The sequence below is a fragment of the Leptodactylus fuscus genome, chromosome 9, assembly GCF_031893055.1.
Source record: "Leptodactylus fuscus isolate aLepFus1 chromosome 9, aLepFus1.hap2, whole genome shotgun sequence".
Lineage (NCBI taxonomy): Eukaryota > Metazoa > Chordata > Amphibia > Anura > Leptodactylidae > Leptodactylus > Leptodactylus fuscus.
The window spans coordinates 33,846,371-34,134,728 of NC_134273.1; the positions used below are offsets into that span (position 1 = coordinate 33,846,371).

Sequence of the window (288,358 nt, forward strand, 5' to 3'; positions counted from 1 at the left end):
TTCTGATCTCCCATCGTTGGTGATCTTCCTGTTCTGGATCTTTATTGCAAGCAATAACCTCCTGAAAGCTGCAGTCCAATCTCTGTCTTTGTGTTTTAGGTTTGGTCTTGTTCCAAATCCAGCAATTATGGAATTTCTAACTTCCTGATTGCTGCTAGAAGTCTCAAGTATGACTCTATCCTTTGGGGGAGTCATTCCATACAATCCAGGAGATTGAATCCATTCCTGAACTTGCATCGATACATTTCATCTCACGTCTTCAAATAAAACATAGCTACTTGGCAGCACTGAAGTTGAGCAGGACTGAACATTTGGTGATGTGGCTGGACCTCATATCATTCTAAACTTATCTCAGTTCTTTATTCTTACTTCATTTAACATCCATGGACTACCAATATGACCTATTTTCAGTTCTTGCACAAATACCTTCTGTACCTTCTGCACAAAATCTCCCCTGCAACATCCCCACTTTGTTCTTGGGGTATACCTCCACTTCTGGTGGGAATGTAATAAAATACATTTTCACTGGTCACAAGTATAATTGAATTGAATTCAACCAACCAGAATGCTAACCAGAGCTTATTTTCTTAAAAATGTGGTCCTCCTTCCCCAAGAACTTTCCCATGGCTCTATGTCACCTGCTGACAATGGCCAAATCTTTAATATTCCTATACTCAACTATAATCTAGCCATTACATTAACGATAACAAGCTAGCAGAAAACCAGTGGTGGCTTTCTGCTACCATGTCATTGACAATGTATTGAATTTGCATGATAAGAAAATGGAGCCCTCTGTACGTATGCCCATAAAAAGTGCAACACTCAGCATTATCATCTCTAAATCAAGTCTACATTTGGGTTGTGTCTTAATTATGGCCATCACTTCCATTCTTTGTCATTCATTAGAATGATTGATTTTTGAGGCTAGGTCTACACAGCAACTATAGCCACGATTCCTGCCATGTGATCAAAGACTGCTGTAACCCCTTCAATAATGTTCGTGAATGGAGTCACACTGAGATCCCTAGACTGCTATGATCACGACTTTTAGTCGTATAAAGATCAACTACTGTCCAATATTTTTTGCCGTGTAGCCCTGGCCTTACGGGTGCCGCCATAGAGTACTCCCAGCCGCCATAGAGTACTCCCAGCCGCATACATTTACTTCTAATCAGGAGCTGTGCCTGTACTTGCCAGGGCTTCAAAGAGGAAATGTACATCCCAGCAATTTGTGATAAATGCATGTGGCCGGGAGCACCATGTGGCAGAACCCTTATTCTAGTACAAAATTTAAAGTTTTTAATCTGTGCCCCAGTCATGGTCTAGTCTACTGACCAAAAGCTTACAAATTCGACCTTCCATTATTCTAATCTGTTACAGCACTTTCTCTAAGACAAATAAACAGATGTAAATACAATATGTCATCCTGCTAATATGATAAATGTGAAAGTTTGAGTGTTTTTATGTTTGGATGTTTGTGTATTTGTTCCTCAATCACGCAAAAATGGCTGAATGGATTTGGATGAAATTTGGCACATAGATAGTTTGTAACCTGGATTAACACATATGCTACTTTTTATCCTGGTAAATGACATGGCTTCATGACTGTTATGAATTTATGTTCACATACTATATTACACTGCTCTTGCAGCAGTTTATTTCACTAGTTGCACTTTGCTGATAACAGACCTGCCTTTATCTCTCTATGTAAACACACAGCTAATTATGATTCCATTGTAAACAATCCTCTGCATATTATCTGATCTGCTTTAGGCAGTGTTTTCACAAACCTCTTTAATCTAAATTGGCAGTTAGCTAATTTTAAACATGAGGTGAGGAAAAGAAAATCTAATTTGTAGAAACATTCTAAAACAACGAGAGCTATGAAGGTAGCCAGAAGTCAACAGAGTTCTCCAGCGGAGCTCAGGGGGGATCATCAACGCCAACAACACACTCATTATATGGCGTCGCAGTGAGCTGCTGAGATGCCAGAACAATCACGGGCACAGTGCAAGGAACAAGTTCAGCAGCAGGACAACTTCACAGCTGCTGAAACAATGGAGTAGACAGTTCATCGCCATCAACAACACGCTCATTATATGGCATCACAGCAAGCTGCTGAGATGCTGGAACAATCACAGGCACGGCATGAGGAACGAGTTCAGCGGCAGGACAGCTTGAGCGCTGCTGAAACGCTGGAGCAGGCGAACCATCGATGGTAGTAATTTGCTGAATATAGGCGGATAATCTACGCCAACAAGACACAGACAAAGTCGTGGGCAGACACTAGCCATGTAATAAGGGTATTACAGCAGTGTGATTTGTTAATAGCATAGTGGTTGTAAAGATAACAATTGCGCAACCTTGAATACCTCAAAAAGTAAAATAAGAAGACCATAAAAATGGTTAATAAAACACTGCTAAACATAGAGAAATATTTCATGTACCATATATCCGAATATAACTTATTCACCCAAAAAGTGAATGAAAAACCCCCCACTGAGTTTATTGTAAGTATAGATTGTAGATGGTAGAACATATACACTAAAAATATAGGGGGGATTTTATCAAGTTTGGCATAGGGAGATGATATTGTGGCACACATTTGGTTCAAGTCTATTATTATATTGATCAGTTTTCGATAGGATAGGTTATCAATATCAGATAGGTAGGATCCAACACCCAGGACACCCACTGAGCAGCTATTTGAAGAGATCCAAGTGTTCGAATGAGTGATGTGTCCTCTTAAAGTGACATTACTGGTCTGTGGAGTAGACGTAGAACTGCTGCTGCTTTATGGTAATACTTGACTTCCTCTTTAGTGATCGCATCCCCCATTAAAATCAACCATTTGGATCACCATAGTGACTCCCATATTATAGGTATTTGTCCCCCAAAATAACAATCCAGGGATTCATAATGCCATGAAATCTCTTTGTACATTCAATGATATAAAAATTCATTATCTACAGCCACACAAAGAAAATCCCTTCAAAGGGTTTGCTCCTTCGTAAATCAGATACACTTGCATGTGCCGGAACGGTGTAGATTTTCGTTACAACTTAAGCCAGATTACTTGTATGAGTTATAATATGTATGGTCATGGCAATGTGGCAGGTGAGGTGCAAAATAGGATATGTGGTGTACGTTTGGTGCAATAAATGACTTGCACCATTTGTGCACCACAATACCATTGCTAAACTGGCGTAGAGGGATTGAAAATTGATCTCCAAATTGTCTAATGAAGATAAAAACATTTATAGCTCCAGACTGACTATTGTAAAACCATTTTAGCTCTGTTTACGAAAACCTGAATGGCGAATAGAAAAAAAAAAAAGTCAAAATGATGACTGTATCAACTATACACATATGTGGTTAACCCTTGAATACCTAGTATGTCGAGAACATGGATCCCCAAGAAGAACATGCTTGAAATGTAGGACAGGACTGTAATTGAAAGTAAGAAAAAGCTTTAAACCCTTGAAGGACGGCGAATGCAGTTTCTATGACAACGGGCATGCTTGGCTTATAGGATTATCAAATCCAAAAAAAAAAAAAAAAATGTTCCATTCATATTGATTCAAGCAATGGATAAACCGGTTACAAAAGAGTATAAGAGTCTTCATTGAGACCCAGATCTGTCAGTAAGCTAAGCTTGTATTAAAGGTACGCTGTTTCCTACAGTAGCTAAGGAGGTATGTTGGGAAAATTGACAACATTTATTATTTCCTGCCACATGCAGATATGAGAAAATCAACACAGATCTGTTCTTATCCTGGATCTGAATCTTATCTTTGGATATTACCTTATCTTATCTTGGATCTGAATCTTATTTTTGCAGAAGTAAAATGCCATTGATCTAGTTCATAAAAGTTCTGTGAAAGTCCAACCCATAGCATTAGTCATACGAGTCATATTGATACTTCATGTCATTATTTAATTGACAAAACTAGGCCAAAATACAGAAGCAATGTGAAAAATTAAGTACACCCCTACAGCTTCCATAGGAATTAAGAGGAGAAGTAGGAGTCAGGTAATGCTAATTAAATGCGTCAATTAATTGATCATCAGAAAGTGTGACCACTTCTAGTAAAGCAGAAATTTTGGCAGTTTGCTGGTCTAGAGCATACAGGTGAGTGGTAAAGCCAAGGAGGGTAGACATTAAGAATGAATACTGCCCATTAATCTCGGTATGGTTGTTAGGCCATTTGAAGTCAATCATTGTACAGTAAGGGGCCATTCACATCATGTTTCTGTTGTTTGATGGATCTGATTTTTTAATAGTAAAAACGGATAAAATATGCATCCGTTTTTACATTAAATAAAACAGATTCATTTGGTTGAACAAGGCAATGAATACTTTGGTGATGCTAGGGTGTAGATATGGGCGAACCTCACAAGATTCGTTAAGACAAATATTCAAGACATTGCGCCCCTGGTGTATTTCCGAAAGTGGTACAAACGTGCTATTATTATACTTTGCAATCTCCTCAGATGCCAGGGTAAGGTAAGCATAGGCCCAGGGAGTGAAAATAGTAAACAGTTTTATACTCACCTTGACTCACTTCTTCTGAGCATCTCCTTCTGGCCTGTTCTGATCCCTGGATCACTGTGACCCTTGTGACCGCTGAGGCCCAATCACAGGCCTCAGCAGTGACTTGGGGGCATGTGATGTCATCCAAGGGCAGGAAAAGCTACAGTGGTTCCTCAAATCAGCGCTGGTTCTGCAGCAGGCTCATCCTTGCTAGTCAGGAGAGCAGGCAGCTTGCTGTTATGAGGGAGCTGACCCTCTTTCTCATAGGAATGAATTGACCAGCGTTGATTGGCCAGTGTACAGCATTCAGCTAATCGATGCTGGTCCTGCCTGAGGCTCGTCTGTGAGGAGGCGGAGTCCAAGATCGGACCACAATGGAGACTACTGTGGTCCAATCTTAGACTCCGTCTCCTCACAGACAAGCCTCCGGCAGAACCAGCGTTGATTTGCTGAATGCTGTACACTGGCCAATCAACGCTGGTCAATTCATTCCTATGAGAAAAGTAAGCTCCCTCGTAACAGCAAGCTGCCATCTCTCCCGACTAGCAAGGATGAGCCTGCTGCAGAACCAGCGTTGATTGTCCGAATGCTATACACTGTATAGCATTCAGCCAATCAATGCTGGCTCTGAATCTAATATTTACTGCAAATAGCTAGTAGTATTCGATCGAGTACGAATATTTCTAATACCGTCATCTCTAATTATGACTTATTTGCCAGGCAAAAGCCTATTCTTTTCAAAAGGGACATTACACCGCAGCTTAAATTTAGAAAATTTGCATCGGAACAACCCACAAAACTTCTAGAACAATATCCTTTGGGCAGATGAAACCAAAATGGAGATGTTTGGTCTTAATGAAATTACTTAATTTAGACAATGGTTGATAAAAAACAAAACAAAACAAAACTGAATATCAGCACAACACTAGAATAGCATAAATACAGCATAAACACAATCCCGCCAATTGTCAATCATGGTAGAGAGATGATGACTTGGGCTTGGGATCTTGGTATTTTGCAATCATTGAGTTGACCATGAACTCCTTTAAATACCAAAGCAATCTAGGGTCAAATGTAAGGGCATCTAACAAACAGCTAAAGCTTGGCCAATACTGGGTCATACAGACATTGAGGATGCCCAAGAAATAGCAGTAGACACTGCAAGGGAGCTCATGAGAGGTGACGGAAGGTTAGTAACAGTGTTTATTATTTTGCTGCACCTTCCTAGGTCTTCGACTTATTATACCTTGGGATATAAGAGTCCCAAGAGTATAATAATGATTTGTGGGTGGATGAACCTGAGATTTAAAAAAAAAAAAAAATGTAATGACCTCGGCTTTATTATAAAGTGGTTCACTCATGTCTAATTACAATGGGCAAAGGCCAGACCTCATGGGAAACCACGGAATTCAGAGAGGGTGAAATTCTCACGACTGTATTTTAGACACATGTACATTTATGTCTATTTAATAAACTATTAAAGTGTGGGAAGGGTTGTAGCTAAAGTACACAAATTAATATATGGATGAGGGTAAGGTAGGATGGGGTCTTCGGGGGTCCATTCTAGTGATAAGTATGAGCCCAGAGGTAGAACGTGCATCTAATAGACATTCATGGCATAGCCTGTAGGGAAAAAAAAGTAATGTCTGCGATCCAGTTTTCCAAAGAGTGGGATTAAGCATTACATGGGATTATAGACGTAATATATAACTGTAATAAGCTTTTAGCCATTAATATATGTGAAGTTCTTCAGATATAAATCTATTGTATGTGAAGCCAGGAAATGTGATAATACTGCCCTCTAGTTTGGACCATTGGGAGGAGAGGTCAGAGGATCATTATGGAGGGATGTATTGTTGTGTACTTATAACTAGAGACGAGCGAGTAGTATTCGAAACGGCAGTTTCGAATAGCACGCACCCATAGCAATGAATGGAGCCGGCCGGCTGCGTCCTTTCATTCCTATGGGTGCGTGCTATTCTGCTGTTTCTAATAGTACCCCATTTGCAAGGAGTTTGCGTGTTCTCCCAATTTTTGCAAGGGTTTCATCCCACACTCCAAAGACATACTGATAGGGGAAAAAAAATAATACTTATGTGAATTCTTTATACTCTACATGCTGTCTGATTACTTATGACATCACAATGTTTGTGTTTAGTTCTGTGACATCACTGTGCATTATTACTACACTGTAACGATCACTATAGCTCTTGTATTTGACTTGACAGTGGTCTATTCTGTGTGTCCTGTGACATCACTGTTTGTTATTCTTGTGACATAACCTTCATTATTCCTCTTTTGTAATAGAATATAGCTGTGTTATGTGTACTATGACATCACTGTTTTCATTATGCCTGCATTGTGACACCACAGAAACCCTTACTATGACATCATTAGGATAGGATACTACTATGTATTAGCCATACTCTGTGATGTAAGTATAACAGGTAGCATGGTGACTCAGTGGTTAGTAATGTGAGGTGTACATCTACAAGGAATTTATATGTTCTTCCCACGTTTGCGTCCCGTTTTTGGTTTTCCTCCAATATTCTATACACATACTGATAGGGAATTTAGATTGTGAGCTCTATATGGGACAGTGACTGGCAAAGTCTGTGATGCACTCGGGAATATCTTGGGGCTATATAAGTAAGGGAAATAAATAAGTGACATCACTGAGTGCATGTTCAAGGCTGTACAGTAAGCATATTGGTGAAGAGAGTACCAATACCATTCTACCTTATCTCTTGGCTCAAGATTCCTGGTACATGATGAACAGCTTATTAAAGAAAACATGATTTTGCAATACTCTTATAGCAGATGTCTATTCTATATGTGTCTATAGGTCGCCACTAAGTAGTTTAATTGTGAGTTTCCACCTATCACAGATTTTGCTAACATGTTGCAAGATTGTATTGAATTGAGATATTGGATTCCATAACCAATTTTCAGCTGATTATTGATGGATTCCATATAAGGCTTTTTCCACACCAATTTATAGGTACCTCCAATAGGTAGCGCTAGAGACACAGTGTTCCTTTCTCCAACTAAGGATACTCATTTCTATATCTTTTCCCAGAATTCCTAGGGAAGCATACCCTATGCTGATTTGGCAATTCATGTAAATATATTTACTGACTACAATATTCAATATATTCTTTACCTATCTGTTTGTGTAACAACAGATCTACCGCTGTGGACCAACAAACATCTTTTTTGACACGAACGCCATGAAACAGAAATAAAATTCCAGTCATCTAGTTTTGCTCCATGAGTTATTTTTATTGCAAGGCCCCCAAATGAGTTTAAAATAAGCAGCACAAATGTGCTAAAATGCACGGCTGAATTATACGAGATGGCTTGTACAGTGAAGGCTGTGATCCAAGGACACAGATGTTAAAATTAGTTTTAGATCACTACCATTAAAGTGACAGCGTAGCTATGTAGCAGGAGAGGAAGAACTGGGCTTTTAATACAGATACAGGGAAATATCCGCTCCATCTGAGTGTAATAACAGAGCGTAATACACTTAAACATGATCTTCCTTGTACCCGCAAGTCAGAAATTCATTGTATTCTTGTCTTTAATTAAAAGATACTCTTCATAGGGGAAAAAGGAACTCAAGGAAGAAGAATATTTTAATGATATCAGACCCGTTGTTCAAGAATACAGTAAGATGGAGCATGTCCCTAATGTAGTATATTGTGTACCGAATATGTAACATAACCCATGTGTGCACCCAAGTGTGGGTCCTGTCGAGCCTACGAGGGTCCTGAGGTTTAGGCGTGCTTTACTAGACAGCGATTCCAGATACACAATTTTATTAACTGTAAAACAGAGGGGGGTCGTGTATGTGGTCTCCTGCTCTTGCCCACTTAATTATGTGGGCAAGACCAGGGACAGTTTAGGAGAAGCATACTGGACCACGTTGGTGACGTGGCAAGGAGAGCTGATACATCTATTGCTAACCACATGTGGGAGGCACACGATGGTGACGTCTACTCCCTAAAGTTTCAGGGAATGGAGTATGTCCCCAGATCAATTAGAGGTGGCGACTGGGACAATGTCATCTTACGAAGAGAGCCTAGTGGATCTTTAGATTCCAATCTGTTCAGCCACTGGGCATAAACGACTCCATATCATTTACCCCATTTATCTAGGCTACAATGATGGGGTTTATAGGGACAGCTGTTGGAATGATGCACCACTTATATTGCAGGATAGTAGGGCAGTAGGGCTCTAATTGGAATCTATAGCTTTCTGAATTTTGTGTGTATGGATATCTAGTGGTGTTGGCATTTTGATCATTAGCTGCCCTGAGTATATGTAATTGTCCCCTCTTGTTTGGACTACAATTATCAGGAGTGTGGAATTGCAGTATTTTCTCCCTTATTATACCCCTATTTCAAATAGTATTTTACTACACGTTCCCGAGGGATGGTTAGAAGTGATGCGTTTATTGTCTTCTGTTTGAACACTATTAGTAGTATGCAGCGAGGTGGATGATGACCGCCCTGTGTGTGGATATTATCGTATACAGTAGCATATATATATATATGGCCCCTGCTTCAGTGATGACTTTTAGTAAGCTGCTATGTGTTTAACTGTCCCTTTATACTTAGATGACAGTTTATGAGGAATCTAGAAATATGGTATTAATCCTCTCTTATGTCACTATTCCACATAGCGCTTTTATTGTACATCCCCTACGTAGGCATAGGAGTGATGCGCGTCTTATTTTCTGTTTGAGTACGTGGGGTGTTTGGGGACAGTTTTGTAATTCAATGTTGTCATCCTATACAGTGGCAGAGTCGGCAATAGAAATCCGGGTTCCAGACATGATCTATACAGGTGCCTTACATTGATGGTCAGTGGTCCGCAGTAGAGTGTTTTATCCTGGTTGATGTGCTTGATTGCCATGTGATACTTACCTTCCGAGATTGCTATGAAGGCCATGGTATTTTGGCCAGTATACAATGCTCCACGATCCTGGCACGTCCACTCTATGATGTGGGGGGGTGCAATTGTACTGATTGGTGCTCTGGAAGGGGGGTATGTGCCTGGGGGCAGAGCTAATACCGGACCCGGATCTATATAAGACCGGGAGCGGCAGACAATGGCATCGGCTTCTCTGAGTACCAGAACCTACCATCAAGGTCCCAGGAACTGCGGTTCTTACCGCAAAAGCATCTGTGGGTGTAAATATCACTAGTTTTACCTAGTAGGTCTCCTAATGAGCTTAGACACAGAGCGAAACACGTAGAGACGTATAAGACAAGCATTGGGGATGGGGTGACTCTATCTTCTGAACTCATATTTTATTTATGTTATTTTCTGCTATGGGCAGAGGGCGATAGGTTTCTTTATACTGGTATCTTCAATTTGCATTTGTCATTCTGGGGAATGCTCTTAGTGTCTTTCACCCATACATTATATTGGTGTTATCAGTGTGACAAGGAGGGGCGTTTTAGGGACCCCACCCCATTATTTGAACGATATTCCCCTACTGTTGCAGGACTTTATACGGTTAGGAGTTGTGGTGGTAGAAAAAGGATTATAACTCTCTACCCCTTCACACACATGAGTTTGTAATTGGGACTTGTAGGTTATGGGATATTCCCTTACAACACAGTCCCTTTTTTTATGCTATAGGGGTTGACGGTTTGGGTCTAGTTACAATAAAAGTTATGTTTTAGCTTATGTTTTCAAAGGTACCCCTTTTATTACTTTTTAATAAAGTACCCTAAAGCTCAGGGGCAAAACTACCAAAGACTAAGCCCCATAGCAAACTTTTGACTTCAGCCCCCTCCCATCCCATGGCATAACACCACCTTTCCTGGCCCCCACACAGTATACCACCCCAATTACACACAATATAATGTCCCTAGCGGTCCCTCCTCACAGTATAAAGCGCCATAGCAGGCCCTCTACATAGTATAATATCCCATAGGCAATGTGGATGGATAGGGAATAAATGTATGATTGGGGGGGGTCTGACCACTGCAATCCCTAAAACATGGTCCTGATCCTGTCTGGATGAATGGAATACATTGCACTCCATTAATCTTTATGGAATGGTTGTAGATAGCTGAGCTCTGTAAGTACCATTAAGATGAATGGAGCAAATCAGACAGTAGTGTTAGTTTCTCTATTATTATTAACATCACTTCACACAGAGAACTAAATGATCCTGCAGTGTGTCTGTGTTTCTTTCTTTTTAGTTGCTATGATTCCTAGTATTTCTCTATCTGCCGTGAGCTTGTATGTGTTTCTCTCTTGTTATATACTACTGTACCATCCATGAAACTGTATCACTGAAATTTCCCCATTGTGGGACTATTAAAGGATTATCTTATCTTATCTTATTCATATAATAGGAAGGTCAGAACTGATACACTATGATCTATGCAAAACGGTATGAGACCACCCACATACTAAAGATGCTAATTAACACATTATGCAACAAATGCACCAAACCGATTGCTCAGGAACGGCGGGGGCTAGAGAAAAAGTTCACCACTTGAATGATTCAATGATAAGGATTGAGTGCAGGTAGTGAACGATCCATTTTAACATAATTTTTGTTTGCTTAAAGGAGTTGTCCAGTTTCTCATGAAACTATATCATGATAAATTCAAAAACGTTTGTTGGTCGCAGATAGGCACATATGGGATATTACTTTGTGATATAATGTAAAACAATATTGTTTGGAAAAGCTAATCATCTCATGAAAGATCTATGTAATTTCCCAGAAAGCACTCCCCCTCATTTGGATATGAATGAAAAATCAATTTACTGTGTATCAAGGTTTTGGTATTTTTACAAAGAGCATAACAATTAAAAGCATTTTACAAACATATTACTAATTGTATGTCACAAGCTTGTCTTCCTTATATGATGAAAACGGCAAATGGGAGTTTGAGTTATTAGGAATGGAGGGGCATTAAGCACTGTGTTCTGGGCTTATATAAGTAATTCCAGCTACTTTTCCTTTTCATTTTTCATTCTATACTCAGTAAAACTCACCGTAGCGAATCTGTAGCTCACTACACTGCTGTGAAGCCTCACTGTCTGTGATACCATGCAGAGGAGTATGATTCCTTGGACTGCATTTTAATGGGATCCTGTTGAGTAATCTTGTTAAGGAACATATCTTGAAAGAGATGAATAGTAAACATTACAGCAATTACCTAGTGATATTAGACTGATATACTCGTGATATACTTGGACAGTAAGCAGATCTTGCTGCCCACTGAAGATGACCAGACATCATTAAGCAGTGTGGCTCCTACAGGGTTCCTCTTCCCTTTCAGTTTAAACTTAAACTTTTGGAAAATTCAGGTCAAATCCTGTTCATTCCAAAATAGTTTATTCATCTGCAATAATGGAGTCTAACTGCGAATAATTTACCCGAGCAAGGATAAAGGGGTCTGTGCTCTGTTTTTCTGATATACGTGGGGCACTTAATGGTGAGCTATTGAAAAGTCCATAAATTGGCCTCTCCTCTCTCAGTGATGACTGATGTTAAAAGGGTTTTCTGGGGGGGAAAAAAAAAATTTTTTTTAAAAGGTCAGTTAGTGCCATTAATAGGTTAATAAGTGCACCCAAATACCTTTAGAAATGTTTTGAGTGATTTCTGGGCATCCTGGCATTTTCTGCATTTGTTCATTTGCATCCTGTTCTGCTTTTCAAAAACTACCATGATGCATTGCGTTTCACTCAGAGCTGACTCACACTCCCTCTCACCCCTGCTCTGTTTCCCTAGCCAGCCCACCCACTATTAGCCTTTCTCAACTAACTAACTCAACCCCCCCCCCCCACATCATACTTACCTGTCTTCCTGTCAAGATCTACTGATCACAAAACATCACTTCCAACTCCTTCTCTTATAGATGTCTGCCGGCGCCTGCACAATAGATGCAGAACACCAGCATGTGCTGTAGCTGGCACTCCAGCTGTATTGTGCAGGCGTGAGCGGCTGGCAGATGGCAAGAAAAGGAGGAGCCAGCCCCCCACCCCCACCCCAGAAGTAATTGATTTTCCGTGCCCAGAAGATTTGGACAAGAAGACAGGTAAGAATGATGGGGTGGGGGGTAAGTATTGAAAATGTTCTGTTTCCGGAAACAGGAAAACGGAACTTCCCTGGAAAATCTGAAGATGTGCTTGGGGCGGTCACATGACTGCCCGGGTGATCTAGGTAAATATAGATTTTTCATAAACTAAGTAAGTTAAGGTAGGTGGGGGGTGGGGGTTTAGCTTACAGTATAACCCCTTTAATGTCTACTTTCTCCGCCCCCTGCTCTAATGAAATACCTGTACAGTAGGTAATTGTGTCAACAAGTATAATAATGATTTGATTCAATGGGAGCATTTCCCACACCAGTCTTAATCTTTCCTCAGCTTATTTATTAAGTCTCATGCCTCCATATAAGTTAGGCCTTCTTTCCTTGCCCCACAATCTCAAATCTTTACTCGTGGTGTGCAAAGCACAAATGTGCCAAAAGTTGCAAATTTTGGCACAAAGAAGCCCAAATTTGCAACTTTTACCATGCTTTTCATTCCATAAACTGGTGTCAACTGTACAATAAATTCTTCCCAATGTTTTGTCCTTTGTCACTCCAGGCAGGAGTGTTCTTGCACTTTCCTCTCCAAAATTTGTCTATTAAGTATTATTTCTAAAAATACTATAATGTGGTGATGTCGTTCCTCTACCGTTTAATTTCCATGTGAACGGGAGCACAAATAGGGTAAAGAATTAGGGGAATCAGCCACTTATAGGTTGACTGGAGATAACCTTTTAACCTGTATTTTTTTTCAAAAATTACAAATTATGATTCAAAAAGTTATTGTTACCATGTAAACAGAGCCAAAGACTACAAAAAAAATCTTGACCGAGTCTTCTCCAACGTAAGCGACAGTAATTACAAGTCACAGTTTTTTTCTTACTGCACAGTATGTCATAGGCAAAATATAAAATCCTTCAACCTTCCGCAATGGGATTTGATGCAAAATTATAGATTAAAAAATAAGAGATTATTAATTCTTTCCATGTGAGCAGCGTCTTTTCTGGCATATTTGTAAAGATCCAATTTAAATGTTAATCATGTGAAGGATGTTTTATTGTGGTAGGAGAAGTGGAAAGAACAGGACGAAAGGTTTTATATATTCTGTCTCACAAACCGACTCCCTTCAAGGCATTTGGACAAAAATGGTGAATATTAACTTTCTTGTCATTCATTTGAAGTACGGTATTACTCATGCCTTATATGTAGTATTGTTTAGGGCACACTATAGATTATGTTTTGGCATCGGAATGTTGCAGGATTCATCAAATCCCCTGAACCAAGACTTGAAACAACATGAAAACACTTTGGTGTACCTAGGGGAGTAGCCCACCAAAGTGTCTATAGCCGTCCACTGTCAGAAAGGAGAAAATTAACTTTCATGACAAAAAACAACTGCATATAGTCAAGGAGGGTTTATGAGGGGGAGGCCGTGGCACAAAAGTGGGCAGGACTATTTTGTGCAGCAGGGGCGTAACTACTGTGGTAGCAGTAGTAGAAGCCGCCATAGGGACCGGGACATCAGGGGGCCTGGCAGTAGCCGCTACTACTGTAAATTTATTTATTTTTTTAATAGGCCATTACCTGCTGCAGCAACTATTTACTTATCGATCCTTACTCCTGCTCACGGCAGCTGGTGCTTCCTCTTCTGCGAAGTCAGCTGTGATCAGGAGCGGGGATCGGTAAGTGAAGCCACGGGCCCACAAACCCCACAAACAGACCCCGAGTATAATGATCTGAGGCCCAGGGTTGGTGAGGGAGCATAAAAAACACTGTTACCTCTCCTGGCTCGGGAAGGCTTCAGGCCTACTTGGGTGACATCCCAGAAGTCATGTGGGCCAGGGCTTGCGTCCTTTTGCATCACAATGCAAGCCCCAGGTCAAGTGATGTCGCGTACATCCTTGAAGATGGCTGACATCACTGGGGAGTGCGCTGGACCCAGGGGGATGACGTAACAGTGTTGTTTTATGTTTGTATCTTTCCCTGGGGCTCAAATATACTCTGGGATCTGAAAAGAACCCAGAGTATAATAATTGTTCATGGGTGGTCCACAATGGGGCATAATAGTGTGTGCAGGGGCCACTATGGGGCATAATAGTGTCTGCAGGAATGCGGAGGCATGAGTTCAGTCGGTCGAGGGGGGGGTGGAGCCATGTCAAAAGTTCACCACGGGGCCTGGTCATTACTAATTACGCTACTGGTGGAGGGGTACCAACAGGAACATGTTGTAAGTCTGAGCTCAGAAAGAAAAGAAATGCAAATATTTCCAAAATGAGATGCACCTTAGAAGGAGAAGATGCACTGGGGGCCAAAGCTGAGCTTTTCCACCAAGACTAGTGAATCTTTAATTATGCCCCTGCTGCCCCCTATCATAAAGGTTGACAGGGCGGCTACCCCAGGTGACTACAGCTGCTCTGGCAGACTTGACCACATACTCAGTGCTCTTATATACAAATTAAAAGTTGATTTTTTGGGTGGCAATATTATACACTAAAACGTTACATTCACAATGCCACTCATTGCCTGTACAGCAACATAAAGTAGTTTAGAAGGAATTTTGGTGTTGCTAAGCTCTCTTTAATTTCCTTACTTGCACCCTTTCAAGTTTGGCATCAACCTTCTTATACAAATGTGCTTCAAAATGTACACAGTATTCCACAATATAAACCGCCTCGTAACACTATCATGGGTGGTGAAGACAGAAGCTATGGTAGCACTAGTACTGTTGGAATAGAGGGGAGGAGGAGACTCCATTACCCTATGGGGCACCTTGTTCCTGCTGTTTCTTAATAGGCGCCATTTGCACACAATACTATCTTTTCACTCTTGAATGATTCTGTAATTGTCTGCAACAGAATTGTTCACTCAGCAAGGAATTTCCATGTCCAGAATGTACATTTTACTATATTAATCGAGGCATTTCAATACACAGTTGATATTATAAACTCATTGTGTCAATCTTAGAGATTATGCGTATTTCCAGATCAGCAAAGCTCAACGTTCCTGGGTGCACAGTCAGCTATATTAGCATTGCAAGATGTAGCAGTGTTAGCATGCATCAGCTCTGCCTTGTGATAGACTTCCAGAGATGTGTGTTAGCAGTGTGGCTATGTCATGCCTCACATTAATCAGGCCTACAGCCCAATTGCAATGAGCACCCTGCAAGGATATATAATTACTACCTTATGGGGTCCTAGAGGTTCAGTCTCCAGCAAAGCATTCAAGTGTGCGGCAGTCCAATTGTCAGGCGGCACTTCATTACATTACAGCCAGAATGAAATATGTCTGACACGTTTTGTAAAATCATACTCAGACCCCAGAAGACCATTTGACTGTAAAGTCAATCCAGATGGGATTTTAAATGCTAAATTTAATGTCATATTATTTAGCAGGTTAGTTTACCCCTCATTTGCTCGCCATCTGTCACTGTTTTAATGCAGCAGTGGAAAACACCATTACTATTCACTCAGCTCTGAGACGCCATGGGAATTTGTTATTTTGAGATAGAAAATGTTGGATTTTTCAGTTAATAATTCTGAAAGATATGTATAATATGATGTGAAACCTTAATATGTGTATGGTATGTGTATGATAGAAATGAGCCGACCAAGTTATGTTGGGTGCATTGATGTTATGGCGACTTTAATGCAATCACTATGATGTTGACTCTCCCCACGGTGATCTAGTTGGGCTATTGACATCATCTTGGAGCACATCTTGGAGCCTGGATAAGGCCCGGGAAAGGACACCAGAGAGCGGAGAGAAGGTAAGAATGAGTACTTATTATTATTATTATTATTATATACTTTAAAACTGACTGCCGGGTTTACATCCCCTATCCAGTTTCTTGGGGCAGAAGATGGAAACCCAGCTGATTGGCTAAAGCGAGCATGGGTGCAGATGTGAACCCGCCCTATGTATGTTTTTATGTATGTATGTGTGTAGATAAAGTAATTTTTTTTCTTGGAGAGGCCTCACCACCTGGTAATATTGATATTATTGTTCTTTGGGTAGTACTTTTGTTCAATAACATCATGGAGGTAATATTTAATGGGGTGTGATATATGCTTTGGGATTACATCAGTATGTTCAGCACCAGCCAAGTCGACAACATTTTACAAAATGGCATCGACTAAGACCAGCCATGTAAACTGGCCATTAGCATTACCATGTGGGGCCATGTGAGGTATTCCAGTTTTCATGACTTTATTTTTTGTCAGTGGAGAAACCTAATCTTACATTTTTCTTCCTGTGTCTTCTCAATTTGGTTGTTTCGTAGAGACAGGCAGCCATGGTATATATCACCTGGAGAGAGACAGTCATGTCAATATACACAAAGTGAGGTGGTTATAGTAAAGATCTGTTTCCACCATTAGTCCTTTTTAGTTCTCTGATGGATTTGTACTGAGTGGCATATGTACCATATTTATAAGATGCACTTTTTTCTATCTAAAATGGGAGGAAAAGTCAGTGCGTCTTACAAGGCGAATATGCTGGAAAATCAAGCTGGCAGTATAATGATCGGATTCCCAGGGGATGTGATTGAATATAACTAACAGTATTACGCACCTCTCCTGCGGTGCTCCAATACCAGTCTCCTGGCCTCTTCTGGACTGAAGTTTAAAAGAGACTATGTGGAGGGGCCTCTATGGGACATTATACTGTGTGGAGATCACTATGGGACATTATTCTGTATCGAGGCCACTATGGGACATTATACTTAATGGAGGCAAATATGGGACATTATACTGTGGGGGGCCAATATGGGACATTATACTGTGTGGGGGCCAATATGGGACATTATACTGTGTGGGGGGCCAATATGGGACATTATACTGTGTGGAGGCCACTATGGGACATTATACTTTATGGAGGCAACTATGGACATTATACTGTGTGGGGGCCTCTATGGGACATTATACTGTGTGGAGGCCACTATGGGACATTATACTGTGTGGAGGCCACTATGGGACATTATAGTGTGTGGAGGCCACTATGGGATGTTATACTGTGTGGAGGACACTATGGGACATTATACTGTGTGGAGGCCACTATGGGACATTATACTGTAAACGGACCACTATGGGACATTATACTGTGTGGAGGCCACTATGGCACATTATTCTGTATGGAGGAACTGTGGGACGTTATAAAGTATGGGAGCCAATGTGTAACATTATGCTATCTGCACTATGGGACATTATACCGTATGGAGACCACTATGGGACACTATAATGTGTGAAGGCCACTATGGGATTTATACTTTGTGGAGGCCACTATGGGATATTACACTGTATGGGGGCCACTGTGGAACATTATACTGTCTGCACTATGGGACAATATTCTTAAAGAGATTGTCCAGGAATTGGTTCAAAACATTTTTTCCCATTTCCTTCAGTAAAACCTAGGTGCCTGTTATCATCAGGTATGTATTGTAAGGCAAACATATGGTAACAAAATTGCTTATTGAATGCCAGGGGTCACATGATGTGTCACATGAATGACACCATATATATTTCTATTCTGTTACCTCCTAGATGTATTACACAAGATTGATCCATGGGTTATACCATTCTACTGTGCAGAAAGGGGTCAGTACTGGTAAAATATATTACATATGTGAGCAGGGGGTTTGGGGTTATAGCGTCAAATGAATAAAAGAAAATTCAAAACTGGGATAGCACTTTAACCTTTTGCAGTCCGAGTTGCGGCTATCTACACATTGCGCTCTGAATTGACGGAAAGTGACTGTGTTGTAGCTACTCTTTTTTAGCATTTGCCTAAGCCAGACCTGGGAGTACTATTGTAATGAATACATCAGAATTATACGATTGTAAGCTACAGGCGATAGCTTATTTTATCAACACAGAATTACTAAGTGTTTGGTTTTCTCTTTGGCATTGCCACGCTAATACAAAATAGCATTTCAATTTATCTCAGTTGAAGGATCACTAATATCCACTTGGGCATTACCAATTAAATGCCTTTAGCGTGTATGTTCTTCTCCAATAGACTTGTTCATTAGGAGTCATTCCCAACGATGTATCACTAGTACACAGCTGGCAGTGAGGGAATCAATGTTCCATGCATTGTAATAATCTTAATTTTCCGCGGCAGCATAAGAGAGTTGCCGGCAAATTGCATTCCCAAGAAGAGTAGAAATGTTCCTACTGCCTCCCTGTCTTTTTTGAGCACAATACTTCAGCCAGCTGTAGATATATTTCCTACGCCAATACTTTGCTCTTCTATCTTATCTTAATTGTCTTATTTTGGGAGATAGGCACCAAATGATTGCAAGATTGATGCAGCACCTGCCATAAGCCAAGACTCTCACGCAACCTCACCAGCCAAAGTGAGATTGATGTTGCAGTTAGAGTAGTAAAAAATAATACTTGCCTTAAAATCTGAGGAAAGCAGGTAGGCGTAGAGTACAAGAGATCAGCGCCTCGTACTCTTTGACTACATTCACTGGTGTGCAGAGTTCACCGATCGCTGTACAGCACAGAAAGAACATTAAATACATCTGACAACGATATGTAATAAGATCAGATATGAACAGTACCAGGCTGCAGAGAGTGATGGGCTGAAAGTAAACTAAAATTGATAAAAGATACTGTACTGTACGAAAGGTTTAGACAGATGTGGAAAAATGCTGTAATGTAAGAATATCTTCAAAAATAGAAGTGTTAATAGTTATTTTCTGTAAATTAACAAAATAAAGTGAATGAAGATAAATGAAATCAATATTTGGTGTGGCCTTTGCCCTTTGGAGGAGGAGTCTTGGAAGTGATGATACGGCCCCCGCAGAGCCCTGGTCTCAACATCATCCAGTCTATCTGGGATGACATGAAGAGACAGAAGGATTGGAGAAGATCTGGGCTTAATTCTCCAAGATGGCAGGAACAACCTTCTTGATGAGTTCCTTCCAAAAATGTCTGCAGGTGTACCTAGAAGAATTGATGGAGGTAAAGGACAAAGGTCACATATAACACTAGTGTAGTTCATGCTTTCACTGTGGTCCCTCATATCTAGAGATAGGTGAATTGCTTTGTCACAAACCAGGTTTAACCTGAATATCCCAAATTGTTTGGTTTTTAATGTGTGTGTGTGTGTGCTTTACTTTATACATTTCCTATGTGTTCTAGAGAAAAGGGTGATATGAAGTTTTAATTTTTTTAATTTATTTATTTTTTTTACTTTTTTTAACTTTTATTTTTAGACACCCTAGGGCTCTTGAATCCCAGGAGGTCTGATCACTAATGCAATACACTGTACAGCTAATGCATTGCAATCTATTGTAAAATACATAGTATTTTAGAGTTCTCTAGCAAGCTGCCTAGAACAGCTTATGTGAACACTGCAGCCTCCTCTAAACAGCTGATCGCCTTAGAGCCCAGATATTGGACCCCTTCTGATGTTTTATTGTTGACTTTTCCTAAGGATCGATCGTACTTATAAAACTTAGGTATAAAGGGTTTTATACCTGAGTGGTGTAAAATTACACTCGGAAGTAAAATCCCATAATAGCTGCCATATACAGGAACCCAGTTTTCCACATCTGTAATATGGCCATATTAGCATTTGTATAAATATGGCACTCTTAAAAGCCTTGTTGGTGGTCATTGTGTTAAATGAGGAACGCAAGAGATACAACAGAAGTTACACATCTGCGCCCGGTCTCCGTTCTGCAGGTTTCCGTTTCCTGCACAAAACAGAGGCAGGGGACGGAAACCTGCAGGACTCTTTCAAACCCATTCATTTGTATGGGTTTGAAAGATGTCCGGTCGTGAGCGCCAGTGAGCGTTTTATGCTCTCCACCACGAAACCGTTTTTTAAAAATCGGACACTGTGTCGGACATGCAGTACTCTGTGTCCGATTTAAAAAAAAACTGTTTCGTGGCGGAGAGAATAAAACTCTCACCACCGCTCACGGCCGGACCCGCTCTGACAGGTTTCTGTCTTCTGCACCTACCCTACCACGAGCCGCTAGGCAGCTTCTTGCTTGCCGTAATTTCTAGAGTTTCCCAATAAACAATCTGCTAATCCCATTTGGTTGATCTGATCGCTCCATAGGACAGGCCACTTTGGTGCGTATATAACTGGCATGCTATAAAAGTTGGTTCTTTGGCCGAGCTCTTACAACTCAATCAAAAAGATCTCATGGCACCAAAAGCACAAAACAATCCCAAAACGATACCATTGATCACAAACCTCAATGTGCGCTTGAAGGTTCATCCATAGAAGTAATTAAATGTGTTTCTCATAATCATCCACAGAAAGGTCAACAATAGTAAAAAAGTGAAAAGAAGAAAATAGACAATAAAAGCGGCTAAGGAAGAAAATGTTATTTTAATTACTATTGATGACTGTCTAGTCTTTCCTTCTTTCCAAATCAATTTCTATTATAGGAACTTAATACATTGACATTTTGTGCTTAACCTTCAAATTTTCATTATTGCAACATGACCTTGGTTGAAAAATGCAGGCCCTATGTTGCGGAAATTAAGCTTTTTTTTTTTCTTTTACAGATTTTGCTGCGTTTTTTTTTTTTGAGCCAAAACCAGGAGTGGATTGAGCAGAAGATAGAAGTACAGTCCTATGAAAAAGTTTGGGCACCCCTATTAATCTTAATCATTTTTAGTTCTAAATATTTTGGTGTTTGCAACAGCCATTTCAGTTTGATATAGCTAATAACTGATGGACACAGTAATATTTCAGGATTGAAATGAGGTTTATTGTACTAACAGAAAATGTGCAATATGCATTAAACCAAAATTTGACCGGTGCAAAAGTATGGGCACCTCAACAGAAAAGTGACATTAATGTTTAGTAGATCCTCCTTTTGCAAAGATAACAGCCTCTAGTCGCTTCCTGTAGCTTTTAATCAGTTCCTGGATCCTGGATGAAGGGATTTTGGACCATTCCTCTGTACAAAACAATTCAAGTTCAGTTAAGTTTGATGGTCGCCGAGCATGGACAGCTCGCTCTCAAATGATCTGAAAACAAAGATTGTTCAACATAGTTGTTCAGGGGAAGGATACAAAAAGTTGTCTCAGAGATTTAACCTGTCAGTTTCCACTGTGAGGAACATAGTAAGGAAATGGAAGACCACAAGGACAGTTCTTGTTAAGCCCAGAAGTGGCAGGCCAAGAAAAATATCAGAAAGGCAGAGAAGAAGAATGGTGAGAACAGTCAAGGACAATCCACAGACCACCTCCAAAGAGCTGCAGCATCATCTTGCTGCAGATGGTGTCACTGTGCATCGGTCAACAATACAGCGCACTTTGCACAAGGAAAAGCTGTATGGGAGAGTGATGAGAAAGAAGCTGTTTCTGCAAGCACGCCACAAACAGAGTCGCCTGAGGTATCCAAAAGCACATTTGGACAAGCCAGCTTCATTTTGGAAGAAGGTCCTGTGGACTGATGAAACAAAGATTGAGTTGTTTGGTCATACAAAAAGGCATTATGCATGGCATCCAAAAAAACAGCATTCCAAGAAAAACACTTGCTACCCACTGTAAAATGTGGTGGAGGTTCCATCATGCTTTGGGACTGTGTGACCAATGCTGGCACCGGGAATCTTGTTAAAGTTGAGGGTCGCATGGATTCCACTCAGTATCAGCAGATTCTTGAGAATAATGTTCAAGAATCAGTGACGAAGTTGAAGTTACGCCGGGGATGGATAATTCAGTAAGACAATGATCCAAAACACCGCTCCAAATCGACTCAGGCATTCATGCAGAGGAACAATTACAATGTTCTGGAATGGCCATCCCAGTCCCCAGACCTGAATATCATTGAACATCTGTGGGATGATTTGAAGCGGGCTGTCCATGCTCGGCGACCATCAAACTTAACTGAACTTGAATTGTTTTGTAAAGAGGAATGGTCCAAAATACCTTAATCCAGGATCCAGGAACTGATTAAGAGCTACAGGAAGCGACTAGAGGCTGTTATCTTTGCAAAAGGAGGATCTACTAAATATTAATGTCACTTTTCTGTTGAGGTGCCCATACTTTTGCAGCAGTCAAATTTTGGTTTAATGCATATTGCACATTTTCTGTTAGTACAATAAACCTCATTTCAATCCTGAAATATTACTGTGTCCATCAGTTATTAGATATATCAAACTGCAATGGCTGTTGCAAACACCAAAATATTTAGAACTAAAAATGATTAAGATTAATAGGGGTGCCCAAACTTTTTCATAGGACTGTATAAGAACTTTCTAACATATCCCATTTCCTTTGAGGCTTTGACTCAAAAAAATAAAATAAAAATCTGCTACAAAAAAATCTGTTTCCACAACATGGAACACGTTATTTGCAGGAAGATTTTGAGACAGAATCCATCTCAAAATCTGCCTCTAAAAATGTCTCCCATTCATTTTTATGGGAGCCAGTAGCAGATTTTTTACTCTAAAAAATGCGTCACAACCTATCTTCAGATGGATTCCACCTTGCAAACCTCATAGAAATAAAAGGTCCAGTTTTTGACCATGTTTTTAATGTGTTTTTTACCATAAACTTCATAAAAACTAACATTTTTGAAGTACATTTTCCAGGAAAAAAAAACCTGCATTAAATTATGTGTTGTGCTAAAAACAGCATCAAAAAATGCTTTTTAATTCGTAAAGCAGAATTTTTAAAAAATTTTATTTGTAGTAAGGCTAGGTTCACACTTGTGCAATTCTCTCCTTCGTTCGTATCTGCTGTGGGAGCCGAATAATGGAGAGCATGCCAGGTAAAGCAGCAGAATCTGTGATGGAGACTTACGACACAGATGTGAATGAAGCCTAATGCTGCCCTTCCTCAGGCTGGATTGCAGGAGTAGATGGGAAAGCAGCAACCCATTGTGGGGAAGGTAGCTAGGTAAAGCAGTGGTGCGGACCCAAACAGTCAAGACAGGGACACAAAATGTGCAGCAAACTGGTTAATTTAGAAAAAAACAAACAGGGAAATAAACGTTGACTTCAGGCACAAAATGAGCAAAATAAAATACAGCCTTAACTTCAGCAAAAACAAAATATAAACCTGCTCGTCTGAACGACTAACTAAAAAGAACTGATAACCTAAACTTATGTGTGGCTTACTGCCAGCCACAAAAACAAAACAAGTGCAACTTTGTCTCACTAGAATCAGGGTTACAAGACCGATCCAGTCACCTACCTCCTTTCTCTCTATGGATCTGAATTGGAGTGCAGTATATGCAGCCATTTTCTGGCCCACTAGTGAGCCAAGGACTCACACCTGAAGCCGAGGCCTACTCAAAATCCACACTGGACCACACATAAGTTAAAAACCTGGGGGATATACTGTATAGTGATATTCCAGCCCCCTGCCTGTCACCTTCTCACATAACCTCCCCCTTCCTTTGTTCGGACCTGTAGTGTTGGACACTTTTGAGCCATATACAATGGGTCCTGGATAGGACATTCGCATTCACCTACAGCTTGCCTGCCCTCTGAAAATTTTGAAACCACCTGGTGGCGTTTCTCTTCTTGGTGCGGCATATCCATGATCTATGATAAGCTTAAAGTGTCGGCCCAGTAGGTAGTACCTTAGGAACTCTAGGGCCCACTTAATGGCTAAGCATTCCCGATCCACAACGCTAAATAATGGATTGAAAATACCACAATTCAGATTAGAAAATATTCCATGCTTACCAGAGATCGTCCTGTAAACAATCCTTTATTCAAACCACTACAGAACGCATTTTGGGATTGCACATATCCTTTCCTCAGGTGAACATTGGTCAAAAATTGGTCAGTTGGTAAGCATGGAGAATTTTCTAATCTGAATTGTGGTATTTTCAGTCCATTATCTTTTTGGCTTTAGTGCTGACTAGTGGTGATGCACTAGGTCCCGGCGTGGTGCTGTCTCTTTTTGTATTTTCTCAGCACTTTCCACAATGCTGTCATTTTTCTCTGGTGGTGTAAGTTTCCTACTCAGGTAGGTGACTGAGTGCTCTGCATGTTCACACCAAGATATGCCAGGATCTCACCTCTCAGTCTGGATTAGTCCTTAGCCTCCTTTTAGTACCGGTCATAGTAGGCCTTCTGAGGTTCCCCAGTGAGAAAAGATACCAGTACATCAGCCCACTGATCCTTAGGCAGTTTCACTCGCTTGGCAACACCCTCAAAACCCCGAAGATTTGCCTCCACGTTGTCTGTGGACGTCATCTTTTGTAGAGCACTCTGTATGGAAGCTCGAGCAGCGGTCTGTACCTATAGGGTCTATCTTTCACCAGTATACTTTCCTGCTATCTTAGTTTTGCCACTAAGACCGCTACCATCATCTGTCTGTGTTACCCCGTGTAATGGGAGATGATCTTCTCATTACTATGACATCACCTGTGCTACGTGAGCAACAAAAGCAGTGCTCCCATGGCTGAAGGCCTGAGAAGGCCTGCCCCAGTGCCCTTTACTATAGAGGTCTGTCCAGGCTTGGACTGCCTATCTGGAGCCCCGTGAATCCTCCATTTTTCCTCTATGCTGGCCAATTACTACAACATGACTGGACCATCAAGGAATTGGTGAATCAATTACTGGAACATATATATTAATAGACAGCAAAAGGCAAGATGTTTGACATCTCGGCCCACACGGAGGGCACTCCCGATCTCCATGATGGGTCCACCTTCTACTGGGATACAGATGACAGCTGGCCCTATAAATCAATGAAATAGCAGCTTGGTGCTGCAAGAATGCTCTAATGGCTGAGACCATTAGCCGTTTAATCCCTCAGATGCTACAGACAATATAGACTGCAACCCCCCTAAGGAATATAGAAAATATAGGGACTAATTTATCAAGAACAATGTTCTCCACCTGCCAGATTATATAACTGTCTCAGACTCTACCTGTCTAATCTCTTCTCACAAAAAGGACACCTCCTGGGCTTTACATACTGTCTATGAGTCGTCTGCCTGGTCTCTAATGTAATGGTCTGGTCTCAAGGTAATGAGATCATCATGTGATTCACATGAAAGCTGCCAGTTTAGTCATTAAATGATCAGAGTTGAATGAATCTGAGCATTTTCAAAAATATCTAAGGAACCTCCACTATATAAACTGATTCATACATCTATCTATATATGTCCCATCCAGATATGTGGAATTATCATCTTAGCGTACCAACAATACATAACAGTCAGCATGATGAAGCACGGTCATTGGCGAGTACTCTTACATTGCAGTGCTGGAGTCAACAATGACAATATCTGCAAGGAGTTTGTATGGGTTTCCTCCAGGTACTCTGGTTTCATCCCACACGCCAAAGATATACTGATCGGGAACTTATCCTTATATGGACCACTGGACCCAGTACAGGTGGTTGGTGACAGAAGGATACTGGTGAGCTCCATGCTGGAGAATAAATCCCTTCCCATGTATAAGACCTTGACAGCATTTGGCAGCACTGTCAGTGACTGACTGCTTCACCCCAAGTGTGAGAAGGAGCGCTATTGGAGATCCTTCCTCCCAACCGCAGTCAGGCTACATTATCTACATCAAGCCAAGTGAAGATCACTCTGCACAGAGAACTAAATGATCCTGAAGTCTTCTTATTCTTTGGCTTCTATGCCTCCTAGTATTTTTCTCCTATCTGCTATTCTGAGCTGATGTCTCCTTCTGTAATATATTACTGTTATCTTGTATCCGCATTATCATGCTGCTGTAACACACTGAAATTTCCCAATGGTGGGACTATTAAAGGATTATCTTATCTTATCTTATCTTATCTTATATGACTATATCTGTAAATATATATATATGTGGAATGGGATGGCCCCACATAAATAAGAGTCACGTTTCCTGAAGCCCACTATACAGAAGAGCAGAGTCTGTGCTCTTCACAATATTGCCCTCCAGAGGCAAAAAAAATTCACAATGAGAATCAATTTTTTTGCTTGGTTATGCCAATGTACCAATCCATCCTGGCAGAAGGAGGATGGCAGAATATGTGCTTTACTTTCATCTTCACTTTCCTATCTCTGCTGGGAGTCCTACACAGGTTCATAATGGACGAAGAGGGATGAATTACTTTCCAGGTCTAAGTGCAGCTCTATTGTCTTCCTTTCCTACAAAACATATTAATTGCAATTACACAGTCCATGCTAATTTATATTGGGGCCAATTTCATTTTTTTTTTCTTTGTTAAAATGTTACATCACCACAATTGTTCTCTTTCAATTTAGTTTGTACTGTAAGTATTCTCAGGGAAGCGCCGCAGCTATCGTCTTCAAATAACCATTTCATGGCTTGGTTGGACACCAATAGAATTACCCATAGGAACCAATGAAGTCCCAGCTATCATTGTGTTTGCTCAAGTTTGAAAATGAAAACTGACATTTGATTTCTTTCCAATAAGTAAATTCAATTGTATAGAAGGAAAGAATAATGCAGCTCACCAGGAAAATTCTCGAGGAAATAGACTGTAGTCGATGAAATGCTTAATAAGGGCTTAATGACATTGCTTTATGTATATAAGTAGTTATTTTATATCTGGTTTTCTAAAATCCATTTCTTCCTTTGCCATGTTGTTAGAAAGAATCCTAATTATATTTATCCATATTAAAAGGGACTACCAGTGTTATGGGTAACATCATGTGTTTTCTGCAACATTGGGTGGTCATTGGCTGCCACAGATTGATGGACACTTGTATCTGTTTCATTGGCGTATGCTAAGTGTTTTAATGAGGTCATGTTTATTTGGATAATTTTGCAGTCTCAGAGTGACCATATTCTCTCAATAGTTGTGCAATGGCCATTGTCTGACTTTAATTATTAATGAACTAGTCATAGACATGCACACTTGAACAGCTTTAGCCAAGCATGCATGTGTTTCAGTGGCTAGAGGGTAAGACACTGCTGAGGGTGGCTTATCTCCCCTGAGAAGTGAAAGGATCAGTTTATGGAGAATTTCTTTCTTATACCAGTTCCTGTGGTGATAATTTGAGCCCCAAATTCAGCACAGACCCTTCTGACTTTGCAGCTGACACTAGTGAAGATGTTAAGGTGCTTAGGATCTATCTCTCAGTATTGTGTAAGTTTTAACACTTAGGCTCACCAGGACGTATAGTAACTAGAGATGAGCGAACAGTAAAATATTCGATATTCGTTTTGAATAGCCGCTCAATATTCGACTATTCAAACGAATATCCAACTCCATTATAGTCTATGGGGAAAAATGCTTCGTTTCAGGGGATCCGACCATTCGACTCAGGAGGGTCACCAAGAGTCCCTATGGGAAAAAGTCAGCTCGCGCATATCGCAAGCTGACAGGGATCCCGACCAGATAGATCCCCAAAGAGCTGGGTGAGTAACATTCCTCCCTAAATAAAGGTAATCCCTAGCTAACCCTGCCTGTAGATCTGTCCCTGTCTCACAGTCACATAGTTCACAGTCCCAAATTAATCGAATGTTAAATCCACCATTCGTCTAAATGGGAGGTCTCCTGATTTAGCCAGTTATTCCTTTTTCTGATTTTTTTTCGATGCCTCCATTGTCGTAGTTACTGTCCCACCTCCCTTGCGCAGTTATTGATGCAAAAAGGTGGGAGGGGATAAGAATTTTTGCTGCGTTTGCCTCGTGGTATTCGATTGTAATCGAATACATCGAATGGCCTGATATTCGATCGAATATTTATTTGATCGAACGGTGTTCGCTCATCTCTAATAATCTTGGTGTGCATGAAAAACATGGCAGCCGCTCTGAAACAGCTGCCAGGTCTGCTGAGCGTCATACAGCAGGGACCCGGCAGCATTGCCTGTGATCAGAGATGAAAGTGATCACAGGCATTTAACCATTCAGATGCCGTGGTAAAATGCGAGCATAGCATCTGAATGATTACTTTTGTCTTCTGTTTGCTTGTAGGTAACGTGACCCCCCTGAAGTGCGTGGAAGACGTCCCATCACTATGGCAGCCTGGAGCCTTCTGAAGGCCCTCAGCGCTGCCATAATATTGTAACTACTGAAGCCTGCATGCAGCAGGTTTCAATAATTACATAGGAAATTTGCCATAGATTGCAATATAGTAGTACTGAAGTCTATGGCATAGGTGATCTAAAGATCACATGTTCAAGCCTCCAGAGTGGGGGGGGGGGGGTTAAAAAAAAAAGAAAGTATAAAAAATATTGAAAATCCTAAAAGTTTAAATCACCCCCCTTTCCCTAGATCACATATAGTTATGAAGAAATAAAAGGAAGCATTAACACAATAGGCGTCCCCAAGTCCAAAAACACCCAAACTATTAAAATATAAAAACTTTTGTCCCGTATGGTAAACGGTGTAGCAGGAAAAAATATCTAAATGTCTGATTTGGCATTTTTTTCACCAAATTACCTCCCTAAAACAATGAATAAAAAGTGATCAAAACAACTTACATTCCCCATCATGGTACCAGTAAAACCTACATATTGTCCTGCAAAAAAAGACGCCTTACACAGCTCTATACACTGAAATATACAAAAGTTACAGGGGTCAGAACATGGTGATTCAAAGAATTTTATTTTTCTTCAAAATTAAGAATTTTTGTAAAGTTATTAAAACATGAAAAAAAAACTATAAATTTGGTATCACTGAGATAGTACTGATCTTCAGAATAAAGCTAACATAGCAATTTTACAGCAGAGTAGAAGCTGTAAAAGCAAAACCCATAAGAAAACAGCAGTATTGCATTTTTTTCTCAATTCCACCTCATTCTGAATTTTTTTCCCCACTTCTTGATACATTGTACAAAATAATAAAAGGTAGCATTTTGAAGTACAACTTGTCACGCAAAAATGTCTGTGTCTCCTAAGGGTTAAACAGCTAGTTCTAGTGCTTTCTGTTGCCAGCCAGCTCCCGCAATTTCTGATATTTGCTCCAGAGACAATATCATAACAATAAGCATATGACAGTACATAAGTAGACACATACTTAGTACATTGCAGTATTTTTAAAATAAAGTATGATGAGGACCATATACCTTTCCATCTGGACCAGCATGTTGCTGATCTTCTCAGTAGCGGACTGTGTCAGAGCTCTGAACTGCGCCCCCTGCTTGCTGCTTCCTGACACCACCCACTTGACAGTAAAAAGTGTAATTAGTAGAGATGAGCGAACACTGTTCGGATCAGCCGATCCGAACAGCACGCACCCATAGAAATGAATAGAAGCACCTGTGACGCCGGCCGGCCACCGGCAAAGTCAGCGTCACAGGTGCTTCCATTCATTTCTATGGGTGCGTGCTGTTCGGATCGGCTGATCCGAACAGTGTTCGCTCATCTCTAGTAATTAGCATACCAGGCACCAAACCTAATTATACTGATTGCACCTATTAAAGAGGATCTTTCACCTCCTGGGGCACATGTGGTGTAATACACCACTAGAAAGACGACAGTGTGCTGAATCGGCTTTCCCGTTCTGTGCCCCCAGTGAAGAGCTATTGGTAGATCTTCACCATCAGAAGGGCGTTCCTGACAGTCAGTCAGGAATGCCCTTCCTCACAGTAGCGTCTATTGCACTGTACTGTGAGAGGGGGCGTTCCTTAACACCCAGCCATGACGCCTCCCCTACCCTGATAGTACTTGAGTACTGTGGGGGGAAGGGGGCATTCCTCATCGCTCAGCCTCTTTGCTGGGCAGTAAGGAATGCCTCCAATCACAGTACTGGCACCAGTACTGACACCGATAGCTCTTCACCGGGGGCACAGAACGGGAAAACCGATATATATGCTTGTATCTCCTCTGAATGTCTCCTGATTCCTTCCTGTAACATAGCACAGAAATGAATAGTACAGTAGCACAAGAATCAGAGATTTCCTGCCACAGAAACTTCTAATACTGGTTGAAGAGACTCAGGTGCTCTCCATAAACTCTTCAATCAGGGAATCAGTGGGGGGTCCACAAGTACAGACAATTGTGACAAGTCAGAAGATGATTTGTAAGGTAGATTTAGATTTTTGCTAAGTCTTTAGTCAAAGTCGCTGAGATTCGACATCCAGAGCCCTGGAGTGCCAAGCTGCCATTATAGACCGATTCAAAAATGAATAAAAAAAAGTATCAGAGATTTCTCATACAGTGAAAGGCTAAACGTGATGCTCTCCTAAGTCCCATCATTACTGTTTATAGAAAAGATTTCAAGCACCCTTCATTCAACAGGCTGAAATAACTGGTCTGCATCTCCGCCATCATATCTGACATGTATTTAGATAACCTTGCAGCGCTGGAGTCCTCGGTTTGAATCCTGCCAAGGGCAAAAAAAACATCTACAAGGAGTTTGTTTGTCCTCCCCGTGTTTGCGTGGATTTCCATCCCATACTCAAAAAAACCATACTGATAGGGAAAATGTACATTGTGAGTAGGATTGAGCGATCGGGATCGGAAAAGATCGGATTCCGATCGGCGATCGAGTAAATTTCATGATCGGAATTCCAATTCCGATTAGGCGGGATCGAGGTCGGAAGTTATTTCCCACAATGCTTTGCTACTGGCCAAGCATTGTGGGAAAAGCTAACAATTTTAGCTAGGTCCCATAGGAATGAATGTATGCAGCCGGCACACAGCCAGTGCCGGCGTCCGTCCGCTTAACCCCCTGCGCGCCGGCTGCATCCATTCATTCTAATGGGAGACTAGCTAACATCTCTAGTAGCTTAAGGCTTGGTTCACATATGCTGATGTGTTACATCCGTAAGAGTCCGTATGAGGACCCCTACGGATGGAACACAAGCGCAACTGCAAGCGCTGTGCAGTTCAAGCGCACAGGCCCCATAGACTATAATGGGGTCTGTGTGCTTGAATTGCACAGCGCTTGCAGTTGCGCTTGTGTTCCGTCCGTAGGGGTCCTCATGTGGACTCTTACGTATGGAACACATCAGCATATGTGAACCGGGCATAACACTTACCTGCACAGAAGCGCTGCCGCTGGTCCGGTCCCCCTGTTCTCGCTCCTGTTCTCGCCTCACTGCTCCCGCCTCCCAGGTTAGTGTTAAAGACCTAGGAAGAAGGCGGGGCTTGTAGCTTAGGAGAGTGTGGGTGGGTGGTTCAAGGGGAACTAGAATACAAAGTAGAAAAAAAATCTAGATTCCTGCCAAGTGCAGAATTCAGTCCAATACCTTGTACACTGGAAAGGGTATGGTCCAGAGGAGCGGACGTGGGTTTCTGGTGTGGATCTTCATGCTCCACGTTTGATCAAACTCTTTCATCGTTAAACCTGGTCCATCTGGCGAGGGTCCGGGGGCCCCTTGTAAAAGGGGAGGTACTGTAACATCTTTGCCTAGCCGGGCCTTGGCGTCATCCTCCGGCCACATGCTGTGGCCCAGGAGACGTGTCTGGCTGTGTCTATCTTCTCTTGGATTCTTCTTGCATTGTCTGAACACTGTCCTATTTCCTCACCTCGGAAATTGACTTTCCACCACACCTATTTCCTCCACCTTGGTTTCCCTCTACTCCTCTAACAGTTGCCCTGTGATTGACAGCCTATCCACCTATCAACTCCAGGTCGGGTTCATCCTCCCTATTTATTCTTGGCTCACAATCACATTGGTGCTTGCTATTGCCTTGTGCGTGCTGGCTTTTCTTTCACTGTTTATTCTTGTATTCTTATCCTTGACCTCTGGCTTTCCCTATTGACTACTCTCTTGGATATCGATTTTGACACTGCATCGCTCAACTATTACTGACACCTGGCTAGGAAGAGCCTGTCGTCTAGTTGTTGCCTATTACATAGGATACAACCAGGAAGCAGGAAGGGACAGTGGGGGGTTTCAGACCAGGGCTCACAGTCTCTTGTGCCCCTTCCTCCAGGGTTCATCTACAGCACTGGGGAACTGCTGTCTGGCAAGAACATCTTGATTTATTTAGTATTGAGTATGAACGCCATGGACAGAAAAACACACATTTAGCATTTTATCAATGAGGTTAGTAACAGTTGTCTGAGGAATGTTATGCCATGATGAATGCACCTGGGAAAGCAAATCATCTAGATTGGTGCCTACAGCTCTCTTTGCAATTTCAGACCAATGACGTTCCGAATGTGCTTGTTTGAAAACATGCTGCAGGTCATGGTTGTATGTTTAGGCCGTGTAAGTTGCTCTCAGAAGCCCAACCAACATGTGGCTTAGGGATGCTCTGTTGAAAAATGGTTCCTGGGACATTTTATAGAATTGGCCAAGCCAATGGATTCCAGTTACTATACATTATGCCACCCCACACCATAATTCCAGGAGTAGGTCCCTTGCTGAAGACGGAAACCTGTCAGACCAGGTCTGGCCGTGAGCGGCGGTGAGCGTTTTATGCTCTCCGCTGCAAAACCTTTTCTTTTAAACCGGACAGAGTACTGCATGTCCTGCATGTACTGCAAGGCTGAGGCTCCTGGAACCCAGTGCAGAATATGTAACAGGGTCTCCACTTGCCATGGGTCATTTATCATACTGGTGTCTTCTTATGTTGTAGAGAGGTTTTTTTGAGCCCCTGTGACTCCAGGGCCAATATTGCATTCTCTGCATTCCCTATAGCTAAGCCCCTGCTTCCCTTTTAGTGAATTGATACAAAAAAATATATTGTGTCATTTTTCTACCAGAAGTAAAGAATACAATGGACTCATGTGGTACACATTTAAGAAAGTGATTGACAGGTTACTGTGTGCATTATGTAGAAATAGCCACTAATGCTTTTCAATACATTGCTCTCAGTCTATGTGTCCGGTGTATTCTTTGCGGGCTCTTGAATATTTTATATTGCTCTTTTTTGGCTTACAGAAGAGTGGACCTGTCCCCACCATAGGCTGCCCTTAGCATAGGCAAAGTCAAAACCTTTCATTCTTATCCTTTAATCAGATTTGATAAACTTGCGATATTATAGCTCATTCCATAACCGTTCTGAGAATTACAACACAGCCAAATAAAACAGATTTCTTTTCCTCAAGGAAACTTTTTTATTAGCTGAGTAAAATCAAAGCTCACAATTTTTTTTTCTGAATTTCTATGAATTCTTGTTTATCAAATTCCAAGAATCCGAACTATTCTATCTCAGTATGTATTATAGTTTTTCAATACATCTAGTTCCAGAGATGACCAGAATAGGTTTTCTCCTATCTCCTTCCTCTCAGATACTATAATTGTATGTGTCGCTTATCTCGAGGAAGCAGGAAGTGTCCCCGTATTGGCAGATGCTTCATTATGCACCATTCTCCATTATTGACTAAAGAGGAAGCATTCAGCCTGGACTCACAACTCTAAAAATCAGATTGTGTTCTTGAGATGCTAGATTTATGCCTATGCAGCAAATTGGCATCTATCAATAACACATATAGCCATTCCTTGGCCTCAATGAATTGGCTTTGTGTTGTAGGTTTAAGTAACAAACTCTAATAACTGAATAGTTTCAATCATTACAATAAGCATACTGGTTTCCAATGGGTTAAATAGAAAAACTAAAAATGGAATACGTATTTTTGTAACTTTTCATAGCAACTACTGTATATCACATAAGCATCCCCCACCCCCCAAAAAAGGGACTGTTAAAAAAATGTGTGTGCTTGATTCTTCCTCTTTTATTAGGAATCCTTTATCTTTACTCCTAATAGTTCACATAGACATCATAGAGGGGGTGTGAACACAAGGTCTAAGGAGAGGAGACTTTGAGAAATTCACTCGCCCCATCTAAAAGACATGGTCTTGTTGTGACAGATGGGCTTTTACAGTTTGATCAAAATGTTACCAAGAACCTCATTTTTTTATGTATTTCTGTATACAATAGGAACTGGAAGTAACACTCTTGCTGCTAGCAGTGTGCAGTTGCAATTTTTGTGCTCACGTGTCTATTATAGCCATAGCAATGTGCACCTGAATTTCTCATTCACATTGTTTGGCAGTGCTGACCACTTCTGTGTACTTGTACAATAGAGGGAGCGCCCCACTTTAGGACCTCATACCCCATTAGCTACTGGAGAAGACACTCACTCTGCATCACCTACCGCCACTGGAATAGGCACTGTGCAATTCTCCTACACACATCCAAGAAAAGGGGCAGTGTTTGTGACCATGGAAGGGGGAAACCTGTTATGACCCGGTCTCAGCAGTCTCGGCCTGTTAGGTTCAGGTGCAGAGTGTCCGGACGGCATTCAGCGCGTGAATCACCTGATGCACGGCAGGGGAATGTTCACACCAGACATGCAGTTTCTGCTCTGGCACTCGGGCGTGGTTCACGTGGTGAGTGGCCTGCTGGATCAGTGCCTGGTGTGTCTTGGCCTCTGAAGGGGTTAAGTTCTCTGCAGTGCTGATACTTTACAGGCCATGGGCGAGGCCTTCTCTTCAGTATATAAGGCTGTTGTACATGCTACCTGATGCCGGTCTTAAACGTCTGTTCCTGTTCTCAGTGAATGTTGTTGTCTGAAGCTGCTCCATCTGCATCCTGGCCCATCCAGTTTCTTGCTCCTGTTCACACAGGACTGGTTCGCTAAGTATTGAGCTTGTATCCAGACATAGTGTTCCGGGCGCAGCGAGCCCTAGGTTTTTTTCGGTTTGGAAGTTTGGAATTTTGGTAGGGGTTTTTTGTGTGTGATCCTAAGTTCTGTTTTTCCCTATCCCTTGCTTAGTTCAGTTATTCTGTGTTTCACGTTTATTCTCTTCCTATGCTTTTGTGTTCTCATGTTCACCGTTAGTCCAAGTCTGGACATCCGTGGGGGGCTTGTTCTGTATCTGCCTCTCCTTCATAAACGTGAAGCTAGACAGGGGCTCTATTTCCCTTTGCAGGTTAGCTACTTCTCCGGCTGTGCTCGTGCCCCTTCAGGCAAGTTAGTCGGGCCCACGGCTACTTCTAGTTGTGCGAGGCAGGGTGTAGGAGGATCCACACTAGAAGTCCAAACTGCTCATACTTATTATTGTTTGTTTTTATATATGTTTTTCCTGTATCGTACTGAGAAGTTATCAGTCCGGGGCCAGTCCGTGGTCAGGGATCCCCAAACCATAACAAAACCAGAGTAGAACTACAAAGCCCACCAAGATATTTTCTCTGTGGTCTAAAGTGCTGTACCTGGTCATAAGTGACAACTAAAAGCTGTTAGAGTAGAGTCACATTGAAACAAATAGTGTGCTTCTGGAGTATGGTTGGCGATCGTAGTTTTGTATGGACATTGATCCTGGGTGGAGGGGACGGTGGTTGTCAGTCTCAGGGTTCTCCACTTTAGACCACTATGAATGCTGGGATTATTATTATTATTCTATACCACCAGGGTTGTTGTCCTAGACTATTTAAGGATTACTGGCAAGTGTTGGAATTGCAAGATTTTTAGGATCAAGAAAATTCTTTAAATATGTGACTTATACAATGGGTTCTTTTCTCAAAACACATTAATTTTGAGCAGACAACACAACATGGTTTTCTAACAGTTGTCACAAAGCGATATGCTAATCTCTGTCTATGTGTGACACTCCACAACCTTTCAAGGTTTTTTCTAGCATGTCATTGCATTGTGTTGAAATCCTTCAACAAATTGGAGATTGGTTAAATAGGACACATCCATAATAACAAAATTAAGGGAAAGTCAGGACCTTCTCCATACTTTATTATAGATCTCAACTAACCTTGACCTGTGTCAATTGTTTACAAGCAAAAATGTAAACTGGGCTGTTTTATAGGTTTCAGGATAAGACAATATACATAATGCAATGTATTTACAAAGGTTACTGCTAGCTATATACTTTCCATTCCTCCTGACCTCTCTATACATATCCTTGCCTGGTCAGTGTCCATGGGATTTCATTGAAGTAAAGGAAACCAACCACTTCCAGATACCTACAGAAGTGGATTATCTCCCATTAGAAAAAAATTGGGCACTTGGAAATTGAACATGTGCCAATCCTTTATTCCCCCCCCCCTTCCCCCAAACTGTGTGCTTATAAAAGACTCTGTGATGGTATTCACCTCACACAGAGAACCCTACAGAGAAGGGAGGGGACATGAGAAGGCTGCTTATTGATTTATTGCCTCATTCTGTGTAGTGATATACTGTTATACTGAAACACACCTGTGTTAAATCTACCTGAACCAAGGAATAGTTGAGTAAAGCAGTCTTAGTTAATTTTGTGTACTTTCCAGCAACCACTTCCACCCCTCCCCTCTCCATAGACTAATATGTAAAATATAACTCAGCTGGATAAATTGAAGATTAAACATATTTCTCAAATTAAGATATATTACAAAGTTTCTTGTATTCAGCTATACTAGTTCCAGACCGATGATAAATAAAAATAAAATTCGGCTCCAACCAGGGTGGTTGGAGCCAAATTTTATTTTTATTTATCATCGTTCTGAAGTCGGAGGTCCAATCCGTGTTTCTGGTCTCCCAGGTGAAAGCACAAGAAAAAAACTTTTTGTGGTGAGCTGAAAAACAACTTTTTTTGTATCTAGTTCCAGACCACCTGTTCACTACATACGTCCGGGTGGTCCACTCCTAACCCTGAAAGGACGTACACAAACATCCTTGCAAAGTTAGGCTGCTGCACAAAATGGTGTAGCTATAACATGGTGATGCTGGCTGTTGCTACAGCTGGACCTCCCATAGGGAAGGCATGGACAATTTATTTCTGTCCTTGCCTTCCCAATCACTGTCTACACAGAGCTCAGTGAACTCTGTGTGCCTAGTGATGATAGCCGCCATGATGTGGCTTGCCTCTGACCCCGAGACATGACACTTGAGGCTGAGAACTGTGTGAGTATACTGCAGGAGGATGCATTCCTTGTGTAATGGGGTTAATGTTACAGAAGTCAGAAAAAAAAAAGTTAAAACGAAAAAAGATAAAAATTAATAAAAAAGAAAAAAAAGAATTTGGTGTAAACAATCATAAGATAATCCAATAATAATAATAATAATAATAATAATAATAATCATTAAAGGACACCAGATAAAATCCTATTGAAATCAAAGAACTTATTAATGGATTTGTGACGGTTCTGTTAGCGTCCATTGCTAAAATCTTTTAACAGACAATAGTAACGGACACCACTGACGGTCATCAATGGTAGTGTGAATGACTCCTAACTGTGTACTATGTTTTTAAAGGTATACAGACATCCTGTTTTAACTCTTTATGTTTTTGTAAGCTAATTGTTAGGGAAGTGCCAGACAACAGTTCCCCAGTGCTGTAGTCGAACCCTGGAGGAAGGGGCACAAGAGACGCCTGGTCTGAAACTCCCCACTGTCCCTTCCTGCTTGCCGGTCCCATCCTATGTAATAGGCGACAACTGGACGACAAAACCCTTCCTAAATACATGACACAGAAAACGCGGACAAAACAAACAACAATAAGGGAGGTCAGCTAGTCAGGGGTCAGTAACAGTCGAGCAATGCAGTGTCAAAATCGATATCCAATGAGTAGTCTATAGGGAAAGCCAGAGGTCAAGAATCAGAATACAAGAACAAACAGCAAGAGAAAAGCCAGCACGCACAAGGCAATAGCAAGCACCAATGTGAATGTGAGCCAAGAATAAATAGGGAGGAAGAACCCGCACTGGACTTGATAGGAAGGCATGCTGTCAATCACAGGGCAAGGCTAAAATTAACTATTAGAGGAGCAGAGGGAAATGAAGGTGAAGAAGATGGGTGTGGTGGGGAATCAATTACCAAGGTGAAAGAATAGGACAGTGTTCAGACAATGCGAGAAGAACCCAAAAGAAGAAATCACAGCCGAACATGACTCCTGCGCCACAGCATGCGACCGGATGATGACGCCAAAGCCTGGACGGGCAAATATGTTACACTAATAGTGAGTTACTATATTGGTGATGACTCTAGAGATGCAATATCTGCTGTTCAGTGCTTTATAATAGGGGTTGAAGCATCCAAGATAGAGAACCAAATTTCTCCAAAATATTGAGGTTACCCCCATATGTATTTATTGTTTAAATATGTAAATATTATTTGCATTTTGCCTCTTGACAAGTCCTTTGAATGTGATACTTTATATATATATATATATATATATATATATATATATATTTATATATATATATATATATATTTAAATTGGGTTTTATTGAACATTTTTGGTTATACAAAGTGAAAGATTGCAGTACAAATAGCCGCGAGATAAACTCCATACAAAAATAGATGGTTAAATACAGACAGGAGCATACAAACACCAGCTGAAGAAAAATGTTGAGATTAAAAGGGTGGGGTACAAAATAAAAAGGTGGGTTAGGAGAGGGAAATCTTCACTTAAGTCTAGAGATGGGTGGAGGGGTATACACTTGAGAAAGGGGTTATCCCCGAACTGTTTTTATGTAGTGTGTTGTGAAATAAAGTAGTATTTTGTCCACTGGATCAAGCGCGAACCTCCCTTTTTTTGGAGAAGTTTGGTTGCTTGGATACTTCTGCTACTGTCATTTGGACCCTACATCCAAAGGCGGATTGAGATTCTGCTGCTACTGGTAATACCAAATATTATATATATGTCTTCAAAGGGGTTGTGACTATTCACAACCCTGAAAGGTGAGGTCCATCTTGACCACTTTTTTCCACCATGCGAATATAATCTCACCCCTTCTTTTTTCACGTCATCATGTCTTCCTGAGTACTCCTTGCATTCAGTTTTGCAGGATCACGCTACTGTATGTGCTGCTCGGCGTTTTTTTCTGTTTATTTGTAGCATCATAATAGGGGTTGACATGAATTCTGTTTGCCAAAATGCAAACTGAATGTGATTATGAGTCGGGCTCGGATCTCAGCTCTGCGTAGTTCTTCTATCCTGCGTGTCCATCTGGCTTGTAAGGTTTTTTCAAACAAATGTAAATCTTTTAATCATACCTGCCTGTTATATGGAGTGCTGACTTCTCAGTTTCCGCCTCTAATTGCCCTATGATACAAATTTTGCCGAAACCCTCATATTTAAACCAACATGTTGTATATAGAAATTCTAGATACATAACCTCCAGTGAATACACTTACTGTATATATGTAATATTTCAGGCTGCGGTGAGCCTGTCAAGGGCTGATCATCTGTGCTGAAATCACTTGTCATTTTGTTTCATTCAAGAAGAAAGCGCGGCCTCGGATATCTTGTCGTACTCTACTCAGCATCATGGGAACATTGTTTGTTTGATGAAGAGACTAGATAATGTCTGTGTTAATGGCTTCCCTCAAGATCAAGCAGCTGGAAAGAGGAGAAATGACAAATCTGTAACCAGAGGGAATGTTGCATTATGTAAGGTTTCCAATGTAAGATCTGGAGCTGTGTGAGACTGAAGAGGAGACTGGTATTTCACAATTCTAATAATAAATCATTAACCACATTGTTATACAACACAATCCCATGCATTCTACTTTATTGTGTATTTTACATTATATACATGTTATAGATGTATTCATAGACGGAGAAGAGTTATCCTGATCATGTGTTAGCAACACTGATTTTTCAACCGTCACATAACCAAAGATCGCCATATACCCCTGCCACTCCTTCACTATTGTAAGTGAATGGAGTCACACTGTGACCCCCAAAATGCTGCAACTGTGAATTCAAATTGCAAAAAGATCAAGCACTGCTGGATTTTTTTACAAGTAGAAGTAGCAGGGGCAGTACCCCCAGGGTCACGTTCTTTGGTCGCACAACAGGAGTTGGAGACTTATCCACCATAGGAATAATAATTGATAAAACTTCACTTTTATTAGGTACTCATAAAAAACATGAAAAAAAGTGAAACAAACATGTCCCACACCATACACCAACCTTACAAAAAAGATTGTTGTGAGGAAGGGAGGCCCTACCACAGGTATATTGCCCTAAGGTGTATTCCTTACTGCCTCCCTATTACAACAAAAGATGTGCACCAAGGACTCCACAGATTCAAATAGGAACAGAACCTCAATGTATGGGGCTCAGTGGACAACTCCCCCATGCCTCTGAGGTTACTGGCCTAACTCCACGCCAACAGAGAGGGGAGGTACCACTGGCTAGGTAGCTGTTCAAATTATCCATGTGTGGGTACACTGATAACTCATATGCAGTATAAAACCCAGGCAGGTAGAGAAGATGTCCATTTTGTTGGGAGAGATTAGTGAGATAGGGTCTAAGTCAAATTTGCGATAGGCACGATAATACACTGTTGTTGTCGCCACCTACCACCATGTAGCCAGACAATTCCTGTGGCCTGATCAGTCCCATTCTATAATGGGTTAATTGTAATAAAAAAAAGTTTAAATAAATTGCTTTCTTTACTTTGCAAATACCAAATTTGTTGCTTGCTAAATTGGTATTAGTACTCCAAGCCCCAAAAATGAATTATTTTGGACAGCTTTTGTTAAAAACAAAATTTAAAAAAAGGGATTGGATTTGCTACAACTCACCAAAAGGGATAATCTTTGGAATGATTTAAGAGGAGTTTCTTTCTTCTTTCAATAACAATATATGTGTACAAACACCCACAGACATATATCCCAAACATGAATAACTTTCTGACTTTTTCTTAATTTGAGGCTACGGCCCTACGGCCTTATCCACAGCACTAAAGCGCTGCGGGAAGAACCGCTGTGTGAACGCATTGCAGTTCTTTCCGCAGTGCTTTTAAGAGAAAGTTCACAGAGTTTTCCTCTGCGGACTTTCTCTTAACATTATATCTATGGGAAAGCCACCGTTTCCGTAGATATGATTGACATACTGCAGCCACAATGGCTTTGCAAATCGCAGCGTGTCCACATTGCGATCTTTTCGGCAAAGTGGGGATGGGATTTGCATGAATCCCATCCACTTTGCCTGCACTGTACAACACCGCGATTTTTCCCACAGCTTCTCTGCTGCCAGCAAATCGCGGCGTTTCCGGCCCGTGGGGCCCCGGCCTTAGAAAGTATAAAAAGGGTTTTTTTGTTATCATCACCACCAATGTTTACCCATAGTCTTTACATCACATGGCTTAATTTGGCACTGAATTTGAGGTGGATTCCACCTCAAAATCAGCTCCAAATGCTGCCTGAAAATAGCCTCTATTCACCTCAATCAGAGGCAGATGCAGATTTTTTTTTCAGCTAGTGAAAAAAAATAATCATCGTACTTGACCTTCCGATGGATTCCACCTGAAGTAAATGTGAGGCTTAGAAGGATGGAATATAATGTGGAATTTGATCAAGTGGAAAAATTCAGCTTCAAATTTATAAGCTGAATTTTTCAGCCTGTAAAATTAAATAATGAAACGGAATTCTCAACAAGGAAAAAATCTGTTAATGTGAATATGCCCTTATAATCTTAGATGCTCTCAGAGGGATATACATGACTTTGAAGGCAAATTGCACTTCCAGCTTATAATGAACTGGTTCAGATTGAGTCGAAATTTTGTCTTGGACCATCTGAACAAGACTTGAAAGGTTTGTTATATATATATATATATATATATATATATATATCCTCTGGCATGTGGAACTGTGTGCAGACACACGTATTTAATGCTTTGGCATGTGGAACTGTGTGTAGATGTGTGTATCCAATCCTACAGCGTGTGGTACTGTGTGCAGTGGTGTGTATCTAATCCCTCCGGCTTGTGGTTCTGTGTGCAGACGTGCGTATCTAATGTTCTGGCATGTGCTGACCTGTGTATTTAATTCTCTGATGTGTGGTACTGTGTGCAGATGTGCGTATCTAATCCTTTGGGTTGTGGAACTGTGTGCAGACACGCATATTTAATCCTCTGGCGTGTGGAACTGTGTGAAGACATGCGTATCTAATCCGTTGGCTTGTGGAACTGTGTTCAGACACGCATATGTATGCGTCGGCTTGTGGAACTGTGTGCAGACGCGCGTATGTAATCCGTCAGCGTGTGGAACTGTGTGAAGACGCGCGTATGTAATCTTTCGGCACGTGGTACTTTGTGCAGATACGTGTATCTAACTTGTGGCCCCTGGCCCGCGTGGCTCCGACCCACCCAAACCTCTGTAGGGTGGCCCCCTCCTCCCATACGCACCTCCAAACCCTACCCCTGCGGCATACCTGGTAAGGGGGCCCTGGGCACCCCTCAGGCTCCCCAAACCACTGTTGCGTGGCACCCTCCCCTCCTGCACGACCCCCTGGGCCCACAAAGTCCTATACCGTGGCCCCCGGCACCGAACACTACAGTCCGCCGTGGTTACTCACACAGCCGATCCACTCGCCCTGCCACAGCGAGTGAGGCCACGTGTCCACTACACTCTGCAGCTGTGGTTATGCACCGTTGCATGTCAGTGTTGTGCCGGAGCAGCGAGCCGCCGCCATCTTTTCCGGCTCGCACTTCGTCCATGGGGCTGCCCACAGGATGCAGCAGACCTATCGGAGCCCTGCTGAAGCCAGGGATGACGTCATCTTAGGTCCTGCAGCGTAGCAGGACCATACGTTCTCCGTTAGAGGTTGTGATGTCAGGGGAAGGAGCGACCTATAAAGTAGCCTATGTTTCCTTCCCAGTCACCATACAGTTAAGTGTGCAATCTCAGCCAAATCTGTTCAGCGGTTGGGCCGTGATTGAGGAACAAACACCCAAACTCACAAACATCCAAACATCCATATACACAAATTTCCATATACACAAATTTTCACATTTATAATATTACTAGGATATATACTATATATATATATATATATATATATATATATATATATATATATATATATATATATTGGGTCAGAAACTTAATCATTCAGAACACAATGGATCAGTACTGACATTTAATGGGTTTTAAATGTGACTGCCCACATTTGACAGTTCAACTTGACTATGTGGAGTATCTTTAGAACAGTTCTTATTGTGGCACAAAGACTGTACGACCTCCCCTTCCTACTGCAATTATAGAGCTCTTTTTCTCATACATCTCTCCACTTTCTTTCACTTTCCACTAGATTTACTCCATGCTCCAACAAGCAAGGCTAAAATCTAACATTCTGTTATCATCTATTGTATTATGTATTCTTCTTGCACGCTGAGGAAACAATCAAATTCCAATCAATTCTTATCTGTGACTTGTCTGAAATCTCCCAGTAGTCCATTGTGAGCGAGCCCAAAGGGCAAAACATGTACCTAATAATATCTACTCATCATAAACAAGCTGTGGTTTTATATAGCTGAAAGCTGCCTGCGTATTCAGTTTGGAGGAGTGAAAAATGTCATAAGGCAATACTATATTTACTCTAAATACATATATATATATATGTAACAGGTGGGGGAAAATAAAAAATAACAATACATTAAACATCTAAGTGTTAATAATTTATTTTTGTGAATTAACAAAATTCAAACAGAGCCCTGATCTCAACATGATCCAGTCTGTCTGGGATTACATTAAGAGACAGAAGGATTGGTGCAAGCCTACATCCACAGAAGATCTGGGCTTAGTTCTCCAAGATGGTGGGAACAACCTCCCTGCCGATTTCCTTCAAAAACGGTGTACAAGCGCAGGCTCCTGAGCCTGAATCCCCCAGTGAGCTCCTGAGCCGGTATCCCCCAGTGAGCTCCTGAGCCGGAATCCCCCAGTGAACTCCTGAGCCTGAATCCCCCAGTGAACTCCTGAGGCTGAATCCCCCCAGTGACCTCCTGAGCCTGAATCCCCCAGTGACCTCCTGAGCCTGAATCCCCCAGTGAACTCCTGAGCCTGAATCCCCCAAGTGAGCTCCTGATTCAGGAAGACACCCAACTCACCCTGGCATGGCACAGTACACTCACTGTACTACATACAGATACTCATTGTACAGCATCTCCACCAGGCTATACATCAGTATAATATATGGGGTAGATTATTTAAGAAATGATCCAGTTTATTTTTATATACTATAAATATCCTGAGCGTCTGACATGACGTCTAGGTGCAGAGTCAGATCAACCAGTGTCCTTCCTCCCTGGGCCCCATCTTCTTAATCACACTACAGATTGGTACCCAAATACCAATCATCTTGAAGATTCTTGCTGCTATGTTGGTACATATACCTGTGTCACACAGCTGAAAGGACCCTAGATCAACACAAGAGCAAGGGAGCTAGTTACTGACAGGACCCCAAGCCGGAAACAATCATAAGCAAGACCATGGCAGAAACTTACTTCTAAAAGAAAATATGCTGGTGACATTTTAGGAACCTCAGGTGAGTGTCAGGTAATATTTTCTTGTAGCTGTATACTGGGCCCCCAGAATGAATCTTACAGATGGGCCTTAGAGTCCATTCACACGGAGTAACGTGCCGTATGATGTGACATGTATACGGCGTGTGAGACTTTGCGCACCGTAAAAGCAAAATCACGGCCGCAAAATAACGCCGCGTATACGATCCAGGCTCCCATTGAAATCAATGGGAGCTTTTACGGCGCGCAAAGTCTCACATGCCGTATACGTGCCACATCACGTGGCACATTACTCCGTGTGAACGCACCCTCAGATATACCAGTCCGACACTGTGCAAGTGTGCCTAGAAGAATTGATGCATTTGTAAAGGTCACCTTAAATATTGACGTTGATTTAGATTGATTGATTTAGATTTCTCTTTTGTTCATTACCTAAATTTGTTAATTGACAAAAATAACTAATTAACTAATTCATAATTAACACTTCTATGTCTGAAAGCATTCTCAGTGTATGTTCACACAGAGTTTTTTACAGGTGGATTTTGACGCGGATTCCGCCTGCAGAAATGGCTCCCATTGATTTCAATGGGAGCCGCTTGCTTTTTTTTTCCGATAGCTAGTAGTGGAAAAAAGAAGCAACATGGCCTATCTTACCGCGGATGGTTGTCTGTCAGCTTTGGTGGTCCCGGGATTCCGTGGGTGGGACTTTAATGTCCCTATTTTAAGTATGTCATACAGGACAGGGATAGAAAAGTCTTTGGTCACATAGTGGGCCATAAAATTATGTAGAGCCTAGGTGTGAAACAACCTAGCTGAGCTCATTATGAATTTTCATTTTGGGTTTGACCACCCAGACCCCAGAATATAATAAGTGGAAATGAAAAAAAGATTCATGCTATGAGCAACGAACGACACGTCAGCTGTAGATCCTTCTCTGGAAGCCATGTAATCACATGATTGATATGCCTTTTTGATTTTGTCCACATGGGACTAATAAAAGTCACATTTTAACTTAATTTGGATGCTCCTGGATTGCTGGATCTTGTTTTCGTTTTTTCTTACAAAATATTGCCTATAACTGAAAGGTGAAGATCCGTGCATCGGTGGTCCTTTGTTGCATCATCAATAACATCATGGTTTTGTGAGTTTGGGCTGTACCTACATTTTAGGAGATGAGTAATAATAATAATATGACAGTCTTGTTTACCGTTCATGGGCTCTGTCATGGTGTCCAGCAGTCTCTTGACTCCTCTTCAGGCCCCTTCAAACCTCCTGAATGATGTCAGTGAGGCTCGCCAATGTTATGACACTTATTATACTCTGGGAACCAAAAAGACCACAGACTATGAAAATAACATTTCTGGTTCGAACCAAATAAGTTTGAGCCCAAACGAAAATGAATATTCAGGGAACCATATCTCACAAGTTCTGCTCATCTAGTAGAGAAACGCTATAGAGAATCTAACGCTGCCAGGTTCTCTTGACTTCTGGGCACCCTGACACAATACCAGTCAATAGTCCAGAATGTGCTGCCTCACTTGTATACAGTAATAGAAATATTACCGGAAATGGTGTAACTCTGTATGGATTCAGAAGTGGTGAGTCAAATTTTGCACCAATTTTATATAAAAGAATGAATATGGAAAAGCGTTCCCTCCATCCCAGAAATTGTAGACAAGCTTAAAATCACTGCAAACCTCAAACCTGGCAAATCAATTCTTCTAACTCTAGATTAATAAAATGGCGGGGGGAGGGGAAGGAAAATGGAGGTTATTCATCGTGAATCTGACATAGTGTGAAAATGAGAAAAATGATGTGTGCAGAACAAGGGGGAAGACTCGTGATCATGAAGGAATTAGACAAATGGTGCAATGCATGTGTGTAATGTTTGTTCAGCTTGTGCCATTAGGTAGTGCAAAGTCTGGTGGCCAAATCTTATTCACAGAATGAATGAATATCAGAAGATGTGATCATGATAAGGACGGAGATTAGAAAAGTATATGGAGAAAATAGGCCTAAGGTGGTTCCCATAAAATAAAATGTATTATTTTTCTCTGCTTTTTGTCTTTATATCTAGCTGCATATTTTATATGATATATAGGGTTGAGCCGATCTTGAGATTTCAAGATCGTTTGTAAAATCCGATTTTCGATAATTTTTCAGCCAATCCTGATTCCAACCGCGATTGTGAAATTTGCTCGATCGTCGATCGGGATCCGATCGCTCAACCCTAGTTACTTTATGTTTATGGAGTAGGGTTGAGCCAATCTTGAGATTTCAGGATCGTTTTTAAAATCTGATTTTCGATCATTTTCCAGCCAATCACGATTGCGATTGTGAAATTTGCTCGATCGCCAATCGGGATCCGATCTTTCCTAATCCCGATCGTTCAACCCTAGATATATAATATAAATATGAAATGTATATGCATTTATCAAATAAAATATGTATGTGCAAAATATGAAAAATAGATAGTGTAATTCATTGTAGATCAAACCAACTGATCAGCTGGAATTGAGTTAGATGATAGATAGATAGATAGATAGATAGATAGATAGATAGATAGATAGATAGATAGATAGCCATATAAAAATAAACAGAATACAAACAGCATATCACATATTAAGCATATCATATATTTCGATTAAGCATATCCTCATGGCAAACTCAGACCTACTCTATCTATCTATCTAATTCCAGACAAACCAATCTTATTGGGATGTCATAGGAGCTGTATAGTCAAACATTATGGATTATTGAATGACAATGCATTACAAAATAATAACATACATAGTCACAAAGTAAAATGGGGAGGTAGGCGTCCTGGGCCCATAGACTTTGTGGGGTCAACCCTGGGGCAAACACGCAAACACAAACGATTCTTTTAACTGTGTCAGAGTCTGAAAGACACCAGATACAATTGAAATACGTGGTAGAGGAGGAAGCCATTGGCTTTCTGCTCTACCATCCTGTAACTTCCAGGTCGCAGGCCACTTCAAGATACCATAACCACAGCTAAGACATATGTGTTTTCTCTGCTGGGATTCAGACACCTTGTCTATGGCAATTGTGCTAGGTTTGTGGCCTACAAGTTAGAGGAAGCAGCTCTGAGCCTGACAGGATTGTGGTAGGTGAATATAATTTTATTGATGTTTTCTTTGCTCACTTTGGGGACATTATTTCTATCATTATAATTATTTCTATTATTACAGGAGTTGATATTGATTAAGCAGGCCTTATGATAACATTTAGGGACATTATTAATTAGGGGGCACATAGGGGACATTATTAGCTGAAGGGTACTATTGTTTAAAGAGACACACAATGACTTTTTTAGCTTATGGGGCACATAGGAGATATTATTTATTTAAAGATGCACTCGGGGTATTATTCACTTTCTGGGGGGGGGTTATATTTTATAAATGGGATGACAACAGGATGGGGACTTTGTGAAAGTGAGTTAAATGTGAATCGGTGCCTAGAAACATGAGGAGCCAAAGATGTCTGTGTTGTGGACTTTTCAGAGACAAGTCACGACGGGAAGAAATGGTCATGGCAGTCCAGATGGTAAAGACGAAAAATGTGAATGACTGCAACAACATTTTTATTGTACTGTATTCATACACATGATCTGCTGAACCCTGTGTATAACTAGTATATAAATTAGAATATTGATAATATTGGTATACCTGATTTGGGGGCTCCACCCGATATGTTTGTCCACCCATGAGCTGAACACCAAGCTATGACTTGATGAAGGAAGAGAACATCTAGGAAAGAACCTAAAATCACATTTCAGTCAGCGACTATCGTAAATGGTCATGTCTGCTCAGTGCTCTTTAGATCTTGTGAAATGCTTTGCCACTAAGTAGTATTGCATTGGTAAGGTGTCATGCAAGGCACAATGCGTTTATGGTGTCACACACACTTCCTACATCTCCAGGAAGACTATGGAACCTCCTTACTACATCATATTATGAAGAATTGATATCCATGTTTATTTTATGTTAGATACTTTATGAATCTGACTAAAGAAGCTTATCTATGAAATCCAAAGCAAATGGAGATGCAACATGGCTGCATAGACTTCTATGGTCATTGTGTTGAGGCTCCATGTAACTTGGAGGCCACACAAAGCTGTAATACATCTGTGACTTGGGGTTATGTTCAACCTTAAACTATCCTTTACTTGCTATATTCATTCACTTGCATGCTCATGCCACCTGCAGAATTTGCCATTTTACCCCAGGAAACAGGAAAGAGCTTGTACTGTTGTTCTGATTCATTGTCTTCATTTCTGAAAGTCATTACTCATTGCTCTTCTCTCACTAAACTGTCCCTTGTCCTATTTATCCTGAGCCAAGCTCTTTCTTCTGCCCAACCGCTAGCCCAATGCCTCCACTCTGTGCCAGTCACTGTACTGGTTGCCCATTCCCCTAGAATGCAATTTACATATATCATATCATTTTCACCCACAAACTCTCCACTGTTCTGCCCCCCTCTATATCTCCTCCCTCATCTGTCTACCACCCCACCTGTGCTCTTAGTTCTTCCATTATTCAGAGACAAAAATCCCCTTTAAAATCTCCCACTATTTTTACCTAGACTTATTTTGAGCTGCGCCAGTTCTCTGGAATGTGCCACCAAAATAACATATTTTACAAATTAACTTTTAAGTTAAAGAGGACCTTTCATGGTCCGGGGCACAGGCAGTTGTATATACTGCTGGAAAGCCGACAGTGCGCTGAATTAAGCGCACTGTCAGCTTTCCCGATCTGTGCCCCGGGTAAAGAGCTTTTGGTCCCGGTACCGTAGCTCTTTACAGTCAGAAGTGCGTCCTTCTCCACAGCAGCGCCTATTATACTGTACTGTGTGAGTGGGGAGGAACGCCCCCTCCCCTCCTGATAATACTCATCTATGGATGAGCACTGTAAGCAGACGGAGGGGGCGTTCCTCCCCGCTCACACTGTACAGCACGATAGTTGCTGCTGTGGAGAAGGACGTTCCTGACAGACTGTCAGGAACGCCCTTCTGACTGTAAAGAGCTACGGTACCGGGACCGATAGCTCTTTACCCGGGGCACAGATCGGGAAAGCCGACAGTGCGCTGAATTCAGCGCACTGTCAGCTTTCCAGCAGTATATAAAATTGCATGTGCCCTGGACCATGAAAGGTCCTCTTTAAACATTTTTTTAATGAAATGTTGAGTTTTCCATGTCAGCACCTATTTAACAAAACAAAAAAAACCTAAAATACTGCAGTTCTGACAATGGCCACTAAGCTGAATAATGTGCTGACATTTCCTGTTTTCTATAGGTTATTTGCAGCAGCCACATCACTTATCAGAACACTGATGGTCACAGCTATCATGTAAATGTAGATAAGTCACAGAATTTAACAGTAACAGTGGAAGATTTCACAGCTTATCTATTCCCCTCTCTGTACCATGACCTCTGCAAAGGTCACAGAGCATGCCTAGAAAATTCTCCCATAGAAGTCAATAGGGTCTGCTTCAGAACATTGAGTGTGTGGCCCATGGTCCATCCGCAAGAGACAGGAAAAGACAGATTATGTTGGGTTTAGAGTTGGATTTGCCAGATTTTTAAGATTTTTTTCTTTACACATGGATTATAACATGGAACATTAAAAGCATCACCTAAAATTCTTTAAAAATATGGGAAAATAGGCGCAGCGGACATGCTGTGATTTTTAAAACCAGTGCGGTTTCGCTGCGGAAGACGCTCACGGGCGAACACTTTTCAATCCCATTCAAGTGAATGGGTTTGAAAAGTGACTACCGGTTTCCGTCTCCTGTCCAGTTTCTCGGGCAGAAGACGGAAACCCACAAAGCGGAGACCAGGTGCAGGTGTAAACCCATCCTAAACTGTATTTTGTTACTCTATAAATCAAGATAAGCTATATGAATAATGTCTATCTGCTGTATCTATGATCTTAATCTTATACCTAGACCAGAGTAATGCTACTATATATTTCCCCCTCTGTATAACATCGTCCTAGCATTTAAATCAATTCGTGCATGGAAAGTGTCCGAAAATCATGGAATTTTCCTGTCGCTAGAAATTTGGCTGTGCACACGGAGCTTTTTTCTTTTACAAAAAAAAAAAAAATGAAAGGGAATATTATTGGGCTGATGTGTGACAATGTAACAGAACATATCCATATTTTATTCAGCTCAGGTCCTTCTCATTTATTCCTGGGAGCTGGAGAGTAGCAGATGACATCGGGAGAGGTGTGTCTAAGTCTTGATGTGGAGGTTGAGTCGACTGAATTAGAGCTGTGCTGTGCTGATTTGGTGCTGAGAACAACTGAATTTCTACTGTGTGGAGCTGAAATGATCAAAAAATGAACCCCAGCCAGAGAGGCACATCTATATCAGGTAGGATTTCCATGAATAGACGGAAACAAAGTTTGCATCAAAAAATGATCTTTCTATAGAGAATTTTTAAAAAAGAACATTCGCTCTGATGCTGAACTATGATACTGTATATTATCAGAGAGTATATGTCTGCAATTACAGTGCCAGGATCCAGATTCAGCATGAATAGTCTAGTCCTGGGGATTTGCCTTCCAGGAAAATCTGATTTACTTATCTCGGTTGGACATTGCATGTAAAATGCCATAGCTGATAGAATGTAAAATGCATGAGGTTAAAACACAAGCCGTGTCGGTCCGATGTAGTGTCTGGGCTCCGGTTTACAGGTGTTACTGATGCTTCTTTCTCCCTGTCAGAGGCAGCCTGGCTTGAAATGTTACAAAGGTGATGTTTGGTTATATTGTAACTGTACCTACAATAAATGTAGGCATGTATATGGGAAGTTAATAAGTATATACTGATTAATGCTACCTATATTTAGGTACCATAACTGTGCGGTCACCAAAATTAGTTACCATAAAAAAGTATAGATACACTCATTGTGTGTCTGTGCGTGTGTGTGTATATATATGAATATATATATATATATATATATATATATATATATATATATATATGTATATATATATATATATATATATATATATATATTATATATAGCTATATATAATATATATATATATATATATTATATATAGCTATATATAATATATATATATATATATATACTATATATATATATATATATATATATATATATATATATATATATATATTCTCACAAACCGGTTGACAATTTTTTATTTATCTATTACCCGTTAATTCAGATTTTACTATAAATATTGATATATTTTGTATATATTTCTATTGGTTTGTCATCATCAATCAATCGTCCCTAGCAAAATATATAGCTAATATATAACCTATATTTCACTCCCCTTTTATATTTTTGATTTCCCTTTCTTAACATTCTTCTTTTAGTTTTCACTATATGAATCAATATAAAAATATAGCTACACCTTTTAATATAGAAATGCCCATGCTAATATTTGCTGTCACAACAACAACAAAAAATCAGATTTGATGTCATGAAAAGTCGTTTCGCCCATTAATATACCCTTCTATAATACAATCTATAAGCAAAATATTGAGTGCAGAGGAAAAGATAATGTAAGGCTCATCCATTTGCTTTGATTTCTCTGTTTGTCTTGCTCATTTGAAGCTCCTATTGCTGTGGGTATTGCCATGCATCTTAAATACACCCTGAATTTATCTTCTACCAAAGCAAAGACAAATGTCTTTTCCAGCCCTTTCAATCACCATTACATTTATAGGACTAGAATCACATTTCCTAGAAAAAGCTTTTATTGTAGGGGATTAACATCTGAATTGAGGCAAATGAACAGCTCCAATTAATTTGTGTAAAGTGATGTGACAGCTTGCGCTTGTACCGTCTCACTTTTAGTTGCATATTTTTACAAGTCATATATACATTTCCTTAGTGCACAGCAGTCTTTGGTCATGTATTAAAAGAAATGGGGTCAGTTATAGTTTTTGACATGTATCCCTTTCTATACAAAATGCCCAAGGTCATCAGAGCTGTTCTTTTCATCTCCAAGGACAAGGGTCTGTCGTCTTTGTTCATACACATTATGAAAATCACTGAGAATTTCCCCTTGTAAACTTTATATGGGATCATGTTTAGTGTTTGACTCATTGTGAGCGGAAAATCTATTGAGCTTGATGAATAAATGCTAATGTTTGCTAATTAATAGAGATGTCTGTCAACTAGAATTTAGCAGGACAAACAAGTCTTTCTAGTCTACCATCTTATAGCCAAGTCTGCGATCATTGTTGTACGGTCTACTCGGAATATGATCTGTTGGATGCCAACACTGTCCTCGCACCTTTACATCTTCCTTCAGGCTCTAAACCTTGGCCACCATATTGTTTTCCTTCCCAATGAGTTGGTTCTAGACATATTTTTTGGTCATCACAATGTGAGAATTTTTTTTTTTTTTTATTTTTTTAGTTTTAATCAAATATTTGCCTATACAGAAGATAAATCTTTGTCAGAAAAAAAATTTACATTTTGAATTTTTTTTCTTATCCAAGATGAAATTTTTTTAGTTTTTAACAGAATAATTTATGAAAATGATTACCTATGAAATATATTAAAATAAAAAAAATAAAATAAAAAATATAAGGAAAAAATATATTTTTATAGATTATTTTATACCTTATGTCTTAATGTTTGGGTGCGATTTTAATGTCATTTCTTATTTAAAAACATATAGTCTAAAAATTTCCATTTGTGCTTTGTGTAACCATGAAACGCGTTGTTGATGAACGTAGCTCGTTCTGTAGTGGTGGATATTACATGCTGCAAATAATAATCGTAGAACCGGCAGAAAATATAGACTACAGCATAAATCCACAAGAAGCAAATTACGCTGTTTGCAATTAAATATAAATGCGTGAAGTGAATTTATTTTATTTGGGAAAAAATGCAAATGACTGAAGATGTGCGTTGTTTCCTTATGTTTATTAATGCCTGCAAGCCTTATTATAGAATTTCATAATATTTATTCACGACGATAATAATATGCATATTTATAGTAAGCAAATCTGTTCTGTTAGAAACTGTACAACGCAATGTTATCTGTAGCATGAGGTCTTCTTTGATTTTTATTCTGCTTTATCAATATAAAAGAAATTTTAATGAAATCAAAAAGTGTTTAATAAATGGATTTTAATACAGATAAAATCAATAGGGTTGACAATTGTAAAGTGAGTGACATACACTCTGCCAATCATGGCACTGGAAGTAAAATCCTATAAATATAGGATCTGACTCTTGTAGTTCTGGCTTTCCTGCCATGTTCTCATGGCCATGAGCAAGCTATTTCTTTGACAAAATTAGTTGTGCCATCCATGCGATACAGCCGGGGTACGCGTAGTTCATTACCATCTTCGGCCACTCCCAGGTCATCCATGTGACGCAGCAACCCAATGAGCAGTACATTACTATCTTCTACCACTGCCATGTCATCCATGTGATGCAGCAACCCAATGAGCAGTACATAACTATCTTCTACCACTGCCATGTCATCCATGTGACGCAACAACCCAATGAGCAGTACATTACTATCTTCTACCACTGCCATGTCATCCATGTGATGCAGCAACCCAATGAGCAGTACATTACTATCTTCTGCCACTCCCAAGTCAACCATGTGACGCAGTAACAACATGCACAGTACATAACTATCTTCTGCCACTGCCATGTCTTCCAATCTTTTTACCCAAAAGTTGGCCAAATACATTTCATACCAGTCAGTCAAACACTCATTCATGACAATTATTTCTCCCCACCCCTCATACATATGCCCACTCAGTTTGGCTGAGCATGCGTATCTTCTAAATAAGAGATGGGAGTAAACCAATTCCAGACACCTCTCCCCTATCTCTCTTGAAAACATAGGACAGGCCATGTTGAAACTTTTTTAGCCAAACAATGACTGAACATCAAATACACATTAAATGATCATCCAGTTGCATCAGAATTGGGTGAACTTAATCCAATGTATATGGCCATTTTAATTCCTTATTGAGAAAAAAAAATATGATTACAAGCTACAAGTATACCCTTTTGATCTTTCTAGTTGACAGTCTTTAAGTTAGACCTGTATTAGCAATAAATACGTTGAATGATGCCACCCCATCCAGCTCACCATGGGCAGCAACTTAAAAGAGCTTGCCTGACCCAAATGGTGCACAAAGGTACCGAGGACACTGTATCCTGCACTCTTGGGATCTTCATAAAATGGAACTCCTGTACATGGTTGTCCTGACATATTTCAGACAGACACTGTCACTCTTCTCCATAGTAAAAAAAATACATGGAATACATGGAATTCAAATGAATCTGGCCACCCGGTAGGTGAACTAAGAGTCTAGTATGTAGAGGATGGGGTGATAGGAACTGGTTGCACCAGTCTTTAATTAATTTAGCCTTTTACTAACACAAAAGGGAAAACAAAATGGAGAGCAAGCGAAACTAAGCTAGCAGATGTATATTCACATATATGTCCTTTTGGTGATGCAATGTGAACCTGGGGTATAATTTGAAGCTTCTGCAACTGGGGTCCACCACCTATAATGAGCCCTTTATAATACTAATTTGTCTATACATAGCAAAGGGTCTTTGCCCCACTAGGCACCATAACAAATGTGTGATTGGACCCCATGACTCTTGTAGCTACTCTTCTAGTAAATCCTGGGGAAAAGCATGAAGGAAGAAAGTGACACACACCCATAAGTAGATTTTGTGGAAAAATAAAAAAAATATAAAAAAATAAAGAATATTAGTGATTAATTTCTATGCTATACAAAAGTAAAAAACAAACATAGACAATACACAAATGATACTTAACCATGATTGGTTAATATGTCAGTCTAAGTATAGCAGAACAAGATAAATCCAACAGCTTCTACATTATGGAGGTACAGATCCTACACAGCATCCACTGTGGCTGGGTTGAACTGGTCAATGGTACTTCCAGATGGCAGTCTGTGTCTCCCTTGCGGGACAGTCTTCCAGTTTAACAGTTTGATACACTCTTTCAAATCCACAACTTTTTACAATTCCCAGGGAGCATGATGTTGATTCTCTACAGTTGCCCTGTTGGACTGGAGGCTACGCTAAGGGTCGTAACTCTGAGGTCCACAAAACTCTAACCTTACAAAACACATCTTGTACACTATATCTTCTACAATACGAGCAGAGATAAATCCCATCTCCTGACCATAGAACAACACACAACCATCTGGTGTCTTCCAGCCTAACTTGGGGCACTGGCTAAGATTAAGGGTTGTACTCCACTGGTTTGCCGCTTTAAAGGGGTTGTGCGGGATATTCTGAAATCCCTAAACTAATCTAAACACCCTTCCCCCTCCTACTTTCTAAATAACATTATTAATTAAAAAAGTATATTTACCCATAACAGTCATGTGACCACCCCAGGGACATTTTACATTCAGTGACGATCCATTTACATTGCATTGTAAATGGAAACAGATCATCACTACTACTCCCCCATCCACTTCACTCATACTTACCCATCCACGGCTTCTTTTGGCGAGATGGGTCATCTTCCTGTACTGGCAGGGTGTGCGCTCTTCTCTTCTCCTAGCAGTGTGTGCCCACTGCTGCTGGTAAATCACCTCTACTACATGTCTACGCATGCGCAGTAGAGGTGACGATGGAGAAGGAGCACACACACAGTACAGGAGGAGAAGAGACCGTCTCACAGGAAGCCATGGAGGGTAAGTATGTAATATGGGTCGGGGTTGGGCTGAGTAGGTAGGGTAGGACATGTAGGATAGCTAGGATAGGAAGGATAGATAGACAGGTAGGGGTGTATGGTGGGGGAGACTGAGGAAAGAGACAAGAGAGAGGTGAGAGGGGTTAGGAAATACGTAGCAGGAAGCATATCAGTTTAAAGTATAGTCATTGGTATTGGATGAGCATGAGTCATGGCTAGATGTAGATTTCCTTCTTTGTTAAATAAAGTCCATTTACTATTTAGGTTCCAAAACCTGAAATTGTTCCTTTATAGCCCATAGAAAACAAAAGCAATAGACAATGACACTTCACTCGGATTTATCTCAACTGGGGAAAGCAAATTCATTAAACAGCAAAATGACAATGAAGATAGCCTGTCTGTAATTTATCTTTCAAGGGTAAGTCATGGTATGTCCGCTTGTTATCTTTGGCACCAGCTTTACTGATACATTTCTAACATTGATCACTCAATTCAACAAACAATGGGTTCATTGAATGATGTTATATCATCCCATTATCTCATTCCAGTGAACTATGGCATTTTATCCGCTTTTGCTACCACACATGTTGTGGTTAGGGTCTTCTATACTGATAAGGGTTAGGGTCCTCCCAAATACTGATTGTCTCTTGCTATGTTCATGCATAAGGAAGGGGCCATTACTGTATTTCCTGGACACACCGGGAGGTGCTGAGAAGTCACTAAAAACTCACAGCATCTTCTCAATGCAACTTCCCTCTAATGGAACAGCTGGGATCAGAGTTAACTCAAATCTCATCTATTTAAGCACTTAGATGTCCCACTCAATGCTGACCATAGCACTTAAAAAGTTTTACATAGGGAGGACAGAGCTTCTTCTGTAAGCTCAACAGTCACCATTTCCATGGCAGCTGGGCGCCTTTAAATTGGTCTGCCATCTACTAAAGCCTAATAGGCCCTTCCTAATGCAGAACCTATTAGGTTTCCTGACAGTGCAACAGTGATATAGAAATATTGCAGTTAGTTATTGAAGAGATAAAAGGTGAAACCTCTAAATGGGAATGGAAAAGAAAATCTAAATTGTTTAGAAAAAAAAATGTGCAAAACCTAAGTGTTAGGATAACAGATGCGGTTCTGAGCCAATAGTGATAACCAGTACTAGATATACTGATCAAAATGGTAAATACAGAGCAGTGTGTCCTACACCCCCTGGCTGCACCAACCCCACAGTGGTATTCACCAGAGTTCCAGATGGTGGGGATGGACTTGGTGGCACTACAAGGCAGAGCGGTACGGGTCAGAAAATGTCAAACACACAGCACACCACAAATCACAGTAGAACCAGACACTGGTAACTCTTACCAGCAGATCTTCAGAGTGCGGTGCAGGTCCAAGGAACCAGAGGGCAGCTTCAGGTAGTCAGCAGGTGGCAGCAGAGAGTTAAGGGTAGTCGTCTGGGTTGTCAACAAGAGGGCAGTGCAGTACAGAGGGTAATCCAAAGGGAAGGTCAGACAGGCCAGGTCAATAACAGGAGCAGTAGAGCAGTACAAAAACAGATTCAGGAAGCAGAGGTCTAGAGACAAGATGGGGTCATAAACAGGAGCAGGCACAGTATATAAATCAGCAGGCAAAAGGAAGATTCAGAGGCCAAGACAAGGGATCAAAAGCGCAGGCAATCATATATAGGAGGAACTCTCACTATCAGGAACCAGAGGAAACACTGAATAACCACCGGCAGTCTGGAGCCAGAGTCATCCTTAAATATTTTCTGGCTTGCCGCTAGCCCAAAAAGTGGAAGTCCCCCATCAGGAAGAGACCAACAACCCCTGCACATCGCTGCGGAGGTCCCGGCCTGCCTCCCGAGACCCGGAACTCAGGGAACTCAGGAGCACAGGGCCGGCAACCTCAACATAGCCTTGTGGAGGCTCCAGCCCTACTCCTAACGCTAAGTAAAATAAATGCCCTTATGCATTGTTGTTTTTTTTTTGTTTTTTTGTTTTTCATTTAAAAACCAAATTAGTATCAAGGCATCCGTAACTACAAGTAATATGTCCTATAAGTAAAACTGGTTATTATTATTCCCATAAACAGAAATTTGGCTGCTTTGATACTGCAATTAATCATGTAGTTTAGTGTATACACTGTGATAGCTCTCAACAGATATGGTAACTATAACAAAATTATATAAATTAGGAAGAACCATAATGATTAGAGATGAGCGAACACTAAAATGTTCGAGGTTCGAAATTCGATTCGAACAGCCGCTCAATGTTCGTGTGTTCGAACGGGTTTCGAACCCCATTATAGTCTATGGGGAACAGATACTCGTTAAGGGGGAAACCCAAATCCGTGTCTGGAGGGTCACCAAGTCCACTATGACACCCCAGGAAATGATGCCAACACCTCTGGAATGACACTGGGACAGCAGGGGAAGCATGTCTGGGGGCATCTAACACACCAAAGACCCTCTATTACCCCAACATCACAGCCTAACAACTACACACTTTACACACTCAATACCACCTCTCTGACAGTAGGAAAACACCTTGAAACATGTGTATTTGGCACTTGCAGTGAGGAGAGCTTGTCACCAGCAGTGAATTTGGCCCTTGTAGTAAGTTGAGGTTGGCACCAACATTTGTTTTGAAAATCAGGGTGGATTGAGCCTCTAACCAGCAGAGTTTGGGCAAATTCATGGTGGAGGGAGCCTCTAAAAACCCCAGTTTGGACCAATTCATGGTGGAGGGAGACTCTAAAAACCCCAGTTTGGACCAATTCATGGTGGAGGGAGCCTCTAAAAACCCCAGTTTGGACCAATTCATGGTGGAGGGAGCCTCTAACCAGCCCAGTTTGGGCAAATTCATGGTGGAGGGAGCCTCTAACCAGCCCAGTTTGGACCAATTAATGGTGGAGGGAGCCTCTAACCAGCCCAGTTTGGACCAATTAATGGTGGAGGGAGCCTCTAACCACCCCAGTTTGGACCAATTCATGGTGGAGGGAGCCTCTAACCAGCCCAGTTTGGACCAATTCATGGTGGAGGGAGCCTCTAAAAAACCCAGTTTGGACCAATTCATGGTGGAGGGAGCCTCTAAACAGCCCAGTTTGGGCAAATTCATGGTGGAGGGAGCCTCTAACCACCCCAGTTTGGACCAATTCATGGTGGAGGGAGCCTCTAAACAGCCAAGTTTGGACCAATTCATGGTGAAGGGAGCCTCTAAAAACCCGTTTGGACCAATTCATGGTGGAGGGAGCCTCTAACCAGCCCAGTTTGGGCAAATTCATGGTGGAGGGAGCCTCTAAACAGCCCAGTTTGGGCAAATTCATGGTGGAGGGAGCCTCTAACCAGCCCAGTTTGGACCAATTCATGGTGGAGGGAGCCTCTAACCAGCCCAGTTTGGGCAAATTCATGGTGGAGGGAGCCTCTAAACAGCCCAGTTTGGGCAAATTCATGGTGGAGGGAGCCTCTAACCAGCCCAGTTTGGACCAATTCATGGTGGAGGGAGCCTCTAACCAGCCCAGTTTGGGCAAATTCATGGTGGAGGGAGCCTCTAAACAGCCCAGTTTGGGCAAATTCATGGTGGAGGGAGCCTCTAACCAGCCCAGTTTGGACCAATTAATGGTGGAGGGAGCCTCTAAACAGCCAAGTTTTGGGAAATTCATGGTGGAGGGAGCCTCTAACCAGCCCAGTTTGGACCAATTCATGGTGGAGGGAGCCTCTAACCAGCCCAGTTTGGACCAATTCATGGTGGAGGGAGCCTCTAAACAGCCCAGTTTGGGCAAATTCATGGTGGAGGGAGCCTCTAAAAAACCCAGTTTGGACCAATTCATGGTGGAGGGAGCCTCTAATTAGCCCAGTTTGGACCAATTAATTGTGGAGGGAGCCTCTAACCAGCCCAGTTTGGACCAATTAATGGTGGAGGGAGCCTCTAACCACCCCAGTTTGGGCAAATTCATGGTGGAGGGAGCCTCTAACCAGCCCAGTTTGGACCAATTAATGGTGGAGGGAGCCTCTAAACAGCCAAGTTTTGGGAAATTCATGGTGGAGGGAGCCTCTAACCAGCCCAGTTTGGACCAATTCATGGTGGAGGGAGCCTCTAAACAGCCCAGTTTGGGCAAATTCATGGTGGAGGGAGCCTCTAACCAGCCAAGTTTGGACCAATTCATGGTGAAGGGAGCCTCTAAAAACCCGTTTGGACCAATTCATGGTGGAGGGAGCCTCTAACCAGCCCAGTTTGGGCAAATTCATGGTGGAGGGAGCCTCTAAACAGCCCAGTTTGGGCAAATTCATGGTGGAGGGAGCCTCTAAACAGCCCAGTTTGGGCAAATTCATGGTGGAGGGAGCCTCTAACCAGCCCAGTTTGGACCAATTCATGGTGGAGGGAGCCTCTAACCAGCCCAGTTTGGGCAAATTCATGGTGGAGGGAGCCTCTAAACAGCACAGTTTGGGCAAATTCATGGTGGAGGGAGCCTCTAACCAGCCCAGTTTGGACCAATTAATGGTGGAGGGAGCCTCTAACCAGCCCAGTTTGGGCAAATTCATGGTGGAGGGAGCCTCTAAACAGCCCAGTTTGGGCAAATTCATGGTGGAGGGAGCCTCTAACCAGCCCAGTTTGGACCAATTCATGGTGGAGGGAGCCTCTAACCAGCCCAGTTTGGGCAAATTCATGGTGGAGGGAGCCTCTAAACAGCCCAGTTTGGGCAAATTCATGGTGGAGGGAGCCTCTAACCAGCCCAGTTTGGACCAATTAATGGTGGAGGGAGCCTCTAAACAGCCAAGTTTTGGGAAATTCATGGTGGAGGGAGCCTCTAACCAGCCCAGTTTGGACCAATTCATGGTGGAGGGAGCCTCTAAACAGCCCAGTTTGGGCAAATTCATGGTGGAGGGAGCCTCTAAACAGCCAAGTTTGGACCAATTCATGGTGAAGGGAGCCTCTAAAAACCCGTTTGGACCAATTCATGGTGGAGGGAGCCTCTAACCAGCCCAGTTTGGGCAAATTCATGGTGGAGGGAGCCTCTAAACAGCCCAGTTTGGGCAAATTCATGGTGGAGGGAGCCTCTAACCAGCCCAGTTTGGACCAATTCATGGTGGAGGGAGCCTCTAACCAGCCCAGTTTGGGCAAATTCATGGTGGAGGGAGCCTCTAAACAGCCCAGTTTGGGCAAATTCATGGTGGAGGGAGCCTCTAACCAGCCCAGTTTGGACCAATTAATGGTGGAGGGAGCCTCTAAACAGCCAAGTTTTGGGAAATTCATGGTGGAGGGAGCCTCTAACCAGCCCAGTTTGGACCAATTCATGGTGGAGGGAGCCTCTAACCAGCCCAGTTTGGACCAATTCATGGTGGAGGGAGCCTCTAAACAGCCCAGTTTGGGCAAATTCATGGTGGAGGGAGCCTCTAAAAAACCCAGTTTGGACCAATTCATGGTGGAGGGAGCCTCTAATTAGCCCAGTTTGGACCAATTAATTGTGGAGGGAGCCTCTAACCAGCCCAGTTTGGACCAATTAATGGTGGAGGGAGCCTCTAACCACCCCAGTTTGGGCAAATTCATGGTGGAGGGAGCCTCTAACCAGCCCAGTTTGGACCAATTAATGGTGGAGGGAGCCTCTAAACAGCCAAGTTTTGGGAAATTCATGGTGGAGGGAGCCTCTAACCAGCCCAGTTTGGACCAATTCATGGTGGAGGGAGCCTCTAAACAGCCCAGTTTGGGCAAATTCATGGTGGAGGGAGCCTCTAAAAAACCCAGTTTGGACCAATTCATGGTGGAGGGAGCCTCTAATTAGCCCAGTTTGGACCAATTAATTGTGGAGGGAGCCTCTAACCAGCCCAGTTTGGACCAATTCATGGTGGAGGGAGCCTCTAACCAGCCCAGTTTGGGCAAATTCATGGTGGAGGGAGCCTCTAAACAGCCCAGTTTGGGCAAATTCATGGTGGAGGGAGCCTCTAACCAGCCCAGTTTGGACCAATTAATGGTGGAGGGAGCCTCTAAACAGCCAAGTTTTGGGAAATTCATGGTGGAGGGAGCCTCTAACCAGCCCAGTTTGGACCAATTCATGGTGGAGGGAGCCTCTAAACAGCCCAGTTTGGGCAAATTCATGGTGGAGGGAGCCTCTAAACAGCCAAGTTTGGACCAATTCATGGTGAAGGGAGCCTCTAAAAACCCGTTTGGACCAATTCATGGTGGAGGGAGCCTCTAACCAGCCCAGTTTGGGCAAATTCATGGTGGAGGGAGCCTCTAAACAGCCCAGTTTGGGCAAATTCATGGTGGAGGGAGCCTCTAACCAGCCCAGTTTGGACCAATTCATGGTGGAGGGAGCCTCTAACCAGCCCAGTTTGGGCAAATTCATGGTGGAGGGAGCCTCTAAACAGCCCAGTTTGGGCAAATTCATGGTGGAGGGAGCCTCTAACCAGCCCAGTTTGGACCAATTAATGGTGGAGGGAGCCTCTAAACAGCCAAGTTTTGGGAAATTCATGGTGGAGGGAGCCTCTAACCAGCCCAGTTTGGACCAATTCATGGTGGAGGGAGCCTCTAACCAGCCCAGTTTGGACCAATTCATGGTGGAGGGAGCCTCTAAACAGCCCAGTTTGGGCAAATTCATGGTGGAGGGAGCCTCTAAAAAACCCAGTTTGGACCAATTCATGGTGGAGGGAGCCTCTAATTAGCCCAGTTTGGACCAATTAATTGTGGAGGGAGCCTCTAACCAGCCCAGTTTGGACCAATTAATGGTGGAGGGAGCCTCTAACCACCCCAGTTTGGGCAAATTCATGGTGGAGGGAGCCTCTAACCAGCCCAGTTTGGACCAATTAATGGTGGAGGGAGCCTCTAAACAGCCAAGTTTTGGGAAATTCATGGTGGAGGGAGCCTCTAACCAGCCCAGTTTGGACCAATTCATGGTGGAGGGAGCCTCTAAACAGCCCAGTTTGGGCAAATTCATGGTGGAGGGAGCCTCTAAAAAACCCAGTTTGGACCAATTCATGGTGGAGGGAGCCTCTAATTAGCCCAGTTTGGACCAATTAATTGTGGAGGGAGCCTCTAACCAGCCCAGTTTGGGCAAATTCATGGTGGAGGGAGCCTCTAACCAGCCCAGTTTGGACCAATTCATGGTGGAGGGAGCCTCTAACCAGCCCAGTTTGGACCAATTCATGGTGGAGGGAGCCTCTAAAAAACCCAGTTTGGACCAATTCATGGTGGAGGGAGCCTCTAAACAGCCCAGTTTGGGCAAATTCATGGTGGAAGGAGCCTCTAACCAGCAGAGTTGTGGGAAAGCAGGGTGGAGGGAGCCTCTAACCAGCAGAGTTGGTGGAAATCAGGGTGGAGGGAGCCTCTAACCAGCAGAGTTGGGGGAAATCATGTTGGAGGGAGCCTAGTATTAGCAGAATTGTGCAACGCTTATGGTGGATGAGTATGAGGATGCGGAGGAATTGGAGAGGTTGAGTACAGACATGGAGTTTCATGTTGGGGTGCTTTACACAGGTGGGCACAAAAATGAAGGCTCTATCCAGTGGTGGTTCATTTTTATCAAAGTGAGCCGGTCGGCACTCTCAGCTGACAGACGGGTGCGCTTGTCAGTGATGATGCCACCGGCTGCACTGAACACCCTCTCAGATAGGACGCTGGCGGCAGGACAGGACAGCACCTCCAAGGCATATAGGGCAAGTTCAAGCCACAGGTCCAACTTCGACACCCAATACGTGTAGGGCGCAGAGGGGTCGGAGAGGACAGGGCTGTGGTCGGAAAGGTATTCCCGCAACATGCGCCTATACTTCTCACGCCTGGTGACACTAGGACCCTCCGTGGCGGCACTTTGGCGAGGGGGTGCCATCAAGGTGTCCCAGACCTTAGACAGTGTGCCCCTCGTTTGTGTGGACCGGTGAGAACTTGGTTGCCTACTGGAGGAACTGCCCTCCCTGCCGCCAACGTCACATGCTGGAAACATCTCCATCATATTCTGCACCAATTGCCTGTGGCAAGCATTGATGCGATTGGCCCTCCCCTCTACCGGAATAAAAGACGAGATGTTGTTTTTATACCGGGGGTCAAGGATAGCAAAGATCCAGTACTGGTTGTCCTCCATGATTTTGACAATACGCTTGTCGGTTGTAAAGCACCCCAACATGAACTCAGCCATGTCTGCCACAGTGTTAGTTGGCATGACTCCTCTGGCCCCACCGGAAAGTTCAATCTCCATTTCCTCCTCATCCTCCATGTCTACCCATCCGCGCTGCAACAATGGGACGATTCGAAGTTGCCCGGAAGCCTCCTGTATCACCATCACATCATCGGACAACTCTTCTTCCTCCTCCTCCTCCTCCTCCTCCTCCATTAAACGCAGTGAAGCGGACAGATGTGTGGACCTACTCTCCAGCTGTGACGGATCGGATGCTATCCCTAACTCCTCTGTGTGATCTGAGTTATCCCTGATGTCAATCAGGGATTCTCTCAGAACACACAAGAGCGGGATTGTAAGGCTCACCATCGCATCCTCAGAGCTCACCCTCCTTGTGGACTCCTCAAAGACCCGTAGGATGTCACAAAGGTCTCTCATCCATGGCCACTCATGGATGTGAAACTGAGGCAGCTGACTTTGTGGCACCCTAGGGTTTTGTAGCTGGTATTCCATCAAAGGTCTCTGCTGCTCAACCACTCTATTCAACATCTGAAACGTTGAGTTCCAGCGTGTGGGGACGTCGCACAAAAGCCGGTGTTGTGGCACATGCAGGCGTTGCTGGAGAGATTTTAAGCTAGCAGCGGCTACTGTCGACTTGCGAAAGTGGGCGCACATGCGCCGCACTTTCACCAGTAGCTCTGGAACATTGGGGTAGCTCTTTAGGAAACGTTGCACCACTAGGTTGAAGACGTGGGCCAGGCATGGAACATGTTGGAGTCCGGCAAGCTCCAGAGCTGCTACCAGGTTCCGGCCGTTATCACAAACGACCATGCCTGGGCCCAGGTGCAGCGGCTCAAACCATATTGCCGTCTCATCGAGGAGGGCATCCCTCACCTCGGAGGCAGTGTGCTGTCTGTCCCCCAAGCTGATCAGCTTCAGCACAGCCTGCTGACGTCTACCAACGCCAGTGCTGCAACGTTTCCAACTCGTAGCTGGGGTCAATCTAACAGCGGAGGAGGAGGCGGTGGCGGAGGAGGAGGCGGTGGCGGAGGAGGAGGCGGTAGAGGAGGAGGAGGAGGGGGGTGTTCTTCTCGTGTCCCTGCCAGGAATGTTAGGCGGGGAGACGAGGTACACCGGGCCAGTTTGGGAAGCAGTCCCAGCCTCAACTACATTCACCCAGTGTGCCGTCAGTGAAATGTAGCGTCCCTGTCCGCATGCACTTGTCCACGCGTCGGTGGTCAAGTGGACCTTTGTGCAAAGCGCGGAACTAAGGGCCCGCCTGATGTTGAGTGACACGTGCTGGTGCAAGGCGGGGACGGCACACCGGGAGAAGTAGTGACGGCTAGGGACGGCATAGCGAGGTGCCGCAGTTGCCATCAGGTCCAGGAAGGCGGGAGTTTCAACAAGCCGGAACGCCAACATCTCCTGGGCCAGCAGTTTAGCGATGTTGGCGTTCAAGGCTTGCGCGTGTGGGTGGTTAGCAGTGTATTTCTGCCGCCGCTCCAATGTCTGAGAGATGGTGGGTTGTTGTAAAGAAACGCCTGATGGTGCCTTTGATGGTGCAGGAGAAGGAGATAAGACAGGACCAGGGGAGGATGAGGTAGAAGTCAACAAAGTGGCGGAGGCAGATGAAGTGGTGTCCTGGCTCGTCCTCTGGAGTGCATCGCCAGCACAGTCAGCAGTGGCAGTGGCAGAGGCAGAGGCAGTGGCAGTGGCGTGAACGGCAGGCGGCCTTTGTCCTGCCGTTGCTGCCTGCCACTGATTCCAGTGCTTGGATTCCAAATGACGGCGCATTGAAGTGGTGGACAGGTTGCTCTTCTCAGAGCCCCTAATCAATTTCGAGAGGCAAATTGTGCAGACAACACTATATCTGTCCTCGGCGCATTCCTTGAAAAAACTCCACACCTTCGAGAAACGTGCCCTCGAGGTGGGAGTTTTTCGGGGCTGGGTACGAACTGGAACATCTTGGGAGATTCCGGGTGTGGCCTGGCTTCGCCTAAGCTGCTGACCTCTGCCTCTGCCTCTAGCTACCCTTTTTGGTGCTGCACCTGCCTCAACATCCACACTACTTTCCCCGCTTGACATCCCCCCTGTCCAGGTCGGGTCAGTGTCCTCATCATCCACCACTTCCTCTTCCAACTCCTGTCTCATCTCCTCCTCCCGCACAATGCGCCGGTCAACTGGATGCCCTGACGGCAACTGCGTCACATCATCGTCGATGAGGGTGGGTTGCTGGTCATCCACCACCAAATCGAACGGAGATGGAGGAGACTCTAGTGTTTGAGCATCTGGACACAGATGCTCCTCTGTTAGGTTCGTGGAATCGTGACGTGGAGAGGCAGGTTGAGGGACAATGAAAGGAGCGGAGAACAGCTCTGGGGAGCAGGGACAGTTTGGGTTATTGTTCTGTAAAGCTTCGGAATTTTGGGAGGAAGGAAGACAAGACTGTTGGGTAATAGGAGGAGAGGAGGCAGAGTCTGACTGGCTGCTGGACAATGTGCTGTAAGCGTTCTCTGACAGCCATTGCAAGACCTGTTCCTGGTTCTCGGGCCTACTAAGGTTTGTACCCTGCAGTTTAGTTAATGTGGCAAGCAACCCTGGCACTGTGGAGTGGCGCAATGCTTGCTGCCCCACAGGAGTAGGCACGGGACGCCCTGTGGCTTCACTGCTACCTTGCTCCCCAGAACCATTCCCCCGACCTCGCCCACGGCCTCGTCCACGTCCCTTTCCGGGAGCCTTGCGCATTTTGAATTCCTAGTTAGAAATTGGCACTGTATACCAGTAGTAAAAATTGTGGGTGCACGTAACCCCAATATATTCTTTGAATTCCCAGTCAGAAACTGGCACTATATGGCAGTAGCAAGAAATGAGGGTATTTGTATTCCCAATATACTCTTTGAATTCCCAGTCAGACAATGGCACTGTATACCAGTAGTAAAAATTGTGGGTGCACGTAACCCCAATATATTCTTTGAATTCCCAGTCAGAAACTGGCACTATATGGCAGTAGCAAGAAATGAGGGTATTTGTATTCCCAATATACTCTTTGAATTCCCAGTCAGACAATGGCACTGTATACCAGTAGTAAAAATTGTGGGTGCACGTAACCCCAATATATTCTTTGAATTCCCAGTCAGAAACTGGCACTATATGGCAGTAGCAAGAAATGAGGGTATTTGTATTCCCAATATACTCTTTGAATTCCCAGTCAGACAATGGCACTGTATACCAGTAGTAAAAATTGTGGGTGCACGTAACCCCAATATATTCTTTGAATTCCCAGTCAGAAACTGGCACTATATGGCAGTAGCAAGAAATGAGGGTATTTGTATTCCCAATATACTCTTTGAATTCCCAGTCAGACAATGGCACTGTATACCAGTAGTAAAAATTGTGGGTGCACGTAACCCCAATATATTCTTTGAATTCCCAGTCAGAAACTGGCACTATATGGCAGTAGCAAGAAATGAGGGTATTTGTATTCCCAATATACTCTTTGAATTCCCAGTCAGACAATGGCACTGTATACCAGTAGTAAAAATTGTGGGTGCACGTAACCCCAATATATTCTTTGAATTCCCAGTCAGAAACTGGCACTATATGGCAGTAGCAAGAAATGAGGGTATTTGTATTCCCAATATACTCTTTGAATTCCCAGTCAGACAATGGCACTGTATACCAGTAGTAAAAATTGTGGGTGCACGTAACCCCAATATATTCTTTGAATTCCCAGTCAGAAACTGGCACTATATGGCAGTAGCAAGAAATGAGGGTATTTGTATTCCCAATATACTCTTTGAATTCCCAGTCAGACAATGGCACTGTATACCAGTAGTAAAAATTGTGGGTGCACGTAACCCCAATATATTCTTTGAATTACCAGTCAGAAACTGGCACTATATGGCAGTAGCAAGAAATGAGGGTATTTGTATTCCCAATATACTCTTTGAATTCCCAGTCAGACAATGGCACTGTATACCAGTAGTAAAAATTGTGGGTGCACGTAACCCCAATATATTCTTTGAATTCCCAGTCAGAAACTGGCACTATATGGCAGTAGCAAGAAATGAGGGTATTTGTATTCCCAATATACTCTTTGAATTCCCAGTCAGACAATGGCACTGTATACCAGTAGTAAAAATTGTGGGTGCACGTAACCCCAATATATTCTTTGAATTCCCAGTCAGAAACTGGCACTATATGGCAGTAGCAAGAAATGAGGGTATTTGTATTCCCAATATACTCTTTGAATTCCCAGTCAGACAATGGCACTGTATACCAGTAGTAAAAATTGTGGGTGCACGTAACCCCAATATATTCTTTGAATTCCCAGTCAGAAACTGGCACTATATGGCAGTAGCAAGAAATGAGGGTATTTGTATTCCCAATATACTCTTTGAATTCCCAGTCAGACAATGGCACTGTATACCAGTAGTAAAAATTGTGGGTGCACGTAACCCCAATATATTCTTTGAATTCCCAGTCAGAAACTGGCACTATATGGCAGTAGCAAGAAATGAGGGTATTTGTATTCCCAATATACTCTTTGAATTCCCAGTCAGACAATGGCACTGTATACCAGTAGTAAAAATTGTGGGTGCACGTAACCCCAATATATTCTTTGAATTCCCAGTCAGAAACTGGCACTATATGGCAGTAGCAAGAAATGAGGGTATTTGTATTCCCAATATACTCTTTGAATTCCCAGTCAGACAATGGCACTGTATACCAGTAGTAAAAATTGTGGGTGCACGTAACCCCAATATATTCTTTGAATTACCAGTCAGAAACTGGCACTATATGGCAGTAGCAAGAAATGAGGGTATTTATAACCCCAATATATTCTTTGAATTCCCAGTCAGACAATGGCACTGTATACCAGTAGTAAAAATTGTGGGTGCACGTAACCCCAATATATTCTTTGAATTCCCAGTCAGAAACTGGCACTATATGGCAGTAGCAAGAAATGAGGGTATTTGTATTCCCAATATACTCTTTGAATTCCCAGTCAGACAATGGCACTGTATACCAGTAGTAAAAATTGTGGGTGCACGTAACCCCAATATATTCTTTGAATTCCCAGTCAGAAACTGGCACTATATGGCAGTAGCAAGAAATGAGGGTATTTGTATTCCCAATATACTCTTTGAATTCCCAGTCAGACAATGGCACTGTATACCAGTAGTAAAAATTGTGGGTGCACGTAACCCCAATATATTCTTTGAATTCCCAGTCAGAAACTGGCACTATATGGCAGTAGCAAGAAATGAGGGTATTTGTATTCCCAATATACTCTTTGAATTCCCAGTCAGACAATGGCACTGTATACCAGTAGTAAAAATTGTGGGTGCACGTAACCCCAATATATTCTTTGAATTCCCAGTCAGAAACTGGCACTATATGGCAGTAGCAAGAAATGAGGGTATTTGTATTCCCAATATACTCTTTGAATTCCCAGTCAGACAATGGCACTGTATACCAGTAGTAAAAATTGTGGGTGCACGTAACCCCAATATATTCTTTGAATTCCCAGTCAGAAACTGGCACTATATGGCAGTAGCAAGAAATGAGGGTATTTGTATTCCCAATATACTCTTTGAATTCCCAGTCAGACAATGGCTCTGTATACCAGTAGTAAAAATTGTGGGTGCACGTAACCCCAATATATTCTTTGAATTACCAGTCAGAAACTGGCACTATATGGCAGTAGCAAGAAATGAGGGTATTTATAACCCCAATATATTCTTTGAATTCCCAGTCAGACAATGGCACTGTATACCAGTAGTAAAAATTGTGGGTGCACGTAACCCCAATATATTCTTTGAATTCCCAGTCAGAAACTGGCACTATATGGCAGTAGCAAGAAATGAGGGTATTTGTATTCCCAATATACTCTTTGAATTCCCAGTCAGACAATGGCACTGTATACCAGTAGTAAAAATTGTGGGTGCACGTAACCCCAATATATTCTTTGAATTCCCAGTCAGAAACTGGCACTATATGGCAGTAGCAAGAAATGAGGGTATTTGTATTCCCAATATACTCTTTGAATTCCCAGTCAGACAATGGCACTGTATACCAGTAGTAAAAATTGTGGGTGCACGTAACCCCAATATATTCTTTGAATTACCAGTCAGAAACTGGCACTATATGGCAGTAGCAAGAAATGAGGGTATTTGTATTCCCAATATACTCTTTGAATTCCCAGTCAGACAATGGCACTGTATACCAGTAGTAAAAATTGTGGGTGCACGTAACCCCAATATATTCTTTGAATTCCCAGTCAGAAACTGGCACTATATGGCAGTAGCAAGAAATGAGGGTATTTGTATTCCCAATATACTCTTTGAATTCCCAGTCAGACAATGGCACTGTATACCAGTAGTAAAAATTGTGGGTGCACGTAACCCCAATATATTCTTTGAATTCCCAGTCAGAAACTGGCACTATATGGCAGTAGCAAGAAATGAGGGTATTTGTATTCCCAATATACTCTTTGAATTCCCAGTCAGACAATGGCACTGTATACCAGTAGTAAAAATTGTGGGTGCACGTAACCCCAATATATTCTTTGAATTCCCAGTCAGAAACTGGCACTATATGGCAGTAGCAAGAAATGAGGGTATTTGTATTCCCAATATACTCTTTGAATTCCCAGTCAGACAATGGCACTGTATACCAGTAGTAAAAATTGTGGGTGCACGTAACCCCAATATATTCTTTGAATTACCAGTCAGAAACTGGCACTATATGGCAGTAGCAAGAAATGAGGGTATTTATAACCCCAATATATTCTTTGAATTCCCAGTCAGACAATGGCACTGTATACCAGTAGTAAAAATTGTGGGTGCACGTAACCCCAATATATTCTTTGAATTCCCAGTCAGAAACTGGCACTATATGGCAGTAGCAAGAAATGAGGGTATTTGTATTCCCAATATACTCTTTGAATTCCCAGTCAGACAATGGCACTGTATACCAGTAGTAAAAATTGTGGGTGCACGTAACCCCAATATATTCTTTGAATTCCCAGTCAGACACTGGCACTATATGGCAGTAGCAAGAAATGAGGGTATTTGTATTCCCAATATATTCTTTGAATTCCCAGTCAGACAATGGCACTGTATACCAGTAGTAAAAATTGTGGGTGCACGTAACCCCAATATATTCTTTGAATTACCAGTCAGAAACTGGCACTATATGGCAGTAGCAAGAAATGAGGGTATTTGTATTCCCAATATATTCTTTGAATTCCCAGTCAGACAATGGCACTGTATACCAGTAGTAAAAATTGTGGGTGTATATAGCCCCAATTCTATTGCTAGGGGACTTGCAGGGTATTTCTGGGGTGAAGGTGGGGGGGCACACCGTTGGAACGGGTATCGGGGTATATATCGGGTATACGGGAATACACTGACAGTGTATTCCATTCAGGATCCTGGGAAAGCTGGGTTGCGGCGATTGAGCCCGTCAGTGCCACGTTACACTGACAAGCTTCTCCCTGGAATTTAGCTCTTACAAGAGCTGTTGGTTGTCTTCTCCTTCCTATCCTAGCCTGTCCCTGCCTACCCAGAATCTAAGCCCTAGCTAGCTGGACGGAAACCTCCGTCCTCGGTGAATTGCAAGCTCAGAATGACGCGAAGCTGGGCGTCGCTGTTCTTTTAAATTAGAGGTCACATGTTTTCGGCAGCCAATGGGTTTTGCCTACTTTTTTCAACGTCACCGGTGTCGTAGTTCCTGTCCCACCTACCCTGCGCTGTTATTGGAGCAAAAAAGGCGCCAGGGAAGGTGGGAGGGGAATCGAGTAATGGCGCACTTTACCACGCGGTGTTCGATTCGATTCGAACATGCCGAACAGCCTAATATCCGATCGAACATGAGTTCGATAGAACACTGTTCGCTCATCTCTAATAATGATCACAGTCTTGTAGAGTTGCTTCACTCAAATATATCTCTGTAGACCAGACATTACCTCTCTGTTGTCCTGAGTTCCAGAGTGTCTAGCAGCCGTAGCCTCCTTTCTCTCCTCCCGCTTTCTCAAGCTCGTGGAGAAAAAGGAATTCATCATCTTCACCCCAACTCACGTGGCTCTGCTACCTGACTAATCTATCAAAGTTAATGGAACCACACTTTCCCACAGGTCCACTGCCTTGGGATAACCTTGAATTCTGACCTATCCTTCAAGCCGCACATCCAAGCCCTCAACACCTCCTGCCGCCTCCAACTCAAGAACATTCATCGAGTCTGCTTCCTCCTTACCCCTTAAAGTACAAAGATGCTAGTCCATTCCGTCATAATCTCCTGTAACACCCTTCTTCATGCCTCCCAATGAAAACTCTCAACTCTCTCCAGTCCACCCTAAATTTTTCTGCTCACTTTATACACCTATCCCTCGGTCCTTCATCGTCCACTCCCCTCTGCCAATCCCTTCACTGGCTATCCATTGCCCAATGAATAGTATTCAAAATGCTAAAGCTGACATAAAAAGCCATCCACAATCTGTCCCCTCCATATACAGTATCTCTGACCTCATCTCCCGCTACCTCCCATGCATAACCTCTGATCCTGCAAAGACCTCGCACTCCGCTCTGCTCTTATCCGCTCTTCACACAACTGTCTCCAAAATTTCTCTCATGCATCCCCCATACTGTGGAACTCACAACCACGATACATAATACTATCCCCCACTATTATAAGCCTCAAGAAGGCGCTGAAGACTCACACTACTGCCACCACACCGCTATCTGAACAGTCTCTACCCTCACCTTCTGTCTCTATTCCTCTTTCCTCATAGTCTGTAAGCCTTTGTGGGTCAGGCACTCAATCCCGCTGTACCAGTTGGTTACTGTTAGTATTGGATTTTCTTCATGTATTGTATGTAAACCCTCTAATGTACAGAGCCATGGAATTAATGGCGCTCTATAAATAATAATAATAATAATAATAATAATAATAATAATAATACAAACGCCTTATTAATATGGCATGACAAGTCTCATAGAAGTGAATAGAACAGTGGCCTAGAATGCAAACTAACTCTCCTTGTTTTGCCCAGCAGTCAGACCTCCAGTGATCAGACATTATACAAGAAAAATGTTGCCAATTTTAGTATTCGTAATTGTTGAATTCGGGGTTGAAACAAATGGTTAAATAAAATAAGGAAATGTGACCCTTAACCTGATATACAGATAAAGTATCAAATTAAACAGTATGTAGCCAATTGGACAAAAACAGAATGCACATGCTGTCCAAATTATGCTATGTTCACACTAGCGTTTGGGTTTCTGTTCGAGCCCACTGGAGGACCCAAAAAACGGAAACCCAATTTGCTTAAAAAGCAGATACCTGCGGAAACCCGTGGACCTCAGGACTTTTCTCTCTGCATTCTTCAAGCTGAATGGGGGATGGAATCCTCAAACAAAGACTGAGTGCTAGTGTGAATCTAGCCTAAGGGTCCATTCACATGGCGTAATGTGCCGCGTGATGTGGCACATATACGGCGTGTGAGACTTTGCTCGCTGTAAAAGCTCCCATTGATTTCAATGGGAGCCTGGATCGTATACGCCGCGTTAAGAGTCGCGGTCAAAGTTGTCACGTAGCGCAAACCTAATTTATTGGGTATTAGATTGCAAAAATAGAGACAGAAGAGAGATCTGGGAAAATTGGAGAGCAAGAATTCCGTATACCAACATTGTACAGGTGCCTTTGACAGTCTAGCTTTGGTCCTGGTATATTAGAATTATAGAAGAAGCATTCTTTTTTAGCATCTAAGAGAATCTTATGTTTTTTTAAGTGTACATGTCCAAATATCCTGCAATTTCTAAGTCAATAGCAAGCAACTAGGCTGAATCAATAGGATCATTAAAGAGCGTGATTAGAAAATGCCGTTGAAAGATGGCCACCATCATACATTTCTAGGATGCGTAGCAATCATGCTCTGAATCAGACAATAAGCTGCAGACAAGACAACTCAGCAGTTTGATTCGGTCATTCAAGCGCTAGATTTAATGGAGATTTTTGTAGTGGCAAAAAAGGGCCCTTAAAAAAGTCAAGTTATCTATCTCATTGGAAAAAAGGCAAAAATCAATATCTAATAAATAACAGATAATAGGACACTGTCTGTCTATTAAAACTCAGGGTGAAAATGTCAAAGGCTGTTGGAAAAGCTATCAAGTTTGGCCTCTTTAGTGAATCAATCCCATCACATTCTACATTTAGCCTACACTGGTATCTGACCAGCCATATCTACAGGTTTCCACACTCTTTAATCTCAGACCAATGACCCGGAGGCAATGATGTAGCTGTCATATAACAGGTGGAAAACTGAAACAGACTCGTGTACAAGGATAAGATGAAATAATGGATCATACCATATATTGCGTACTATACAGTACTGGTATCAGGCCATTGTTTTCATTATTTTAGTGTTAGTTACATTTTTATGCATTTTGCTAGCCTTTTCAAAATATTCGACATACAGTATAGGTCATCTGTATCTGATCTGTGGGGGGGGGTCATACACCCAGACCTCACACAGATCAGATGTTCCTGCAGCCTATAAGGAGTCTGTTCCTATTCAGCCAGCAAGGAGTCTGCTCCTATTGAAGTAATAGGAGCGGAGCTGTGGTACTTCGATGACAACTCTATACAGGGTCGCAGCTCCCCTCCTATTACTTGAATAGGGGAAACCTGCATTCACTCCCCCATTCCTACAGAAGCTTCCAATACCTTGAGATTACCATAACAGCTGATTTGTGAGACGTCTCAGATTCGGACCCTCACAGATTATATACTGATGATATGTGCTGGGGATAGGTCATGAGCACGAAAAATGCATTAGGAGTTGGGAAACCCCTTCAAGTCCTGTAAGTTGCAAGCTGGGCCTCTATGGATCAGAGATGTTATACAGGGACATCCCAAAGATGATTGTCTGGATGGAAATCTGAACAATTGAGAGTCCAAGTCAACACCTTCAAGTCCTGTCCATCAAACTAATTGTGAACAATTTTTGCACCACCACAACATCCTACTGAAAGTGACCTCTGCCATGAAGGGGTGTACCTAGTCTGCAACAATACTTAGATAAGAAGGTCAGAGTAACATCCACATGAATGTCAGAACAAGGCTTCATATCACAACATTACACAAAGCATTGTTCTGCCTCCACCATCTTGCCTTCTTCCAATAGTGCATTCTGGTGAAATTTGTTCCCCATTTAAGCAACACATAAACCCAACCTTCCGCATGACTTAGAGGAAAACATAATCCATCAGGTCAAGTCACTGCATCATTGAGTCTTTTGCACCCTTGTTTTCTCATCTGTCTTTCCTTGGTCCACATTTGGTATGTACACCCCACTGACTTGCCTTTTTAGAAATGTTCTAGCCCTATCATCATGCCATGTTTCTAGTGAGCACTTACACTGCTCTCATGCTGTGTTCTTGAAGTATAGCACAGCTTATTATAGCTTTGGGGATACTTTGATTTCATTCATTTAAGTAGGGACTATATAGCTTATATACAGTGAAAAACACATAAGGACCTGCACATAACAGATAAGAACAGAATAAATTGCATTCCTTCAGGGTACAATGCTCCCACCTCTGTAGGAACAATCATAGATCCCTTCTGTAGGGGATTAGTCTCACCAAGGCCAAGCAGCACTGGATGGCAACTCTGTGGTTTTCATTAGATGCCCTGTGGATGACAGTGGGAATATTGCGGCTGGCAAAGGGAGTGATATGAGTAGCAAAAATGGGCACCTTTGTTGGAAATTAGGTAAATATAGCTGACAATGGCGGGTTTCTAGACTACAATAAGAATACAGTGTTATAGAAATCTTCACATTTCCTAATCCACAGCAGGTAATTGACTAGACCAGGAGACAGAAAAGGCATAGCATCAAATAAGAAACTAGAAAACTAATGAAACAACCCAGCCAAAGTTTTACTCTTAGGCTTAGCAACCATAAAGCCACACCAATGTGGTAAATGCAGATGCTTTACAGAAATCCCACCAGCAGCACGGCACAGAAGACACAGAACAGCAGGTTGGAGAAGTGGGGATATGGATATTAAGGTTCCTGACATAAACACTAAAAGACAGAAGGTTGTTAGTATTGTATCCTGTATTGTAGTAGTAAGTTTCCTTTTCCTACTATATCTTGTGGTTGCACCTATGGTCTGTTATGAGTATACTTAACAATAACTGGAAACTTATGGATTGCAGAATGTACTGGAAAGTGCACACTTGTTTGTGTATATGTATGCATGTCCATAAATGGATTTACTTTCATTATGTTCGAAGTGATATGTGTGCATCTATGATGAAAATATGATGAAGATTTTGACTGTCTATCCAAATTTAGTACCAAAAATATGTGCCAATTCACTTTATAATATATAAGTCTAACAGAATTGTTTATCTGATATGGCAAATATATAATTCTGCTGCTATATGTAGAACCCCCTTCTCAACAGGAGATACAATACTGTAACTGCATACAGGTAGTCTGGGCAGCTATGCAGCCATTGTACCATTGGTAGTAAGCTAAGCATTATAATAGCATCAAAATTTAGGACCTGAGAATGACATGTAGTTAATAGGTTGACATCTAATTTAAAGGCATTTTCCAGGTATTTTTATTTACGACCTCTGACTCCACCCAAATTTTATCTCAAACCTGTCTCTGACTCCACAGACCTGTGTACTATGCACTGCATGAGGCAGAAGCATAGGGCTCAGTGACTTGTATAGTGGCAGGCACCGTAACTGCAGCTCCCACTGAAACTGAACTGCAGCCATAATACAGGGACCGGAGCCATCTGCTTCTAGCTCTTTGCTGTATATAGTATGGGCATCTGAGAAGGCTCCAAACAGCTGATCCATGTTGGGGCCACCTGTTGGCCCCCCAAGCATCAGATATATATGGCCTATCCTAAGTATAGACCATAAATTTAAAAAAAAAATTCTAGTGAACCCCTTAAAGTTATGAAGTGCAAATGCTCTATAAAATTGTAGAATCCTAATTTGCATTTTGCACATATGCAACAGTCTGGCCAGAGTTTAACCCACATATTGCTTTGGATGTTGTGTCTTGATACCATATTTGGGTAATGCATGACAGAATTGCCATGAAATTAAGATTGAATAATTGAATAACCATCTTCATGATTGACTAATTAAGTGACTGCAATAACCAGATGAGAATCTAGGAGGCTGACAAGCTGAAAGGGGTTTCCCTGGAAAAATTATTAATGACGTTAATCAAGATAGACCACAGGAGTTCCTTCAGACTGGACCCTGCCACTTACAAGAAGAAAGTCCTGGTCCTGGGGGTCTGATTGCAAAGGATAGAAGGTTATGGTATCAATCAAGTAATCCATAGGAAACATTGGCTTTACTTTACCATTACCACTAATAGCAGCACATTCAGAAAACAACAAACTTCTGTTCATTTTGTTCTTACTAATGTGCAGGGATAATATCATCAAGAGTTGTGCCAACAACAGATGGATAATGCATACAACTACAGTATGTCACAGTACAGGGATAGGAAATACTGTGATGTCACAGTACAGAGACAATAAACACACTGAGACAAGGATAAAAAGCAGTGATGTCACAGTATGTCCATAACGAATAGAGTGATGTCACAGTACGTCTATAACGAATAGAGTGACGTCACAGTACAGAGACAATAAACACACTGAAACAAGGATAAAAAGCACAGTGATGTCACAGTATGTCCATAATGAATAGAGTGATGTCACAGTACAGCTATAATAAATACAATGATATCACAGTACAGAGATAATAAACACAGTGATGTCATAGTACAGTGATAATAAACACAGTGATATCATAATACATGGATAATAAGTACTGTGATGTCACAGTACAGGGATAGTATACACACTAATTCAGGGATAACAAGCACAGTGATGTCAGAGTACATCCAAATAAATACAGCGATATCACAGTCCAGAGACAATAAACACACCGATACAGGGATAATAAGCACAGTAATACCACACTACAGTCATAATAAATACAGTAATGTCACAGTAAAGCCATAATAAATACAATGAAGTCACAGAACAGAGTGATGTCACAGTACAGTGATAATAAACAAAGCAATATCACAGTACAGGGATAATAAATGCAGTGATGTCACAGTAAAAGGATAATACACACAGTGATGTCACAGTACAGGGATAATACACAACAATCATATCACAGCACAGCCTTAATAAAAACATTACTGCCACAGTACAGAGACATTAAATACACTGATGTCACAGTATAGTCATTATAAACACAGTGATGTCACAGTAAAGCTATAATAAACACAGTGATGTCACAGTACTGGCATACCTCTCAACCATCCCAGATTCTGTGGGACATTCCCGGATTTGGTGTCCTGTTCAGCAGTCCCGGTCAGCGGGAGGTATGTCCTGGTTTCATCTGCGCCTGGAGGTTGAATACATAGGCAAGTAAAGCAGGAGCTGTCACAGCTCAGCATCTGCTTTACCGCTGCACTCTGGCTCCTGGAGGTGTAGGCGCAATGTGATGACATCACTCACATTGCGCCTACAACTCTGTGAGTGAGACTGCGGAGAGAGCTGTGGGGGAGCGAGGGAAAGGTGAGTATCAGTGTCTTTTTGTGTTAAACATTGAGGGGGAACATAATAAAGGGGACCCATGAAACTAGGGGCAGATGAAGGGGGGGAGAACAATATGAAACTGGGGCAGAAATGGAGGGGTGACATGAAACTGGGGGCAGAGATGGAGGAGGGGGACATGAAACTGGGGAAGAGTTGGAGGGGGGACATGAAACTAGGGGCAGAGATGGAGGGGGGGATATGAAAATGGGGCAGAGATGGAGGAGGGGGAACATGAAACTGGGGAAGAGATGGAGGGAGGACATGAAACTGGAGGCAGTGATGGAGGGGGGCATGAAACTGGGGGCAGAGATGGAGGGGAGGACATGAAACTGGGGGCAGAGATGGAGGGGGAACATGAAACTGGGGCAGAAATTGAGGGGGGGGCATGAAACTGGGGGCAGAGATGGAGGGGAGACATGAAACTGTGGGTAGAGATGGAGGGGGGACATGAAATGGGGGCAGAGATGGAGTGGGGCATGAAACTGGGAGCAGAGATGGGGACATGAAACTGGGCAGATGTAGGGGGGACATCAAACTGTGGGCAGAGATGGGGGGACATGAAACTGGGGGCAGAGATGGAGGGGGGAGATGAAACTGAGGACAGAGATGGAGGGTGGACATGAAACTGGGGCAGATGGAGGGGGACATCAAACGGGGGAAAGATGAAGGGAGTATATGAAACTGGGGGAGAGATGGAGCGGGAAATATAATTTATGGGTGAAAGTAGGAGGATTATACTGTGTGGGGGTACAAGAAAAGTGAATGATAATGGGCAGAGTCAACATAAAAGTGGGAGGAGCTAAAATTTTGACCCTCTTTCTGTTCTTTCAAAGTTGGGCGGTATGGTTCACACATAATAAACAATGATTTCACAGTATAGGGCAATACACTTTGTGATGTCACATTACAAGGACAATGAACAGAGAAATGTCACATCACAAGGGCAATAAACATAAAGATGTCACAGTATGACAATAAACGCAGAGATGTGACACTACAGAGACAATGTCTATAGTTATACCACATTACAGAGATGATAATCACTGTGTTGTCACTCATAGTACAGGAACAAATTGATGTCTCAGGTATATTAAACACAGTGATGTCACAGTACAGGAATACTAAACGGAATGAAACCATAGCACCCCTGTGATTGGGTCTTAGGGCGGGTTCACATTTGTGCCCGGTCTCTGGTTTAGCCAATCCGGTTGGTTTCCGTCTTCTGCCCAGCGAAACTGGTCAGGATACGGAAACCCGGCGGTCAGCTTTCAAGGCCATTTACTTGAATGGGTTTGTAAAGGTGACCATCCGCGTGCGTCTCCTGCCTATCCACAGGGAAACATTTTTTTTTTTAGTCGGACACAAAGTCAGACATGCAGGACTTTGTGTCCGGTTAAAAAAAATGGGCAGGCAGAAGACGCACATGGGCAATCACCTTTACAAACCCATTCAAGTGAATGGGCTTGAAAGCTGACCGCCAGGTTTCCGTCTCCTGTCCAGTTTTGTGGGGCAGAAGATGGAAACCAGCTGGATTGGCTAAACCAGAGACCGGGCGCAGATATGAACCCGCCCTTAGCAGTGACCCCCAAGGCATGTGACATCATCCAGGGGCCAAGAAGTGGCCAGAAAAAGAACACCTACTAAACAGATGGTCATCACTTTTCATCAGTTTTTAGACTCCATTTTTTATATCCATAAACTGATCAACTAAACTGCAAGCAGGACTTTTCTCTCCACATTTATCCACATTTTTTGGGCAGATACCCGGCAGACTCCATTGCAATCTATGGGGTCTGTGGGGTTTCTACAGGTAACTGCTTTTTAAGGGGATAAGGTTTCCATTCTTCTGGTCCCCAAGCAAACCTCAAGAATGGAAAGACAAATACTAGTATGAACCTAGCATAAGGGGAAAATAATGTGTCAAGGCTTGAGTTACCCTTTATTTCTTCAGACAACCACCTATTCCATTGACAGAAATGGGCTGGCCATCCATTTTCGTCTGTTTTTCTGCACCTGTTAAACGGATGTAAAAAGCGTGATCTGAATAGAGCCTGAGGATGGCCATCCATTTGCATCCATTTGAGTCTGTTAAACGAATGTAAAAATCTTGATTTTCATAGATCCATGCTTAGATACATTGGCATTTTCAGTTTTAGCTGCAAATTCACAATTAAAACACGATGCTATTCCGAGAATATTTTACATTCTGAGTTAGTAACTTTGACATGCAGTGAACTTTCCTGAGCAGACGAGTTTGTGAGAATATGATAATTCTGTAATCTTCAGAGTATCAACTCGACTGAAATGTTTCACTGTAGAAATGTCAGTATTATTGCCAACTTTGGACCGGGAACTTAGCAGTAAGATACGTCCTTAATACTGAGGTGGATTTACTTTGCATCAAACGAGTCTATTAATTCTAAATCTTCTTTAATATCAGAATTTATTTCCTTTGTAGTTGGCAGAGCTAAGAACTAGAATTTTGTGTATAAAGTGCATTAACTCTGTATCAGACAGCACTAAAGGAACATTCTAACTTACTTCTTAATAAAACTTCTTTCTCTTTATACCCGTAACATTTGTGGGTGATCTCCAGTAGGTAAGAGTAGTAGAGGTTCTTATTATATGTATTTCATATTCAAAGTGAACATTCCCATTTGATGGATTACATAGCAGATACTGAATTAGAAATCTAGTAGTGGGGTATAAGGAAGTATATTATGCTGGACACCGAAAACTAGGACTTTTTATTACATATTGAGCACTGTTTACTATGTTAAAGGGATTCTGTCACTAGAATCCCACTTTAAGCTAAACCCTTGTTGGAATAGCTTTAAGAAAGGCTATTCTTCTCCTACTTTTAGATGTCTTCTCCATGCAGCTGTTCCTTAGATATCCCAGTTTTCCTCCATATTCTAATTCGTTTTCTCACCGCACTGGGGATGGTCCTTAGTGCTCAAACAGCACTGTGGGTGTCCCCAGTGCTGCGAGAAAACTCTCCAGTGCCGCCTTTTTCTTGTTCGCCTCCTCCGCCTCTTCTTCCTTGTCCTGTTATGTCTTCTTTAAAAAGCGCCGACTGCGCATAGCTGTTGCCATTTTCCTGTGGCCAAACGGGAGAGGCCACAGGAAAATGGCCTATGGACATGCGCAGTGGACTCAGCTGGCCATTTTCCTGTGGCTGAACAGGAAAGAAGAGGAGGTGAACAAGAAGAAGGTGGTGCTGAATAGTGTTCTTGCAGCACTGGGGACCGCCCCCAGTTCTGCGAGACAATGAATTAGCATATGGACAAAATCCAGGATATCTAAGGAACAGCGGTGCAGGGAAGACCTCTAAAGGTAGGGGAAGAATAGTCTTTCTTAAGGCTATTCCTACGTGGGTTTAGCTTAAAACGGGATTCTAATGATTCTTTAAAGTTCTATTCACAACCAGTTGGTTTCTTATCAAAGTATCTTATGTTAGATAGAAAGCTAGAGATACATATAATAGATAGATAGATAGATAGATAGATAGATAGATAGATACTGTAAATAGATATATAAATACTGTAGATAGATAGCTATAGAGTTATTGTACATAGATAGATAGATAGATAGATAGATAGATAGATAGATAGATAGATAGATAGATAGATAGATAGATACTATAGACAGATATTCACCTCTCCTGGACCCTCCCCGCATCACTCTCGGTGCCAAAATCTCCCCCACCGCCCCCCGTGTGAACAAGCCCATATGCCCCAGGGGGGCTACTGAGGTCTGTGGCCTGTCTCAGCAGGTACATAGGGCATGCCACCATGATGGCACTTGTGTTAAAGCCCAATCACAGGTCTCCATTGTCTCCCTGAGATGGGTGACATCACCCAGGAGGCCTGAAGAGGACCCAAAGAGAATGCTGGGAAGGTATAACTGGTTATTATGTTTCTGCACCTCCGCTTATTATACTGTGGGGTCTGAAAAGAAAAACTGAATTTGCTATAGGAAATGAACTTAAGGGAAAAATAAAGTAACAGACATTTGAGTGTGTTTTATGTGGATTTATTGTGGTTTTATTATCGGAATGATGGCTGTATAGAAACAAAATGATTTGTCTTTGTCAGTGTGTTTTGCAGAACCATTTGTCATGTTATGTATGAAAGATGACAAGAGGAGGTGACAAATGTATTTAGTATGAAGGCTGCTTTTGTTACTATGAATTGTACGATAGCAGAGATGCAAAGTGCTTTTCGCTCTATCAAGAGCCTAACAGCTGACATATACAGTAGTATTTACAAGATCTCGTATAAAGCGCTGTATTCAGAAAAAAATAATATTGTCAGCGGATAAGACTTAACCCATTAGTGACCGACGTCTAAAATTTCTATGTCGGTCCCTAGTTGGAGCACCTGCTCCTAAAGCCCAGGTTGGCAACCCACTGATCCTGGGCATTTAACCACTTAGATGCTGTACTCAATAGTAACTGCGGCATCTAAGGGGTTTGCCGCAGTTACATCGGGACCCCTGCCAACAAGACCACTACTGATCCAATACCTTTTTTTTATAATAAATGTACACAATAAAATTAGTAAAGAGATGCAAATCAAAATGTGACTAAGGTATGACATTTACAGAAGAAAATAAGACATAAGCAAAAAGTGCCAGTGTCAAAAAGTGTCATAACGAAGACATATTAAAGACAAAGAAAAAAGTGGGTGTAAATAGGAAATGAGACAAAGAAGGGGAGAAAGATTGGGAAAGGGGTTGGCAGGGTAATCCGTACTAGTAAACTACTAGTAAACTGGTAAAATAACAACTGGGAAAGGTCAGATTATAGGGTTTATAAATTAAAGAGGGTCCAAAATGTGTCACAAGACAGCAGGCTGAGGTGAGGATATACAGCACCAATTGGAAGGTATGTTTGCAGGAAGGTCAGCAACTGAGAGGAGGGAGCACATTTTATAGTCCACCATATGTTAAAAAAAAAAAAACTGAACAAAATGGTCTAATACCTCGTGGTGCTCAGGGCTGCCTATTAGCTGTACCAAATGCATGGCCTAATAGGAAACCTGTCAGAAAATTACAGCTCTTATAATTAGAGATGAGCGAACAGTGAAATATTTGTTATTCGTTTCAAATAGCCCCTCAATATTCAACTATTCGAACAAATATCGAACACATTATAGTCTATGGGGAAAAAATGTTCATTTCAAGGGAAACCCAAATTTGACTCAGAAGGGTCACCAAGGTCACTATGACACCTCAGCAAATGATGACAACACCTCTGCAATGCAACTAGGACAGCAGGGGAAGCATGTCTGGGGGCATCTAACAAGCCCAAGTCACAGTTTTACCCGACCATCACAGCCTATCAGCTACACACTTCCCACACTTAAAAGAAAACCACTATGAAAGTGGAAAAATACCTGGAAACCTTCTTTCCTCCCCAATTGGATGGACATAAACCCAAATTTTAAGCTAAAACAACATTACCAAGCACCCCTTTAAATCACATTTCCCATGACAACCACAGATGGAATAGGCAATGGAAAATCCAACAGTACCCACCCTTAACTGTCATTGTGTTTGTGTGTGTGTGTGTGTGTGTGTGTGTGTGTGTGTGTGTGTGTGTGTGTGTGTGAGTGATGTGGTAAGACCTTCAAAAATTCACTTTTCTGGCCCTGAACGTGAGCCCTTCCAAATTAAGTTAAAGGCCCTTAAGCTGAGCTACCAGCAGAGATTGAGGCCCTTGAGGTGACTTCAGCCTTCCATCAGCAGAGTTTTTTGCCCTTTGGGTGAGTTGAGCCTTGCACCAGCAGAGTGTTAGCCCCTTTAAATTGTTAGCCCCTAAAATGGTGGTTCCAGAACCATCACTATCATTGTGTGGGATTGATGGAATGGATTGGACTGAAGACCCAGACATTGACCTTGATTGTGATTGAGAAATTGATAACATTTTGGCATCAAGTCCTGGGGGTAACTTTTATTTAGAGGACCGCAAAGGTGGAGAATTGGCTGCAACCACTACTACCGGTAATGGTCCTCTAATATGAGACTCTACATTACCTCTACAGGGTTCTGATCAGGTGTTAATAGTCCAAACAACATGCTCTAGTACTTTAGATGTAGATCAGAAACCACTTTCCCTTCCGACACCAGATTTAACCAAGCTTTATCATCATCATCCTGCTGAGATGGAGCCACTAAAGGAAACCTTGCCTTCCAAGGCATGTTCTGGAGCTGTGACTGAGCCACATCTAAACACAGAGTCCTTTGGAACTGAACAAAATTCACCAGCAGTGTTTTTAGCCCTCAGAGTGAGTAGAGCAGTGTTTTTGGCCCTTGAGGTTAGTTGAGCCTTGCACCAGCAGTGTTTTTGGCCCTTGAGGTTAGTTGAGCCTTGTATCAGCAATGTTTTTGGCCCTTGGAGTGAGTAGACCCTTACACCAGCAGTGTTTTTGGCCCTTGGGGTTAGTTGAGCCTTTTACCAGCAGTGTTTTTGGCCCTTGAGGTGAGTTGAGCCTTTAAACAGCAGTATTTTTTTACCTTGAGGTTAGTTGAGCCTTGCACCAGCAGTGTTTTTGGCCCATGAGGTTAGTTGAGCCTTGTATCAGCAGTGTTTTTGGCCCTTGGAGTGAGTAGACCCTTACACCAGCAGTGTTTTTGGCCCTTGGGGTGACTAGAGCCTTGTAGCAGCAGTGTTTTATGTTTTGGCCCTTGGGGTGACTAAAGCTATGCAGCAGCAGTGCTTTATTTTTTGGCCCTTGGGGTGACCTCTAAAAAATTAGATTTCAGTCCCTTGGGGGGAGCCCTAAAAAATTGCTTTGCAAGCCCTTGGGGGGTATCCATGGTTGGAGGAGGAGGAGGAGAAGGAGGAGGATGATGAGTGAATTGGGTGCTGGCAGCCCCTCCCAGCTGGATATCCACGTCCTCGCCCACATACCCTGCTGCTACTGACCAGGGGCACTGCTGGCAGCCCCTCTCCAGTACCTGGATTGTGAACTGGATACCCAGCTGGATATCCACGTCCAAGTACTCGCCCACGTCCACTGCTGTTACTGACGAGGGGCACTGCTAGCAGCCCCTCTCCAGTACCTAGATTGTGGACTGGATACCCAGCTGGATATCCACGTCCTCACCCACGTCCCCTGCTGCTATGGATGAGGGGTACTGCTGGCAGCCCCTCTCCAGTACCTGGACTGTGGACTGGATACCCAGCTGAATATCCACGTCCTCGCCCAAGTCCCCTGCTGCTACGAACGAGGGGCACTGCTGGCAGCCCCTCTCCAGTACCTGGACTGTGGACTGGATGCCCAGCTGGATATCCATGTCCACGTCCTCGCCCACGTCCCCTGCTGCTACCCTGCTGTATAAATGGCAAGTTCCCTGTATGTTTCTTACATTGAGAACAAGCTCTCCCTACCACTTCAAAACGAAAATGAGACGAAGATGGCCGACACTTTTCTTATCAGAGGTCACATGTTTTCGGCAGCCAGTGGGTTTTTCCAATTTTTTTTCAATGTCTACGTTGTCGTAGTTCTTGTCCCACCTCCCCTGCACAGTTATTGGTGCAGAAAACGCGCCAGGGAAGGTGGGAGGGGATACAAATTTTTACTACATTTGCCGCGTTATTCAATTGGAATCGAATATATCGAACAGCCTGATAGTCGATCGAATACGAATTCGATCGAACGCCTTTCTCTCATTTCTAATTATAATGCTTTGAACTACATCAGAAAATTGCAATTTAAAGTTAAAAATATGTTAAAAAAGTGAAATAAAGTTTATTTCATCATCCCTCCCAAAATTAATAAATAATAAAACATCTAAAAAATCCAATAAAAATTATGCCACAATTAGCATTTTTTGTCTGCCAGACACAAAAAAAATTATACAATTTAAAAAATTAAATAAAAAAAGACCAAAAATCATTAACCAAAAAGTAATTAAGTTATGGGTCCTGTAAAGTGGCAAAGGAAAAAAAATAATTGTTATTAGAAAAAGCGTTCTTACTTTGCAAAATCAGTAAAACTTAAAAAAGTTATACAAATTTGATGTTGCTTTAATCATATCGACACAATGAATAACTTTATCAGGTCATAGAAGCTGCACAGTAAATGGCGCAAATTTTACAGCATAAAAAGGCAGTGACAAAATTGCAGTTTTATGCGCCTTGAAAGAAAGAATTAATAAAAGTTATATCTGTATCTACCCCACAATAACTCCATTACACACTACCACTCGTATCACAAAAACAAACACCCTCATACAGTTACATTAACGGAAACATAAAAAAACTATAGGGTTGCTAAGTGACAACATAAAAACCTCAAAAATTAGCTGTTCATAGCTGACAATCCCTCTAACAGATTCTCCATCATATATCAAAGGTTATTGTTTGTAAAGGTAGAGATGAGATTAAGGAAACACCACTTTAACTTCTCCTAGAATCCTTTGTAGCATCCAGTGTACATTCCCTGGTGTCTTCAGTCCTCTTTGGACTTCTTCCAGCCTCTTCTGTGATTTCATGGACCCTGGGGCACCACAGAAGCCAGTGATTGGGCTCAGTAGTCATGTACGTCTTTGACACCAGTGTCATGATGTTGAAGCACCTCACTTCTGAGACCAAGTCTAACACCACAGAAGAGGCTAAAAAAGGCCTGAAGAAAACCATACACACTGGGGAATGAGCACCACATGCTGAGAGGAAGCCCAGAAGAGGTGAGCTAAGGTGGGTATCAGTTTTTAGTATTTTTATTATTATGCCCTGGACCTGTGCTTATTATACTCCAGGGTTTTAAGAGACCCCAGAATATAACAAAAACATTTTTAGTTCAGACTAAATAAGTCTTAGCTTGTGAATATTCACAAAACAAATCTTATGAAGTTTGCCCTTCTCTAGTACCTAATCTTTTGGGTAACTTTTGAGATGTACACAAGGCTAGCGTCAGCACATGGCATAATCGGGCAAGTGCTAGGGCCCACAAAGCTGATGCGTACCTCCCAACTGTCCCGATTTCCACAGTCCCGGTCGGCGGGAGGTATGTCCCGATTTCAACTCAGATCTGCGTCCGCCGGACATACGCGACTAAAGCAAGGAGCTGTCACAGCTCAGCTCCTTGCTTTGCCGCGGCGCTCTGACTAGTGGCTGTGTAAGTGCGATGTGATGATGTCACATCGCGCCTACAACTCTGTTAGTGACACTGCGGAGAGAGCGGCAGGGAACTTTGAAAGGTGAGTATACGTGTTTTTTTGTGTTAAACATTGAGGGGAACATAATGAAGGGGGCCCATGAAACTGGGTGCAGATGAGGGAGGGGGGAGAGAATGGTATGAAATTGGCGGCAGAGATGTGCCCATTTAAGGCTTGGGCATGTGGGTGGGTTGCACTATAGTTTTTCATGCGCTTAAACGCCTGGGAGATGGTGGGTTGCTGGAGGCAGGAAAAGGGGCAGATGAAGGTGAAGTCCCCAAAGTGACAGAGGCAGAGGCAGATGTGGAGGTCTGAGCCCTGGACACAGTGGAAGAGGCAGTGGTGGCAACGCCGAACGACGCTTGTCCTGCATTTGCTCTCTCCCACTGAGCCCATTACTTTCCTTCCAAATGACGATCCATGCCTGAGGTGGTAAGGTTGCTCTTTTCAGAGCCCCACAGTGTGCAAACCAAACAAAATTTGGCCTCCGCGCATACATTGAAAAATCTCCACTCCATCGAGGAATGTGGCCTGGATGGGGTAGTTTTCTCAAGTGGCTAGGACAGGGAACATCTTGGGCCTTGCTGGGTCTGGCCTGGCTTCTGTGAAGCAGCTGTCCTCTGCCTCTGGACATGCCTCTGCCTGTAGCTACCTTTTTGGTGCTGCGCTTGCCTCCAGATCTACGCTGCTTTCCCCGCTAGACATCACCCCTGCCCAGGTCGGGTCGGTCGCCTTGTCGTCCACCACCTCCTCTTACAATTCCTCAATCTGCTCCTCCTCCTGCACACCGAACATGACAACATCCTGCCCTGATGGCAACTGTATATCGTCATCATCACTGATGACGGGTTGCGGGTCCACAACCACAAAATCGCCAGGAGATGGTGCATGCTCCACTGTTAGGGCATCAGGACACACAAAGTCGTCTGTTAGCTCCTGGGATTCGGGAAGTGGTTGAACAGAGTGCAAGATGGTAAAAGGACCCTAAAACAGCTCCTGGGAGGGGGCAAAGGTGGGATGACTCTGCTGGAAAGATTGGGCAGGTTGGGAGGAAGGAGGGGTAGACTCTTGGCTAGGAAGACGACTGGAGGTAGTGGCTGACTGGCTGGTGGAAAAGCTGCTGAAAGCGTTATCCGCTAGCCACTGCAACACCTGTTCCTGGCGCTCAGGCCTGGTCAGTGTTGTACCCTGCACCCTGCTTAATGTAGCCATCAAGCCGGGGATTGTGGAGAAGTGCAATGCTGGCTGCCCCTTGCGCTGTAGCTTGACCGCAACCTGGCTCCCCAGCTGCATTTCCATGCCTCTGGCCTCGTCCCCGTCCCTTTGCGCTAGCCTTACACATTTACAATTGTTATTTTTTTTTGTATACACAGAGAGTAGATACAGTATGTTGAGCATATATATACTGCCGTATATACCAGATGACAGTATACAGGAATGAGTGAGTGAGTTCAGGGCCGCCGATAGGCCAGTACTACTGCTACTGGCGTCAGGGGCCCGGCCAAATTTAAAAATGGGGGGGGGCCCGGTTTTGGCCCGCCACCGTGTGCCGGCCCCCTGGCGCCCGCAGCAGTCATTCTATGTCTGCTGTTTCAACTCAGATCTGCGTCCAGAGGACGCAGATCTGAGTTGCAGACATACGCAGCTGAAGCAAGGAGCTGACCAAGTTGACAGCTGATTCTGACTGGTTACCAACGTATCCCGGCAAGAGAGGCCAAAAACGCAATGTGAAAAAGCCCTGAGGATTTATTAGGAGGGCTCTTATAGATGGTGTTGGCTCTCTACACATAGTAGATTTTACCTGCAAATAGAATCTGATTAAGCCTTGTAATGCTGCTAAATAAAGGGAAATGTGATACAGAATTGGTGTGTCGCAAAATAAGGTAGTTTTAAAATGGCGGGGGGGGGGGGGGCCCAGACACTTAGGCTGTATGGGGCCCCAAAATTCCTGATGGCGGCCCTGAGTGAGTTCACAAACTGATGGATTGTATACTAATTTTTTTTGTATACACAATTTTCCTGCCTAGCAGAAGCTAAAATCTCTCTCTGACCCTGATCACGATGTCTCTCCAAATCTCACCAAACCGCATCTGACACAAACATGGCTGCCACTATTCTTATAAATTGGAGGTCACCTGATTTAGCCAGCCAATGACTTTTTCCTATTTTTTTTTTTTTTTTTTTTGATGCCTACGTTTTCCTGCTTCCTGTCCCACCTTTCGTGCACAGTTACTGGTGAAAAAAAAGCGCCAGGGAAGGTGGGAGGGGATTCAAATTTTTACTGTGTTTATTGCGTGGTATTCGATTGGAATCGAATATCTCGAATACTGTAATATTTGATCGAATACCTACTCGATCGAACGGTATTCGCTCATCTCTAATTATTTTAAAAAAATTGCATTTTTAGTATTTTTATTTCTTTATAGGCTCTTTTACTAATACTTAGCTGTCGATGAGCCACTCTTTTCTGATGCTAAAAAGCAGCAATATCATATAGGACAGAGAAGAACCGAAAATTATTGATGTGACCAATAACTATGAGCTGCTGCATGTGCCTAATCCCTAACTCTGCTTCACTTTATTTCAGTCCCACCTCTCCTCTATTCAGAAACTTTAAATGGTAATTTGATAACTTTATGAGTTTACAGTCCGTCATGAGAGACCAAGACAGACACAACATAGAATTCAGAGTGGATGTCTGTTTGGTAGGGAGGTGGGAAGAGGAAAAGGGTGGCACATGGAGAAAGAGGCATTTTTCTTTGAAGAGATGTATTGCAAAGTTTTTTCTTAACTGACTATTGATTTATGTAAAGTTAGATAAAAAGTTATAATAGTGACCGTTTAACAAATGTTCAATTATTATTAATAGATGACCTTAAAACAATTGTGTAGCCATCAATCGAACTAGTAATTTTTATTTTTTCATAAATGGAGTTGGTTGAGGGTTTGTTTTATGCAATGCAAGCAGTATATTTTCTGCTACCATCCAGGGGTTCATACAACTTTTTTCACAGTTTAGAAAAGTTTGGGAAAATGACCAAAAAACAGTAATTCTCACATTGTCTTTTAGCCAATATGCTGTAAATCCTTGGTTACGCTAGGTTCACACTAGCGTTCGGGTCTCCGTTCTGTGGTTTCCGTCTTCTGCATGCAGAAGACGGAAACCTGTCCGATCGGGTCCGGCCGTGAGCGGTGGTGAGCGTTTTACGCTCTCCGCCGCGAAACCGTTTTTTTTAAAATCAGATACAGAGTACTGCATGTCCAACTATGTGTCCAGTTTAAAAAAAAACGGTTTTGCGGCGGAGAGCATAAAACGCTCACTGCCGCTCACGGCCAGACATCTTTCAAACCCATTCAAATGAATTGGTATGAAAGAGTCCTGCAGGTTTCCGTCTCCTGCCTCTGTTTTGTGCAGGAAACGGAAACCTGCAGAACGGAGACCGGGCACAGATGTGAACGAGCCCTTAGCTGAATGTTAGGATTGTTCTAACCTATTATTGTGCATTTTACAACCTCGGATGTAATTTAAAGGGATTCTATCATTGAAATTCAATTTTTTTTCTCCCTAACACGTAGGAATAGCCTTAAGAAAGGCTATTTTTTTTCTACCTTTAGATGTCTTCTCCGTACCGCCATTCGGTAGAAATCCTGGTTTTCTTCTGTATGCAAATGAGTTCTCTTGTAGCACTGGGGGCCAGTGCCTCCTCTATCCTCGCCTGGAACGCCCTCTCCCTGCGTCTTCTTCCGGCGCTGGCTTCAAACTTCTAGGCATGCGCCGTCGGCTCTACCATCTGGCATCGGGCAGAGCCAACTGCGCATGCCCGTGGCCATTTTCCTGTGGCTGCTTACCCCAGCTTTCTGTGTAAGCAGCCACAAGAAAATGGCCGATTACACCAGTTTACTGTGTAAACGGCCACAGGAAAATTGCTGCGGACATGCGCAGTCGGCTCTGCCCGAGGCCCGATGGCAGAGCCGACGACGCATACCTAAAAGTTTGAAGCCAACGCTGGAAGAAGACACAGGGAGAGGGCGTTCCAGGCAAAAATAGAGGCAGCACTGGATTTTTTAACAAAAGTGACCTCTATATAAATGGATTTTTAGGGAGAATTTCTCCATTCAGATCCTTTCTTACCTTTTCTTTTGGCTGGACATGTCCAGATATGTATAACAAGGGGCATTTACTATTTATTTTTCTGGCATAAATGAGGATAGTTGTGGATGGGTTTGGAAGATGACCGCCAAGTTTCCGTCTCCTGTCCAGTTTCTCAGGGTAGAAGATGGAAACCGGACACATTACACAAACTAGACGACAAGCGCAAGTGTGAATCCGCCCTGAGTTATATAGTTCTGATTGGCATAGATTTCTATTCTGGTGCATAGGAGTATATCTGAATTATGAAGAGGCAGGAATCTTTTAATAATTTAAGCAAAGACTGGAGTATAGAACATCATAAGTTCTGGTGCCGGCCTTAATAAATCGTCCCCAAAGTTTTGTAATAATGTGTAACAAATATCCTATTTGTGTGGCAACCCAGTTGCTGTATAGTTAATTGCAAACTTGTAAGGTTTTTGTGATGATGTCATTATACTATATTGAATGAGAAATCGTCATTCTTACCTACATTTCAGATAAGTTCAGGGTGGACACAACAGTAGACAGGTGCACCTCATCTGAACTAAGCGTTCCCATAGATATAATGTTAAGAGAAAGTCCGCAGAGGAAAACTCTGTGAACTTTCTCTTAAAAGCGCTGCAGAAAGAACCGCAATGCGTTCACACAGCGGTTCTTCCCATAGCGCTTTAGTGCTGCAGATACAGCCCGTGGAGCCTTAGCCTTAGGGTATGTTCACACGGCGAAATTTGCATTTTGCCTGTGAACATTTCCCATGGTTAGCACATCCTGTTGCAGTATTCTGCTCTGGATTAGGCCCAAATGAATGGGCCTAATCGGGAGGGAGCCTCGCACCGTGGACGCTGTGGCTGAGTCAGCCGCGGTATCCGCAGCAAGATAGGGCAGTTCGCTTATTTTTTCCACTACTAGTTAGCAGAAAAAAAGTGAGGAGCTCCCATTGAAGTCATTGGGAGTCATTTGGTGTGAAAAAAGGCTTCAAAGTAAGAATGCTTTAAAAAACAGAAGTGGTGATAGATTATTTTTCTCAGTTAACATAATGAAGTGAATGAAGAAAACAGAAATGTAAATCCCATGAATATTTGGTGTGACCTTTGCCCTTTGCCTTCCATTTATTCTTTTGAGTACACTTGCAGACAGTCTTTGAGGGAACTCGGCAGGTAGGTTGTACCCACCATCTTGGAGAACTAAGCCCAAATCTTCTGTGGATGTAGGCTTGCGCCAATCCTGTCTCTTCATGTCATCCCAGACAGACTGGATGATGTTGAGATCAGGGCTCTATGCTGGCCATATCATCCCTTTAACATTAACAAAAATCAACCATTGACACTTCTATTTTTTAAAAGCATTGCATGGAAGAAAATAATCTTTTATGTTGATGCAGGCGCACTTATTATTGCTATGTTGTTAATGATTCATCCTTTTCTTACATATGACTGATATGCTGTAGATACACATGCCTAAAACTTTTGCACATCATTGTATAACATTTTTGAGAGCCTTAACTGCTTTGATCAGGACAGAATCCCTCTGAAATGAATCCATCACCCGTGTGTGAGTCAGTGTTCTCCGATGCTCTGGGATGATATCTTGCTGTGTGACATGACTCTTAATGACTATAAGAGTTGTTCATCTTAAGTCCTTCCATACTTCCTATTCATGATTTATTACCCAGTCCTTACAATGCATATTACAGTATATGAGATTCTCAGCAGCACAATTAAACTCAGGGATGTGTTCATAATGATAATTTATAGACCATTGTCTTCTAGTCCATGTTAAATTCATGGTTTAATAAGAACCTAACTGTGCACGATAAGGATGTGCAAGGAGCTTGATAAATATTGTCTGCATTTAAAGGCTTATTATCATAAACCCTTTAGCAGACCATAGCGCAGGACTGATGATTTACACAACTGGGGGAAAATCCTCATCTTTTATAGTGATACAGCTGCACTTACAGTATTATTGCTATGCTATTAATGATTCATCCTATTCTTACATATGACTGATATACTATTGCACTAACTGTGTAATATTGGTGGCATAATACATGAAAATGTCTAGATGGAGTCATCTCCATCAGAGGTGGACTGGGATTGTAACGCAACCTTTGCACACGTACCCAGCCATTATATATATACAGTCCTATGAAAAAGTTTGGGCACCCCTATTAATCTTAATCATTTTTAGTTCTAAATATTTTGGTGTTTGCAACAGCCATTTCAGTTTGATATATCTAATAACTGATGGACACAGTAATATTTCAGGATTGAAATGAGGTTTATTGTACTAACAGAAAATGTGCAATATGCATTAAACCAAAATTTGACCGGTGCAAAAGTATGGGCACCCCAACAGAAAAGTGACATTAATATTTAGTAGATCCTCCTTTTGCAAAGATAACAGCCTCTAGTCGCTTCCTGTAGCTTTTAATCAGTTCCTGGATCCTGGATAAAGGTATTTTGGACAAACAATTCAAGTTCAGTTAAGTTAGATGGTCGCCGAGCATGGACAGCCCGCTTCAAATCATCCCACAGATGTTCAATGATATTCAGGTCTGGGGACTGGGATGGCCATTCCAGAACATTGTAATTGTTCCTCTGCATGAATGCCTGAGGATTTGGAGCGGTGTTTTGGATCATTGTCTTGCTGAAATATCCATCCCCGGCGTAACTTCAACTTCGTCACTGATTCTTGAACATTATTCTCAAGAATCTGCTGATACTGAGTGGAATCCATGCGACTCTCAACTTTAACAAGATTCCCGATGCCGGCATTGGCTACACAGCCCCAAAGCATGATGGAACCTCCACCAAATTTTACAGTGGGTAGCATGTGTTTTTCTTGGAATGCTGTTTCTTTTTGGACGCCATGCATAACGCCTTTTTTTATAACCAAACAACTCAATTTTTGTTTCCAAAATGAAGCTGCCTTGTCCAAATGTGCTTTTTCATACCTCAGGCAACTCTATTTGTGGCGTACGTGCAGAAACGGCTTCTTTCTCATCACTCTCCCATACAGCTTCTATTTGTGCAAAGTGCGCTGTATAGTTGACCGATGCACAGTGACACCATCTGCAGCAAGATGATGCTGCAGCTCTTTGGAGGTGGTCTGTGGATTGTCCTTGACTGTTCTCACCATTCTTCTTCTCTGCCTTTCTGATATTTTTCTTGGCCTGCCACTTCTGGGCTTAACAAGAACTGTCCCTGTGGTCTTCCATTTCCTTACTATGTTCCTCACAGTGGAAACTGACAGGTTAAATCTCTGAGACAACGTTTTGTATCCTTCCCCTGAACAACTATGTTGAACAATCTTTGTTTTCAGATCATTTGAGAGCGGGCTGTCCATGTTCGGCGACCATCAAACTTAACTGAACTTGAATTGTTTTGTAGAAAGAAATGGTCCAAAATACCTTCATCCAGGATCCAGGAACTGATTAAAAGCTACAGGAAGCGACTAGAGGCTGTTATCTTTGCAAAAGGAGGATGTACTAAATATTAATGTCACTTTTCTGTTGAGGTGCCCATATTTTTGCACCGGTCAAATTTTGGTTTAATGCATATTGCGCATTTTCTGTTAGTACAATAAACCTCATTTCAATCCTGAAATATTACTGTGTCCATCAGTTATTAGATATATCAAACTGAAATGGCTGTTGCAAACACCAAAATATTTAGAACTAAAAATGATTAAGATTAATAGGGGTGCCCAAACTTTTTCATAGGACTGTATATATATATATATATATATATATATATATATATATATATATATTCCCTGTACCTCCACGCTAAAGCGTTTTATAGATTTGTCTGGCTATTTTATATCTGGCCAATGTGAATGATGAACACATACTCACCTTCCCTTACCTTTCTTTGGCTCCCTCATCTTGGCTGATATCACGCTCCTAGGGGGGGCTGTAATTGGGCTTCAGTAGTCAAATGGGTGAGTATGAAGAGAACAGAATACAACAGTGATTAGCTAAGCAACTAACTACAAATGTTTTGGGTTCAAGGTCCTGCCTGAAACTTTTGGAAAATTCAGCTTGAATCTGGTTCTATCTGCTCATTATATACCCTAGGAATATACAAGCAGGAATAAAACCATAATGCCATAAAGCAGACATATAGTGGTCTGATTCCTAGTCTACATCAGATGTCTGCAGAGTAGTATTGTACAGTACTGCAGGCTATACAAGAGAATACAATACTAATCAGGCACGAGCAGTATAGATAACAAGTGACATGTCTGTTGTATGGACCATGACATAACCATTCTGGAAGACCCTCTAACTCTGCATTGTGTTGTTATTAGAGATGAGCGAACACTAAAATGTTCGAGGTTCGAAATTCGATTCGAACAGCCGCTCACTGTTCGAGTGTTCGAATGGGTTTCGAACCCCATTATAGTCTATGGGGAACATAAACTCGTTAAGGGGGAAACCCAAATTCGTGTCTGGAGGGTCACCAAGTCCACTATGACACCCCAGGAAATGATACCAACACCCTGGAATGACACTGGGACAGCAGGGGAAGCATGTCTGGGGGCATAAAAGTCACTTTATTTCATGGAAATCCCTGTCAGTTTGCGATTTTCGCAAGCTAACTTTTCCCCATAGAAATGCATTGGCCAGTGCTGATTGGCCAGAGTACGGAACTCGACCAATCAGCGCTGGCTCTGCTGGAGGAGGCGGAGTCTAAGATCGCTCCACACCAGTCTCCATTCAGGTCCGACCTTAGACTCCGCCTCCTCCAGCAGAGCCAGCGCTGATTGGCCGAATTCCGTACTCTGGCCAATCAGCGCTGGCCAATGCATTCTATTAGCCCGATGAAGTAGAGCTGAATGTGTGTGCTAAGCACACACATTCAGCACTGCTTCATCACGCCAATACAATGCATTAGCCAGTGCTGATTGGCCAGAGTACGGAATTCGGCCAATCAGCGCTGGCTCTGCTGGAGGAGGCGGAGTCTAAGGTCGGACCTGAATGGAGACTGGTGTGGAGCGATCTTAGACTCCGCCTCCTCCAGCAGAGCCAGCGCTGATTGGCCGAATTCCGTACTCTGGCCAATCAGCGCTGGCCAATGCATTCTATTAGCCCGATGAAGTAGAGCTGAATGTGTGTGCTAAGCACACACATTCAGCACTGCTTCATCACGCCAATACAATGCATTAGCCAGTGCTGATTGGCCAGAGTACGGAATTCGGCCAATCAGCGCTGGCCAATGCATTCTATTAGCCCGATGAAGTAGAGCTGAATGTGTGTGCTAAGCACACACATTCAGCACTGCTTCATCACGCCAATACAATGCATTAGCCAGTGCTGATTGGCCAGAGTACGGAATTCGGCCAATCAGCGCTGGCCAATGCATTCTATTAGCCCGATGAAGTAGAGCTGAATGTGTGTGCTAAGCACACACATTCAGCACTACTTCATCACGCCAATACAATGCATTAGCCAGTGCTGATTGGCCAGAGTACGGAATTCGGCCAATCAGCGCTGGCCAATGCATTCTATTAGCCCGATGAAGTAGAGCTGAATGTGTGTGCTAAGCACACACATTCAGCACTGCTTCATCACGCCAATACAATGCATTAGCCAGTGCTGATTGGCCAGAGTACGGAATTCGGCCAATCAGCGCTGGCTCTGCTGGAGGAGGCGGAGTCTAAGGTCGGACCTGAATGGAGACTGGTGTGGAGCGATCTTAGATTCCGCCTCCTCCAGCAGAGCCAGCGCTGATTGGCCGAATTCCGTACTCTGGCCAATCAGCGCTGGCCAATGCATTCTATTAGCCCGATGAAGTAGAGCTGAATGTGTGTGCTAAGCACACACATTCAGCACTGCTTCATCACGCCAATACAATGCATTAGCCAGTGCTGATTGGCCAGAGTACGGAATTCGGCCAATCAGCGCTGGCTCTGCTGGAGGAGGCGGAGTCTAAGGTCGGACCTGAATGGAGACTGGTGTGGAGCGATCTTAGACTCCGCCTCCTCCAGCAGAGCCAGCGCTGATTGGCCGAATTCCGTACTCTGGCCAATCAGCACTGGCTAATGCATTGTATTGGCGTGATGAAGCAGTGCTGAATGTGTGTGCTTAGCACACACATTCAGCTCTACTTCATCGGGCTAATAGAATGCATTGGCCAGCGCTGATTGGCCGAATTCCGTACTCTGGCCAATCAGCACTGGCTAATGCATTGTATTGGCGTGATGAAGCAGTGCTGAATGTGTGTGCTTAGCACACACATTCTGCTCTACTTCATCGGGCTAATAGAATGCATTGGCCAATCAGCGCTGGCCAATGCATTCTATTAGCGTGAACTGAGTTTGCACAGGGGTTCTAGTGCACCCTCGGCTCTGCTACATCAGATTGCTACATCTGATGTAGCAGTGCCGAGTGTGCATCAGATGTGTAGTTGAGCAAAACTGACTCAGCACTGCTAAGTCTCTGCATTCGCATAGGAATGCATTGGCCAGCCTTCGGCCAATCAGCGCTGGCTCTGCCGGAGGAGGCGGAGTCTAAGGTCGGACCTGAATGGAGACTGGTGTGGAGCGATCTTAGACTCCGCCTCCTCCAGCAGAGCCAGCGCTGATTGGTCGAGTTCCGTACTCTGGCCAATCAGCGCTGGCCAATGCATTCTATTAGCCCGATGAAGTAGAGCTGAATGTGTGTGCTTAGCACACACATTCAGCTCTACTTCATCAGGCTAATAGAATACATTGGCCAATCAGCGCTGGCCAATGCATTCTATTAGCTTGATGAAGCAGAGTGTGCACAAGGGTTCAAGCGCACCCTCGGCTCTGATGTAGCAGAGCTGAGGGTGCACAAGGGTTCAAGTGCACCCTCGGCTCTCCTACATCAGAGCCGAGGGTGCGCTTGAACCCTTGTGCACACTCTGCTTCATCAAGCTAATAGAATGCATTGGCCAGCACTGATTGGCCAGAGTACGGAATTCGGTCAATCAGCGCTGGCCAATGCATCCCTATGGGAAAAAGTTTATCTCACAAAAATCACAATTACACACCCGATAGAGCCCCAAAAAGTTATTTTTAATAACATTCCCCCCTAAATAAAGGTTATCCCTAGCTATCCCTGCCTGTACAGCTATCCCTGTCTCATAGTCACAAAGTTCACATTCTCATATGACCCGGATTTGAAATCCACTATTCGTCACCTGATTTCGGCAGCCAATGACTTTTTCCAATTTTTTTCAATGCCCCCGGTGTCGTAGTTCCTGTCCCACCTCCCCTGCGCTGTTATTGGTGCAAAAAAGGCGCCAGGGAAGGTGGGAGGGGAATCGAATTTTGGCGCACTTTACCACGCGGTGTTCGATTCGATTCGAACATGGCGAACACCCTGATATCCGATCGAACATGTGTTCGATAGAACACTGTTCGCTCATCTCTACATACTGCTACTACATGTTTAGTGTGACAGCTTCCCTTTGAAATGGTATGGCCCTTTTGGTCTGGAATTGTCCTAAACTGGTTAACTATTGCGAATCAGCAGCCATGACTACAACTAATATGTTCGGTATTACAATTTTACCCACTGCGGCATTGTTCTTATTAGGATCTTTAAGTGAACTTTCTCCAGTTAAGACATTGGTTTACTATTTGTTGCACGAAAGCTTGAAATCACTTTAGAGAAGGCAATGTTCTTATTATCAAAGGATTATTGGCCTTAAACATTGGTCTGGAAGTTGAAGAGGAGCTATCTGTATCAGTGAGAGGACATGGGCAGTGGTTTTGTATATAGCTCTATGGAAGGTGTGGAAACAGAAAGGTATACTCACATTGCTTTTGTATCTCCTTGGGAGTTGTTTAGAGTAAAAATCTATCAGGTCAATGGGCAACTCCCCAGAGTCCATGGGTAATGTAATGCAGATGGGTCACAAATATAAATGGAGTTGACACAGTTCAAATTCAGCAAACATTGACTTTACTGTTGGACACAGCAGAACATTACAGTGGGCTCACTCAGGGATTTGGTCACCAAAATGGGGGTTTCAGTAGTCTTCTCTAGCAGAGAGGCACAGTACTTAATACTACAGCGTCCAGAATCTGAGGCCCTAAAGAAGAGAATCTAACTACCATGTCAAAAGTGTTAGGGAATTTAAGTAAGGTTGTGCAGTAGGAAACCTAGAAATAGGATAGACACTAATGACCACCAAGGACTTGTATGTCATGTATAGTTATGAAAGCTTGTCAGCCATTGTTAAGGAGCTGAAGAATCTTGAAGTATAGCATCAAGTTGTTTAAGACAAAAAACTGATCTAGTCTGTTAATTGTGTAGTTGGGGAGTAAATCCCTTCCACTTGCACACCCTATGTGGAATATTACAAAGCTTTCTTAAGACATGTTGTTTCCGCCAGGGTCTAGCATGAGGCGTCCTGAAGTACTTTCCCAGTTCTCAGCACCCTCGCAATTTTAGCTATAACAGCACTAAATCAAAGGACCAGGCTCCTTCCCAATGTAGCCATCATGGCGAAATGAGATGAGGGACTAGGGCCCAATTTCTATGGATGGATAGAGCCTCCTTAAGATATACTGTTTCTGCCTGGGTCTACCTTGAGACTTTCCAAAGTAACACCAAGGAAATACCAGTCTCAGCATCCTTACAAATTCAGTTTTGACAGCACAAAAACAAAGAACTGGGGGGCCACACGGTGGCTCAGTGGTTAGCACTGCAGCCTTGCAGCGCTGGGTCCTGGTGTTCAAATCCCGCCATGGGCAAAAAACCATCTGCAAGGAGTTTGTATGTTCTCCCCGTGTTTGCATGGATTTCCATCCCATATTCCAAAAAAAGACATACTGATAGGGAAAAATGTACATTGTAAGCTCTATGTGGGGCTCACAATCTACAAAAAAAAACAAAACAAAAAAAAAACAAAGAACTAGGCTTCTTCCCATTGAAGTCATTGTGGTGAAAAGAGATGAGACACTAGGGCACTAGGGTGTTACCATTGTTCCAAAGAGGTAAGTGGCAATACCCTCGCCACTCCAAAGAACTCAATGTATATTGACAAAAATGGCAGATTCATTGTAAGAGAGGCGCCAACTCACAAGGGGAAAACACTAGGTGACCCTAAGCTATCCATTTTTTGTGCTGGGTTCTGGTCTCAGACTCCCTTTAACAACTAGAAACTTGATGGCTTCAATACCCCTTTAAGTCAACATAGTACTCATTTTGATCTTTTATAGTAGAGTTTTGTTCGATTCTTTTAAAGTACTCTGCTACATTGAAATCAACTCCAATCATTCTGTAGGATGTGAAAATAAGACTTTGCGTTCTGCTCATTGAGCCCATCAAGTTAAGACGAAATATTGTATTTCATGTCATTGTAAGGTGGTGGTTATTTATCTGGAATCTGCTCTGATCTTGGCACCGATGCGACGTGTTGTGCCATACAGTAAGTTCTTACTTAACTGATTCCATTTAATTACCCGTGTCAGAATATGCACCCAGCTCAGTTTATCTACTGGGACAGTATAATTTCCCTTATTTCATGCCTCAGTCCTTGCATCCGTAATGTGTTTAAAACTGTTAACTTAAAAGAGCTCAGAATGATAGCCGTGGCACAAGAGAATACAAAAGCCTGTAATAGCCATAATAATAGACTTGCTTGAAGGATACTGGTTGCCTTGACAACAATGTATGTGCACTACAAGATAATGTAACTGCTGGAGTGGAGGCTTCTGAGCTGCATATTAATAGGCCCAGCTTCTTGTGCCGATTTGCTGATGTGTGGCTGCGCTTTTCTCTGTTGAGCATGACGATTCATTAGACCAAAATCTTATTGTTTCGGCGAGTCTAAAAGCCCAGACAGAAAAAATGATTATATATGTGCTCAATGCATAGCTATGGTAGCAATTGCTAGTTTGCAAGACTAAGATGTATGAAGCGACTTGTTCTTTTTGTGTAATTTAGACTTCAATTATTTGTTCAGGTTTTTTTTTTCAATTTTTTTTCTTTCACTTCTTTTTTTTTTCTTGACATTAAGACTTTACCTTTGTGACTTATGTCTTCTTATTATATCGTATTTCCATTTTTCTGTGAGCCCCATATACGGTTCACAATCTACATTTTTTCTGCAAACACGGGGAGAACATACAAACTTGCAGATGTTGTCCTTGGCAGGATTCAAACCCAGGACTCAAGGACTGCAAGGCTAACACTGAACCACCATGTTGCCCATATCATGCATTGTTGCTGCTCATTCTTGCCAGTTATTACCAGACCTGCACAAATCCTCCATAGGTTTAATATTTAAAGGGTTTGTCCAGTTAGAGCTCTTTTCACATTAGTGCCTTGACTTCTGCTTTTAAATAGGTTTTCCAGGACTATCCTTAGGATTGGACATCAATTGAAGATCCTTGGGGGTCCAACCCCTGGGACCCTGTGGATCAGTTATTTGAAGTGGCGTTCCGTGTGCACTGCTTCAGCTTTACAGGTCATGTTCATCAGTCCAATGGTCTAAGTCAGGGGTGCCCAATACGTCGATCGTGATCTACCAGTCGATCGCAAAGGACGTAAGGGTCAATCGCGGGATGCAGCCAGGGATCCCCGGTGTCTTTTTGTTCACAGTGCAGGCTGAGAGTCGACTCTCAGCCTGCGCTGTGAACAAGCACTCTGGACACTTGCAGGCCGGGCAGCAGCAGCTCCAGGGGATGACGCGCTTCCCGCTCTTAGGGATGGAGGGAGCCGGAGTGCTGCTTGTTCACAGCGCAGGCTGAGAGTCATCTCCGGACACTGGAAGGCGGGGCTGCCACAGCCCCAGCCTGATTTTATACAGTATGTGATTTTATATAGTATATATTCAAATGCGAGAGAGGTTAATATTAGTATTACAGAAGGCAGACTGAGGCCATATGCACACGGGCCACCCAGACAGGAAAATGTGGTCCATACATTATTCAGATTTTGCAGTTTGAACCTAGTTAGTAGACGGGACTCCTTGTATCATAGTGATCTATAATGCTGGGAGTCCCTGCTGCCCTCATTGCTCTACTATCCCATATAGTATACTAGTATGGACAGTAGAATTGCAAGGTGCAGGGACTCCCTCATAGTTCACCTTGTATCATGGTGAACTACGAGGGAGTCCCTGCCACCTTGCAGTTCTATTGTCTATACTATACTATATGGGATAGCATAGCCCTGAGGGCAGCAGGGACTCCCAGCATTATAGATCACTATCATACAAGGAGTTTCGTGTCCTGGCTAGATTCGGACAAGGAAATCCATCTGATGATCTTTTTGTTTGGATTGGCCCCTGTATGGGGCATAAGAAGGTGTACTTACAGTCTTTGCAGATGACACATACACAATATGATGTTTTGCCTAGGTTGAGGATATACTTGGGATTGGTTTCTCAGAAAAGCTTCAGGTGGTGATTTCCATAAATTCGGTGATCAACTCTAACAGACAATTATGTACTTAGGACATTTTGCTTGGTTATTTCTGGATCGTACATTGTAGTGCAGGTGTTTCTAGCTATTTTTGTAACATTTATCGGAACAAACTAATTGATATCTATGTAAAGTTTACTTTAGCACCTGAAGGAATTTTGCGATTCATTAACACAGACATGGTTATGTTGGTTTAGAAGTCCTACAAGATTTCATCAAGAAAATATTAAATCTCTAAAACAACATCAAAGAGTAAAGAAATTCTCATCATACTGTAATAAAAAATGGAAACTACAGACATAGCAAACTTTAACCTGAGGTATCTAACTAGCCATTTGTGAAAGTACAGTGTTCTGCAAGGGTTTAATGCGTTATGTGTCAAGTTAAAATTGACTACATCTGTATTTATAGTCGCTACAGTGAAAAATGTTATATTTTGACTTTTTTATGATATTTATGCTTTTTATAACTAAATGGTCAAGGAGGCTCCAAGGATGTAAGGGAAGGTGAATATAAATCTTTTTTTATTTTTTACACCTCCCCTGGGCCCCAGAACCTGAACCTAAACCTATCTTGGGAGGTTCGTCCATCACTAGTTGTAATAAAGGGTGGGCTTCAAATACTAAAATATTTTCTGTTCTGAAAACTTGCATTGATGGGAATTTACTAACTCTAAGCTACTTTTCTGGTGTAAATGTAGCACATATTTGGTAGACTGCCATTTTTTGTAACAAAGAGGCGCCACATTGTTGGGTCTGCTCCTTGCTTGCCATCAGAAATATATATCAGAAATCTACATCAGTCCCTGACTGTCTTAGATTTTGCTTCTTAATACTTAAGGTGCATCTTCTGACTGTGGGGCAATGATTCAGACTAGCATGATAAACAATTTCCCCATTGACCCCCTGCCCCATTGACACAGCGGTGCTGTTCTCAATAAGAAGTGACGAGGCCGAACCTCCAAGTGAGTAAAGAGGGTTAAGGGGCAGGTTAGTTAACGAGTGGAAAGAAAGGATGATTGGAACAAGTCAGAGTAGTAAAAGGTATTCCACAAGAGCTAGACCCACTGATGGACTTCGTCGCCAGGGTTAAGTTCATACACTAGGTTCTCCATATTCCATTATAATGTTTAATCTAAAGTTTAGAATGGCCTAAAACAACAAATCGAGTGATACCTTATAGATCCCCAGCCACTCCACCATATCTCTCCAATGATAATGATTTTGGAATGGACACGTGACTACTGCAGCCAATCAATGGACAGATTGGTGATCACAGTGGTGTCCACTGCAGCCAGCGATTGGTCACATGTAGAGATGAGCGAACAGTAAAATGTTCGAGGATTGATATTCGTTTCGAGTAGCCCCTCAATATTCGACTACTCAAATCGAATATTGAACCCTATTATAGTCTATGGGGGGAAAATGCTCGTTTCAGGGGTAGGCAATGTTCAATCAAATTATACTTACCAAGTCCACGAGTGAGGGTCGGGCTGGATCCTCCGAGAAGTCTTCTCCTTGCAGCGTCCCCGCGGCATCTTCCGGCTCTGAATTCACTCTGCCAGGCATCGGGCCTGGGCAGAGCCGACTGTGCATGCCTGCACTACAAGCGGATATGCGCAGTCGGCTCTGTCCAGGCCCGATGCCTGGCAGAGTGAATTCAGAGCCGGAAGACGCCACGGGGAAGCTGCACGGAGAAGACTTCTAAAGGTAGGAGAAGAACCAGCGTTGATTGGCCGACTGTATAGCATTGGGCCAAACAATGCTGGTTCTGCATAAAACTTTTACATTCGAATAGCGAGTGGTACTCGATCGAGTACGAGTATTTCGAATACCGTAGTATTCGATCGAATACCTACTCGATCAAGTACTACTCGCTCATCTCTAGTCACATGTCCATGTCTAAATGTCATCATTGGAGGCCAGTATACAGAGACTGTTGAGGAACCAGGTAAGCAGTGGGTAAGGTATTACTCAATTTCTTATTTCTAAAATTTTTAATGGGTTGCACAAAAGGTGCAGTAGCCATAGCTAAATATATTGCTATTTTTATTTAGATGTCCCCTGGATATTAGTACTTTCTATTGTAAGGTTATGTTCTGGTTAATAAGCAGTGCAGATTTTTATACATTATTATGGCCATGGTTAATGATCACAAATTAATATTAAACATGATGGATTTTCCTGATTAAGAATAAAATGTCACGTCATTATTTAGTAATTGAGAAATGTTCTTAAAAATACAGAAACAATTATGACAAATGAACCTTCATGTTAAACATTATTTTTGGACAATAGCAGTTAATTTAAGTCTTATAACTCTCCATTAAAGATGGTTTAGATGGATAAATATTTCATTTACTCATTTGAAGTCATAAACACAGCACATTTATCCTTGTTTATGAAATTTTTCTGAAACCTACATTTCTTATTATCTATCATACAGTACCTTGATATTTTTGTATCTAGTGTCCTTCATAGCTGTTCTGCTGCTCTATGTTATACCAGATATGTAATGTCTATATAAGCAATGATACAATATTTTAATGTTTGGAAATTATTTGCAAAATAAGTAGTTTACACCCTTAATAATTGGTCACTTACACACTGTATATAGGTACATACAAATATAATTTATTAAATGTTCAGCAATTGAAGAAGTAACGTATCCCACTGACCATTATGCACGACTGTTGGTACAATGCCTTGAAGGATATCGAGAGATGAGTGAATAAGTTTGGTCTGAACTGTCCTCGGAGCCCTCAGACTTCAAACACAACTTTTTAAAATAAGTGTTTCCACATCTAGTTCTGAGTTAACCCAAACTTGTGGTCAAACAAACTAACTCCAACCTGAACTGAATATTAAAAGGTTTGCCTATTCATAAACTTATTTGGCATAGCTACTAGAGATGAGCGAACACTATTCGAAACAGCCGTTTCGAATCGCACGCTCCCATAGAAATGAATGGAAGCGGCCAGACTTTGCCGGCGGCCGGCTGCTTAACCCCCCGCGTGCTGGCTACATCCATTCATTTCTATGGGAGTGTGCAATTCAAAATGGCTGTTTCGAATAGTGTTCGCTCATCTCTAATAGCTACATGTTTTATGTCTTACTATATCTCTGGGACCTTAACAAAATTGGGAGATCATTGGGAGACCCTGTTAACTGATTCAAAATGGTTACTCAAGCCAAAGGAGACAATTATGCAAAATTTCAAGTTGGATTGGATTCGAATGTCAGATTTGATTCAGTCCAAATAAATTTGGTCCAAGTCCAAAAAGGCTCAATAGCTCTGTAAAGTCATTTATTGCATTATACCACTTGTCCAGAAAAGTTCAACTACTAACTGTTGGTCATTGACCTTATTTTAGTGACCAAGAGTATTCTAGACTACATGATCTAAACCAGCCAATGATGCTTTAAGATGAGACTCTTAGTGTAGTGAATCAATGAAATCATCTCTAGAACCAATGGAATATGAGATGGCCATCTTGGGGTAGACATCTAGGGGGTATATCCTATCGATATGTCTGGAAGGGGTTTCATAGATTGTAAGCCCTTGCGGACAGGGCCCTCTAACCCGCTGTACCAAGCAGGCATTGTTATCATTACATTTTTTTTTTTTTTTTTTTTTTTTATATATGATGTAGAGTGTCAGCCCATAGAGCTCACAATGTAAATTTTTTTCCCTATCAGTATGTCTTTGGAATATGGGATGGAAATCCATGCAAACACGGGGAGAACATACAAACTCCTTGCAGGTGGTTTTCTGCCCTTGGCGGGATTTGAACACCAGGACTCCAGCGCTGCAAGGCTGCAGTGCTAACCACTGAGCCACCGTGTGGCCCCCTTGTTATCATTATATTTGTCTGTATATTTTGTGTACTCTATGTAACCCCCCAAATGTAAAGCACCATGGAATTAATGGGGCTAAACTGCAACAGGGAAATTCAGAATTTTTCTCTGAGGGTCATTTCGGTATGAAAAAATTTTATCATCAGTTGTTGAGAAGATAATTCCAATTTTGTAAATTTTTTACAAATGTCCGCCACAGAAACTGAATAGAAACATCTTAATACTTCAGATTGATTAATAATGGATATATCTAAGATTTGGAGAGAAACGCTTCTTACATTTGATATCTTTTTCTTCTACTTATTAAGCTACAAATTATTTATATGGAATCAGAAATTATCGTCTAAAAGATTCAGTAGAGTCACATCAGTTGTAAATATAGGCTTACTTTTTCAGTAGCATAATGGAAATTGTCGTCTTAATATGAGGCTTATGCAATTTATTGTTAATGAACAAAAATTTTATTAGACCAAAATAATGTTCGTTATTAAATGAGAAAAACACAAAACTATGAGGGGAGAACCTTTTTTGGAATATACCATAACTAATACGAATTATAATGTAACAGTTTACATACAGTGATATGTATAAGGCGTTAAATGTTAGATATTGAATCATGCTTAATAGAGATGAGCGAGTACTATTCGAAACTCCTGTTTCAAATAGCACGCACCCATAGAAATCAATGGATGCAGCCGGAACGCAGGGGGTTAAGCGGCCGGCCACTGGCAAAGTCTGCATGCCGGCCGCTTCCATTCATTCCTATGGGTGCGTGCTATTCGAAACAGCCGTTTCGAATAGCACACGCTCATCTCTAATGCTTAATTTGGTAGCAATACTGAATGACGTTGGACTTAAGTTGAACTTAAGAGTGTTCCTCTGGCCACACAACAACATCTTCACCTCTATGGCTAAGGCTCCACATTGCGGGAACAGAGCAATTTTTTTTGTTGCAGATTATGTTGTGCTTTTTTGAGCCAAAGCCAAGAATGGCTACAAAAAGATATGGGAGATCCTTAGGAAGTTCTTATACTTCTACCTTTTTCCCAATCCCTTCCTGGCTTTGGCTCAAAAAAACGCAACAAAAAAAGCACTATTTCCACAGCATAGGGCCTTAGCGTATGACAGTTTTCTTTCCCTCTGTAAGACTAAGGCCCCACTTTGTGGAAACGCAGATTTTTTTCTGGCAGATTTTGTTGCGTTTTTTACTTCTACCTTCTACTCAATCCACACTTGGCTTTGGCTAAAAAAAAACAAACAATGAAATATGCAACAAAAAAGCTGCATTTCCACAACATGGGGCTTTAGCCTTATAGCTAGCTCACACAAAGTTAACGCGCGCGTATTCTGGCATGTATACATGTGTGAGAGTGTGAGCGCTCAAAACAGATCACATTCATTTCAATGTGTCGTTAGGGGCATATAACGTGCGTAATTTTGCGCGTGTAATTATGCGGCCGCAAAATTATGCGCATTATATGCCCGTAATGACACATTGAAATGAATGGGATCTGTTTTGAGCGCTCACACTCTGACACGTGTATACGTGCCAGAATGCGCGCGTTAACTCAAATAACTTTTTAGGTTGAGGCTCCACATTATGGTAACACAGCTTTTTTTGTTGCAGATTTTGATGCAGTTTTTTGATTCATCCTTCCATAATATTTTATTTCTAGTTTTCTCTCCTGGTTTTGGAAAAACATTGGCAAGAGGATTGTACTCTTTTAGGTTATATGTACATAAACATGTACTTTACTTCGACATCTCATGGGCCGTATACCTGTACATAACAATACTTGAGCTTAAAATTGCCTATATATTTCAGCGCTGTCATATAACTGTTCCTCTTATGTCAAACAATAGGGGAGCCGTTGTAATGGTGCACAGTTCTGCTGCCAGGACATGGGGGTGGGTGTTTGTCTTCTTTACCATTTTCCCATGACCATGGTACTAGTATGTCCTTTTTCTTCCTACAATACAGTCTTTCTAGAAGAGAGTCTTGCATAGGTTCTTGCGACCTAAACGCAAAGATGACAGGACCAACAACCTCCAATTTCCAAGGACCTCATATCGGTTACATAATCTTTCTCTATGGCCTATACAGTGTGTTCTTGCAAAAAAAGATAAAATAATACTATGGGTTTAGCAAAAATGAACATACTATAATACCGCGAGCTGTTCCAAATACCGTATTCAGCTCTGCTGTATTAACATAGTCTATTATACACGAAAAGAGTCAAATGAATCACAATCTCGAACAGAAATTTTGTAACCAACCTAAAATCTCATCTCAGAAGATTAAAATTATTTATTAATATTAGAATAAATTATTTAATAGAAAAGGCCGATGGCAAAAATCAGACAGTTTTCTGGAAAATTTGTTGTGTTCATCAAATGCAATTTGCTAATGACAAAATTTTTCACACACAATAGACTGCACTATATGACTCCGTCCTCGGGCTTTTTAATTATCTGCAAATGACATAAAATAAAATTGACCTATAAACATTGCATGTCTAGATGGCTTTCTGTGCGGGAAAGCAGAAGCAGGAACATTATCGAAAGCAATGGCTACAGAGTTTTATTAAGTTTTTTGGTAATTACAACTGACGACAGCACTTAAGTCTGATATTCAGGCCTCATTATGAAACCTCATAAACTAAGGTGACATACTTTATGGCACTGAAGTATCTACATGTGTTTCCTTATATTATGACATGTAAATTAACAGAGCCCAGACAATGGGCTCTAAAACTCCCCTCTATATTGAGCCTACATATAGTAAAATTCAGCAATTTACAAGCATCTACTTTGTATCTTCACTGGCACGAAAATGTGCAGTGCATTGCTTCAGGAGGAGATAGTAACCCCTTGTTCACATCTGCCTTTGGTAATCCATTCGGGGAATCCGCATGGGGACCCCCCGAACAGAATGCCAAACGCATTTGCAAGCGCTGTGCAGTAAAAGCACAAGGACCCCATAGACGATAATGGGGTCCGTGTGCTTGCTGCGAGATCTCCGCAGGGCACATGCGGACAGGAAAGTACTTCAAAATCTACCTTCCTCTCCGCATGAGTCATGCAGAGATCTCGCGGCAAGCACACAGACCCCATTATAGTCTATGGGGTCCTTCTGCTTTTACTGCACAGTGCTAGCAAATGCGTTTGGTATTCCATTTGAGGGATCCCCATGTGGAATTCCCAAATGGATTTCCAAATGCAGATGTGAACAAGGGGTAAGATTGTACTCATTTATTGATGTGATAGCATGCTACAGCATTCAACTAGTAGCTAAATGGTCATATGGAACTTTCTACTGGCAGCAGATTGTGGACCCACTGTGTAAAAGATGCATACATGGCAAAAAAAAAACACAGGCCAATCATATAGATTTGCATCCAAACAGGCAGGCAGATACTATGACAAAGTTCAGACATAGCAGATGGAAGGACTGTCATCCACAGTCTTATAGATATGACTCCAGCATCAGACAGAGACCTATCTTAACTATGCAGAGGATGGAGAGATGGAAAGATAACATGCATGCACCCAAATAGATCAGGAACAGGTAACTGAGACATTACAAAGTCAGAGTGTCGCTACAGAAGCAGACTTTTATACACATAAGCAGACAGGGATTGGCAGGAGGAGGTTTAGCAGGTGAACACACTAATGCTTAAAGACAAAGGAGTGGTCTCACAGTGGTATCCAGGCAGCTATGATGTCTCCTTAGGGAAATTGCCCTTTCAGGCCACCGAAAGGTACGGTAGATTGTGATAGAGATTTTCATGAATGGGTACAGTTTTTATTTCTTATACAATAATTTTGTCTTGTTTGATCATTTTTGTAACTTAATGCATAAGATATACTAATTTTCCAATTTATAAAAATAAAAAAGCAAACAAGCCCTTTGGAACTACAAGGACATATTGTCATTGCTCCAAAGAAGTAAGCAGCATATTTGCAAAAATGGCAATCTCCCAGCAACAGAGAGGAAAATACAGTTTTATTTAGGGGATCTTAAACTATCTATTTGCATGCTCCCTTTCAATCCATGTTTTTGCTATGACTAGGAGCCTAGTAGGTGTTCCTATATAGTGACTGACAACTATCTGTGATACAACTGTCAATCTGAATAAGACATGCATGGACTCCTACTGAATCTTTACTGAAGTGGCTATATCAGTCTGACACCATGCTCAACATGGCAAGCTTCATTTAAGGGGTAGTGGGTTAAGTATTCAAGAAGTACTCAGTCAACATCGGACCCTTATCCTGCAATGTCCTGAGAGCCCATACACTAGGGGTCAACATCTGGCTGATCTGGAATACCAAAGAACATTTATACAGCTGCAATAACAACATGAAGATTCTAAGAAGGCCGATGCCATTTGACATAACCAAGGAGTAAAAGTCAAGTTATTCAGCTGTGTTACCATCCCGTCAACTTTTCCACTAATAGGATCGAGTCATGTTCTGTTACAAACTATAACTTATATACACATTCCCAAACCAAAGCCTCTAGAACTGAACATTATAGTGGTAAAATGGTGGTTCTTAAATGCATTTCAAAAAAATATTGAAATATATTGAGTAAATAGAGTGGAACAAATAGACGGTCTCTTATTTTTCCACAAGACTATATAACGCAATGCATAGTAGGAAATATAAACCCCAGTGGATAAAAGCAGCGTAAATTGCATGTAGACATAATTAAGGTTATTAATCAAGTGGCAGAGACTCAATCTGTGCTCATGAATATCACAATTAGCACTGAAACATCAGATGCAGCATATAGAAATGCTTGCAGAAATTTTCAAAGAAATTCACATTTGTTTCTTTAAAGACTTTCGAGACCTTCACCATCCTCCAAGGGATTTCCTTACAAACCGACATATCATTACCTCTCCACAAATATCTGTCAAGTAAGACATGAAATCGTAGAATCTCCCGCTTAAAGATTTACATCTTGGACGAGAAATATTCTGCAGAAATGACTCATCTATCTGCAGACCTAAGGAAACTAAAACTTAAGAACAGTCTAGTAAAAAAATATGCTTGTTTCTAATAAATATCAAGATTTCTGCTTGCTCAAAGGAAATTAAAATTCACTGTTGTATCTAAATAACCAGGTATTGTTCAATCCATCATCAGCATTGTACCAGAATATGAATTTAGCGAAATGCAGTACACATGGCTATGCATTTAACTCCCAGAAGAGCCTCTGACTTGTCTGGTTTGCACATTGCTTCGGCAGTATTTTAGAGGACACCACCTGGTTATGTATTTATATATTTACCAATAAGAATGGGTTCACGTCTTCGTTAGTTAGTCTTAGTTAGTGTCCCTGCACGGAATCAGTTTTTGTGATCCATCTAAAAATCATAAAAACTAATTAGAAGGGGTTATTTAAAAAATTGGGATTTCAAAACCATCCGATGGCATGCGTTGGGAGCATTTAAGTTCTTTTGAATGGAGACAAAAGCTGGACTGGCGGCACTTATGCTCCATTCAAAAAGTAAGTATACACAATAGACAGCAAAGAATCCATTTTTTGAACATTGAGGTCTATTGCAGGTGACACAACCAGATCACCAACATATAGTAATCGCTTTTAGTTTGTTTTTCACTCAGTTTTTTCTTCTTTGTGCATGCCCAGAATGAGAAAGTAAGAAAAAAAAGAATCCCCAAAAAAGCAGACACAAATGGCCAATTGTTTTGACAGATACCCATTGATTTATCCATCAGAAAAAGACGGATTATACTGCAGTATGAGCTGTTAAACTGTTTATGATCATATTTTTGATGAATCAGGTTTTTTTTTAGCTGAATTTGGAATGGGTAGAACATGGGGTAAGGAAGAATAATGCAAGAAAAAAACTTTACTTATATTCTACATATGTACAATTTAATGTTACCAATATTAGCTTGTGTGTTGGCTAATTCTTTATATGCATTAGTCTGGTCATTTGTACCACCTAATCTTAGTGGGGCAGATTTATTAAGACTGTTGTTTCATATGCCAGTCTTATGTCCAGGTATAGGGCATCTGTGCGCTAGGATGGAGGTCTGAGCTAGTTATGAACTGATGTAGATTTCACTTATAGTCACATCTAAAAACTGGTTTTAAAAAACTATATTAAACATGTTGGGTCGAGGCACTCCCATCTGTAATGAAGGGAGTCCACTTGTGGCTTTATAAGAGACTTTAAATACATTGGAAACTTGTTCACACTGAGGAAGCCAGCAAATAAGTGGGGTGCCATACTTTTCCTTTAAGCTTCCGGAGAACAAAAGAACTCTAAGTATAAGGTTATTCTGTCTTTTCTCCTTTTAGTTATAAAACTGTTATGCTTGCTTGTCATCATGTTATATCTTGCTATATCACTGAATCCTTAGGGCATTTGTTAAATTGTTAAATGTAATGGTACTTCTTCTATGAACCCATTACCTTTTTGGAGTGTGTTTGTGTCTGATTGCTTGAAATAGTAGTGTGTGTCTGGGATTCCTATTGATTCTGATGCTGAGTACAATAGGTGGTGACGGAGTGTATTTGGGATGTGTGAACTGTGTTGGGGTGTGGAGTGGTTAAGTGAGTGGATTGAATTGACCCCGACAGCCACACCCATGTGACATGCTAGGACGGTCCATATGTGACACCGCACCAGCCCTATCCTCTTCCCACATTCGTAAAATTGGCCAAATGTGCTACACTGTATCATCCCTCTATGCCAGAAATCTGCCATATAGAGATTAATAAATTTCCCCCAATGTTGGTAGTTTAAAGGGATTGTGCAAGTGTTGCAACTTATCATCTTATCATCAGTGATCAGACCTAGATCGACTTATACTCCCATCTGCATAGAGCAGTAGTTACAATGGGGTGCTGCAGCTCTGTTTTAGGACAGTTAGGGGGAGTTCACACGGAGTAACGTGCTGCGTGATGTGGCACGTATACGCCGTGTGAGATTTTGCGGGCCGCATACGCTCCCATTGATTTCAATGGGAGCTGGTATCGCATACGCGGCGCTATTTTGCGGCCGTGATTTTGCGGCCGCAAAATAACGCGGCGTTTATGATCCACGCTCCCATTGAAATCAATGGGAGTGTATACGGCCCGCAAAATCTCACATGGCGTATACGTGCCACATCACGCGGCACGTTACTCCATGTGAACTCCCCCTTAATGTGCTGTACTTGGCTTCTTTTTGGTAGTGTCTTATAAATCAAAGAAGTTAACCTAGATCAGAACAGAGTTATGTTGTGCTAAGAGTGGCAAATGACTGCAGTAGTAGTGTTAACATAACATCACCGTTGTAGCCGCACCACATGCAAACAGCTAATGGAGGGAAGAACACAGGTAATAAGTATCATTACATATTTATTTTTTAACCAATCATATATTTATGGCCTATCCCCTTTAAATATTTCATCAACTAAGAATTTTGTGAGTCTAATAACCAGGATAATAATCAACACAGTGCACCAATAGCTAATGGGGTGGCTTTATTATAAGGGATTTCGTAATATATTTTTTTCGGCTTAAAATCTGAGTTTGATTGACTTCGACAGTGAACAACATGCATGAATGGAGCCGGAGACAAGGATAGTAATAAAAGTGCCCTTTTAAGTCAAAACAGTTTAAACATAGCAAGAAAGTCATAGAATTTTACAAGACAGAAGTTTCATTGTTAATGTCGGTAAGCGCAGTTTGTTCTTCAAGCAATATTACCCAACACAAGATAAAATAGACCTTAAGAAACACAAACAAACTAGGTAATCTCAGTAAAGACCATATAAAGAGCAGTCGTACATTCCATGATACATACCTTTTTGATACATTTATTTTACTTTTTAGTCAATGTAGACTTTGTGGACAAAAGTATTGGAAAACCTACAGTTGTATAAATTTTGTGTTAATCCGATTGTCCAGGGAAAGTGCATTCAAGAGGACTTGTGTGACTTGGGAGAAGTCTTGTAAATGAGAGAAGGAGCTTCTGATTGTAGAGGATATTATTAGCCTTGGGTTATTGGCTTAACGGACCTCCAGGGTATGATGGTAGACAGAGATGCTGGGGGAGATGTAAGGATGTGCAGCCCTATGGTGAGCTTTGTAGATGACTGTGATGACTTTAATTTCTATACCATAGTGGACAGGCAACCACTGTTTCCCCTGGCATAGACTGAAGTCATCAGTGTAGTATTTAGATTGATAGATGAGCCTGGTTGCTGTATTCAGAATAAATTGTAGATGGGAGAGTTTAGTGAGGCGAAGACAGATCTGTACTATTGTCGAGAATCGACAAATCGACAAAATGGAGAGAGGGGGAAAATAAGAATATCACAGATATGTGCTTCCTTACCCGTTTTCTTGGCTGGAGGTGTCCAGATATGTGAATCACAAGTTAAAAAGCTTTTCTTAAGACAACATGATTTCTTTCCAAGTTATATGGCTAGCTATCCAATATGTGTCCATGCTGTGTGTGTGAACTGCAGCCTGTCAAAGCAATTGATAACATGTTCTGACATTGTGTTGAATTATTTTTATGAGAAGTTGGAAACCAAATTAGAGATCAGTTGAGTTAAGAGCACAAATGTGTGTAATGTGATTATGGCAGCAATGGCAATGGTATTTAATTCTACTTTGCATTGCGCTTTGCATAGAATATTCTTTTTCTGAATAACATATTTTTATTAAGCTTGTATAAAGAACATAAAATCAAAGAATATTCCATAAAATTCCAAAGACAAAGTAAAACAGCAATGCTTATATAAGGTGGTTCTTTTCAGTGACTTCTAAATGGAAAGTTATTTCACTTTAACATTTTACTTTATATAATAGTTTTTTAGTTATTTCTATTTCTCTTCTTTTTTTTCTTAAAATTATGTCGATCTCTCTATGATTTATTTTATGAATCAACATTAAAGAGACTGTCATTTTTTTAATAGTGCTTCAGAAGGGGCTGTGAATTTAAAACTAATTTTCACCTCTCTCCAGGCCTCCATTTCCAACTCCAAATCCTTAGTGTACATGTTCCCTGGCTGACATCACCAGTGATGTCCCATTTATGCTTGGTGACTTCACCAACCAATCACAGGCCTCAGCCATGACCTCTTCATAAATGGCCTATGACTGCTGTGACATGTCATTTGTGAAAAGGTAAAGGAACACAGAACAAAAGCACCGTGCGGCACCTAAGGTATATCAATAATCACCTTCTGGTGCTGTGATATAGTCACAGCACCAACAAAGTCACACAAACAGATCAGAGTGGCTAGCAGCAGCAGGTCATAACCGCAATAGTGCGTAGAGAAATCACCAAAAAGGACCAATCCAAGCTAAACAATATAAGTGTAGGGAGGACAAAAAGATCTGCGCTTACTTACCGTAGTCTTGTCACAATCCTTTATTAAAGCCTTTCACACACAACGCGTTTCGAAACCTTTGGTTGGTTTCTTCATCAGGTGTACTGATGTGTGCTGTCCTTATGTAAACCTGATGAAGAAACCAACCAAAGGTTTCGAAACACGTTGTGTGTGAAAGGCTTTAATAAAGGATTGTGACAAGACTACGGTTGGTAAGCGCGGATCTTTTTGTCCTCCCTACACTTATATTGTTTGGCTTGGATTGATCCTTTTTGGTGATTTGAGAAAAGGTGACAGCAGAGCGACCATGAATCTACTGCTAACTGGAAGAGAGGCCCGGGAGATAGGGGACAATGGTTTTTATGTTTATGGCCCCGTAGGCAGCTCTATTAAACATTAAAAAACAGGAGTCATTATATTGGCATTCTTGGGTTCACATAACTAAAACTATTTTTTCTGTTTCCTGATACATTTCTTCCTCTGCTGAGATATTAGGTTTTTTTCCTGATATGCTAATGAGCTGTTGGGTGCACCGAGGATATCACTATGTCAACATTGGTCTCATCATCGCACCAAAAAACTACTGACCTCAGTAGTAGGTCCCCTACGTACCTTGTGCCATTTACCCCAAAGGGGACAGTGTCTGGTAGAGAATGCTACCTCTGTAAGGTAGGTCTGTGGAGTGATGAGAACAATGGTGACATACTCGTTGTACCAAACAGTTCATTAACATAACAGAAAAAAGGTAACATCTCTGCAACAGAGACACTGATCGGGAAGCAGAAAAAAGTGTTTTATTTCCATGCTCCCCATTTATCCCGATTTCAGACAATTATAACACATTTGTAGGTGCTCATTTGCTATTAATGTCTTATAGATTTCGGTTCCACTTGTGTTACCTGTACCCATGTCTAAGATTGGAAACCACTGATTCCCCCCCCCCCCCCCCAATCTTACCAGATAAGTGATTGCAGTGAATGGGAGCTGATAGACAACTGTTCTGTCTTTCTAGGCACCCTGTTTTCACCTGTGGGTCCTTGCAGGCTTTTGTGGCCTCTTCTGTCCTCTTTCAGCTTCTTCTACTACATCATGTTCCCCAGGATCATCACTGATGCCTGTGATTGGACCTCAGTAGTCACATGGGGTGCAACAACCATGAAAGTGCCATGACATTGGCACATTACAAGTAACCAGGGAGGCTCAATAGCAGGTAGTGACCACAGAGTGTGTAATATTGGAGAAGACAAGAGAAGAGACCTGAAGAGGCTGAAAGAGTTCATACGTATGCCAGAAAAAAAGACCAGAGATCCAGTAGAAATCAGGAGTAGAAGTGTTTTTGGGACCTTTGCTTATTATATTATAACATTTTCTATAGTTATGACACCTGCTTTTACCATTGTCACAATGTCTTTATTTAAACATTTTTCAATGTTTTTCAGCTCAACTCCTCATCATATAATCTGGCGTGGATCTGCAACCATATACAGAGGATTTTTTAATCATCTTTGTAACCCTAGTGAAGTAAAAGGCAGCCGCGAAACTGCTGTCCACGTGGACTGGTGCTGAAATTTCTCGTCTGGGTACCAGGCACTGCCATTCTAAGCCACGAGACATGGCAACAAATGGAACTAAAGTCGCAGATGGACAAATTTCTACTGAGGTCAGCGAAGCACCAATCACAAATGATAAGCCCAAGACCTTAGTTGTAAAGGTGCAGAAGAAGAGAACAGAAGATCCCGAGAGAGATACATGGAAAGGAAAATTTGATTTCCTTATGTCCTGTGTGGGTTATGCAATTGGCTTAGGAAATGTATGGAGATTTCCATATCTTTGTGGAAAGAATGGAGGAGGTAAGATGTTCTTATGTGTTTATTAACAACATAGCATTTTGTGGATTCTGGGAACAAAATTGATACTTCATTCCACTCTTGGGTTTTAAAGGGTTTTCCATAGAGTTCAATTCTGTTGACCTTTTCTTAGGATAGGTCATTAATATCAGGGGTCCAACATATGGCACCCCCACTGATTAGCTGTTTAAAGGGGGATGAGGGCCTCTTTCTTGAATACAAAGCATAGAACTGTATATTATGTAGCTTCTGTACTTGGTATAGCAGCTCAGTCTCATTGACCTGAAATAAACTGAACTGCAAATGTGTCACGTGAAGGCCTATGAAGAAGTGGTGACAACCCAAGGACAGCAGCACCTTCAAAGGGTTGTCAGGTGTCAAACCTCCATCAATCTTTAGGGTTAATATGGATTTCTTAAGCTAATTTAGTTTGATTTTTGTGTTAGAATTAATGTATTATTGCATTTAAGAGTTTCCTTTGCATGTCCACATACAATGCTGTATTAAACATTGCTGTTTTTTGCCAATATGTATGTAATGTATATCACCTGCAGTCATGTCACCTGCACCTACTGACATCCTTGCTGACCCTTGCTGGTATCTCTCTCCTGAATGATGATACAGTAGAGCTGGGGCCGGCTAACTAATGAGCATTAGTTGTGATGGAAGTGGTCATTGGCAGTGGCGGGGTGTGGCAGTGAGTGTTTAAGAAAATTCTCCAAGCTTGCTAACTACTCCAAGCTCCTATGACTCCCTGGCCCTTCTGTGCACCAGTGTCGCTCTGACTTAGGTGTTCGCACCTGAGAAGGTGTCCAAGGAGAGGTATGGTAAGGACTTAGAAACTGTGCTTACTGCTATAGTGTGAGCACCATATTGTGTGGGACCTCAGGGACTATACTATGGGGGGTACTATACAAATTTTAGACCTCAGGACATTACACTATGTGAAGGCACTTAGGAGGCACTATAGCGTGTGGGCAACTCCCAATGTGCTCCTTACCACCATGATTGATTCACATTCCCTACAACAATATACTCCCCATATACCCTCACGATATGACCTTCCTACTCCCCTGAAACATACCTGTCTGGAAAATCCTGCATATGACTCACAGTACCTCAGAGAAAATCTTTCATCTACAAAGCAATAGTGATGCAGAGAGTTTTATGGTGATGGTGAGGAGACCCTCTCTAAAGATGGAGCCATGAAGGCCATAGATCATGCATTATGAATTACCATGGGTTTAGGAGAAAAATACTAGTGACCTGAATGTTGTTACTGGTAGTTTGCTGCAAATAATGCTTATCGCCATCCTAATACTGATCCCTTGGGGTCTAACCAATGATCTACCACAAACTGCATGGAAAGAATTCCTAAATCCCACATAGGACACACTGTAATAGGAAATATTGGGCTGTACTGATGTCAATAAAGCACTAGAAGTGAGACAGCTCCAGAAACCTCTGCCTTGGTCTCTCCTCTTTATGACACCTCTGTGAGCTGCTGTGACCTCTATAGTGACATCATTGCTTTTGATTATTTTCCATTATGGTAGTTTTGGCTAATTGTGAGAATTTCTTTCTGTCTTCTAAAATCTTTAGCATTCACCTGGTCAACTGTAAGTGTCACTTAATTTTTTGAGTAAAGAAATGAAATGATATAATAGGTCTTGGCATACAGCGTAAAATGCAAAAAAATATGATGGCACATAATATAGCGTAGGTAATAGAAAATTGTGAGATTGCTATGTGTGATGGTTTTTAACAAAAAGGATAACATAGAAGATTGTGTTCAGTTATTATGAAGGATCTACCAGGGGTGAACCATGGGTTTCTGCTAACTGAGGCAGACGTCAGAAAGCTGCCCCCTCCCCGGAGGAGGGGGCCAAGCGGAAGGGGGCGGGGCCAAGCGGAAGGGGGCGGGGCCGAGCGGAGACGAGCGTCTTTAGCAGGCATGGAGAGGACCTACTCTCTGCCTGAGCGTGAGGGGCGGCCGCTGGAGCAGCGCTGCTCCAGCGGCCTCCCCAATCCACCGCACAGTAACGTTGACCCTAAGCCAGCCCAGGACAGCTTGTCCTGGACTGGCTTAGGTCAACAAAAATGCCGCCCTCCCTGGGGCCCTGGCATAGCGCCGCCTGAAGCAGTCGCTTCAGGTCGCCTCATGGGAGGTGCAGCGCTGGGTTCTACAGGCAGATTCACCGGAAAGAGGTCCTGACGGATGTCGGAATATTGTGATCCAAATAAAAACGTAACTTAAAATTTTAGACTTTTCTGTACAGTATTAAAACATAACAATGATTAGAATAATTTAGAATCATATTAGGCCACAGAATAAAATTAGCATTAGAGATGAGCGAGTAGTATTCGATCGAATACATCCCATGCATAGTTATTGGTGTACTTGGTCAAATAACACGCAGTAAATGCGGGAAATATTTGATCCCCCTCCAACCTTCCCTGGCACCTTTCTTTTAACACCAATATCTATGGAGGGGAGGTATTAGATCGAATATACTCGCTCATCTCTAATTAGCATGTCATTTTAATGCACAGGGAACACTAGAAAGGCAATACCTTACCTCCAAAAATGGCACATATATGGTATGAAATATTAAATGGTGTCATTATTAGAAACTACAACTTGCTCCAGAAAAATGATGTCCTAATACAGCTATGTCAATAGAAAGATTAAACAATGTGTGGCTTTTGGAAGGCAGGAAAGTAAAAAATGTCTGTAAATGGAAAATGGCTGCTGTGGGAAAAGGTAAAAGGGGTTGTCCAGGAATGTTTAAGTGCAGGGAGTGTGATGACATAAAAAAAAATAGCAAATAAGCTGAGTTCACATGGGGTACCCGCCTCAGAATCCAGCTCCAAAAAAATGCCTCCCGTTGACTTCAATGGGAGCTGTTCACTTCTTTTTTCCAGTAGCAGTTTATTGCTTGTGGAAAAAAGAAGCAAGTTGCCCTATCTTGTTGGTCGTATTTGCTGCGGTGTCCGTGGCGTGACACTCCCACCTGACTAGGCCTAGTTTGGGCCTAATCCGGAGTGGAATGCCACGACTGGATGCTAGTGCACTGCACCGGTATCCACTCGTGGCTAGCCATGTTTTGGACTGGATTCTGAGGCGGCCTCTGCGTCAAAATCCGAACCAAAAAACCCAATGTGAACTCAGCCTTACTCATCTAAAAATCCCCCATCTCTCCAGTTCCACCACAGTATTGGTCCCCAGTTGACTGTGTTCTTTGCTGCAGTGATCACGTTATATACATTCACATGACTGTACCAGCCAATCACTGAGCAGTCTTGTGACATACTATACTGTACATGCAGGTAACCGGGTTGAAATCATTGATTGACTATAGTGGTCATGTGGACGTACAGCACATCATCACTGCAACAAATGAAAGAAAGACTGTCTGGAACAACTCAAATGGTGACAGAGGGACTTAGGGGATTTGACTGGTGAGTGATATAAATATTTATATATTTTTTTATTTAACCATTTGCCCTACTTTTATACATTTTATTGTTAAAATAATGGCCAACCGCTTTAACAGGAACCCACCAAGAGATTGACCTCATGTAATCTCGCTCAGTCAATCAATCAAGTCAACCACTTAACATAAAAGAAAAAAACATTCTTGCAGAAAATCCTATTGACATTTTTTAGATGTCCTAAATTAAGGTGGCCTTTCCTGGTGATAGACCGACTCTAATATAGTGTAATAAATTTTAGTCGGAAATGTTAGGTTCAAGCTGTCACTTGCCAGCATTATCAGATATTCAATCAGAATAAGAACATCGCCCGGTGCTAATTACACAACAGCTCTTAAGTACAGTGCTTAATCTTCAAGCTGAGAGGATTAGCAGAAAAACTCACTTCTCCGCAAAATGTCACCTTTATTTTACCAAAATATCAAGCATTATCAAATAGAGGAAATTTAGTATTTTAACTATTACTAGCCAAGTGTTAGAGAATTGCTAGATGACAATTCCCCAGTAGCTGCTGGAGAACCCTGGAGGAAGGGGCACGAGAGACAGTGAGCCCTAAGCTGAAGCCCCCCACTGTCCCTTTCTCTTACCAATCCCTATCCTATATAATAGGCGACAACTTGGAGACGATCCCTTCCTATATATGTGACACACAAAACGCAGACAAGACAAAAAACAACAAAGGGAGGTCAGCTAGCCAGGGTTCGGTAACAGTCGAGCAATGCAGTGCCAAATCGAAGTCCAAAAGAATAGTCAATAGGAAAAGCCAAGGTCAGGATTAAGAATACATGAAAAATAACAGCAAGAAAAAGCCAGCAAGCACGAGGCAATAACAGGTACCAGTGTGAATGTGTGCCAAGACAAAATAGAGGAGGATGAACCTGCTCTGGACCTGACAGGAAAGCAGGCTGTCAATCACAGGGTGTTATGGTCAGCAGGGTTTATTAAAAAAACAACTAAAATGAAAACCCTACGGAGCCCTCTGGGCTATGACTGCTAAAAATCTGGTGTGAACAGTGACTGACAGTTGATGTCACTGCCAGCTAAATTAAATGACCAGGTGTGCTCTGTTGCAATTCACAGAGCCCTTTGCAGTCAGAGCAGCCGCACAAATAAACAAACTGGCTAGCCTGAACTCCAGGACTAGCCAGAGACCAAGTAAACCCTGTGTGTAGTAGTTCCACCCAACCACCCAGGCAACTACTGCCAAGCCCACTCCCAGTCACCCTGTCTGAGAAGTTACGCTAGCTGACCCTACTGAGTTACACCACATGCATACAAGGCAGCATGCTGCCTGACTACCAGTGGCATTGCTATCTCAGGGGCAATTTACTAACTAGGGCAATGTTTACAGGCTGGAACCCATACATACAAACACACACATCAATTCAGGTTTCAGAATGCGATCATAGAGCGCCGGGCATCCAGACCAGCCCCCTTATATAGGCAAGGGGTGGTCACCAGCAAATAGCCCAGCTGCCCAATCCGAGCGTCTATTGGTCGACTCCTATGTCGATCACCCAGTCGACCACGCCCAGCTGCTGCAAGGCAGATTAACCCTTGCAACCCTGGACTGTGCAGAGGAACTGACAGAGACGCCCAGATCATGGCCGCAGTTACTGCACAATCCTAACACAGGGCAAAACCAAATTTAACTACTTCATGGACAGAGGCAGAAAAGGGCAGAAGACGGGTGTGGTGCAAATTCAATTAAAGAACTAGAGCCGTGTTCACACAGTGCAACCAAAAACTCTAAGCAAGGAACTAAACTGCACACTCCTCCTGCACCGCCTCATGCAAGCAGAGGGTGGCGCAGTGACCTGAACAGGCAGAGATGTTACACCAAGGCATTTGATTCAGTTGAATGGCCTTATTTGCTGGAGGTACTACAACACTTTGGCTTTGAGGACAACTTTATAAAATGGGTCTCCATTATTTGTAATGTTCCTTGTGCCAAGGTACTAGTGTAGTACTTTAGCTGCCATTTTCATTCCGATCACTGAAAGAGAACAGATTGAGATCAGTTGCTATGAAAGCCAAAGACTAAAGGGCTGATAATTTGCAATGCATTAGAATTGCAACGCATTGTATTAATTATCAAACCCCTTGCAGTTCAAGACCCCTAGGGGTCTAATAAATAAAGTAAAAACATATTTTAAACAAATAGGATATTTAAAAATTCAAATCACTCCCCCTTCTCTAAAACACATAGAAAAGTTCTAAAATAATGTGAAATACATATAAATTATGTGTCCCTTTGTCCAAAGACAGCCACTCAACAAACTTATAATAGTTTTTTTCATATGGCAAAAAGAAATATATGTGGCTGTTTACGTGAAAAGGGCCCAGATCGTCGATTTAATTTGTCACTTTAATTCTAACGAAATCTGCACCAAAAGTGTACAAATTCTTAAAAGTCTCAACAAATTTGTAAACTTGACATATTTTTAAATAAAATTTTTGCATAAAACAAAATTGTGATTTTTTTTTACCCAAATGTTTTGGACTATTTTCTCTATAATTAGTATCGACGATCTGGGCCCTTTTCACGTAAACAGCCACATATAAAAAAGTTGCCAGTATATGATGACTCCAAGCAACTTTTTTCAGGGTTAATAAGTAAAACTATATAAACTTAGTATCCCCTCAATCGTACTGATCCATAGAATACAGGTGACATATGATTTTGGCTGCACAGTAAATGCTGTAAAAACAAAACTCATAAGAAAGTCGCACAAACACAGTTTTTCTCCAAATCCACCCCAATCTGAATTTTATCTCCAGTTTCCCAATGCATAGTATGGAATAATAAAGAATAGAATTATAAAGTACAATTTGTCCCGCATTTGGCTGAATGGAAAAATAAAAAAGTTTGGGGATTTTAAAGGTGGGGAGTCAAAATGAAAAATCGCAACATCTCTGCAGCAGAAAGGTGGTAAAGATTAGTAACCAAGAAGATTCATACACATAAACACTATCTGGTAAAAAAAAAAAAAAAAAGTATTAAGGCTAAGACCCCACATGGCAAAGTGCAGCAAAAAAATGCTGTAGAAAAAAAACGTGGCAGAAATGCATTGTGTTTTTTTCATTGCGATTTTGTAGTTTTCATCTTTCTAACTCTGTTAACCTATACTAGCGTTTCCACAGGTATTATTGACAGCATTAAATTTTTTTCTTCTTAGATATTCCACCATCAACTGGGAGTGGTATTATTGAAATGTGTAAGTTTGTGTGCAGGTCTATGGCCATGACTGAACAGCATGGCTGGTGCATGGGCGGCACACGGATGTTATCCATGTGTCGCCTTTTCACCTGCTGTGCTTCCGTTGCCCTATTTATTCAATAAATCGTGGTCACAGAAGCACGGCTACAAAAGCGGACAGGAAGGGGACCCATCCTAAGTTTTGCTTCCCGGACTGTCACACCGCACACTGATCATTGTAATGCAAGGTTATGTGCAAGGGACCTCAGGAATGAATAGGTTAGTGTGCTATCTGTGGAAAACCTGGAAAGCACATTGGCCTAGCACACAATGAGTAGAAACCAGCGTAATTCAGCCATGAAGTACAGACAGACCAAGTAAAGTTACAAAGCATGGGAGCACAGTGCTGAGGCTCATAGTGCACAAAAACTCCAACAGTTACGCTGGTTCTCCATTGATAAACATTGTATGGCAGGAACTTCATGGCCTGTACTTCCATGGCCAAACAGCTGCATGCAAGCCTTACATCACCAAGCACAACATTAACTGTTGTTTGGAATTATGTAAAGGATGCCCCCACTGGGCTCAGTAGAAATGTGTTTTATTAAGTGACAAATCTTTATCTGGTAGTAGAGATGGACAAACCTCTCAAGCTTTGTTTTGCTTCAGGTTTAGGTGGTTTGGGCCCAAGATTAGTTTCAGGTTGAAGCATTTTGGTACAAAGCACAGCTTAAATAGGCTTAAAAGGGTGTAACACTGCTCCTATGAACCTTTCTATAAAGCATAGTGTAGAACACTGTCAGGACTCCAAGGAACCTATCTATAAAACATAGTGTAGAACACTGTCAAGACTCCAAGGAACCTATCTATAAAACATAGTGTAGAACACTGTCAGGGCTCCTAGGAACCTATCTATAAAATATAGTGTGTACCTATCTATAAAACAGTGTATAACATGGTCAGGGTTCCTAGGAACCTATCTATAAAACATAGTGTAGAACACTGTCAGGGCTCCTAGGAACCTATCTATTAAACATAGTGTAGAACACTGTCAGGGTTCCTAGGAACCTATCTATTAAACATAGTGTATAACACTGTCAGGGCTCCTAGGAACCTATCTATTAAACATAGTGTAGAACACTGTCAGGACTCCAAGGAACCTATCTATAAAACATAGTGTAGAACACTGTCAAGACTCCAAGGAACCTATCTATAAAACATAGTGTAGAACACTGTCAGGGCTCCTAGGAACCTATCTATAAAATATAGTGTGTACCTATCTATAAAACAGTGTATAACATGGTCAGGGTTCCTAGGAACCTATCTATAAAACATAGTGTAGAACACTGTCAGGGCTCCTAGGAACCTATCTATTAAACATAGTGTAGAACACTGTCAGGGTTCCTAGGAACCTATCTATTAAACATAGTGTATAACACTGTCAGGGCTCCTAGGAACCTATCTATTAAACATAGTGTATAACACTGTCAGGGCTCCTAGGAACCTATCTATTAAACATAGTGTATAACATGGTCAGGGCTCCTACGAACCTATCTATTAAACATAGTGTATAACATGGTCAGGGTTCCTAGGAACCTATCTATTAAACATAGTGTATAACACTGTCAGGGCTCCTAGGAACCTATCTATAAAACATAGTGTAGAACACTGTCAGGGTTCCTAGGATCTTATCTATAAAGCATAGTGTATAACACTGTCAGGGCTCCTAGGAACCTATCTATAAAACATAGTGTATAACACTGTCAGGGCTCCTAGTAACCTATCTATTAAACATAGTGTATAACACTGTCAGGGCTCCTAGGAACCTATCTATAAAACATAGTGTATAACACTGTCAGGGCTCCTAGGAACCTATCTATAAAACATAGTGTAGAATACTGTCAGGGCTCCTACGAACCTATCTATTAAACATAGTGTATAACATGGTCAGGGCTCCTACGAACCTATCTATTAAACATAGTGTATAACATGGTCAGGGTTCCTAGGAACCTATCTATTAAACATAGTGTATAACACTGTCAGGGCTCCTAGGAACCTATCTATAAAACATAGTGTAGAACACTGTCAGGGTTCCTAGGAACTTATCTATAAAGCATAGTGTATAACACTGTCAGGGCTCCTAGGAACTTATCTATAAAGCATAGTGTATAACACTGTCAGGGCTCCTAGGAACCTATCTATAAAACATAGTGTATAACACTGTCAGGGCTCCTAGGAACCTGTCTATAAAATATAGTGTAGAACACTGTCAGGGCTCCTAGGAACCTATCTATAAAACATAGTGTAGAATACTGTCAGGGTTCCTAGGAACTTATCTATAAAGCATAGTGTATAACACTGTCAGGGCTCCTAGGAACCTATCTATAAAACATAGTGTATAACACTGTCAGGGCTCCTAGGAACCTGTCTATAAAATATAGTGTAGAACACTGTCAGGGCTCCTAGGAACCAATCTATAAAACATAGTGTATAACACTGTCAGGGCTCCTAGTAACCTATCTATTAAACATAGTGTATAACACTGTCAGGGCTCCTAGTAACCTATCTATAAAACATAGTGTATAACACTGTCAGGGCTCCTAGGAACCTGTCTATAAAATATAGTGTAGAACACTGTCAGGGCTCCTAGGAACCTATCTATAAAACATAGTGTAGAATACTGTCAGGGCTCCTAGGAACCTATGTATAAAACATAATGTAGAACACTATCAGGGCTCCTAGTAACCTATCTATAAAAAATAGTGTATAACACTGTCAGGGCTCCTACGAACCTATCTATTAAACATAGTGTAGAACACTGTCAGGACTCCAAGGAACCTATCTATAAAACATAGTGTAGAACACTGTCAAGACTCCAAGGAACCTATCTATAAAACATAGTGTAGAACACTGTCAGGGCTCCTAGGAACCTATCTATAAAATATAGTGTGTACCTATCTATAAAACAGTGTATAACATGGTCAGGGTTCCTAGGAACCTATCTATAAAACATAGTGTAGAACACTGTCAGGGCTCCTAGGAACCTATCTATTAAACATAGTGTAGAACACTGTCAGGGTTCCTAGGAACCTATCTATTAAACATAGTGTATAACACTGTCAGGGCTCCTAGGAACCTATCTATTAAACATAGTGTATAACACTGTCAGGGCTCCTAGGAACCTGTCTATAAAATATAGTGTAGAACACTGTCAGGGCTCCTAGGAACCTATCTATAAAACATAGTGTAGAACACTGTCAGGGTTCCTAGGAACTTATCTATAAAGCATAGTGTATAACACTGTCAGGGCTCCTAGGAACCTATCTATAAAACATAGTGTATAACACTGTCAGGGCTCCTAGGAACCTGTCTATAAAATATAGTGTAGAACACTGTCAGGGCTCCTAGGAACCAATCTATAAAACATAGTGTATAACACTGTCAGGGCTCCTAGTAACCTATCTATTAAACATAGTGTATAACACTGTCAGGGCTCCTAGTAACCTATCTATAAAACATAGTGTATAACACTGTCAGGGCTCCTAGGAACCTGTCTATAAAATATAGTGTAGAACACTGTCAGGGCTCCTAGGAACCTATCTATAAAACATAGTGTAGAATACTGTCAGGGCTCCTAGGAACCTATGTATAAAACATAATGTAGAACACTATCAGGGCTCCTAGTAACCTATCTGTAAAAAATAGTGTATAACACTGTCAGGGCTCCTACGAACCTATCTATTAAACATAGTGTATAACATGGTCAGGGTTCCTAGGAACCTATCTATTAAACATAGTGTATAACACTGTCAGGGCTCCTAGGAACCTATCTATAAAACATAGTGTAGAACACTGTCAGGGTTCCTAGGAACTTATCTATAAAACATAGTGTAGAACACTGTCAGGGCTCCTAGGAACCTATCTATAAAACATAGTGTATAACACTGTCAGGGCTGCTAGGAACCTATCTATAAAACATAGTGTAGAATACTGTCAGGGTTCCTAGGAACTTATCTATAAAGCATAGTGTATAACACTGTCAGGGCTCCTAGGAACCTATCTATAAAACATAGTGTAGAACACTGTCAGGGCTCCTAGGAACCTGTCTATAAAATATAGTGTAGAACACTGTCAGGGCTCCTAGGAACCTGTCTATAAAACATAGTGTATAACACTGTCAGGGCTCCTAGTAACCCATCTATTAAACATAGTGTAGAACACTGTTAGGGCTCCTAGGAACCTATCTATTAAACATAGTGTAGAACACTGTCTTTGCTCCTAGGAACTTATCTATCCACAGCCTTTGTTATGTCAAAGTGAAGTATACTGTATGTCTATGTCTATGTCTATGTCTTATCTATCCACAGCCTTTGTTATGTCAAAGTGAAGTATACTGTATGTCTATGTCTAAAAATGAATGCAAACTCAGAGTCTAACCATACAATGCGCTTACATTCACTTTTGCTCATTTAACATTTGAAATGCTCCAATTATTACCTTTTTCCAGGAAAGTTGTTAGCCATTGGTTTTTTAGACACTCATAGCAGTCATATTGAAATAAGCAATGGTTTTAGTGAAAAATCAGCCCGTTTTGATTACTTGCTAGTGCTATAGGCTCGTATTTATGTGGGAGACAAGTGTGACTGGTTACAAAGTGATGTAGAAATGGCTTTTCAAAAAAGAAAAAAATGATCCTGTGATGGGAGAAGAAATGGATTCAAAATATATATTTTATCTTTTTTTTTGGGGGGGGGGGGTTGTAGCACCAACAGTATGGTGTAGTGGTATAGTGTTAACTGTGACGGTATGGGTGACAACATGGCACGGAATAATGTGATGAACCAGACCACAGGACATGTCTGAGTGAGTGGTGGCAGTGGTGGTCGCTGTGGCACCATAAGCAGCAGTACAGCATGAAATGATATGATAGACAAGACCACAGGACATGTCTGGCTGAGCGCTGACAGTGGTGGTAGCGATGAAAACACGAGTGGCAGTACAGCAAGGAATAATATGAAGAACCAGGCCACAGGATATGTCTGGCTGAGTGGTGGCAGTGAAGGTCGCTGTGGCAACATGAGTGGCAGTATGGCATGGCATAATACCAGGTCACAGGATATGTCTGGCTGAGTGACGGCAACTGTGGAGACATGAGTGGCAGTATAGTATGGAATGATATGATGGACAAGGCTACAGCACATGTATGGAGTGGTGACAGTACCGTCTGGCACACAGAGCACAGAGATTCTCCTTCACTCCTCTCTATGATTTCTGACTACATTTGGCTAAATTTTGTTCTAGCTCTGCTACTCCGAAGACTCTCCAGCTCTAGTTTAATCTTTGCTGCACTAAGTGCTGAAGAAAGTGGATTAATTGCTTTGTAAATGCGTTGTGTTCCAGCCCACGTCACCTTATATACTGTAAATGATAGCAGTACTGTAAGGATATGTTTACACGGTGGAAAATGGATTCAGTGCACCAGAGCATTCCGCTCCGGAATAAGCCCAAATGAATGGTCCTAACCAGGAGGGAGTCTCACGCCGTGGATGCTGCGACTGACTCAGCAACAGAATCCACAGCAAGAAAGGGCATCTCGCTTCTTTTTTCCACTATTAGCTAGCAGAAAAAAGAAGCGACCGGCTCCCTTTGAAGTCAATGGTAGCCATTTTTGAAGGTGGATTTTGAGGCAGAATCTGTGTCAAAATCCGCTACTAAAAATCTTTGTGTGAACTAGCCCTAAGCTGTCAACCTACCAATAACTATTGGCTGAGAGACTGTGAGGTGATGTCAGGTGATACCAGAACATCCCAGTGACTCCCAGATACATGTGTCTTCTATGTATTTTCACTGCCTTCTACATGTTATGGCAGCCATATTAGTTCATCTCAAAACAAATCGCCATTTCATCAGATTAGTTAAAACCGAACAATTTGAATATTTGGGTCGAACCTGACTCAGAACAAATCAGTTCCTGCATCTCTACCTGGCAGTCTGATAAATGAGTTTGGACTTGACAAATACCAGGAGGAGGTCACCTGCCTGACTACATTGTGCTAACTGTACAGTTTGGTAGAGATCAGATAATGTTATAGGGTTGTTTTCAGGGGATGCCCAAAGCCCCTTAGTTCCAGTGAAGGCACATTTTGTACAATTGTATGTTTCTAGCTTTGTGGAAACAGTTTGGCGAAGGACCTTTTCTGTTCCAGCATGAATGTGCTTCAGTGAACAAAGTAAAGACTTGATACGGAGAGTCTGGTGTGGAAGAAGGTGACCAACACACACAGAGGCTTCACCTCAACCCCACTGAAAGCCTTTGGGATGAACTTTTGATCATATAGTGTGGGTGAAGACCTGAGACCATTTTCTATTATACAAGCCATTGAAATTCATTAGTGACAATTTAATAAACTATTGTACACAGGGATGTAGCCATAGGTGGTGCAGACGCTACTGGGTCGTGAACCCTAAGGGGCCACAAACGTTCCGCTGCCACATAAGATATATTTCTATTCTAAATGCCAGAATTCTAAATTACAGATTTGCATTGGAGCCCAGGAGCCATAAGTTACATCTCTGATTGTTCATTATTCTTTTATCATTGTTTTATATAACCAACTTCAACCCTGGACAGAAAGTGGAGTCTCTCAAAAATGTATTTGTATGGACTTTGAACACAGTAACAATAGCCATTTTGAAAAATCTAGTAAAAAACAACCCAAGTCCATTCCGTGCTCCTACTGAATCCACGGATGGATGAAGGAAATAAAGACACCAATCTACAGTAATCATCTACGTCTATGCCGAAAATGACTTTGGTTTGTGATAATAGTAGTTATGTGAATACTACATTGAGTTAAGATAATAAAGCCCATCATAATAAGGCCATATATATAGCTATATATATATATATATATATATATATATATATATATATATATATGAAAAGGGAGCAAAAAGACATGTCAAAATTATGTGTTATTTTAGAGAAAGTGACTTCAAGTCCATCATTTAATACATAAAATGATTATCTTTATCGTAATACTAACAATGGTCTCAAAGGGTCTTTTGCCTCCTAATCTTCCTGACATACAGTATTTTAATGGGAAAAATGGCACAAAATCACAAATGAATGTGCTGTAGCCACTTCCCCCCATAGATACATTTTACATTACTATAGTCTTTGTACACTCAGTGAAAAATAAATTACGGCTCCAATAAGATGTTGGAGTTGAATGAAACTTGCTATGGTGAACGGGATGATGGCAAATGTAAATGGTTACATTAGTAGAATGAAAGGAGAAGTTTATTGGAGAAGACTGTACAACTGAAGGGAGGCTTTAGTGCCCTGTCGGTCCACCTCTATTCTGGATACAAAAGTATATACAGTATGTTTGTGCATGGAGACATATAGGTTCTGTAGGGTATCTTGTGACACATTTGCCCACAGATGTTGCAGCTGGGCCTTTAGATCTTGTACCCTTGTAGGTTGGCAAAGTTGGTTGTCCCAGCTGGTGCTATAAATGCTCAATTGGCAATAAATCTAGTGACTGGGCAAGCCAAGGAAATGTTGCAGTCTGGCAGTCAGTCCTGAGAAACCCTTGCTCTGTGTGAAAAATCCTAATGAAAAAGGCCAGTTGGAAGCCCTGCCTAGAGAGGCAACATATGTGACTGTATGATTTTGTGCACACATCACTGAGCTGTTAGTGTTACTGTGTATTACCTCTGTACTGTGACATCACTGCCTTTATTATCCCTGTACTGTAACATAACTGTTTATTATGCCATTTGCTGTGACATCACTGTGTGTATGATAACTACAGTATACTATGACATCACTGTGATTATTGTCTCTGTACTGTGACATCCCTATGTGCAATTTCTTTGTACTGTGACATGACTGTACCTGTTTGCATTATCCATCTGTTTTCTGGTAATTACCCTTTTTTTCTGAAGTGGTCATGCATTGTGACATCACTATGTGTATTATGCTTATTCTGTAACTTCACTGTACATATTATTCCAGTACCATGACATCACTGTGTGCATTCTCCATGCCCTTGACAGACAAAAATATTCACAAGCATTTTAATCCTTATGTTCTGAATTTGCTGAAAAAAGTTGTTAAGTGTGGTGTTACTATTGTTGGTTACATATTATGGTGCTTAGCACTACCTTGGCTACTTGTTATGCCACTGAGTCGGTATTTATAATGCAGATTATACAATAGCTTGCCTTGCACAGAATACTAATAAAGTACTGAAGTCAATATAAAGTTCCATGTCACAGTTACTTAAAAGGGTATTCTCAAGTCACCTGTTCACCATCTTGCAGTCTTTAGGTCTGTGTTACATACAGAAGTAACATACTCCCTGTATCAGCCCTTATCAGCAAAATTCACTTAGCTGACTGATAACCGGAAGAGGGAGATAAACAGCTCAGATAAACACTCAGCTCCCCCTCCCTCCTGAGAGCAGGGAGCTACTTCAGTTGTCCTGGGTGGAGAGATAAGACCATCCCCAGGTCCTTGGTTATGGAAACGCAGTGTACAATGAAGTGAAGAATCTCAGATAGCAGCCAAACAAAGCAGTTTTGCTGAAGCAATGTATTTAGGAAAAGTCTTAACTCCACATAAGCTAGCAGCATAGATAGGATCCTTGAGATGGGACAACCCCTTTAATATTCTAAGCTTCAGCTCTGCCATCTTAATTGGACCTTCCAGATACCTGTTGGTATTGAAAGATAATCTGAGTGTAAATCTTGTGAATTCTTTCCAGCATATACATATCTTCTTAAGAGGTAAAGGTAAAGCATGGAATATTCCTCAATATTCCTTAACCCCAAGTCAAATCCAGTAGGAATTCAATGAATCTATTACACGAACGGTGACACAAACAGGGACATGTGTGGTGATCTTAAGGCAAGATATTTAATTTAATGTCTAAGTCATATGGAATTCCCTTAAACCCAAGGGAATTGTGAAATATAAGAGAAATGTAGAGAAGTATCTGGATATTCTTAGATATTTGGTGCTTTAGTTGAAACAATGTAGCTCTGTAAATTTGGGTCTCTGGGTCTGATCATCAAAGCACAAATATATTATGTGCGAAATGTGATGAACAATTTATATACATTCAATCTTTAATTTTGTGTAATTATAATTTGCTACACGACTGGTTGTTATAAATCCAAAAAGACTTAGATGTATTATACATTATTATTTGTCAATACAATGCCATAAACTTTCAGTAACCACTCTTATAAGTGGTGCGCCACTGTTATGGGCCTAGCTTATAGATACTGTAGAAGTGTAGAACTTTTTAACCCCTTACCACTGGAACGATTTTTTTTTTTTAGTTTTTTACTTCTGCCTGCCAAAAGCCATACATTTTTACATTTTCCATACATAGCCATATGAGGGATTGTTTTTTGCATTAAAAAATTGTGCTTTATAATAGTCCATATTGCGTGAAAAAAAAAATCAGGTGGGGTGGAATCAGAAAAAAATATATAATTGCACCATTTTCTTATCTGGTTTTTTTTCAAGATATTTTACCATAGGTAATTGGTTATGGTGAATATACAGGGTTACAGATATCATCGTTGTAGAATGTTAATTCAGTGGTTGCAAAAAACAAATGGTCAAATTGGTCAATGTCAATTTTTTCTAAGCTTCCTTTGGCTTGCCTTGGGTTTACAAATACAATGGTTCAATCTATCTCTCTCCACCATCTATGTAGTTGTAGTTATAGGAATTAAACTTCCCATCAGAAAACTTCATTTACTTTACAAAATGCTCCCATTGTTAGAATTCATCTTCCTGTGGGCCAAAAATGTGTATATCCTGGACAACCCCTTTTAATTTCACTTACCTTTTAACAAATTCAGCATAAATCAATAGTACAAGCAAATATAAGAAATTTTGTAACGTACGATATCAGAGAAATATGCTGTTTTCTCCAGTTATCAGGCTTGTTTCTTTCTCCCCTCTCATTCTGCTTAATCCATGTTACTAAAGCAAGATGAACTGCAGCTCACATGTGTGTCATAACACTGCTTTATATAGAAGTCTATGGGGAAAGGGGTGACAAGGAACTCAATTAGAAAGAGAAGAAACACAGGTACACAAAAAGCTGGAGCTAAATAGTAAATATCTCTTTTACCAAAAATCTCCTTAAGACTAAGGACCCACGGGCAGTATCCGCAGCACTAAAGCGCTGCAGGAAGAACCGCTGTGTGAACGCATCGCGGTTCTTTCTGCAGCGCTTTTAAGAGAAAGTTCACAGAGTTTTCCTCTGCGGACTTTCTCTTAGCATTATATATACGGGAAAGCTGCCAGCGTTTCTGTAGATATAATTGACATGCTGCGATTTGCAAAGCCGCAACGGCTTTGCAAATCGCAGCATGTCCGCGCTGCGATCTTTTCCGCAAAGTGGGGATGGGAATTGCATGAATCCCATCCACTTTGCCTGCACTGTTCAATGCTGCGATTTTTCCCGCAGTGTCAGCGCTGCAGGAAAATTGCGGCGTTTACATCCCGTGGGGCCCCGGCCTAAAGCCTCATTGTGAATGTGGCACCAGTGCAATGCATTACTGCTTCATTCACTTCCATGGGGCTGCAGGTGCTGCCGGAGATTACAGTCCCAGCAACCCCATGGTCATGCAAGAGCACTGGTAGTCCATTCATAAGGAGGAATTAGGGGGACTCTCAGTCCCTTGTCCTCCTGATCATTGAGGGATCGGCAATTGGCCCCCCAGCAATCAAATACTTATTCCCTATCCTTTGGCTAGGGGATAAGTGTCCATAACGGCACAACCCCTTTAAGGTCAGAATGACTTGTAATAACTGTAATAACCTTACTGTATATACCTGTATGTAGATTAATGACTCATTATTCTTCTTGTCTATCATGGATGTGCCATGTTGTAGACCTCTGTGGATTATTAGATGTTTTATTGTATTATTTAATACATTTTAGGAGATCCTATGGTTTGTGAATTTTGTAAAATATGTAATATTCCATTGCGCAAAATTTGTATTTTGCACAATGTACAAGAGTAATGTTCCAATAAAAACTGCTTCTTCTAGGCAATTGTACAGTAACAGTAGATGAGTATTTGATGTACAGATGTGTTCACACTTACCTTTGTGGCTGTTTTGAGATATGCCAATTTAAGTGCAATAAGGTAACAAGATTAGAAAAAAATTTACTTCTGTAAGTGAAGCAAGTGGTGTTTTTTAATGATTTTTTTTGCTATTGCTTTAAGGATGTACACATCTTTAACACAAGAGAAAATGTTGTGTCTAACCTATGTATTTGAAATCTGTTTGCCGACCTCTACTGACTTCTGTATATATTTGTCTCTTGTGAATGGATGGAGTCTGTCTTGTGTAATGAGCCAACCTCCCTTCTAACAGTAGGCAGTCTTCCACAGACTGAGTCAGTAAGGCCCTTCCACCTCCTCCTCCCCTCCCACAGCAAATCTTACACAACAAAGGGAAATATGCCGCCGTCGCTTTCACCTCCTGCAGAGGTCCTCAATCTTTTATTCCTTATGAGCCACATTCACACTCATAGATTGTAAGCTCTTGCGAGCAGGGCCCTCAGTCCCATTGTGTGAAATGACTTTCTTTGTAATGTATTTTCCTGTCTGTATTTGAACCCCACAAATTGTACAGCGCTGCGGAATATGTTGGCGCTATATAAATAAAAATTTTTATTATTATTATTATTTATTATTATTACTCAAGTATGACTGATGGTTAGAAACACATTCAAGTAAATGTGAACCTATTACACTTTCAGAAACCCCAAATCACAAAATATCATAATGCAACGAAATATTTCAGTTAGAAACTTGACGCAATGGTATTACATCAGAAAGCTGACATTTTTGGGGGGATAAAATATTTCGTTAAAGGGGAAGTGTCACCAGAACTCAGTATATACACCCAGCCTTGCAGATACATAAGTCATTAAGGGGCAACATTGTGGCTCAGTGGTTTGCACTGCAGTCTTGTAGTGCTGGAGTCCTGGATTTGAATCTCGCCGTGAGCAACACCTGTACAGAGTTTGTATGTTCTCCCCATGTTTGCGTGGATTTTCTCCCATACTACAAAGACATACTGATAGGGAAAAATGTACATTGTGATCTCTATATGGGGCTCACAATCTACATAAAAAAAGATACATAAGTCATGGACACCTAATTGAAACAGTGTTTCCCCTTGTGAAGCAGTGCCTTGGTTGCTGACATATCACTGTTTTTGCCAATATGCAAATGAGCTCTTTGAAGCAATGAGAGCATTGCTACTCACCTCTTTGGGGCAATGCTGTCCAAAGAACTAATTTGCATATTGACAAAAACAGCGATATCTCAGCAACCAAGGCACTGATTCACTGCAGGCAGGGTTCATAAGCTTGGTTCTGGTGACAGGCTCCAATATTAGTTATGTGGATAACAATCTGTTTAGGATGTATACGGTGATATCAGAAGGCGATTCTAGAGGGGCTGACAAATCACACGTGGCTTCCAAGCCATTGGCTAAGGACCACTGTCCTAAGGATGTTGGAAAGTGAGGTAGATAAGGTATATAGCACTGCTTCATACATATTCACCAGTATGACTTGTGCAGATATATCTCTAATTTCTTACTTTGGTACATGGTACCAGTACACCACTGTTTTAACATAGATTGTAAGCCCTTGCCAGCAGGGCCCCCTACCTCACTGTACCAGTCGGTCATTGTTAGTATTATATCTACCTGTATATTTTGTGTATTGTGTATAAACCCCCCAAATATAAAGCATCATTGTGGCTCAGTTAATGGGTCGGGCTGGCTCATTAATGGTGCAATATAAATAAATAATAATAATAATAACATGGTTGCAAATCTATTAGTGACATTTTGTGAAGTCTGTTTTGTACTTTGAAAACCAAGCTGTACTGCGCTACTACAGGGGTGTTCATGAGCTGATGTTAGGTGTATACATTATCTGGTATTCAAGGTTCAGCAACTAGTGATAAGATAAAACATAGGTCTGCATTACTAAGCCATTAATACACTGATCATACTGTATACACTTACACCGCCAAAGGTTGCACATAGCATTTACTAACAGTATTGTAAGTTGATCAGAATTTCATTTTACAGAAGAAAAACTCGAACTGTATTGTGCAGGCATGGAAAAATTCTTTCAGAAATAGAAGTTTTAATAGATTATTTTTTTTCAATTAACAAAATACAAAGTCAATGAACAAAAGAGAAATCTAAATCCCATCAATATTTGGTGTGTCCTTCACCCTTTGGAGGAGGATTCCTGGAGTGAATATGGCCGCCTAAGAGCCTGGATTTCAACATTATCCAATCTGCCTGGGATTACATGAAGAGACAGAAGAATTGGAGCAAGCCTACATCCACAGAAGATCTGTGCTTAGTTCTCCAAGATGGAAGGAACAACCACCCCAGTTCTGCCAAAAACTGTCTGTAAGTATAGAGAAGAATTGATGGAATCACAGGACGGTCACCAAATTCAGATGAGGCTTAGATTTCTCTTTTGTTGAAAAAGTAAACTATTAATAGTTCTATGTCATAAAGCGTTTTTACTTTCCAACATTTTTCCACCAGAAACATTTTCACAGCATTTTATCTATGTCTGTCTAAACATGTGCAACACAGTACATCTGATCATTGTGGAATATAATTTAATTAAAGAGGGGCTCTAACCGTTTCAGGCGGCGCTATGCCGGGGCCCCGGGGGAGGGCGGCATTTTTGCTGACCTAAGCCAGTCCAGGACAAGCTGTCCTAGACTGACTTAGTGTCACCGTCTCGGCAGCCCGACACGGGAAGCGAGCAGTGGATTGGGGCAGCCCTGTGGACGCAGCGCTGCTCCAGCAGCCGCCCCTCATGCTTAGCAGAGAGCAGGTCCTCTCCCTGCCTGCTCTCTGCCTGCTAACGACGCTCGGCGGTGCCCCCTCTACTTGGCCCCATCCCTCCGTTCGGCCCCGCCTCCTCTGCTCTGCCACCTCCAGGGGGCGGCTTTCTGACATCCGCCTCAGGCGGCACAAACCCTAGGTTCACCCCTGGCTCTAACCCATTATATTGGTGGTCAAAGCTCGATCTAGATTTAAAAAACTGTAATATTCTGTTTTAATGTCACACTTTTCTTGAGCCCTTCCCCTCTTCCCCAATAAACATGCACTCTTGGCCTGACCAGTCATGCATGGGTTCCCATTGGGGAGAGTATAAGCCTCTGGTGACATATTATCTTTCTAGAGACCAAAATGATTGGGCATGTTTAAATTCAACTGCCTGATCCTTCTTTCCCCCAACATCTTCTGTGTGGGGAGATTTAGAATACCCTGACACATATTACATCAAGAGACAGCAACCTTTGAAATCTGTGAAACTACAACTCCCAGCGTGTTCCATTTTCTCCTATGAGAGTTACAAAAAAAGAAAAGTATGACTGGAAGTTGTAGTTTCCCAACAGCTGAAGTGACACAGTTTGCTTGTCCCTGCATTAGATGGTCAGTGGATCCCACCAAAGATGATGTTTGGCCAACATTCATTTGATATGTCACCAGAACTCACCATGTCAAACCAAACCTACAGATTGATAGATTAGGGGGACCTAAATTAAATGGTATTTTCCAATTATGAATTGGTGCTTCCATTGCCGAGCGATTGCTGTTTTCGGTAATATGTAATAGCACATTAAAGCAACGAGTACGTTGCCTCTTACTTCATTGGATTTGCATATTGATTAAATAAAAGTCAATATCTTGACAACAGAGGTAGTGATTTACAAGGGGAAAACACTGTTTGATTCAGATGACCCTAACCTATCTACCCTGTTTCCCCTGAAAATAAGACATCCCCCAAAAGTAAGGCATGGGGGGGAGGTTTTGTTAAATTGCCTAATATAAGGCACCCCCGAAAATAAGACATCCCCAAAACACTGCAGCCAGCAGAACACTGTGCACGATATTCCGTGTGCACAGGTATGCCGGCTGCTGCCTCTGCTGTGATACCACTGTTCCTGCTGCTGTAAGATGAGCTGGGAAAGCATCGTATGCTGCGGGGAGTCCACTCTCCCAGCTCATCCCACAGCAGCCGGAACAGTGGTATCACAGCAGAGGAGGCAGCCAGCTTTCCTGTGCACACGGAGCACAGCGTTCAGCCGGCTGCAATGTCCACTAAGTGAGGCTCTCCGGCACAACCGCCGGAAGCCTCGCTAATCTCTGCTAAGCCCCGCCAACCACTTCCACCACCGTGACCAACAGCAGCACCAGCGCTGCTATGAAGATGGGGAAGGTAACTAGCATACCTCCACACCACCACCTCTTGCACCACCTACAACCGGCAGTCACTCCGTTAAGTGCCGGCATGACTGCCGATTGTCCCCCGCTCCATAAGACATCCCCCGAAAATAAGACAGGTCATATATTTTGGAAGATAATTTAATATAAGACACTGTCTTATTTTCGGGGAAACAGGGTATGTGCAGGGCTGGGTTATGGTGACAGATTCCCTTTAAGTGTGATATTAGACAAATCTAATACATTGCTCATAGCCGTTCATATATTAACAATGGAATACTTCTTTTCTTCCAGGGGCATTTCTTATTCCATATTTCTTAACCCTGATTTTTGCGGGGGTCCCACTTTTCCTTTTGGAATGTTCCTTGGGGCAATACACATCTATCGGAGGTCTTGGAGTTTGGAGGCTTGCTCCAATGTTTAAAGGTATTTATTGCACATTTATCAATATATAAATATTGTCAACCAAATGATTTGTGGTTATTGTTCTGCTCATTTCTTGTACCACTGACTATAAATATATAAAATATCCTTGTCTTGACTTACAGTATACATACTTTCTTAACACCTATAGTAAACATTATTGGTATATAGTATTATATCCATAATCTGGTTGTGAAATGTGAGATTAGAAAAACATGGCTGCTTTCTTCCAAAATCATTGCCACTCATGTGCACAGGTTGCGAGCCCCATTGACTTCAACTCTACTGTCAGACATGTTTTTCTAACCGCTTTCAACTTTTAGGAGATTTTTGGTGATTATACCCATTCTATTTAAACCTGACTATAATAATCCAAGAATATTGTTATTAATAATTTGATAAATTCATAAATTAATTTACCGTTTTGCCTGCAGGTGTCGGACTTGCTGCCGCTGTTCTGTCTTTCTGGTTAAATATTTACTACATTGTTATCATAGCCTGGGCTATATATTATCTATATAACTCATTCACAACTGTAAGTATTTCTCTATACATTTACATGCTAGCTCACGTAACAGATATTGTTTTCTCTGTGTATCCAATCGCCCGGTTAGTTATGTCTTTAGACCCTTCCACTTTTTTTTAGATCGTGTTACTGTATAGTGTGACTATGTTGTAACCGGCTTCATCACCAACTCTTGATAACTTTTGGGTACGCCCAAACACAAAACTTTTGGGGTTTGTCACTCACAAAACACTATTATGCTCTGGGGTCTTGTCAAGTCCAGAGTAGAGGCCCAGGGTAGGTAAGGGAAATGAGAACACTTGGGTGTCTGGCATCTTTTCAGGCTTTTTATGGCCTCCGGCTGATGTTACGTATCCCAGGGCCATTGCTAAGGCCGTAGTCGTCACATGGGGTGCGCTAAGCATCACAACATTTAGATGCTCACCCAATACAACCACCGAGACCCAGTCACAGGTCTCAGTGGAGAACCATAAGCGCATTACATTAGATGGAGACTGGAAGAGGCCTGAAGAGGATGTCGGACATTGCAAGATAAGATAAGATAATCCTTTAATAGTCCCACCATGGGTAAATTTCAGATGCAGCATAGATGCCCAGGAATGATGAGGCAAGTTGACTATAAGTGTTTGTTATTTTGCCTTCCCTCCCCTGGGACTCCATTTATTATACTATGAGATTTGATGAGGCCCTAGAGTATAACAAATACACCTCTGGCTCCATTCAAACAAGTTTAGTATGAAATGAACCAGATGACCAAACCTCAAATATTTGTGAAACAAATCTTCTGAGGGTCGCCCATCTCTAGTTGTGATCTTGTGCAAAAATCAAATAAAATCCAGTTTTCCACCCATTATTATACACTCAATATACTTTGCGGATAAAGCAACATTAGACATTTAGACATGACAAAAATATTTGCTAACTTATTGATTAGGAAAAACTAAAACTGTGCTGTGTAAAGTGTTTGGCCACTTTATTCTGTACTTAGTTGAGGCAGATTTGGCAACGGCTACAGTCTCCAATCTTCTTGATGCCACAAAGTTCCCACCTGGATTTGGGGATTTTCTGACACTCTTCTTGCTCTGTCAGGATGGATGGGCATCATTGATAGACATTTTCAGATCTTTCCAGAGATATCTAACTGGGTTCAAGTCAGGTCTCTTGCTTGGCCACTCAGTGGCATTCATTGAGTTGTCCCTAAGCCATTCTTGTGTTAGGAGTATTGTCTTGTTCAAAGTTGAACCATTGTCCCAGTTTGAAGTCCAGAGCACTCTGGATCAGGTTTTCATTAGAAATATCTCTGTATTTTGTTCCATGGAGCCTTCTATTAACCCTGACCAGTCTCATTGTTCCTGCTGCAAAAAAATACCCACATAGCATGACGCTGCCATCACCATGGGTGGTATTGGGAAAGTGATGAGCAGGGCCTGGATTCCCCAAGACATGATGTTTAGAATTGAGGCCAAAACATTAAATTTTGGTTACATATGGTTACATATGGTTCCTCGCTGTGTCCAATAGAAGCTTTATTATAAACTCCAGATAGGAGTGCCATGTTGTTGTTTTTTTTACTGAGGAGGAACATTCTTAAGTAAATAAATACTACTGCTAAATATAGAAATAATAAGTATAATAATTAATTATATATTATTATTATTAGTAGTAGTAGTATTTTTTAATAACAATAATGAAGATATTAATCAATGATACTTCTACTAATAATATTAATGATGATAATTAATGATACTTCTACTACTAATTATAAAATAAATAATGATTAGAATAATTAATGATACTACTAGAGATGAGCGAACAGTGTTCTATCGAACTCATGTTCGATCGGATATTAGGCTGTTCGGCATGTTCGAATCGAATCGAACACCGCGTGGTAAAGTGCGCCATTACTCGATTCCCCTCCCACCTTCCCTGGCGCCTTTTTTGCTCCAATAACAGCGCAGGGTAGGTGGGACAGGAACTACGACACCGGTGACGTTGAAAAAAGTAGGCAAAACCCATTGGCTGCCGAAAACATGTGACCTCTAATTTAAAAGAACAGCGACGCCCAGCTTCGCGTCATTCTGAGCTTGCAATTCACCGAGGACGGAGGTTTCCGTCCAGCTAGCTAGGGCTTAGATTCTGGGTAGGCAGGGACAGGCTAGGATAGGAAGGAGAAGACAACCACAACAGCTCTTATAAGAGATAAATTCCAGGGAGAAGCTTGTCAGTGTAACGTGGCACTGACGGGCTCAATCGCCGCAACCCAGCTTTCCCAGGATCCTGAATGGAATACACTGTCAGTGTATTCCCGTATACCCGATATATACCCCGATACCCGTTCCAACGGTGTGCCCCCCCACCTTCACCCCAGAAATACCCTGCAAGTCCCCTAGCAATAGAATTGGGGCTATATACACCCACAATTTTTACTACTGGTATACAGTGCCATTGTCTGACTGGGAATTCAAAGAATATATTGGGAATACAAATACCCTCATTTCTTGCTACTGCCATATAGTGCCAGTGTCTGACTGGGAATTCAAAGAATATATTGGGGTTACGTGCACCCACAATTTTTACTACTGGTATACAGTGCCATTGTCTGACTGGGAATTCAAAGAATATATTGGGAATACAAATACCCTCATTTCTTGCTACTGCCATATAGTGCCAGTGTCTGACTGGGAATTCAAAGAATATATTGGGGTTACGTGCACCCACAATTTTTACTACTGGTATACAGTGCCATTGTCTGACTGGGAATTCAAAGAATATATTGGGAATACAAATACCCTCATTTCTTGCTACTGCCATATAGTGCCAGTGTCTGACTGGTAATTCAAAGAATATATTGGGGTTACGTGCACCCACAATTTTTACTACTGGTATACAGTGCCATTGTCTGACTGGGAATTCAAAGAATATATTGGGGTTATAAATACCCTCATTTCTTGCTACTGCCATATAGTGCCAGTTTCTGACTGGTAATTCAAAGAATATATTGGGGTTACGTGCACCCACAATTTTTACTACTGGTATACAGTGCCATTGTCTGACTGGGAATTCAAAGAATATATTGGGGTTATAAATACCCTCATTTCTTGCTACTGCCATATAGTGCCAGTGTCTGACTGGGAATTCAAAGAATATATTGGGGTTACGTGCACCCACAATTTTTACTACTGGTATACAGTGCCATTGTCTGACTGGGAATTCAAAGAATATATTGGGGTTATAAATACCCTCATTTCTTGCTACTGCCATATAGTGCCAGTTTCTGACTGGTAATTCAAAGAATATATTGGGGTTACGTGCACCCACAATTTTTACTACTGGTATACAGTGCCATTGTCTGACTGGGAATTCAAAGAGTATATTGGGAATACAAATACCCTCATTTCTTGCTACTGCCATATAGTGCCAGTTTCTGACTGGGAATTCAAAGAATATATTGGGGTTACGTGCACCCACAATTTTTACTACTGGTATACAGTGCCATTGTCTGACTGGGAATTCAAAGAGTATATTGGGAATACAAATACCCTCATTTCTTGCTACTGCCATATAGTGCCAGTTTCTGACTGGGAATTCAAAGAATATATTGGGGTTACGTGCACCCACAATTTTTACTACTGGTATACAGTGCCATTGTCTGACTGGGAATTCAAAGAATATATTGGGGTTACGTGCACCCACAATTTTTACTACTGGTATACAGTGCCATTGTCTGACTGGGAATTCAAAGAGTATATTGGGAATACAAATACCCTCATTTCTTGCTACTGCCATATAGTGCCAGTGTCTGACTGGTAATTCAAAGAATATATTGGGGTTACGTGCACCCACAATTTTTACTACTGGTATACAGTGCCATTGTCTGACTGGGAATTCAAAGAGTATATTGGGAATACAAATACCCTCATTTCTTGCTACTGCCATATAGTGCCAGTTTCTGACTGGTAATTCAAAGAATATATTGGGGTTACGTGCACCCACAATTTTTACTACTGGTATACAGTGCCATTGTCTGACTGGGAATTCAAAGAATATATTGGGGTTATAAATACCCTCATTTCTTGCTACTGCCATATAGTGCCAGTTTCTGACTGGTAATTCAAAGAATATATTGGGGTTACGTGCACCCACAATTTTTACTACTGGTATACAGTGCCATTGTCTGACTGGGAATTCAAAGAGTATATTGGGAATACAAATACCCTCATTTCTTGCTACTGCCATATAGTGCCAGTGTATGACTGGGAATTCAAAGAATATATTGGGGTTACGTGCACCCACAATTTTTACTACTGGTATACAGTGCCAATTTCTAACTAGGAATTCAAAATGCGCAAGGCTCCCGGAAAGGGACGTGGACGAGGCCGTAGGCGAGGTCGGGGGAATGGTTCTGGGGAGCAAGGTAGCAGTGAAGCCACAGGGCGTCCCGTGCCTACTCCTGTGGGGCAGCAAGCATTGCGCCACTCCACAGTGCCAGGGTTGCTTGCCACATTAACTAAACTGCAGGGTACAAACCTTAGTAGGCCCGAGAACCAGGAACAGGTCTTGCAATGGCTGTCAGAGAACGCTTACAGCACATTGTCCAGCAGCCAGTCAGACTCTGCCTCCTCTCCTCCTATTACCCAACAGTCTTGTCTTCCTTCCTCCCAAAATTCCGAAGCTTTACAGAACAATAACCCAAACTGTCCCTGCTCCCCAGAGCTGTTCTCCGCTCCTTTCATTGTCCCTCAACCTGCCTCTCCACGTCACGATTCCACGAACCTAACAGAGGAGCATCTGTGTCCAGATGCTCAAACACTAGAGTCTCCTCCATCTCTGTTCGATTTGGTGGTGGATGACCAGCAACCCACCCTCATCGACGATGATGTGACGCAGTTGCCGTCAGGGCATCCAGTTGACCGGTGCATTGTGCGGGAGGAGGAGATGAGACAGGAGTTGGAAGAGGAAGTGGTGGATGATGAGGACACTGACCCGACCTGGACAGGGGGGATGTCAAGCGGGGAAAGTAGTGTGGATGTTGAGGCAGGTGCAGCACCAAAAAGGGTAGCTAGAGGCAGAGGCAGAGGTCAGCAGCTTAGGCGAAGCCAGGCCACACCCGGAATCTCCCAAGATGTTCCAGTTCGTACCCAGCCCCGAAAAACTCCCACCTCGAGGGCACGTTTCTCGAAGGTGTGGAGTTTTTTCAAGGAATGCGCCGAGGACAAATATAGTGTTGTCTGCACAATTTGCCTCTCGAAATTGATTAGGGGCTCTGAGAAGAGCAACCTGTCCACCACTTCAATGCGCCGTCATTTGGAATCCAAGCACTGGAATCAGTGGCAGGCAGCAACGGCAGGACAAAGGCCGCCTGCCGTTCACGCCACTGCCACTGCCTCTGCCACTGCCTCTGCCACTGCCACTGCTGACTGTGCTGGCGATGCACTCCAGAGGACGAGCCAGGACACCACTTCATCTGCCTCCGCCACTTTGTTGACTTCTACCTCATCCTCCCCTGGTCCTGTCTTATCTCCTTCTCCTGCACCATCAAAGGCACCATCAGGCGTTTCTTTACAACAACCCACCATCTCTCAGACATTGGAGCGGCGGCAGAAATACACTGCTAACCACCCACACGCGCAAGCCTTGAACGCCAACATCGCTAAACTGCTGGCCCAGGAGATGTTGGCGTTCCGGCTTGTTGAAACTCCCGCCTTCCTGGACCTGATGGCAACTGCGGCACCTCGCTATGCCGTCCCTAGCCGTCACTACTTCTCCCGGTGTGCCGTCCCCGCCTTGCACCAGCACGTGTCACTCAACATCAGGCGGGCCCTTAGTTCCGCGCTTTGCACAAAGGTCCACTTGACCACCGACGCGTGGACAAGTGCATGCGGACAGGGACGCTACATTTCACTGACGGCACACTGGGTGAATGTAGTTGAGGCTGGGACTGCTTCCCAAACTGGCCCGGTGTACCTCGTCTCCCCGCCTAACATTCCTGGCAGGGACACGAGAAGAACACCCCCCTCCTCCTCCTCCTCTACCGCCTCCTCCTCCGCCACCGCCTCCTCCTCCGCCACCGCCTCCTCCTCCGCTGTTAGATTGACCCCAGCTACGAGTTGGAAACGTTGCAGCACTGGCGTTGGTAGACGTCAGCAGGCTGTGCTGAAGCTGATCAGCTTGGGGGACAGACAGCACACTGCCTCCGAGGTGAGGGATGCCCTCCTCGATGAGACGGCAATATGGTTTGAGCCGCTGCACCTGGGCCCAGGCATGGTCGTTTGTGATAACGGCCGGAACCTGGTAGCAGCTCTGGAGCTTGCCGGACTCCAACATGTTCCATGCCTGGCCCACGTCTTCAACCTAGTGGTGCAACGTTTCCTAAAGAGCTACCCCAATGTTCCAGAGCTACTGGTGAAAGTGCGGCGCATGTGCGCCCACTTTCGCAAGTCGACAGTAGCCGCTGCTAGCTTAAAATCTCTCCAGCAACGCCTGCATGTGCCACAACACCGGCTTTTGTGCGACGTCCCCACACGCTGGAACTCAACGTTTCAGATGTTGAATAGAGTGGTTGAGCAGCAGAGACCTTTGATGGAATACCAGCTACAAAACCCTAGGGTGCCACAAAGTCAGCTGCCTCAGTTTCACATCCATGAGTGGCCATGGATGAGAGACCTTTGTGACATCCTACGGGTCTTTGAGGAGTCCACAAGGAGGGTGAGCTCTGAGGATGCGATGGTGAGCCTTACAATCCCGCTCTTGTGTGTTCTGAGAGAATCCCTGATTGACATCAGGGATAACTCAGATCACACAGAGGAGTTAGGGATAGCATCCGATCCGTCACAGCTGGAGAGTAGGTCCACACATCTGTCCGCTTCACTGCGTTTAATGGAGGAGGAGGAGGAGGAGGAGGAGGAAGAAGAGTTGTCCGATGATGTGATGGTGATACAGGAGGCTTCCGGGCAACTTCGAATCGTCCCATTGTTGCAGCGCGGATGGGTAGACATGGAGGATGAGGAGGAAATGGAGATTGAACTTTCCGGTGGGGCCAGAGGAGTCATGCCAACTAACACTGTGGCAGACATGGCTGAGTTCATGTTGGGGTGCTTTACAACCGACAAGCGTATTGTCAAAATCATGGAGGACAACCAGTACTGGATCTTTGCTATCCTTGACCCCCGGTATAAAAACAACATCTCGTCTTTTATTCCGGTAGAGGGGAGGGCCAATCGCATCAATGCTTGCCACAGGCAATTGGTGCAGAACATGATGGAGATGTTTCCAGCATGTGACGTTGGCGGCAGGGAGGGCAGTTCCTCCAGTAGGCAACCAAGTTCTCACCGGTCCACACAAACGAGGGGCACACTGTCTAAGGTCTGGGACACCTTGATGGCACCCCCTCGCCAAAGTGCCGCCACGGAGGGTCCTAGTGTCACCAGGCGTGAGAAGTATAGGCGCATGTTGCGGGAATACCTTTCCGACCACAGCCCTGTCCTCTCCGACCCCTCTGCGCCCTACACGTATTGGGTGTCGAAGTTGGACCTGTGGCTTGAACTTGCCCTATATGCCTTGGAGGTGCTGTCCTGTCCTGCCGCCAGCGTCCTATCTGAGAGGGTGTTCAGTGCAGCCGGTGGCATCATCACTGACAAGCGCACCCGTCTGTCAGCTGAGAGTGCCGACCGGCTCACTTTGATAAAAATGAACCACCACTGGGTAGAGCCGTCATTTTTGTGCCCACCTGTGTAAAGCACCCCAACATGAAACTCCATGTCTGTACTCAACCTCTCCAATTCCTCCGCATCCTCATACTCATCCACCATAAGCGTTGCACAATTCTGCTAATACTAGGCTCCCTCCACCCTGATTTCCCCCAACTCTGCTGGTTAGAGGCTCCCTCCACCCTGATTTCCACCAACTCTGCTGGTTAGAGGCTCCCTCCACCATGAATTTGCCCAAACTGGGCTGTTTAGAGGCTCCCTCCACCATGAATTTGCCCAAACTGGGCTGTTTAGAGGCTCCCTCCACCATGAATTGGTCCAAACTGGGTTTTTTAGAGGCTCCCTCCACCATGAATTGGTCCAAACTGGGCTGGTTAGAGGCTCCCTCCACCATGAATTTGCCCAAACTGGGCTGTTTAGAGGCTCCCTCCACCATGAATTGGTCCAAACTGGGCTGGTTAGAGGCTCCCTCCACCATTAATTGGTCCAAACTGGGCTGGTTAGAGGCTCCCTCCACCATTAATTGGTCCAAACTGGGCTGGTTAGAGGCTCCCTCCACCATGAATTGGTCCAAACTGGGTTTTTTAGAGGCTCCCTCCACCATGAATTGGTCCAAACTTGGCTGTTTAGAGGCTCCCTCCACCATGAATTGGTCCAAACTGGGCTGGTTAGAGGCTCCCTCCACCATTAATTGGTCCAAACTGGGCTGGTTAGAGGCTCCCTCCACCATGAATTTGCCCAAACTGGGCTGTTTAGAGGCTCCCTCCACCATGAATTTGCCCAAACTGGGCTGTTTAGAGGCTCCCTCCACCATGAATTGGTCCAAACTGGGTTTTTTAGAGGCTCCCTCCACCATGAATTGGTCCAAACTGGGCTGGTTAGAGGCTCCCTCCACCATTAATTGGTCCAAACTGGGGTGGTTAGAGGCTCCCTCCACCATTAATTGGTCCAAACTGGGCTGGTTAGAGGCTCCCTCCACCATTAATTGGTCCAAACTGGGCTGGTTAGAGGCTCCCTCCACCATTAATTGGTCCAAACTGGGCTGTTTAGAGGCTCCCTCCACCATTAATTGGTCCAAACTGGGCTGGTTAGAGGCTCCCTCCACCATGAATTTGCCCAAACTGGGCTGTTTAGAGGCTCCCTCCACCATGAATTGGTCCAAACTGGGTTTTTTAGAGGCTCCCTCCACCATGAATTTGCCCAAACTGGGCTGGTTAGAGGCTCCCTCCACCATGAATTGGTCCAAGCTGGGTTTTTTAGAGGCTCCCTCCACCATGAATTTGCCCAAACTGGGCTGGTTAGAGGCTCCCTCCACCATGAATTGGTCCAAACTGGGCTGGTTAGAGGCTCCCTCCACCATGAATTTGCCCAAACTGGGCTGTTTAGAGGCTCCCTCCACCATTAATTGGTCCAAACTGGGCTGGTTAGAGGCTTCCTCCACCATGAATTTGCCCAAACTGGGCTGTTTAGAGGCTCCCTCCACCATGAATTGGTCCAAACTGGGTTTTTTAGAGGCTCCCTCCACCATGAATTGGTCCAAACTGGGTTTTTTAGAGGCTCCCTCCACCATGAATTGGTCCAAACTGGGCTGGTTAGAGGCTCCCTCCACCATGAATTTCCCAAAACTTGGCTGTTTAGAGGCTCCCTCCACCATGAATTGGTCCAAACTGGGCTGGTTAGAGGCTCCCTCCACCATGAATTTCCCAAAACTTGGCTGTTTAGAGGCTCCCTCCACCATGAATTGGTCTAAACTGGGCTGGTTAGAGGCTCCCTCCACCATTAATTGGTCCAAACTGGGCTGGTTAGAGGCTCCCTCCACCATGAATTGGTCCAAACTGGGTTTTTTAAAGGCTCCCTCCACCATGAATTTGCCCAAACTGGGCTGTTTAGAGGCTCCCTCCACCATGAATTGGTCCAAACTGGGCTGGTTAGAGGCTCCCTCCACCATTAATTGGTCCAAACTGGGCTGGTTAGAGGCTCCCTCCACCATGAATTGGTCCAAACTGGGCTGGTTAGAGGCTCCCTCCACCATGAATTTGCCCAAACTGGGCTGTTTAGAGGCTCCCTCCACCATTAATTGGTCCAAACTGGGCTGGTTAGAGGCTCCCTCCACCATGAATTTGCCCAAACTGGGCTGTTTAGAGGCTCCCTCCACCATGAATTGGTCCAAACTGGGTTTTTTAGAGGCTCCCTCCACCATGAATTGGTCCAAACTGGGCTGGTTAGAGGCTCCCTCCACCATGAATTTCCCAAAACTTGGCTGTTTAGAGGCTCCCTCCACCATGAATTGGTCCAAACTGGGCTGGTTAGAGGCTCCCTCCACCATTAATTGGTCCAAACTGGGCTGGTTAGAGGCTCCCTCCACCATGAATTGGTCCAAACTGGGCTGGTTAGAGGCTCCCTCCACCATGAATTTGCCCAAACTGGGCTGTTTAGAGGCTCCCTCCACCATGAATTGGTCCAAACTGGGCTGGTTAGAGGCTCCCTCCACCATTAATTGGTCCAAACTGGGCTGGTTAGAGGCTCCCTCCACCATTAATTGGTCCAAACTGGGCTGGTTAGAGGCTCCCTCCACCATGAATTGGTCCAAACTGGGTTTTTTAGAGGCTCCCTCCACCATGAATTGGTCCAAACTTGGCTGTTTAGAGGCTCCCTCCACCATGAATTGGTCCAAACTGGGCTGGTTAGAGGCTCCCTCCACCATTAATTGGTCCAAACTGGGCTGGTTAGAGGCTCCCTCCACCATGAATTTGCCCAAACTGGGCTGTTTAGAGGCTCCCTCCACCATGAATTTGCCCAAACTGGGCTGTTTAGAGGCTCCCTCCACCATGAATTGGTCCAAACTGGGTTTTTTAGAGGCTCCCTCCACCATGAATTGGTCCAAACTGGGCTGGTTAGAGGCTCCCTCCACCATTAATTGGTCCAAACTGGGGTGGTTAGAGGCTCCCTCCACCATTAATTGGTCCAAACTGGGCTGGTTAGAGGCTCCCTCCACCATTAATTGGTCCAAACTGGGCTGGTTAGAGGCTCCCTCCACCATTAATTGGTCCAAACTGGGCTGTTTAGAGGCTCCCTCCACCATTAATTGGTCCAAACTGGGCTGGTTAGAGGCTCCCTCCACCATGAATTTGCCCAAACTGGGCTGTTTAGAGGCTCCCTCCACCATGAATTGGTCCAAACTGGGTTTTTTAGAGGCTCCCTCCACCATGAATTTGCCCAAACTGGGCTGGTTAGAGGCTCCCTCCACCATGAATTGGTCCAAGCTGGGTTTTTTAGAGGCTCCCTCCACCATGAATTTGCCCAAACTGGGCTGGTTAGAGGCTCCCTCCACCATGAATTGGTCCAAACTGGGCTGGTTAGAGGCTCCCTCCACCATGAATTTGCCCAAACTGGGCTGTTTAGAGGCTCCCTCCACCATTAATTGGTCCAAACTGGGCTGGTTAGAGGCTTCCTCCACCATGAATTTGCCCAAACTGGGCTGTTTAGAGGCTCCCTCCACCATGAATTGGTCCAAACTGGGTTTTTTAGAGGCTCCCTCCACCATGAATTGGTCCAAACTGGGTTTTTTAGAGGCTCCCTCCACCATGAATTGGTCCAAACTGGGCTGGTTAGAGGCTCCCTCCACCATGAATTTCCCAAAACTTGGCTGTTTAGAGGCTCCCTCCACCATGAATTGGTCCAAACTGGGCTGGTTAGAGGCTCCCTCCACCATGAATTTCCCAAAACTTGGCTGTTTAGAGGCTCCCTCCACCATGAATTGGTCTAAACTGGGCTGGTTAGAGGCTCCCTCCACCATTAATTGGTCCAAACTGGGCTGGTTAGAGGCTCCCTCCACCATGAATTGGTCCAAACTGGGTTTTTTAGAGGCTCCCTCCACCATGAATTTGCCCAAACTGGGCTGTTTAGAGGCTCCCTCCACCATGAATTGGTCCAAACTGGGCTGGTTAGAGGCTCCCTCCACCATGAATTGGTCCAAACTGGGCTGGTTAGAGGCTCCCTCCACCATTAATTGGTCCAAACTGGGCTGGTTAGAGGCTCCCTCCACCATGAATTGGTCCAAACTGGGTTTTTTAGAGGCTCCCTCCACCATGAATTTGCCCAAACTGGGCTGTTTAGAGGCTCCCTCCACCATGAATTGGTCCAAACTGGGCTGGTTAGAGGCTCCCTCCACCATTAATTGGTCCAAACTGGGCTGGTTAGAGGCTCCCTCCACCATGAATTGGTCCAAACTGGGCTGGTTAGAGGCTCCCTCCACCATGAATTTGCCCAAACTGGGCTGTTTAGAGGCTCCCTCCACCATTAATTGGTCCAAACTGGGCTGGTTAGAGGCTCCCTCCACCATGAATTTGCCCAAACTGGGCTGTTTAGAGGCTCCCTCCACCATGAATTGGTCCAAACTGGGTTTTTTAGAGGCTCCCTCCACCATGAATTGGTCCAAACTGGGCTGGTTAGAGGCTCCCTCCACCATGAATTTCCCAAAACTTGGCTGTTTAGAGGCTCCCTCCACCATGAATTGGTCCAAACTGGGCTGGTTAGAGGCTCCCTCCACCATTAATTGGTCCAAACTGGGCTGGTTAGAGGCTCCCTCCACCATGAATTGGTCCAAACTGGGTTTTTTAGAGGCTCCCTCCACCATGAATTTGCCCAAACTGGGCTGTTTAGAGGCTCCCTCCACCATGAATTGGTCCAAACTGGGCTGGTTAGAGGCTCCCTCCACCATTAATTGGTCCAAACTGGGCTGGTTAGAGGCTCCCTCCACCATTAATTGGTCCAAACTGGGCTGGTTAGAGGCTCCCTCCACCATGAATTTGCCCAAACTGGGCTGGTTAGAGGCTCCCTCCACCATGAATTGGTCCAAACTGGGTTTTTTAGAGGCTCCCTCCACCATGAATTTGCCCAAACTGGGCTGGTTAGAGGCTCCCTCCACCATGAATTGGTCCAAACTGGGGTTTTTAGAGGCTCCCTCCACCATGAATTTGCCCAAACTGGGGTGTTTAGAGGCTCCCTCCACCATGAATTTGCCCAAACTCTGCTGGTTAGAGGCTCAATCCACCCTGATTTTCAAAACAAATGTTGGTGCCAACCTCAACTTACTACAAGGGCCAAATTCACTGCTGGTGACAAGCTCTCCTCACTGCAAGTGCCAAATACACATGTTTCAAGGTGTTTTCCTACTGTCAGAGAGGTGGTATTGAGTGTGTAAAGTGTGTAGTTGTTAGGCTGTGATGTTGGGGTAATAGAGGGTCTTTGGTGTGTTAGATGCCCCCAGACATGCTTCCCCTGCTGTCCCAGTGTCATTCCAGAGGTGTTGGCATCATTTCCTGGGGTGTCATAGTGGACTTGGTGACCCTCCAGACACGGATTTGGGTTTCCCCCTTAACGAGTATCTGTTCCCCATAGACTATAATGGGGTTCGAAACCCGTTCGAACACACGAACATTGAGCGGCTGTTCGAATCGAATTTCGAACCTCGAACATTTTAGTGTTCGCTCATCTCTAGATACTACTACTAATAAAGATGATAATTTTATGATACTACTATTGCTACTAATAAGAATAATAAGAATATTAATAATGATAATAACAAATTAAATAAAGATAACATGTCTGTCTGTTTTATTTCATAGGTTTTACCTTGGAAACATTGTGACAATTCATGGAACACAGAACGATGCTTCTCCAATTATTCTATGGTCAACACAACAAACATGACCAGCGCTGTGGCTGAATTTTGGGAGTAAGTGTCTCTTTTATAACTACATGAAAGATATAACACATATATAGCCTAATGTACCAGATTGTAGCACCTGTTATATAAGGGTGATATTATATGGAACTGTACCTCTAATAGATCAACAACACAGACTTCCATGCAGATAATTGTAGGCTGCAGCCTCAGGCTCCTCTAATAACAGGGTGAAGAGTATAATTGTGCTGTAACAACCAGTCCGACACTTGCTCTCTAACTATCACACAAGATCGTATAGACTTAATAAGTGGTTGCTATAGGCAAATGCACAGTGTTATTTATGTTATTTACTAAATTCTATAAAGAACTTGTCATGAGGCCGCAGTATTCATTGTACAACATGTGCAAAATCATTGGGGTGAACATTGCAGGAAAGAGAATGAGATAACTATAATATAAAAAGTAACATATGATGTGTTTTGTAAATTTTCATGCATATTATATACATATTTGAAATGATTTTGGTTTCATTCTCACCATTTATCTAGAAAAGGTCATCTTGCAGCCTCCCTTTTAAACAGAACGCATTGCTGTATTATTTTTAACAATGTAATATATATTGTCTATATAAAAACATTATTTTATCTATTATGTTTTTAGTATATAATTTTATATATAAAATTTTACTTTCTCACATATTTACTGGTGTCAGCAAACTTACCTGAGTTACTGTGAAAGTAGTTGCAGAGTGGACATTTGATTAACAGTAGGCAACTGGAAATTCTAGACATGTTGTGGGCATGCTCTGTGATGTCAGAGTTTTGTGGGCATGCTCTGTGACATGGGGTCTACATAAAGAACTGAAGAGCAGAGATCACACATATTCATTGTACTAAGCTGATAAATGGCTTACAACGTACAGTTTCTTTTTCTTTTTATATATTAGTCTGTATAAGAATCCTAAAAGAGAAAAAACAGAAATAGAGTATCGTGGGAAATGACTCGTTGAGATGGTGAAGCTGCCGACAGACACCTTATTAAACTGAATTTATAGCTTCACGGATTTGTATAAAGTATTTTGTGAAAGAAGGTCACAACAGGCAGACAAATAGAGTCCTGTAATAAAGTCCAGTAAACTAATCACCAGTCCAGCGCCAGCTCCGCCATAAAGGGAATCTGCAGACATTGATCACATGATTTATGCCGGGGAGACCTGTAAAAGTAAAATGTAAAGATGCCTGTAAATTACCTTTGTGGTCTCTTGCTAATCTTAAGAAATGTTACATTCATTTTTTATACCAAGAGCAAAATGTATTTATTTACAGATGATTTTATAACTATTATAGGTATTGTCATATTCACATGATATGCCTTCCTGTAACTTTCTGATCATTGGAGGTCTCACCTTTGGCCTTGCAATTATCTCAAGAATGAAGGTCCACCATCCCCATCCCCATTCAGGCAACCACTACCCACCAAATCCATGATGTGATAGAATGCTGAGGTGGCCAGAAATCAGACAAACCTGTTTAGTTCTGCTCTTTCTGTAACTTGTATGGGAGTTCCAGTATAAAAACAATGTAGTCGGCATCTCTAGGGAGAGGTACAGGTCCCAGAGTTTGGAACTTCCTGGAGATGGTATAGTGATGATTCTATATATATTCCAGAGATTGCTCTCCTGTTTATAGAGTGTATATCTCTCCTGTGTGGATCACGTCCTGTGTGGATCACTACCTATAACATCTCTATTGGCATCTCCAAACACTTCCAAACCCCACCAAGCTCCTCGTTTTTTGTTCCTCAGTACTTTCCTTCATGAGAGAGATGTTAAATGGTCACTAACTTTTCAGACAACTTAGTCTCATTTAATAGAGCAGGCAATTCTGGACTAAAATGTATTTTAAGTACAAATGTTTCTGCTTTCTGCCTGAACAAAAAAAAATGTCTAAATTTGCAGTTCACTTCTTGTTACTAGGGAAGTCCTGTTCATAATTGCAAGATGGCTTTATAGTGAGTGGAGGGGAGGGTCTATACTGTCTTCACACATTGATGGGAGGAGCTGATTCTCCTCAACGTCTCCACACTCATCTGCCGACTACTTTCTCTGTGCACTGGACTAAACATTCTGCACATCTCACAGCTTAAAATAACAGAAAAGTCTTCTAAGTACTTTTGTTTGGTTCTGGATTTTGTGTGTGATTACAGATGGGATATTACTTACATACACAAGCAGCTTCACTACCTGTGCTCACAGATTGCTCTTTTTCTTGTCAGGGATCTTTTTTGCTGTATCATACCTGCATGTACCCTATATCTGCAGTTCAGTGTTGCTGGATCACCTATATTATGTTTATGTGGGCTTTTCTCAGCTATTTGTTTGCTATTGCACAGTTACTCCTGGCAGAATTAGATGTTGCAAATCATTAGCAGTTATAATGGATAGGTAAAAGGGTTAAACTGTTACTTATTGTACATGCTTACAGTCTTAGAGACTAATGTATAATATGCTGCAGCTATAATAGGGATATTAGCAGCAAAAGAACCTTATTGGACTCCTTGTACAAAGGTTTACAGGTTTGCAAGAGTCTGCAGATATTTCAACTTTTCATTAAACTCAGGTACTCCACTTCCGAGACCAGGAGTGCAAGGATATAGTAAGTGACTCCATATAATTACTAGCAACAGATTTATACAAATCTGTGTCTGAGTGCACTGTGTCCAGAATCTCCAGTGTAATTTTTTGAAATGGACCCTCAGGGAGAGTTCACACGGAGTAACATGCCGCGTGATGTGGTACGTAGATGCCGCGTGAGCTTTTGCGGGCCGTTCATGCTCCCATTGATTTCAATCACGGCCGCAAAATAGCACCGCGTATACGATCCACGCTCCCATTGAAATCAATGGGAGCGTGAACGGCCCGCAAAAGCTCACGCAGTGTCTACGTGCCACATCACGCAGCACGTTACTCCGTGTGAACTCTCCCTCACCTTGGTCTCTTGGACTTCTTGTTTGTAAGAGATGACACAGTGAAGCCTATCATAAATTCTATCTCCGCCCATCTCTGCAAAACCAAAGGCTTGATGGAAAATAAAGACCAATTTAAAGGGGATATCCAGCTTTTTAAAATTGATGTCCTATCTACAGATGAGCAAACTGGTTCATAATGAGCTGAGTTTCTTACAAATTTTCCAAAATATCTTGTTTGAACCTCCCCTAGGCCTCCATTATTATATTATGTGGTCTATAGCATTTCCATTTTGGAATAAATCTAAACTAGTGGCTGAACCGTGTAAATATTCTCAAAATGAATCTTGTAAGGTACATCCATCTCTAGTCCTATCCGTAGAATAAGACATCAGGTCTACATTTGCTGAGTTCTGACTTTTGGGATTCCCACATCTATGATCATGCTGGGTCAGGCTGTAGTGCTAACTTGCTGTACTTTTAATAGTGGCCATAACAAATATTTCAATGGAGACCCATTCAAGTCTATACACAAAGCAACCACAAGAACCTCTATTATTCCTTATTAATATTCTATGCGTATAAGGAACAATAAATTGCCAGAGTGCCATATTTGTGACATTATACTATATGAAAATCTGTCCAATTGTATAGATTTATAGTCCAATTGTCTGCTATGCGGCATCGCACATTTATAAGATACATCCGGTTACAACACAGATTTATTGAATCAATCATATCTTCTCACTATGAAGCAGCCAAACCCTTCGTAATCCAGTAATCCAATCTGTATGTTAAAAAAATATAAAGGTCCAGCATCTGTTTCATTATTCGAGATAGACTTCAGCTCTGTGCGAACATATCTAAAAATCTCAGTATCAATGGAATAATCACCACTTGATTGCTCTTTCAGAGACACTGAATATTGTAATGTGTTTTTTCTGTTATATCTTCCTCCCCGCTTGTTATTTCAGTGACAGCTTTCAATACATTTACTGAAAAACTGAATATATTACAATTACATAGACAGAATGGATTAGGTTACTTACAAGCATCAGGGCAATACAGTGTCATATTTGTATTCCTATATAGAATGCTCTGAACTGAGGCTTATATAATATAACCTATGTAATTTACTTTACTCCCCACCCCTGGCGGCATGACCAATCACCTTCATCCGCAAATTCGCGTCAGATTCCTATGTGTAAACGTACCCTCACAATGTCATCGCTTTCCTGATCATCATTATCTTGATTCAATGGCTGGCAGGAAAAGTGGAGCAAGGATGTCTTTTCGGATTTTTTTTTATAAAAACTCTTTCCTTTGTATAGTATTGGAACATGAGCTACTGCAGTTTATAGCTGGCAACCTGCATTGAGAGCATTGCATTGTAGATTGTGGAATTTGTTTTTAATATGTAATCCCAGTAATTAAATAATAGCCCTGTGCCCATAATAACAATCATAGTGTTCCCATAATACAAGCCCATGGTCAATGCCAGACGAAAAGTTTAAAGCAAATCTGTTTGGTGATTTTTTTCTCCAGATCATATAGTATATCATGAGTATCTTATATCACAGAGCTCAGCTTCTCTCCTCTATTATAGAAACCTATATATCACAGAGCTCAGTTTCTCTCCTCTATTATAGAAACCTATATATCACAGAGCTCAGCTTCTCTCCTCTATTATAGAAACTAGAGATGAGCGAACACTAAAATGTTCGAGGTTCGAAATTCGATTCGAACAGCCGCTCACTGTTCGAGTGTTCGAATGGGTTTCGAACCCCATTATAGTCTATGGGGAACATAAACTCGTTAAGGGGGAAACCCAAATTCGTGTCTGGAGGGTCACCAAGTCCACTATGACACCCCAGGAAATGATACCAACACCCTGGAATGACACTGGGACAGCAGGGGAAGCATGTCTGGGGGCATAAAAGTCACTTTATTTCATGGAAATCCCTGTCAGTTTGCGATTTTCGCAAGCTAACTTTTCCCCATAGAAATGCATTGGCCAGTGCTGATTGGCCAGAGTACGGAACTCGACCAATCAGCGCTGGCTCTGCTGGAGGAGGCGGAGTCTAAGATAGCTCCACACCAGTCTCCATTCAGGTCCGACCTTAGACTCCGCCTCCTCCGGCAGAGCCAGCGCTGATTGGCCGAAGGCTGGCCAATGCATTCCTATGCGAATGCAGACTTAGCAGTGCTGAGTCAGTTTTGCTCAACTACACATCTGATGCACACTCGGCACTGCTACATCAGATGTAGCAATCTGATGTAGCAGAGCCGAGGGTGCACTAGAACCCCTGTGCAAACTCAGTTCACGCTAATAGAATGCATTGGCCAGCGCTGATTGGCCAATGCATTCTATTAGCCCGATGAAGTAGAGCTGAATGTGTGTGCTAAGCACACACATTCAGCACTGCTTCATCAAGCCAATACAATGCATTAGCCAGTGCTGATTGGCCAGAGTACGGAATTCGGCCAATCAGCGCTGGCCAATGCATTCTATTAGCCCGATGAAGTAGAGCTGAATGTGTGTGCTAAGCACACACATTCAGCACTGCTTCATCAAGCCAATACAATGCATTAGCCAGTGCTGATTGGCCAGAGTACGGAATTCGGCCAATCAGCGCTGGCTCTGCTGGAGGAGGCGGAGTCTAAGATAGCTCCACACCAGTCTCCATTCAGGTCCGACCTTAGACTCCGCCTCCTCCGGCAGAGCCAGCGCTGATTGGCCGAAGGCTGGCCAATGCATTCCTATGCGAATGCAGACTTAGCAGTGCTGAGTCAGTTTTGCTCAACTACACATCTGATGCACACTCGGCACTGCTACATCAGATGTAGCAATCTGATGTAGCAGAGCCGAGGGTGCACTAGAACCCCTGTGCAAACTCAGTTTACGCTAATAGAATGCATTGGCCAGCGCTGATTGGCCAATGCATTCTATTAGCCCGATGAAGTAGAGCTGAATGTGTGTGCTAAGCACACACATTCAGCACTGCTTCATCAAGCCAATACAATGCATTAGCCAGTGCTGATTGGCCAGAGTACGGAATTCGGCCAATCAGCGCTGGCCAATGCATTCTATTAGCCCGATGAAGTAGAGCTGAATGTGTGTGCTAAGCACACACATTCAGCTCTACTTCATCGGGCTAATAGAATGCATTGGCCAGCGCTGATTGGCCAGAGTACGGAACTCGACCAATCAGCGCTGGCTCTGCTGGAGGAGGCGGAGTCTAAGGTCGGACCTGAATGGAGACTGGTGTGGAGCGATCTTAGACTCCGCCTCCTCCAGCAGAGCCAGCGCTGATTGGCCGAATTCCGTACTCTGGCCAATCAGCACTGGCTAATGCATTGTATTGGCGTGATGAAGCAGTGCTGAATGTGTGTGCTTAGCACACACATTCAGCTCTACTTCATCGGGCTAATAGAATGCATTGGCCAGCGCTGATTGGCCGAATTCCGTACTCTGGCCAATCAGTGCTGGCCAATGCATTCTATTAGCTTGATGAAGCAGAGTGTGCACAAGGGTTCAAGCGCACCCTCGGCTCTGATGTAGGAGAGCCGAGGGTGCACTTGAACCCTTGTGCACCCTCAGCTCTGCTACATCAGAGCCGAGGGTGCGCTTGAACCCTTGTGCACACTCTGCTTCATCAAGCTAATAGAATGCATTGGCCAGCGCTGATTGGCCAATGTATTCTATTAGCCTGATGAAGTAGAGCTGAATGTGTGTGCTAAGCACACACATTCAGCTCTACTTCATCGGGCTAATAGAATGCATTGGCCAGCGCTGATTGGCCAGAGTACGGAACTCGACCAATCAGCGCTGGCTCTGCTGGAGGAGGCGGAGTCTAAGATCGCTCCACACCAGTCTCCATTCAGGTCCGACCTTAGACTCCGCCTCCTCCAGCAGAGCCAGCGCTGATTGGCCGAATTCCGTACTCTGGCCAATCAGCACTGGCTAATGCATTGTATTGGCTTGATGAAGCAGTGCTGAATGTGTGTGCTTAGCACACACATTCAGCTCTACTTCATCGGGCTAATAGAATGCATTGGCCAATCAGCGCTGGCCAATGCATTCTATTAGCGTGAACTGAGTTTGCACAGGGGTTCTAGTGCACCCTCGGCTCTGCTACATCAGATTGCTACATCTGATGTAGCAGTGCCGAGTGTGCATCAGATGTGTAGTTGAGCAAAACTGACTCAGCACTGCTAAGTATGCATTCGCATAGGAATGCATTGGCCAGCCTTCGGCCAATCAGCGCTGGCTCTGCCGGAGGAGGCGGAGTCTAAGGTCGGACCTGAATGGAGACTGGTGTGGAGCGACCTTAGACTCCGCCTCCTCCAGCAGAGCCAGCGCTGATTGGCCGAATTCCGTACTCTGGCCAATCAGCACTGGCTAATGCATTGTATTGGCTTGATGAAGCAGTGCTGAATGTGTGTGCTTAGCACACACATTCAGCTCTACTTCATCGGGCTAATAGAATGCATTGGCCAATCAGCGCTGGCCAATGCATTCTATTAGCGTGAACTGAGTTTGCACAGGGGTTCTAGTGCACCCTCGGCTCTGCTACATCAGATTGCTACATCTGATGTAGCAGTGCCGAGTGTGCATCAGATGTGTAGTTGAGCAAAACTGACTCAGCACTGCTAAGTCTCTGCATTCGCATAGGAATGCATTGGCCAGCCTTCGGCCAATCAGCGCTGGCTCTGCCGGAGGAGGCGGAGTCTAAGGTCGGACCTGAATGGAGACTGGTGTGGAGCGATCTTAGACTCCGCCTCCTCCAGCAGAGCCAGCGCTGATTGGTCGAGTTCCGTACTCTGGCCAATCAGCGCTGGCCAATGCATTCTATTAGCCCGATGAAGTAGAGCTGAATGTGTGTGCTTAGCACACACATTCAGCTCTACTTCATCAGGCTAATAGAATACATTGGCCAATCAGCGCTGGCCAATGCATTCTATTAGCTTGATGAAGCAGAGTGTGCACAAGGGTTCAAGCGCACCCTCGGCTCTGATGTAGCAGAGCTGAGGGTGCACAAGGGTTCAAGTGCACCCTCGGCTCTCCTACATCAGAGCCGAGGGTGCGCTTGAACCCTTGTGCAGCCTCGGCTCTGCTACATCAGAGCCGAGGGTGCGCTTGAACCCTTGTGCACACTCTGCTTCATCAAGCTAATAGAATGCATTGGCCAGCACTGATTGGCCAGAGTACGGAATTCGGCCAATCAGCGCTGGCCAATGCATCCCTATGGGAAAAAGTTTATCTCACAAAAATCACAATTACACACCCGATAGAGCCCCAAAAAGTTATTTTTAATAACATTCCCCCCTAAATAAAGGTTATCCCTAGCTATCCCTGCCTGTACAGCTATCCCTGTCTCATAGTCACAAAGTTCACATTCTCATATGACCCGGATTTGAAATCCACTATTCGTCTAAAATGGAGGTCACCTGATTTCGGCAGCCAATGACTTTTTCCAATTTTTTTCAATGCCCCCAGTGTCGTAGTTCCTGTCCCACCTCCCCTGCGCTGTTATTGGTGCAAAAAAGGCGCCAGGGAAGGTGGGAGGGGAATCGAATTTTGGCGCACTTTACCACGTGGTGTTCGATTCGATTCGAACATGGCGAACACCCTGATATCCGATCGAACATGTGTTCGATAGAACACTGTTCGCTCATCTCTAATAGAAACCTATATATCACAGAGCTCAGTTTCTCTCCTCTATTATAGAAACCTATATGTCACAGAGCTCAGTTTCTCTCCTCTATAATATAATTTTGTATATTGCAAAGTTCAGTTTCTCACACTCTATAGCATACAATCCTATATATCACAGAGCTCAGCTTCTCTCCTCTATTATAGAAACCTATATATCACAGAGCTCAGCTTCTCTCCCTCTATCATATAACCCTATATATCACAGAGCTCAGCTTCTCTCCTCTATCATATAACCCTATATATCACAGAGCTCAGCTTCTCTCCTCTATTATATAACCCTATATATCACAGAGCTCAGCTTCTCTCCTCTATTATATAACCCAATATATCACAGAGCTCAGCTTCTCTCCTCTATTATATAACCATATATATCACAGAGCTTAGCTTCTCTCCTCTATTATATAAACATATATATCCAAGAGCTCAACTTCTCTCCTCTATCATATAAGCCTATATATCAAGGAGCTCAGCTTCTCTCCTCTATTATATAACCCTATATATCACAGAGCTCAGCTTCTCTCCTCTATTATATAACAATATATATCACAGAGCTCAGCTTCTCTCCCTCTATCATATAACCCTATATATCACAGAGCTCAGCTTCTCTCTCCTATCATATAACCCTATATATCACAGAGCTCAGCTTCTCTCCTCTATTATATAACCCTATATATCACAGAGCTCAGCTTCTCTCCTCTATTATATAACAATATATATCACAGAGCTCAGCTTCTCTCCCTCTATCATATAACCCTACAAATCACAGAGTTTAGCTTCTCTCTCCTATCATATAACCCTATATATCACAGAGCTCAGCTTCTCTCCTCTATTATATAACCATATATATCACAGAGCTCAGCTTCTCTCTTCTATCATATAAGCCTATATATCACAGAGCTCAGCTTCTCTCCTCTATCATATAACCCTATATATCACAGAGCTCAGCTTCTCTCCTCTATCATATAACCCTATATATCACAGAGCTCAGCTTCTCTAACAGCACCTATTGCTCAAGAATAGTGAAGGCTAGAGAAAAAACTCTGCTGGAATCTGTGGAGAAGGCCTATTGCAGGATGAGTTTGAGTTGTTTGGGTGGTGAAAGGTGCTTTTTATTCCCCCTCCCCCCTCCAACTACTCCCTTTAATTCAATGTTTCATTGTGTCTGATTGTCACTGTGCAGGGGAAAACTATAAATATACACACAGCTCTACGACAGTCCTGTGGTCCGGGGTCAGTGACCATCACTTTCTGAGTCCTTTTAATCTGAGAAAGTGATGTCAAACCCTAGCAGTGTGCTACCACTTTCTGTGTGGGAATAACCCTTTAATGTCCTTGTACCGACAAACCAATAGCTTGTTCAGTTTAAGTACAACAATACATCTGCATGAGTTCTTTTTGAACGATAGAAAGTGGCATAAATTCAGGTGACAATCTTAATAGGCTTTACTTTCTATAGTTTGCAGGGCTCCTACTTTGTGATATCTGACAGAATGAGTTCTTTTCATCTATGAATTAAGAAGAGTGATCCTCTTAGTCTCTCGCCTGTACCCAGCTCCTTTATCTATGTTGCCTCAATCGCACAGTAACTGAAGGCGTCCTGTGTGCACTTGTCTTTCTACAAGTGGGTCATTCATCCCTCCTCTTCCCGGTGCCTGCTGACAGTTTTATCTGAGCGGTTTGTCCAACTACTTAATCAGATGCTTCACCTCAAGTTCCTGTTAACACTTTGACTTATGAGTCTTTTATATTTACCACTCTACATGTATATCTTCTGCTGTGCTGCTACACACTATACTATACAGCATTGTCACCTGTAGACTAAATAGTAGTACAACATCCCTTGACAAATACAGTCCTATGAAAAAGTTTGGGCACCCCTATTAATCTTAATCATTTTTAGTTCTAAATATTTTGGTGTTTGCAGCAGCCGTTTCAGTTTGATATATCTAATAACTGATGGACACAGTAATATTTCAGGATTGAAATGAGGTTTATTGTACTAACAGAAAATGCGCAATATGCATTAAACCAAAATTTGACCGGTGCAAAAGTATGGGCACTTCAACAGAAAAGTGACATTAATATTTAGTAGATCCTCCTTTTGCAATGATAACAGCCTCTAGTCGCTTCCTGTAGCTTTTAATCAGTTCCTGGATCCTGGATGAAGGTATTTTGGACCATTCCTCTTTACAAAACAATTCAAGTTCAGTTAAGTTTGATGGTCGCTGAGCATGGACAGCCCGCTTCTAATCATCCCACAGATGTTCAATGATATTCAGGTCTGGGGACTGGGATGGCCATTCCAGAACATTGTAATTGTTCCTCTGCATGAATGCCTGAGTCGATTTGGAGCGGTGTTTTGGATCATTGTCTTGCTGAAATATCCATGCCCGGCGTAACATCAACTTCATCACTGATTCTTGAACATTATTCTCAAGAATCTGCTGATACTGAGTGGAATCCATGCGACCCTCAACTTTAACAAGATTCTCAGTGCCGGCATTGGCCACACAGCCCCAAAGCATGATGGAACCTCCACCAAATTTTACAGTGGGTAGCAAGTGTTTTACTTGGAATGCTGTTTTTGGATGCCATGCATAACACCTTTTTGTATGACCAAACAACTCAATCTTTGTTTCATCAGTCCACAGGACCTTCTTCCAAAATGAAGCTGACTTGTCCAAATGTGCTTTTGCATACCTCAGGCGACTCTGTTTGTGGCGTGTTTGCAGAAACGTCTTCTTTCTCATCATCTCCCATACAACTCCTTGTGCAAAGTGCGCTGTATTGTTGGCCGATGCACAGTGACACCATCTGCAGCAAGATGATGCTGCAGCTCTTTGGAGGTGGTCTGTGGATTGTCTTTCACTGTTCTCACCATTCTCCTTCTCTGCCTTTCTGATATTTTTCTTGGCCTGCCACTTCTGGGCTTAACAAGAACTGTCCCTGTGGTCTTCCATTTCCTTACTATGTTCCTCACAGTGGAAACTGACAGGTTAAATCTCTGAGACAACTTTTTGTATCCTTCCCCTGAACAACTATGTTGAACAATCTTTGTTTTCAGATCATTTGAGAGCGGGCTGTCCATGCTTGGCGACCATCAAACTTAACTGAACTTGAATTGGTTTGTAAAGAGGAATGGTCCAAAATCCCTTCATCCAGGATCCAGGAACTGATTAAAAGCTACAGGAAGCGACTAGAGGCTGTTATCTTTGCAAAAGGAGGATCTACTAAATATTAATGTCACTATTCTGTTGAGGTGCCCATACTTTTGCACCGGTCAAATTTTGGTTTATTGCATATTGCGCATTTCCTGTTAGTACAATAAAACCTCATTTCAATTCTGAAATATTACTGTGTCCATCAGTTATTAGATATATCAAACTGAAATGGCTGCTGCAAACACCAAAATATTTAGAACTAAAAATGATTAAGATTAATAGGGGTGCCCAAACTTTTTCATAGGACTGTATGTGATAGACTTCAATGTACAATTTGCATTGTGGCCAGGGAGATTTAAAGGGAATGTGTGAGCAGAAAATTACCTATTTTTATTGTTTTATATTATACATATTTTTTAAGAATTTTTGGTACATTCCTTTATATTTTCCATGTTAATATCTGTATTTAAAAAAGATCCTAAATACAGTTTGGTCACCAAACCAATTAATATGCTCCGTAGGGTATACCCCAGATTGTTGTGTCTATGGCCCATGATCCCTCTCCTGAAAACCAGAAATTTTAGAGCTAATGAAAAAGCTGGACTGTTTTCCAAAAGTGATGTTTGTTTCTGTTGTTTGCTGCTTCTATGGGTGCCCATGCAGCACCAACTAGTTTATTGACATAAGTTCAAGAAAAAATTGGTGTACTCACTACCTAACTTGCAGTGATCAATCTGATCAATGTGTCTGTGGTTTGCTATATGCAATAATCCTATGCTGCTGCTCAAACTGATACTCCGGTAACTGCTAAAGTAACACTCAATGTGCACTTCACCTTGTAACCATGGAACAAGGAAGTGGGAACTAATGGCTTGCCCTGGTGAAATTGAGGGTGGGAAATAGTCCAATGTGTAGGAACTGGAGGAGGCAGATGGGTCCTGTCTGATATTGAAACAGTACCTGCCTGGCACCCTTGGATTGATGACAGTAGTCAGTACTAGTAAGCACTGGGTCTTGCTGTTTTTCTAGACTGTGACCTCTTACATTTAAAAACATTGACCTAATGGGCCATGACAGCTTATGTATTGTCCTTTGCCAAAAATTGATGCTTTATGTTTTGAGGGTGTCTTGCCCCTTTCCCCACGATGACATTTACAAGGAGAGAACCACAGGGTTATCAAGCAGAGACAACTTTCCTTGAAAAATAATGATGGCTAGGTGTTTTCTATGGAGACTGTATGCAAATACAGAGAGGATTCCAGTAAGTGGTATTCCCATACAGGAGTCAATCGCACGTAGCTGCTGATGCCAAGACCAGAAACATGCCTACCAGTGCCAACACCACCCAAGCTTGTATTAGATTTACCCCCAGCAGGTCTTTTGGATGTTTGAACATCAGGTGGAACTATTGCGGCTGCCACCATCCTTTTCCTTTGTTACTTTATCACCTTCCTCAGTTTTATGTGACTCAACATAGCAATGGGATTACTATATGCCCTCACAAGTCCAAACAAATTTTGCTCCTAATGCCCCTATCAGCACTACTATCAGTAGTATACCCCCCTGCCACTACTATCTCCACCAACGCTCGTGTCTTTCACTTCTATCTCCTCTACATCAAAAAGACATCGCCAGTTCTCATCCAACTCATCAAAATGAGCTACTAGAGAATGGGATCTGTGAAGACATGGTCAACAGTACAGACAGACAGCATAATAAATTACATGTTGAGGAGGAACACACAGAACCCTCAGTCAATATTTGTTGTTCACAGCTTTCAAAAACATCTTTAGTCTCAGTATGACAACAATATGGCTATTGGCATGGCTGCCAAAACCAGATGTACTGTTGCCATTGCAATCCACATTCGTATTGTCAGTTGTAGTACTTGCAGTACTTGTTTCCTCCTCTCCCTCATTTTTTTCTCCAGCCCTATTTTTTTCCAGTCATTTTGTTTTATTATTTTTTTAACAAAAATATTTTAAAAAAAATTGCAAAGCACTAAAAGTCATCTGGTCAATGAGTAATGTAATCTGTATCAGGCAGTTTATATAAAATAATAAGATTTTTTTTCAGACTAGTGTAGGCTTTTTTCAGATTAGCACAGACTAGACCAGTGATGGCGAACCTATGGCACGCGTGCCAGAGAGGGCACGCAGAGCCCTCCATGCTGCACGCGTGCGGTCGCCCGGATCGCTCACCAACAGGGAATCCGGTACAGGATTCCCCGTTGATGAGCGATCACTGCCTTCAGTTGTATGTGCAAATGCACATACAGCTGAAAACTGTCAGGGTAGGCCGCGGATCGCGCGACCGCGGCCTACACTGGCTGCAGAGTTTGACCTCTGCCCCGACGCGGGCGCGATGACGTCATCAGCGCCGCCAGTGACAAGAAGGTGGATGCCGGCGGCTCTTCAGGGGTGAGTATGAGAGTAGCTCACTGTGTATATGATGTTGGGGGGAGCGCTTATAATACTTGGTGGGGTGTATGATACTGGGGGGGAGTGTATAATACTGGGGGGGCTTATAATACTGGGTGGGGTGTATAATACTGGGGGGAGTGTATAATACTGGGGGGGCTTATAATACTGGGTGGGGTGTATAATACTGGGGGGAGTGTATAATACTGGGGGGAGTGTATAATACTGAGGGGGCTTATAACACTGGGGGGAGTGTATAATACTGGGGGGGCTTATAATACTGGGGTGGCTTATAATACTGGGGGGTGTACTAAAGAGCATATAATACTGGGGGGGGGGCTATTTATAAGCACACAATACTGTGTGTGGATGCCACTGTGGAGCATATAATCCTGTGGGGGGGGGACACCTACTGCGGAGCATATAACACTGGGGGGCTACTGTGGTACTGTGGAGAATATAATATTGTGTGGTGGGCCCACTGCAGAGCATATAATACTGTCTGGGGTCCCCTCACTATTTATATCACACAGTATCTGTTTTATAGCAGACGTGATATTAGTACAGGATGTAAGAATATTACACGGTAACTATAAAACAGATCCTGTGCGATGTAAATAGTGAAAATTAATTGTTCAAAGTACCAAATGCCGAGACCTTTACATTTCAGTACAACGTTGTTTGTATTATTGAAAGCTCTGTAAAGCCCCACATGACTGTAATTTTTGGTCAGTAACTGTCCGCAATTGTGGATCCGCATAGTATTAAGTCTATATTGTCGTGTTGGCGCTCCGCGAAAATTTTGTGGGTTTTGGGTTGCAGTTTGGGCACTCGGTCTCTAAAAGGTTCGCCATCACTGGACTAGACTATATATTAGGAGAACACACCACAAAAAATACTAAAATAACAGATTTTTTTTTTTTTTTTAGATTAATGAGATTAGAGAAAAGTATAGATTGTACTACTGTGTTTGTATATATGTGCACTTGTGCATACAGAGAAACCATTAAGCAATTTTTTTTTTCAAATTAACACTTTGTATTTGGTCACCAAAGCAGAAAAACAACCCATGAAATTACAAGATTATTTTTTTAATATTAGCACAGACTAGACTGTATATTGGATGAACACACTAAAAACACTGAAATAATAGAGATGCACTTTTTAAATTATCAGAGGCTGCACTACTATGTATTATATATGTGCACTTTTGCATACAGAGAAACACTAAAGCAATGAATATTTTTTTCAGGTTAACAACAACACTTTATCATTTAACATTGTGTATTTGGTCACCAAAGTGGAAAAAAACCTCATGAAATTACAAAATTATTTTTTTAACATTAGCACAAGATAGACTGTATTGGTTGAACAGCCAGAAACATTGGCTAAATCAGTGCTTTGCTCTTAGAACAATATTTAATTTTAAAAAAAAAAGTATGTACAGAATGTGTATGGAGATGTAACTGCTCTATTGCACAACAGACAGAAAGAATAAAATTAGTGGCAATGAAAGGGTTAAATGTCTCTGTAACAGAAGCACAGACTCCCCCATTCTATGAACCTATCCTATCTCTTGAATTCTAGCACTAATCTGCTTGTGTAATTGCTTGATTCTCTAAGTTCTCCTAGTCCTCTAACTATTGCCTAAATTCCTATTGCTTTTTCTGTGTTGTGTTAGCCTATGATGCAGTGAGATGGATTACAGGTATATTTGCCTGTTCACCATTTACAGCAACTAAAGGTTGAACAAGCTTTTATATTCCATATGACATCAGCGCTGTAAGGTCCACCTACCACTGTCAATTGGTTTGGAGGCTGTCAGGTGTTTCTTTAACATCTCATTGAGTCACAGACAGTTTCGGGCATTGCATATGGGTAACCTCTGTATTTCATTTTCATTTTCTCATAGCACATACATTTTAGTTAGTCTGAAGCAAACAACCATTTGTAAAAAAAAAAAAAAAAAAAAAACAATTTGGAATATTCGGGTCAAATAACATTGACCATAGAGCATGACAAAGTGGTCATCTGTACCCTTGGTATGGGCTATTGAAAAAACACAAAAAAATGGTTATGTCCTTAAGGCCTAAAGCAGGTCAAACTGGGTTAAGGGCAGTTAGGACTATTGTACTACAAATTATCATTTCTTACATAAAAAGTCAAAATTTAGGACAATATCTTTGAGAATGCTCTCTTGGAATAGGGATTGCATCCCTTCCTGTTTGCCAATTGATTTCTTGTTGTACATTTACAATAATAAAGCTATTTCTCTCTGGTTTTGTTCATTTTGTTCTTACATTTCAGACGAAACATGCACCAAATGACAGATGGTTTGGAGAAACCGGGTCAGATTAGATGGCCTCTAGCAATCACTTTGGCTATTGCATGGGTGCTGGTCTACTTTTGCATCTGGAAAGGGGTTGGCTGGACAGGAAAGGTAACATAATTGTTATTTTTGACTGATTCTCAGGTTCTATTTTTGGGTCAAGTAAATAATAAAAAATTTTATTTAATTTTTTTATCAAATTTGATTTATATTAAGCAAGTCTATGCTATATAACAATGAATACAATTTTCTTTGTTTCATTTTTTCATACTGTTTCTATGAGCCAAATTTGTATGTAACCCTAATTTACGGAATAATAATACATTGCCAAAATGGCAGCTAAGTGATAAATCTGAGAGCACAACTATAGTTGAAAGAATTGTTTTTGATTAAAACTTATACCGTGGGAAAATCATGACTGATATTCATTTGTTCCCTTCTAGGTAGTTTACTTTTCGGCCACTTACCCTTACATCATGTTGATCATCTTATTTTTCCGAGGTGTCACCCTCCCTGGAGCAGTGGATGGGATTTTATTTTATATCACTCCAGATTTCAGTAAACTCTCAGATTCGGAGGTAAAAAGAGACATTTTTTCATTTTATTTTTAACTATCTTACATATGAATTAATGCAATCGTAACACATTTTCTCATCTGGGACACAGGTGTGGCTGGATGCTGCTACCCAAATCTTTTTTTCATATGGTTTGGGACTTGGGTCCTTAATTGCCCTTGGAAGTTACAATCCATTCCACAACAATGTTTACAGGCAAGTAAAAAAAAAAAAAATCACACAGTTTTTCTGTTTATGAGGCCATTGTGCATTCCATGTCCCTTGTCTGTTTTTGATGGCTGAGTGTTTTGCATACATTTTTAATTAACCTTTATAGTAATAACGAATTTAATTGTTCTTTCTTTTATAACCATTTTTGAATTGAGGAATTTCAGACATACATTAAAAGGGTTTTTCTACTAACAAAACCATAATTAAAATTGCAGATAAGTGAAAGTTTTTGCAAATATAAGTAATTAAATATTTTACAGAAGTTTAAAGATTCTCAAACCAACTTAACGTTCACGGTCTTTTGTCTTCATCAGTTGCCAATGGATAAGACGATGAATGCAAGAAATTTCAATGGTGTGGCACTTGTCAGAAATCTAGCAATGATGTCCTTATTGTGGACCAGTTATCAGACAGAGACACTACATGGATGAGAAGATATCCTAGACACAATAAGGAAATCAAGGCTGGGTTTCTGATAAGTCCCAGACCATAGAAAGTTCCTGGCTTCATTGTCTTATCCATTGGTAATCTATCAAGATAAAAAAATATCACCATTAAAATAGTTAGAGAAAATTTTTAAAAGTCAACAAAATTTTAAATCAACTATGTTTGACTGTTTACCGAAAAAGCCCTTATAGGGATTCTATCATTAAAAAAAATAGTTTTTAACCTACAAGCACTTAAGAATTGCCTTTAGAAAGGCTATTCATCTCTTACCTTTATTTTGCAGGTCCGTGCTACTGTTTTTGAATTTTTCTTAATTATGATAATTGTAGGACATTCTCCCTGTGCTCTGAGCACAGCATTGTCATTGATTCTAATGCTGCCTCTGTCTTCTGCTACTGACGCATTTACTCCTCTTCTTCCATGAGACCACTGCAAAGTGGCCGACAGAACAGCCAACTGCGCATATTCTGTCGGCCATTTTGTAGTGGTCTCATGTAAGATGAGGAGTGAAGAGGAGGAGACGTGTCAAGAGCAGAAGACAGAGGCGGTGCTGGGATCGATGACAATGCTGTGCTCTGAGCACAGTTAGCATAAAGAAGAAATTAAGAAAAATTCAAAAACAGCAGTGTGGACCTGCAAAATAAAGGTAAGAGCTGAAAAGTCTTTCTAAAGGCTATTCCTAGGTGCATTTAGTTTTAAACAGTTTTTAATGATGGAATTGCTTTAAGAACAGATACATTGATATCTATTAGAGATGAGCGAACAGTAAAATGTTCAAGGTTCGATATTCGTTTCGAGTAGCCCCTCAATATTCGACTACTCTAATCAAATATCGAACCCTCTTATAGTCTTTGGGGGGAAAATGCTCGTTTCAGGGTTAGGCAACATTTGATCAAATTATACTTACCAAGTCCACGAGTGAGGGTCAGGCTGGATCCTCCGAGAAGTCTTCTCCGTGCAGCGTCCCCGCGGCACTACCAGCGGACATACGCAGTCGGCTCTGCCCAGGTCCGATGCCTGGCAGAGTGAATGAAGAGCCGGAAGACGCCGCGGGGAAGCTGCACGGAGAAGACTTCTAAAGGTAGGAGAAGAACCAGCGTTGATTGGCCGACTGTATAGCATTCGGCCAATCAATGCTGGTTCTGCATCGAACTTTTACATTCGAATAGCGAGTGGTACTCGATCGAGTACGAGTATTTCAAATACCGTAGTACTCGATCGAATACCCACTCGATCGAGTACTACTCGCTTATCTCTAATATCTATTGTTCATGTGTCAAAACAGACAAAGACACTAATTGTTTTAACTGTATATCAAAAAGACAGACACATGAATGCACTTATTGTTACTATTTTTCACTGATGTGTGAATAAGGCCTTAATTCTTTATTGTGATCTAAAATGTCAAAAGGTGATATATGTATTGTATTTGCTCTTTCTTTTGCTTGGGATCCTTTTACATTTTAGGTAAACAAAATGCTGTACCATGTGAAAAAGGCCTAAACATTTTACTGTTAATGGAGTAAAAGAGATAATCTCTGTTGACTGTTGACGTTAACGGTCCGATATAAGATATATATATAGATATATACTGAGCAAAAGTTTTAGGTGGGTGTTGAAAAAGCAAAGTAAAGGCAAAGTAATAATGTTTTTAAAAATAGAAGTGTTAATAGTGTTTATTTTCTGCTAATTAAAATTAAGTGAACAAACGAGAAATCTAAATCACATCAATATTTCATGTGATCACCCTTTGGAGGAGGAATCCTGGAAGTGATGATATGGCCCCCGCAAAGCTCTGATGTCAACATCATGCAGTCTGGTCTGTCTGGGATAACATACAGAGACAGAAGGATTGGAGCAATCCTACATCCACAGAAGATCTGGGCTTAGGGTACAACCTCCCTGCCAGAGTACCAAGTATAATTGATGAAAGGCAAAGGGCAAAGGTCACATCAAATATCTATGGAATTAAGATTTCTCAGTATTATTGTTATTTTGCAAAAAAATAAACTATTAACATTTTTGAAAGCATTTGTATTTTGCAACATTCTTCCACACTTGCCTAAAACCATTGCTCAATAATGTGTGTGTGTGTGTGTGTCTCTCTCTGTATATATATATATATATATATATATATATATACAGTCCTATGAAAAAGTTTGGGCACCCCTATTAATCTTAATCATTTTTAGTTCTAAATATTTTGGTTTTTGCAGCGGCCATTTCAGTTTGATATATCTAATAACTGATGGACACAGTAATATTTCAGGATTGAAATGAGGTTTATTGTACTAACAGAAAATGTGCAATATGCATTAAACCAAAATTTGACCGGTGCAAAAGTATGGGCACCTCAACAGAAAAGTGACATTAATATTTAGTACATCCTCCTTTTGCAAAGATAACAGCCTCTAGTCGCTTCCTGTAGCTTTTAATCAGTTCCTGGATCCTGGATAAAGGTATTTTGGACAAACAATTCAAGTTCAGTTAAGTTAGATGGTCGCCGAGCATGGACAGCCCGCTTCAAATCATCCCACAGATGTTCAATGATATTCAGGTCTGGGGACTGGGATGGCCATTCCAGAACATTGTAATTGTTCCTCTGCATGAATGCCTGAGGATTTGGAGCGGTGTTTTGGATCATTGTCTTGCTGAAATATCCATCCCCGGCGTAACTTCAATTTCGTCACTGATTCTTGAACATTATTCTCAAGAATCTGCTAATACTGAGTGGAATCCATGCGACTCTCAACTTTAACAAGATTCCCGATGCCGGCATTGGCCACACAGCCCCAAAGCATGATGGAACCTCCACCAAATTTTACAGTGGGTAGCATGTGTTTTTCTTGGAATGCTGTTTCTTTTTGGACGCCATGCATAACGCCTTTTTTTATAACCAAACAACTCAATTTTTGTTTCCAAAATGAAGCTGCCTTGTCCAAATGTGCTTTTTCATACCTCAGGCAACTCTATTTGTGGCGTACGTGCAGAAACGGCTTCTTTCTCATCATCTCCCATACAGCTTCTCCTTGTGCAAAGTGCGCTGTATAGTTGACCGATGCACAGTGACACCATCTGCAGCAAGATGATGCTGCAGCTCTTTGGAGGTGGTCTGTGGATTGTCCTTGACTGTTCTCACCATTCTTCTTCTCTGCCTTTCTGATATTTTTCTTGGCCTGCCACTTCTGGGCTTAACAAGAACTGTCCCTGTGGTCTTCCATTTCCTTACTATGTTCCTCACAGTGGAAACTGACAGGTTAAATCTCTGAGACAACTTTTTGTATCCTTCCCCTGAACAACTATGTTGAACAATCTTTGTTTTCAGATCATTTGAGAGTTGTTTTGAGTAGCCCATGATGCCACTCTTCAGAGGAGATTCAAATAGGAGATCAACTTGCAATTGGCCACCTTAAATACCTTTTCTTATGATTGGATACACCTGGCTATGAAGTTCAAAGCTCACTGAGGTTACAAAACCAATTTTGTGCTTCAGTAAGTCAGTAAAAAGTAGTTAGGGGAATTCAAATCAATAAAATGATAAGGGTGCCCATACTTTTGCACCGGTCAAATTTTGGTTTAATGCATATTGCACATTTTCTGTTAGTACAATAAACCTCATTTCAATCCTGAAATATTACTGTGTCCATCAGTTATTAGATATATCAAACTGAAATGGCTGTTGCAAACACCAAAATATTTAGAACAAAAAATGATTAAGATTAATAGGGGTGCCCAAACTTTTTCATAGGACTGTATATATATATATATATATATATATATATATATATATATATATACACACAGATGTAGGAGAGTGAAGTCAATCCTCTGCACTGCTGCAGTGTGATATCTTATCACAGAAGACATCAAAAAACAATGAAACGTCGTAAAATAATGTATGACTTTTTATTGGCTGTTGTCCTCTGGAATTAGATATGATGCTGCTGCAGTTTACACAGTTGCAGAAGTTTGGATTAACTCTGCTATATCTTTGCATATTTATGGTCTAAAATACAAAAAAAAACTATATTCAATTCTGAGAGCCACAGTCTCTTCATAGAGGAGGTCATCGGACTGATAAACTTCAGACCCCCGCCAATCCGCCATCCTAAGGATAGACCATCAATTTTACGTTCTTGGAAAATCCCTTTATTTACAGTGTATGTGTTACATTGTATTGAATTCTAATTTATCTTTCTAGAGACTCAATCATTGTCTGTTGCATAAATTCTGGCACAAGTATGTTTGCGGGTTTTGTCATCTTTTCCATTGTTGGATTTATGGCACACGTGACCAAACGACCAATAGCACAAGTTGCAGCTTCAGGTACAAATGTTATTGTAGTTTTCACAGTAATTTTAATGGTATTTTTGTTATTCTATTTTCTTGACATCATATTGGAGGCAGTCATATTGCCTCAGCAAATGCTCTAAGCTAGAGTTCACACTACCATTGGTGTCTGCTCAGCAGGTTTCCATTAAAAAAAAACAAAAAAAAACGGACACCTAACTTAACGGATATAAATGGACTGATAGCTATCAGGGTTTTTTTTAAAAAAAAAACGGACACTTACTGTCCTTTTTTTCAGCATGTAGGATTTTTTTGTCCACTTGAAAAAATGGACATGGTTGTAAACGGACACTAAAGGACATGAGATAAAATCCCACTGAAATCAATGGACATTGCAAATGGACCAGTTAGCGTCCATTGCTAAAACCTTGTACGGACACTGCCCAGCGGACACCAACCGTAGTGTGAACGCCCCCTATCAACAACAGTTCCAGATATTTGCTTAATAAGCAGTTACATGGGCATAAAAACCTTGATCTGAAAATACAAGAGTGTTGTTGGCGTTACCTATTGTCAATGATGGATTCTGTGTTATCTGCCTTCAACTTTATAATAGCCTTTCACTTTAGCGTCAAAACATGTGAGATATTGTACTGTAAAATTGCCAAAAACATTTTCATTTTTGAAATAGAGGGAATTTGACAAAACATCATCACTAATTTGCTGTTGTTGATGTTTGATGATGTGGCACATCTGTGGCACAAGGCCCTCTCTTGCAGCAAAGACTTAAGACATCCATGTTTTGTGCTTCACTTACGACTTGCTATGAATGTGGGTAGAGCGGGAGTAAGATTGAGGTGGTCCAGGCTAGGGTCATATTGGGGCAACATATTTAGCTATACAGAACATCTACTCGATTTGCTGTTCTGGAAATTATAGCTGAGCCCCATTCTTATGAATAGGACTGAGCATGGCCATATGACCAATGGGCGTAATGTCACTGGCCTGAGAAGGGGAAGCTGAATGTAATATCACAGTCCCATACAATCCCTTTAAATCCTCTCTGCTCTTTTGGCCTTCTCCCCCAAGCTGTCCATGACTTCTTGTATCAGAGACCACTTTGCCTACCCATGTAATAGACATAATAACATTGTTCATCTGTTATAAAAGTCAGATTAACCACGTCTGACCCTGTTGCACAATAGGAAGGTGCAAGACAGTGCTCTGTGTTTTCAAAAATGACCAGCTAATTGCTTGTTTGAAGTATGGGTGTTCCTCCTAACTCTCCCAAACACGGATACACTCCATTTGGCTGGCAAAGAATATACAAATCAGTTTTCCTTGGCAGAAAAGAAGAACTTGGTCTAGTGTGACCTTTCGGAAGGTAGTTTCCTATACATCAATGCTTGGTTTTTCATGAACACTAATGGCACAATCTAGAAATATATCCAAGCCAAAATAATTCCTCCAAAAGGAAGAGGTCCCATCTGCAGACTTTTTGATTCTATACACAGCAAACGTTCAAAAGGTTGAAGAGAAAGATCTTCCTTTCTACCAAGGAGGACAAATTTCCATATTCTTTCCCAAAATTCATAGAATGGCATACATGGTCTAATAACTCCTTGTGCACTGTAAGTTGGTATCTCCTTTATGAGACATTCAGTATCCTGTCTGTACCTCTGTTTGGTTGAACATGCATGGTGGTTTCAATAGAGATATGAGAGAAATCTAACAATAGCTTATTCTCTGGGCAACAAAGAATTGAGCATTATAAAATCTATCATGCCCATTCTTCCTTCCCTCAACATTATATGTCGGGGAGTGGCTGGAGATCCCCATAGCCATTAGATATTCAGCTGGTTCTATCAAAATTGGTCAACATTTCTCTTATCTTTACGTGGTCTTTATAACTATTGGGCTTTGTACTGTTGGTAAAGCAATGACATAGACGTTAACTGGCAAATAAGCTAAGAAAGAGAAAATAAAAAGGTTAAAGTCTACCTAAGTGTTTCGTGTTATACTATATGCCTAAGAATTGGATCTGTATAACAGTATATTATCATGTTCTTCTTCCAGGGCCAGGATTGGCATTTTTAGCTTATCCAGAAGCAGTCACTCAGCTGCCCATTTCTCCACTTTGGGCTGTTCTCTTCTTCTCCATGTTGCTGATGCTTGGAATTGACAGTCAGGTATGTCTTTCTTAAAACATATATTCATAAAGTACAGAAAAGACAAGAATGAGGACATACTCTATATGTAAAGCTATAGCATGCACCATGCAAAACGTTCGGCCCCTGGCAACATCTATTCAATATTTGATTTTGATGCTTTTCTATGAAGATGTGGAGTAAGAATATGGGATTTTAATCTTTCATATATCAGCTAATATATGCTACCCATAATACTTTTAATAATAACAGTTTCTTGCCATTATCTTCTACAGTAGCTATAGTAAAGGGTACACCAATATAGGTTGTACTTTAGTATCCTCTATGTATATTGTGCCCTTTTTTAATTTTTTCCCATATTATGATTTGGAATCCATTTCCTTCAGAACATTACATTTTCCGATGGGAAATTGTCAAGTTGTCCAGGATCACAATGTAATCTGGCAAGCAATGAAACGGGTACAGAATACATAATAGTTCCATTATAAATGGAAACCACAACAATAGGGTAACCTGAACCTAACCTAAGTTGTGCATTTTGTATAGGAAACACATTTTAACAAGGTTTGCAAGCCCAATAGAAGCTGTACCTCTATGTAAGGGACAGTGGTGACAAAGTGGTGCAGCAAAGTCAGTAATTTTAATTTTAAGGTATTTTGGTATGAAAAATATTAGTAATCTATTCATAGGATAGAGGAAAGATTAAATCAGTAGGGACCTGACAACTGAACCCCCCCACAATCCTGGATATTTCACCCCATTGTGAATGTAGCTGCTGCAAAATCAGTCAAACCCTAGGTGAACACTAATGCACACCAGATGGCCAGCACTCTCATTGAGATGAATGGGAATGGGGGTGCATAGGCATCTACCAGGCATCTCGCAGTGTCTGTATTCTCATCCGGGATAAAACACCCCTCATTCTCAGGATCAGGGGAGGTCTCAGTGATTAGACCCTCATGATACCAGATGAAACCAGAACAGCATTGTTACACTAGTTTTGTGTTGCTACACTATTCCGCACCAGAAATACGTTTGCATTCCATTTGACCATTTGCCTGCAGAGTCTGTGGGATCTAAAGAATCACTTGGTAACCCAAATTAGAGAAAAAGCAATAAGTCCATGTAAGTCTACAATCGGATGGACTTGCATTCAGACTAGCTACCATTACTCTTCTGGTATCCGCACCAGTCAGAATGCTAAAGAGGACCTTTCACCACCTCTACTATCTCCAGTTCTGTTTACCCTTTGATAGGTGCGGTGTCACTGATTCTAGCGCAGTTGGAATATTTTCTCTAGCCTTTAACATCCCTGAAGAATTGATTCTGTTAGCTACAACACCCAATATGGTAACTAGCGTCTCGGTTGCCTATTTGACAATAAATAGCCTAATCCAAATATTGGGTGCTGAACAGAAATTATTGATTGGGAGCCCTAGGGGCCACAAAAATTTGTAACTGTGCCAGAATTAGTAGAGTTGGAGATAGTGAAGGTGATGAAAGGTCCTTTAACTTGTTCCACATGCTGATGTTACATTGCTGGGTGATCTACACCCTTGTATGACTATGATGTATTACACTCCATCCTATCAGGTCATCTATGTCAGTTTCATCAGGCGCTCACAGCACCATAAGCCGCACACATTTATTACAAAGTAATTCATCACTTTGTGCAATTATAGTGAAATATACCATGTCGTATCAAGTCCTTCCTGGTCGCTCTGGACATTCACAGCAAGATAAGCGTCACATATTAATTACATTAGACACAAAGGCCGCACCGATTATTAATAGAGCAGAGTTTGATGGTTTTGAAATTTTATTTAAGAACTTCGGCCTATAACTGCTAAATTCCTGGTGGTGTAAAATATATTTAAATACCAACTTGAAACTGGGTAATATGGTGCGAACCCTGTGCTGTCAGCATCTGCACCCAATATGCTAATTAGTTGTCAGGTGGGTAGTCCTGGGCTGGAGTAGGTAGTCTGGGACCGCCCACCTGACAGTAGAGAGTATAATCAGCTTATTGGGTGCTGACATTAACAGGAATGATTACTCAGGAATGGTGGGAGCTAGAGATAAAATTCTAACTGTATCGGTGGATGTGGTGAAAGGTTCTCCTGAATTACACAACATAGATTATAAAGTATTATTTCTTCTTAAAGGATCTTTTCATATTGGTATCTACTCTGCAGGTAGCATGATATAGAGCAGGAGAAAATTAATATATAGTTTTGTGCATAAAGTTTCAGCCCACCTTGCAATTTATTTATTGCAAACCTTGCTCTATCTATGGCTTAGAGTCATGTTGGCAGTCCTACTTGGTGACTGACAGCTATCTCTGTATGCATGGTCATTTAGAGAAGGCTGTCAGTTACTATTAGTACCGCCACATCAATCTTCTCTGCCTCTCCTGCTCTATAACATGCTGTTGGTACAATAAACAGCATTTTCATGGTAACAGGTTCCCTTTAAATGTGGCAACAATTTTTTTTTCTATTCACTGTCTATGCTCCACGGTCCTCAGATAGGTCAGCATGATCTTAGTGACAAGTTCCCTTGTATATTGCAGTGCGGTGATGCATAAAAACGGCTATCTCTGCTTTCATGCATAGGTAGATTAGAATATTTTAATTCAATATGCCATTGTCAGGCAGTTACATACAATAAAATGTGCAGAAGCAAAACATTTTGTCTTGAAGAAAATAGACATTCCGGTCAGAGAAAGTATTGAAGCACTTGTAATATCACTAAAACATCATGATTCATGATGCTCCGAAGTGACCATGCCTTTGCTTCACATATGAGTGCACAGGAGTCTTGACAAGTGCTGCGGTCATTTTCTCTACAGTTGTCAAGTCATACGAGGAAAGTAGGTCGCTCCATGCCTCAGGAACCGAGAGAGGATCAGTGAGAAAAATATTTCAATAATGGGGTCTGCAGCATATACAGTCCTCCAGATTCTTTATGAAATATTGACCATGAGTGACTCAATAGTCAATGAATCTGCAGTGCATGCATTTTTAGCTGCTAACAAGTAATAGGGTCTAAGTACATGAAGAAGTAAAATTGGTTTTCGGAATACGCCTGGCAGCGACTAAATACAGTATGACAAGTCTCATTAATCATATTACTGATTGCACATGTCCTTGCAAGAATACAGTGTTCATCCAGATCACCATGGATGTGCCTATGATCCTGCATGTTTCTGGGCTCCAATGCAAAATAAGGAAAAAAGCCCCCACCTCCCATATATCATTTATAAAACTGCTATCTTCTGGCAAACCTTGAAATTACTACTTGTGCCCTTCCCCAGAGATAATTGCCTTTAAATATATATTTGGATGATAGACTATACTGGGGTCCGTATGTTTCCTCTGCGGATTTCTGCTTCCATTATACCTATAGGGAAACCGCCAGCGTTTCCGTAGGTATTATTGACACGCTTCAATTTCCAAATCCACAACAGTTTTGGAAATCGCAGCATGTACACTCTACATATTTTAAGCAGCTGATCCTGAGGATCCCGGGTGTTGGAACCCCATTAATAGTTTTTTTACTTTTTAATTAGGAAACACCTAGAGTATTATTAATATGGGACACTATTTAAAGGGGGTACACAGGGAAGTTAGTAAGTCACCATGTAGTGATAATATCAGTATAACTAAGTTGGGGGCCCACTTGGACATGTTCATTTCCCCCGTCATCAACCCCTAGCTACGCCTCTGCCCGAGGGGTACCCATATTCTTGGATTCCCTCTATACATTTTAGTGTATGGAGGGATCAGTGAAAATGGCCGAAAATAGGACATGACCTGTTTTCACAGTCTTTGATAACAGACCCTTAAAATAGCCCCCATTCACTGAAAGTAAAATGAATGCTGCCGTTAAAGCAAACAGACATCACACGACTAGTTTTCACTATCATGTGAATGTAGCTGTACTGTGTTGGATATTATACGGGATTGCCATGACTGCAAAATCCCATATAATGGTGCTAATGTACTACTGCACCCTTTATAAGAACCATGAGTACGCCTGCCCAACTGCATGGCTAATGTGACACTGTGGATGATATTTTATATTTGCTCTTACAAAATGTCTTCTAGTTCACTGCACCTTTCAGACTTAAATTCTACTATATGGAATACATTGTCTCTCTGTTACTATTTTGGACTGATACAGGGATGAGCAATCATAGAAAAGCCAAAGATTGGCCTGGGGCTGTATGCCTGTAGAACTATCAGCACGGAGCGGAGAGGATGGAGCTGTTGGTTTAGCTTTAGGTGGTAGAGGAAATGCGTGGTAAAGATAAGCAGCGTAATATTACAGAAATAAACTCATTTTATGAAAACATTTATTTTTAGACATTTTTTTTTTACTAAGTGAAGATTTATAAAATTTATATTAAATGTAGAAACAGATATAATCTTTCATGTATATGCTACTAATATATATATATATATGTATATATATATATATATATATATATATATATATATATATATATTACTGTATATAGTATATTCACATTTTAGTATCTAATTAAAAAATCCTATTTGCAAAGTAGAGGAAAATATAGCAAAATTATGTCTCAGTTATTTAATTCCAAAGCATACTATCATACTACCATACTGTCTGCATTATAAAATATCACTACAAGGTACTTTGGCCTGTTGCATAGAAAAAATCTCCTCGGACTTGTAAAGCACTATGGGGCAGATTTACCGTAAAGCACTATGGGGCAGGTTTAGTGTAAAGCACTATGGGGCAGATTTAGTGTAAAGCACTATGGGGCAGATTTACCGTAAAGCACTATGGGGCAGATTTACTGTAAAGCTCTATGGGGCAGATTTACCGTAAAGCACTATGGGGCAGATTTACCGTAAAGCTCTATGGGGCAGGTTTAGTGTAAAGCACTATGGGGCAGATTTAGTGTAAAGCACTATGGGACAGATTAACTGTAAAGCTCTATGGGGCAGATTTACTGTAAAGCACTATGGGACAGATTAACTGTAAAGCACTATGGGACAGATTAACTGTAAAGCACTATGGGGAAGATTTACTGTAAAGCACTATGGGACAGATTTACTGTAAAGCTCTATGGGACAGATTTTCCATAAAGCACTATGGGGCAGATTTACTGTAAAGCACTCTGGGGCAGATTTACTGTAAAGCACTGTGGGACAGATTTACTGTAAAGCACTATGGGACAGATTTACTGTAAAGCACTATGGGACAGATTTACTGTAAAGCACTATGGGGCAGATTTACTGTAAAGCACTATGGGGCAGATTTACTGTAAAGCACTATGGGACAGATTTACTGTAAAGCACTATGGGACAGATTTACTGTAAAGCACTATGGGGCAGATTTACTGTAAAGCACTATGGGACAGATTAACTGTAAAGCTCTATGGGGCAGATTTACTGTAAAGCACTATGGGACAGATTAACTGTAAAGCTCTATGGGGCAGATTTACTGTAAAGCACTATGGGGCAGATTTACCGTAAAGCACTATGGGGCAGATTTACCGTAAAGCTCTATGGGGCAGGTTTAGTGTAAAGCACTATGGGGCAGATTTACTGTAAAGCACTATGGGACAGATTAACTGTAAAGCTCTATGGGGCAGATTTACTGTAAAGCACTATGGGACAGATTAACTGTAAAGCTCTATGGGGCAGATTTACTGTAAAGCACTATGGGACAGATTAACTGTAAAGCACTATGGGGAAGATTTACTGTAAAGCACTATGGGACAGATTTACTGTAAAGCTCTATGGGGCAGATTTACCGTAAAGCACTATGGGGCAGATTTACCGTAAAGCTCTATGGGGCAGGTTTAGTGTAAAGCACTATGGGGCAGATTTAGTGTAAAGCACTATGGGACAGATTAACTGTAAAGCTCTATGGGGCAGATTTACTGTAAAGCACTATGGGACAGATTAACTGTAAAGCACTATGGGGAAGATTTACTGTAAAGCACTATGGGACAGATTTACTGTAAAGCTCTATGGGACAGATTTTCCATAAAGCACTATGGGGCAGATTTACTGTAAAGCACTCTGGGGCAGATTTACTGTAAAGCACTGTGGGACAGATTTACTGTAAAGCACTATGGGACAGATTTACTGTAAAGCACTATGGGACAGATTTACTGTAAAGCACTATGGGGCAGATTTACTGTAAAGCACTATGGGGCAGATTTACTGTAAAGCACTATGGGACAGATTTACTGTAAAGCACTATGGGACAGATTTACTGTAAAGCACTATGGGGCAGATTTACTGTAAAGCACTATGGGGCAGATTTACTGTAAAGCACTATGGGACAGATTTACTGTAAAGCACTATGGGACAGATTTAGTGTAAAGCACTATGGGACAGATTTAGTGTAAAGCACTATGGGACAGATTTAGTGTAAAGCACTATGGGACAGATTTAGTGTAAAGCACTATGGGACAGATTTACTGTAAAGCACTATGGGGCAGATTTACTGTAAAGCACTATGGGGCAGATTTACTGTAAAGCACTATGGGACAGATTTACTGTAAAGCACTATGGGGCAGATTTACTGTAAAGCACTATGGGACAGATTTACTGTAAAGCACTATGGGGCAGATTTACTGTAAAGCACTATGGGACAGATTTACTGTAAAGCACTATGGGGAAGATTTACTGTAAAGCACTATGGGACAGATTTACTGTAAAGCTCTATGGGACAGATATTCCATAAAGCACTATGGGGCAGATTTACTGTAAAGCACTATGGGGCAGATTTACTGTAAAGCACTCTGGGGCAGATTTACTGTAAAGCACTATGGGGGAGATTTACTATAAAGCACTATGGGACAGATTTACTGTAAAGCACTATGGGACAGATTTACTGTAAAGCACTATGGGGAAGATTTACTGTAAAGCACTATGGGGCAGATTTACTGTAAAGCACTATGGGGAAGATTTACTGTAAAGCACTATGGGACAGATTTACTGTAAAGCACTATGGGACAGATTTACTGTAAAGCACTATGGGACAGATTTACTGTAAAGCTCTATGGGACAGATATTCCATAAAGCACTATGGGGCACATTTACTGTAAAGCACTATGGGGTAGATTTACTGTAAAGCACTCTGGGGCAGATTTACTGTAAAGCACTATGGGGGAGATTTACTGTAAAGCACTATGGGACAGATTTACTGTAAAGCACTATGGGACAGATTTACTGTAAAGCACTATGGGGAAGATTTACTGTAAAGCACTATGGGGCAGATTTACTGTAAAGCACTATGGGGAAGATTTACTGTAAAGCACTATGGGACAGATTTTCCATAAAGCACTATGGGGCAGATTTACTGTAAAGCACTATGGGACAGATTTACTGTAAAGCACTATGGGGCAGATTTACTGTAAAGCATTATGGGGGAGATTTACTGTAAAGCACTATGGAGAAGATTTACTGTAAAGCACTATGGGGCAGATTTACTGTAAAGCACTATGGGACAGATTTACTGTAAAGCTCTATGGGACAGATTTACTGTAAAGCACTATGGGACAGATTTACTGTAAAGCACTATGGGGAAGATTTACTGTAAAGCACTATGGGGAAGATTTACTGTAAAGCACTATGGGGCAGATTTACTGTAAAGCACTATGGGGCAGATTTACTGTAAAGCACTATGGGGCAGATTTACTGTAAAGCACTATGGGACAGATTTACTGTAAAGCACTATGGGACAGATTTACTGTAAAGCACTATGGGGCAGATTTACCGTAAAGCACTATGGGGCAGATTTACCGTAAAGCACTATGGGGCAGATTTACCGTAAAGCTCTATGGGGCAGATTTACTGTAAAGCACTATGGGGCAGATTTACCGTAAAGCACTATGGGGCAGATTTACCATAAAGCACTATGGGGCAGATTTACCGTAAAGTACTATAGGGCAGATTTACCGTAAAGCACTATGGGACAGATTTAGTGTAAAGCACTGTGGGGCAGATTAACTGTAAAGCACTATAGGAAAGATTTACTGTAAAGCACTATGGGACAGATTTACTGTAAAGCTCTATGGGGCAGATTTACTGTAAAGCACTATGGGACAGATTTACTGTAAAGCACTATGGGGCAGATTTACCGTAAAGCACTATGGGGCAGATTTACCGTAAAGCACTATGGGGCAGATTTACCGTAAAGCTCTATGGGGCAGATTTACTGTAAAGCACTATGGGGCAGATTTACCGTAAAGCACTATGGGGCAGATTTACCATAAAGCACTATGGGGCAGATTTACCGTAAAGTACTATAGGGCAGATTTACCGTAAAGCACTATGGGACAGATTTAGTGTAAAGCACTGTGGGGCAGATTAACTGTAAAGCACTATAGGAAAGATTTACTGTAAAGCACTATGGGACAGATTTACTGTAAAGCTCTATGGGGCAGATTTACTGTAAAGCACTATGGGACAGATTTACTGTAAAGCACTCTGGGGCAGATTTACTGTAAAGCACTATGGGGTAGATTTACTCTAAAGCACTATGGGGCAGATTTACCGTAAAACACTATGGGACAGATTTAGTGTAAAGCACTGTGGGGCAGATTAACTGTAAAGCACTATAGGAAAGATTTACTGTAAAGCACTGTGGGGCAGATTTACTGTAAAGCTCTATGGGGCAGATTTACTGTAAAGCACTATGGGACAGATTTACTGTAAAGCACTATGGGGCAGATTTACTGTAAAGCACTATGGGGCAGATTTACCATAAAGCACTATGGGGCAGATTTACCGTAAAGCACTATGGGGCAGATTTACCATAAAGCACTATGGGGCAGATTTACCGTAAAGCACTATGGGACAGATTTAGTGTAAAGCACTGTGGGGCAGATTAACTGTAAAGCACTATAGGAAAGATTTACTGTAAAGCTCTATGGGGCAGATTTACTGTAAAGCGCTATGGGGCAGATTTACTGTAAAGCTCTATAGGACAGATTTAGTGTAAAGCACTGTGGGGCAGATTAACTGTAAAGCGCTATAGGAAAGATTTACTGTAAAGCACTGTGGGGCAGATTTACTGTAAAGCTCTATAGGAAAGATTTACTGTAAAGCTCTATGGGGCAGATTTACTGTAAAGCTCTATGGGGCAGATTTACTGTAAAGCTCTATGGGACAGATTTACTGTAAAGCTCTATGGGACAGATTTACTGTAAAGCACTATGGGGCAGATTTACTGTAAAGCACTATAGGGCAGATTTACTGTAAAGCACTATGGGGAAGAGTTACTGTAAAGCTCTATGGGACAGATTTAATGTAAAGCGCTATAGGAAAGATTTACTGTAAAGCACTATGTGGAAGAGTTACTGTAAAGCACTATGGGGCAGATTTACTGTAAAGCACTATAGGGCAGATTTACTGTAAAGCACTATGGGGAAGAGTTACTGTAAAGCTCTATGGGACAGATTTACTGTAAAGCGCTATAGGAAAGATTTACTGTAAAGCACTATGTGGAAAATCTGCCACTGTGATAAATTTGACACATTTTTTTTAGATTGTCTAAGTTTCCAAAAGTAGTAAAGAGGTTATGCCACATCGTTGGTCGCTGATCGATGGTGGTTTGACTGTTGAGACCCCCCAATGATCCTGAGAATGGAGGGTGTATATTCCCCCAATGTTAATGCATTTTCTGAAAAAATCAGTCGAACTCCTGGTGAACTCAGATGCACTTCTGCTCCCTTTCATTACATTGGGAGTGTTGGAGATAGTGGAAGTGGAGCATTCAGATAACTCTGGTGCTCCCATTGAAGTTAATGTGTATGGGGATCCATCTATATCCACCAGGGTGTTCAGGCGCTCTTTCCACGGCTGTTATTTACAGCGGTATTCAGATCCCCATGACCAATCTTAGTTTTCCAGAAGGTTTTTCATAGAAAGGCTTTATGTGAAGCTTGCAAAGTTGCAGAAAGTCGAAGTCATACAACGGTGACATACTTGCAATGATTGGTTGAGCTGCATTGCTTTCCATGCAAATCTATTCTCCAGAATGTAATTAGGAGAAACCTCGCATCATGTCAGTAGGCTTATTAACTGAGTCATGCATGATGTTAAGGGGGCTGCCCCTAGAGGGCAGCATACAGATGCACTGTTCTCCTAATTACATCCTGGAGAATAGATTTGCATATTTTTTACCCAGAATCCCTAGTGGAGCAGGAATGACTTGTAAGTCTCCATATGCCTATGTAGGCACACATTCTCCCTAATGTGTATGATTATCCCCTGACCCTTGCTTTCCATGGTGAAACTTGTGTATATACAATGAATCTTCTGTGGCTAAAATCTTCTTAAAATGATAAAACAGTTACTTCCAGTTTAGCAACTCACCACCTCTGATAATGGCAAAAAGCACCCATAATCCCTGCAATGGGGGCCCAAAACTATCAAAAATAGCAATGAAAAAAGTTTGAATGAGCTCACCGAATCTTGATGCAATCACTTCAAGGTGCACGTCCTACACTCCTGGACTCTTAGGAGCTACCGTAGTAAATCTCCATGACAAGGTAAGTAGGTCCGCATCACTTGAGTGTGTTGAGTGTTAAAATTTCACTTTTAATTCAAACAGATAGCAAACATACAGAGATCATGGTGAAAAAGAAGGAAAACCAATACCAATACGCTATGAATAAGGGACATGGTAGTCCCAAAACGCATTAGAGATTGCAATTTTTAAGCACATTTTTTCCTTCTTTTTCACTATGATCTCTGTATGTTTGTTATCTGTTTTTAAAAGTTATGAATTAAAAGTGAAATTTTAACACTCAAGTGATGCAGACTACTTACCTTTTCATGAAGATTTATTAAAAATAGCAATTTTAGTGCAAAAATTCTGACTTGCGGAAAAAAATATGACTTTTTTTCATGGCACAAGCCAGTATAAGCAGCCCCATAGTGATCCGTGAAAGAAATTTCATTGTCAAGTATTTTTCTCTGTTCTTCTAGGCCCTTTAACACTAAGACATGTTCCATTACCTCAAATGGGTTGTTCAGGATTATAAATATGGGCTCAATTTTTGTGAAAACAGCATCACACTTGTTCATCGGTAGAATTTGTCATTGCAACTCATCTCCTCTGAAGTGAAGAATAAACCTGTGGACAAGTGGCACTGTTTTGGGAAGAAAGCAGCTATTTTTTAAAATTTAATATTAGATATTCAACTACTTCCACCATAATTAAAGGGGTATTCCCATCTACATAATTATTTTTAAATTTGTAGATAATTAAAAGTTAAACATTTTTGCAAATATAAGTAATTAAAAATTCTGCAAAGTTTTAAAGATTCTCTCTTACTTTCTTAGTGGTGACGGTCTGTTACCTTGATTGGTTGCCATGGATATGACCACTAATGCAGAAACTTTCTGAGGTCAGAAAATAAGCCATGATGTCCTTATTGTGGCCGAGATCTCTTCTTATACATGTAATGTCCTTGTCTGATAACCCAGCGACAATAAGAAAATCATGGCTAGGTTCCTGTCAAGACCCAAACCATAGAAAGTTTCTGCATTAGTGGTCGTAACCATTGGCAACCGATCAAGACAACAGACTGTCACTACTAAGAAAGTTCCAGAAAATCTTTAAAACTTTGCAGAATTTTTAATTAGTTATATTTTAAAAAATGTTTAACTTTTAATTATCTACAAATATAGATAGGATTATGTACATGGGAATACCCCTTTAAGCTTAGTAATTGCATGGTGTGTGACCAGTCAGTCATAAAAAAGGACCCACCTTATAACCTGCAGTAAGAATGTAACAGTACTCCAAGTGAATTATAGCGAGTGCTTAGGGTAAGATTCTACCTGTTTCAACAATGGTGTCATACTAGTTACCACCTACTCAAGAGTATTTCCTTATCCTGCTTTTACCTTCTTCAATAAGTCACCTGATCACACTGTGACCTTTTTTTTCTAGCATAGGTTACTGAACACTCAAGATGTCTCTCTATGCTGCCTGAATTAACTTATCAAAGTGATCTCGCTCTTTATTTTTGCCCTATACTATTTTTTTTAATGTAGATTGTGAGCCCTATAGAGATCACAATGCACATTTTTTTTCCCTATCAGTATGCCTTTGTAGAATGGGAGGAAATCCATGCAAACACGGGCAGAACATACAAACTCCTTACAGATGTTGTTCCTGGTTGGATTTGAACCCAGAACTCCAGCGCTGCAAGGCTGCAGTGCTAAACACTGAGCCACCATGTTGCCCCTATTTTTGCCCTATACCTTTTGTCAAAATCCCTCCTCATTCCTTCTCTGCCTTTCACATAATCTCCTCCCTAAATCGCCACCCATCGCATAGTTCCCCCATCTTTCACAATCAGGTCACTATGCACCCATTACCTTCTTCAGTTTTATCAACAGCTTTTGGTGATACCCTCACAGTCCCTGGAAGGTCAATGTGTTGACGAAACAAAAATTAGACATGGGTACAGGTAATAGACATGGGTACAGATAGTAGAAAGGGGTGACAACATCAATAATAGCAAATTTTATGTTCTACTTTGCATAGTTAAAGAAAACTATGGCGTGTCACTTTAAACAAAGCTCTTCTACTGCAATGGCCTAACCCCTCAGTGCTTTCCGAACCTGATTAATGCAACCTGATAATTGCCCCCCTTCTACAGGTTACTTTAGTATTTTCCATGAGCTCCCATAGCCTCAATGAGACAATCAGAAATAAATGAAGGTTGACTTCTATATCCGATTTTCAGTTATTTTGGGTTCTACAATTTAATCATTGATTTTAGGAATGAATATCTTGCACAATATTAGAAACAACCAGATGAAACTGCTGCCATGGAGGCTTGACTTTGCATGAAAATGCAGAATTCAGGTTCTTTTCCATTTTTGAACCCATCAGAAGGCGATATAGATGCAGTAAATAAATAGACAAACTGCTGCAAATAAAGCAATAAGCTCTGATGTGGTTCCAGCTCGGAAAAATTGACAGATCTCACCTACAATCACACCAATTTGAATGCATATTTCTTAACAGGGTAAGAGACATTCCAGGAGACAGCAGATGGAAAATAAAATGCTGTTTTGAATACTTATGAGACACTTGAATATAGTAGTCATTTTCGGAGCTGAACCATGAGAATGTAATCTATTTGTTCCATGAGACCATTGTGCCTGAATATATCATTTTAATGATTTTGCCAACACAAATTGTACAATGTTCCTTCTTACTTTGCAGTTCTGTACAGTTGAAGGATTTATAACAGCTCTTGTGGATGAGTTTCCAAAAATGTTACGTACCCGAAGAGAAATCTTTATTGCAATTGTGTGCGTTATTTCTTATCTCATTGGTTTGTCCAACATAACTCAGGTAAGTATGCTTGTACAGGCTCAAATAATAGAACACGCCTTGTGGTAAATATAGAAATACAGTACTAAGGTAGAAAATAACACTTACCCATCAAATTGAACCGCATATTCCTAGTACTGTTGCTGTGTTAATACAGAAGAAGACATGCAAATATGCTAATTAGAGTCTCTAAATCAGAAGGGCGATCCCAGATTATCTGCACTGGCCCAAGAACACCCACCTCACCATAGAGAGCCTAATTAGCATATTGGGTAATCTAACTAACTGCACTGATTGCTCAGGAACAGTGGGGACTAGAGAATTCCAGCTGTGCCAGGACCAGTGGAGCGGGACCTATTTAATGATAAAAACAGTAGGAGTAGTATGATCTAGTGAATCCCTAAATCAGCAATTCAGCAATCTCAGAAATATAACTTTCATCCAAACCCTTCTTGAACTCTTTCAAAGAGAACCTTTCATGTCCTCGGGCACCTGCGGTTTTATATACCGCTAGAAAGCCAACGGTGCACTGAATTCAGCACACTGTTGGTTTTCCCATTATGTTTCCCAGTGTAAGAGATATCAGTGCCTTTACCGATCTCTTCACCATCAGAAGGTGTTCCTGACAGTCTAGCTGGGCTGTGAGGAACGCCCCTCCTGATAGAACTCGCCCATAGTGCTGTACTGTCAGAGGGGGCGTCCCTCACCACCTAGCGATGACGCTGAGTGGTGAGGAATGTCCCTCTCTTCCTGACAGTACTCCCTCATGGACTAATACTGGGGGGTGCGTTCCTCACAGTTCAGTGTCATCGCTGGGTGGTGAGGAATGCCTCCTTTGACAGTACAGGGCTATGGATGATTACTGTCAGGAGGGGCGTTTCTCACAGCATAGCCACACTGTCAGGAACACCCTTCTGACGGGGAAGAGATACCGGTAAGGGCATTGATATCTCATGCACTGGGGCTCATAACGAGAAAGCCAACTGTGTGCTGAATTCAGCGCAGGTGCCCGAGGACATGAAAGGTCCTCTTTAATAAATTAACCATTACAGCATGATGTGGTATAGTTCTATAGTTCTCAGTGCTCTTGCCAAATGGAAGCCTCATTTATGATAATGTACTCGCGAGACCATAGACATAGATGTAATGGTTGCCCCTTGTCTTAGTTACAGGCCTAGGTATAAAATGGTCATTGCATTAGATCTCTGTACTCTAAATTTTATATGTGTACAGTTAGTATAACACTTCCAAAGGTCCTTTTACATTCCATTTATATACATGCCATTTACATACAGCAGTTATTGTTACCATGGGGTCCAATGATTATTAATATGATCGTTCATCCTGATAGCATTTACATCCGTCAGCAGAATGTTCCCTTTTTACATGGAAAGAATGATTTTTAAGGCTGCATAACTGAAGCCATCGGCTGACAAACAAGTATTTGGAGATTTGTTGGCTGATTGGGGAACATATTTACATGTAGCAATGATCAGATGATCGGCATTTGTACAAATATTTATCGGCCTATGTCAAAGAGCCTACTCAAAGTCTACTTTTCAACCCCAATGACCCCAATATTGATAATCTGTCTAGGTCCTGTAATCCGCCTAGTCCCTTATATATCTAGCTTGCTATCCTCTATACTTGCATATGCTACATATGATGTCATGGTTTGAACAACATTGGGTAGAACATAACTACATTGTTACACTGTAAATGGATAAACTGACTTTACATATAATCTGAACTTTACTTTCTCTACAGGGTGGAATTTATGTGTTCAAACTTTTTGATTATTATTCAGCCAGTGGAATGAGCCTTCTATTCCTTGTATTCTTCGAGTGTATCTCAATATCATGGTGTTATGGTAAATCTTATGACATATTACATCACTGTTAAACAGGACCTGTAGCTCTTCTTACATGTCTGTCTTCATAGATGAAATATTACAGTGCATGGGAGGAAACAAGAACCAGTGGTTGACCTAGGAGATGGCATGGTTTATTACTTTTATGTTTTAAGGCCACTTTTAAAAAATTGTCTGAAATCTAGTTCAAGGGGCTCTCTGGGTAGTCTGGGAATGCTTTCTTTGACCAGGGTGTTTAGGCAACAAATATAAGAGTTAAGGGGTGGTTCCGCCCCGGGTTATATGATCAGAATCAAACACTCAGCCCCCGAGTTGCTCCACTTACTTCCTCCTCTGTCAGATATTTTCCCAGTCCTTGGGGGCTGGCTTTGCTACTATAATGGCCTTTTCTCCCAATCTTCATAGTACAGGACACAGTATAGTACATAATCAGTGAGAGGTAGGAGAAGGTGGAGAGACTTGGGGGCAGGTGCTGGATCCAATCATATGACCAGGGGTTGGAATCAGTGTGGACCCCACTTTCTCACCTTAAGCCCTGGAGAAGTAAGGCTCCCTGGACAACCTCTTAACTGCTTGCCAAGAAGCAAAAACACTTTTATTACATTTTTAATAGTTCCTGGATATTCATTAGGCATTTTACAAAAATGGTCGTTTTGGTCTGTTTTACACCCTATTCACATGACATGCATTTTAGGCCGTATTCACAGTAAAAAAAAAAAAAAAGCAGTTTTAAAACCCATGAGAGTCTATGGGTTTATTTACATGTCTATATATGTATCCAATACTCTCATGGTTTTTAAGACAGCCATGTCATGGGCATTAAAAAAAACTATTGCCATACAGTAATTTTTTACTGTCATGTGAATAAGGTCTTAGGCCTGGTTCACATCTGCATTGGTAATCCATTCGGGGGAGTCCGCATGGGGACCCCCCCAAATGGACTACCAAATGGAATGGCAAGCGATGAGCAGTGAAAGCACATGGACCCCATAGACTATAATGGGGCCCATGTGCTTTCCACCTGGTCTCTGTACGGAATATGCGTACAGAAAAGTAGTTCATGATCTACTTTCCTGTCCACATAACTTGTGCACACGGACGCCATTGTAGTCTATGGGGTCAATGTGCTTTCATAAGCTCACCGCTTGCCAATGCGCTTGGTAGTCTGTTCGGGGGGGGTGTCCCCATGCAGACTCTCCTGAACAGATTACCGATGCAGATGTGAACCAGGCCTCACTCCTTATCATACCCACAAGTAATTTGGCCTACACATAGTTAACCAACTCCTATAAAGAAAAAGGTATCTGACTACAGTTCTACAATAATATCACCTTTTATTATTATTATTATTATTATTATTATTATTTTTGATTTTTTTTTATATATATATATTTTTTTATACATAACAAATGGGAATCCTAGGTAACAGATGGTAAATTAGTTCCAGGATGTACACAGTAAATGTAATAAAAAAGATCAATCAATTACTACCTCACACAACATAAAGTGCACCCTATACAACTATACTGAAGGACCAGTCCAGTGGATTCAGGAGCCCACCAGGACACCCATTGTACATCTCACCAGATAGCTTCATCAGCCCCCCCTTACACACACACACACACACACACACACACACACACACACACACTGAAGCTGATATTACTGTAAAACTGCAGTCTTACAGTTTTTATCCTAGGAGTTGTTTTATTTTAGGATATTAAATAAAAAGCAAAAAAGTTTCTAGAAGTAATAATCACATAAAAATAAAGGATCTCTAAAAAGTATATAAAATTATTTGAGTAATTGATTAAAAAAGAATCATGCTATCACAATCACAACTACTTGTACAAAATGTACAAATGTATAAATGTGTAGTATATTGAATGGTCACTTATAGTTTAAAAAAATGTATGTAAAATACTATTTAGATTTTGTCTAAAAGATTCATATTTTACAGGTGTTAATAGATTTTATGACAACATTGAAGAAATGGTTGGATACAGGCCTTGCCTTTGGTGGAAGCTCTGCTGGTCATTCTTTACACCCATTGTTGTAGCGGTAAGACACAAGATAATCTTTAAAATGTTTAATTGGCAGGAAATATCCGTCATTGAGAAAACATATTCTTGCTCATTGTTTAATGTATTGTTTGTGTTTTCAATGGTATTTACATACATATGTTCAAGGAGCTTGTATAGCATTGCACATGTCAATATGTATCACTAGTATAGAATCTCAACGGCTATCGTAGAGACATTCTCCCCGACAAGTAATATAGAGACCAATGGGGCATGTGTCATATTTGTAGATATATATATATATATATATATATATATATATATATATATATATATATTATATATGTACTTTGGCATAAACACATGCATTATGACTCCATATGAAACTGGTGACATACAGACATACAGAGGTACAACAAAATCCTGTACACATGTATAGGTATGATTGCCATATCATGGGTTTGTACAACCCGGAGGTTGTAGGAGAACCATAATACAGCCACAATACAGGGGTGTGCATCCGCCCTTACATTGCATATGTAGTTTTTTGAAGGAGAGAAATACAAAACTATCCAAACTAAAACAAATTATTTAAAGGGTATCTCTAGGGAGTGCTCAATTCTAATTTCCTCAGTGGATCGATTTGTGACAAACCATGGGTTTCTGGGCTGTTTCTGATCTTGGACCATATGAATTTCCCTTTTTTCTTGTGTTCACTGATAGTTACCAGGACTATGGCGACTGACTGAATACATCATTTATATAGTAAAGTCAACTCCATAGCACAGGTATAATAGGCAAGAAGAGGGAGGATACAATACTGTCCATAGCACTGTACTGTCAGAGGGGCGATTCTTACTGCCCAGCCAAGACATTGAGCGGTGAGGAACGCCCGCCTCACGCCTGACAGTGCTCGTCCATAGATTAGTACTGGGGGGCTCAGTGTTATGGCTGGACAGTAAGGAACATCCCCTCTGACAGTGCAAAGCTATGGACAGTACTGTCAGGAGGGCATTCCCAGCTAGACTGTCAGGAACACCCTTCTGACAGTGAAGAACTATTGGTAACGGTACCGATAGCTCTTGCCCCAGGGCACATAACAGGAAAGCCGACTGTCAGCACTGTCAGATTTCTAGCGGTATATAAAACCGTGTGTGCCCAAGGACATGAAAGAACCTCTTTTAAGTCATTGTTGAGTGATAGCTGAAATGGCCTTTCCATTACTGTTTAGATGGATATGTATATTTTCTGTTTCACTTATATATTGGGATGATCAAACCAAAGCTGTACTGTCTATTTCGATTTATAATTAGAAGAAAAAGTAATAGAGCAGGGAATTGGGAATACGCTAAAATTGTTGATGAAAAAACTACAAAAAATAGAAAAAAGTTTAACTTTAATTTTTTATTTTTTTTTTAAGCCCACAGGATTTGACAAATATAAAATAAACTTGACTGTTCTTTCAGTAACCACTTTGTAATACACTGATTAATGAAATGTCAACAAGTTTCCCTTAGGAAAGAGCTTTACAGCAGCTTCTATTTCTGTCCCTTTTGATGCCAGACTGAAAGTACTTTGCATTAATTTTCTTGATGTTGACTTTGTGACCTTTTCAGCACTAATACATTTCTGATTTGAGTTTACTTTGTAAGAATTTTTGGAGTAAGTAAAAATATATTTGATTCTTATAAACGTTTTTGATTCTTCTTCCCTTTTGTACAGGGAGTGTTCCTTTTCAGTGCTGTGCAAATGACTCCACTTACGATGGGCAGCTATGTTTTCCCTTCTTGGGGACAAGGAGTTGGCTGGTTCATGGCCTTATCTTCAATGGTGCTGATTCCTGGCTACATGATATATTTGTTCGTGTCTCTTAAAGGTTCTTTAAAACAGGTATGAACTTTTATCATTAACTCATAAAGTTCATACTGAAATATTTTCATCAAAGGGGTTTTTCGGGCAAGAATTTTTTTTTTTTTAAAAGACTGGTTAGTGCTAATAATAGGTTAATAAGTACATCCATACACCTTTAGTAGTGTTTTGAGTGATTTCCGGGTGTCTGTGGGAGCTCCTGGCATCCTCTGCATTTGTTTACTTGGTGTAGCTTTCTGTGTACCTTTCACATTACCTCCCTCTCACTGCCCCCTCTTCTTTTACTCCATTACACCCCCTCCCTGTCTTCCTAGCTAAGCTATCACTTCCACTACTAACTAACTTATCCCACCCATGCCCCATCACAACATACTACCTATCTTCCTCTCTGGGAGACGGCTCCACCTTTCTCCTTCAGGGTATGTTCACACAGTGGAAAATGGCTTCCGCGTACTGCGCAGCTAATGCTAATGCAGTACACCAGCATCCCATCGCGGCATTCTGCTCCAGAGTAGGCCCAAGTGAATGGGCCTAATCAGGAGGGAGTCTCGCGCTACAGATGCCGCAGCTGATTCAGCAGCAGAATCTGTGGGAAGAAGGGGCATCTCACTTCTTTTTTCCGCTACTAGCTAGAAGTCAATGGGGAGCTGGTTTTGGCAGTGGATTTTGAGGCGTCTAAAATCCGCTGCCAAAAAACTCTGTGTGGACAGACCCTCACTGTGCCAGTGCACAGACCAGAAGTACCTGTGACGCCTGTGCAATAGAGAAGGAGTGCCATCTCTATTGTGCATGTGTCGCACACTGTGAAATCATGCTTGCAGAGGGGAGGAGCCATTCCCAGACAGGAAGATGCATAAGTATTGATGGGGTTGGGGAGGTTAGGATTGTACTGGTGACGTTCCTTTTTGGAAGCGGTGATACGAAATCTCAATGGATTATCAGAAAGTGTCCCTGAGCAGTATAGATTTTTTTTAATAGAAGTAAATTAAAAGTTAGGCAGGGTGAGAGGGTTTAGATTAGGGGTTAATTCCAATTTTATCCTGGACAACCTCTTTAATGATTTAAAAAAAAAAAATCTAGACTCAAATTCTCACAATACTAAAATTATTTGATATCTTTTGCTAGATGGAATGTGTGATTTTATGGGGTACATTTACATTAAGTTTTATGGCGGGTTAAAAACGAAGAAAAATGTTTTGGTGCACTAAAAATAAATTTTTTGTATGGGTTGTTTCAGTTAAAGTATGTATATTATCTTTATTATTTTTGTAATATAAAAATAATTTATTTTGTTTATTTTTTCCCTTAAAACAATTCTTTTTTACCTTTTTTAACCACTCTTGTACCAGTTACTGCACTTTTCCCTTTTGAATATAATTCTTGATAAATTTATTAAAATTGGACCTTTCTATAGTACAAAATGAAGACCATAACTTTCAATAGTTTCCATGATTTTTATTGTACTCACAGGTATATTTTAATACAGAAGAATAATACCTATTTTTTTCTACAGCGTCTACAGGTTATGATACAGCCAAGTGATGATGTTGTTCACAATGAAAATGGGCCCGAACAGTTGTCAAAGAGTAATTCTGCCAACAAGGAAGCCTATATTTAAACACGCTGTACTAAGGAAGTGCAGTTAGTATGATTTTCTAAATACAAAATGGTTGACATGACCACACAATTACATCTGGAATAAAGAATTTACCTACCTCCAGTGGCAAAAAGGGGACCATCACCAGTAGAGCACAAGGAAATCAACTAGGTTATTTTCTTACTGTTTCGTGGAATAACATGAATGGTTTGCGTGTTCCGGCAATTTAGACTGTTAACGTTTTTATCTTTACTGCAAGAGTTGAATTTGTAAACCGAACAAGCACCATTTTTAAAGCTATATTTGGCTACGAAAATATGAGGTTTTGTGTGATTGATTTTTAATTCTGTAACATTTCTTAGAGGCAGCTCCCTAGTCTTTGAATAAAATCCATATAAAGGTTATTATCTCTCTTTTTTTACTCAGCATTTTTACGGAACAAGAGTAGATAACGCAAATGTTTGAAGGATTTTCATTTTTTCAATTCTTGTAGAAAATTGTCTATTATTTTTGTGAAAGGTTTTCTTAAAAGAATTATTGATTGATTTTTTTTTCCTATTAAGGATATAAAAGCACAAATTATGTTCAAGGGACCAAATTTACATACACATTTATTACAGAAGTATTAAAAGAATAAAAACGATACCAGCTTTTTCTTAAAAATGAATTATTTTATTTAAAATTCAATTTTAACATTGAATTAACTTTTATTAAATTTAAACATTTAATTAATTCATTTTTATTAAATTCAAAAAAATTTAAGAATTTTAAATAATACGTTCAATTTATTTTATTTTTTAGAGAAAAAAAATGACATTCACATAAACTCTTGGAAAATGTAGGATCAGATTTTAGAAGAAATTACAATTTCCAATATGTTAGGGAAAAAGGTTAATGCTACACCCTTATGCCACGCAACACCCCTGGTTGGATTTACTGCACCTTGTAAATGTCTGAAGTGTTCCAATGCTCTATAATATAATGTAACAAAGGAAAAGAAACAAATACTTGTTGACGGATTGCATTTGACATTCCCTTTTGATCAATTCTAGGCATGACATAAAATGCCTACATTGGTGATAAATGACTGTGTCGCACAATGAACTTTCTCTTTAGCAAAGTCTTGTGCTTTTTAAAATGTTCTATAGCACATACTTTAGAGCTATTGCGTGATAATATGTTTCTCGTGGATGTTAGTTTGGTTTGTCATTTTTGTCCAAAGAGTGAAAAAAAAATTATCTATATATGTTATTGCAATAAATTAATATTCTAAGAATGTCAAGCACATTTATTGTAGAAAATATATACAAATATTTTAATGGAATTTGTACAACAGTATTGTTTCGTAGACTCTGAAACGTCTCATATCTAATGTAACATAATCTAAATTATAATAATGTATGTCTGTAGTGCAACCAGGCAGAGCGTCTTGCTATAACTTTATTTTGTATACAATGTCTCCAATCATTCTTCGTGAAGTTCATGCAGTACCGGAGCCAGCGAGCCATTGGCTCGTGATGGCTGTATAACATATGTACTACAGTCCAATGTTGTTCAGAAAAATAAATGCAGTATTTAAATGTTTGATTGTATACAACACGTACATACAAAAAATTGACAGATATGCTTTGTAGCAATCTTATATACATAATATCTACTTTAGCAGAATAGTGACGTAGGAACTACTGTGTTTCAATTGTGAATAACTGTATCTTTTGTAGTATTTTCCCTGATAAAAAAAATCTATATATATATATATATATATATCATCCAATAAGCTTACCCGCAATAAGATATTATGTCAAGACTCAAATAAAGTTATCTCTATATATAAAATATATATGTAATGTAACATATGCATAGTAAAACTATATACAGAGCTTGTTAACTGAAACAAATATCCTTTATATTTAGTATCTTGCAACCTGTTTTATGGACCAAATGTAATATAAGATACATTTTAAATGTCTTTAAATGGTGTCTATCTGTAAGAAAAGCACGGTTGTCATGTACGTTTATGACTTTAGAAATCAAATAAAGGATATATTACAAATAAAGTATTCACTGTGTTTTCCTTGAGCTTGCAAAATGGGTTGTGAATTTGTAGGAAATTTCTTCGAAGAAAATGTCTCTACTAGAGATGAGCGAACACTGTTCGGATCAGCCAATCCGAACAGCACGCTCCCATAGAAATGAATGGAAGCACCTGTGACACTTACTTTGCCAGCGCCCTGCCGGCGTCACAGGTGCTTCCATTCATTTCTATGGGAGCGTGCTGTTCGGATCGGCTGATCCGAACAGTGTTCGCTCATCTCTAGTCTCTACCTTAATCTAAATGCCATGACATAATAGTATGTCGTGGAAGAGCTCCTGTTAATGTGACATGACATACTTTTACGTCATAAAGATGGCAGAAACTGTGCCAGTACCATTAGTTGCAGGTGTCAGCTGTAACATATCGATTACATGCTACTGTAATGGTGGTGAACAATGAAAACACTGTTTGCAACAGTTCAACACTTTCAGGACCAAGAGTCACTGATGCCCCACAATGGCTTTGCATATCTCAACAATTTTACCATGTTTTTTTTTCGGACACATAGATTTTTAAATTTCTTATATAGCATTTAACAAAAAATTAGGTTTTATATGGATTTGTATTCATCATTGCTTATTTTATGGACCACAAGTCCATGTGTAAATTAACCAGTGGTATAGTACACGACTGTAAACAACTTTTACTATCACTAGCTAGGCTCCTTACTGACAGAGGAAACCTCAGGGACAAAGCTGATGTGAGGGACTGACAGGGAGAGCAACTTCACTTAGCACAATGTAAATTAGAAGGCTATTTTACTCCACTGTGATATTATTATTATTATTATTATTATTATTATTATTATTATTATTATTTATATAGCACCATTAATTCCATGGTGCTTTACATTTGGGGGTTTACATACAGTACACAAAATATACAGGCAGATATAAAACTAACAGTGACCGACTGGCACAGTGGGGTAGAGGGCCCTGCCCACAAGGACTTACAATCTATGAGGGAAGGGGGTAGAGACAGAAGGAGATGGGGAGACAGTTCAGATGGTGGTGAGGTGATAGTGTTATTGGAGGTTGTAGGCCTTCCTGAATAGGGGAGTCTTCAGGGCCTTCTTGAAGCCTGTGATTGTGGGGGTCAGTCTTATGTATCTTGGTAAGGAGTTCCAGAGTATGGGGGATGCACGGGAGAAATCTTGGAGATGGTTGTGTGAGTAGTGGATGAGAGTAGAGTGGAGTAGGAGGTCATTGGAGGATCTGAGGTTACGTGTGGGCAGGTAGTGGGAGATTAGGTTGGAGATATATGGAGGGGACAGGTTGTGGATGGCTTTGTATGTTAATGTTAGTAGCTTGAACTCAATTCGCTGGGCTATGGGTAGCCAGTGGAGGGACTGGCAGAGGGAAGCAGCTGATGAAGATCGGAGGAGAGGTGAATTAAGCGGGCAGCGCAGTTTAAGATGGACTGGAGGGGGGCGAGGGTGTTAGCTGGGAGTCCATGGAGAAGGGTGTTGCAGTAATCTAGATGGGAGATTATGAGGGCCTGGACGAGCGTCTTAGTCGTTTCAGGGGTGAGGAAGGAGCAGATTCGGTGGATGTTCTTGAGTTGGAGGCGGCAGGAAGTGTTGAGGGTTTGAACGTGTGACTTGAAGGATAGGTCAGGGTCCAGTGTTACTCCAAGGCATCGGGCCTGTGGGACAGGGTAAGTGTGGTTCCGTTGACTTTGATAGATAGGTGGCGTGGAGGGGCCATACAGGGTGGGGCAAAGATGATGAACTCCATTTTTTCCATATTGAGTTTGAGAAAGCGGGAGGAGAGGAAGGAGGCTACAGCCATTAAACAATCTGGAACTCTGGCCAGCAGAGAGGTAATGTCTGGTCCAGAGATGTATATTTGGGTGTCATCAGCATAGCAATGGTACTGGAAACCATGAAATTCTATGAGTTGGCCCAGGCCAAGGGTGTAGATGGAGGAACAGGAGGGGTCCTAGGACGGAGCCTTGGGAACATCTACAGAGAGAGGGTGTGGTGAGGAGGTGGTGTGTGAGTGGGAGACGCTGAATGTGTGGTTGGTGAGGTATGAGGAGATCCAGGAATGGGCCAGGTCTGAGATACCAAGGGATGAGAGAATTTCTAACAGGAGGGAGTGGTCGACTGTGTCAAAGGCAGAGGAGAGGTCAAGGAGGAGGAGGACAGAGTAATGGTGCTTGGCCTTGGCGGTTAGCAGGTCATTAGTGAAAAGTTGCCACATAAGTTACCATAAAAAGTTACATTTTGGTGATGAAAATAATGATAAGGACCTAAAAGCTTCACTTATCAAATAGAATCTTTGGGACAATAACCTCAGCATGGAGAAGCCAGCTCATATGAGTCCTACAGGAACAATTGGAAATTACAGCAGTTTGACTTTAATTAACATGACTGCAGCACCGGGTATAAGATACAGTGACATAAATAGCCAGATTAGTGATGTCTAGAGGTTAACCACTTATCTTTTGCTATCAATAATAATCCCACCATCAATACCCTCGTTATGCAATCGTCGGGTCCCAATATGTTATTGATGGTCCTTAAATCTCCATCATAAATTAACCTATGAAGCTCTACAAGAATCAGAGTATTATATATTTGCCTTTACTTTTCCTTTACATATTATAGTACATTGCAATACGGAAGGATTGCAATGTTCTATATTAGTGGTCTCTCTCCCTAATTTTTGTCACATACTATAACCAAGTAAAATGTAAAAAATAAAATAAAATGCTGTAATGCATTTAAAAAATAATAAAAGAAAGCATAGATATTTTTTTTTATTTTTTTTCATCAGAGAAGTAATTAAAAAAAAAATGATCATAATTGATATTTATACATGTGCAATGACTTTTATTATAAAAATACTGTATTTTCCGGACTATAAGGCGCACATAAAATCCTACGATTTCCTCAGAAATCGAAAGTGCGCCTTATAGTCCGGTGCGCCTTATATATGGATGAAAGCGGCGGCACGCGAGGAGTTAAGCGGCGGCCGCCGGCAAAGTCTGCATGCCGCTTCCATACATTGCAATGGGAGCGTGCTATTCGGATAGTATTCGTTCATCTCTTGAAGTTAGAGATGCGCGAATACTATTTGAATAGCGCGCTCCCATTGCAATGTATGGAAGCGGCATGCAGACTTTGCCGGCGGCCGCCGCTTAAAGGGATTCTACCATTAAAAGAAGTTCTTTCCTCTTGACCACGTCGGAATCGACTTAAAAAAGGCTATTCGTCTCCTACTTACTGCCATAGCCAGCGCCGCCTTCTTCCTCAGCTGCGTCCTCCAGTTCTGTGTCGTCTTGTTTGGGCCTCATGGATGACGCATACGCAGTCGGCTCTGGCTGCGAGAGCCTTTTAGAGCCGACTGCGCATGCGTCATCCATGAGGCCCAAAGAAGACACAGAAGGGGCGGACGCAGCTCAGGAAGAAGGCGGCGCTGGCTATGGCAAAAGGTAGGAGACGAATAGCCTTTTTTAAGGCTATTCCGACGTGGTCAGAGGAAAGAACTTCTTTTAATGGTAGAATGCCTTTAACTCCTCACGTGCCGAGCGCTTCCATTCATTTCAATGGAAGCGTGCCATTGAAATAAATAGAAGCGGCTGGCAAGCAGGGGGTTAAGCGGCCGCCGGCAAAGTCTGCCTGTCGCCTCTTTCAATCACATATAAGGCGCACCGGACAGCGCTCATGGGTAATGCGCCTTATAGTCCGGTGCGCCTTATAGTCCGCAAAATACGGTAATAGTGCATTATATTGTATTCAGTAAGGCCTCGTTCACTTTTGCATCGATAATCCATTCAGGGGAGTCCACGTGGGGAGTCCACGTGGGGACCCCACCCCCCGGAACGGACTACCAATCGCATTTGCAAGTGGTGCGCAGTGAAAGCACATGGACCCCATAGACTATAATGGGGTCTGTGTGCTTGCCGCGAGATCTCCACAGGGAACATGTGGACAGGAAAGTACTTCACAATCTACTTTCCTGTTTGGATGACTCGCGCGGAGATCTCGTGGCAAGCACATGGAACCCATTATATTCTATGGGGTCCATGTGCTTTATAATATAAAAAACTTAATTAGAAAAATGACAGATAAATATAACAACACAATAGTACTTATCCACGGAAAAAAATGTAGCATTTTATTGATATTGAACAGCGCACTGCACAAAATTTGAAATATAAAGTATAATGGCGAATCTGACTTTTTATCATCATGCAAAAAAAAAAAGTTTAATAATTTTAATCAATAAGTTTTATAAAATTGTACAATAGAAAAATACAACTCACTGTGCTAAAAACAAGCATGTATATAACTATGTTGACAAATAAATAAAAAAATTATAGTTCTAAAATGTAACAATGGAAAAAAAAAAAAAAGACAAGTCCTTAAGTATCATACCAGGGGTTAAACATTTGTTTTTGAAAGATTTTGACAGCCTAACCATGAAGAAAATGACATTCCTATTGTGAACCACCCATATCCCTTATAATTCCCAAGCTTGTCCTTTGGATCAGCTTCAAACTGTTTAGTAATTGCATATTTTACTTCCAGCCATTTATTATTAAAATGCAGCATTTTCCATTTAAGCAGCTCCTGAAAAATCATTTCAATAGCTACCACTTATTGCGATTAATGGTTTGCAGATCCCCATTGTGCTTTTTTGCAATATGTCATTTTATACGCCTTCTAAGTCCAATTTACACTACTTTGTCAGAACTTGCGCCAACAGATGTCATTGTGAAAGAACTCTGGTCACAATAAATTTTTTTTCTTCGCAACACTTTTAAAGTTTTTAAAGAAGGTGTGTACAATACTAATACTGTTTATCTTGCCCATGGATATGGGATATTTTTTAGATACTACATACACACATATATAAATGTGTGTGTGTGTGTATATGTAGTATCCAGGGTCGGACTGGCCCGCCGGGGAACCGGTGAATCCCCCGGTGGGCCCCGAGCCCCAACTGTTGGGTCCTCATTGTACTAATGCAGATACATTGGTCAGGGGCCCCCAATCGAGCACCTGACCAATGCATCTGCATTTGCCTCAACACACACGGGCCCCCATTAGCTGATGCTGAAGCTGCACATAGTGTCCTCCCGATATATAGGGAAAGTATATATCGAAGGACATGTGTGCATCTTCAGCATCAGCTATAATGGCTGCTCGTAATCCTCTCATTGACCTGCTGCAGCTATAGCTGCTTTCCTGTGAGGACCTGCTGTGCTGCCCAGACTTCCTCCCTCCCACCCTCCCCTTCCTCCTCACAGTGAGTCGTCTCTCACATCGGAGCATGTGGGGAGGACTGGAAGCAGTCTGCTGTGATGGTTCACTCTTCTGGAAAATGTAAGTATATTCTTTTGGTAAAATCTGTCTATTTAATATGTATATATATGTACATTTGTTTAAAGTTTGTGTCTTGTATATTGTGTGAGTACTGTATGTTTTGTATAATAATGTGTAGGAGTGAGTGTATGTATATATGTGAGTGTATATAGTATTCATACACTCATAGTATATATAAGTAAGTATAAGTATATATATATATATATATATATGACATATATGGTATATGAATGTATATAAATGTATATGTGTGTGTATATATGCTATAATAATGTATATATGGTGTATGTATAAGGCCTGGTTCACATCTGCGTTTGGTAATCCGTTCGGGAAGTCCGCATGCCCCCCCCCCCCGAATGAACTATGAAAGCATTAGCAAGTGGTGTGCAGTGAAAGCACATGGACCCCATAGACTGTAATGGAGTCCGTGTGCTTTGCGCGCAGTCTCTGTATGGAACATGCGGACAGGAAAGTAGATCATGAAGTACTTTTCTGTCCGCATGTTCCGTGTAGACACCGCATGGAAAGCACACGGACTCCATTATAATCTATGGGGTCCATGTGCTTTCACTGCACCCCACTTGCTAATGCGTTCAGTAGTCAGTTCAGGGGCTCACCATGCGGACTCCCCAAATGGATTACTGAACGCAGATGTGAACCAGGCCTGAGTGTGTAGGTACAGTATATAGTGTGTGCAATCCCATCCACACTTTGCAGAAAAATACACACAGTGGACACACTGCAATTTCCAAAACTGTTGTGGTTTTGGAAATTGCAGTATGTCACTTATACCTACAGACACACTGGCGGTTTCCCTATAGGTATAATGGAAGCAGAAAGTCCTCAGGGGAAACCTCTGTGGAGTTTCTGCAATAAGTGCTGTGGGAAAAACTGATGCGTTGCCACCGGGATTTTTCCACAGCATTTTTTTCTGCGAGATGCTACATGGGGCCTTAGCCTTATAGTGTAGTACACCGTATATTTATTTATTTATTTAAACATAGATTGTGAGCCCTATATGGCGCGAGGCTCTGGCCCATTCATTTGGGCCTATTCCGGAGCGAAATGCCACGACGGGATTCCTGGCATCTGCAACAGAATGTTCACATGCAGAGTTCATGTATCTCCATGTGAATTAGCCCTAAGGGATTTATTCATCTTTCTAATATTGATGGTCTGTCCTTAGGATAAGCCACCAATATTACATCTGCGATGATACATCAGCCAGGACCTCTGCAGATCAGCCTTTTCCAGGACCGAGCAGCTACAAGTAATAGTAGCATTTATAGGAGCCATGCTGTTCACTTGCCATACAAGGTGTAGCAGTACATTTAGGTAGTGCACATGGTATAGTGGGTGAGCAGCATGGCTCCCGGCATGTTATTACCTTTAGTCGTCATGTCTTGGTTCCGCTGCTGATCTTCAGGGTCCTGGCGGTGGGCCCCTAGAAACAATTCCACTTGTGGGCCCTAGACACCACAGTCTGACCCTGGTAGTATCTATAAAATATCCCATATATATGGGCAAGATAAATAGTATGTATACACAGAGAATACACATGTTAGGCCTCTAATTGCTATCAGCGGTTATGTAACCTCTCATTCACATCTGCATTTGGTAGTCCATTTAGGGAGTCCGCATGGGGACCCCCCCAAATGGAATACCAAACGCATTGGCAAAAGGTGTGTGCAGTGAAAGCACACAGACTCCATAGACTATAATGGGGTCCGTGTGCTCTCTGCGCGGTGTACTTTGTGATCTACTTTCATGTCCGCAGCACACGCAGAGAGCACACTGACCGCATTATAGTCTTTGGGGTCCGTGTGCTTTCACTGCTCACCGCTTGCCAATGCGTTTGGTATTCCATTTGGTGGATCCCCATGCAGACTCCCCGAACGGATTACCAAACGCAGATGTGAACCAGGGGTTGGCCTCAGAGATTTAGGCATGAGATAGAAAGGGCTCTGGTCGCAAACAACAAAGTGTAAGGGACAGGTGAGTATGCTTTTTTTTTATTTTACACCTCCCTGGCCACCCCAAAGGTTGCATGTCTTGGCACTGTGCCACCTGTTACACCAACTTACTGAAGGAATAGTAAGGACAGCCAGCTCTCTACTTTTCTGGTTTTTCAATGTAGGTTACATGAGACCTTCACAACAGACAACAGTATAATGCAGATCACACAGAACAGTTAAATGAACTTCTCAGACAGTGTTTGGAGTGTCAGGCCTGTTGTAACACTCAACAGCCTTCCTAACAAAAAGGGGTTGCTTATCCAAGTCCCAATTCTCCATGTTCATACTATACTCACTCCACTTGCTTTTGGGTAAGGCCCAGGTTTCCACTACATTATTGTAATTTATGGTACTGGGAGTCCCTGCCTTCTTGTGGCTATACTGTACACAAGGTTCACCTGACAGTTTAATTCAGACCGAATACGTTGGAACTAAAACTGCTATTATTATATTCTGGATTCTGTTCAGAATGGTGATCAAACATAAAAAACAGTGTTACCTCTGCTGGGCTCCGGCATAGTCAATGATGTTACAGATGTCATGTGGATCAAGCCGGCGTCACGATGCACAATATCACCGGGGTAACCAACGTCTGGGACATCATTAAAGAGGGCCAAAGACTCATGCTGATTCCCAGGAGAGGTGCGTAACACTGTTTTTTCAACTCCTCTGAAGAGACTCCTGAGTATAATAATAATTTGTGGGTGGCGAACACCAACAATGTAGTGTTCTGCAATGAACATTGTAGGGGCCACTATGGGACATTATACTGTATTAAGAGGACAATAAGGGACATTATACTCTGTGGAAGGGCGTCTAAGAAACATAAGATAAGATAAACGTTATACTGTATGAAGGGACCACTATGGGACCTTATTCCGTCTAGGGAGCACTTGGTGAAAGGGTCACTTTGGGAGATTATAGTGTGTGCAAATGGGGTGTTATACTATGTGGAGTCAAGGAAAGGGGGCGCTATGCCATGTGGGGTTGGGGCCCAAGTCAAATGTTTGCTATGTTAGGGGAGGTCATCTACAGTGTAGAGCAAAGCCCAGGAAGGATAAGAACTGCCCCAGAATCTCTTCCACCTAATTTGTAAATGAATAAAACCGCTGTTTTCTCAGTAATAGAGCTACAATGCTTAATAAAATAATGATGTTTGTAAAAGTGTGCAAGGAGCGCTACAAGGTGCTATCATGAAGAACCACTGTATGTATAGGTATAGGTACATGATTATGTGAATGGAGCAAAGTGCTGTGCAAGAGTACTCGGTGTTTCTTCATTTATACAAGCCATCCTTATCCAGGTAATATAGGCCAATATAGCGCCTAATAAGAAATAGGAATTGTGAAGCAGGACTGAAATGATGGAGAAGAACCTTCAAAAGGCCAATTTCATCAGCCTTCGCCGACATCATTAAGTACTTGTCTATGACAATTACTTTATCTTGACCTCTGTCCCTGAGCCTGCCAGCACTGATCCTACTATATGAGCAATGGAGTAAATTTGCAGAATATCTATGCACATGATATTGTGAGAATACTAGACTTACACTAGGTAGAATTTTGTACAATATTATACTAAAGCAATTATTCTCTTAGTTTTCATTCTTTATATAAGGGCTCGTTCACATCTGCGCCTGGTCTCCGTTCATGCAGGTTTCCCTTTCCTGCACAAAACTGAGCAGGAGACGAAAAACCTGCAGGACTCTTTCGTACCCATTGATTTGAATGGGTTTGAAAGATGTCGGGCTGTGAGCGCTGGTGAGCGTTTTATGCTCTCTGCCGTGAAACCGTTTTTTTTTTACATCAGACACAGAGTCGGACATGCAGTACTCTGTGACTGGTTTTAAAAAAACAGTTCCACGGCGGAGAGCATAAAACGGTGCAGAAGATGGAAAGCTCAGAACGGACTCCAGGCGCTTGTGTGAACCTAGCGTCAGCTGTACAACAAACAAAAAAACATTACAATATCTGATAAGTATAAATATGAATTCATGTAAAACAGAGAAATATTTTATGCTGTATTTTTAGGAATACTTCCATTCCAAACTCTTGAAGGGGTTCTCTATGGGGTTCTCGGGGTTAGATTTTTTTTTTTTACTGGCCTGTGTATTTAAAAATAAAAAAGAAGTATAAATCACTTGCCGGTTTCTGCACCATCACTCCCATACTCTGGCCATGCTCTGTGTACCCATTCGCAGTGAGGACAACAGGTCAACGAGAGATAACCACTGCAGTCAATCCTTGGCTTCAGCGGCCACATCTACAGCTCCTGCTGCTGTGGAAAGTCTCTTGGCTGAGGTGCTCAGGTTTTGTCAATGTCTCATAAACAATACGGTACGGCATCAGGTGATTGGGTACAGTGGTCATGTGCCATCAGATATCATAACTCTAGCCCAGTACACAAAGCCTAGCCAGGGGGACCATAGTGTTGCTGCAACCAGCAGGAGTTTTCATTTTGAAAATTTGAATCCAGGCAACCCCTTTAGGATTCGGGCACACGGCGACATCCAACCGGGACTGAAAATCCAGTCCATACATCAACCAGTTTCCTTGTTACAAGCCCAGTCAGGAGACCAGGTCTCCTTGCATTATAGTGATCTATGATAGAGTTCCTCCCTGCTCACAGTTCTATTGTCTTGTACTATATGCATTATGGGAAAGTGAAGTACCAGGTAGGCATAAACTGCCACCATCAGAAATCACTATGATGCAAGGAGTTCCCTGACTGGTTTTTGGACTGGGAATTCTGACCAATGTACAGAGCAGATTTCCCTGCTTGGATTCCCCTGTGTGCATGGGCCCATAGCAAAAAGAGTTAAAAAGAGAAAATGGGGGAGACACTGAGCGGAATTATAGTGTAGTAGTCAAGTTAATACAGACTAGTAAGATTGCCAACAAGGTGGTCTCTTACCTCCTGATGTTGTGATTTTGTAAACAGCATGTAGTAAATCCAATACGTGGAGACACCAACTTTCCCCAAACACCATAGTGGTAGCATGATCAGCAAAAGTGTAAAAACCAATAGGGCACGTGTCCACAATGGTATGGAGGGGTTTGGGGCAAAGTGCCCACAGGAAATAGCTGTAGTCCCAAAGCTAGACAATCCTTCAATTTATTTGTTTAAAAGCACAATACGTTTCGCGCTGAGCCCTTTCTCAAGTGCAATCAAAAACTAGCTGGTAGCCCCTGCAAAAGAGTTGCTTGCCCTATTGGTTTTTCCAAAAAGAGTTAGAAGGCGTATTTGATTTTGTCTTCATGAGACTACGCCTGTAATCTAATAGAGACAGAAATATCAGCATATAACAGCAGAAAACAATGTGGAAATGTTTCATGCATTTATTACATTTTTCTTCAGATCTTTGTCTAGACTCTATGAAACAATCCCAAGTGGAAACATTCCGTTTCTCTCGGGGTTTAGGTTTTACATTTGATTGAAGTATCAGAGATGTAACTGTTTCATTACCAAATATATTTACATGAGTCAGTATGCTAATAAGGTAAAGCTGGTGGTACAATATATATATATATATTTTATAATTTATTTGTTTATTTATTTTATTTTGTGCTGCATTTCTTGAATTTTTTCGGCTGAAAAAACATGGTTCATACAGAAGTTAAAAGTTAATCAAAAAATTTTTTAAATGTCCCACATATTGTTATTTAGCTTGCTATTTTTTGCATCTTTTTTTGCTTCCCTGGCATTTTTTTCAAAATGCAACGTGACCTGTATCTGGCGTTTTTTCAGGCATTTCTCTGTAGATTTCTGCATGGGGCAAAAAACATCAGAAAAAAAAACACCTGAAAAAAAAACAGAGCCGTCTGCACATGTCCGCACTACAAACGGGCATGCGCAGTCGGCTCTGCCCAGGCCCGATGCCTGGCAGAGTGAATTCAGAGCCGGAAGACGCTGCGGGGAAGCTGCACGGAGAAGACTTCTAAAGGTAGGAGAAGAACCAGCGTTGATTGGCCGACTGTATAGCATTCGGCCAATCAATGCTGGTTCTGCATCGAACTTTTCCATTCGAATAGCGAGTGGTACTCGATCGAGTACGAGTATTTCGAATACCGTATTATTCGATCGAATACCTACTCGATAGAGTACTACTCGCTCATCTCCAGTTATTACCAGAATAGGCCACTTTCTCTCATTCCTGATGTGGTCACATGATTACTGTCAGTGGTTCCTGTGACATCACATATACCAGATCCTACACCTCATACAGGATATATAGGCAGTGTTTATTTCAACAAATTTTATTATCAACTTTACAATTGATTATAAGAAACTTTATATTGTATGTCATCAGGGAACAATGCTTTATGAAAGGAAATTTCATGTTTTCTGCTCTCCCTCCCTCTGCTAAACTAAATATCATTCTGAAAATTTCTGCCATATCAGACTGTACGTCGCCTGACTCAAGTTACACGTGTCTATAAAAGTCAATGGGGAGGGAAAGGGGAAGGTGAGCACAAGCAGAAGAATTATTCTGATGCTGTAGCTTAATAGGAACTTTCTATCGCAACCAAAGCACTTTTTGCACTGTATTTACAGCAATACAGGTTAGTACTTCATTATATGTGGTCCTGGAGCTGCTTCCCAATGAAAGAGTAATGGAGCAGTCTTCTCTACTTGCTGTGTGATGTGTATGCCCTCTAGTCTGCACACCCCCAACTCTGTGACAACTGAAAACTACAGATATAACCTACAGAGGGGGAAATTGCTGAAAAAGTATGTCATGTGTCATACTGTGCACAAAAAGTCTGATAAGTCAAATTAAACAACAAGCGCATTCAAAGAGGACCTTTCACCACCTCTTCCAAGTCCAGCTCTTTCCATCATTTAATAGGTGCTGCCCCAATTATTTTTCTCTAGCCCCCACCATTCCAGGACAATAAGGGTGCCTCATATGCTATTTAGGCTCTGTACTGTACTGTCAGGTGGGCTGGGTCAGATAGAAGCAGGCATGGAGGTGTGATTCGGAGCTCTGACATTGGCTGCTTCTGATTGCAGTTCAGAATCACACCCCCTGCCTGACACTGTTCACCTGACAGTACAGAGCCTAATATGATATCAGACACCAAAAGGGCAGAATAGTGGCTCAGTGGTTAGCACTACATCCTTGCAGCGCTGGAGTCTTGGGTTCGACATCTGCAAGGAGTTTGTATGTTCTCCCTGTGTTTGTGTGAGATTCCTCCATTTACTCCAGTTTGCTCCCACACTCCAAAGACATACTGATAGGGAATGTAGACTGTGAACTATATATGGGACAGTGACAGTCAATGTCTGTAAAGCACTATGGAGTGTGATGGTGCTATATAAGTAAGCATAAAAAATAAATAGAACAAATAGCATTAATTACTCAAGAATGGTGGGGGCTAGACAAAAATTTCCAACTGTGCTGGAATCCGTGCACTGCTCCTATTAAATGATAAGAACTGGACTTTGTGGAGGTGGTGAAAGGTCCTTTTCAAAGGCAACAACTCAATACCTGACAGATATTCTTCTGGCTCTTTCTCAGTATACTATTGTAGGTATTGCCTTCCTTGAGGTTTGATACTAATTATTGTTGTTATGAATAGGAGTTTGCCTAAGTAAAGTCAAGCATAATAAATCCTGTTTTTGTTCAACGTCAATGATTTGAAAAAGCTTTCTTATTTCATTTGTTACATGTGGGATATTAAAGAACTGAGCAGCAGGATGCAGAATTTCTGGCAAAATTTAAAGAGCAGCATCTGACCTCCTTGACTTCTTCCTTAATCATCACCCTTCCAAGGCTTTAGAACAGGCAGCTGCAATTTCAGGCCCGCCTCCGCACTTAGGTGGAAGAACTTCTAAAGCAAGCTCTCTGCTCATGAAAAACACTGGCAAAGCTAAAAAAAGAAAAAGCGACAAGACATCAACCTTAGGTAAACCTCTCTGTTCAGTAAGTACTGTACTCCAAACAAATTGTTGCACTAGAAATACAACTGACCCTGCTGGGCTCATACAAAGCACTTTCCATGCCTCAGGTCCCCCCTGACTGTGATTGCAAAAGTGCACTTGTAGAAAACACTGGATTAGTTGGTCCAAGTGTTTTTCTTTTTTAGAACATTTCGGAAACATAAATATTGTTTCTAATTTTTTTGTCCACGTTAATAAATATCACGCCGAGTCCTTTATTTTGTCCAAAAATTCCTTTAGGAACAAATGCTACCTCAACAAAAATAAACACGTAAACTGGCCTAAGTGTCAATGCTATGTTGAAAAAAATGTATAAAAATTAAATTAAAATAAATGCTTTTTTACAGAATTTATGCTTTAATTTTTAATGGAAGATACAAAAAGAGGAACTATTCTCTGCATCAAGCATAAGGAGACAATACACCCCCAAAATAATATATATAAGCTGGGAGTGGTACCTCAACTGTGGAAAACATCTTGTGTGGTACCAGTCCCAAAGAAACCCAACCCGATGGGCTACAATGACTACCGACCTGTAGCACTGACATCTCACCTGATGAAGGTCCTAGAGAGACTGGTATTGACACACCTACGCCCCCTAGTGAGCTCCGCTCTGGACCCCCTCCAGTTTGCCTATCGGCATTGGGGTAGATGACATCATCATCCACCTTCTTCACAGAGCTCTCTCTCACCTGGAGAAACCTGGGAACACTGTGAGGATAATGTTCTTTGATTTCTCCAGTGCGTTCAACACCATTCAGCCAGGGCTATTGAGGGAGAAGCTGAACCTTGGTGGTGTGGACCATCACCTGTCCAACTGGATACTTGACTACCTCACAAACCGCCCTCAGTATGTGAGAGCCCGGGACTGTGTGTCTGAGACTGTGATCTGTAGTACGGGGGCACCTCAAGGTACAGTTCTTGTCCCATTTCTCTTCACACTGTACACTGCTGACTTTAGGCACAATTCATCCAGCTGTTACTTACAGGAGTACTCCGATGACTCCGCTATAGTTGGCCTTATCACTGATGGCAACGATAGGGAATACAGAGACTTAAACCGGGATTTTTTTGAATGGTGCCAGCTACACCACCTCAGAATTAATGCTCCACTGTCGGCCTCTGCTGTAGTCCATCTTCAATGACGTCAGACGTCACATGACTCGGGACGCAGGCTGGGGTCATGAGATGTCAGACGACTAGGCCTGAAGCCTGTACGGATCGTGGAGAGGTAAGTAACAGTGTTTTTTATGTTTCTTACCTCTCCCGGGCCTCCGATCATTATACTCGGGGGTCTGAAAAGACCCCAGAGTATAATAATTGTTTATGGGTATCCACAGTGGGGTATAATACTGTGTGTATACTGTGAAGTTGTATTCCACTGGATTTTATTGTGTGTCTGCAGTTTAGGTGTTACTAAAAGGGCTCAATTTCCTAAAATGGTAACTATGCTTTTACAACATTTGTCATACAAAGATACAGTCCTATGAAAAAGTTTGGGCACCTCTGATAATCTTAATCATTTTTAGTTCTAAATATTTTGGTGTTTGCAGCAGCCATTTCAGTTTGATATATCTAATAACTGATGGACACAGTAATATTTCAGGATTGAAATGAGGTTTATTGTACTAACAGAAAATGTGCAATATGCATTAACCAAAATTTGACCGGTGCAAAAGTATGGGCACCTCAACAGAAAAGTGACATTAATATTTAGTAGATCCTCCTTTTGCCTCTAGTCGCTTCCTGTAGCTTTTAATCAGTTCCTGGATCCTGGATGAAGGGATTTTGGACCATTCCTCTTTACAAAACAATTCAAGTTCAGTTAAGTTTGATGGTCGCCGAGCATGGACAGCCCGCTTCAAATCATGCCACAGATGTTCAATGATATTCAGATCTGGGGACTGGGATGGTCATTCCAGAACATTGTAATTGTTCCTCTGCATGAATGCCTGAGGCGATTTGGAGCAGTGTTTTGGATCATTGTCTTGCTGAAATATCCATCCCCGGCGTAACTTCAACAATCATGATAATTACAAATGAAATTCTTTTTTTGTTATTTCATTTGTAATTATCATGATTTGGTCATTTTTATGATATCTATTAAAAGTTAAATTTTATCCACTATCGGAAGAGTTGCCGGACTACACATTTTTCTATATGTTACATATTTCCAGCACTTTTGGAGTGAAGTGCAAGCTGTGCACCCCGAAGAGACTTTTTCATCATTAGAGGTGAGCAGGAACAAACCTTGACTTTTTATACATTAAGGCTGCATTCACACTACGTAACGCCAGCGTGTATCACAGCCGTACACGCCGGCGTTACAGCAGGGCTGCCATACACTTCCCATTCATTTCTATGGGAGCCGGCATACGAGCGCTCCCCATAGAAATGAATGGGCTGCTTCTTTCACTGCGAGCAGTCCTATTGAAGTGAATGGGAAGTGCCGGCGTATACGGCAAGCTCTGCTCATGCCGTGCCGTACACGCCGGCACTTCCCATTCACTTCAATGGGACTGCTCGCAGTGAAAGAAGCAGCCCATTCATTTCTATGGGGAGCGCTCGTATGCCGGCTCCCATAGAAATGAATGGGAAGTGTACGGCAGCCCTGCTGTAACGCCGGCGTGTACGGCTGTGATACACGCTGGCGTTACGTAGTGTGAATGCAGCCTAAAGGGGATGTCTGGGTTTAAATTTTTTATGGCCTATCCTCAGGAAAGCCCATAAATACCTGATCAGTATGGGGCCAACACCTAGACCCCAGAGTGATCAGCTGTATGAAGCCGCTTCCAACTCTTCTCCGATACACAATACTGGGCAGAAATCTCCATTTGCATTTTGTCTGGACAGAGAAATTTTACCTTTACAGTGATCCAAAACTTTGGCAATTAATTTCCTGAATGTAATGAAGCACAACTATTTCACAGCGGGAAGAAGACTTAATGGTTCAAAACACATTGACCTAATGTGAGTTGTTGTTTTTTATGTACCTTATTACTGTACTTTAGAAAACCAGGAAAAAAAACACTTTATAACACAAAAACGTAAAATTCCAAGCGATAAAAATATGGACCGTATCCACAATAGTGATAGACATTGCTCCACAGTTAATAGATGTTGTAGGTCACACTAGAGATAACGGATAGTTCCGTTTTATTCTTAATAAATTGAAATGCCACAGCCTGAGACTTATAAGTCTTCTGGAGGTTCTCCGTCATGCTCCACTTAGCAGAATTATCAGATGAACTCCGCGTGAACCAATTAACTACAACATATCACGACTGATGTTAACAAATAACTGGCTGGTAAATCGATCGGAAATAAAGAGAATCTGTCAAATGTACACAAATCCAAATAGTACTTACTACTATGTGCATTCACACTACCCACACAGCCCAAGAAGCATAAGTTCAGAATATACGCTAATCGTGGGCAAACACACAGGATCAGATTACCCATTCCACCATGCTTCTATTGGTTTGAAGTGGTTGTCAACATGACTACTGCCAGCACTGTTGGGCAATCCTTGTAAGATTTGTCTCATGAAAGTTTGCCCGGTTGTTTTGCAAGTTCTATCCGTACCAAAACTGATATTATTATACTCTGGGTGAGTAAACAGGACAAACAGTGTTACTTACCTCTCCTGGGCTCTGTTGTGGGTCCCGTCCTCTTCAGAAATTCGGACTGTTGTGAGTGGCACAAGAGGGCTGCTGAAACCTGTAATTTGACCTCAGTGATTATGTGTGAAGTACCAATATCATGACTCTTAGAAGTAGGCATCTTCAGTGGCGTAACGATCATGGTCGAAGGGAGTGCGACCAGACCCCACGAGATACGGGGTCCACGGCCAGCAGGAGATCGCCAGAGCCCCAGACCACTATGCTAGCAGTTGGGGAAAGCCTGGTTTCCCAACCACTATATATATTGTAAATGAAATGGGGCCCCAGCATGTCGTAATTTTTATTTACCTTCCCTGGGCCCCCGATTATTATACTCTGGAGTCTGAGGAGACCCCAGAGTATAATAATAGCACGGGTTTGGAGAGGGCTTTTGGGAGCATATAATACTGTGGGGGTGGGCACTGCTTGGCACATAAAGCTGTGGGGGAGGACACTGCTGGACATATAATACTGTGTGGGGGGCCACTGCCTAGCATATAATACTGTGGGGGCATCGCTGAGCATATTATACTGTGGGAGTGGGCACTGCTTGGCACATAATGCTGTGTGGGCGGACACTGCTGGACATATAATACTATGGGGGGCCATTGCTGAGCATATAATACTGTGGGGGTATCGCTGAGCATATAATACTGTGTGTGGGGGGCAGCTGTTGTGTTCTGTTTGGACGTACTGGTATGTCCTATCAGAACAAGGCAACCACCTTCCGGACGTATAAAGTCTATGGGCTGTCTGGAAGTGGTTAAGATCATGTGGCGTGAAGCAAAGGACTGCTTAAAGTCTATATATGCCCTGTTGTACTGCAAGGCCTAGATGATGTGAAGGAGGAGAAGAAGTCCCCTAGCCCACAGGTATGCTGCTAAAATATGTATATGGGTTGATGATAGTGTTACTTGCAATTTTCCTGTTTTCTGTTGCTGAAGAGTTCACAGCAAAGAATTCCACAATAAAACCAGTTGTCAGAAGAGTCTGTTGTCATAAAATATATACACAAATATCTTTGTTTAATATAATTCTATAAAAATGCTTTAAAAGAAGAAAACCCCATAATATGGTGATGTCCAAAGGGTAACTGAATATTGCAGGAAAATTTTACCCTGGTGACGGTGACTCATTAAAAAACATAGTATGTCTATTGATGCCATAGAGGGCGCTCATCATAAATCAGTAATTTAGTCCATAGGCTATATAGATCTAAGGATATAGTTAATATTATGAGTCTCTGAATTTTTATTGATTACCAGGTAGATATAGGCCATTACCCTAAGATGGGTAAGTGTGAGAGGGACTCTGCTCTCTCCTAAATTTAGTTGGAATTGTCTTGTATATTCAGAGACAACTCCAGCAAATTCATCTTGTTCTGGTCTGAAAGCGGATGGGCTTCTGAAAAAATTAAATTATGCCCAAAGATAAGATAAGATAATCCTTTAATAGTCCCACAGTGGGGAAATTTCAGTATGTTACAGCAGCATAGTAATACAGATACAGGATCTGTATTAGCTGATCATAGACTATGTTGGTAATGCCTTCATCATCTCAAGAATGAAGGGAAAATTTGTCTTACCCTTTTTGATTGTGTATGTTTTTCTCTTTTTTTCTTTTTTTAAACTTTTTCTCTGTACATCTCTTTGTACCATATACTTCAAAATTGAAATTTTTTGGAATTTTCAATAAAAACTGATAAAAAAAAAAAAATAGAATGAGTTGCAATGCCAGTCACAGTCTATAAATGAGAGTGGCACTGTTTCTGGAAATAAAGAAAATGTTTCCCTAAACCTGAACGCTCAATAATTTTATTTCAGCCATGCCGTATTGGGTGTTTTTTAAGACATTGCATTTTTGTAAGCGGCGGTAACTGAGGACAGAATCATATTTGCCATTTTGAAGCTCTGAAAAGGATATACAGTACTAGTTCCAGGAAGAAAGAGCACTCATTCATACACGCGCAAGCACGGACATCTAGAGCTTCCTTTAAATTACACCCCATGACACATGATAATTTACCCTATTAATCTGTCTTTAGAGCTTCTCTCCATGCCTAACAATCAGGCTAATAGCCAGCCCCATGAGAGCAGCAGCTGGAAAGCATTTCGAGCCTAGAAACAGCTGGGCTTTAAAAAAACAAACACCAAAAATGCTTATTTCAAATTAATCTTCCTTGTGTAAAGCACTTTTATACCGAGGACTTAAGTCAAAGCAATTACAGTATTTTCTGATAACGTTCTTTGCAATAGGTATGTGACAAAAGCCTTTTTCGTGTCAACTGCAGCCAGATGAGGTCTCGGCAAACACAGCTCACTCCACCGCTCTGATCTATCCAAATAACATGATTGTAATCCTCTTGTAGAGTATAAATGAGGATGTTCTCCAAACATAGCCACATATTCTCTTATAGACTTTGGAGATTTTACCTTGTATAAACCCAGTATCAAAAAGGCTAAATCCGTTTTTTCGATTTTCTTTCATAACTGTTACTTTTGGCCTTACTTTTTGTCTTTTAAAACACTGTACATGATATACTATTAGGTGGCAAACATGACTTATTCATGTTATTCCCAGTACCTCCTCAAGGTATAAACCTGTCGATGTGCGTCATTCACCCAGCGCCCATCGGAGATGGTTTATGTCAGCCAATAGGAGAGCAATAGTGCTTCCTATGATCCATGCTCGATTCCGCAGAGAGTGGTCACACGCTCATAAGGTAAGAGGAAAAAAACTTGATGTGGTAGAAAAGAAAACTAATTACAGTTTTGAAACCAGCATGCCTAATAACTATAAAAAAGCTCAAAAATCAAACTCAACAGAAATTGTGATACATATTGTTCCCCAGTGTTATCGGAACCTCCCACTCTGTATACAAGACTTCTCCTGAGTTGCACCACTTCTCTGGAATGCTCTATCCCGGACAATCAGATTAACTCCCAATTTCTACATCTTCTACAATTCCTAATGTAAACCCTTCTGTACTGTAATTAGAATCTCTAAAACAAACCCCTGCTATCTCTTGTGTCACCCCCTCTACCTCATAGATTGTAAGCTCTTGCGAGCAGGGCCCTCAGTCCCATTGTGTGAAGTGACTATTTCTTTGTAATGTATCTTTTTGTCTGTATTTGAACCCTTCAAATTGTACAGTGCTGCAGAATATGTTGGCACTATATAAATAAAATGTATTATTTATATATTTATCATTATTATTATTATTATTAATAATAATAATAATAATAATAATAATAATAATAATAATAGTAATAAATATGATGGGATATTATACAATACATTGGGAGAAGACATATGACACGATGGATTCCATAAAGAAAACAAAGTGCACATTACTTTGCATGTGATTTCCGAGCTTCTCCCGATCCTCTTAGCCAGGCAGTGGGGTGGAGGGGGGAGTGTCACTTAGCAGATGTTTGCAGTGTGTGACGTGGCTGTCTGGTAAGTGAACCAGTCAGCTGCACAGCCATGGGGCTAGTCATACATGGCTATCCATTTATAAATTCTGTGTTGCATTAGTGATCATTTTTGGTTGCTGTCTGGAGCCCTGACAAGACCATCATGACTGAGTATTTACTGTATCTTTATGGCCGCATACAGCGCCTCAGCTCCCATGAGGCGACCTGAAGCGACTGCTTCAGGCGGCGCTATTCCGGGCCCCCGGTGGCGACGGCATTTTTGCTGATCTAAGCCAGTCCAGGACAAGCTGTCCTGGACTGGCTTAGCGTCACCGTCTCGGCAGCCCGGCACGGGAAGTGAGCGGTGGATTGGGGAGGCCCTGTGGATGCAGCGCTGCTCCACCGGCCTCTCCCTGCCTGCTAACGCCACCCCGTCCCCTCCTCCCGGAGGGGGGTGTGGCTTTCTGTCGTCTGCCTCAGGCGGCATAAAAGCTAGGTTCACCCCTGGCCGCATAGTCACATTTTGGCTATTGTAAATCCAATGTGTATGGCTGCTTTATATTAGGTCAGTTAGTGGATCAGTGGGTCCACCCCCACTGAGCGACAATTATTATAAAGCTGTAGAATTCTATTGCATCATCCAAGAAGCGAACAGCTGATGCGTTTGATAAACCATTGCTCTGTATAAGGAAGCATGGAGAGCTGTATCACGTTACAACACATTACATCACGTTACAACACATTAACTTTTCTTTGATTTAGGTCCTTTGCTCAGCTTATTCCCAGTTTTACTATCTGCACAGCATTTGACAAGTTCTTCATTTACAATTTAATTATATTTCCACATTTTATGCAAATGTGTTGCTTTTTTTCCTAGCAGGTTCCTCAAAGGCTGAAACTGAGGAAAGATTTTTTTAATCTACTTTTTTATATTACTGGCAGGTTTCGCTCGCATATCTTGGAAAATCATGGAGAACACTTCAAAAAGAAAATCTACGTAAATCTGCAAATTCAATTTATTTTGAAGTTTTACTTCCAAGAGTATTAAATTCAAATGTTGGAGCAAGGTAATGCATGTCAGCGATAAGAATCGAAAGGCTCATTTTTATGCATTTAATATAATTACGGCGGCATCACTTTTTAAGAAGTTTTATGATGTATTATATTCTTCTACCAAATGCAATTAAACACTCATTGCCTCATAAATATATTGAAGGCAATATAAGATAAATTCTATTTTTATCTAGATTTCTATCTTTTCAGTTCTGTGATCACTTGTTTTAATCTCTACTCGGTTTGCAGAGTTAAAGGGAGTCTAAACCACCAAAATTTCTTATAAACCTCTTATATGCTGTTGTAGTGGTGGTTATTGGCATAGTGAACATACATTTTTCATGGTAAGTGCCAAGAAAGATATGTCACCTAGGGGGCGTCACACATTGCAGGTGCCACCCCCTAACGTAAAGGTTCCTGTGTACAAAGTCTATCAGAAAAAAATCTGGAGTTCCACCAGGTACATCTGTGCAAACCTGAATAACAGCTACTGAGGATATCTACAGGATACCTGAGAAACCCAGTTATGACTGGGGGTGGTTTAAAATACAAAAACAGTGATGCTCACCTACCCCTAAGGACACAGTTTGGGCACAGCATCCCTTATTACCTCCAGTGCTGGCCCTGCCCAGGCTAGAAGTATAGAGACTCATGTGATCATTGTGGTCAGTCATTGGACTCAGTGGTCACCTGTTGGTCAAACATCAAGACTTAATAATTAATATAAAAGTCTACCCTGTATACAATCCCAAGCTTTTAAGACTGTCAGGCATTTATTCATTAAATTAAAGTTCATGAACTGATATTTTTAAATATTTTGGAAATTTGTGCCCAAGTCAATTGTTGGAAATTCCAATTTTAAGTCATTAAAGGGTTGTCTAGGTAATAATGGACAACTCTTTTAAATTTTAAATCAGCTGGGGGCAGTGAAAAAAAAAATGCATACTCACTTGTCCCCGCTGCTCCGGTGTCCTCCCGTGTGTCCCAGCTCTTCTGCTTTGGGAGCGTCTTCTGGAGTTCTTTGCCAAAGGGCCTGCAATGTCATTACCTTCACGGTCTTCCTGATTATTATAGACTACTAGCTGGCACCCGCGACTTCGTCTGCGGTGATTGTAGAAGTGGGTATATACAGGCGTGGGTAAGGTTTTCGTAGTGTGTATATGGTATGGGATATGAAATGTAACTTTGTATCTTGATTTTGCTGTAATTCAGAGATTATTAATTTGTATTAGAGCCGCTATACAGTGTTGTGAGAAACTTTACATAGTGACTTTGGGACAGAAGTATTTGAAGTTAACCCTTTCCCGCCAATGGCATTTTTTGATTTTCGTTTTTGACTCCCCTCCTTCTAAACCCCATAACTTTTTTATTTCTCCACTCCCAGAGCCATATGAGGTCTTAATTTTTCCTGGGACAAATTTTTCTTCATGATGCCACCATTATTTATTCTATATAATGTACTGGGAAGCAGGGAAAAAATTCAGAATGGGGTGGATTTGAAGAAAAAATGCATTTCTGCGACTTTCTTACGGGCTTTGGTTTTACGGCATTCACTGTGCAACCGAAATGATATGTCCCCTGTATTCTGTGCTTCGTTACGATTCCGGGGATACCAAATTTATATGGTTTTATTTACATTTTGACCCCTTAAAAAAAATCCAAAACTGTGTTAAAAAATTATTTTTTGAAAAGTCGCCATATTCCGACAGGCGTAACTTTTTTATACATACGTGTACGGGGATTTATAGGGCGTCATTTTTTGCGGGAACGGGTGTACTTTGTAGTTCTACCCTTTTCGGGAAATATTATTGCTTTGATCACTTTTTATTCAAATTTTTAGCAGAATCAAAACAGTGAAAAAATGGTGGTTTGGCACTTTTGACCATTTTTCCCGCTACGGCGTTTACCAAACAAGAAAAATATTTGTATAACTTTGTAGAGCGGGCGATTTAGGACGCTCGGATACCTAACTTGTATGTGTTTCACAGTTTTTAACTACTTTTATATGTGTTCTAGGGAAAGGGGGGTTATTTGAATTTTTTATCCTTTTTATTTATTTTTTTATATTTTTTTTACTTTTTTTAAACTTTTTTTTTTGCATTTATTAGACCGCCTAGGGGTATTGACATGGGTGGGCGGTGTCGCGGATTGTCAGAGTGGTGGGGGTCGGCAAACATGGCTGCTCCAGAGCGTTAAAGAGCGCCTCCTGGAGTATCGGTAAGGTGGGGGGCAAAGTGGTAAAGTATATGTATATGAGATTGTGTGGGGTTAGGGGCGAGGCTGTAGAGGGCAATATGAATTTTGTGGCTTGCTATGGTCCAAAGTGTGTGAGATTGCAGAGATGGTGGTGTGAGTTTGGGTTTTGTGGGGGTCCTGGCACAAACGTATGTGCGCTATTGTGACGAAAAGTAGCCTATTGTTTAATCGGGTGTATTAACTATGTTTGTGGAAAATTTCAGCCAAATCGGTCGAGCGGTTTTTCCGTGATTGAGGAACAAACATCCGAACATGCAAACATCCAAACACACAAACCCACAAACCCACAAACTCACAAACTTTCACATTTATAATATTAATAGGATGTAATATGATGTTATTTTGTTCACATTGTTTCAAGTTTTTACAGTCCCAACACAGAATATCATTACTATATGCAGAACAAGGACTAAAATGGACCATAACCATAAGATAGCTGTGGGCTAGGTAACTGTTTCGTCAACAAAAAGCCCAATTGATCTTCCTATACCTATGCATGCTCGGCTTGGCTGAGCAGTGCATGTATAGTATATCGGAAAGAGGAGAATGTCTTTGTCTTCCCTAGAACAAAGGTACTGGGCAATTGGAATTCAACTGTCTGATTCTTATCTCTTCCAATCTCAACTGTTGGCGAAGAGTCGAAAGAACCCCATACACATTACATGGTGAGCTGGTCCTCATGGAATCAATGGTTCAACCAACAATCATCTAAAATGTAAGCCAGCTTACGTTTTAAGTCTGACTCTGACAACTGAGAAATGTACCATTGTACTACATCAAGCAAATATGGAAGATATAACAAGCAAGGACTCTTATTATCAAAACCCTTTTGAAATTTGTTCCAGTAACCTTAAAAGGCGTATATTCCACTGACATATTTTCAAGGTAACGTACTATAGAGACATCCTATGTGGGACTATGGGGTCACTAGGGAGAAGAGGTATGGATGTCAGAAACAAACAAAAGACTATGCAATTTGTGGAAACCAAGGGGTGCAACCGAAACTGAGCCCAAAGGGGTATGGCGTATGTGGCTGGAGATGGCCTGGGCCCAAAAAAATCATTAAAACTAATTATTATACTTTGTCCCAAGGGAGGTGAGTAAAAATTAACAGTTATACTCACTTCTTCTGGGCATTGGGCGCTCCCAGGGCATTCTATTAAGGCCTCTTCTGGCCTCTGGTTGACTTCACCTGCCCCGCATTCACTGTTGAGGCCTGTGATTTGGCCTCAAAGGTCACGTAGGGCGTAATGATGTAGTGACGAGTTTTTCTAAGCACAATATTGTTTCAAAACAAGTTAACACTTACTATTCTATTTGTGTCTAGGTGTGACCACCCAATGGTAGAGATTGAATGCAGTCTTTGAAGGCTTCCATTACCATGACATTTTGGTTTCATGACAAATTGGAATCTTAAACCAATTTGGAGAACGAGTAAATTTAGCTATGTAAAAAATTAAGTTTGTTAGTGAATCTACATGTCAATGCTAAGTTAGTGATTGGAAAAATATTTGTAAGAAAAATTTAAAAAATAAGAATTTAAAGGAAGTCACCACATCCTCCGATCATATTCAGCTATCAACACCTTGTGACACTAGGTAGGTTCTCACTAGTGTTCGGGTTTCCATGCTTCCATCCACATAGGGACCTGAAAGACAGAGACTCTCTCCACTAAAAAAGCAATTACACGTGGAAACCTGCAAATCCCATAGACTATAATGGGGTGTGCACAGTTTCTGATGATTTTATGTGGATTCTGCAGCAGAATCTCCTACAGAGATTCAAATGGTAGTGGAAATCCAGCATTACAGAGAACATTACAGTGGTAAATAACATAAATAACATTTTAATGCAATTGAGGAAGTTGGTGCACTAGGGGAGGTTCTTCAGCCCTGGGAGCACTGATCCTGCCACTCAGAATTCTGCCATCTCTTGCCCGCACCACCACTTGCAGTGGGAGTTGACTCTCCACATAACTCATCTTACTTGGCAATCATGACTAGGGGTCCCAGAGCTGAAGGCTGTCCCCAGTGCACTAACTGACTCATTTGCATGAAACTTCAAAGTTGTTTTTCTCCAAATCTACAAAAGTGACATACATAATAGAGACAGGATGTTTATCACTGTAATCTTGTTACATCCTCACCCATTTGAACTTCTGTATCATCCTCTGGCTGCATTGTATGACGCAGGAGGCATGTCCACTCATGGTTACCTGCTCCTGACTCTGGTCATTTTGTGTTGGAATGGTTAGGGTTACTTTTGTGTGTTTTGTGATTGACAACTTATCTATCAATCAAGCCTGGGGTGGGTTCTGGACTTCCTATAAACAGGATATCAGCCCACACAAGTTTGCTGGCTATTGTGTTTCTGACCATTCTAAGCATTTGTTTTTGCTCTTGTTTTGCATTTACTGACCTGTTTTTTGGCTTTTGACTTCTTTTTTGGATTGCGATTTGGTACTATTTGTCTCTCTGGTTTGACCTTCACTTGCTGACTCCTCTTCTGTGTTGTGCTGTCTTGTTCTGTTCTGTGTAACACGTATCTAGAGAAAAGACTGTTGGTCAGTTGTCTTCTACTGCCTAGGGAAGTTGAGGCAACTAGGAAGGGACTTGGGCTGGGTCGAGTTTAGGATTCTCTGTCTCTGTCTTTCCTTTCCTCCCAGGTTTCACTGGGGAATTGCTCAACATGCAATTACTTAACAAATGTGGTCTGTTATGCAGTGGTACCAGTTGATTATGCATGGTAGAGGTGATAAACTCTCTTTATTGCTGTTTTTTTCTTTTAGATTTTGAAATTTTCTGATCTTATAAGGATCTGTTCACATCTGTAATAGATGCTCTGTTAGCAGCAGATTCCATTCATTTTCTCGGAAAGAATTGCACTACCCACCTTCAGTAGCTGTAGACCAAAGACTAGGTTGGCCAACAGCTATTCCTCTTGACTCTCCCAGACCTACGTATGTTCAGCTTTGCAATATCTAAGGTATGTATTCACAAAAAAAATAGGTGGGTTCCCCTAACTTTTCTCTTTTTTTTAATGTACATTGTGAGCCCCACATAGAGCTCACAATGTACATTTTTCCCTATCAGTGTGTCTTTGGAATATGGGATGGAAATCCATGCAAATACGGGGAGAACATAAAAACTCCTTGCAGATGGTTTTTTGCCCTTGGCAGGATTTGAACACCAGGACTCCAGCGCTGCAAGACTGCAGTGCTAACCACTGAGCCACCCTAACTTTTCTCTGAACCTTTAAGTACTATCATGGTGTCTATCATAATGATATGTGTGTGATTGTGGTGTATGATAGACACCATGATAGTACTTAAGGGTTAAGGGTGTGTGGAACTTAAGTATTTGCCACCAGTTGCATTATGCATATTTTTTTATTTTTATTTTTTAACATTTGATTTTTTATTTTTTTTTTCAAGCACACATGGGATTAAGTAGGATTTGTTACCTTGATAACATTACATGCATTTAAGTCTAGATCATTCCCCTTCACATGTATCATTGGCAAGATCAATAGAAAGGTCCCTAAAGATTTACAAGTATCTGTATACATTTGATGCAGTCTTTTCTGTCTACACAAACTATGTCAGTATTTCGGAGTTGCCTGCGGTGAGTTCAGTTCCATAGTACGTGGCGGTGACCTGACCAGAATGACAACTTACATAGGGATGTTTGTCATAACCTTAAAACCAGCAGAAACGCGATGGAAAAGGTATTAATTTTGCTGCTGGAAAAATGAGCAGATCAACTCATTTCACGTGACAATGCCTTCAGCCTCTATCCCTTTACCCTTCACTATCTAGAGTTTGCAAGACCCTGCGCACGTTTGCTCACCTCCAGTTGCTAGGCAACATGCCTATTCTACGGACGGGTTTCTTTTCCATTAAACTGATAGAGGAAGGAGACTCGAAGGGCAATCATATGGTAACCATCAAGTTCTTCTTCTCGGCGTATTTTTATTTTAATCTAAATGCCTGAAATACAGAGAAAGAAATCACTTTGTTAAGATGCAGTAAATGGGGCAACACTAAAGCTCTTACAGCCCAATGTCACATAGAATTACCGACTCAAGCATAGACCCGCAGCTGTAAACACAGGATTTCTGATCGGGATCTTGGAGAACACAGACGTAATGTTCTTCAACAGAATGGAATTATGTATTTGCCTTGTGTTACACCACACTTTATAATGGAAAAGGTTAGACCAAATGAAAAAGCAGAGACAATTGTCAGAAACCTCAGACTCGTATACAGTAAGATGACATTTTATTTTAATCTTAGCATTGCTGTAGCAAACCCTTTCTTGTCAGGGGAACTGAAATATTTCTAGCACCCATTTTAGGCTATACTTTTAAAGAACAGACAGCAGTAAGGCCCGATTCACATCTGCGTCGGTAATCCGTGCCCCCCCCCCTCCCCCCCCGAACTGACTACTGAATGCATTGGCAAGCGGTGTGCAGTGAAAGCACATGGACCTCATAGACTATAATGGGGTCCATGTGCTTTCCGTATGGTGTCCGCATGAGTCATGCGGACAGGAAAGTAGATCGTGAAGTACTTTTCTGTCCACATGTTCCATGTGGAGACCAGGCGGAAAGCACACAGACACCATTATAGTCTATTTGGTCCATTTGCTTTGACTACACACCACTTGGCAATACATTCGGTAGTGTGGGGGGGTCCCCATGCGGACTCCTCCGAATGGATTACCGATGCAGATGTGAACGAGGCCTGAGGAACACCGTTGTGCTAAAGACAGGTGAATATGCTTTTTATTTATTTTTCACCTTCCCCAACCTCCAGGACAAAAACGTTTTTTCCTGGGCAACCCTTTTAATATTTGTGAGGTTCACCTGGCAGCTTTGTTGTGGGCCATTTTGGACCATTAGTCCTATATAGTTTTCTCATGGATGTGTACCAATGAAACACTTGTATGCAACCCAGTTGCTTACTGAATGCCAGGGATCACATGATGTCTCACCTGACAAATTACACAGGACTGACACATGGCGTAAACCTTTCTACTGTGCAGAAAAGCGTCTTAACTGACGCAATAAATGTATATGAGCATAATTTTAAATACACATATATTGTGAAATTGCATAGATTTTTGTAAAGTAATTTAAAGAGAACATGCCCTAGTTCTTGCAGTTTTAAATACACATATATTAGAAAATTGTATAATTTCAAGTTTTTTAAGTATTTTTTATTTCTTTTTTTAAGTAATTTAACGAGAACCCATCACCTTCCTTGACATGATTGTTTTAGTAAATACTTGTATTCCATATAACATAATATTTCTGGTGCACATTTTCTTATAACTCCACATTGTACTCTTCCTCCCTTATTACCACTAGATGTTTAAGAGTAAATTCACAATTGGGTGTTCTTCCAGAAGTCACTTCTCTCCAAGGAAAATATCACAATTCTGCAAAAAAAAAAAAAATACAGGGACTGGTCTGCAGAGAACTGGGGAAAAGTTATTTTCTCTGAGGAAGCCCCATGTCAGACTGGAGACATCTGGAAGAATAATTGTCCAGAGAAGAGAAGGTGAGAGCTACCATGAGTCTGGTACCATGCCAGCAGTATCCAGAGACCATTAAAGGGGTTCTCTGTGCATAACATTTTTTTTTATAAAGGTCTGTGAGTGCTAGAAATGGGTTAATAAGTACACCCATATACCTTTAGCAGTGTTTGGAGTGATTTCTTGGTGTCTCTGGTTGCTGCTGCATCCTCTGCATTTGTTTCCTTGGTGTTAGATTCCTGCTGTGCAGCTTCCTGTGTAGCTTCTACACTAGTTCCCTCTCACTTAGCTCCCCCATCCTCACTTTCTCCTACACTCTCCCTCCCTGTCTCAGTAACCTAACAATCCCACCGATTATTATCCGGATATTTTTTTAATTTTTATTTTTTTTTAATTGATGTAAATTAGTACAGTTAGTATAGGAGTTATTTTTTAGCGTGGGGATGCACATAAGCCTAGGTTCACACCTTTCCCTGTATTCCATTCGGCGATTCTGTCCCTGAATCGGCTTGAAAAAGGCAGCAGAACCTTTCTCTCCACATTTTTCAGGTGGAAAATGGGTGGACCCCATTAGAGCGTACCCAAAGAACGGTTACCCGAACGCAGGTGTGAATCTAACATAAAATAGTTGTCTGATCCCACTGATATTGGGAAAATTGTCTTGTCTCTTATGTGTACGGTTGACTTTAGAATTCTGTCTCTAGCACAGTCAGATCCTTATCTGGTTTTGGTATCTTCCACAGGCTCTCAGCACACAAAAGCAGGCAGAAATTATACAGAATGAAAAGACTAATTAGAAGATAAGACATTAAGGATAGTTCTTTGCTGTAGTGAAATATACCCGGCGCGCTTCAGTGCCTTAAGAAATCAGGCAGTGCTCCTGGCTGGACGCTGATCGCTTTTTACAGCTCCTGAAACTAGTTGTGCTTTGTGAAGCGTTATGTGCTGTATGTTTACAAATCAAATGATCATTACTTGGAAGGATCGCACAGCAAGGTGACTGCGACGATAAACATATATATTGGTATAAGTATGCTTATTCTCTATTCTATACATGGTAACAGTTAGAGGGGAATGTACAATGGATGCTAAGCGATGCTCCATGACTATGTGGTCTCTCATGAGTATTCATTAAAATCCACTCCTGCGTAGTAAAAAAAAAATGACCTAAAGGCGAATAAAATGCAATTTCTTCTTAGTGAACTACTTTGAACTTTGCTTTGATTTTAAGCTCAGAGGTGCATTGAAAATACAATGAATGCAAAGATGCAGGATAGAAAAAGTACAGTGCCCATTTTAGGACATAATTCTTCATATCTCAATTCTCTAATCATTTCTATAAGATTATATAACAATTTCAATTTTATTTTCATTGAAAATTAAAAGAAAGGGGTTGATATGAAAGTCTATGGTTCCAAGAAATTTCCGCTAAGCCCATAAAGCTAAGGACGGGTTCAAATCTGCAATCCGTTCTCCGCTTTAGCCAATCGGCGGGTTTCTGTCTTCTGCCCCAAGAAACTGGGCAGGAAACGGAAACCCGGCAGTTAGTTTTCAAACCCATTCACTTGAGTGGGTTTGCAAAGTGACCGCCCGTGTGCTTCTTCTGCCTGTCCACAGCAAAACCGTTTTATGTAGTCGGACATGCAGAAGAAGCACACGGGCGGTCACTTTGCAAACCCATTCAAGTGAATGGGTTTGAAAACTGACTGCAGGATTTCCGTTTCCTGTCCAGTTTCTCGGGGCCGAAGACAGAAACCCGCCAGATTGGCTAAAGCGGAGACTGGGTTTAGATGTGAACCCACCCTAAGGGAGTCTGTCACTAGACCTAGCATATCAACCCAGCCCACAGATAAATAGGTTAGGGTGGCCTGAACCAAATGTTTTCCCCTTGTGAATTAACAAGTCAGTTGCCAAAAAATCACTGCAGATGACCTCTTTGGAGCAACAAGGACATTGACATGGTTCCAAAGAGGTAAGTGGCAACACCATTTTTGCTCCAAAGAGCTCATTTGCATATTGACAAAAACAACAACAGATATTTCTACAATAGAAGCACCAATTCATAAAGACAAAATACTGTTTCAGTCAGGTGAGTCCAGCACTAGGTTCACATCTACATTCCAGTTGCCATTCATAGGGTCCGTTTAGGAACCAGAAATATGTAAAACCCAATCCGCTTAAAAAGTGGTTACCGCGGACCCCATAGACTATAATGGGGTTCGCCAGTTTCCATCCAAAAAAATGCAGAGATAAAAGTGCTGCTTGCAGGAATTTTTTTTTCCAAATTTTTCAAGCGAATTCTGGGACAGAATCTCCAAGTGGAGACTGGCCGCAGGTGTGATCGATTTATCTGCAAGGCTAGGTTGATATCCTGGGTTCTGGTGACAGACTCCCTTTAAATGCTTAGTGTAGTTTGTATGCCTCTGTTGAACACTACACCTCCTAGGCTGGCTTTTGTGCCTCTCCCTCTGCTGCATTCACACACTGACTCAAATTACTCCTCCAAAAAATGCCTAACCGTACAGTCCTATTTTAGGAGGAGGAATTTGAGTCAGTTTCCTGACCAAATTCCTGACCAAAAAACCCAGGAGCCCACATGTCATGAGACTGCAGAGCAATTGCTATACCCAGCACAGGCGCCCATGCCGAACTTCTGCACAGTGCAGCAAAAAGGCAAATTAACAGGTGAAAAGCGCCAAATCTGATCCCCCAAAAAAGGCATATTCCCTGTGACTATGATGGTACCATAATAAATACTACAACACTATCTGTGCTCACACTTGAGGCTTATGTTTATGAAATTGCACTTACAATAAAAATTTGTAATTCATGGAAAAACTTTCGTAAAACATACATAATAAACTCTGCTACTGTGCAGCTCCTAACAAAGATCCCCATTATCATAAAAATAGCAAATTTTAGGCCAGAAACATCTAGCTATCCTAGAAAGAGGCGCTAGACTGGAAATTCTGTGTCGCTGGTAATGATCCAAGTGATTTACCTAATGGGGTTTGAAGACGACACTTATCATAACATATTAGTGGTTGAAAACATTGAATATAAGAATAATTATTTCTTTCTGGCTACTGCACGGTTAGTTTCTGAAAATAAAAATGTGTAACCAAGAGCAGAAATCAAAGCTAAATAAGATATAATGTAATGCAAGACAATCTGTAAGCTCACTTTAATGTATTATGCTACCCTAAGAGATGCATAGGGTGGGTAGATAGGGTGCTGACTGCTGTGGACCTCACCATTGTGACTACCATAAATCCTGAGATCATGGGGTCCTGTGTCCTCCAGTGGGAAATATTGTGATTTTGTGCACATATGACAAGTTACAGTATAATTTAGGAAAAACCCATTGAAGACCAAATACACACAATATATTGAATTGCAAAGCTTGAAAACCGCAGGATATCAATTTTTACTGTCGCTTTCATCACTGCTTACTTGGTTGGCTGGATTTACTGGCCTGCACCTTATGTCAGGAGAGGAACTCCTAGCTGTCCCGATTTCAGTATGGGACACTATGTCGCTGGCCTGGGTGGCGCAGAGACCTAACAGCATAACTAAACTGCTAGGAGTTCCACTACCAGCATAAAGTCGGCCAATGTACAGACCAAGTTTCATGGCTGACACTCGGTTGTGTGAATGGGCCATAAGGATGGTTGCAATTTTTGTGACAACTTTTAGTTAACTTTCTGAAATAAAGTTAGAAGTGGATTAATGTGAAATAAATGACAAACAGTCTTGTTATGCTATGAATCCTTTTGGGACTTGTTGGCAGGGTAGTAACTTAAGGTGGTGCAGAGGGTGCAGTCGCACCAGGGCCCAGGAGCCTTTGGGGCCCATAAGCACTGGCATCAGTATTGAGATTGCAGCTTCCATCTTGCCCATAAACCTAGGAGACCCACAGATTACCCTAACCACACTAAGGTGGATTAAACTCCTTAGCACCCGTAATCATCACTATCACGTTTTCACTGTAGGGATGAGATAGGGGGCCCGGACAAAAGATTGCACTGGGGCCTACAAGACTTTAGTTACAACACTGGTTGTTGGGATTTCTTGACTTCCCACACTGGTTTCCATGCAGATGAGCTAATTCTCCCAATGTCTTGTGTATATTAATTAAAGGGCTTGTTCGTGAATTTGCTATTTATTGCTGTCGCCTCTTCCCTGCTTACTACACGCAGCACTGTACACTGTATAGTGGATGTGCATGTTATTTTAGTTCATCCCTATTCTTTGATTGAGATTTGCCTACATATCCCACACAATTTATACAATGTATTTGTTTCTATTGGGATTCCATAGATGCTGCCCCGTCCCTTAATTTCACAAGAAGCTAATACTGTATGCTGGTATGTTTTTGAAATGACCGAGGTGTGAAACCAATATATTGACAAAAATGTAGCAGATCAAGCAAGGATGACAATGACAAAGCTTATCACAGCACATATGGTTCCATGGTATGGTCAAAGATGTTTCCAAGGGAACACCTGGAGGGGTGATGGATGTTCCTACAACAAACACAATTCCACCTCAAGATCATCCTATACATTTTATCCTACTCACGTCTCAGCTCAGCTATTTTCTGTCTGCTTCAGTTAGCTCTCATTTTTATGCAAGTTTTTTATTGCATTCTGGTAGATAAATAGCAATGAAAGAGCTAATTCATCTCTAATGACAATTGCTCAGGTCACTAGGTAAGACCTCTGCGCAAATACTTCATGTCACTAATGCGATTAGGCAGCACCTGTCTCTACTCACCGCTGCACTCGAGCATCTGTGGCCATAATATGTTTCCAGTAAAGGATGGTCACAGACGGCAAACCAGCCAGATTGAAGACCTCAGGCCAGTAAATATTTGCTAACTAGTTGGAGCTGGTTATCAGTTGGCACTAACAAAAGCGATGAAATAGAAAATGCACTGAACTGCCTGCAGCCGATGATGTCTTACACACATGTTATTAAGCTATTAGTATTTGGAAGAAATTCTGCCACTTTGAGAATTGACTGTATCCCAGCAGGTAATATGGCAGAGTCTGTGATCATAGCAGAACTATCAATAACACAGCAGATTCAGGGATCTGACACAACTTGTTAGACTATTTGGGGTGCATTTATATATATATATATATATATATATATATATATATATATATATATATATATATATATATAACAGTTTATGGGTTATTCTTACCACAAAATCTGCAATCCACAAAATTTGTTTTCAATTATGTCTTTTTCTCAGTCTGATAAAGTAAAGTCATGTCAATAGGATATACCATTGTTTCATCACCAACTGTGGTCCAATCTCTAATATTGAGAATGAACGCGACTCGGCAGTGCTATAGCAAAGCATTTTTTTCATCTTTACTTTTGTACTGTGGTATTCCGGAAGTCGGTTTTGGGGAACTACAGAGTGGCTCCTATCAATTCAATGGGGCAGGCTTCAGTTTCCTGCACAGCCTAGTTATTAGAAGAGTGTGCAACATTAAAGAAGGTTTTGTCTCCCTTGTGATCTGGATTGGTGGGAATCCCAGAGGTTTCACCACTAGGGCATAAAATCCTAGGCCCTTTTACTTGTTGCCCTGAATGTCCACTTCCTCAAAATGAATTGTATCGACATCCATTAATACAGTTGATTGATAGAGTTGCTAAAATCTTGAACGGACAGTAGCTATGGACACTGCTGTCGGACACCCATGGTAGCATGGACACCCCCTTAGAGGGCCATAATGCCCCACAATAGCCAAACTCATGGAAAGAGCACCTGGACCAGCATTATTAAACAAATGTGGGAGCACCTCTGGGCTCTTCAAACTCCATGGATTTGGGAGATGAGCTTATCCTAATTCTACATCTCCACATGGATGACAGAGCTTAATATGGACTGCTGGGCAGCCAAGGAATTGAGTGAATGGGCGCACTCCTCTCTGCCATAAACTTATCGAATTACTCATGCATCCTGGTGCTTTTTGTGAGGGTTGACCTGTGGTTTTTTGTGAGGGTTGACCTGTTGATGAAGCTACAGGGGCCATGTCGGAACTGCAATTATTGCAACTCCTATAGTTATACCACTGAGTTAGAGTGTTTGGTGATTTTTACTAAAACTGGAACAACTGAACATATCACCTATGCAAATGACATTGCTCTTCAGTTTGGGATGGTTTAGTCAAAAGTATATTATAAGTGGCCTAAAAGTTTTTAGCAATAAATATGGAGTATGGAAATACATATACAGTCCTATGAAAAAGTTTGGGCACCCCTATTAATCTTAATCATTTTTAGTTCTAAATATTTTGGTGTTTATAACAGCCATTTCAGTTTGATATATCTAATAACTGATGGACACAGTAATATTTCAGGATTGAAATGAGGTTTATTGTACTAACAGAAAATGTGCAATATGCATTAAACCAAAATTTGACCGGTGCAAAAGTATGGGCACCTCAACAGAAAAGTGACATTAATATTTAGTAGATCCTCCTTTTGCAAAGATAACAGCCTCTAGTCACTTCCTGTAGCTTTTAATCAGTTCCTGGATCCTGGATAAAGGTATTTTGGACAAACAATTCAAGTTCAGTTAAGTTAGATGGTCGCCGAGCATGGACAGCCCGCTTCAAATCATCCCACAGATGTTCAATGATATTCAGGTCTGGGGACTGGGATGGCCATTCCAGAACATTGTAATTGTTCCTCTGCATGAATGCCTGAGGATTTGGAGCGGTGTTTTGGATCATTGTCTTGCTGAAATATCCATCCCCGGCGTAACTTCAACTTCGTCACTGATTCTTGAACATTATTCTCAAGAATCTGCTGATACTGAGTGGAATCCATGCGACTCTCAACTTTAACAAGATTCCCGATGCCGGAATTGGCCACACAGCCCCAAAGCATGATGGAACCTCCACCAAATTTTACAGTGGGTAGCAAGTGTTTTTCTTGGAATGCTGTTTCTTTTTGGACGCCATGCATAACGCCTTTTTTTATAACCAAACAACTCAATTTTTGTTTCCAAAATGAAGCTGCCTTGTCCAAATGTGCTTTTTCATACCTCAGGCAACTCTATTTGTGGCGTACGTGCAGAAACGGCTTCTTTCTCATCACTCTCCCATACAGCTTCTATTTGTGCAAAGTGCGCTGTATAGTTGACCGATGCACAGTGACACCATCTGCAGCAAGATGATGCTGCAGCTCTTTGGAGGTGGTCTGTGGATTGTCCTTGACTGTTCTCACCATTCTTCTTCTCTGCCTTCCTGATATTTTTCTTGGCCTGCCACTTCTGGGCTTAACAAGAACTGTCCCTGTGGTCTTCCATTTCCTTACTATGTTCCTCACAGTGGAAACTGACAGGTTAAATCTCTGAGACAACTTTTTGTATCCTTCCCCTGAACAACTATGTTGAACAATCTTTGTTTTCAGATCATTTGAGAGTTGTTTTGAGTAGCCCATGATGCCACTCTTCAGAGGAGATTCAAATAGGAGATCAACTTGCAATTGGCCACCTTAAATACCTTTTCTTATGATTGGATACATCTGGCTATGAAGTTCAAAGCTCACTGAGGTTACAAAACCAATTTTGTGCTTCAGTAAGTCAGTAAAAAGTAGTTAGGGGAATTCAAATCAATAAAATGATAAGGGTGCCCATACTTTTGCACCGGTCAAATTTTGGTTTAATGCATATTGCACATTTTCTGTTAGTACAATAAACCTCATTTCAATCCTGAAATATTACTGTGTCCATCAGTTATTAGATATATCAAACTGAAATGGCTGTTGCAAACACCAAAATATTTAGAACAAAAAATGATTAAGATTAATAGGGGTGCCCAAACTTTTTCATAGGACTGTGTATATATATATATATATATATATATATATATTTTACAAAACATTAAACACTGATAAAAATGTAAAAAAAAAAAATGCATAAAGGGGCCCATGTTTGGAAAGTATTGAGTGGATTTTCTTCACAATGCATCAGTTATCTACGATGGGAAAAATATCAGGATTTGGGTATGACACCTTTTTTTTTTTCACTGAATCAACGTCACAAAAGTTATATCCATTTCTTCTATTCACTAAACTACAGACATAAATAAATCTTTCATCTCCCACTGAGACTTGCTTTAGGGAAATTTTATGTTTGAAATATAACAGTTTTTGAAAGCTTTACATCTTGGTGTATTCAGAACTGTTGAATATTTTATTCAGCTATTGGCATGGGAATTTGCTTACTTTTCAATATTTATCATTTTTTACATTAAGGACATCAACTAAAGAGCTAGACTGTGCAACATGATCATAAACGTATGTACAGTGATCTCCAGACAATCGGCAACAGTTTCAAGCCACAATACGATAGCCTCTCGTAGTTCATGTTAAGTTGATTTACATACTCGTGCCATACCGATTGTGCTACTCACCACAATGGGGTAGAGTCCATCAAACCCCCTAGACATAAATATACATGGGGACAAAAACCCATGGGATACCCTGATACTTCTAACCAATCCCTGAGGAGTCCTATGTGTATGGATGAAACGTGTTGGGCGATGTGAGATTGTTCTGTAGAGATACATTAACAGGGTAACTCTTGGGAACCTCCCTTTTAAGCACAGGAGGTTTTTTTGGAATTTAAGGAGAGTGTAGGATGAGATAGATACTCACCCCTCCCATTCAGATACCAGAGCCTAATCCTGCTTCTCGCCCATCTTCAAGTAGTTTGTAAGATTGATGCTGTATTGGAGTCTCTCAACATTAACTATATACCTTTTCACATGTGAATGTGTATTTACCTTTGGGCAAGGGTTCAAATTCGATTGGTGTAGGTGGAGAGGGCAAATTTTGGTGGATTTAATTTTTTTGGCCTGTTATTTACATGGAGGGAATCTGTGGGCAAACTACATTTCCCAAAATTCATCTGCCTGCTCTCACTCTCTGTTATCCCTTCCTTCTCTTCCCTGAGATCATATGCTGCTGTGATGTTTAATTTGCAAGCTCACCATTTCCCCATGAGCGGCAAACATAGAGAGTGAGATCAGGCAGATGAATCATGGGAAATGTAGTCCATCCACATATTCACTGCATATAACTAACAGTGATCCAAGGAGCTGCAAGTAAAATAAAGCCAAACAAATGCTGGACAAGGGAACACTGAGTATTTAGCAAAGCTGTGGATTTATTTGGAAATAATTTTTGAAAATTTGATAACCTCTTTAACAGGTATGTGTACAGTATACAATGTAAATTGCCTATAGAATATCTGTCATTACTGCCTATTTACACTGGCCTGTTTCCAAAAAGAATCTCATTTTTCAAACCACTTATTGTTCACCTTTGGGTTAAAAAATACAAATTTTACTTTATTCGTTTTTGCTAAACCAAATAAAATAAATATTGTGTCTGCTTTTACTGCAGGTGATAGTAGAGTGCTTATGATAATGAAGAATATTCTTGTCTGCAATTTAAATAGATGCAATACACACAATGCACACAGTTATTCTAGACATATTGCTTGGTAAGCCATTTTACCTCCCTGGGAACTAGATCTGGAATCCTCCAGGGCTTCTTCTTCGCTGCACTAAATTTCATTTCCATCCTGATTGCACATGAGTAATACAACTGTTCTTTCCTCAGTCATGCTAGACAAATGTATACCCGGAGAAACATGAGGATCTGTCCTATGTACACTGCAATGATATCCGATGAAATGTACATAAGGGAAATTCTGGACATTTTATATGGTCTTCATTATATAATAGACATTGTGTTCCTCTTACTATTATTTATTTTGTATTTTTATTGTATTTTTTTTTAGAATTTCAGACTAGGTGTAAAACACAAATGACAGAAAACAAACTCGGCAACGTTAAAAGGAAGATTAGTCTAATGAGAACATTAGTGAGTTCATTGTCTCTGGGCACGGCTATTACTTCTGCAGTAAAAAACTATAAAACAGCAACTCCTACTGAAGTATCTGATCATTCTACAAGTATTTGGAGGTAGAAGAAACCTTATTGATTTCCTTATATAATGTAAATTGTCAAAAGACTTCAAAGACAAGGAACCAGACAGAAGAACCTAGCTGATAAGACTCACTATAATGGGAAATTCAGAACAATTCAAAGACAAATGTCACAATATATTTACCTATTTAGACAGAAGAAAGAGGTCTTACCAGTGTGGTTTGGCCCTGGTTATAGTTTTCATTCACATGGCTATATGTATATGCTGTATAGTGTAGCATTGTTGCATGTGCTATAGTTATACTACTTGGGTTTGGTATAGTTTTATCTATGTTATGTTGCATTTTCAAGGATGAGCAAATTTAGCTACAGATGTGGATATTACCAACACATCAGAGACAAATGAAATATCACAATCCCCTCCCGCAGGTGCCAGCTCTTTGAATGTCAGTGCCTGTGGAGGGAAGGGGTGTTGAGAGATGGGAATGTAAGCGCCAGCTCTTTCAATGCCAGCACTTGACGCGCATGCTCTGACATCACCAACTTCAGTCAACTCCTGCTGTAACATACACAGAATAGAGCACAGTTAGAGATGAAGGAATCAACTCATCCCAAGATGGGGTAGACTCAAATATTGCAAATTGTTAATTTTTTTTTTACAAAACCGAACAAATGGAAATTCATCTTGGGTGAACCAAAATGGCCACAGCAACATATTCTGATGTCTCTTCAGACCTCAGATTATAATAGATGGAGACAAACGGTTCAGGATATATAATCCCAAGAAAAGGTATGAAGTATTCAACATATACAAAAAGTATTGTAAAATAACATACTTTATTATTGACAAAATTCCATTAATAAAAAGTTGTATAAACATATAAAGACACACAGAACACCAATAATTCAAAAGAAAAGGACAGCCCACAAATACGGGTGTAACACTGTCAGACCACTAAAGTGTAAATACACAATGACACTAAGATACTACTTGTTACCCACATGACAAAATGGGCACATATACATATCTAGATGTACATCATCTCCCGCCTGAGGTGTATAAGTATATGCAGCATAGGGGAGGAGAGAAAAATATGCTAATAAAAATTATATACCAAGGGGTAAGGGAGACCCAGTGTAGTCATATAGAGTAAATGCTATATATGTATGTAGTATATGTGTAGTCCAGCACTCTCTTGGTGAGATTGGGGCACCAGCGTGATTGGGGCACCAGCGGTCACATGGGCATCTGATGGATGCTGAGGCCTCAGCAGTGACCCTGGACATATGATGTTAATGAGAAGGAGAGAGAGCACCGGACACCGCAAGGAGAACCAAAAAGTATAAATGTTTTTTATTGATTTTTTTACACCTAGTACAATACAGTGTAAGGCTAGGTTCACACTAGCACGGTATGCAAGCAGGACTTTTCTCTCCGCATTTTTCGGGCAAAACTCTGGCAGACCCCATTATAGTCTATGGTGCCCACAGGTTTTCATGGGTAACTGCTTTTTAAGTGGATTGGGCCCCCAAAGAACAGAAACCCCAAAGCTTGTATGAACCTAGCGTTAGTGCTTAGAACTTACTATAGTAAGTGTATTCAGGTACATATACAAAAAAATTTCTGTATCGTAAAGAAAAAATTGCAACATCAATTCTAGTATATAGAGCAAATGGCAATAATTATCATAAACATCATTATCATTTCAATGCAAAATAATAGCCACATAATATTAATAAAAAATAGAATCCACAAAGAGAAATGATTCATGAAGAACCACATCAGCATTAACGGTTTGAGGCTGGAAATTCAGCAATCTATCAGATTTTACTGTGGTTCATTTATTCTGCCTCAGGGTTTCTTTCTCATTGCAGAAAAAGGTCAAATTCTAGGCAAAGAGCAGGAAAAAGGAGCAGAATTCAAATATAGGGAAATCTAGCAAATAGGAAAGAAATGCAGGAATGTAAAAGCCCCAAATATATGATTATCACTTCAGGCTGAACAGGCGTTAGTAGAAATTGGATGGTAAATGAATAGACCTTTTCATTACAGATAATTATTGCGGGGGACATTTAGGAGACGTATTTTTAATGGATAACATTAAAATGTACAATGTAAATGTAAATGTACAAAATATAAGGTTCTGACCCCAAACAGTAGTAGCAGATGATACCGAGTGACAGGAAATCCGAATATACAGCATTTTGATCCAGGACAGTGATTATGTTAATACATTATTATATCAATATTATCAATATTATACAGTAGGTTGCACCAAGAAGATGACCTGTGCCTAAATATGCTGTAAGGATATATGTCAGAGGGTCAGTCCTTACCAGGTTTTACGGTATGGCGCAGTAACCCTTGCACGGAATTGGGGTTTGCTCATATTTGAAGCATGAAGCTTGGTGGTTACTAGAGCCTTACAATAGACTTAGTGGTTGCAAGTATTGTACAAGATGCAAGTAACTTTGTAATTACAATTCGTTTATCAAAGAGGGCTCTGCCATTGCACCAAAGAGGTGAAAGGTTTGCGTCCTCATTGGTAGAAAGAGTTCATTTGCATATTTCTTTATTTTGCTTAATTATATAACACTATCATATTTTGCAGCACTTTAGTCAACACTGTCCCAAGTAGAGCTCACAATCTAAATTACCTATCAAGGTGTCTTTGGAGTGGGGGAAGAAACCTGAGTACCAGAGGAAATCCACACAAACACAGGGAGAATATACAAACTCCTTCCAGATTTTGTCCTTGGTCAGATTTTAACCCAGGACCCCACTGTGCATATTGACTCTCAGCAATGGAGGCTGCGATTCATAAGACAACAATACTATACTATGATTCGGGGGCCCCTAGCCTATCTATCTTTTAGGCTGGGTGGATATACCTGTACATAACATGCATAACATGTCTTTACACATATACTTCCTATCATTCTATCTCCTCTTGGTGCCCCATACAGTAATCATGACCCCCTTTGGAGTCACAGTCTGCCCCACAGAATACTTCTGACCAACTAGTATTTTTCTGAGTAAAAGGCTGTGTATTGTAAATCTTCTCCCTTCAGTAACCCGTGGGCAGGAGTCATGAATGTATAATGTACAAACTGTCAGCCATCAAAGCAAATCAGAAGGCAGATCAAAGAAGTTTATCTGGTGCCAAGTGTGTTGCAAGTGACCTGCGGAACCCCCCTTGACACAGTTATAACCACTGCAACCCCTTTAGATGTGACGTGATTATGGGGGAACCCTCAAGAACATCCAAACTTTTACTTTTCCACTATATGGGTTGGGTCGGCTCCTGCATATCCTAGTATTAAATAAACCTAAAACACTTAGAACATGATTTATGAAGTGTCTTTTCAAGCCCAGACTTCTCTATCATGTTACCACGATCAGTGCTCGGCAGAAGCATTTAAAATCCCTTTGATTTCATTTACTAGATAACAGACTTAAATGATCTAGATGGGTATCTGGTAAATTCGCTGGTTACATAAACTGCTTGAAGCAACAAAAAAGTTTAGTGTTTGAACTTTAAATGAAATGTAATGATGTTGTAAAAGCAAAAACTGTTAGAAGACAGTGAAAGTGAAATGCTACAATAAATAAGAACAAAGTTAAGATGGTGATACACATGAAACGGGGGTCAGCAAGACCCACCCATGGAGAAAACAATTATCTAATATAGTATGGTGCAAAAAAATACTGCAAAGTAAGAATGATTTTAGAAATAAAATGGTTTATTTTTGTCAATTAACAAAATTGAGTTAATGAAGGAAAGAAATCTAAATCCCATCAATGGCTGTGAGCTTTGCCCTTTGGAGGAGGATATGGCCCCCACAGAGCCCTGATTTCAACATCATCCAGTCTGTCTGGGATTACATGAAGAGACAGAAGGATTGGTACAATCCTACATCCACAGAAGATGTGTGCTTAGTTATCCAAGATGGCGGGAACAACCTCACTGCCGAGTTCCTTCAATAACTGACGGCAATTGGACCTCGAAGAATTGATGGAAGACAAAGGGCAAAGGTCATACCAAATATTGATGAGATTTAGATTTCTCTTTTGTTCATTTACTTCATTTTGTTAATTGATAAATAAACTATTATTATAATTTAACAGTGCAACTGTATCAACCTCCACAGGCATTTGTTTTGTATGGGGATAGCAGCTGTCAGAAACCTCTGGTGGTGGCCGTTCTCCCCAAAAATAAAAGTATTGGGCATGTTGAAATCCAACAGTTCAACATTCTCTATTGAAGCCTCTGTGTCAGGAGAGAATTGAGCAGCTCCAGTATGCATGAAATGGTTTGTCACTCCCATTGCCATTGGTGGGTTCATCCTACATTAAAGCAATGTATATGGCCAACTTTGCATTCATGCTTTACACACTGACACCAGGAAAAAGAGAGAACTGGGCTTGACATCGTATGCTAATAATTTACTTATCAACAGGATTCAGTGCATGATAGCGCTAAATGTCTGACTACCCAAAACTAACACGTAATGTAGATAAATGGTGCAATTTCTGTGTAAAAACAGATTTCATCAAATTCCTGACCATCGGGATAGTGTGATTATGTTGTAATGCAAAAAAGTCAAGGATTCAGCTCACAACTGTTCTTAAATATTTCATAAAATACATTTTATCATATCTACAGTCATTCAGACAAATGACACATCGAATAGGACAAGGAATGACCTATGATTTTGCAGTTTCTCAAACTTACAGATCAAATATGTCAGATTTCAGCTATTTCAAGCAAGACTGAGCCTCAGGGATTGTGAAATATGCAGAAGAAAGGTCAATGGGGAACGTCAATGCTTTATATTAAGAGTTAATAAAACACCCAGACTGCCGAAATCCTGTAAACTGGAGATTGTACAGTAAATTATTGTGCAATGAAATCAGACCTAGAAGCCTCTGGGATTCATGAGTCAAGAAAATTATATTACAGAATGTTAAGAGTCTCTAGCAGTAGCATATACGGTACGGTACAGCACATTTGTCATGTGAATGAGAAAGTCAACTAAAAAACACAGATATCACTAATGGTTGGAAACAAAATGACTTCCTTTAGGTAAATGCAGACATTAGGCTGCTTTGGACAATCCCCTTTGGATATCCCTATTTGGATATTCCCTTATAATAAGCTACAGTTACCATTAGAAATGAGTGAACCATTGAAGATGTATTTCCTTTTGGGTTCTGGTGTTTGGTCCAAAAATTATTTTCGGGTCAATAAAGTTTGTTACAAACTGGGATTACAATTAATATATCCAAGTATCATTACATCACGTCGGCACACCCCTTGTGACCCCAGGGTACTTGATTTCACCCAGGAGGCTGGCAGTGTACACAGAGGGAGTGCCAAATGCTGCAAGGATGCCCTGAATCTCCTTTGGTTTAATAGTGGTTTGTGGGTGATGAACCCCCAAAGTTTAGGGTGTGGGAAAAATCTGTCTTGATCATGTTTGGTAATCAGCTTTAGGGCCCCTTCACACGGCGTAAGCGCTCGGCTCATTCCGAGCCGTACACGCAAGCGCTTCTAAACACTTCCCATTCACTTCAATGGGAGCGCTCGTAAAGCCGGCTTTACGTGCGCTCCCATTGAAGTGAATGGGAAGTGTTTAGAAGCGCTCGCATGTACGACTCGGAATGAGCCGAGCGCTTACGCCATGTGAAGGGGCCCTTAATCTGCAGAGGACTCTAGCAGTCAATTTTCTACTTCCTGCAGTGCCACCACTGGTGAAATTTAGTATTACAGGATTCACAGTGAAATGAACAGACTGGACATATTATACATGGACATGTTAGGTCCTCCAGGGATAGAGAGGTGTTCTTTATAGATATCCTTCTGCTGGGTAATAATTGGCAATGGTAAATGAACGAATATATGTGTATACTTACAAAGTTACTTTTTTGGACCTACATTGCACATTATATTATTTCTTTCCATTCATTCTATACCTCTTTACACTTATAATTTATAGCAGACTCCCACCAATGAGTTATCTTCAGCAGATACATTAATCTTCCTAGACCTGTAAATAGTCGAAGTACATATTGAAGTCATGACCCCTGAATGACCTGCAAGGATACAACTAATAGATAAGATAGAAATGTGGTACATTATCAGTGATTGACTTAGAGACCCGCGAAAATGCATTAGCAAACACATTGAATACAAATTGCAAGTGTTTGCTTTGAGGGCAATATAGGTTGGAGAGTTACATTAATATATTATATAATGCATGGCAACTATTAATTCCTCTCTTCATTGTGTATTTCATCTTTATTTAGTTAAAATAAATACATTGGAGCAAATTTACTAATCCTTTCTAATTTTTAGACAGTACAAACCTAAGCTGGCCATATACATGAGATAGCAGATAGAGATACAGTCCTATGAAAAAGTTTGGGCACCCCTATTAATCTTAATCATTTTTTGTTCTAAATATTTTGGTGTTTGCAACAGCCATTTCAGTTTGATATATCTAATAACTGATGGACACAGTAATATTTCAGGATTGAAATGAGGTTTATTGTACTAACAGAAAATGTGCAATATGCATTAAACCAAAATTTGACCGGTGCAAAAGTATGGGCACCCTTATCATTTTATTGATTTGAATTCCCCTAACTACTTTTTACTGACTTACTGAAGCACAAAATTGGTTTTGTAACCTCAGTGAGCTTTGAACTTCATAGCCAGATGTATCCAATCATAAGAAAAGGTATTTAAGGTGGCCAATTGCAAGTTGATCTCCTATTTGAATCTCCTCTGAAGAGTGGCATCATGGGCTACTCAAAACAACTCTCAAATGATCTGAAAACAAAGATTGTTCAACATAGTTGTTCAGGGGAAGGATACAAAAAGCTGTCTCAGAGATTTAACCTGTCAGTTTCCACTGTGAGGAACATAGTAAGGAAATGGAAGACCACAGGGACAGTTCTTGTTAAGCCCAGAAGTGGCAGGCCAAGAAAAATATCAGAAAGGCAGAGAAGAAGAATGGTGAGAACAGTCAAGGACAATCCACAGACCACCTCCAAAGAGCTGCAGCATCATCTTGCTGCAGATGGTGTCACTGTGCATCGGTCAACTATACAGCGCACTTTGCACAAATAGAAGCTGTATGGGAGAGTGATGAGAAAGAAGCCGTTTCTGCACGTACGCCACAAATAGAGTTGCCTGAGGTATGAAAAAGCACATTTGGACAAGGCAGCTTCATTTTGGAAACAAAAATTGAGTTGTTTGGTTATAAAAAAAGGCGTTATGCATGGCGTCCAAAAAGAAACAGCATTCCAAGAAAAACACATGCTACCCACTGTAAAATTTGGTGGAGGTTCCATCATGCTTTGGGGCTGTGTGGCCAATGCCGGCATCGGGAACCTTGTTAAAGTTGAGAGTCGCATGGATTCCACTCAGTATCAGCAGATTCTTGAGAATAATGTTCAAGAATCAGTGACGTAGTTGAAGTTACGCCGGGGATGGAGATTTCAGCAAGACAATGATCCAAAACACCGCTCCAAATCCTCAGACATTCATGCAGAGGAACAATTACAATGTTCTGGAATGGCCATCCCAGTCCCCAGACCTGAATATCATTGAACATCTGTGGGATGATTTGAAGCGGGCTGTCCATGCTCGGCAACCATCTAACTTAACTGAACTTGAATTGTTTGTCCAAAATACCTTTATCCAGGATCCAGGAACTGATTAAAAGCTACAGGAAGCGACTAGAGGCTGTTATCTTTGCAAAAGGAGGATCTACTAAATATTAATGTCACTTTTCTGTTGAGGTGCCCATACTTTTGCACCGGTCAAATTTTGGTTTAATGCATATTGCACATTTTCTGTTAGTACAATAAACCTCATTTCAATCCTGAAATATTACTGTGTCCATCAGTTATTAGATATATCAAACTGAAATGGCTGTTATAAACACCAAAATATTTAGAACTAAAAATGATTAAGATTAATAGGGGTGCCCAAACTTTTTCATAGGACTGTATATCTCCCAATGGGTTTATCTTACATAGAAATAAGGATCACACAGGTGAAATTCAACTGTGACATCCTTATCTCTCCCTCCACCAATGGAGAACAGTTCGAAAGACCCCACAAATATTTAGTGATTGACCAAAAAAACTAAGATACTACAAGTATAAAGTCAGTGAGACTGAGATGTGAGCACCTTCATTATAATGGTGAGACAGGAGCCTGTCTAATCATCAGCAGTAGATGTGATAGGAGTTTCCTATCCCTCCTATGAAGAGCCATTGTGGTACAGTCTATGCAATTCCAATAGGCAAGCACGGTACCTGACATGTGACTTGAGATGGAATTTTCCATGGATCACCATTAGATCACGTGACTCAACTGAAGAGAAGGATTGCATGAATTATCAGATAGAAGGGAATTACTTAAAGGGAGTCACCAGAAACTAGTATATCAACGCAGCCTTGCAAATAGATAGGTTACAGTCATCTGAATCAAATGGAGATTCCCCCTTGTGAATTGGTGCCCATGTTTCTGAGATTTCTCTGTTTTTGTCAATATGGAGATGAGCTCTTTGGAGCAACAAGGGCATTGCCACTTACCTATTTGGAGCAACATCAACACCCTCATTACTTCAACTGATTGATTCAGGTGATCCTTACCTATCTATGCACAATCAGTATAATGGTATACATAGTATACATATATATACATGTCAGTAACATAACATAATAATAGAACCAGCCATAACTCATTAGGTTTCATCCCTCTTACAAACAGGATTGGGGGGGACCTTTCTTACTTTGTAATGGGTTCCTATGAATTTTAGACACCTGATGATGTCATGGGATGGGGAACCTGAATTCAGCATGAGAAGATTGACCCTATTGCAGCAATACCAATTCTCCCTCCCCACTTGGTATGATGAACACATTTTACGACAAGCTTTTCTCCATCTATTCCCTCCTGGTATGACTGTGTACAACATTCAAGCCTGGACTAAAATGAGCATTTCTGCTTGCACTTAACAGCCGGCAGCCGAGGATGCTTTCTGTAAGCAAAGCATTATACCATAGTAATTAAGTACTTGATCGGATACCTAGAATCAAAGGGAAACGACTGTGACAATATGATGTGCCAACACTTTAATAGTCCTTTCCTTCCATCTGTGCAGAAAACGTGAATGTGGTAGTGAATACTAATAAAGTACTTTGGCCACTGGCAGAAAATCACAAATTATGTGCCAAACATCTCATAGTCAACAACATACCTCTAGAAATCCTGCTTACCGTGTACCTGGAGTAATTCAGTAAGGCGCAGGGAGGGTGGAGGGACGATCTTAGCACAATCCTTTTCTATAATAATCTATAATCTTCCTGTAACAATTTTGAGATTTAGACAAAGCTTCTCAAGGTTAGAAGAAATTAGTATTCGGCTGCAGCCGAACAAATAGTCTTGTCTAATAAAATGTTTATTTTGTTACGTCGTCTGATGGCGGTGATTAGGACTTTGCTTTAGTTTCCATTATTTTTTCTTTTTTTTATTATGTAGGATCTTTGCGTCATTTTTATTCAATTAAAAAAAACTGAAATTGAAAGCAGTCAGCAAACATAACATTCATGGCAATGTCACAGTCACCAGTGAAAACCTAACAGAGCAATGGGGGATTAGCAGATACAAGACTTCAATCCTCTTATCACTGTTCTGCAGGATTCAGGTGTATTCTCAGAAGCACACACAAATGTATTGACTCAATATAGTGGATGATATTTCAGGCTAGTACATGGACTTTATACTGCGCTGTTTATTGAATCAGCATGTTTTTAGGGTGTTGGATAATTTTATAGTATCGAAGCATTAACGCAATTTCTAATATTTAATTAAGAAATAATACATTATTGTGAGGGGTAACAACGTAGCTGTAGAGGGGGCAGAATTTACAGTCACATCAGAAACATAGGGCTCAAAGGGATCCTATCATTAGAATCCCTTTTTTTCTAACTAAAATGTAGGAATAGCCTTAAGAAAGGCTATTCCTCTACTACCTTTAGATGTCTTCTCCATCCCGCTGTTCGGTAGATAGTCCATTTTCCTTCTTCATGCAAATGAGTTCTCTCACAGTACTGGGGGCAGGCCCCAGCGCTCAAACAGCACTGGGGGCGTTCCCAATGCTGCGAGAGAACTCTCCAGCACTGCCTCCATCTTCTTCAGAAACCGGCCTCTACACGTCATCTTCTGGCCTGGCTTTCAATCTTCTACGCATGCGCAATCGGCTCTGCCAGCCAGTTAGAAAAAAAAGGGATTCTAATGATAGGATCCCTTTAATAGACACTAATAGGCTGATTACTAGGCAGAATTTCTTAACTGTTTCACTTGGGGCACCACTGGAAAAAAAAACTTTCCATGGCACTCCCCTACCAAATATTTCTTAGTAAAAGACAAAGAAATGCAGTTTGGATGTGGGGTTTTTTAACACCGTTTTTGATTTTACAATTGAAACATGTACAATAAATCTATTTCATGTGTAATGTTACGAAAAACGGCATCAAAACTGCATGCACTTTTTTCCTTTTAAGTTCACTCCAATTGCACCATGTGAAAATGAACCTCAAAGCTGTACCAGTGTATATAGAACACCCCACCACCCATACCCAATACAGTAGAAATCCTAATTAGTGTTTCCCAAACATTGTAGTGGCCCTTTGCACCTCCCACACATTATAATGCCCCATTATGGCATTCAAACAATATAATGCTTTTTTATTGTCTTTCACACATTATAATGCTCCCTTAGTGTCCCCATACAGTATAATGCCTACTTACAGCCATCACAAAATATAATGCTCTCTTATTGTCTTTCCTATAGTATAATGCCCTCACCTATTATAATGCCTTGGAGTCCCCACCACACAATAATGTCATCTTAAAGACCCACACAATGTAATGCGCCCATAGTACACCACAAAGAAATTGTGCCTTGGATAAAAAAAAATCAATAATAAGTTGCATACAGCGTTATTCACAACCTAAGCTTATCATTTAGTATGGAGTGGTAAAATTGGGATATGGTACCATCTTACCACCAGAGTGCCACAGCACCCCAATGTGTTACTAAGAGAATTGCAGATATATACTGTTACTAGCATTTACCTGCGACTTCATCGGCGGGTCGCGGTTGGGGACGATGTTGTGGCGCCCGCGGACGCCCGCTGACTCACAAATCCCTCTTTTGTGCCGACCCATCTCGCACGGCACACCGTGAACTCCTCCTCCCTGCTCCACAGCCCTGTGCACCCCACTGTCCCCCCTAATCCCTCTCCCCAAAGGCTCCACATGTGCCCCTCCACCTCTGGCGGGGCCGGAGCTTACTCTGGGTGGCGGGTAAGAGACGGAAGTTGGCGGCATTGGGAGACAGGGATACCTAATATGTATTTAATCATTTTTGTATGTGTTGTAGGGATAGGGGTGGTGAATGTTTTTGTTTTTATTCTTGGTTGCTGTTTTTATTTTATTTATTTTTTTGTTAAATTTGTTTGTGCATTTCCTACACCGTGTTTTGGGGTCTTGAACCCCAGGGTGTCTGATGAGCAACACAATGCATTACAATGCTTATGCATTGTAATGCATTTCATAATACCGGGGCTTCTATTGCAGGCCACGTAGCATAGCCCGCGATAGAAGAACCGGTTTAATGCAATGCATTGCATAATACCTGTCGGTGGCCGCAACGATAACACATTTAGTGTCAAGTTAAGCTTTGCTATATTTGCAACTTTCTGAAACTTCAGTCATGGGCGGCTATGTATTTGCACACTTTATAATACCACAACTATTGTGCATTGTACTATATGCAGTGTTGCCCAAAACCTTAGAATAATCTGTATTATTTTGATGTATTTTATATGTCCATTGAGGCAAGGGCTTTAAATCCCAAGATTAAAATGTCACATATCAAGACTCTTCTCAGAGAGTGACTCTTGAGATTCTCACTGAAGGATCAGTCCAAGGCACCCAAGTGTATAAGCTATGTACTGCTACTAGAAAAACCAGAGTTCCCAGAGCAACGTCTTACTCATGTCCAAACATTGCATACTTTAAGTTGTTGTTCAAGATTCCCAAATATGCAAACATCTACGATTATGGAATACAACAGATCAGTGTATAAAAACCTGCTGTACATGCTGTATGAATGGTAAGTGTCTTGTTCTGCAGTCTACCTCAAAGTCAGTATGTTAGGAAACAGATGCAGCACTGAGCAAATAGTGAGTACCAATTCCAGAAACACTGCACTGAGCATCCTGTGCACCCCGGCCGTACCATCCCCAACCCTCCAGAGATGTTCACCAGAGCCCCTGATGGTGGAGATGGACTTGGAGGCTACCATCGGGCAGGGCGGTACAGGTCAGGAAGAACCTGTTTTCTGGTGTCCGTTGAAGCCGGATTAAGCTGGATTAAGCTGACCACAGTGCACCACTAGTCACAGCAGACCCAGAAACTGGAATCATTTACTAGAAGGTTTTCAGAGTTGAGATGAAGGTCTGAAGAACCAGAAGTCAGCGGTTGGCGGTAGCCAGTAGATGGCAGCAGTACACCAAAGAGTAGTTGTTCAATTAGGGTCATCAACGTGAAGTCAGCACAGTACAGAGGGGTAATCCAGAACAGAGGTCAGGCAAGCCGGGTCAGTATCAGGAGAGCAGAGCGGTACAAAAACAGGTTCAAGGAGCAGTAGCCTAAAGGCAAGCTAGGGTTGTCAACAGGAGAGAGCAGAGTACAAAATCGGGAGGCAAAAACAGAGAGAGCTAGTATGTTAAATACAATCCATGCCCATGTGATGTACTCAGGTGCACGCTTGTTACAGTCACAGCACAGTAATCAGATTGTCAGGATACAGAGTCGCCGCGGTCTCCTTGCTGCGCGGCATCTCCCTGGGAGATGTGTTAGGAGTTCTATTGGGTGTGCTTAGGTCATTAAGGGTTAATCTTTTCCTTGCTCTCAGTCTCCATGCCGTTAGCCATCAGGTGTGTTCTCTGCTGCTATTTATCCCCACCCAGGCATGGATCCTTGCCAGCCATTCACTTTGTGTTTCCTGGTCCCCCTGCTCAGTCTTATTCCCTGTCTGTTTGTATTCGGTCTGTTTTCTTGGTTTATTTACCCGGCTTGTATTTTTGACTATCCCTTGTCTTTTGATTTGGTACCTTTATTATATCTCCTGGCTCGACCTCTTGCTCGTCTGACCTCGCCTTCTCTTCTGTGTCTTGCTGGGACTTGTGGTCCTCCCTGGTTCCATGCTGTTTAGTCTTTTGTTTTGCATTGCATTTACACTGTGCTTTCTGTTTAGGTGTGACCCCGTGCCTCCAGTCCCTAGGACTTTCAGGGCCTCCTCTCCCCTTATCCTAGCCACCGGGATAGAAGGTTAGGAGCCGTGGTAGGCGCACTTCAATTAGGAAGTGCATTGGTCTGCCTCATCTCAGATATTACAGCATAGTTATAGCTGCAGGGCCTGTGACCCCTTTTGTCATTAGCTGCACAGTGTTGCTTTCCCAGCTGTGTCACTTTGCACTGCCTGACCCTGACTCCAATCCTTACATAATGGCTGGCCCTTACCCTAGACAGGCGGCCCGGCAGTTTAGTATGGATGCCGAACACTCCGTAACTGACCGACTGGACGAACTGTCAAGGCAGGTGCAGGGCATGGCTGGGTTAATTAACCAAGTCTCGCAGCGTCTGGAGGCTTTGCCTGATCCAACATCAGCCGCTGCAGGTGCTTCTATTCAATCACCAGTTTTTCCCACATTGAATACCCGTCAGGATCCTAAAATGCTCTTGCCTGACTGTTTTGATGGTAAACCAGACAGATTCCGAACATTTCGGGAATCTTGCCGTTTATTTTTTCGTTTTAATTTCCTTTCTTCTGAAGCAGAGCAGGTGGCGCTGGTGGTGTCCCTTCTAAGAGGGTCACCACAAGACTGGGCCTTGGCTCTACCTGCTGGAGCTCCTGAATGGAATTCGTTAAAAAAGTTTTTTCAAACATTAGGTCAGATTTATGATGACCCTAATAGAGTTGCCTTGGCCGAGTCCCATCTGTTGTCTATTCAGCAGGGAGTTAGAACTGCCGAGGACTATTGTACTGAGTTTCGTCAGTGGAGCTCTCAGTCAGGGTGGACAGACAGACCTTTGTTAACCCTTTTTAGACAAGGCTTATCTGATTCTGTAAAAGATGCTCTAGTAAGTCATCCAGTCCCTGAAAATCTAGGAGACTTTATGCCCTTGGCTATTTCTATTGATAGGGGGCTTAGGGAAAGGCGTAGAGAGAAATTAAGCAAACCTGGGTCCTCAGCTAAATCCTGGTCTGTCCTTTCGGAACCTATACCTCCTTCTGTTGTTCCTACCTCTTGTTCTATTCCTGAAGAAGAACCAATGATATTGGGGTCCACAACCGCCTCCAGGAGAAAGTATCACCTAGAAAACGCTCTGTGTCTGTACTGCGGCAAACCAGGACATATCCTGAGAAACTGTCCATCCAGACCTAAACCACCGCCGGGAAAACGCCAATGCCTGAGTGATTTCCGGGAGGGTCAGTCAGGCACAGAGGTACCTCCTAATAATATTGAGAAATGTTTACTCCCTGCTATTCTTGTTAATGGTAAAAAACTTTTGCATGTCAGGCGATGGTGGATTCAGGTGCCGCCATGAACTTCATCCATGAAGTGGTGGCACAAGCTCTAGGAATTGAATTAATTCCCTTGAAATACCCATTTCAGGTATCTGGAGCAGATCTAACCCCTTTGTCTGAAGGGAAAATCTTAGCCCGTACTGCTGAGGTGCAGTTTTTTGTCGGCAGTTTACATGTTGAAAAAGTGTCATTTTTTGTTATGAAAAAACTGGCTGCAGACGTTATTCTTGGTTTACCCTGGTTGCGTGTACATAATCCAGTGTTTAATTGGGAAACTTCAGAGTTGGTTAGATGGGGAGATTCCTGTACTTCTCATATTAATACTATCAAAAATTATATCAAAATTCCGAAATTTATTACTGAGTTCAAAGACGTCTTTGACGAGCTCAATGCGGAGGCCTTGCCTCCTCATCGACCTTATGACTGCGCAATTGATTTGGTTCCTGGAGCTAAACTACCCAAAGGTCGCATTTTTAACCTTTCAGCTCCAGAGCGCGAGTCCATGCGCCAGTACATTAAAGAGAGCCTATCTAAAGGACATATCCGACCTTCAGTTTCTCCTGTGGGGGCGGGGTTTTTCTTTGTTGAAAAAAAAGATGGTGGCCTCCGACCTTGTATTGACTACAGGGAGTTGAATAAGATTACGGTCAAAGACCAACATCCTCTGCCACTCATCCCGGATCTTTTTAACCAGGTGGTGGGGGCTCGATGGTTTTCTAAAATTGACCTCCACGGAGCTTACAACTTGATTCGGATAAGAGATGGGGATGAGTGGAAAACCGCATTTAATACCCCTGAAGGTCATTTTGAATACCTAGTTATGCCTTTTGGTTTGAGCAATGACGTTTTGTGAATGACATTTTTAGGGATCTGTTAGGTAGATATCTAGTAATTTATTTAGATGACATCCTCATATTCTCACCGGACTGGGAGTCACATCAGCAACATGTAAAAGAGGTTCTTCTTAGGCTACGTCAAAACCACCTCTGTGCTAAGTTATCCAAGTGTCAATTTGGAGTCCAGGAGATAGGTTTTTTGGGATACATCCTTACTCCTGGTACCATTGGTATGGATCCCAGAAAGGTATCTTCAGTACTTGAATGGGAGAAACCTACTACCTTAAAAGAAGTTCAAAGGTTTCTAGGTTTCGCCAACTATTACCGAAAATTTATCCGAAATTTTTCTTCTATTGTTAAACCTCTCAACGATTTGACCAAAAAGGGGGCGGATCCGGCCTCCTGGACACCAGAGACGGAGGTAGCATTCGCCACCTTAAAACAACTCTTTACTTCTTCCCCAGTCCTGGTCCATCCTGATCCTGAATTGCCCTTTATTGTAGAGGTTGACGCTTCAGAAGTAGGTGTAGGAGCCGTCCTGTCTCAGGGCACTGAACCATTTACCAACCTCCAACCTATCGCCTACTTTTCCAGGAGGTTCTCCACTACCGAGGCCAATTATGATATTGGCAATAGAGAGCTTCTGGCGATTAAGTGGGCCTTTGAAGAGTGGAGACACTTCCTGGAGGGGGCCAGACATAAAATTACTGTACTGACTGACCACAAAAACTTATTATATTTAGACAAGGCAAAAAGGTTAAATCCCCGTCAAGCCAGGTGGGCTCTATTTTTCACTAGGTTCCACTTTGTAATTACCTATCGTCCCGGCTCAAGGAATACTAAGGCAGATGCCTTGTCTAGAAGTTTTGGTCTTAGTGGTAGTTCTGATGGGGAACCTGAAAATATACTTGCTCCTGGGGTGGTAGTGGCAGTTTTGACCTCGGATCTTGAAACCCATATTCTCAACACTCAGGATGCTGCCCCTAGTGCGTTACCACCAGGTAAATTGTTTGTCCCTAGTCACCTCCGCTTGGAGCTCTTAGAGGAGATCCACTCCTCTGTTCTGGCAGGTCATCCAGGCATTACTGGTACTGGGAATCTGTTATCACGTACGTATTGGTGGCCATCTTGGCAACGGGATGTAAAAAAGTTTGTTCATTCTTTCGAGACCTGTGCCAGATCTAAGGTGCCCCATCAACTTCCAGCGGGTCTTTTACATCCACTCCCGCTACCTAATTCCTGGTCACACATCTCCATGGATTTTATTACTGATCTCCCTTCCTCTAAAGGGAAATCGGTAATTTGGGTTGTAGTAGATCGTTTTTCTAAGATGTCCCACTTTATTGCCTTGAAAAAATTGCCTTCAGCTAAATTGTTGGCCTGGTTGTTTATCCGTCACATTTTACGTCTGCATGGTATTCCTTCAAATGTGGTGTCGGACAGGGGCGTACAGTTTGTGTCCAGGTTTTGGAAAGCCTTTTGTAACAGTTTGGGAGTCTCTCTTTCTTTCTCCTCAGCCTTCCACCCAGAGACTAACGGTCAAACAGAGAGATTGAATCAATCTTTGGAACAGTATTTGAGGTGCTTTGTGTCTGATTGCCAAGATAAATGGAGTGAATATTTGCCCATGGTTGAATTTGCACTAAATAATCATGTCACCTCCTCGACTCGGTCGTCTCCTTTCCACATTAACTATAGTTTTCACCCCAGATTCTCCTCAGGAACAGGCAATGAATTCGCCTTTTCCTCAGTAGAGGGCGTTGCTAAATCTCTCTGTACTGTATGGGCTGAAAGCCTGGCATCACTGAGAAAAGCCCAGGCTAATCAAGTAAATTTCACCAACAGAAAGAGCCGCCCTGGACCTGACTTTGTGGTGGGTGACAAGATCTGGTTATCCACTAAAAATCTCCAACTTCGTGTTCCATCTACTAAGTTTGCCCCGCGTTTTATTGGTCCATATCCCATTTCTGAAATAATCAACCCTGTGTCATTCAAATTATCACTTCCTAGGTCCCTCCATATTCACCCAGTTTTTCATAAGTCCCTACTCAAAAAGTATGTTCCGGCAATGGTCACTCGTTCCCCACCCAAACCCGTGATCGTTCAGGGGGAACTAGAGTATGAGGTGGAACGGGTCATTGATTCACGCAGAGTGCGAAATTCCCTTCAGTTCCTCATACATTGGAAGGGGTATGGACCAGAGGAGCGTGTTTGGGTGGCAGCCAGAGACCATCACGCTCCTAGATTGGTGGAGAAGTTTTTCTGTTCTTGCCCTACTAAGCCAGGGGGTCCTCTTGAGGGTCTGGAGGCCCCTCCTCAAAGGGGGGGTACTGTCAGGATACGGAGTCGCCGCGGTCTCCCTGGGAGACGTGTTAGGAGTTCTATTGGGTGTGCTTAGGTCATTAAGGGTTAATCTTTTCCTTGCTCTCAGTCTCCATGCCGTTAGCCATCAGGTGTGTTCTCTGCTGCTATTTAAACCCCACCCAGGCATGGATCCTTGCCAGCCATTCACTTTGTGGTTCCTGGTTCCTCTGCTCAGTCTTATTCCCTGTCTGTTTGTATTCGGTCTGTTTTCTTGGTTTATTTACCCGGCTTGTATTTTTGACTATCCCTTGTCTTTTGATTTGGTACCTTTATTATATCTCCTGGCTCGACCTCTTGCTCGTCTGACCTCGGCTTCTCTTCTGTGTCTTGCTGGGACTTGTGGTCCTCCCTGGTTCCATGCTGTTTAGTCTTTTGTTTTGCATTGCATTTACACTGTGCTCTCTGTTTAGGTGTGACCCCGTGACTCCAGTCCCTAGGACTTTCAGGGCCTCCTCTCCCCTTATCCTAGCCGCCGGGATAGAAGGTTAGGAGCCGTGGTAGGCGCACTTCAATTAGGAAGTGCATTGGTCTGCCTCATCTTAGATATTACAGCATAGTTATAGCTGCAGGGCCTGCAATCCCTTTTGTCATTAGCTGCACAGTGTTGCTTTCCCAGCTGTGTCACTTTGCACTGCCTGACCCTGACTCCAATCCTTACACAGATATTTGCCAGGTAATGAACAGTGCACCTGTGTGTCCATCACATGACCATGGACTGTATATTACATGACCATGGACTGTATTTCACATGACCATGGACTGTTTTTTATCCACTGGAAGTGATCAAAGCATGACAGCAAGCAGAGACCTAGAAAGGAATTGAGACACATAGTATATTGGAAAATTGTATAAAGTTTCATTGTACAAACAGTAAAACTTATTTGCCGAATCTCCTTTAAACCCATAATACTATAAAAGGTATTCATAGTATTTGATGTCTTGTGGATAAGGATTCAGAAGTTGGGAGGTATGGTCGTAGACTGTATTCACATTGTAATTTTCACTTCTTTTTACAATAGAGTTATGACAGTTCTGAAAGACATCCTTCCATATTCAAAAGGAAATTGAAATATTTTTACGGACACCATTCACTTACAAATGGGGTACAGCATGTAAGGTTTCTGTCATTTTTGCCAACAAGCATAATACTGCAGGCTACATTATTCTTACTGTCAAAATGCTTTACACCCTTGTCAAAATGGCAAGAACACCAGTGGGAACAGAATAATGTGTTATGCTTCTTTTATATATATATATATATATATATATATCAATAAGATGCATTGAAGCAAAAAGTGAACAGGCCTCATACAGTAATTTAAATAACATCAGGGAATTAACAGATTGGACTAGTACAGGTTTCTATAAGAAACTTTGTAATATATCTTATTAAAGAAATTTGTTCTCGTCTCCACTTTTCAGGCAGAGTTATGTTCTACATATTGGTCTATGAAAAAAGGATGGGGAAGAAGAGGTTGCTGGAAACTAGACACTCAAATAATTGCTGCTGTCACGCTCTGCTACTCTGTGCACATTTAACACTGCTAGGCTGTAGATAAGACACTACCAGTGCACAGAATGAGACAATAAATCAACCAGCAGGAGAAATCTTACTCCACCCTCCCTTCTCCATAGAGCTCTGTGTGTGAAGCTAAATATAGGAAAGAGTATACTTTAGACAAGCAGTCACGCTGAAGATGAGGAGGAGAACAGCTTAATAAGTGGTGAAGAAAACAGATCTCCAAGGGGCCACACGGTGGCTCAGTGGTTAGCACTGCAGCCTTGCAGCACTGGAGTCCTGGTGTTCAAATCCCGCCAAGGGCATAAAACCATCTGCAAGGAGTTTGTATGTTCTCCCCGTATTTGCATGGATTTCCATCCCATATTCCAAAAAAAGACATACTGATAGGGAAAAATGTACATTGTGAGCTCTGTGTGGGGCTCACAATCTACATTTAAAAAAAAAAAAAACAGATCTCCAAATCGAGTTATCTTACAAAGTTTCTTACATTCACACGCACTATATATATATATATATATATATATATATATATATATTGTTTATAACTAGAGGTACACTTTAGTAAGATTGCCCTAAGGTCTACCTGTTACACAGCGCAACAATGATTTTGCTACTGAGAGAAAACCATGTGATTTATACTAAAATGAGCGTGCTGATTCCAAATATGAACTCGGAAATTGCCTCACACGTCTAGATTTTAAGTTATAACTGCAAAGCCTATTCAGTTATAATATTAATGATACTTCACTATCATATATTGGAAAACTATCATATATTGGAAATATCCCAAAGGACTTATGCAATCAGGCTGATGTTAGCAGTAAGTATATAAGGCAAGCTGGACAGATTTTGATAAAGTGATCTGTGGTGCTATCAGATGAAACTTAAGATGCATAAACGCAAATGTGTTAATGATACAGACAATTTCTGCTACTTATGTGGCGAATACACAACTTATGATTAGTGCAAGAATCTGACAAAGCGAGTGTGTCTTGCTTACAAGTATTACTTTGACTGTCAAATTGCCATTCCATTGGCTCATGCAGTTGGAATGGCCAACGCTTCTATGGAGTTCATTTTGGAAATGATCAAATACTTATAATATAAATGGAAAATTTGTGCTGATCTGAAAGTGGTAGCACCACTACTTGGCCTACAGTAGGGTAAACAAAGCAGATGTGTTTCTTGTGCCTATGGAACAGACGTGTTGACAAAAATCATTACAAAGTGACACAGTGGCCTCTCAGAGTCGAGCACACAGTTGGTCAGTACAATGTACAACAGAAATCACTGGTCGATCCACTTCAAGTTTATCTTCCACCACTTCACATTAAACTTGGTTTAATTCAAAAAAATGTTGTAATTGCACATTATAGTGATGGAAATGGTTTCCAGTATTTGAAGGGGAAGTTCAGCACACTGAAAACTGAGGCTAAAATAAAGGGCAGAATTTTTATTAGGTCTGAAATCAACAAACTAAAGCATGATGACACATTCAGAAAAAAACTCAACTCTCTGGAACTTGCAGCTTGGGATGGATTTGTGCTAGTGGTGCAGAACTTCCTTAAGAACAGACGAGCTGAAAACACTGCTTAAGATGGATGGACATGTTAACAACATGCGTACAGCATATGAACAACTCGGCTGCCGAATGTCATTGAAAATGCATTTCTTACATTCCCATCTTCACTTTTTCCCATCCAATTTGGGACATGTAAGTGACGAACATGGAGAGCGGTTCCATAAAGATATTTCTACTTCGGAGAACAAATATCAAGACCGTTGGAATCCCAACATGATGGGGACTAATGCTGGTTTTTGCTGCAGGAAAATATGACCGATCACAAACACAAAAGCAGATGCCTAAAGCACTTTTAACAGTCTGGGCCTTGCTCAAGTAAGAGTTTTAAACAGAAAAACGAGACTTTTTGAAAATTTTGTTACTCCATTACATTTCCATACACTGTTTACTACGAAGACTTTGATGTAGATCAGGTAATAGTTGGAGTAAAACTCGTTCTGTTCAAAACTATTCAATGCTTTCCAAGTGCTTAATCCATTTAGGCATACTTATGTCTAGCAACATTTCCTGACGTGTTACAACAATTCTGCATTGGAGTCTTCGTTTGGAATCTCCAATTTTTGTTCAGATGTTTGTTTTACTTCTCTTTAGTTGATGTTGTTACAGTAGATAAAGGAAGTGACTATCGGTGCAGGTTTCTAGTGACAATATATAAGGTGAACCTTTTTTAGGACAAGGATATTTTTAACGTCTTCCGTCATCGGCACAGACAACAGCAATCAGGAGACGTCTAATCAAGGCAAATCTGATTGCACAAATAAAATGGTTCTTGGCTATCAGTGCGGCATGTCAAGTGATTTCAGCTGAAGACACACTTCGGAGGCTTTAATTATATTCCGATTAGAATTGATCATTGCTGTTTGATGTTTCCTCTTAAATTTTTCTGAGAAATTGGCAATGAAATGTTGGTAATATAACTCACTTGTCCTACACTCTGAATTCCTAAAATGAAATGATTTTTATGAAAGAAGAGAGACATAAAACTAATATCGAATGGAGATGACAACCAATTTGGTTCTAAAAATAAAATAAAAGATGCCGTGACCAGGTGGTACTACAGGATATTTAGTGACATGAAGCTTCCGAAACCGAATTTGCTCCAAATTGTACCGGTTTCTCCTATCTGTCAGAGGATCCTTACCCCAGTTTTTTGTTGAGGTGGGAAAGGGATCTGGAGGTCTCTCTCCTCATGTGACAAAGATAGAATCTTTTTTTTTTTTTTTTAATTTCGATTGTGAGCCCCATATAGGGATCACAATGTATTTTTTTTTCCTATCGGTATGTCTTTTGTAGAAGGGGAGAAAATCCACACAGACAAGGAGTGAACATACAAACTCCTTGCAGATGTGGTTCCTGGTGGGACTTGAACCCAGGACCCCAGCGCTGCAGTGCTAACCACTGAGCCAAAGTGTTGCCCCAAAGATAGGATCTTATCCAATGCTCATGGCTTCTCACGTTGCATCCGTACCCATGAGAACTCCTACAAGTTACTCACGTGCTGGTATAAGACCCCTTCCTGGCTCCATAGCATCTTCGCCTCAGTACTGGATACTTGTTGGTGCTGTCTAGGCGGGATCTGGGATCTTCTTCATATTTGGTGGGATTGTCCCCTGATCAAACCATTTTGGAACAATATTCTTGACGAGACAGATAGACTATGCTCTGTGACGATCCCTTGTAAACCAGAACACATCCTACTTTGGCTCCCCCATGAAAACTTCCAACCCCGTAGAAAGGATTTGGTCACCTCCCTTCTCACTGTAGCAAAACAGTTAATTCCCCTGCACTGGAACAGTACATCCCCTCCCTCATTCACTCAGTAGGTTAACACAGTCTCTAATATCTGTAGGATGGAGGAACTTGCTTATTGGAATACCTTGTCTATACTTTCCTCAAAACGTGGTCACCTTGGTTGGCAGCCAAAACCCCTTTCACTCACTGTCCGGCTTTTCGCCCATCATCAAAATACTTGTTACTTCATTACCCAGTACTACTTAGTCTATAATCACCCTTAGAACTGTTTGTCCATCCTTTTTCTTCCCCCTCCCTATTCCCCCCCGTTAGGGTCTTCCTACTATCCCTCCAAGTTATTACCTCCTTTACTCACTCCAAACCCCCTACCCCCCATTACCTTTTGAATGCTACACTACCATTTTGCACGTTATTATACAAAATTGTACAATGCCTTTATTTTTCGCCTTGTTATATTATTCATATGTTGTACTCAATAAAAACAGTTTTCAAACAAACAGGATATATAGTGAATTTATGAAAAAACTAAAAAAATAAAATATTGAAAAAACAGATAAAAGCCGGGGCCCCATGTGGCGTAAACACCATCGAAAAAAACACTATTTTTTATAGTTATAGCAAAGGGGATGAGATACTAGCTAGTCTTATCCTCAGTTTGCAGAAAATATGTTCCGCAGTTTGAGGGTTCCAAAACTATTGCATTTTTGGAAATTATAGCATGTCAATTATACCTACAGAAACGACGGTGGTTTCCCTATAGGTATAATTGAAGCATAAAATAAATAGAGGGAACCTCTGTGGACTTGCCACGATGCCGTGATGCATTGTCACCGCGGTTTGTCCCTCATAGATTTTTTGCTACATGGGGCCTTAGCCAAAAGCAGTACAGCTGAAGGGAGAGGGGCATTTTCTACAGCACTTCTCCTTTACGTGTTATGTCCTTTTCAGTCAGTGTAATACCTAATGGGATTATTAGAAACATGTCAAGAGTTTCTGCTGACTCAACCCATCTTGCACAGGGCCTTGTTAGTACCGTTGGCTCATGAGAATCGGCTGGTATTTTCTAACCAACAAAATTTAGATTTTTTAACCACTTCCCGGACGTATATAGTCTATAAACGCAACAAGATCTGCAACAAAAAAAGCTGCATTTCCGCAACGTGAGACCTTAGCCTTACAGACCAAGTTAAGTGTTCAATTAAAGTTTGCTATATCTGTACAATTAGAAAGCATCCAGTTTTGCTTATGGACCATTAATAATAATGATGTTTTTAGATCCTTAGGCACACTCAGGTTCCAGGTTCCAAGCACACACCCTATAGCCAGGGGTGAACCTTCCCCTTTCGCCGCCCGAGCTAACTGCAGAAAGCCCCCCCCCCCCCCGCCGGGAGGAGGGGGCGGATCGGGGCGTGGCCGGGTGGATAGGGGGCGTGGCCGGGTGAATCGGGGGCATGGCTGAGTGAATGGGCGGGACTTAGCCCCGTTCGCCGGCAGAGAGTAGGCCCGGAGACTGCCTGCTCTCTGCCTGGGCGTGAGGGGAGGCTGCCGGAGCAGCGCTGCTCCAGGGGCCTCCCCAAACCACCGCTCGGTGATAAGCCAGTCCAGGACAGCTTGTCCTGGACTGGCTTAGGTTAGCAAAAATGCCGCCCTCCCTGAGGCCCTGGCATAGTGCCGCCTGAAGCGCTCGCTTCAGGTCGCCTCATGGGAGGTGCGGCACTGCCTATAGCTATGCCTCTGTGAAGAGCTGACCAGTTTGATGTTTATATGTAAAATATATCCTGAATGCTCCTATTGTATACTTACACTAAATTCACACAAACACAGAAAAAAAACAGAAAAACGGATCCCTCATACATTTGAGTCTATCGAAGGATCCAATAGGGCTGGGACCCCATGTTGCGAACACGCAGCGTTTTATAGTAACTGCAAAGTGAATGGCATTCTTGCTAAACCCATCCACGTATTGCAAAAAAAAAATTGCCACGAAAATGCTGCGCCTGCATTTTCTGTATAATAGGGGCAGAAAGTCCACAGAGGAAAACTCTTTCTGTGAAAAACGCTGAACAAAAAATGCAATGTGTCTCCGCTGCCTTTTTTTTACAGCGATTTGCAACATGGAGCTTTAGCCAGACTGTGAAAAAATGACCATGTGAATAGACACAATGTGTTCTAAAATCAGCCGTGTGATGACCATTACAATAATTCCCATTACTGGGCCATTTATGACATTCGTGTTCATAAGGCCTTACTCTCTTAATTTTTTATTGATTTGAAAAAATTGAGGAAATTATTTTGTAACTAGAACTATCCCTTGTTTAACTAAGGCTGGGTTCACGTGGGGGGTTTTGGGACTGGATTTTGAGGCAGAGGCTGCCTCAGAATCCAGTTCAAAAAACGGCTAGTGCACTGACATACAGTGCACTGACATCCAGTTGCGGCATTCCGCTCCGGATTAAGTCCAAATGAATGGGCCTAGTCGGGAGGGAGTCTCGCACCGTGGACGTCCGCAGCTGAATCAGCTTCGGAATCTGCTTCAAGAAAGAGCATGTTGCTTCTTTTTTCTGCAAGCGGGAGCAAACCACTCACGGAAAAAGGAACCTATTGAATTCAGTGGGAGGCGGTTTTTCGAGCTGGATTTTGACACTGATTCTGCATCAAAATCCGGTCCAAAACCCCCTTGTGAACTCAGCCTAAAGTTTAGTGCTCAAAAACCGACTATCTAGAGTCTGGTGCTAAGGAGCAACCCATAAAATGTTACACTTAAAGGCTGGGTGCCCTACATAGGATAAATATCGTGACATGGCATTTTACAGTAGCTGCAACTTTGCAGAAAAAAATCTGCTGCAGAAATGCTGCAAAAATTCTAGCATTTTTGTAAATTGTAGCATGTCAATTATACCTATGGAAACGCTGACATTTTCCCTATCGGTATAATAGGGGCAGAAAGGGTTTTGCGAACTTTCTATGAAAAGCCCTGTGGGAAAAACTGCAATGTGTTTCTGTCACGGTTTTTCCTGCAGCATTTCTTGGCTGTGGCTCGCAACGTGGGGCTTTAGCCTAAAAGCTTAACTCAACCATACTCATTCTGTGCTTCATCCTTAGACTAAATCAGAGCATCAATAGCCTCAAAAGAGCAGCATAAATGCTGAATAACAAGTATTAGGAAATAGATCTATTTATATACCGGATAAAATGGACCACAAAGGAGAGGATGAGGAATTAGACGCATCTGCTGTGTATATTCAATTTTTGTCTTAAGATAGAAAGGGGAAGTATTTATGAAACTGAATCCCATCCAACGCCATGTCCTTTCTGCCAAAACCAGCTCCATACAAATCTTCTAAATCAGATATTATTGTTGGAGAGAACGAAACTGGCAAATTCCTTTTTGAATGTGCGGAATCGTTCTTAAAGGGCCATTAACGTGAATTCTAAGTATATGGAGTGCCGGGGAGAGACAATAGATTCAGGTTACATCTGGTTCTCCAGCTGTAGAAATGTTGTATTTTCCGCGTCTGACATTGATTGATGGTCAAATTACACTGCCAGTACATTTCAGTGTCACACTCATTATTATACAGGGTGTCTAGCAGGCTCTGGAGACATACTTACATTGAGCTGTTTCTAAGATGGATTTCAATCTTCTTTATTCCTGAGAATTTGTTTATAAGCAATAAAATAAGGCACAACGCAGAACATAAAGCGTGGAAATGATGTGCTTTATTCTACCCAGCCAAATGAATATGTAAATACTAGTGCATTTAAAAACACATTGAAATCCCCCGATGCCGAAATTAATCCATTATCCCAGTAATTTATAAAATTGCTTCTTTTTTCAAAAATTCTCATTTGCACATTTTTTTTTTTTTCCATTTTTCTAATGCTTTTGTGTTAACATTTTGCAGTGTTAAATACGCACTGTGCGGAGCGGTATATTTATACACAATGCATGAGCGAATTGTTACTACATTCTGTATTAGAATGTAAAATCCTCGGCAGATGACTAGGTAAATATAAATAATGCATGACTATGTAAATGCGCTATAAACAACGTGCTGTTATATACAGAACAGTGATGGGTTAATAGTAAAATAAGATGCAAAATAGAACAAAAATAATTTTTCAGGAGTAAATTAACTGATTCTGGACTGCCCGTTGGCTTTATACATCCGACAATCTACTTCTAGCTCAGCTGGATATGCCAGAGAGAAGGCAGGAACAGTTTATTGCCGTGCCTACTTTACTGATCGCTGTATACAGAGCACTGAGTGAGCGCTGTATATGTAGACATGGGGGCCGCCATGATGTAGTTTGCCTTGTGGCTCGGTGATCATGTGATCAGCCAGGTGTGGGGAACTGCAGGAGCTGCTGGGTCCTAGGGGATCCATATTAGCTCTGCAATGTAGCTTAACCCCTTAGTGACCAGCCTGTTTTGGACCTTAATGACCAAGCCAAATTTTTGAAATTTGCCCTGTGTGACTTTATCAATGAATAATTCTGTAACAGTATATTGCATCCAAGCGATTCTGATATTGTTTTTTCGTGACATGTTGTACTTTACTGAGAAGGTAAAATTAGACTGATATAACTTGTGTAAATTTATTAAAAAACTCGCAAATGCTGAAAATTTTGAAAATTTTTCAATGTTTTCCATTTTTAGCTGCGATATCTCACATATACACAATAATACAGGGCAAAAAAGTTAGTAGTTATATATTTCCAAATGTTCCTTTTGTGTTTCAAGCATATTTGAGATAATTTTAGCATATTTGAGTAACTTAGACAATTTACAAGTTTATCAAGTTTATAAGCAAATTTTGGAAATTTTGAGTGTGTGATTTTTTCCTGTACCAAGCTATGTTTGCAGACAGGAATAGGTGGCATAATGACAGAAACTCCCATTAAATGACCCAATTTGGAAAACTAGACCCCTTCAGGTATTCTTTGAGGGGTATAGTGAGCATTTTGATCAAACAAATATTGTTTTGCAAGAATTATTACAAATGATGAAAAAAATTTCATTTTCATTTTCTTCAAATATGTGTCATATTAAAGCCAGTTTTTTTGCACACAACACATCAAAAAGAAGAAACACACCCCAAAATATATCACCCCACTTCTCCCGTGTTAAAAAATGTTCACTTTGTGGCCTTAGTCCTATGTACGCACATACAGTAGGGCCTAAGAGGTAAGGAGGGCCAAATGGATTTCAAAACACAAATTTTGCTTGCAGATATTTTATGTCCATTGCACATTCAAACAAGATTTGAGTTACCAAAGCAATTGAAAACACCCATAAATGACACCATTTTATAAACTAGACCCCTTAGGGTATTAATTGAGGGGTATAGAGAGTACTTTGACCCTATAGGTTTTGAGAAAATTTGCGTCAAACAAAAAAAATTTCATATTTTTTACACAAGTGTCATTTTATAGGCCGTTTTTTTTGCACATAACACAAGAAAATGAAGAAAAACACCCCAAAATAGATGACCCCATTTCTCCCGTGGTCAAAAATGTACACTTTGTGGCCTTAATCCCATGTACGGACGCACAGTAGGGCCCAAAAAGAAGGGAGCACCAACTGGATTTCAAGACACAATTTTTGCTTCTAAATGTTTCAGGCCCATTGCGCATTCAAACAAGATTTGAGTTACCAAAACAATTGAAAACCCCAATAAATAACACCATTTTATAAACTAGACCCCTTGAGGTATTCATTGAGGGGTATAGTGAGTATTTTGACCCCATAGGTTTTAAAAGAATTTGCGTCAAACAAAAAATTCTCATATTTTTTACACAAAAGAGTAATTTTAAAGGCAGTTTTTTTGCACATAACACATGAAAATGAAGAAAAACACCCCAAAATAGATGGCCCCATTTCTCCCGTGTTCAAAAATGTACACTTTGTGGCCTTAATCCTATGTACGGACACACGGTAGGGCCCAAAAAGAAGGGATCACCAACTGGATTTCAAGACACAAATTTTGCTTGCAGATATTTCAGGCCCATTGCACATTCAAACAAGATTTGAGATACCAAAACACTTGAAACCCCCCATAAATAACCCCATTTTATAAACTAGACCCCTTAAGGTATTCATTGAGGGGTATAGTGAACATTTTGACCCTATAGCCGTTTCACAGATTTTACTAACTTAGGGATGTGTAGGTTAAAAATTAGTAAAATGTCCCTTTATCCCCAAAGTTTTCATTTTCACAAGGGGTTAAAAGAGAGAAAGCCCCCCACAGTTTGTTACACAATTTCTCCTGAACACGGCAATACCCCATATGTGGCCATAATCTGCTGTATAGGGACATGGTGGGGCTCAGAATGGAATGAGCGCTATTTGGATTTTGGAGGGCAGATGTTGCTGGAATAGTTTTCAGGTGCCATGTCGCATTTGCTGAACCCCTAAAGTACCAATACAATGGAAATCCTTCAAATGTGACTCCATTTTAAAAACTACACCCATCAAGGAATGTATCAAGGGGTATTATCATTTTGAGCCTAAAAATGCTTCCCAAAAATTAATGTACAAAATGAAAATTGAAATTTTTAAAGAAATATGCCATTTCGGTGCCCAATACGTTGCACCCACTTTGTGTTGTCAGAGACCTGCACTCCTAAAACTATTAAGGGGCCATCCCGAGGGTCAAAAAATTATATATGTGGGTGTAAACTGCCGCTTGGGCACACAGCAGGGCTCAGAAGAGAAGGAGCAGTGCGCTTTTTAGCTATTGGGGTACAGTGTTAGAGGGACTTTCGGGGCGCCATGTTGCTTTTGCAGAGCCCTGAAGGTGCCAGTAAACTGGAATTCGCCAAGAAGTGACCCTATTTTGTAGGGGAAATTTTAGGGTCTCGGCAAATATGACATGGTGTCCAAAAACCAACAATCTAAATCTGCACTCCAAAAGCACATAGCGCTCCTTCACATCTGCGCCCTGCTGTGTACCCAAATGGCGGTGTATGCCCACATGTATGACACTGGTGTACCCCGGATAACGGACTTAATGCCATATGTAGGTAGAAAGGCTGTTTGGGCACAGCCGGGCACAGAAGGAAAGGAGCGCTATATTGGTTTTTGGAGCACAGTTTGGTTTTAGGACACCATGCCACTTTTGCAAAGCCCCTGAAGTGGAATCTGCAGACATGTCACCCCATTTTGGACACTACCCCACTGATGGCATTTATCAAGCGGTGTAGCGAGCATTTTAACCCTTGAGGGTTGCATTTATTTGGTTTCCAGAAATGAAATTGCGGCTGATAATGAGAAGTTAAAAATGAAGTTTTCCAGAGATTCGCCATTTCAGTATCTGATATGTTGTGCCCAACTTATGTCAGCAGAGATACACACTCCAAAAACTGTTAAGTGGGTATCCCGGGCATAACAGCTTTCAGAGCGTTCATCTCTGATACGAGTCGGACACAACATATTACGCACTGAAATGACCGATTCTTGGAAAAATTGGCATTTTCACTTCTCACAATCAGCTTTGTATTCATTTATGGATAATATGTTATAGCAACACTTGGGGGTTAAAAATGCTCTCTGTACCCCTGGATAAATCCTTCAGGGGTGTAGTTTCCAAAATAAGGTCTCATATCAGGGGATTCCACTTTAATGGCGCTTCAGCTCTGCAAAAGTGTCATGGCATCCAAAAACCAAACCGTCTGTGCTCCAAAAACCCAATAACCCTTCTTTTCCCTTCTGTGTCCGGCTGTGCCCTAATATCAGTTTATACCCACATATGACATTACGTCCGTTATCCTGGGTACACCAGTGTCATACATGTGTCATACATGTGGCATAAACTGCAGTTTGGGCGCACAGCAGGGCGCAGAAGGGAAGGAGCGCTATGCGACTTTTAGAGTACAGATTCAGATGTTTGGTATCCGGACGCCATGTCATGTTTGTAGAGCCTATAACGTACCAGAAAACTGGATTCCCCAAAGGAGTCACCCCATTTTGAAAACTGCACCCCTGAAAGAATATATCAGGGGGTGTAGTGAGTATTAGTATCCCAGACGTGATTGCAGAGGGGATGGCGAAGAGGGAAAATATAAGCGGTGCGGAGGACAATGCAAACACCAAATTCCCTACTATGTCCCATGATTGGGGGAGTCACTCTGGGGTCACTTAGGGGGTCACTTCCAGTGTCTTTTCCCTCGTAAGCTGTAAATCTGGGGTGTCCCCTGATATCCGCTTACACAGCTTATATATTCCCTACCTGACGCAGCCAGTTGTATTCTAATGATTTGGCGATTTTGGGGTTGTTTGTCTTCACATTACTAGATGCTATATTTTCTTTATTTTTCTGGTGACGTGGCCATATAAGGGCTTGTTGTTTGCGGGATGTGATGCATTTTGTAATGACACCATTTTTGGGTGCCTACAACTTATTGAATACATTTTATTAACCCTTTTTTGCAGGATTTTTTAAAGAAAAATCAATCCTGGCATTGCATTCTACCTTTTAAATTTTTCGCCATGCAGCGTACAATATAAGTAACATGTTCCCTTTATTCTGCGGGTCGGTACGGTTACGGCGATACCTCATTTATAGTATTTTTTTATGCGATACTAATTCTGTAGAATAAAAACACATTTAGGGACATAAATCAATGTTTTTTGCATCGCCATCTTCTGAGAAGCGTAACATTTTTATTTTTCGGTTGACAGTGTTGGTTGAGGGCTTATTTTTTGTGGGACAATGTGCGCTTTTTATTGGTACTGTTGTGGGGTGTATATGACTTTTTGATCACTTTTTATAGCATATTTTGTAAGGTGAGATGGCGAAAAATCACTACTTCCGGCGGGTTTTTTCCGGGTTTTTTTTTGACGTTCACCGTATACATTAAATATTGTTGGAGTTTTATTGTTCAGATTGTTACGGACGCGACGATACCAAATATGTATTGTTTTTATTAAGTTTTAGGGTTTTTTTTATATAATTCATTTTTTATAGAAAAAAGGAAATTTTGGGGCTTTATAAGTTTATTCATTTTTATCAGACACTTTATTTATTTATTTTTCACTTTTTATTTTTTACTTTTACACTTTTTACTTTAGGACACTTGGATTAGTGATGCTTTGATAAAAGCATCACTAATTCTCTATCAGACGCTGCAGGACACAGCTGTCAGTGTCTTGCAGCGTCTGGAGGAAGTCAGACGCAGGGGCTGCCTGCGTCTGACTTCCTCTTAAAGCGGCAGGATCAACCAGGTATTGGGGGTCTTTTGGAGCTTGGGGTCACTGGCCAGACCCCAGGCTCCATGTTAGAGACATCGGCACCCCTCGATCTCGCCGCGGGGGGTGCCGATTCGGCCGGCACCGTCACGGAACCGCTTCAGTTCCGTGATCATGTTTGATCACGGAACTGAAGGGGTTAAAACCCCCCGATCGGAGCCCCCTCCGATGGGGGGTAATGGAGCAGGGTCTTAGCTGTCAGATACAGCTAAGATCCGCTCCAATTACATCGGCACTGACAGGGAATCATTCCCTGACTGCCCAACGTAATTTTACTATAGGGCAGTCAGGAAGGACCTGTCAGTGCCGACGTAATTTTACTATGGGCCGGTCGTTAAGGGGTTAATAAGATATACACTGTCTACCAATAAGTATTTGGAAACCGGTGGTAGAATAGAAAAACAACATTTATTCGTATTCAATAGTTGGTAGAACCCAGCAGATATTTCCTTACGGATGGTATTGATTGACACAATACTCCCGGATGCCTGGTGAATCTCCTGGTGTATGTGAGCCATTGGTTGGGTGCGGTTTCTCTGGCAAGTACTAATCGGTCTCTATCTCCCAGTTTTGGGGGTCTGCAGACTCAGGGTTTGGATGGGATTAGTCAGAAGAGTCATCTTCATAACACCACCTCAATTGCCTTCTCAGCACGCCCCCTGCATCTCCAGATCATCCTCTTGATGTCTTGATATCTTCAGAGGGATCAAAATCCTGCACATTCCCTGTTGGCTCTGCCACTTTGGGTTCGGGCAGAGCTGACAGCACGTGCTCCACCGGCCATCTTGATTCTATTCCTACACGAGAATCAGGATGAGACCTGAGGCATCATAAGTACTTATTGCCGCTACACAGTGGATGGAGCTGTCTACTTCCAGCTCTGTGCATTGTGTATTAACAGCACCGCAGCTACTGATGTCGACTAATAGGTAGGGTTGTTGGGTGCCAGACGCACACCAATCTGATACTTATGAAGCGAAAGAGGGACCGTCCTCCTTGTGGAAGATGAAAGGAAAACCGCGCTCGCCCAGGTACAATGAAAAGACTTTATTTTGCACAACGCGTTTCGAGCATACTGCTCTTTCTCAAGTGCATATGATCAACCGCATATGATGTATGAAGTATGCTCGAAACGCGTTGTGCAAAATAAAGTCTTTTCATTGTACCTGGGCGAGCGCGGTTTTCCTTTCATCTTCCACAAGGAGGACGGTCCCTCTTTCGCTTCATTGCCTTGACGTCTTGCAGGCGTTCTTTCCAGCGGCTGCCCGTGTCCCTATTGCTTCCAATATTATACGTCATAGAGTTGTTGTGTCACACACAACTCTTCCAGGTGAGCGGACAAATTTTTTGCTTACCTACTTTTTACCCATCATTTCTACACATTGGTCGGCTCGGTGCCCCTCTCTCTCTGTAATCTGATACTTATGACATCCTAAGGGTAGGTAAAGAAAAGTTTTGGCCACTTTTTGCCTTTTTGACAAAACATTTGTTCCTATTATGTAAGCTTCTCCCTTCCAAAATGAAATCCCATCACAAGGAACTGAACCAGCATGGGATATAATGAAATACAAGCAATTTCATTTTTTTTCCCAATACTTGATTCAGCTCATAATAAATAAAATTTTATATGTAAAAAGGTCGATTATTGGCTTATCATACCCTGCAATTTCAAGCCAGGCTGACAAAAGTCATGGAGAATTCATGAAGCTACATTGTATTAATTTCATTTCCAATTCATGAAGCTTTCCATATCTAAGGACCATCCTTTACAGAGACCAATACTGAAGTGTCATTCATAGGTTTGACAATTTTTTCAATTTTTCTCCGCACATTTCGGGTTCATCTTCTATATAATCACTTAGACTGGATGGTTCGCTGACTCCTGTGATTCTCCTATTCTCTCCAAATGAAATAACCAATTAGATCAGTCAAGCCCACTACCATGAAAAGGGATAGAAGGGGAATTGGGGTAAAGAGAAAATTACTAGACTGAAACATGCTGTGTTTGATGGACAAGAGCCTGTTCGATAGGCAGACCTATAGGAAGCATTTTAGCATCTTGCTACATAATACTGACATACCGTACACCACTATTGGAAATTGTCCATTGTTCATGAACAAGAAGACAACAAGAGCAGGGAAAATATTTTCATATTTAAGATATTTGCAGGTAACATCTTATGATGATGGCTCTATATGTTGTGCAAATGATCCAGGAAATCTCCCTGTACATAAGCTGAAATATCTATAGATCCCTCTGACCAGCTAGATATCAAATAAGCACTGTTATGTCGCCCATCAATCAGGTGGGGAAGATTCATCAAGCAAAATGGACCAGAATTATGGAATTATTTGAACAAAAAAAAAAAAACTGTCTAAGGCTAAGGCGGGACGCATTACGGTTCTTCCTGCAGCATTTTAAACAGAAAGTTCACTGAGTTTTCCTCCGCGGACTTTCTGTTACTATTATATCTACAGGGAAGCCGACGACGTTTCCATAAACATAATTGACATGCTGCCATTTCCAAAAACGCGCCGGTTTTGGAAATCACAGCATGTCTGTGCTGCAGTTTTTACCGCAAAGTGGGCATGGGATTCACAAGAATGTGTAAAATGCTGCAATTTTTCCTGCGCCGTTTCCGACCCGTGGGGCTCCAGCCTAAGGCTAGGTTCACATCCCAGTTGGAGTCCATCACAGATTCCATCTAAAATTGGCGGAGAGAAAAGTCCTATACAGAGCAGTCTATGGGGTACACAGGTGTCCAGGGGGATCCACTTTTTAAGCAGACAAGATCTCCATCTTTTGGGTCCCCAAGCGGACCCGAACAACGGAAAGACGAACATTAGTGTGACCTAGCATAACATGCCGTGCGCCACATTCATCAAGTGTATTACACAATTTTTCCATGAAAAAAGGTTATGACTTATCAATGAAGAAGCCTGAGTCAGGCCTGTGACAAAATTCACCAACATTGTAAGTGGAGTAATGTTAGACAAGACGGTCTAAGGCTAAGGCCCAATGTAGCAGGCCATAGCAAAAAAGTGCTGTGGGAAAAACTGTGGTATCAATGCAGCACGGTTTTTCCCATAACACTTTTCGCAAACAGCTTTCTGCTTCTATTATACCAATAAGAAAACCGCTGGCGTTTCCATAGGTATAACTGACATGCTGCGATTTCCAAAACCATATTGTCCCACAATGTGTGTATGGGATTCGCTAGAATGAAAAAACAAGGGGCCCATCTACTGTTCTTTCATGTCTGCCACTGCTCTGAGCATATACCAAAGGCCCACAAGCTGTGTATTATTGACAGACCTATTTAAAGGAATTTCCAAGACTAAAGGAATGCCTATATACATGTACATTTACTTACAAAAACTGCACAGGCCAAACATGGTGTGAACAAAGCCTTATTTCAATGTTCCTATATATTAAATTGATTCTCCATTCATTCAATAACTATTTCAGAAAATAAGTTTTTATGAAATCATAAAACTTCACCTATCATCCCGTATTTTTAGCTGCCCAGAGTGATAAGTGGTATGATACATGCACAGGCCTCCATGTATAATAAGTACCGATATATAGAAATAATTGAATATAAAATGCGGTATACCCTCCCCCACAACAGAAGTTGGTTCGGTCACTGATCAGTGTACTATATATGATTTTTTTATTTTTATGCCATGCTATCCCTTTAACAGATGATACCTGCACATTACACTGTGTTGTAAATACAATGTAGATGTAATGAATGTATTTTACATTACTTGCCATTGGCGTCATCTTTGGTAACTCTCTTAGACATTTTGTAAAGAAGAAAAAAAAATGAATCTTACCTTTGACAAAACCTTGGGAATAAAGAAGATGAAATATCAGCAGTGACAACGCATACAACTAATCTAAAACTCCAAGGTAGCTCATATATCAGCGTTATAGCGTGCAATAACCGCAGGAGCTCAGAAGTTTTACATGAATAAAGACAAATACAGTCAAGATCATTAAAGGGGTTGTCGCCGTATAGGCATTGATAGTACTTCACTAGGATATGCCTTTAATGGCCGATCCATTCATATTGGATCTAGTGGTCTTTCAACCACTCAAAAAAGTGTCATCACTACAATGACAGAACTATAGCCAATCCTTCCAGTTACTTCTGGCCAAACAGTATATAATCAAAAGCTTCAAGCCTGCTTGTTGGTGGTTTCCAGTTTATATATGAAGCAGATGCATTATAGCCATACCAGTCTATGCCTTCAAGACTGAATATTGCAGCATTAAATCAAGGTATCAGTTAATATAATAAATGTATCCCATATTGGAATACAACATGATATGTACAGTACATGCCTGACATATATTCATGACCTAGGAAATGTAGAGCCAGTGAAGGACCATTGAGATGTGAAGAAATATCTAAACCGAGCGACGGCAGGTAGATGGGAATGGAAAGAATTATTAGAAACCCCAAATATAATAGGACACTCAGACTGCAGGCAAGGAAAATGTCCCATTACAATAAATGGCTGGGAAACAAAAACTGTATAAAACTGCTCTCTGACCGCTGTCAGACTTGCTTAACAAAGATTAACCCATTTGCCTTCCCTATGTACTGACCCTTTAGGGCCCCCAGTCCGTTATGGTACCCCTTTTTTGTCCCATTCTAAGTAATGAAGCTATCCCTTTACTTTTTCCTATACAGGGTTAACACCAAAATTAGAAGAAAAAAAAACTCATTTCCCAATGAACTGGTCGCTCAGTCTCTTCAGGTCTGAAGCCTATGAGATGTCCAGATGGGCATCCCTGCATGGGCCAACATAAGCTATGGGTGGCCTGATAGAGAATAGCCAAAGTGGGAGACAACAGCGATCTGGTCTGCCATAGTACTCAACTATATCTGCAACCATAGAAGCTTGGATATTCAGGGCAATGGGCCAAACATCCAGGATATTGCCCCCGGTGTCCTGAAATCCCAAGCATTTTACTTTTCATGTACTTCTCTTAGGCTCTCACACACACGATACTAAGGGCCATGTGTCGGCTGTTTTCTGGCCATCACACCACTGCAATAAAATCAATTGGGCTATTCACTTGACTGTCCTATTTTTGGCCATTTTCGCAGATCTCTCAATAGACTCAAGTTAGATCCATGAAAATGGGAGTCCCATGGATGCGAAATGTCGCCTTTTACAGCTTTTTTTACATTATGGTCCCCTCAAGACCCCTTAAAAGCCTTATGGGGTCTGTAAGGGAACCTACTAAGAGTTCTAGCCAGAGAGGTGTGCGGCCCAAGGATTATGCCTACAAGGAATTTAGGAAGTGTGATTTTTCCTAGTTGGAAACCTAATAGTCACCAATTGACCTACACTGTAGGTATCTGTCATGTGGTCCCAGTGGTTGTCAGCAGAAACAGACAAAGCAGAGGAGATAAGGAGAAGACAGGAGGTCTCACAACAAATACCTGGCGACAAATCTGAAAGCGCAAGTGGTATACAAAGTCCTGCAACAAGGCTGAGGTCAAGGTCAGGGTTAAGACAAGACCCTACTAGAATGATACCTTATACACAGGAAAGCATATGCCCTAAATCTCTACTTCTAAATCTGCTGGCACAGACGTCATTAGAAAGGACAAGTTGTCATTGACGTGGCTACGACTGTCTGCAAAGATGATGGCCGCAGGCAGGAGCATGACAACGGAACAGGTTAATGTGACTAACAGAACCTGGCAGCAAATGTTTACTTCCCCTACAGCACCACCACAGGGAACATAAAGAACTGCATGGTGTCCATTGCAATCAATGGGCTGTTCATTTTACCTACCTACATGCTGAGTTCATTAACTGATGGAGGGCTTTGTATCATTAGGGCATCTACTAAATTATCTCTCATTAAATCTTTAGCTCAACAATCCGACATAAGATATTTGCTGGAAACACACGTCTCTGTCTTCGTACACAGTTTGTACAACAAATTGGATATATTTAATATACAACAAAAAATAGCGCAGCTGAGCAGAATACTAAGCAGCTGGTGGATTCAGCATCTTTGTTATATGTGAATTGCGTTGTACCTGACCTAAAGCCAAGATTTGCAGGCAGCTCTTTGTTCTGCTTTAACAGACAGCACCATCTTGTGGTCAGTTTGCAGATTAACAAAAATTATATTAAAGCTGAACTTCACTTTACCTCTTTACATAGGCATATTTGGCCCCTTTATTTTGCCTCTTTACATAGGCTTATTTGGCTTGACATTACCTAATAAGCTTACAGATCCAATGCTTGTAGTTTACAATAATAAATCATTTCTATATGCACTTACGTTATTATGGGACTATGATTATGATTAGCAGCCAAAGTGAGCAAGGGCACTCCACTGTAACGCATAGGGGAGAAAGAAAAGCCTCTGCTATGGATGGTGGTGGGTTTCAGACTTCCTGTAGACTATTCATCCAGAATGCACTGACATTATTATTTATTATTATTATTATTATTATTATTATTATTATTAAAAAAAATGATAATTTTTGTGCACCAAATACGGTATATTTGCTCATAAATTGCAGCTTTTCATAGAGAAATTATGAATTTCCTGCAATATGGGTACATAATCTTTGTGCATATGCCAATGTTTGATAGTTCTGTGTCTTGTACCTACATATACTGTAGACTCTGGTCTGAAGTCCTATTGAAATAATAACAGCAGAATATATACAGTCCTATGAAAAAGTTTGGGCACCCCTATTAATCTTAATCATTTTTTGTTCTAAATATTTTGGTGTTTGCAACAGCCATTTCAGTTTTATATATCTGATAACTGATGGACACAGTAATATTTCAGGATTGAAATGAGGTTTATTGTACTAACAGAAAATGTGCAATATGCATTAAACCAAAATTTGACCGGTGCAAAAGTATGGGCACCCTTATCATTTTATTGATTTGAATTCCCCTAACTACTTTTTACTGACTTACTGAAGCACAAAATTGGTTTTGTAACCTCAGTGAGCTTTGAACTTCATAGCCAGGTGTATCCAATCATAAGAAAAGGTATTTAAGGTGGCCAATTGCAAGTTGATCTCCTATTTGAATCTCCTCTGAAGAGTGGCATCATGGGCTACTCAAAACAACTCTCAAATGATCTGAAAACAAAGATTGTTCAACATAGTTGTTCAGGGGAAGGATACAAAAAGTTGTCTCAGAGATTTAACCTGTCAGTTTCCACTGTGAGGAACATAGTAAGGAAATGGAAGACCACAGGGACAGTTCTTGTTAAGCCCAGAAGTGGCAGGCCAAGAAAAATATCAGGAAGGCAGAGAAGAAGAATGGTGAGAACAGTCAAGGACAATCCACAGACCACCTCCAAAGAGCTGCAGCATCATCTTGCTGCAGATGGTGTCACTGTGCATCGGTCAACTATACAGCGCACTTTGCACAAATAGAAGCTGTATGGGAGAGTGATGAGAAAGAAGCCGTTTCTGCACGTACGCCACAAATAGAGTTGCCTGAGGTATGAAAAAGCACATTTGGACAAGGCAGCTTCATTTTGGAAACAAAAATTGAGTTGTTTGGTTATAAAAAAAGGCGCTATGCATGGCGTCCAAAAAGAAACAGCATTCCAAGAAAAACACATGCTACCCACTGTAAAATTTGGTGGAGGTTCCATCATGCTTTGGGGCTGTGTGGCCAATGCCGGCATCGGGAATCTTGTTAAAGTTGAGGGTCGCATGGATTCCACTCAGTATTAGCAGATTCTTGAGAATAATGTTCAAGAATCAGTGACGAAGTTGAAGTTACGCCGGGGATGGATATTTCAGCAACACAATGATCCAAAACACCGCTCCAAATCCTCAGGCATTCATGCAGAGGAACAATGACAATGTTCTGGAATGGCCATCCCAGTCCCCAGACCTGAATATCATTGAACATCTGTGGGATGATTTGAAGCGGGCTGTCCATGCTCGGCGACCATCTAACTTAACTGAACTTGAATTGTTTGTCCAAAATACCTTTATCCAGGATCCAGGAACTGATTAAAAGCTACAGGAAGCGACTAGAGGCTGTTATCTTTGCAAAAGGAGGATGTACTAAATATTAATGTCACTTTTCTGTTGAGGTGCCCATACTTTTGCACCGGTCAAATTTTGGTTTAATGCATATTGCGCATTTTCTGTTAGTACAATAAACCTCATTTCAATCCTGAAATATTACTGTGTCCATCAGTTATTAGATATATCAAACTGAAATGGCTGTTGCAAATACCAAAATATTTAGAACTAAAAATGATTAAGATTAATAGGGGTGCCCAAACTTTTTCATAGGACTGTATTATAGATAGAAGTGGGCAGTGCGCTAGTCCCATAGAGGCAGAGAACTAGTACAGCGGATGTCAAGAAGGCTTAAACAAAAAGTTAATGTCTATAGTGTTCACCACCTCCATGAACTAAATTTCTGTAGGTATGGTAAAGGAAATGCAGATCTCATAACTTTTTGGACTGTCTCAGAGGGAAATGTACAGTTTACTGGATAAAATCTTAAAATGTATTTGAATATCTACGTGTCTATTCGGACTTGCCAATAAAGGTTTTTTTATTTGATTTGATTTGTATGGACTGTCCCTCCAAAAGTGGGATACTTGGGGGTAAGGATGGGTGAACCTCTGAAGATTTGTTTTCTCCATTGTCTGGATGAAGCTCTCCTCCTGTTCAGTTTGATCCAAATTTGTACGGATAGAATCGAACTTAAACTTAAACTTTTTATACTCTGGGGTCTCTTGAGACCCCAGAGTATGGACGCCCAGGAGAGGTGTAAAAAATAAAAAGTTTCATACTCACCTTCTCTCACCTCTTTTGGACACTTTTCAGTGTCCGACGACTTGTGTCTTCATTCTCTGGGCACATGGTGTCACAGAAGAGTGCCATTAGTTGGTGCCATGTGTCCCCAGTTACCGCTGAGGCCTGTGATTGGGCTTCAGTGGTGACCAAAGGCACCGGTCGCCATCAGAGCACCCAAAAGAGGAAGACACAGATCTCCGGACACCGCAAGGAGGCCCAAAAGAAGGGAAGAAAGGTGAGAATAAATGTGCTATAGTTTTCACTCCTCGCTTGGACCTTGATATTTTATAATGTCCGTATGACTGCTCCTTGTTGCAGCCTGTAATCTGTTTATTATATGCATGTATCATTGCTGAAGTGGTCAAAGAACTGGTTAATTTATTATGTGCAATGGTTCCTCATAGACAATAAAGTATGTTGCAGAGGTATCAGCAGTTCTCATTTCTAATCTAGTGGAGACATCTAGTGGTAGGTCTTGTGCAGTACACTAGACTTGATTTTCCTATTTGCTACTTGGTGAGGATGAATATTTATTATATGCAGTGGCAGCCATAACTTTCAATCAGAAAAACCTCTGCTCTGTGTTTTTTCCATCTTTTGGATAAGACTAACAGAATTGTTATGGAATTTACCATATGACTTAAGATAAGGACGGCCAATGATAATAATGCAGATATGAGGCAGCACGCTTGGTAGTTACAGTCTGTCAATGAAAGCAGATGTTAGCAGTTACACATCCCTTTAGAGACACACAGCTTGAAATCATCAGTGACATGGTGTTTCTGTTCGCAAAACTTCTGTCCATTGCTTGAATCTGATGGATCTCAACAATGGACATTTACAGATTTATTTAGTGCTAGTACTCACTGTCCGCAAATACTGATCTGCATCTGCAAAAAACATGTCAGTCAGTGGCATAACTAGGAATGGCGGGGCCCGTGGCGAACTTTTGACATGGGGCCCCCCCCCCACCGACGCCGAAGACCTCGACCGACCCCCTCCTCTGCACTCTATTATGTCCCTTAGTAAGCCCTGCACACAGTATTATGTCCATTAGTGGCCTCTGCACACAGTATTATCCCCCGTAGTGGCCCCTGCACACAGTATTGTCCCCCATAGTGGCCCCTGCACACAGTATTATGTCCATTAATGGCCCCTGAACACAGTATTATACCCCATAGTGGCCCCTGCATACAGTATTATGTCCCTTAGTGGCCCCTTCACACAGTATTATACCCAATAGTGGCCCCTGCACACAGTATTATGTCCAGGATCGGCAAGAAAATAGGGCCTGTAACGGCCAATTTAAAAAAAACAAAAAAAAAAACGCTGCCTCTATGGTAGTTACGCCCCTGATGACAGTATGTCATCCATAAACATGGATCAGCAAAAAGACTAGTATGATCCCCTTCACTTGACTATGACACAAATGCAGACAAAAATAGCATATGCCTCGTAATTTGCAGTCCTTGGATACGTTACTGTGTGTTACAAGGGTGTCCAAACTTCAGTCTGACATTCTTTTAACCATTAAAGAGGACCTTTCACATCCTCATTAGAGATGAGCGAACAGTGAAATGTTCGAAGTTCGATTCGAGTAGCTGCTCAATACTCGACTGTTCGATCGAACATCGAACCCCATCATAGTCTATGGGGAATAAATACTCGTTTAGGGTACCACTATTCGACTCAGTAGGGTCACCAAGTCCACTATGACACCCCAGGAAATGATGCCAACACCCAGTGTCGGACTGGGGTGTCTAGGGCCCACCAGTGGAATTATTTCTAGGGGCCCACCGCCAGGACCCTGCAGACCAGTGATACTGAGACAGGGCGGCTAAAGGTAATAACATGTCGGGAACCATGCTGCTCACCCACCATACACTGTGCACCACTTCACTACTTAATCCCACTGCAAATGAACAGCGCGGCTCCTAGAACTATTACCATTACCTGCAGCCACACTGTCCTGGAAGAGCTGATCTGCAGAGGTCCTGGCTAAGGACAGACCATCAATATTCGAAAGGTGGATAAGTCCTTTAAAGATTTGTCCAGGAATTGGAACAACCCATGTGCCGGGCGGGAGGAGTAAAATAAAAAAAAAATAATAAAATAAATAAAAATAAGAAGCACACTCATCTGTCCTTGGCGCTACATTGTCTGCTGCCAGTGTCCACTCAGTCTCGTGCTACCACCTCCTTGCTGGGAGTCCTGCACCTCATGTGACTGCTAAGAACAATTAGGTACAGGATTTCCAGAAATTAGACGCTACCATGAGACTGAACAGACACAGGCGGGGGAACAATGGGGTGCTGGGGACAGGTGAGAAGGCTTTTTTTTTTTTTTATTTCTACACCTTCCTGGTGGCCGCCACAGTGATCGCTCCAGTTTGTGGACAACCTCTTTAAGCTAAAGCCTCACACTGCAGAAACACAGCGTTTTTGGCTATGGCAGAAAAAAAAATTATGTGTTTTATAAAATAAGCAAAGTGAATGAAATTTAATCAAATTTACCTCATCTACACATTGCAGGAAAAAAAAGTACTCAATACATTGTGTGCTACACTATAAGGCTAAGGCCCCATGTAGCAAGCCGTAGCAAAAAAGCGCTGCTGGAAAACCCCCGGCGGCAACACGAGTTTTTCCTGCAGCGCTTTTTGCAGAAACTCCACAGAGGTTTCCTCTGAGGACTTTCTGCTTCCATTATACCTCTAGGGACACTGTAAGTGATTCTATAGGTATAAGTAACATGCTGCGATTTCCAAAACCGCAACGGTTTTAGAAATTGCAGCATTTCCGTTTTGTGTATTTTTCTGCAATGTGTGGATGGGATTGCACATACTATATACCTACACACTCATAGATATACATTCATATACCATATATAAGCCATATATACACTTATATGAATGTATGAATACTATATATACATATACACATTATTATAGCATACTGTATACAATCACACATACCTGTATACAAACATACAGTCCTCACACAGTATACAAGACACATGCTTTAACCCTTAAAGAGGACCTTTCACCACTTTTGGGCACATGCAGTGTTATATACTGCCAGAAAGCCGACAGTGCGCTGAATTCAGCGCACTGTCGGCTTTCCCGATCTGTGCCCGGTGTGAAGAGCTTATGGTGCCGGTACCGTAGTGCTCTATGGTCAGAAGGGCGTTTCTGACCATTAGCCAGAGACGTCCTTCTGCCTCGCGGCGCCTATCGCGCTGTGCTGTGGAGCGGGGAGGAACGCACAGCGCAGCGCGATAGGCGCCGCGAGGCAGAAGGACGTCTTTGGCTAATGGTCAGAAACGCCCTTCTGACCATAGAGCACTACGGTACCGGCACCGTAAGCTCTGTACACCGGGCACAGATCGGGAAAGCCGACAGTGCGCTGAATTCAGAGCACTGTCGGCTTTCTGGCAGTATATAACACTGCATGTGCCCAAAAGTGGTGAAAGGTCCTCTTTAAGTACTAACATGGTGTCTATCATAGTGATATGTGTATGGTAGTGGTGTATGATAGACACCATGATAGGACTTAAGGGTTAAACAAATGTACACATATACATAATAAATATTACATTTTACCAAAAAAAAAGAAAAAAATATACTCACATTTGTGAAGCAGATCATCGCAGCAGCAGACTCCACTGTCCCCACACGGTCCGACGTAAGAGATGACTCACTGCTGGGAGGGGGAGGGGAAGGAAGTCCGGGCTGCAGAGAGATCACTTCTAGGATGGCAGGGAGAGATGTAGCTGCAGCCCCTGCTGTGCTCCGTCCTCTGGATGTATACTTTCCCCATAATAATAGGGAAAGTATAGCACTGGCAGGAGGCCCCTCTGTGCAAGTGTCGGGGCCCTGGGAAACTGCTGGCAGCCGGGCAATTTTAATCATTACAGTGCTGCCGGCAGCCTGGGGCCCCGAACTGATAGTCAAGGCTTGGGCCCACCGGGGGATTCACTGGTACCCCGGCGGGCCAGTCCGACCCTGCCAACACCCTGGAATGCAACTGGGACAGCAGGGGAAGCATGTCTGGGGGTATCTAACATGCTGTTACGATTCTGTCTATATATATGAAAATAATATTTAAACAATGACAGTATCGCTGGACTGCAGACTCTGTAGTGAGGTCCACAAGCCCCATGGGGAAGGGGCGGCCGTGTGCCTGAAAGGATAACCATCAGTTGACTGCACTGGCAGTGGTGTTTGTGCGGTTCTGGTGTGAATTAACCGCAAACACACTCTCACCAGTTAACCACACTGGGAGAGTGCACCTGTGCAAAGCCGCTGGGTGAAGCTGAATGAAGCCTTGCACAAAACCTCTGCTAAACCACAACAGAGGGATAGGCACTAGTACAAGCTTCAGCCTGCTACATAGGAAAGGCTGCCAGGGGTTAAACGTCACCTCTGGTCAGTAACACAAAGGGCTCCAAACAGCTAGGGAGCAACAATATGATTGGACCATTCCAATAGGTTTAGGGGATCCCTACTGGCAGAGCCAAGGAGTCCTAGTTTAGATCCCTGATCTGACAACCTGGCATTAACAGGAACCTGGCCCTAACCTCCTGTCTCAATTTTAGTCAAAGTGTGAGCACCAGGTGGGCGTCGGCTCACACTATTTAAAGGCTAGTCCCCGCCCAACAGGGGCGGTGGCATGACGTCACCGATCATGCTCAGTAAGGCCAAAATGGGACTTAGCCTCTGAGCGGACCCAAAATGTCTGAGCATGCTCAGTGGGCCAAAAGCTGGACTTAGACTCCAGACACCTTGCTGCACAGCGCCGAGGGCGAGGTTTGGATTGGCCCGCAGGTGGCACTATGCGCTGGACGGGAAGCCTGCGGGACCCAATCCTAACATATGCCCAAGTCACTGTATTACGTCGGGATCCCTGTCAGCTTGCGATATGCGCGAGCTGACTTTTTCCCATAGGAATGCATTGACCAGCATTGATTGGCCGAATGCCATACAGAGTACAGCATTCGGCCAATCAACGCTGGTTCTGCCAGAGGCTCGTCTGTGAGGAGGTGGAGTCTAAGATCGGACCAGAATGAGACTGCTGTGGACCGATCTTAGACTCCGCCTCCTCCGGCAGAACCAGCGATGATTGCTGTACTGTGTATGGCATTCGGCCAATCAACGCTGGTAAATGCATTCCTATGCCGAGGTGTAGCAGTGCTGGCCATGCGCTCAGCTCAGCTCATCTCTGGAGTATCCGAGCTGAGCGCACGGCCAGCACTGCTACACCTCGACATAGGAATGCATTTACCAGCGTTGATTGGCCGAATGTCATACAGAGTACAGCATTCAAGCAATCAACGCTGGTTCTGCCAGAGGAGAAGAGCAGTGCTGGCCGTGCGCTCAGCTCGGCTATTCTGGAGATGAGCCAAGCTGAGTGCATGGCCAGCACTGCTACACCGGAGATGAAGCAGAACTGGCCATGCGCTCAGCTCGGCTACTTCGGAGATGCAGCCAAGCTGAGTGCATGGCCAGCACTGCTACATCTCGGCATAGGAATGCATTGACCAGCGTTGATTGGCCGAATGTCATACAGAGTACAGCATTCAAGCAATCAACGCTGGTTCTGCCGGAGGAGGCGGAGTCTAAGATCGGTCCACAGCAGTCTCCATTCTGGTCCGATCTTAGACTTCGCCTCCTCCCAGACGAGCCTCTGGCAGAACCAGCGTTGATTGGTTGAATGCTGTACTCTGTATGGCATTCGGCCAATCAACGCTGGTCAATGCATTCCTATGGGAAAAAGTCAGCTCGCGCATATCGCAAGCTGACAGGGATCCCGACCAGATAGAGCCCCAAAGAGCTGGGTGAGTGACATTCCCACCTAAATAAAGCTAATCCCTAGCTAACCTTGCCTGTACATCTGTCCCTGTCTCACAATCACACAGTTCACAGTCTCATATGATCCGGATATTAAATCCACTGTTCGTATAAATTGGAGGTCACCTGAATTAGCAAGCC

General features: G+C 41.7%; 1 protein-coding gene across 1 annotated transcript; it reads left to right on the forward strand.

The window, feature by feature from the left end:
* Window positions 1–50,824: 50,824 nt before the first annotated feature.
* Window positions 50,825–200,921, forward strand: SLC6A1 (solute carrier family 6 member 1). The gene is made up of 15 exons (XM_075287611.1): window positions 50,825–51,036; window positions 118,495–118,905; window positions 141,213–141,344; window positions 141,776–141,876; window positions 155,201–155,310; window positions 171,834–171,966; window positions 172,299–172,433; window positions 172,522–172,625; window positions 177,289–177,413; window positions 179,454–179,566; window positions 192,791–192,922; window positions 194,669–194,771; window positions 196,732–196,832; window positions 198,515–198,682; window positions 200,175–200,921. Exons 2-15 carry the CDS (start codon window positions 118,668–118,670, stop codon window positions 200,277–200,279), a joined length of 1,800 nt encoding a protein of 599 aa, XP_075143712.1. The 5' UTR covers window positions 50,825–51,036; window positions 118,495–118,667; the 3' UTR covers window positions 200,280–200,921.
* The last annotated feature ends 87,437 nt before the right edge of the window (window positions 200,922–288,358 follow it).

Excerpts from the sequence above, each read along its gene's own strand:
- SLC6A1 (XM_075287611.1), top strand. The coding sequence starts at position 118,668 with ATGGCAACAAATGGAACTAAAGTCGCAGATGGACAAATTTCTACTGAG. Across the intron at positions 172,434-172,521 it reads GTAAACTCTCAGATTCGGAG|GTGTGGCTGGATGCTGCTAC; the intron begins GTAAAAAGAGAC and ends TCTGGGACACAG. Across the intron at positions 198,683-200,174 it reads TTAAAGGTTCTTTAAAACAG|CGTCTACAGGTTATGATACA; the intron begins GTATGAACTTTT and ends TTTTTTCTACAG.